Raw genomic sequence first — 288,358 nt, forward strand, 5'->3', positions numbered from 1 at the left:
GCAAAAGTGATGGCAATGATGATTTATTGAAGTTTCCTTAAAAGAGCTTTACTCTATCTACAAATACGAATTATTCTCAGTGTTGGTGTACTCTTCTACCGGCGTGCTCCCTCCATGTCCTCTCAATGTCCAGCAGCTTGTCTTCTTCCACTGATGTGTTCCCCTCGCTCTCCAGCAGCTTCTGTCTCTGCCTTGCGAGGGTCTTGGCTTTTTATAGGCCCAAAATGAGGGCATGGTTGGCCAGGGTGGTCTTGGAAAATGCAACATTTGGGCACAAAGGCAGAAGCACCTGTCCTCACCTAGATCTGGGGGGTCTATGGGGTTAGGGCCCTAGCCAGGGACCTGCCTTAGTCTACCCAGCATTTCCCTGCCCACCGCCTGTATCACCTTCAAGAGGTAGAGGTTCCGTTTTATTTTAATAACCACCACAATTTATTTAACCATTCTTTGATCCACATGTAGAATATTCATGCTAAGCACTCTGCGTGCATGATCCTATCTAATCCTAAACAAACTCTTCACAGAGGTATTATTACTGGATTATACTTATGAGGAAACTGAGATTCACTTTGTAAAGCTTCGAAGTAAAAGAAGCTTGAAAGTCATTGCTGTTGTCAATGCTGCACATCTCCAGACTGGCAGCCTTTGGCTTTATGCTGCTAAATATAGCAGTTTCCTTTTTTAAAAATAAACACTTTTTTTTTTTCTTTGAGATGGAGTTTCGCTCTTGTTGCCCAGGCTGCAGTGCGACGGCATGATCTTAGCTCACTGCAACCTCTGCCTCCCGGGTTCAAGTGATTCTCTTTTTTCGGCCTTCTGAGTAACTGGGATTACAGGCATGTGCCACCACACCTGGCTAATTTTGTATTTTTACTAGAGACGGGGTTTCACCATATTGGCCAGGCTGGTCTCGAACTGCTTACCTCAGGTGATCCAGTGGCTGCGGCCTCCCAGAGTGCTGAGATAACTGGCGTGAGCCACCATGCCCGGCCGGTTTCCTTTTTGTAATGGGCGGCTGTTCTGTGCTAGGCCTTTAAATGTAGTTGACGTGGAGTCATCACAAGAAGCCTATGAAGTACTATTTATTCAACTATATGGAAGCACAAAGAGTCAGATTTAAATCCAGGTCTATAGTCTCAAAGTCAGTGATTATCCCACCCTATTATATAACAGGTGCATTTGCATATGGCACCTGACTGCTACAATTCACTAGCACATGAGTACACATAAGGTCACATGTAATAGATAACCAGTCCCATAGGATCTGAGTCCCCCTTCACCGGCTCATCCATGAATTCTAGCTCCTTACAATGTCTTTCACTTCAGAGTCATCTTGAAAAGCCACAGACTGGTCCAAGTCACACTGTTCTTATAGTCACCATTGGCTTTTGGCAAGTTGAGCCCAAGATCTGTGATACCAGCACCCCCCTTTACAAACCTGGGCACTATGACACAGCTGTCCTTGCAGAACCAGCAGTTCCTGGACTGACGGGGGTCCCCGATGATTCTTCCAGGCACCGAATCTCACACACCTGTGTTGGCCAAACAGCCTGAAAGGGAAGATGATAACAGCACCCACACATTTCAAGTTTTCCCAGGGCCAAAATACTATAGAGTTTATGAGCTATCTATCTTAGTCAATTCAGGCTTCTGTACCAAAGTGTAGACTGGGTGATTTACAAATAACATAAATTTTCTTTTCACAGTTCTGGAGACTGGAAGTCCAAGGTGAGACTGCCAGCACAGTCAGGTTCTGCTGAGGGTCTTCTTCTGAGCTGCAGGCTGCCAACTTCCCTTTTGATCCTCACATGGCAGAAAGTGGGTGAAAGAGCTCTTGGGAGTCTCTTTGATAAGGACACTAATCCCACCCATTAGGGCTCTACCCTTATGACCTAATCTTTCAACAACTACCACATTCTGAAACCATCACATTAAGGGTTAGAATCCCAACATGTGAATTCTGGGGAGACACAAATATTCAGTCCATTGCAGTATCTTTGTGTTTTAAGTTCGTGTGGAGTCTTTCTATTACAAGTGTGTCCATCTCAGTCACAAAGCTCTACAGAGACCCACCACTCCCCTCTGCTCCCAGGTCCTGTGGTGAGGTCTGTTTCCTCATGCTGGGATCTTTCTGATTTATGGTGACATGTCTCTCAGCTGCCCCACTTTTCTTCACTCCACCTGGAGTCACTGCACAGATGACATGTCAGTGTATGTCTGAGGCCCAATCACGGACATAGTGCTTTGTTTCTCAGGGAGCTCTCCAACATTATAAAAACCAGTAGCCACAGAGAAATGCTTAATGGTGGGGCATTGCCTCCCTCACACACTAGCCACTCCCCTTCTACAGTCCAGCCCATTCACCACTTTGTAGTAACAAGGATCTCATTGAGGGTACATTAGTGTCTTTTGCTGCTGATCAACTTTTTTAAAAATAAAAAAAAGTCTCATTTCAGAAAACATGCTGAATTAGGAAGAAGCGGAAAGAAGTGCAATGGATAAGCAAATCACAATCCTCAGGGCTCAACAAGGCATTCTTTCATTGATCACTAATCACTCTGGGGCTCGCCTGACTCTAGTGCTCAACATAGCTCCCTAGTCTTGAAGTTCTTCAACCACAGTCAAAGCTGTTTGACCTGCACATGACAAGCAGATTGATTTCTGGATCCTTATATCGTATAAAACATCACTGTCCCTTGCGGCTGGGTTCACTGTCACCCCATGCCTTTTGGAACTGTACTTTTCCCATGAGAAACACCAGCCTCGAGTTCTTCATAGCAAGAGTCTTACCTTGATTTTTTTTCTTCCTCCCTTTTTGGTTGCAGAAGCCCTGAGTCTCAGCCTCAATAGCATGTTGCCTTGTTATGGGGTGATATACTTTGTTACTGCTGCTACACTTCATCACATGGTCTGAATGCCTGGACCACAATCTATGAGCTGCCCTCCCTGCTCTGGAAGGCAACCATCTCTTGGTGGAGAGGAACACTCTCCTACTGACTACCTGCTAATGTTAGGCTTTGATCCAGGGCCTACAGTGCCCGCATACCTGTACCTGTACTCCCTCTCTTCACCTGTCTTAATACCTGTATTTACTCTACTAACCAATCTTACTAGAGTTAACTTTCCAGATTCTAGTCTCTTCTGTACCAACCTGCCCACTGCCACCCGAACTCTATGTACTCTGGGAAAAAAAAGAAATCAATTGGGTTGAATTTCTCAAACCCAATCCCTCAGCTCCACTCCATACTTATAACATCCAGACATAGAAGCCCTTAGCAAATATAGCATATTCTGACTTATATTGTCCTTTCTTTTATGGCAAGTATTTTATATACATGTAATTATTTGATTATAGACATACGCTAATATTTTTCTCTACATTTAAATTATAAGCTCCTGGCTGGGCACAGTGGCTCACACCTATAATCCCAATACTTTGGGAGGCCAAGGTGAGCAGATCACTTCAGCTCAGGAGTTCAATACCAGCCTGACCAACATGGTGAAACTCTGTCTTTACTAAAACTACAAAAATTAGCTGGGCATGGCATGCACACAAGAATCACTTGAGCCTGAGAGGCGGGAGGCTGCAGTAAGGTGAGACTGCACCATTGCATTCCAGCCTCCGCGATAGAGCGAGACTCTGACTCAAAAAATAAAAAATAAAAAATTATGAGCTCCTTAGAGGCAAACATATACTTAGCACAGTCCCTTATTAAAAGTAGTTGTGCAGAGAAGTATGCTAAATTGAATTTAATCGCTTATGAGATTAACTTCTGTACCTGCATTCTGTAGTGTAATTTCTCAGCTTACTGCCTCTTTCATCTTTTCACAAATATTTACTGAGGGCCTGTTACATTCTGGTAATCTTCCAGGGGTTAACTTTTCAAAGTCAAAGAGACTGGGCGTGGTGGCTCATGCCTGTAACCCCAGCACTTTGGAGGCTGGGGCAAGTGGATTGCTTGAGCTCAGGAGTTCGAGACCAGCCTGGGCAATATGGTGAAACCCTGTCTCTACCCAAAATACAATTAATTACTCAGGTGTGGTGGCACACACTGGTGGTCCCAGCTACTCTGGAGGCTGAGGTTGGAGAATTGCTTGAGCCAGGAGAAGGGGGTTGCAGTGAGCCAAGATGGCACCACTGCACACCAGCCTGAGTGACAGGAGGGAAACCCTGTCTCAAAAAAAAAAAAAAAAAAAAAAAAGAGTCAGTAGAACAGATTCCTTCACAGATACTATATTGCAAGGGAGTTCAACAATAACTAAATTAAAAAATATAAATGTCATGAGGGTAAAAAAGTGGGGGAAATGAATGGAGAAAGATGAATTGTGGTGTTTACATGAAGCAGCACTTGAACATTTTCCCTCTTTTATAGGATAAGCTTCTGGAGGTCTCCATTTTGTTTGCTATTCCTTTTATTTCATTTTAAATGTTTGAACAGCATAGGCTACTAATGGACTTTAGGCTTTTAGCAAATACTTTTTGAAATTGTTTTTTATTTTATTTTTTATTATTATACTTTAAGTTCTAGGGTACATGTGCATAACGTGCGGTTTGTTAAGCATATGTATACTTGTGCTATGTTGTTAAAGGCAACCCATCAACTCGGCCAGCACCCATCAACTCGCCATTTACATCAGGTATAACTCCCACGTAACCCTCACCCTCCCTCCCCATGATAGGCCCCAGTGTGTGATGTTCCTTCCCGAGTCCAAATGATTCATTGTTCAGTTCCTACCTAAGTGAGTGAGAACACATGTGTTTGGTTTCTGTTCTTGTGATAGTTTGCTAAGAATGATGGTTTAGCGCATCCATGTCCCTCAGCGACAACAAACTCATCCCTTTATGGCCGTACAGCACCTTACGGGTGCATATGTGCCATTACTTTCTTATCCAGTCTGTTACTGATGGACATTTGGGTTTATGGCTGTAGCAGCCGCAATAAACATACGCAGTATGTGTCTTTATAGCAGCATGATTTATAATCTCTTGGTATATCCTCAGTAATGGATGGTTAACATATGGTACTTCTAGTTCCAGATCCTTGAGGAATTCGCTACTGTTTTATAATGGTTGAACTAGTTTACAATCCCACCAACAGTGTAAAAGTGTTCTTATTTCTCACATCCTCTCCAGCACCTGCTAAGTTTCGATTCTTAATGATCATTCAAACCGCGAGATGGTATCCACAGGCTTTGATTTGCATTTCTCTGGATGGCCAGTGATGATGAGCATTTTTCATGTCTGTTGGCTGTCTGAATGTCTTCTTTTGAGACATGTCTGTTCATATCCTTTGCCCACTTTTTGATGGGGTTGTTTGTTTTTTTCTTGTAAATTTGTTTGAGTTCTTTGTAGGTTCTGGATATTAGCCCTTTGTCAGATGAGTAGATTGCAAACATTTTCTCCCATTCTGTAGGTTTCCTGTTCACTCTGATGGTAGTTTCTTTTGCTGTGCAGAATATCTTTAGTTTAATGAGATCCCATTTGTCAATTTTGGCTTTTGCTGCTGTTGCTTTTGGTGTTTTAGACATGAAGTATTTGCCCATGCCTATGTCCTGAATGGTACTTGCTAGGTTTTCCTCTAGGGTTTTTATGGTATTAGGTCTAACATTTAAGTCTCTAATCCATCTTGAATTAATTTTCGTATAAGGAGTAAGGAAAGGATCCAGTTTCAGCTTTCTACTTATGGCTAGCCAATTTTCCCAGCACCATTTATTAAATAGGGAATCCTTTCCCTTGAAATTGTTATGTAAATATATCAGACTTTTAAAAACCTCCCACTTCTTAATTTTTATCCTTTACACATTAAAAATGGAAAAAATAAAACAAAACAAATGGATTTTAGTAGATACAGTATATTATCAAATTAGTTTTCTTTTTAACAGCCCTCTGGCTTCAACATTTTCATGAACATCATTTATTTAACAGACAAGACCTATAATCCTTTCTAGTTTCAACAGCAGTTTCTGATTGACAGTAGCAAACTGTATTCACTTATTATTTTTCCCAAACCCAAACCCCACTGCCCTGATGCTTAGCTGGCTGACATCCCTGAAAATCTTTGGTGATAATCACTAGAAGAATTAGCAGAAACAGGGAGGCTCTTTGGAGCTACCTTGTGTGCTAACCTGGCGCAGGCACTAGGACCGCCCAGGAGCCGATAGGCAGCCACGCTTCACAGCCCGTCAGAGGGACTGAGCCGCCTTTGCTGTTACACAGGAAGAGAGCAGGCAGCATCAGTATCGGCTCAGCATCCTTCCCCTTTCTGTTCGATTAGAAGGTATTTACTTGCTATTTATCACTCAGACTTTGAATACTGTCATGTGCCTTTAGTGTTCCCTTAAAATGATGCTCTGAAATGCCGTCCAGCACCTATTGGGTTACTATATTATTTTATGTTAATTTCCACAGCTGATCGAAGCAACAGTGCCATAAAGAAATGGGCTAGATATTTCCAGAGGCTGCAATCTGGAGGCATTTGGAGATGTGAGTACGTTGGTCACAGATCTCTAATGTGTTAGCTGTATTAGTCGTGTCTCTTGACCTTCCTCTTCTTCGTTGAAAGAGCCAATGTGAGATGCCATCTGCATGAAAAATCATTCATAAAGCAAATGCAATTAGATGGTGACAGAAACCACTAATGATGGGCCTGAAACTCTACTTTGGAGTGGCTGTGGTTTCCTCTTCCAGCCTGTGGGTTTGCAAGAGAAGCTGGGTTTGCAACTGAGTTTGGATGGGAAAGAGATTATGCTCAGGGCTGCAGACTGCATGCTTGGATTCTGCTTTCTGTTTTCAAAGCTCAAAGACTGTCCTTTCTAATCATTGCCATGGTGCAGTGTAGGAGTCCTTTTATGCTTTCTTTATTTCTGCAAATACTCCTATCATAGATGTGGACTGCCAGAAAACTATTAAGCCATTTGGTGCCTCATAGTGTAAAGCCACTGAAGAGAAATCTAGTTTGCTTTTTCTTAACAATATACCATACACTTTTTCCTGACTCAATACCACAGCTAGTAGATGGCACACAGCAACATTAAAAAACAATGCTAATCTAAGATTCTTTTTTCCTTTTCAAAAATAATCTTGATTAGGCGTGATAAGGGAGTAGTTTGCTGTTAGAAAACCCAATGATTATGATTTTATGGCAGAAATGGAAAATTCTTTTTGAGTATTTTACAAATCAATTGAAGGTGCTTTTTAAGAGCCTTGGCGCCAATTTTATGCATTCAAGACTCTTTTAAAACTTTAAAGCGTTCCCAAACTGTTAGATGTGGTTTTGACCACAGTAATAAGTTTAAATTTATATATATTATGCCAAAATGTAATAGGTAAATGTATTCATAAATGAACAAAATATTAAGTTCTGCTAGTGGTCAGTTCATGAAAAATTGTAAGATAAACAGTACCCTCAAAATTTATTTCAGGAAAGAAAATATTTAACTAAGACACAATGCAAGGCATCAACATGAAAAGTGTGGCTTGAATGACAAGCATTTGTTAAAGAATTTTTAAAATACTTTTAATGGTTCAAAAAGGTATATGTTTAAGTTTCTTATATTTAATATATTGAAACACCCTAAATGTGATTTCAAAATGCTTAGGTATCAAATTTTTGAAAATGTGCCTATAGTTCCCTTAAAACTCTTTATTTGGTAAACAAAAGAGGGGCAGAGGATATGAGGGAGAAAGAGACTAAGTTTTGCTTTACTGGTTTTTTATATTTTGAATATTCTGATATAATATTTACTATATAAGTATGATACCTATACTTTTTAAATGTAAGTAAAATTACAAATGATTGTAATCATTAATTTGCAATATCTTTAGCAAATGAAAAGAAATATATTAAAAAACATGTTTATATTGCTATATAACATTTCTTAGGCAGAGAAAGTCATTTTTTCTAGACAATGACTTGCTTCTGAAGGAAGTTAGGGTAATTAGATTTGGGGCAGTAATAAACTTTCCTTAGTTTCTGAGGCAAAGTAATTTTTTAAACTTATTTTTGCATTGGTGCACCTACAATTTATTTTCGAGTTTGTGTATATTACATATCTTCATAAACTTTGTGTTACTAAAGTTTTCTCCTTTCTCTTTTAAAAATACTTCCTATATTCCAAGTCTGTGAAGATGACTCAATTTTTCAAATTAAAACTTAGTTTTGAAAATTTTTACCCATCATATAATGATTTGCAGCCTTAAACTTTGGTTTCATGTCTATAAAGATTCATTGAATTCAATGATGATAGGGGAAAAATCCCAAGAATGTATGTTTTTATTCAGAATTTGACAGACACACTTTTCAGAACATGAATTTTGAACTTTATTCCTGAATTTAGGTCCTAAAATTAAGTCCACTGGCTTGACCTAATCAAATGAACACAGTTGGCACAGTACTTAGCAGAAGTTCAGAATTACTAGCAAACAAATGGGACTTAAGCTAAGAAATAAAATGTAAAGGCTAAAACAAATTTGTTAGAATGTGAAAGTATTCTTTCACTGACACTCGTTGACAACTTGTCAATGAGTTTGATGCCTGAGGATATCCCAAGGCCTTGAAAAGTCGTGCAGCCCAAGAGATTCAGGTGGATATCAATATTATATAGATTTACTGGCTAGTGTTAAGGTAGACATTTCTAACAGATGGATTTTAACATGCATATTTTTAGCTAAAAGAGTTCCAATAAATAGTAAATCTCATTCCACCGATTTCACCAACAGCAGTCCTTTTCCATCCGCAAAGACAGACAATATTCCCTAACAGAAACTCTTTCATGAATAGAATACTTAGAAAGACATTTCTAAAAGACAGCTTTTACATTATTTCTACATAGGAAAATATAGCATTTACAGTACTAAGCCATCCAGAAGAAGCTAACATAAAGGAAGAAGTTATCAGTAAAATTATTCTGGTATTGCAGTTTGCTTAAAAAAAGTTTTTTTCTGAGCATCTGTATAAGCAGGAAAACATATCTCCTAGTAGAAACCACAGAAAAATGCAATAAGGCATCCAGGGACAAATGGTAGGCCAGTGGGAGACAGTGTTTACTGAATGGATGAAAAAAAGAAATGTAGAAGAATAACAAACGATCCTTTTTTATTTGTCATGAAAGATAATTGCAGTTCTAATATGAGTTTTTAAGAATCTGTTGGCCACATACATACACATGCCACAATAAATAGGAATTACATGTAACTTGAGATTTTCCCATTATGATTTCCCCTTAAATAAAAGACTTAAAGGAAAGAAAATGAGAGTATATGAGTGATGTGTCATCTCCACATCAGTTATAGTTGTCTGAGCTGGGAGGCACAAATAATGTATTTTGTTGGAGTTTGGCAAAAGGCAAAGTTATTATCCATATAGTTTTGGAAGAAGTTTTTCTCCAGAGCAAAGGTTTTGTTGTTTCCAGAACTGGATATTACTTATAAAGAAATAAGTTTGGGGATATAGCAGAAAGCTTTTAAATATGTGAGACTCAGTTTTTGAGTGTAAAGGACATATATGCAATGTGTTGATGCATTTGTTGATATGCAAGTTTATCCAAAACATTGCTTTAACTCGTCCCTCCTGGTTGACACAACTGTAACTGATGTGAACATGGGAGACGATTAATATAACTTCACTCCTGTTCCCTTAAATATATTATTTGATAGGGAGGAGGTTAACACTAAGGAAGCTTGTCGATAAATATCAATCATGATTTCACAGATGTTTAAATTGCAAATAAGATTTGCTCTTTCACATAATAGTGATCATTGGAGTTTGCATGTTGCAATCAGTGTAAGGTTTTTTGGACACAGCATTTAATGTCTTTGGATTATTTTTCATTAATACGTATTAATGATCTCTTGCTATATCGCAAGTATGGGAGTTGGAGCAGTAAACAAGTTATGTCCCCCTTTGCACAGTTTCCATCATTTCATGAAGGACTAGAGGCAAAAAGCAAGCAATTAAATATTATTAACCAAAGGCATTGTTACTAAAATTATGTTGTTATTATTGCTATAATTTATTACCAATTAAATAAACCAGAATTTATCTGATAAGTGCTAACTGGAAAATTAAAAGACAATACTGTGATAATGAATGACTTCGTGGCATTTTCAGTTAGGGTTGTTTGGAAGACTTCCTGAAAAAGTGATGTATCATCAGGGATCCAGGTGAAAAAGTTAACCAGATAATGAGAGGCACGATGCTATGACAGCAAGAGTATGGATATAGAAGCAAACCTGCTGCAGTTTAATTTCATTCTATGTCATTCTTAAACCTTGAAATCTTGAGCAATTTACCCTTGGAGCCCGTTTGATAAAATGTTACAGAATTTTGACAAGAGGAAAAATGAGATGATATACATTGAGTGTCCGTGACACTATGGAAGAATTTAATTTCCATGATGACTTACGAAGTGCTGAGACTTTATGAACTAACTCCTTCAAATACTTCATCCAATAAACAAATATTTGACTGTTTTACCACTCCTGTGCCCCTTTCTTTAAATTTTTTGGGTGAATTCTATCACAGAGTTGAGGGAGAAAAGACTGGCACTTCCACAGACAACAGAAAAAGAAAGCATTGTTCCTGAATCTTCTAAAGAGAAAGCCTCAACTAGGATCTTTGTTAGATGCAGATGTTATTAATTTTGCTCATCTCCCCAGAAACCACCAACACACTGGTGGATGGGTGTTAATTATGGTGCTGTTCCTCTCAGGCAATACTGGAGTGAGATGACTACATCCACAGAGGTTAGACATAGCCTCTGGCAGGACTGTGCTTACTGGGCTCAGCCCATCACATCCGCCTTCTTGAGAAGCTGAGTGAGATGCACATGGCATTTCATTGTGCACAGCACAGTTTTCAGCTCAAGTAGAAGAGGCAATTGATAAAAATAAGTAGTTCTTTGATAAATTTATGGATAAAGAAGGTAGTTCATTGACACTTGGAAAATTCACATCTAAAGATGCTTGGGGTTTTGTCATCTCATAGGCATGCAGCCATGAAATACATACCTGCACACAAACATGCACATGTATTCCCCCAAGCAACAGCTATACATTTTTTTAAAGTAGAAAATTGCTATGTTATGATTTTAAATATTTTCCTTCTATTGTTCTTGACACTACAGTTATGGATGGATAGGATCAAAATGGTTCAACAATGTTTTTCCCCCAGTTATTTCAAAGGAAAACCTTCCTCCTAGAGTCTATCAGCTGGCTGTATTTGAAGGTACTTTATCAAACAAAAGTCAAAACAGAAAACTAAACTAAATTTTTTAAAAGTGGAAAAGTCTGGCAAAGAAAAAAGGCATGGTTGGGGGAAAATGTCTGTGATGGGTTTGGACTTGATTGGGACAACTTTCCAGTCTTGTAAAAGAAAATGGAATTCCCCTGAGTGGCAGCCACAGACAAATTGACGTGTTCAGACTAAAATGTGTCCTTGTTCAGAACCAGGAAGGAGCAAAGCCTCTTGCTGGGGATTAAAGAAGCAGTGGGAGAGAGTTAGGCCAGTAAGTAAAATTCAAGTTTATGAGACTTTGTGCTGCTACTTGTCTAAAATCTACCTGCTAATCTGAGGTGCCCCACCGGCACGTTATTAGAGACGTAACTTGATCTACTTGGGTCCTATTCTTTATTGCTTTGTATTGGGATTGGATTTTATGATAATCAACAATCTCAGGTATTTTGTCATTTTCTTCAAAAATTTATCTATTATTCAACTATTATGCTTGGAACAACTCTGGAACTTATGTTTATTGCAAATACAACATTACAAATCTGGAAGGAATAAGTCAGTACAGGAGGTCTACTAATGCCACATATAATATAATCCTGATTATAAGTAGTAATATTGACTGTAAATAATAAAAAATTTTATCGATTATGTAATTCTGAGAGAAACAATAGATAGAGAATTAGATAGATAGAGAGATAGATAGATAGATAGATAGATAGATCAGTAGATAAACAGACAGATAAAGTCCCTAGTAACACATCAGCTTTTAAAGACAATCTTCAAGGTATGCATCTAGTAGTTTGCATAATTCTTTCTATCCCACATTTTAATTCAGACAATTGAGTATTTATTTAAAACACCAAATTATTTACAACTTTGTTTTAATTATGATAGCTATGATTCCTTTCAGTGTCACTACCAATTAATCTACCAGTAAATGTCATAAAGCAATAAGGGCAACAGGTCATGAAATATAAATATATTTGTTCATATAAATATTTATTTGCAAAGATGAGACTGTAATCCAACTGTTGGATGGCACCAGAACCATGGCATAGTGGCCAAAATCTGTACTCTTTAGGGAACATATTTTATAAATTCACACTTGATTTTTCAAATGTGATTTTAGTGATGAGGAGTATCATGTGTGGAAATGTGGGGAATTTTTATTTACATCAAAAGTTGAATGTCAAAATAGAGGTAAAACTGGCTGAGTCTCACAAAAATACTGATGAAGCAGGAAAACTTTAAAATATTTTAGAAGCATCCAAAAATTCAACCAGGTCAAGAAAGACATGACTTAGCAACCGCATGTATATAAAATTACTTAGTAGTTTGAATTCTCAGTAAACTCAGTGTGTGTGGACAATATGATGTGGCTGCTAGAAAAGTTAATGCATGCTTAGGCTACATTAAAGGGAGCAAAGTATCTAGAACATGAGAGATGACAGCCCAATATGTATTACTGGCTGGGTGCCGTGGCTCATGCCTGTAATCCCAGCACTTTGGGAGGCTTAGGTGGGTGGATAACTTGAGATAAGGAGTTCAAGACCAGCCTGGCCAAGATGGTGAAACCCCATCCCTAATAAAAGTACAAAAATTAGTCAGGTGTGGTGGTGTGCTCCTGAGGTGGGAGAATTGCTTGAACTTGGGAGACGAAGGTTGCAGTGAGCCGAGATCACATGCATTCTAGCCTGGGTAACAGAATAAGACCCTGTGTCAAAAACAAACGAACAAACAAAAACCTACTGTACTACTGTATTACTCAGTGATTCTGTGTCTGGTTCTGGGCTTCTCACATTAGGAGGGCTCTAGATTCATTAAAAACCATATCAAGGAGATTTTTAAGAGGAAGGAGAAGTTTCAAACTTTTTCAAAGGATGAACAGAGGATATTTTGTTTCATGAACAGAATGGTTAAGAGTAACCTTGATTCTTACTTATGATCTGTCGTTAACGATTTGAACGGCTATTACATGAAAGAGGAATGAGACTTGTACTTCAGGGCACAGTAAGAGAACTTTTCTAGACCAATAGTGTAATCTCAGTGAGAGCTCAGTGGACCTCGTTAGGGATGGTGACTCCTGTGGCAGAGAGGTATGTTTCATGGCAATGTGGTGTAGAAGGAAGAACGTGGTTTGAGGAATCAGATCTGTAGGCACCTCTTAAGGGTGCCACTTACGACTTATCTCTGTGATCTATACTTCTTTAAAAGAAAAATGGGAAGATTGCCTTTCAAGGTTACCAGAATGATTACATGAGATAATATATGTAAAGCACTGAAAACAATAGGTATCCAGTAAACGTTAGTTCTTTTTTTTCTTCCTTCTGTCTCTGGTGGTGATCAACCTTTGAGAACCATTTTAGGGTGAGTTTACTAAGGATTCAAGTTTCCAAACAGTGACTGAACTACATGACTTTAATGTACCTTACTTACCTCATTGAAATTCCATGTAAAAATACAATACTGGATTTCTTTATAGGAGTTGTGTATGTTCTTTAAAAGGTAATATTTGTAGCCTGTATTAGTGCATTCTTATGCTGCTATAAAGAACTGCCCGAGACTGGGTAATTTATAAAGGAAAGAGGTTTAATTGCCTCACAGTTCAGCATGGCAGGGGAGGCCTCAGGAAACGTCCAATCATGGCAGAGGGCACCTCTTCACAGGGTGACGGGAGGGAGAATGAGCCTAGTGAAGGGGGAAGCCCCTTATAAAACTATCAGATGTGGTGAGAACTAACTCACTATCACGAGAATAGGATGAGGGAAACCACCCCCATGATTAAATTATCTCCACCTGGTCTCTCCTACAACATGTGGGGATGATGGGAATTACAATTCAAGATGAGATTTGGGTGGGGACACAGCCAAATCATATCATAGTCTATGCAATGTGTTCATAAACACTAGCTTACAGAAAATTTAAAGAATTCTTTGGAATCTAACTTGTTATGGAAATAATTGGTGAACCTGCTGCATAATAAAGTGAAAGAAGACAGCTTCAATATATTGATACCTCATGACAGCTCATCTATGAGACCTGCAGATGTCCTGAAAGTTAGAGTGGAACTAATTTAAAACATTTCACTTTACATGAAACAGCCTGTATTTTCATAAGCAAGGTCCAATATACTACAAATCTACTTTTTAAAGTTAAGTTGAATAATAATTCAAGTAAGAAAGACTCTAGGCCCACTCTTTCCCCCAAGTTCCTCAATAGCCTATTGTATTTTTAAATAAAAACTCAAGTATCATAAATCTGACGGTTGCAAAGTATATTTAGTATTCCAGTTTAAATTATCTAGGTGATACTGTCATTAAACTGGTGACCACAACATTAAGAAAAAGTGGTTGGCCGAAGAGAATTTCTAACACATCTCACACTGAAGTATGATATCATTTTTGCTTGTTTTCAGGTTTCCAAAAGATTCATGATGTTTAGCAGTAAGATTTTCCCCACAGTCTGCCTTTTAAACTAGCCTGCGTTATGAACATCTATCACACAGACTACACCACTGTTCTTGCTGTTCGCTAACATTCAGCAGAGTTTATTTCAAATTGTTTCACAAAAAAAAACCCTGTTAGGAAGTGGATTTCTAATTTCACACATGATTAAAAGTAAACACACAAAAAGGCCTTTTAACCCATATTTTGAAGGGCACATAGATTTAATTCTACAGTAATAATACTTGAGGAAACATTGTTTTAGATTCTTGTAAAATATATTATGATTTGTATGATTTTCTTTATATAAACACTTCTACCTTCAAATTGTGAATCAGTGTCATTAATTTTGCGGTAATTTCATTTATTCTGTAAGGGCAATTCTACCTTTTTAACCATTATATTGCCAGTTTTGAAATACATCTATTTTGTAAAGAATCTCTAGACTGCTAATGGGTTTGCCTGTTGGCAAGGATACAGCAGAATAAACAATAACTAAAAATCCACGTTGACCTGTTGTCTTCATTGTCATATCAAAATAAGATTTTATTTAAAAAAAAACAGATTTAAGACAGAGTTTTGCTCTTATTGTCTAGGCTAGAGTGCAATGGCACAATCTCAGCTCACTGCAACCTCTGCCTCCCGGGTTTAAGCATTCCCCTACCTCAGCCTATAGCTGGGATTACAGGCATGTGCCACCATGCCCAACTGATTTTTGTATTTTTAGTAGAGACAGAATTTCACCATGTTGGCCAGGCTGGTCTCGAACTCCTGACCTTACGTGATCTGCCCACCTCGGCCTTCCAAAATGCTGGGATTACAGGTGTGAACTACTGCGCCCAGCCCAGAGTTTATATATATATATTTAGGTATATATATATAATCTAAATTTGTTAAATACAAATTGACACAGAAGAGTAGAAAGTCAGGTGTATATATAAAATAAAAAGCAAAATGTAAGTCCAAGACAGAAAATTTTGGAAAGCTAACTTTGATTTCAAATTCAACTTCATAAATATGATTTGGGATTTTCTTAGTGGGTGAATAAGGGCAGGCAGGTAAGGTCCATTCTCTTACTTTCAAGAGCTTCAGTGCTGGTAGTGGGGTGCCTCGGAGGCAGATAGCAAAATGTATGCATTAAAACAAGCTTTGTGTAAAGGATGTTAGACAAAAAACTAAATATTTGTGGGTGAGTTCTTAATACTAAATAAAGATATTTGTATATTGTTTTAAACAAATTTAGATTTGCCTTTTAGATATAATCACATGCATTACTATAAATTAATTTTTTTCCCTTTTAATATAGTCAGGAAAAATCCACAGCATTTAGCAGCAGCACACCTTTGGATAAAACTGTTTATAGTTATATGTTTTGTTTCAGCATCAGTGAGAAAATACACATTATTTTGCCACCATTTAAAATGCTGGTACTCCTTTATTTTATATAGTGTTTTGTTTCATATGTGGAATATTAAAATCACCTTAACAACTGGCCAGATGAAATAATCACACTCCATGCTACAGCTCCCTGACTACAACTAAAAACTCTGCATAAAATATGACAGGTTTGAAGGTCTCTGAAAGGACTCTGAAAAGTGAATAAGAATAAGGGGACTCATAGGAAAGTCAGAAATAGAGGGGAGAGTGAGCAGTGTATTTCCTGAGGTTATTACATTCTGTATATCCCAACAGGCTCCAAATCAGTCTAAACTGCAGATCTTTGAACAGGAACACACCAAAAAAGCTTCAGAAAAGTTCACTTCCTCTGGCCAGAAGATGGGAGTGGGATAGGGGTGGGGAGGCTACAGAAAAGCCTTTAGACTCTTCTTGGCCATCTCCATCCAAGTGTCAACAAAGAACTAGTAGCCCTCCCCTCCCTATCATGGGGGTGGCAGTGCGGATGGCAGCCTCAGTGGGGTGAAGTTTTTGTTACCTTTTACTCTTGCCCCCCTCAGCTAGAAAGACAATCTCAGACCCTAAGGGGTGAAGCCCATGGTAACTGTCAATCCAGAATCCTCTATCTAGCAAAATTAAATCTCTCAGAAATAGAGCAAATTGAGAAAATTATCAAGTGAAAACTAAACAAATTCATCACTAGTAGGTCTACTTAAAGGAAATACTAAAGGAAGTTCTTTGAGCGGAAGGGAAATGGTTAAAAGGGGAAACCAGCTGGTTGTGGTGGCTTATGCCTGTAATCCTAGCACTTTGGGAGGCAGAGGCAGACTGAGCACTTGAGGTCAGGGGTTTGAGACCAGCCCAGCCAACATGGCAAAATCCTGTCTCTACAAAAAATACAAAAAATTAGCTAGGCCTGGTGGTGCACGCCTGTAATCCCAGCTACTTGAGAGGCTTAGGCAGGAGAATTGCTTTAACCCGGGAGACAGAGGTTGCTGTAAGCCAAGATCACACCAGTATATTTCAGCCTGGAAGACAGAGTAAGACTCTGTCTCAAAAACAAAACAAAACAAAAAAAACAAAGGAAACCTGCCTACAAATTCAGGAATTTTTGTTTAAAAATTAGTAGAAATCTTCAATATCTGAGTAAACAACATGGGCTATTTTTCACCTCTTATATTCATTATAACGTATACGACTGTTAAAAGCAAAAAGCATAACATTGCCTGATGGACTTTGTAACAGGCTGATATAGTTACCTGTGAAAACTGTAACATCAAGGAGACAGTCTACAGGGACTTATATATTTGTAAAGTGTCTATTTATTAGTGCCATTTGGAATATAAAATATCACTCTAAGGAGATTCAGAAAAATTAAAAGAGAAGCACAAAATACAAGGAACCTAGAATTATTAAGTTTAAATATTTACCTAGTAAGAATTTCAAGATAAGAGACTAGGGAGAAAAGGAGAAGAGTGATATTCTAAGGGTTGATGACCAATAGCTTCCCTGAAAAAGGCCAGAAGAGAGACAATAAGCACACTTAACCCCAAGAGGGGTATCTAGAAAGGAGCCTACATCCTCAATATATTACAGTTAGATCGTGGAACACCAATGACAAGAGAAAATTTGAATGAGTTTAAAAGCAAGGTGGAATTAAACTACTAGAAAACAATAACATGGAAATGGGGCAATCGTTTGATTTATAGCATTCTAAAGTATTTTGTATTGCTTGAGAAAAGGTTAATTCTGTTAGTTAACTTCAGACATTGTTAAGTCAAGTGTGTTATAAAGTTGTTGAAAAGGAATAAGAGGGAATTTTTAAAGCCTGATTAATCCACAGAAAACAGGCAAGTATAATAGTAAAAACAAGCAAAACAGGCAAGTATAACAGTAAAAACATGCAAAACTTAGTAAATGGAAAGCACAAAATAAATCCCCCATCAAAGAACATGATACTATAAGTGAATTAATCAAAACAACTTTAGATTTAAAAAAAAAATCCACTTATGTGCTTCTTATAAGAGATACCTTTAAGACAAAAGGACCAGAAAAAAAATGTTGAAAGTTAAGCCCAGCCTCACATTAGTGATTGTTCAATTAATGCCTTTTGCTTTAAATGACTCTCGAAGAGTTCTAATTTACTGAAGACTCTTTTTCTCCATTTGGTATAATTCACTAGGGAAGGATGCAATAAGAAGTGATAATTTGGGTTTTTTAAGGTAAAGTCATGCCCACCAGTTTACTTAATATAACATTTTCTGATCAGAAAATATCTTTAAAAAACAAATTTATATATTCATAATTCTAATTATACATTGTGTTTGGGTAAACCCAAAGAGAGAGGTGAAGAGGTCATATCTTTTATGACATTTTAGTCTGTCATGTACATCACTGTTTCCATAGATTTAGGAAGTGCTCTTGTGTTTAGTTTTTATTTTGTCCTGAAGACGTTATCTGTCCCTATAACTATGTTCAAGTGCATTTGGAATGAAAAACTAACCATAAGTTCCGAAAAGTTGAAAAACAGGTGCTGATATAGACTGCAGCTTCTGACAAATGCATGGTTTTCCGCCAATGCGCCCCCCCGTCATCATGTCCTCCTCACTTGACAAGTACAATAAACTGTCATCATGCTGTAGTTATATTCGTGCTACAATTATTTCTTTTTATTTTTTAATTACCTATATGATATGGTTTGGATGTGTGTCCCCTCCAAATCTCATGTTGAAATGTGACCTTCAGTGCTGGAGGTGGGGCCCCGTGGAGGTGTTTGGGTCATGGGGGTTGATGCCTCATGAGTGGCATAGTGCCCTCCCGTGGTTATGAGTTCATATGAGAGCTGATGTTTATGCAGCCTGACTGCTCCTCCTCACTCTCTCGCTCCCTGTCTTGCCATGTAATGTGCTGGCCCCACTTCACCTTCTGCCATGAGTAAAAGCTTCCTGAGCCCTCACCAGAAGCAGATGCCAGCACCATGCTTCCTCTACATCCTGCGCAACCATGAGTCAAAATAAACCACTTTTCTTTATAAAGTAACCAGTCTCAGATATTCCTTTATAGCAATGTAAGAATGCACTAACACACTATATGACTTTGTTTACATTATTACTGTTTTTCTGGCTGTGCTGTGAAAGCTTTTGAGAATCTTGGATTGGGATGAAACACATTGTCACTTTTGTTACCGAAGTAATAGTCTTATGTATTTTTTCATTTGAAATTATTTAATTTGGCAATAAGGATTTTAGGAATAAATTCATATCACTAAACAAGGGATAGGTATAATATACAAACGTCTAACAAGCAGATATGAAATGAAAGCTGGAATAGCAATAATCATAGTAGGGAAATAAATTTTAAAGCAGAAAACAATTAGGATTTCAAGGGATTGTGAAATAATGATAAAAGTTATAATTCACTGGTTCAATACATACTGAACCTGTAAGCACCTAATGATGTAGCCAGCCTAAAATGTATTAACAGAATATATAGAGCAGGGAAAAGTGGGCAAATTCACAATCATAGTGAGAGATTTGACCAAAGTTCTTTCGGAAACGGGGCAAAAATTCATAAGGAGATAGGAAGTTTGACCAACACAATTTAAATCTCAATCCAATGGATGCATATGAAATCTTCTCCCAATCAGCTGGGCACAGTGGCTCACGCTTGTAATCCCAGCACTTTGGGAGGCCGAGGCAGGTGGATCACCTGAGGTTGCGTGTTCGAGACCAGCCTGACCAATGTGGAGAAACCCCGTGTCTACTAAAAATACAAAATTAGCCAGGTGTGGTGGCACATGCCTGTAATCCCAGCTACTTGGGAGGCTGAGGCAGGAGAATTGCTTGAACCCGAGAGGCAACAAGAGTGAAACTCCATCTCAAAAAATAACAACAACAAAAAAAGAAATCTTCAACCAATAGAAGTTATTCTTTTTTAAGTATACATACAAATTCTTTTTATGCATAAATGTTTCCAAAAATGTACTAGGTTCCAACACAAAGCAAGTCTCAGCAAATGACCAAGATCAATATCATACAATTAACATCTTTTACTCACAATTTTAAAAAATTATTTTGTAGGCTATTGTAACAGAATCTTAGGATATAGAAGTTTGTATGGCCCTTAACAGACTATTTCAATGTCTTTCCTTGATAAGTTTTAGTTGTTTAAAATTTCCCATTTGTCTAAATTCAAACTAGATCAAAATTTTATTCCAGATCTTTAGCAACTTTGCTGTCAGTATAAAAAAAGGTGGAAAGACATACTGAGTATTGTGTAAGCTCTCTGATAAAGAATTACCATTTTTTATGTCTTGGCAAGAAGAAAACTCTAGGAAAGACATAAATCTTGTCTCATTCTGTGTGCATATCAAAAGTTATCTATCTAAAGAACAAATGGCTCAATAAAAGAGCAAATGCTCCTGGCAAAGTTATTTAAATGGTACTTTTTCATTTAGAATGGATCATGATGGTTGTTATTACAATGAAAAGATTTGGTGTATTCCAGGTCTGTTTGAGTTGTCTTAAGAATGTTCAAGTTTATTTCTTTCAATAATATTCCGTCTCTGTTAATATATTTCAAACTTTTCAGTTTTATAATATATAAAGTGACATTTGAAGGAGACATTTGAGATCTTGGCCAACACCCAGTTTAGAGGTGACAAGCCTGAGGTTCTAAGTGTGACACATCATTACTGGAAACAGAAGCCATGGCTTATGATTCTTAACCGGGTATTTTTGTACCAGAATATAGTTTTGTTAAAATATAATTTTAAAATAAAAAAATCATAACTCTCAGGAAATATGTAATCAACATGTGTAAAAGATTTTCTTTAGCTTATTAGTTAATAAAGAATATCAGTAATATATAATGACCAGTTCAGAGAGCATTTAAGAAATTAGATATTAATTATCAATTTTAAAAAAATATATTAGGATAAGATTGCTGAGTTAAAAATAAAAGGTATGGAAGTTTTCTGTTCCACCAGACAAAAGTAATTTATATTTCTACAGGACAAACCTCTACAGGTTAACAAGCAACTTCACCAATTCTGGGACTTTTAATCAATAATAACATTGATACGAACTAAATCCCTTCCCCTAGACAATCCTAAGTGGCTTTTTCCCTCATATATTATTGAAAGGACTTTCTGCTCATCTTTTGCATTATTTTCATGGTTTAGATTAGGTCAACCAACTAGGTCTATATGTCAAATTCAGCTCATCACCTGTTTTGTAAATGAAGTCTTTTTATTTTTTATTCTTTTAGAGATGGGATTTTGCTCTGTTACCCAGACTGGAGTGTGGTGGCATGATCATAGCTCACTGTAACCTCAAACGCCTGGGCTCAAGCAATCCTCCTGCCTCAGCTTCCCAAGTAGCTGGGACTGTAGGTGCACACCACCATGCCTGGCTAATTTTTTAAAATCTTTTGTAGAGATGGGGTCTTGCTATGTTGCATAGGCTGGTCTTACACTCCTTAGCTCAAGTGATCCTCCTGCCTCTGCCTCTCAAAGCACTGGGATTACAGGCATGAGCCACCATACCCAGCTATGAATGAAGTTTTCTTGGAGTCCAGGTTTGATTTGATTATTTCTGGGGGTGTGTCAATAACATTAATTAATCATACAGTTCTTCTTGAGTTTGCTCTGCTAATCTAGAACTCTACAATATTGAGCAACTACTAAGGCCACAAAATTCACTTCTGTCTAGAAATTTTCAGAAGGAACTTGGGTTGGACTCTTGATCTCTCTTGTTGTTCTTTTCTAAGGCTAGGAAACCAACCCAAAAACATTCCCTCCACTAGATTTTGCCCGTAGTACCTATAAATTTAGGTGAAATCTTCTATTCTAGAGGCCCGTCAAATTTGCTAAGTTCTTTAGCCTTCCAGAATTTTACTTCTTTCCTATTACCTGTCCTAGGACTCTAGAAGCAGGTCCTGCATCAACTCACATATGTCCTTAATGGTGAGTTGCTGCCATACTTGATTAAATATGAATCCCTCTCAAATATGACACTCCAAGTGTAGATTTGGTTGCTACAGTGATTTAGGCAGTTAAGTTCTGGTAAAAATAGGCAGAGATTCTTATCAATCCTATGCAAATAACTTATTACCTTGGAAAGTAAGAAGACTCTAAATATTTGCTTCCAAATTTTGAGTGGGTCAGTGACACTTAGATATCATTTAGAACATTTGACTTAAGTTTACAAAAGCATAATCTACTAATATAGCTTAAGAAGAAAGATAGTGATTCTCTATATACTTACTAAAAGTAGAAAATTAAAACAATGTCAGTCATATTCCAGACAAATAATCACAATTAAATTTTCCTCATGAGCTCATTTTGTCCTGGTGATTAATTTTTCTCGCCTTGGATCTGAGGTCAGCGGTCTGCCTTCATATAATACGTCTGCTAGTGGACTGAAAGGAGCCTAGGAGATGATGACTCACTCCACTGTAGAGTCGGAGAATTGTCTAAGCCGTGAGAATTTGGAAACCCATGCCTAAGAGCCTGTTCTTTGCAGAGTACTTGATACTGTCTCTTCTATGAGACTCTGGAACTGTCTTTTGTGCCAGATACCAATTCTAGCCTATACCTTAGAGCAGAGACTTCAGGCAAGCACCAGGAAGCAGAGATGTATTGGCTGTGGTTAATTTATTACAATAACCAATAATATAAGAACAAACGACAGTAAAATCTTCCAATAGGTTTTCATAATGACTTGATCAATGTTTTCTCTGAGGGTAAGATTAGATTATGGAAGGCACTGAAGAATCTCCAAAGCCTTTTTAAAAAGCACATAATTTCTGATATATTTATATGAATATTTTAGTTATATAAACAGCCTAAGGAAGCCTGGGCATCTTCTTTAGTTTTATTATTCTTTCTACAAATCTCTTGGAATGGTATTGAACAAGTTAGTAAATAGGAAGCCACCAAACAAACCTAAGTATTTCTAGCATCTTTCATTTTATAAGATAAAAGAACAAATTTCTCAGGTGCCCTCTATGAAACCTGAGAAATAATTCTATGGGTGAATTTTAGGGGATCCAAAGCTGAAATACAATTTTCAAATTATGAATCTCAGACAAACAAATGTACATATGTGAATAATTTTGTATAACACATTAATTAATAAGAACTAGATTTATGGTTTGGGAAAATGTGAGAAATTATGTGTATCTAGACAATTTAACAAAGACTTGTTAAAACAAAATTACTGAGTCACATTATAAAACTGGCCAATATCTACCATAAATCTTTGACATTACTTGTTCCACCAGGCAAAAATTATTTGCGTATCTAACAGACAAAATTCTACAGATTAACAAGTAATTTTACAAAGACTAGAACCTTTCATTAATAACAATAAATGAGACAAAAGTGCATTCCTCTATACCTGTGCTGTCCAGTAAGGTAGCCCCTAGCTATTTAAACGTGGCTACTTCAATGTAACTTTAATTAAAATTAAATCTAATGTAAAAAGGCAGTTCTTCAGTCACACTCTGCACTTTTCTTGTATTCAGTAGCTACACTTTCTGAGGCTACCATACTGCACATTACAGAAATGTCTTTGGGACAAAGCTGTGCCTATCTAGACAGTGCTTTGGTGACCATGGCCCTTGTATGATATTACTGGGACATGCTGACCACCTTTTTGCCTTATTTCAGATAATTTTTCTAACACTTTTTTTTTTTTGAGATGGAGTCTCACTCTGTTGCCCAGGCTGGAGTGCATCTCAGCTCACTGCAACCTCCGCCTCCTGGGTTCAAGCAATTCTCCTGCTTTAGCCTCCTGAGTAACTGGGATTACAGACACCTGCCATCATGCCCAGTTAATTTTTTTTTTTTTTTTTTTTTTGTAGTTTTAGTAGAGAAAGGGTTTTGCCATGTTGGCCAGGCTGGTCTCGAACTCCTGACCTCAGGTGATCCACCCGCCTTGGCCTCTCAAAGTGCTGGAATTACAGGTATGAGCCACCACTCCTGGCCGACACTTTTGTGATAGAATTTATAACAATTTAAAAGTAAAACTAGGTAGTAAATGCCTGTTGCATGAAAGATCTTTTCATATATCATGATGATGCCAAACTGGATAATTGTATGAGTAAACCAAATCATACATAATAATTTTTGGTAGTGTCACATTATAGAGAAGTGGCTTTAGAGCAACACATACTTTTAAAAATGTATAATATTACCAAAATATAGTACGTATTACTTGGTTTACTTGGTTTTATAGGGGTTGATTCAGTCAACCTCTACAAAACCATGCAAGTTGGGATATTTGTGAATGGTCTGGTAAAACTGAGTAGGGTCAAAATGGGAAGATGTGAGGTAAGGCAACCACAGTATCTAAGAAAATTTGTGCTGCCTTTTGCTTCATGTAGAATTTTATTTTTCTATGCCTGATTATGATGAAATGGAATTACAAATATTGCTGCAAAAGTAACTTTCGTATTCAATAGAACCTAGTTTTATAATAGCACCCAATAGTGCAGTAAGGAAATACATTATCTGATTGGATGTTATTAAAATGAAGATAGTTAACTTTATAATAAAGAACTACTTTACAATGGTTTTCTCATTAGCAAAATGAAAGTCTTATTTCCCTGAATTTCATTATTGTTGTAAATTTCTTCATTTAGTAAAAAAAAATGGCTATTAATAGCTATTAGGTGCCCATTACATAAACAAGATAGAAACCGGGTCTTCCCATCTGGAGGGTGCAGACTGATAAGGAAGATAGAAAATGAATAACTAATTAATAAATTTTATGAAGAAGTACAAAGGGAAGACTCTAGTCTCTGGGTGTGTGTGTGTGGAGGATGCAGTCAAGTAAGTCATCTCCAAGCGAGTGATATTTCAAGAAGACCTGAGGATAAGCAGGGATTTTCTAGGCTAAGGGGGGTTGTGGAGGGAATTGAGTGAGGAATTTCAGGAAGGAGATATCAGGTAGATAAGCCCTGACAAAAGAGATAGCATAAGCATTTGAGTTTTTCATTGTATGGGACACTGCTGGAGGGTCGTATGTAATGGCAAAGTATGAACAAATAAGCTATGTTTTGCCAGACAGAAATGTACACTCACCCACGGGAATGTAATCATCAGGAATGGGAAGCTTTAGGGACTTGAAAGTACAGTTTTTGAATGTTATTTCCTTTTGTGGCAAAAAGAAAGAGAACAAATTGGTACAGATTATCTTCATACATCAGATTGCAGAAGAAAACTGCATAAATAAACCACCTCCAAATGACATGCTTCTCATTCACAATTGCTCAAAATGATTCTCTCTGTGGAAGAAAAAACTACTTACATAGTCATGGACTTTCCACAAAGGTCAGTTTTGAACCGTATCATAGTTTACTTATTCACTGTTGACTCTCTGGGTTGTCTTATGCACACAAGGCTTCTTCCCTGGATGGGTTAAGAGTTAAGTCTTGGATGGGCTTATTGGCTTTAGGCATCGAGAAGAGAAAGAGGCTACTCCCTTTGTCTAGAATAACAACCACAATTTTATTGCCAAAAGTACTCAACCTTTATTTATAGTTTCAATTATAGGGCATCTACATTAAGATACGTAAATAACATTAAATTTGATTGCAGAGTTTTATATTAGCTAATGAGTAGATTGATCAAAATTTAATTTTGAAGTTTATCGGGTATATCTTGGCATCATTCTCCCTTTCCACATACCTCTTATGATATATTTATCCAACTCTGTTAGAAATATGTGTTGCTGGGTTTGGCATTCTTTCTTGAATGTGAGCACATAATAATCTTTGTATTTCCAGCACTTACCACTGTGCCTGGCAAAGAGAGATGCTCAATATATGTTTATTGAAGGAATAAACAAGTGAAAAAATGAATGTGAACATACCAGGAGAAAGGAGAAGTCTTTAAATTATTTTCTTAAATAAATGAATTTTTCACTTCAAATGTATGTGATCACATCTAAATTATTTGACTAAATAATACTGAAGAAGCAAGATTTTTCAAACATAAGAATATCAATATAATCATTCATAATATGTTCAACTTTTATTGAACACCAACTAGGTTCAAATCAGCCATAAAAAGAGGTGTCAGATATGCTTCTTGGCCTTCTGGAAACTTGTGACAAAGTTGAACAAGAAAAATGTGTGCTTAAAAATGTAATGGCCAATGTAGAAAATGTATATTAACTGCTGAATGGGTACAATAAAAAGTGAGAGATGCCAGACTTTGGAAGGTAAAGAGAAAGTGTCTTACAAATCACAGGTTTATAAGAGAGAAGAGCTTACATATTATACCACACTCCTCTGTTCTTAGATGACTAACCACTGAGTCATAATCTTGTCTTTCTGCATATATTTCTCATTATTTATTTTATAGCTGACTGCCTTTGAATACATTGCTTACATTTTCCACATAAGAAGAACTGGAAAAGAGGAGGAAATGAATATTTATTGATCACCTATTGATATGGTTGGGCTCTGTATCCCCACCCAAATCTCATCTCAAATTGTAATCCCCATAATCCCCACATATTGAGGGAGGGATCTTGTGAGAGGTGATTGGATCATGGGGGTGGTTTCCCCCATGCTGTTCTCGTGACAGTAAATGAGTTCTCTTGAGATCTGATAGTTTTGTAAGTGACAGTTTCCTCTCTTGCTCTCTCTCTCACCTGCTGCCATGTAAAACATGCCTGATTCCCCTTCCGCCATGATTGTAAGTTTCCTGAGGCTTCCCCAGCCATGAAGAACTCTGAGTCAATTAAGCCCCTTTCTTTATAAATTACCCAGTCCCGGGGAAGTTCTTTACAGCAGTGTGAAAATAGACTAATAGACCTATCATATCCCAAGCATTGCAATCAGATTTTTCCATAATGTACCTCTACCTTAAATCCCTTTTTAGAACATAACCACATTCATCTGTTTTTTAATTTAATCTGTACCTTTTGCTAGTTGTGGAACAAAACTTACCTGAATGTTTATCATAAAACAATTTTGTTGTAATATACTTTACCTAAAATAAGCCTCACCTATTTTAATTGTAAACTCAATGAGTCTTGAAAAATGTATATCTCTGTGCAACCATGGGTGTCTTCAAGATAGAGAATATTATCACCCCCCAAATTTCCCTGATGCTTCTTTGCAGTCAACCCTCATCTTGGGCTGCCTTTAATATGCTATTTGTCACTATAAGTTGATTTGCCTTCTCTGAAATTACATATAAATGGATCATACAATATATACTCTTTTGTATATGGCTGCTTTCACTCGGTGTCATGTGTTTTGTTTCATTTTAATTGATTAGTTTTCAATAGTATTCCACCATATAGAAAGATTACCTTTTGGCCAGGTACGGTGGCTCACGCCTATAATCCCAATACTTTGGGAGGCTGAGGCAGGTGGATCACCTGATGTCAGGAGTTCGAGACCAGCCTGGCCAACATGGTGAAACCTTATCTGTACTAAAAATACAAAAAGTTAACCAGTCATGGTGGCGGGCACCTGTAATCCCATCTACTTGGGAGGCTGAGGCACGAGAATTGCTTGAACCTAGGAGGCAGAGGTTGCAGTGACCTGAGATCGCGTCATTTCACATCCAATCCGGGGAAAAAAAAGAAAATCTCTGTAGCTAAAAAAAAAAAAAAAAAAAAAAAAGAAATACAGAAATACTACCTTTTTAAAATCAATTTTTCCTGTTGATGTACACTTAATCTTTCTTTCTTTCTTTCTTTCTTTCTTTCTTTCTTTCTTTCTTTCTTTCTTTCTTTCTTTTTTTCTTTCTTTCTTTCTTTCTTTTCTACTATGGATAAAGTTGCTATGACTTTGATCTTCAAATCTTTGTGTGGCATATTTTTATTTCTCTTGATAAATATCTAAGAGTGGAATGGCTGAGTCACATGCTAAGTGTACATTTAGCTTTGTAAGAAGTTGCCAAATTGTATTCCAAAGTGATTATTGCATTTTACTTTCTCCAGTACAAATAGTTTCTCCACATTCTCATCAGCATTTCATATTCTTAATATTTTTAAGTTTAACCCTTCTAGTGGGTATGTAGTGGTATCTCATTATGATTAATTTGCATTTCTTTGAAGGCCTAATGGTATTCAGTATCTTTATGCGAGCTTATTAGGTATGCATATGTCTTCTTTTGAGAAATGTCTACTCAAATAATTTGCCCATGTAGATGTGTAAGAGTTATCTATATATTCTAGATACAAATTATTTGTAAGATATATGTATTGCAAATGTGTTCTTCTCTCATTCTGTAGCTTGCCTCTTTATTTTCATAACAGCTTAATTTGATATAGTCCCACTTACCTATTATTGTCTTTTATGGTTTTTTCATGGTCTGGTGACAAGTTCACAGAGGAAGAATTCATCTCAAGGCTACAATTATTAAAATTCAGTTACTTGATTGATTCTGCATAAGGCAGTAATATTAAGGACCTTTCTATAAGAATGATTGTATCTTATGTTTTCTGTTAGCTAATCCCCCAGATAATGAAACAATTCTCAGACATTGTCCTCCTAACCCCTTAGATGTCTAAATAGAAAGAGTTACAGAGCCTCAGGGATATGAAGGAAATAAGTCATTCTTGCTATCCTTACGTTGAATAAATATTTTAGTATTCAGACCATTTTTCCAACACAAATTTCCAGAACGTATTTTTATTAAAGAGAGCAATGTAACATAACTCATCTGGATATTAGAAGAAGAAAGCAAATGAGTACCTTCTTTCCAGTGTTTTATTTATAGGATGCCTGCCTGAGTTTCCACAGCTTGACAGTGGAATGTCTCTAGTCAACGTATCACCTTCTCTCAAGTAGAATCATGACCCGGCAGTGGCTAAAGTGGTCCTGTTGGCACAGTGAGAGCTTTCTAATTAATTAGAGCTAGGTATGCATGCTGGATTAGCAACTTTGGCAAGTCTCTTAAATATTCTGAGCCACAGTTTTCTTCATTTGTAAAATGTAAAGCTTGGGATATATAAGCCAGTATATAGCAGGCTCTCACTAAGTGATAGATAGATAGACATAGACAGATGATAGATAGATAGATAGATAGATAGATAGATAGATAGATAGATAGATAGATAGATAGATAGATGATAGATAGAGATAGATGATAGATAGATAGATAATATAAAGAATGAAATGAGGAGATTTTATTGCTAGTGCATTTTTATTAACAGAAGAAAGGAGGCTGAGAAATTGAAAACATATAATAAGACTAAAACTTGGTCTTCATTTTCAATAAACTCTACCTAGGTTTTTGGTCATGATGATAATCTAATAACCTACTTTCATAAGAAGCATTTATTCTGGAAGTCACGGATGCTAAATAATGTCCCTGGCATACAAAATCTAAGAGGCAAGTGGTATCACAATAATTTTCAAAGATAAGGCGAAATACAGTTAAATGTTACTAAGGCCTTATCTCCCTATGACACCTTTTAAATTTTTAATTTTAAATCAAAACTTGAAAAATACAAAAGGACTACATTAGAACACCCACCTACATTCCTCTGCCCATCCCACCATGTCACCCACAGCCCTGTTCCTTAAAGCTAAAGTGGTTTATTACCTATTCAGGGTTTCCTTTTGCCAATACATTCAAAGATAAATGTATATTCTTTCCTACCTTTTGTCACACAAAAGTTAGTGTACTAAGCTCACTGTTGCACATCTGGATTTTAAGAAATATAGTGGCCATGAGAAGCCAATAAGAATCATTCCAATCTTAGGTACTGTGCTGCTGAACCAAGAACTCTAAGCTCTTTTTTTCTTCTTTTTTTAAGACAGGGCCTCGCTGTGTTGCACAGGTTGGAGTGCAGAGGTATAATCTCAGCTCACTGCAACCTCTGACTCTTGGGTTCAAGCCATCCTCCCACCCCAGCCTCCCAAGTAGCTGGGACTACAGGCATGCACCACCATGCCCAGCTAATTTTTTGTTTGTTTGTTTGTTTGTATTTTTTGTAGAGACAGGGTCTTGCCATATTGCCCAGGCTGGTCTCGAACTCTGGGCTCAAGTAGCCCACCTACCTCCACCTCCCAAAGTGCTGGGATTATAGGGGTGAGCCACTGTACCTTGCCTCTAAGCTTTCTTTAAGTAAAAAGTGACCTACCTACTGGCAATGACTTAGTTCTCCTTTTGCCTAGAGACAGAAGGTGACAGTAGGTAAAAAGTCAAGGCCTCTACAATGTCTGAAGACATAATCTACAGTTAAATACTTGTGAAAATAAGCCCTGAGGATTCTGACATTCTACCTTCTGGCAAAATCAGTCTTAAGGGGTTTGTTTTAGCCTGAAGGCTTGTGCTACAAATCAAAGTATATTTCAGCGTAAAAGTTAATGCAGCTTTTAATAGAGGAGTGAATGTTTTCATATGCAAAGCTTGAAAGGGAAAGAGAATCTAAAGCAGTCTTATTTTTCTGATTAGGACAAATGACCAGGAGAAGGCCTTTAAGGCAATTGTTTGCAAGGTGACTTAATTGTCACCCTAGAGGAAACTGTAAGCCTCTTGAAACACTGTCCTTCAGGAAATTTATAGGAGAGACCTTTCTGGCAGTCGTAATGGTGGGTGGAGCACAGTGTTGAAGTCATTATTGTACATGCAGTTTATTTGATGACTAAACTGCCTGGAAGCAGTTTCATCTTTCTGAGTTTGTAAGCATCCTAGCTTGTTTTGCAATAACCTAAAAGTACATGTATATGATGTTACTTAAATCTATCAGAACGGAAGGCAGGAGGAAGTTGGGGTCAGTGATACTAATATCATAAAGTATAAGGTCATTTAAATCATTCGTAATTTATTTTCTAAGAATACATTTGCTATGTCTGCAATAGATTGGCCTTCATTTCTGTGTTTTGCCTCTGCTGATAATCAAGTTTATTTGCATTTTCTGAGTATAAAGCAAGTAATTATGAGAACAAGTGCCCTGAAGACAGCTGAGTGGTAGGTGTAAGGCAGTCTGGCTTCCAAATTTTCTATGTTTCTAGATTGTGAGAGAGAAAACAGCAAATCCCTGGAGTCTAACCACAAGGAGGATGCTGCCCACTTGCATATGAAGACCAAAAGCTTCCAGTTGCATAACACTGTGCTTACCTCTGTGGATGTTGGCCATATCCCAGGACCTTGATAATAGGGCTCATGCCTCCTAAATTGTGCAGGAAAGCCTTGCAAATTTTGCATCTATGTCAACTCACCCTGTGAGGTCAGCTTTTGGCAGGATGACCAGACCATGTACTACTTTTGGAAGCCTGCAGAAGTTGCTGGCAATCCTCAGAAGTGTGTCTTCCAATTTGGAACAAGATTTTGAAGCCTAGATAGAAACAGAGAAAATCACTTTTCTTCCTGGTCCTGTATAACATAATCTCAAGCTTTCTTGGACGCCCACTCTTATTGCCTAAGCCAATTATTGTGTATCTGGCCCTTAATTCCACACTACTCTGCAGCATCTCATTCAGCTATTGTGCTATTTAGCTTTTACATACTGTAGTTTTCAACACTTTATGTCACTATATTAACATAACTGAATTAGAAGCTCTTTTGTGGCAATTTTCTATTATTCATTCAGCCCATATTGATTGAGTTCCTACTATGAATCAGATCCTCTTCTAGGGGCTGATAATAGAGTTCCTGTTATCTTGGAGCTCCGGACAGTACAATGCAAATATGGAAATGCATCTATAATATGTCAGATGTGAATAATTAATGAAGATCAAGGGCCAAGAGAGTAGGAGCTGGTTTCCATTGAATCATGAGGGAAGAAAACTCAGTCCGTGTGGAACTAGGCAGAGTCCTGAGTTTAGTGAGGGAATGAGCCATTCAGACAATAAATACGGGAAAGAGCACCTAGGGCAGAGAGAATGATGATTGGTGGATGCCTGGTCCTTGCATAGCAGTGTGTTTGTCACATTCCAGGAAGAGCAAGAAGGTAAATATGGCTAGAATAAAGAGGGAGAGGGGAGAGTAATAGGAGGTGAGATCAGATACACAACAAACAGCCACAGAGGACAGAGCGAATCAGCTCATAGATCCTTGATAGAACTGTGGCCTTTATGCCCAGTGAGATGGGAAACCCTTGAAGAGGTGGGACAGATGAGAGACATGCACTGTCACATGTTAACGGTTCAGTTGAAGGCTCTTAGGAAATTGACTGTAAGGGAGCCGGGGAGAAACACAGACCAGTTACAGAGATACCACATCACAGTCCAGACAAGGGATGTTAGTGGTGAAAACTAGTGCCTAGAGGGGTGATTCTGATGTAATTTATATCCAGCAGTCATCCCTCAAGAGAATTTGGGCCAAGCAATTTGCCTGAATCTGTGGTTTTTACCGTTGTACTAATCTGTTAAAATAGACAGTGAATAAATGTTATATTAAGAAGATAGATTGATTTCATTCATTGGAAAGTGTGTGAGCCATGGCTACTTGTACATCTCTTAGGTAGCTCATACTGGACTGAGAAAATGATTAGCAGATTTGGATCTTTAATATTTCTTCTACCTTTCATGTCTCATTTTAGGATAAAGTTCTAGTTATTTATTTTTATTTCAAAATGTGATAAAGAAATCTTCTAAGAGAAGATAAAAACCTGTTTTTATTTTCCTTTAAGATTTGGACTATACTGATATTCTAGCATTTTGAGGCTTAGACAGTAGGTGACTATATCTCATCATTAGCAATCTAGACCCAACAACTTGTTTCTTTTTGAAGGAGAATGTAGAGCGGGTCAGGCCCAAGGCTATCCGAGGAAGAAAAATATTTCAGAAAATTTTCTTTTCATCACAGACACACAAATGACAAATATTTGGGGTAATGGATATGATAATTATTCTTATTTGATCATTACATGTACACATTGTATACATGTATTGAACTATCACAATATACCCCCTAATTATGTACAGTAATTATGTGTCAATTAAAAATAATAATAGCCTTTCCATTTACCCAGAGAGGGTCCATATGGCATTATTCTGAATTCCCCTCAGAACTTAAAGGGAAACTTTTACAATGGCCAGAGCCTGTGATGTCCTGAACACGAAAGAGGAGGATGTCCTCAAATTTCTTGCAGCAGGAACTCACTTGGGTGGCACCAAGCTTGACTTCCAAATGGAACAGTACATCTGCAAAAGGAAAAGTGATGACATCTGCATCCTAAATCTGAAGAGGACCTGGGAGAAGCTTCTGCTGGTGGCTCATGCCATCATCACTGTTGAAAGCCCTGCTGATATCTGTGTCATATTCTCCAGGAACACTGGCAAGTGGGCTGTGCTGAAGTTTGCTGCTACCACTTGAGTCACTCCTATTGCTGGCCACTTCACTCCTGGAACCTTCCTGCACCAGATCCAGGCAGCCTTCCAGGAGCCATGACTGCTGGTGGTTACTGATCCCAGTCTGTCACAGAAGCATCTTAAACTAACCTGCCTACCATTGCTCTGGGTCACACAGGTTCTCCTCTTTGCTGTGTGGACGTTGTCATCCCATGCAACAATGAGAGGCCCCTCACTGGGCCTGACATGGTGGATGCCAGCCTGGGAAGTTCTGCATAAGCATGGCATCATCTCCCATAAATGCCCATGGGAGGTCATGCCTGATCGCTACTTCTACAGGGATCCTGAAGAGATTGAATAGGAAGAGCAGGCTGTGGCTGAAATTCCCAGGAGGAATTTCAGGGTAACTGGACTGCTGCATCTCTTGAGTTCAGTGCTACTCAGCCTGCAGATACCCCTGGGCCCACTCAGCAGTTCCCTACTCAAGACTGGAGCTCTTGGCCTGCCACAGAAGCCTGGTCTGCAACTCGACTGCTCAGGCCACCAGATGGGTAGGAACAACCACTGAGAGGTCTTAAGCTGTTCTTTCACAGACTCTAAAGCAAGATGGAAATAAGCTTGATGGAAAACAACCATCAGTTTCTAAAAATATTAATAATAATAAAAGCAAAAAAGTATGTTTAAAATAGTCATTAGAAGCATTCATACTGTCAATCAGTATTTATAAATATTTATTGGGATATGTATTCATAAATATTTATGGATATTTATTAGCTACCATGCTGGCCAAGATAAATAGATACAAAGGTGGATACTGCAGTCTGGTTGATGAAATAGCAACCAATATACAGCTACATAGAAGAGCGATGCCAACCACAGGATACAGATGTGTAGGATGCTATGAAAACTTAGAGAAGGGAGGCAGTCTCACTCTATATGGGTGAAGCATGCCACAAGATATTGATATGTGAGATGAGGCTTCAAGGAGGTGCACGTGGACAAGGAGGTCCACTGACAAGTTTTAGTCTTTGTTTGAGAAGACTGAAATTAGTAGGGACTCCCTCTAAAAATGAAATAGTCCACAACTGAAGAAAAACTTGAAGATTACGCCAGTGTCATCAGATAGCAAGAATATCCATAGGTTAGGTCTCAGGTGTGAGGTAAGACTCCTAATTGCTAATTGGGTGAGACAAAAATCGTGAGGTTGACTGTGGTTTCTGGATGGTAAGCATGTTACTGCTATTGGGAGGATTCGTGATAAGACCTGAGCCCTCAGTGGTGTCAATAATCTTTAAAGACTTGTTTTGAAGTATTGCTATATGGGTCATACTTTATTCCATGAAAAGTTTCCTGAAATATTGCAAGGGTTTTTGAAAAACAAATTTGGCCTTATTTTATACAGATCAGAGATGCTTATAGATATAAGAATCTTACAACTAATTGTTTTTATGTAGTTAACACTCTTTTCGTCTTTGGAGGCATTCAAGCTTGCTATTAAGATAGAGAGGCTGGAATAAATCAGCTTTGATGCAGATTCTGGCTCTAGTACCTACCTGCTATCCTTCTTTACTTTAATTAGCCTTTGTTTTGTCATCCAAAAAAATGAGAGAATAATAGAGCCTTCATCACAGAATTATGATGGAAACACAATCAGTATATGTAAAGCACTTAGCAAAATGGCTGGCATGTGTTAAGTACTTAATGCGTAAGATTTCTTATTATACTCAATCCCCAGTTCACTTTTTGTACACTTGCATTTCACAATGATTTTGCCTCAAGTAACACACTAAATTATATAACACAAACCAACCTTTATCTAAGAATTCTGGCTTACGGGATATGATGAGAATATGCTTCCTGATAGTGAAGAAAAACAGTACAGAGATTTAATGTTTCCCTGTAAGTAAAATAAAATCAGTGTCTATGTATCTAAAACTTGTGTATCTGCTTCAGATTCTTTTGTAAAGTTTCACCAGGCAAGACAAAGACAGGATTTTTATGTTTGGCTTTGTTATACCCTAGCCTGCTCTCCAAAGAGTAGCACTTCCTCCCCACAATCTCCAATCCTATATAGCCTCAAGTTTCTCCTCAACTGCCTTCATTTTTGCTTGTGAAAGAAGAACTCTATCTTGTATAACTTTTTCTGTCCCCTCCTGATAATGAAAATTTGACAGCTCAATGTCTCACTCTCCATATTATCTTATAGAAGAATCCTAGTTAATATAATAGTAATTGTTAATATCTATGGCCTACTTCCAAATGACGTGGATAAACTAACAAGTCCGTTTAATACATTGGCTTTGTTTTAGTATTAAATAGATTTAAACAAAAATAAAAACCTGGGTAAGATCAATGCCATTTTGCCATGAATATGAGTTGTAAATTGAGAAAGATGGCTGGTAAGGCTTAACGAATGACCACAGTGGATAATTCAGTCTGAGGAATGTGAGAAGACTTTTAAACAAAATCTGAATAATAGGTCTTAACATTTCAGTGCACATGTGTTTGTGTGTATGTGCCCACATGCATGTATATGAGTTCATTTAAATTCTTTTGCTTCTCACACTTTGCCTACCAAATAATTACGATATTCCAAAATATGCATGGGTTTCAGAGCCAATGTTAGTTATTAAATTGTGTAATTAGACTTTGCAGCTCACGTATTTTATATTCTCATAAAGACTTTATGCATAAAGACTTTATTAAAAGTTTCTCGGCTGGGCACGGTGGCTCAAGCCTATAGTCCCAGCACTTTGGGAAACCAAGCAAGGCAGGTCGCTTGAACCCAGGAGTTCGAGACCAGCCTGGACAACATAGTAAAACCCCATCTTTACAAAAAATACAAAAACTAGCCATGCTTGATGATGCACACCTGTTGTCCCAACTACCTGGGAGGCTAAGCTGGGAGGATCACTTGAGTCCAGGGAGGTGAAGGTTGCAGTGAGCTGAGATGGTGCCACTGCACTCCGACCAGGGCAATAGAGTGCACCTTGCCTCAAAAACAAAAAAACAAAACAAAAACAAAAGACTTTCTCAGTGGTTGATCCTATTCTATTTAAAATTATAATATTTCATTATATCTACAAAATAATTTGAGTTCTCTTAAGAATTTACACATTTCCTGTGAGGACGCTGTGATAAAGATATAAGCACTAAAGGGACTTTGGAGTGCTCTCTAGAAAAGTCAGAATGATTATTGTCGGAATTTGATGAGATCGATTCTCCCAGAACCTCACAGCAGTTCTCACTTCTATGCCTTAACATACTGGGATTCACTATGACATATGTCACAAATAATTTCTTATTAATAAAGTACAAACATTTCCAAATGAGTTGCTTAAGTTTACATTGATTTAAAACTCTCCCTAAAACAACGTGGTCCTCTTAAGTGTGAAAAAAGGCAGTAGTTACAGATATTTTGTGTATGGCTTAAAACATGGTCTCAGACTATAGTGGGACTATGAGTCCCCTGGGGAGGCTGGTAAAATGCAGATAGATGGACCCAACCTAGGTTGAGGCACAAATTTGCATGTTTAATGAGTAACTCAGGTGATTCTGATACAGATGCATTGACATCACATTTTCACAAACAGTGGTGATGGGGTCAAAGGAAAGCTTCCCCTCTGTCCTTTATAGGTTCACTGAAAATGAACTGACAAAAGACCGATTAATAGGGGAAAAAGGCAAACAGCATTTATTTTAATGTGTATATGGACACAGAAGCCATACCCAAAATATGAAACTCAAAGAGGAGCTAAATGGTTGAGGTTCACATATGCTCTTTGTAGAAGAAAGGTGTACAGACCCAGGAGGAAGATATCATTTTGTAAACTATTCTCTTTGGAAGATGGATGGAACAAATTACGGAAGGTGAGGGGCAGAACACAGGTTGTCTTATTATGCAGGTAAAGTTCCCCAGGTAACCTCTGGGAGCTGCCCTTAGAAGAATAGGTGAGAAGACTGTCTGGGCATGGTGATGACTCCCAGTCTCTTTTCTTCTTCCTTGGTGTGATCCTTCCTGGTTATTTGATGGGGTTTCTAGGGAGGGGGCCTTAAGACAATTGGATTTCTTTAGAAAGAATCTTCCTTAGATAAGAAAATTTCAGACAGAGTCCCTCCCAGTGATTCTGGAAAGAGGATCTGAGAGACAGGGAGGTAGGGGAAAGTCAGAGAGTGACCTTGGTTCTTAGGCTTATTTCTACGGTCTTTCCATTTTGAAAGCACTCAGCACGCTGAAGAGCCAGGTTTTGGAGAGTCATTTTCTGAGCCCAATGGCAGCTTGACTTCACCAATCTCAAAAAGACCTCTTAACTTCCTTCCAACCCAAATCCCTTACTCTAACTCTCAGTCTCTAGGACCTGCTGGGGTATATTCTCAGCCAAAGGAGTTTTGGCTCACAGAGCCTAATTCCTTACAACAGGTGCTGACATCTGCTAATTCCTAATGAGTTACCCTCCTACTCAACTCTATTATGGGAGATTGCAGAGGGATTCTCTAGATTGTATTTCACTTCCACCTACAAAGAAAACAGAAAAACAGGTTTTTAAAAAAATTTCTAAATAGAATGTTATATTTTTTAAAAGCTACTGAGTAGGATAAGAGAGTCCAAAGAAAGCTACAGTTATTAGCGACTTATCTTGACATAAGGAGAGATAATACAGAAGGAAGAAAGGAATAACATTTTTCTAATATTCATAAGTGCAAAATAGAGGCTTTGGATTTGGGTGGGTTTTTTTTTTTTTTTTTTTTGCCTCAAGCTCTAATAATGTTAGCTGTATTTTTACTGTCAATTAATACCTCTTAGTAATTGTGCTCTTTGTTTTGGAATTTTAAAAATAACTACTGTTTAAAAATCTATAGAGACAAACTTTTAAATATACCTCCTGTTATTGAATGGCCCATCATTGATGTTTGGGATTTTGTATCAATTAATGTCATAATTTCAACAATTCTGTGCTTGAACTAAAAAGATAAATGACTCATGCTATATTTATGTACAACAGAAGTTCCAGCTTTCCTCACTAGTCACTCTAGTATGTCTCTATCCATTCATATATGTAAAGGGAACTGCTTCTTTCCATTGTTTATCATTTAAATTAATGATCATTTTCAGAATCTTATAATGATCCAGTGCTAGAATATTATAAAACAAATATTCTATTAACAGTCAGCAATCTGAAGATGTAACTATCTCTTGAAATGTTAGGAATCTTTGTTTTTTATTTGCTTGAATAGAGAAGGATAACATTACAAATTTTACTTGAATTTTTAATGTTTAAAGTTTTAAATTGCACTGAACAACTATATAGAAATTGGACTGCCCTTCCTTCCTTCTTTTCCTCCTTTCTTTTCATTGTCACTGATACAACACCTATTCATTGTCAGTCAATTTGGCTAACACTAAAGAAACAAAGACCCAGCCTTTGACAGATCTCCAGGAGTTAATGATCTAGTTGCAGAGGCAGAGGAAGGACACAGTAAACCCAATAGAAGTTAGTAAGTACTGTGGAAGCATCAGATACTGAGTTCACTGAAGGAATTCATTCATTTTTGGAGTGCCAGGCTCTGTCTCAGTGCTGAGGATGCAGAGTACATTCACTGAATTCAAGACACTCAGCTTACAGAGAAGAATGATTAATTATAATACAATGCTATAAATCTAATGATAGAAAATTGCACAGAATATTTCAAAAAGCAAAGAACCTGTAAGTCAATGGAAACAAGGTGCCATTTTCTGGAAGAGAATATAACAGAAATGAGTCTTTGGTGATGGGCAGGAGTTAGCCAAGCAAAAAGCAGAAGGCCACAGTCACAGGTTATAAAGCATGTTGGAGAGGAGCAACAAACAAAATGTTACTTCTGGGGAATTGAGTTCTATGCAGAGAGTAGAGAGTTGTAAGTGGAGAATAAGGCAGATGACAGTCTGTAGAGAGGCCCGTGGCCACCTGAAGAGAAAGGACTTTATCCTGCCCTGGAGAGACACTGAAGTTAAGAGGACAGTCAGACAACTTTACCTTTTACACCCTGGCAGTTGTATAGCCAATTGGTTTGAGAAAGACAATACTAGGAGCTTGGGGCACTGGAGAAGTTCATGTGAGAGGGCAGGGACAGGAGTGCTGAAGAGGATAGTAGCAGAGATATAAAAGAGGTGAGGTCTGTAGCACTTACTGGTTCGCTGATAAGAGGAAGTGATGTAGAGGGGGAAAGTCAAGAAAGACACCCCAAGTTCTAGCTTGGTTGACTAGATGGAGGGCAGTGCTAGTGACTGAGACTGTTGGAGGTGAAATAGGCATGCAGAAAATGATTACTTTGCTTTTGGACACATTGATTTGAGGTGGCTGTGTATCCTTGGATGAGCCATCACAGGTAATTAGATATTTGAATGTTGGAGTGGGCATTTGAGAGATTAAATAGACTTGGGGGTCACAGATTAAAGGGATCGTTGAAAAACTCTTTTGAGTTTTATTTTGGACACAACGAATTTAGGAAGTCATTGGAATGTAGCAATGCCCCTACAAAACTCAGAAGTGAGGTTAAGTAAAAAAACAGTAGCATATTCATGGACTGTATTTCTCTGAGAATACCCGAAGTAGGACTGACTAGGCAGTTAAATCTACCCAGGTGATGGAGGAAGATGTAAGAGATACAGGGAAATTGATGAAGCATAGAATAAAGAAGCACAATAAGAAATTGAGCATCACATGTATGAGGATGTGGGAAATCAGTTGAGGAGATGACAGAGTCATTATAGAAAACACTGAGCCAGGAAATTGTAGAAAATACTGAGCCGGTTCCTGAAATGAAAATTTCTCTGGTTATCACTTCTCTTGGGCTACAAAGTAACAATTTACACTAGCTGGGGTTTCATAGTCCTCAGTGGCCCCAACAGGCTCATGCCCTTAGATCCAAATTGTGGCGTTATGATAAGGAGCTTGTTCTTCCCATCACAGAAGTTATTACTACTTGCAGCCATTCAATTTAGCACTTCATGACATACAGGTGTGCATTTTTCTGTACTTGCTTTGCATGTAAATTGAGGCAGTGGTGAACACAGTGGATGGTGAGCTCACTTTTTTAAAATTTATTTTTAAATTGTACGCTGACAACTTATAATTTTCCATATTTATGGGCACTAACTGTCACATTAAGCCACAGCCTCGGTTCATTCAGTCTTATGGGTGGTGACTCTCAACTCTGGCTAGCAACTAGAATCATTTGGGGAGCTTTAATTAAAGACTGATGAAATAATACACGCCTCAGAGATTATGAGTTAATTGCTCTGGGGTGGGGCCCAAGGTCTCATAAATTTTAAAAATAACCCCCAGGTGATTCTCATGTGCAAACAAGATTGAGAATCATTGCTGTAAAGTAAGAAAACACCTGCTTTACCAAATCAGAGTAGCTGCGAAGAAATTGAATAAAAGAGGGAATGTGTGGGAGAGTGTATTCACATGGTGGGGGCATTGAGGAGTGAAACAGCAAAGTCCTAAGAAAGCAGCAAGAAAGGTTTTCTGTCTGGGGTTTATTTGTTATTTTTAACATTTAAAGTTACCTGTGGCAGGTAGGCAATTGACTGGAGCAGTAGGCAACCTAGAAGTTTCTATGTTCCTCCCAGCAGCCAGGAGGTCTATGAAAGTCCCTTATCAGCAGAGCAGAGATGCTGCTGTGGCAGGCATTCTACAGGACATTGATCCCACCATGAAAGAGTTCCACCAGCGCATATTTATAGTTGCCTGCCTTGGGGAGTCTGTCTCTTTTTCCAGGCTGTCCACTTGGCTGTCTACTTGTTGTATCTATCTCCAGAGAGATATAAAGGAGGTGACTGACTGATAGGGGAAGTGATATAGAGGGGGAAAGTCAGGAAGGACACCCCAAGTTCTAGCTTGGGTGACTAGATGGAGGGCAGTGCTAGTGACTGAGAATTTTGGAGATGAGGCAGGCATGAAGAAAATGATCAATTTGCTTAACATTGATTTGAGGTGCCTGTGTCACCTTGGAAGAGCTATCACAGGTAATTAGAAATTTGAATGTGGGAGTCTAGGCATGTGAAATATTAAATAGATTTGGGGGTCACAAGATTAAAGGGATCATTTTAAAAACTCTGAGTTTAATTTTGGACACAATTAATTTAGGAAGTCATTGGAATGTGGCAATGCCCCTACAAAACTCAGAAGTGAGGTTGAGTGAGAAACCAGCAGCATATTCATGGACCATTTTTCTTCCATGCCTTGTATTCTAGTACCTTGTTGAACCTGCAGGCTTAACTAGTTAATCATTGTTTGGCCTTGGGCAAGTTATTCTAATTCCTCTACTTTGTATTTCTTCATCTGTACATAAGTTTGCTGTGAGGGTAAAATCAGATAACACATCTAATGTACCCATCTCAGTGGTAAACAGATTGTATTAAGCCCAGAGAAAAAAATGGTGATTTTTCTTTTTAATGGCAGCCACAATAATGTAGCCTGATCTTGTGTAAATCAAGTGGCAGTGCAGTTCTATGCATTATTTATTATTTATTTTATTATTTGTTTTCTTCTTCACCTAGATTTTTCCCTAAAACAAAAACATGTCTATAAGCTTTTACAGGTACGTCCAATGTAATGAACAACAGAAGAAATAAGAAAGATACCTGTGTACGTTAATTGCTTGGTAATTTGTACATAAATTATCTCAACGCATAATTTATGTCACTTATCACACCCAATAGTTTCGCTATTTCATAAAATACTAAGTTAATTTCCAGCCCACTGGAGCCATACACACTCACACACTTGGTGTTTAGAATAAATATTTATACCAGCAGACCCAACTGTTTATGGATTCTCTACTTCCACTTAGAGAGATTAGACTAAGAATATGGTGCCCTATTTACAGAATGAGGGTTAAACAGGACTGTTCTTTTTGAATGTGTACACTTGTTTAAAAAAATGCTTTATAAATTGCATTAATGATATGGTTTGGCTCTGTGTCCCCACCTAAATCGCATCTTGAATTGTAATCTCCAGGTGTTGAGGGAGAGACCTGGTGGGAGGTGATTGGATCATGGGGGCAGTTTCCCCCATGCTGTTCTCGTGATAGTGAACGAATTCTCATGAGATCTGTTGGTTTTATAATTGTTTGTTCCTCTCTTGTTCTCTCTCCTGCCACCATGTGAAGAAGGTCCTTTCTTCCCCTTCGCCTTCTACCATAATTGTAAGTTTCCTGAGACCTCCCCAGCCATGGCAAACTGTGAGTCAATTAAATCTCTTTCTTTTACAAATTTCCCAGTCTCAGGTAGTATCTTCATAGCAGTGTGAGAATGGACTAATAATATTAGCTATATGAATATAAGTTATTGTTAGCAGAAAAAGGAGTCTTGATCTAGACCCCAAGAGAAGGTTCTTGGATCTAGTGCAGAAAGGAATTCAAGGCAAATTGCAAAGTACAGTGACAAGAAATTGAGCTTTATTGAAAGCTCCTCCATTACAGAATAGGGTGTCCTCAGACAGCAAGTGGAGGAACGCACCGTCTTTGTTTCAAGTTTTTCTTATATAGGGATCTTGTCTATGTAAAGGTAAACTAAGCTTAAGCTATGCCTGTGTGTAGGTGGGCTGACAGCATGACAAAACTTATCATTTTATTGATTTAAAGAAAACTATTCCTGACATTTTAATGTGTAAATGCATCAAAGCATAACTATAATTATCCTGAAAGCATATATTGTTATGAGTATTGAGACATCTGGACTTTCTGTTGTTGTAGGAGTTTGTCCTTGTAGGTATCTTTATATTGTTTCCTGAGTAGTAAATATCTTATGACCAAGTGACTGGCAATAAATGTGCCTTACTAGTTTTGAGATAGAGTTGACTTTAAAATAGTGTCAACTCTGACTCTCCTGGGCTCCTGCATCCCTGACATTATTGCTATTAGGATGCTGATTTATTGACTCTTCTGTGAAAGAAAAAGGTTGAGAATAGCACATTTTCGGTACACAGCATATTGCTCTGTTGGCACTTTGGAAACGCTTGCTTACTTGCATTTTTAAACATATCACTTAAGGCTGGGCATGGTGGCTCACACATGTAAACCCAGCACTTTGGGGGGCCGAGGCAGGCGGATCACCTGAGGTCAGGAGTTCGAGACCAGCCTGGCCAACACGGTGAAACCCCGTCTCTACTAAAGATACAAAAATTAGCCAGGTGTGGTGGTGCGCACCTGTAGTCCCAGATGCTTGGGAGGCTGAGGCAGGAGAATCACTTGGACCCGGGAAGCAGAGGTTGCAGTGAGCCGAGATCACACCAGTGCACTCCAACCTGGGCAACAGAGCAAGACTCTATCTCAAAAAATTAAATAAATGAATAAATAACTTAAAACTTTCACCTGAAAAGGATTTGGGATTCAAAAATAGTTTCTCTGTGGCATCAGGTTTAAGGGAGAGTCTCCAGAATTCTTCCCCTATATGATAATGACAATGTAATCCTCACAATTAAAGACCATGATACATTACAAGTTGGTGATTTCCCCTTCCAGGCGCTTTGGCATTTCACCCTTTTCAGAGCTAAGGAGAAGTCAGATAAAACAGGCCAACAGTATGATCTGCATCAGATCACTACTTTGCAGTAGTTTTATTGTGCAAATGCCTCATCTGATGCCTCATCTGACACCAGATCTCCGTCTTTATTAACATTTAGTTTGAATTCCTGGAAGGAAAAATCAATAATAGCAAATGCCCCTGTTTTAGCACAGCCATCAGAGTTCCATCAGCCAAATGAATATGTAGGAAAATCATCCTGGTATCAGTGGGCAATGATCTTATTAAACTATTGCACAAGGGGAAGCTGAATGTTACATAGAAAGCTAATACCAGTGCCACCAAAATCTGTCCTTTGTCACAGCCATGTTTGAAATAAAAAACAACCAGCAAAGACTTCAACCTATTAATAGTAACTGTTTTGATTAGGTATGAAAATAATCTTTCAAAATGACAAAAATCCCATAAATTACAAATTCTTTTAAAAATTGACAAATACAAAAAAATTCACAAAATCTAGAAATGTTTTTATTAGTGAATTATCTGACATGCCTCTACAATACTTGCTTTTCTTTTTTTGAGACGGAGTTTCACTCTTGTTGCCAAGGCTGAAGTGCAGTGGCGTGATCTCAGCTCTTGAGTGTTAGGTATAAGATCAATGTTGTACTTTGTAACCTAGGTTTTTTTAAGCCTGTATTTTCTAGACAATGTGTTTCCCTCTGTTAGATAACAATCAAGTGTTTTTTAATTCAATTTCAAGGTAGAGGTATGACAATTAAGATTGTTGTCAATTCCCTGGTCATTTGATACAGACGCTGCCTTCACTGTAATTCAAAAAAAAAAATTCAGTAACTTCTCATTCGTTCCATTCAACATACTTAATGCTTACCTGAGCCATTATGTTTAGGGCATTGTCTTAGTAACTGTGGAAGGTAGAGAAAGCATTACAGCTAGATGGAAGGTCTTTGAATACTACTCTTAGGAAATAGGAGAATATTCTTTGGATCATATATAGGAAGAGATCATTGTTGAATCAATGGGAAAGGTCTATGGAGAGACAGCTGTTAAAAGAGAGGTATTCTTTTTTTTTTTTTGTACTGAATATCAAGATATTTGCTTGAGAATCTGATATCATAAATGGGATAATTTATAGTGTTTCATTTCCTTCATTCTCCCTGCATGCTTTGTCTCCCAGAAGTTATAACTTGGGAAGTAAATCAAGATTTCAGCTTAAATTGACACCAGAGAACTCAGAAGTTCATACCTAGCACCATCGTCGTTTTTCAGGCTGAGCTCAACTCCTTAAACTCTTTAAGATGTAAGTCTTTGCTTTGCTTTTAGATAGGTGAGATCAGTTTCCTGCCCTAAAAAGAAATATTTTCACTCAAATAGATAGAGTGAATCAAAATATAGAGTTGTTACAGTACTAAAGTTTGCATGAGAAATTCAACACATTTATTCATCTCTGCCACATAAATGCATTTCCTATCTTCAGAACAATTTATCTTCAAAACTTTGCTCTATTTGAATTGCAGCAAAATGTATTACGCTATGGGTATTTTTAATAAGAAATACCAAACAGTAAAACTGGACAGGTACCCTACTTCCCTGCTAACATACAACGGTTATAAACCTTCATCTCAGTTTATCCTCTGTTCACAGCCGACTCAAGTAGGCAATAACAATCACTGGGCTACCACATAGCCCTTTCTCTTCCAAAAACCAATGCTTCTCTTATTTCTAAAGTGGTGAAGAAGAAAAACTCAAGAGGCAATAATCCAATGTGTTAATAAATCTCATTGGCTCTATTTGAAAATCTGAAATAGAAGCACTTCTGTGTCACCAGACGATGCCTCTGATGGATTATTGACATCTGAATGGTCTCTTAACTGCTCTGGCTGCTTCACCCTTATTCCCTGTAGTGGATTGATTAGCATCACTCCAAAATCCATGCCCACCCAGAGTCTCCTAATGTGACTTTATTTGGGATTAAGTCTTTACCGATATAATTAGGGTAAGAATTGAGATGAGATCCTAATGGATTAGGATGGGCTCTAAATCCAGTGGCAATCTCCTTGTAAGAGACAGAAAAGGAGAAGATACAGAAACACAGCAAAGAAGAAGATGTGAAGATGGAGGCAGAAATTGGAGTAATGTATCTACAAGCCAAGGAACAACAAAGATTGGCAGCATGAAATAGATTCTCCCTGTGAACTTCCTCAAGAATCCCCCCGTTGACCTCTTGATTTCACACTTCTGATAATTCTGTAGTTTTGTTTTTGAGATGGAGTCTTGCTCTGTTGCCCAGGCTGGAGTGCAGTGGCACCATCTCGGCTCACTGCTACATCCACCTCCTGAGTGCATGTGATTATCCTGCCTCAGCCTCCTGAGTAGCTGGGATTATAGAATTGTGCCACCACGCCTGGCTAATTTTTGTATTTTTAGTAGAGACGGGGTTTCACCATGTTGGCCGGGAAATTCTGTAGTTTTAAACCATCCAGTTGGTTGTAATTTTCTACGGCAGCCCTGGGAAATGAATACACTCCCCAATAGTCTAACTTTATTTCCTTCTACTCCAGCCCTTGTTCATTCTGCTACATTGTGTACTTTGCAATAAGTTAGACCATCCAAAGCACAATCCTGACTTGAGCCTTGACACTTGCTATTTCCTCTCTTGGGAGTATCTTTCCTTCAGATGTGTGCTAGGCTTTCTCAGTAACGTCTTTAACACTCTGAAAGATTACTTGTCTCTGAGGTCTTCCCTGGTGATCTTGAAAAATCACATACCTTCCTCCTCCCCATATACAGATAAGGAGGCCCCACTCCTTATCTGTCTTCCCTGTTTATTATTCTTCCCAGCACCTACCACTCTGACAAATATTTTACTCCTCCATTTGCATATTGTAGCTCCTTCCTCCAGTTTGCAGGCTCTGTGGGCAGGGATTTTTTACTGTTTTGCTTGTACCTATATCCCTCACACCTGGGGGGTTCAGCGTGTATCACAATGAGTGTACCCAGGCATAAAGGAATAAATGTGCAAATTAAAGATATGTATTTTACTTTAAATTTATTTTTACTTAATGCATTCATTCATTCATCAAATATTTATTGAGTCTCTAAGCTCAAGACTTTGATGAATATTAGGCTTTTTTAAAACAACGCTTAAAGTTTTAAGTTTTCTGAAGGCAAGAAAACTTTCAGAAAACTTAAAACTTCAAAGAGTAAGTAAATAATATAGACAAAAAGCAGTAAGGGAGGGCAAGGGAAAGCAATCTAAAGTGAGAGTATTATGGTTCACATACTGTGCCGGTATTTTTAGTGTTTGAAATATTTTAATGTATTTTAATAAATTCATCATTTTATGTATATGTCTGTATTTATTTATTTATTTATTTATGAGAAGTCACGAAACAGACCAATGAGGGACAAGCGTCTTCCAAAACCATAAATTGCCATAGAGCCCAGGAAGGGAGAGGTCATTTCAGGCCAAGTTGTTCAGGGAAGGCTTCATGGGGGAGGTGGTATTTGAGCAAAGCTACGATGGGATGCATGATTTTGGTAGGCGGTGATTATCAGTACATGCTCCAGGGACAGCAAATGAGATCATGGATGTAACATGTGTGTACTGTGTCCAGGTTTAGTGGGAGAGAAGCCTGGAAATACAGGCCAAAATATTCTGCCTATGGTACTATGTGAAGTGGATTCCTCCAGTTCTGTTCGAAGGAGAGAGAAACAGGTAGGAAGAGTCTCTGCCATTTGAATGTATTTGAAAAACTTTATGACTCAGGCTTTTATCCTTAAATCCCTGTGCCTTATTTGTTTCTTCTCCTCTGGGCATATCCATTTTAAGTACTAAAGTCCCACACTCAATTCAAGACTCCAGCAAGTGTCTGGTCTCGGTAGAAACTGGCAAATTGGATGAATGAGAGGTATGATGGAGCCTGGTTTTCAACTCTTGGTTTGTGTTAAGTATTGAGAAGGGGAAACTTTATAAGTTCTCTTTCCCTGGTTATCTGTGACATTTGTCACCTCTAATCAAGTCATCTCTCTGCCAGCTCTGATGTCTGAACGTTGTTCTTTCTCATGCACACATTTCTTTTCAGGAGACTATTCTCTGTCTTGCCTGTAGTAGATACTTATGAAGCAGTAGTTCTTGATTTTTATTACTGCAGTTTGTTTATGGATTCCTCTTTCTTCCTCCTAGCTTTCCCTAGATGTCATTGACCCTGTGTTTACCATCTTTGCATTGCCTCATTTTGCCACAGAGCCAAGCACAGACCAGACACCTAATGAACACCCATCAAACTTGGTTAAATGCTCAAGGAATAAGCATTATTTTGCTACTTCAACTCTCATATGCATATGGGTAAATTTCAATACTCTGTCTCTGACCAGACTTTGTAATTCAATTCTGTATCTCCTGAAATGCAATATTGTAAATATTGTAGGAATTAAAGTCTTAGCCATACTCCCTGTTGAGTGAGTGTATTTTAAAGCAAACATCTGATATCTCTGCCACTCACTTTTCTCGTCTGCACAATGGGGATGATAATAATCATATCCATATATCATTTGGGAAATAGGCTAAGATGTGAGAGTAGCTATTTGAGTAGTTGTGCCTTCCCTATGCCACCATTAGGTGACAGAACATCTCCCTTTGGATATTTGTCATTATTTCCCAACATAGAATACCTCTACGAATCCTATTCCCTCTTAGAATTTTCCTTTCTCTGTGACTGACCCTACCACTATCTTAAGTCTAAACTTGGATGCTGTTTTTCCATTGTCCCTTTTATTTCATTGTTCCTCGGGCTTATTGATTCTTCTTTCAAAATGCATTTCAAATTTATCTACCCCAGGGAAGGTGTTTGTCCTAAACTCCAAACTTTGTCTTCTAACTGCTGCATGCTGTCTGTAGCATCTCACGATTCAACTCCCATCAGACATCACCAACCAGAAATGTTTTTGAAAAAGACTGCTTGTGTCATTTTACTTCCCAAACAGAAATTCTCCAGTTCTTCTCCACTGTGCTTCTTTTATTCGTGCTCATTTGTTATTTTAATTAACTAACATTTTTTGAATTCCTATTTCATGCCCAGGCAGGTTGTAAGATGCTAGGGATGAAAAGGAAAAACAAAACAAAACAAAACAAAAAAAACCCAAAAATAAAAATAAAAATAAAAAAATGATTTTGGGAAGATTCTGGAGTTCTCATTAGCATAACGATTTTTACATTCTGCTTAAATTCCTCCACTTCAATCTTTATTTTGCTCCTGACTTCAAATGATCCTGCTGCCTCAGTCTCCCAAAATGCTGGGATCACAGATGTGAGCCACTGTGCCCGGCCCCTCTCTGATCTTAATTTCCCATCCCCTGGAGCCAATGCTCACCCTCACTCCTGTCCCAGACACCCTAGGTTCTACATTCCCATGAATAACATGTTTCATTCCATTTGACTTCAAGATATTGTTCGTGCTGTTCCCTAACCCAGAATGTCCTTCATTTGTTAAGCAAATATGCATTGGTCAACTTTGTGCCAGGCACTTTCATTTCTGTATGTCCTTCAGGATCTAATTTAAAATATGCTTTGTTCCAGTTAAGTTCAAATGAAAAATCCCAGTGCCTTCATCTGTACCTTATGGAGATACTGGACACTGAATTATTTACTGCCTTAGGGTTTTGCTTACTTGTTGCATGTCTTGTTTATACCCAATACAATTATAAACTCAAGAAATCCAGAGTCATTTTTAACTTCTTATATCTCCTTCTCCCTTTCCTTTCCCCATACCCACTTCAACCACACAATGAGCTGCCTACAGGAAACATTTTGTAAATTCTTTTTAGTAAAACAAAGTATTGAAGGAGGAGATATTGGCCCACACCCCATTGCTCACTGTGATAAAGCAACTTACTAATGTTTGTTTTGTGGAAGGTTAGTTGTTTCAGAAACTTAGGTACACACAAGAAGAGTTTCCATATTCAAATATATTTGGGAAATTCTGAGTTAAAGTTAAACCAATGTATTTACAGCAGGACATTAATTTCTTCTAGATGAAATTATAGTTTTCCAAACTTATTTTTAAAACACCAACTTTTTGGTGAAGACACATTTTTAGAATGAATGGGCAACAATCACACGTCCAGAATTGCCTGAGAATTCCTGGAGTTCAGTCTGAGATTTGTAATTGTTACATGGAATAACATATGACTTTCTTCCAGCTTACTACTTCATCATCTTCATGGTAGACCCTCCAGAAATAATCAAAGCAGGAAATAATAGAAATAAATATAAAGCAAAGTCAACAGGAAACACAGTAAATGGAGTCATTATGGATGAGTGAAAGGACAGTGATGGCCCTGTAAATCGAAGCTAAAGAGGTTGTTTTGCAGTTGAGTAGAAGCAGGCAGGCATATGCAAAGAGAATCAGGTTAGGATTTGGGAGACCTGGGTTTCATTTCTGGCTTTGCCTTCAATTGCCTTAAAATTTGAGCAGATCATTGAAGGTCTCCACATCTCCTTTTTGTTTTGTTTTGTTTTTTGTTTTGTTTTGGTGTGTATTCCCATTTATATAATGAAGAGATTAGATTAAATAAGTGCTAAAATACCTCCTAGATCTAATGTTTATGTTTCTGCAATGCAGATTCTTTACATTTTAGTCGGGCTTCACCTCTGCATACAAATCCGTGAAATATGCCTAAAGACATAGGCGTAGTGAATGAAATATTAGTAATCTATGGTGAGGAACTCCTGAAAATGACTGGCTGATGTTGCATATCCCCTCTGGTAGTTTCTGTGCTGGTTCCCTAGAGATAATAAACTCAGGTTGTTAGTTGTGAAATGTCATTTCTGTTATTCATTCTGAAGTGAGGAAACAATGGCTGCCTAGGGAATTTTTAATGTGATGTATGGAGCTTAGTCATCGCTAATGCATTGTAATGTGACTTTTCTAATGGAGCCTTGTGGAAGATTATGACTGGTTCAGTTTTGGCTCCTCCTTAAATTGTGCCAAATGACAAGAATGCAGGCATTTGGTCAAAGCTGACCAGGAACTTTTGAGGACCATCCAATTCACTAAGTTTGTGAGTGACCACAAATTTGAGCTCTAAACACATAGGGAGGAAGGTAGGGAAATTTTAGTCAATTACAGATTTTCCCACCCTAGGAACCAAAGATTTTCCTTTCTTTTATCTTGCATTTTTAACAGATTGCTTACAAGAATGAAACACCCAAATACCTTCTCCATTTGCCCTCCTAAATGTTTGCTCTAATACTCCTAAAACAGGTTTTTGCTTGGGCAAATAACATGGAAAGGCAAATAACTCCACACACAACTGTTTACCCAGTAGCTCATGCCAATGTGTGGTGGGCTGTATTGATTTTTCAGGAGTTATACAGCTCTTTTAACTAAAATGGCTAAAGGTCATAGTATAGTTCTCAGGTAGGGTAATGGTCATGAGGGTATTTAATTGCCATAGTTATTCAACTCTGTATTTTTGAGATACCACCAGTAGATGGTGATTAATTAGTGACTCTTTTTGAAAAGCAAGATACAACTAAAAATAATGTAGGAAAGGACTCTTCGTACCAAGGTGTTCATAAACACAATTAGAAAATCACTTCACTTTTGTGCTTAGATGATGACCATGAATAATAGTATGACGTCAATGATGTTGTTTATCTTCAATGTTTATCTTATTTAATATATACTGATTTCATTCCATGTGGTCTGTCCACAACCAGCTGAAGTCAAACCTTGATTATTTTGCCTGTTTTCCACAATTTACACAAAATAAGCATAAATGCCACCCTTGACACGTGGAATGTTGTTATAATTGTGTGACTTGAGTTCTGCTTATTGTGTGGACTCAATGAGATCAACCTATCTCCAGCAAGTAATCAGATTGTAAAGGGATGTTTGTTCCGTAAAGTTACCTAGAATCATCTTGGGGAATGCTTGTGTTGGGGGAGGTAGTGGGAAAATTAAATAATGATCAGGGATATAGTAATAAATAAGAGAGAGTCCCTTCTTCCAAGAATCTCAGCTAATAGAGACTTGGAGAGGAAAGATGGGGACAGCAATAATTACAGTACTGTCTAGTAGGGGCCAATGCAGAGGAGAGACAAGGAAGATATGGGGAGAGTGGGTGGATACCTGGAGGAGGTAAAACTTGGGCTCGCATTTGTGGGATGAGTAGAAATTTATTAGGTAATTAAAAAGGGAATCTTTTCAGATATAACAGCAAATCCAAAAGAGGGGATTAGATAATGGGCTGTGTTATGGGAACACAAAAATGTTCCTATGGATAAAGCACAAAGATGTTTGTAAAATGTAGCAATATGTGGCTTGTGGCTGGAAGTAGCAATATGTGGCAATGGCTGCATTGTGAAAGGTATTGAATGGCAAACAAATTTTAATTTAAAAAAATCATTGTTCAAAGGTACTGAAGAGCCATTGGTAACTTGCAACTTTTTTTCCTACTCTTTATGTATAGATATATAATTTTCATATGACTAAAAGTGGTCATATGCAGGCTTTCCTTATTTGATTCCACCTTTGCCTCTTCATTGTCATTACTAAACTACTTTCTCAAGGTAATCAGTGTCAGCAACCTCTCATGTTTTTCTCAGGATTTATTGTCTATTCTCACACTGCCATGAATAAATAGCTGAGACTGGGTAATTTATCAAGGAAAGAGGTTTAATTGACTCACAGTTCTGTATTGCTGGGGAGGCCTCAGAAAACTTACAATCATGGTGGAAGGTAAAGGAGAAGCAGGCACCTTTGTCACAGGGCACCAGGACAAGGTGAGTCCAACAGGGGAAATGACAGACACTTATAAAACAATCACATCTCATAAGAACTCATTCACTATCATAAGGACAGCATGGGGAAACTGCGCCCATGATCCAATTGACTCCACCTGGTCCTCCCTTTGATATGTAGGGATTATGGGGATTACAATTCGAGGTGAGGTTTGGTGGGGACACAGAGCCAAACCATATCATTCCACCCCAGCCCCTCCCAAATCTCATGTTCTTCTCACGTTCCAAAACCAATCATGCCTTCCCAAAAGTCCCCCAAAGTCTTAACTCATTGCAGCATTAACTCAAAAGTCCACAGTCCATAGTCTCATCTGAGACAAGGCAAGTCTCTTCTGTCTATGAGCCTGTATAATCAAAGCAAGTTAGTTACTTCCAAAATACAACGGAGGTACAGCCATTGGATAAATACACCCATTCCAAATAGGATAAATTGGCCAAAAGAAAGGAGTTATAGACCCCATGCAAGTCAGAAATCCAATAGGGTAATCCTTAAAATTCCAAAATAATTTCCTTTGATTCCACGGCTCACATCTGTCTGGGGCAGTCCACTGTGTGTAAAATGCCATCTGATGATTACATAAGAACATCTTTTTAAAAGTATATTTCTTTACCATTTCAATTTGATCTTCTAGAAATAGCCTCTTTTGTTTGTCCGTCTTGTTTTTATTTTTTTATTTTTGCTAATTTTTGAGAGCTCTTTTCTATCCTCTGCAATAGTAATATTTATTCAAAGTCTATGATTTTGTTAGTAGCATATTTTGCCATACAAAAGATCTAACTTTATCTGGTATCTTTTTGCTTATACTATTAGGGTTTCCAGTTGCGGTTAAGAAGGCCTTCCATGTGATTACTTAGATATTCTTGCAGGATTTTAAGGTTTTATATACATGATTAAGTTTCTAATCCATGTGGTATTTGTTTTTGTATTATATAACGTAAACCAGGGGTCTGGTTTCATTTTTTTTCTAGTTAAACAGTCCATTGGACCAATACTATCTATTAAATAAACCACATTTTTCCTCCACTGAATTTAAATAAAACTGTTATCATATGCTAAGTTCTTCTTTTATTTTTTGTTTTTTGCTTGAGATAAAGTCTTGCTGTCTCCCAGGCTGTATTGTGCAATCTTGGCTCACTGCAACCTCTGCCTCTTGGGTTCAAGTGATTCTCCTGCCTCAGCCTCCTGAGTAACTGGGATTACATGTGTGCACCACCATGCCTGGCTAATATTTTGTCTTTTTAGTAGAGACTGGGTGTTACTATGTTGGCAATACAGGTCTGAAACTCCCAACCTTAAGTGATCCACCAACCTTGGCCTCCCAAAGTTCTGGAATTACACGTGTGAGCCACCACACCTGGCCATCATACACTAAGTTCTATGTTCTAAGACAGGAATTGCCAACACCTGGGACATGGACTTCTACTGGTCTGTGGCCTGTTAGGAACAGGGCCACATAGCAGGAAGTGAGTGGAGGGTGAATGAGCAAAGCCTCGTCTGTGTTTACAGCCACTCCCTATAACTTGCATTACTGCCTGAGCTCCACCTCCTCTCTGATTGGCAGTGGCATTAGATTCTCATAGGATCACGAACCCTGTTGTGAGCTGTGCATTTGAGGGATCTAAAAGTGTACACTTTATGATAATCTAATGCCTGATGATCCGTTACTGTCTCCCATCACCCACAGAGGGGACCATTACGGGAGAACAAGCTGAGGGCTCCTACTGATTCTACATTATGGTGGGTTGTATAATTATTTCATTATCTAGTGCAACGTAATAATAATCAAAATAAAGTGCACAGTAAATGTAATGGACTTGAGTCACCCCCAAACCACCCCGAACCAACAGGAAAAAATTGTCTTCCACAAAACCAGTCCATGGTGCCAAAAATGTTGGGGACCACTACTCTTTGATCTATTTCTAGTCTCAATTCTGTTTCTTTGATTTTTTTTTCTATTGCTATACCATGTTGTTTAATAGCAGATGTATAGTACTTTCTAGTATTAGATAAAGAATATCCCTCTCTGTTTTTCAACATTTTCTCCAGCCCTTTTTATCCCATTATGAACATCAGCATCATTTGATTCAATTCAAAAAATCTTTTTTGGGTTCAAATTTGAAATGCATTATATTTATATGTTAATTCTAGGAGCAAAGACACTAGTTTTTCTCATTTACTTTCTGTCCCTTTCTTGTTAAACTGGAGGGTCTTCAGGAGTGGCTAGATATGAACAGATGTGTATTTTGAAGGCTCCATGCAGCACGAGGATGGCGGATGGATTAGATTGCAGTAAGATGGGGTGAGCAAGAAAGACCAATGTGTATTTTTTGCCACTACCCAGAAAATGCTGACTTCTGGCTAAAGCAATAACAGTTAGTGTGGCTAAGAAGACACTGAAAAAAGAGTCATTTTTGTAGATAAGATCAACATTAACTGGTTTTCATAAACAGTTGTATTGAAGCATTGATATACAAAAAGCTGCACGTATTTAATGTATACAATTTGGTGAATTTGCAACAACATGAGTTTTTAACAGAACTTGTGTGGAAGTTGAAGGATACTGAAGAGTCTAATGTCTCAGGGTCTTGGCTAGATTGTGACTGGACTCATATCTGTGCCATTCATGACAAGAAGTCGGAGTGAGGTAAACATTTCTAAGGGTAGAGTGACAATGAGCCCAACATTGGACACATTTCATTTTGAATTGCCTAATATTAGATGATAATTTGGAAATTTGGAGTTGAAGTGAGAAATCAAGGTTGGAAATATAAAGGGGGTATTATGGTGATAGAGCTGATAGCTTTGTGTGTGTGTGTGTGTGTGTGTGTGTGTGTGTGTGTGTGTGATTGCTGTAAAAAGACTTTGTAAAGAAAAAAGTTCATCAAAAGAACTCCTTCACTTCTCTTTAAAAACTCACATTTGACTTCATGCTTGGAAGGTAGTAGGGGATATTTCTACTTACAAAGAAGCCAGGTTAAGGAGAAATCTTCACTCAGTTTTTCCAAAATCGTTAGAAGAAAGGACAAAACCCAAGCAGCCTTGGACACTGTGATCTGAAGACCACAAGCAAGAATGAGTATTTGTTTTATTTATGATGTTGACGAAGCCTAGTCACTACTTTAGACAGTTAAGAGAAAAATATATCATCTCTATTACTTAATGGAATAAAGACTTTCACATTTGAACGCATTGACTCACACACATGCAACCTACACAAACACACTGGTTTACTGAAAAGCTCCTCTTTAATTTCTTCATGTTGGTTTTGCTTTTTGGTGAGCTGCCATGTTTATTTCTAATGATGAGTTTCTTTAGGGACTGTGTCTCTTCACCTCTAGTGACAATATTATCAGTACAGTCACATAGAGGTCCTGGATAGGGACTGCTTTGTTAAATGACATTTGGCAACTGCCTGATGAGGTTTAGCCAATTTTCATGCCAGATATTTAGTAACATAATGTATCATGGGTTAGATGCCAATGGTTTTTGGACCATTTCCTGTCTGTGCTTATGTGCTATGGACCCAGGGGGTGACTAACAAAGTGGCACACTTTATTCATCTGTGAATAACAGCATGTGCAAATGAAGCCTGGGAATTAGAGCTCTCCTGCCTCTGCTGGAGAAAAGAGAATGTTGTGGTGGCTCATCCTTAATTCTGTATTGGCCTCTAGGCTTATCCATGTTGATTGTTCCTATCGTTCCACACAGCAATTTGAATCAAAATGTGAGATCTTTCGTTTTAATCATTATATGCAGCCAAATTTCAAATAGACATCCAGTGTGAAAACAAGAGACATTTTGCCTTGAACTAATTACATTGACTTAAGACAGTTAAAATCCTTACTCCAAACCCAATCTCTTTTATTAATTATTAAATAAACCCTTAAGATGTTACATTTAATATTGAATCTCTTGCATAATCAATCCTATAAGCCATGCTTCTTATTCATTCACTTATTTAACAAGCTTTCATTAGGGATGTACTTGGTATAATCATCAGGCTATACCTACCTTGTATATTGCATTACATGTCCTCCTTCATGCTTTCATCTGTTTCCTCCTTTCTTTGTACAACTTTCCCTTTGCTGTCTGGAAGAATAATATCAATTTGCTACAGAATTTAATTCAGTGCTCCTTTCACACATTTTGTACTTGATGACTGTATCTACATGCACTTTCAAATCCAGTGTATCTTCAGAATGTTTTTAAAGCAATAGATCAATTGCTATGCCAATACTACTTCTTCCTCCTCCTCCTCCTCTTCTTCTTCTTCTTCCTCTTCCTCTTCTTCCTCTTCTTCTTCATCTTCTTCTTCCTCTTCTTCCTTCTCTTCTTCCTCTTCTTCCTCTTCTTCTTCTTCTTCTCCTCCTCCTCCTCCACCTCCTTCTCCTCCTCCTCCTCTTCCTTCTTCTTTCTCCTCCTCCTCATCACCCTCCTCCTCCCTCCTCCTCCCTCCTCCTCCTCCTCCTCCCTCCTCCTCCTCCTCCTCCTCCTCCCTCCTCCTCCTCCTTTATTCTTTTTCTTCTTCTTCTTCTTCTTCTTCTTCTTCTTCTTCTTCTTCTTCTTCTTCTTCTTCTTCTTCTTCTTCTTCTTCTTCTTCTTCCTCCCTTCACCAGTCCTTTTTTGGTTCATTTGGCAAAGGCCATCTCATATTTCTGTCCTGCATTTAATTAAATTGAGCAGACATTAGCTTTGAAATTTCATTTTCTAAAGCACTAAAGGAAATAAATGTTTTTAGACTCAAGTAAACAGCTAGAGGGATCAAAATTTTCCTGTTACTAAGGTCATCATTCAATACAGGGATGCCCATTCTCTTCAAAGATGCTCTTGATGTACCTTCCAAATAGAAGCTCAGCAACCATGGCATGCTGCCTTGGTGAAGGGGCTGTAGAGGCAGAGTGGCTGCACCAAGGGTAGAGATGAATTTGGCCTGATTTTCCCAAAAGGAAACCACCCACAAAGCTTCTGCAAAGGAAAGGGATGGAGGTATTGCCATGGTCATGAATTAGTTTCATTGTATGATGCAGTATGATAGTCTTTAGTCTTTTTCTGTGAATTTTTTCACAGGTAGCCCTATCTTCCAAGCACATAACTCTGCCAGGCACTGTCTTAGATATTATAGATACACATGAATAAGAAGGATTATTTGCCATGAGGATTCACATTCTAGCAGAGGACACAGAGACATAAAGCAAGAGACAATCTACTTTCTTCCTTTTTTTTTTTTTTTTTTTTTTTTGAGATAGAGTCTCACTGTGTCACCCAGGCTGGAATGCAGTGGCGTGATCTTGGCTCACTGCAATCTCCACCTTCCGTGTTCTAGCAATTCTCTGCCTCAGCCTCTTGAGAAGCTGGGATTACAGGCACCTGCCACCACACCCGGCTAATTTTTGTATTTTAGAAGAGGTGGGGTTTCACCATCTTCACCAAGTCCAGGCTGGTCTTGGACTCCTGACTTCGTGATCCACCTGCCTCGGACTCCCAGAGTGCTGGGATTACAGGCATGAGACACCGCACCAGCTGAGACAATCTACTTTCTACAGCCAGAATAGGTTAATTAATTTAACTAAATACAACTTCTGATTTTTTCCTATCAGATTATTGTCTTCAAATAGTAACAAGAGATGCCTTCAAGAAACTATATAACTGAGTAGCTAACACACACGGCATCCCTGCCAATTTATACCCTCAACCAGCATTCTACTCTACCTCCTCCAACAAGTGATGGTAAGAGAGAAGAAATCGTGTATTATTATTCAGAAACAATTATAACCCTAGAAGGTTGATTTTAATGTTGGGAAAATTTTCCAAAAATATTAACATGTTAACAGGTAACTTATGTTGAGTGTCTATTCTGTGCCAGTCACTGAATCAAGCCCTTTTGATGTGTAATCTCAATAATCCTTCCAACAACTTGACAAAGAAGGTACTATTATTATTCCGTTTTATTGGTAAGAAAACAGAAGCTCATAGAGATAAAGTAACTGACTCAGGTTACATGGGTTTTCAGGGTAGAACCAGAATCCAAACACAGAACATTTGGCAGGCTTTGAAGCCAGTTCTCCTGACTACTGTTAAGAGAGCTTAACCTCTAGAATATCCTCATCCTCATTAAAAACTGGCAGTAAAAATGTAAGCAACTGATTATTGATGCTTATTGCATTTTAGATAGATAGCTAAGTCTTTCATAAACACATTCCTTTTAATTCCCTTTACAACCCAGAGAGGTGAAGACTGTTCATTTCCACTTTCATTTATATTCTATAATAAAGAAACACTGTTCAACAACTGTTCAAGCCAGTAGAATAGCATCTTTTCTTTTTTCTTGGTCATTCTCTATCCTGTTATCCTGCTTTGTTTTCTTTACAGAGCTTTCCTCTATCTGAAATAGCTGATATTTATTTGTATATTCTCAGCCTCCCCTCACAGAATCAGAGGTTGCTTGTGTTTTGCTCACTGCTGCATCTCCTGAGCCCTGAACCTAGAACTATACCTTAAAAATGCTTGGCACCTAATTAATATCTGCTCAGTGGATGAATGAATAAACAGAAAAAAGCCTGTGTGTTGTCGGGAGCTATCAGTCACTGCTTTTGCATCCTGGGAGGAACTTGACCTCTGTCCTTCCCACTGCTTTCTCAGAGAACCTGACCTCGGAGCAGGTGTTCAGCTTCTCACCCAGGCACAACTTGGGACTGTGTCTCCCCTTCTTTGGTGTGGCGTCTTCCTAGAGGCCATGACCACAGCATCAACATGAAGCAGCTCTGAAATTGCGTAAGACCCAGAAACAATGTCTGGCAAATCCTCAAGCTTCCATTAGCTAAATGATAGAATGGAGCAGCTGCACTTCAGACCTTATTCTTAAATCTGGAATTGATGCCAAATTAACAATATTCCAGCCATTACTCTTCCAGAGAACAGGGTGGATTTCTTGGCCTAAGTTTTGTCCTCTTGGCATGATATTGCCAAGGAAAATGTGTCCAGAGATTTGTCTCCAAAAGTCTGCTGCCTCAGGCTACAAACTGGTCATTTCATCACGCGGAAACTCTTCCTATTTCTGTCAATTGTCATGTTTTGCCTCCTGGCCTTCAGGATGCCACTAATGCATATGTACCAATTGGAGTCTGACCCCAGAATAAATATCTGCTGCAGTGAATTGAGTCTGACACATAATGGTTCGTGTGATCTAACTTTGTCTATCCCTTCATCAACTTCTACATCCCTCTCCCATGAAACTACTTATAATTTCCTCCGTGTCTATGCTGCCTCAACTCAGAGCTCTTGCTCACGCTGCTGCCTCTTCCTGAAATGTTTGTGAAACTCCCCTCTTTGTCACCTAGCCAATTTGTACCATTCCCCAATCTCTTGCTAATGCACCCATCACTTATACCAGTGTATGGTCAGCCTTGGCACTGTCATTCAACATCATGCACCTACTGGGCATCCAGGTGCCTTGCAGTGCACCAGGCACCAGGAAGTGTAGTGATGTCATAAGATAATCATGGGAAAATTATAAGACTTGCTGGCATCTCCACCAAAAATCTCTTGTGGAAAAGATGCTGGAGTTGTACAAAAATCAGAACATGTAGAATCTGCAAATTCCTGTGTATAAATCCGATTTGTTTGCAAATTAAATTGAATTTGCTTGACAGTGGGTTTTTTTTTTTTTAGAAAATGATAGAAACTGGCCTGTTAGTGTTTCTGATGAGGAAAGAAATTTGCCCATAATCCTAGAAATGGTCTCCTGCTCAGGCAGGCAAAGCCTCGCTACAGGCAGAGGCGCCCACCACCTCTTCCCCACACTTTTCTATTCCACCCCATCTACCGAGTAAACCAAACTTTTTCTGAGGCCTCAATAAAATCAAGCCTCTGACCTTCAGGCAGAAAGCAGGAGCAGCCTGATTCATAGTGAGTATTACTGAGCCCTGAGTTGTGTAGGCAACAGGGGTCAGTAAAGCCCAACCAGCTGGTCTGTTTCTAACCCTGGTTTCCTGAAACCTCCATCTCTTGTGGTTGAATGAATCATAATAAGGACTATCCAGAAGAGAGTAGTCATCACTCATTTTAGGAGATTGCAAAACCAGCAGTGCACAAAACAGACAACTTCTTTATCCTCACAGAGGATAGATTCTAGTGGGTACTGCCATGATACCCTGTGTGGATTTCTGTGTGGGCCATGTCAACAATGTTCTACAGTTGTTGGTTTGTGTGCCCGCCTCTTGGACTGTGAACACCTTTGGAGTCTTATTCATGTTCATGACCAAAATGCCTAGACTATCTCCAGCTCCATGTCAGTCACACAGTGAAGGTTTGATGAACGGATAAATCTCAGGTCTGGCGTGGTCAGGCATGCCCGTAATCCCAGCACTTTGGGAGGCCGAAGCTGGTGAATCACTTGAGACTAGCCTGGCCAACATGGCGAAACCCCATCTCTACTAAAAATACAAAAATTAGTTGGGTATGGTGGCACGCACTGGTAGTCTCAGCTACTCAGGAGGCTAAGGCAGGAGAATCTCCTGAGTCCGAGAGGCAGAGGTTGCAGTGAGCCCAGATGGCACCACTGTGTTGGGTCTGGGTGACAAAACAAGTCTTGGTCTCAAAAAAAAAAAAAAAAAAAATTAAAATAATAAATAAATCTGGCCATAATAACATAGATCACATATAAAAATATGGTGCTTAGATGCATGCTTTATTTGTATACATTCTGGGAGGTGTGAGAGAAATCCTCAAATTTACAATAACTTTTTGATAAAATGCATTAAATGTTACAGGATTGAAGATTTGAATTTTTGTCTGTTTAAACAAAGAAGGGCATCAAGAATGGTAATTAATTAACAGTGAGTGAGAAGAAAGAGAAAGTATTTGTGCGGGACAGAGAACTTGCAGTTTTCTTAGATATCTTGGGTACAGGGATGGGTGCAAGTAGTGAATGAGAAAATGTATTGACTTGAAAACTGATCCTTACAGGGTTAGAAATGGGTGCAGTATTTCTACAGCCCAGCATGCATGCAAACTCTGCGTGAGCTCTAGCTGCACTTAAACTCAGTGGAGAGTTTTAGAATACAAACTGGAAGGGTTTGAGAGAGATGTGTGGTGCAGCATGGAAATAATTTACCTTTCGTTTTACGTAATCAGAGAAGAGAACTGCAAATGCAGTTTGTGTACTCAGGAAGTAAATTATCTGTACTCACGGCTGCAGTTCTTTAGGGTGACTGTATTTAATGTTAGCTATAAACTTTGTTTACTACTTGTCTTAATTTTCCCTATTACCTTCTGAAACATAGATTTAAGTTGCAAAGTGTATTTTCTTATTTCCTTTATGATATAGTAAAAAACAAGTTTCTTCATGAATTTAATTAAAATTAGCTAGTTTTAAAGTACTTCTTTGGACATAATAGAGTGATATCGTCTCTCTCCCCCACCCCTTCTTTTTATTTCTCTTCTTCCTTTGCTCTTAATTTAGCTCTTACTTTCACTGATTGTTTCTGGCAAAAATATAAGGTAGCAGCACACCAACATGGCACATGTATACCTATGTAACAAACCTGCATGTGATGCACATGTACCCTAGAACATAAAGCACAATAAAAAAAAGAAAAAATATATAAGGTAGCAATATTGTCAGGCAATGAAAACTTCTAAAAAGTCAACTTGCTACAGAACTCAAGGTACAAGTGAAGGTACAAGGAATAATTTATAGCTTTTCATAATTATACATGTATGTGTAGTTTTTCCTTCAAAAATCTTCAGCCTAATGTTGACCTGGCAATTTCCTTCTTACCAATAAGTCACGTGTCCTTTCTCGACATACCTCACAATATAATCAACACTCCTTTCTCTAAGGTACTTCCAGGGTTAGCATTTGAGCATCTTGCCCTTAAAGCCATATTTATCAACTTTTTTTCCAAAATGGCTAGCTTGCCTGAATCCCAATTTCTCTTGCTCCAAATCCTCTACTGTTTCTCCACTTCCTTCAGCATAAGAATCTGACTCCTTAGCTGGAAGAGCATGGCATGAATGAAGGCAACTGATCTTTGAGTCACAAAGTTCTGCATTCAAATCTGCGTCTGACACTTGAGTTAATTAATTAGCTCTGTGAACCTGTAAAGGGAGGTAACAATACCTGCAGACAGCCTTTGATGAAACCAACTAACACAGGCCCTTGAATTTCTTCACTGAGCCCATTTGTACTGAGTTTCTGCTTTCTGCCAGACAATTTGCTTGATTCTAGGGATAAATGACTCTGTCCTCCTGGAGTATAGCATTTAGTAAATGCTCAGTAAATTGGAGCCATAACTGATTACTATTTTCTATTTATGGCCATCTTCTTCTGCTTTAACCCAGTTTTCTGCCCTCATTTCCTTCCTCTCCATTCCTCTTCCAATAAAAATGATCTGTTCAGGGTCTCTAAAGGCATCGTGCACTTCTTGCCACTCTGTTTTGTTCACCTTAACTTCTACTACCTCGAATCTCTTTATCTTTACTTTCTATACAGTTAAGTCCTTTTCTTTCTTTCTTTCTTTCTTTCTTTCTTTCTTTCTTTTTTTTTTTTTTTTTTTTTTTTTTTGACAGAGTCTTGCTTTGTTGCCAGGCTGTAGCACAGTGGTATGATCTCAGCTCAGTGCAATCTCCACTTCCCAGGTTCAAGTGAGTCTTCTGCCTCAGCCTTCCAAGTAGCTGGGACTACAGGTGCGCACCACCACACACAGCTAATTTTTGTATTTTTAGTAGAGACAGGGTTTCACTATATTGACCAGGATGGTCTCGATCTCGACCTCGTGATCTACCTGCCTCGGCCTCCCAAAGTGCTGGGATTATAGGCGTGAGCCACCACGCCCAGCCAAGTTAAGTCCTTTCACACTTCAAGAATTAGTTGTCTCCAATGATGTCATTCTAGATTATTTTAAATAGCAGTTATTTCTTCATCTTCTAAAATTTTGTAGCTGTGGTCCTCACCATTGAGAAATATAAGAATCAACCAGAGATGTTGATGGTGCCATTCCCAGGTCCTGTTTCCACATATTACATTATATTACAGGCTGCTTAGTGTTGAGATCAAGAGTACAGGTTTTGGAAAAAATTTACAGTCACTTCCATAGCATAACACAATTTCTATTATCCCATTGAGAATCCCACATCCGGAGACTTGAAGGGAGTTGGACAAATCCCCTAAGACTGCTCAGTGGGGCACAACACAGACAGAATCCCAAGATTAATGCCTCAAGTTAATGCCTCTAGGACATGGTCAAACTCAAGTTCAGCACAGCCAGGGAGGAATCTACCCAGCAATGTGAAAAGGTCCAGGACGTGAAAGCTATTCCATCAGCTGGAAAGACTAGGTCAGTGGGCCTCAGAGTGCGATTCTTCAGACCAGTGATATTGGCGTCAATGGGAATTTGCTAGAAATGTACATTATTGGGTCCCACCTAAGACCTATTGCATTAATTTTCTAGGGCTTCCATAATGAAATACTACAGATGGGTGACTTAAACAGCAGATATTTACTTTCTCATAGTTCTGGAGGCTGGAAGTCCAAGGCAAGATGGCAGCAGGGTCGGTTTCTTCTGAGGTCTCTGCCCTTGGCTGTCCCCTCTCCTGGCGGCTTCCCTCTCACCCTCTCTCCCCTTTCCCCTCTCCTGAGGGTTTCCCTCTCACCCTGTCTCTCCTCTCCTGACTGCTTCCCCCTCACAGTGTCTCTCCTCTCTTGACGGCTTCCCCCTCACCCTGTCTCCCCTCTCCTGATGGCTTCACCCTCACCCTGTCTCCCCTCTCCTGAAGGCTTTGCCCTCACTGTGTCTCCCCTCTCCTGATGGCCTCCCCCTCACTGTGTCTCCCCCGTCCTGATGGCTTCACCCTCACCTTGTCTCCCCTCTCCTGACGACTTCCCCCTCACCGCGTCTCCCCTCTCCTGACAGTTTCCCCCTCACCGTGTCTTCCACATCCTGATGGTTTCGCCCTCACCGTGTCTCCCCTCTCTTGATGGCTTCCACCTCACTGTGTCCTCGCGTGGCCTTTTCTCTCTGCACTTACATGTCTGTTTCCTAATCTCCTTTTCTAATAAGGACACCCTTCCTATTGGATTAGGGCCAACTCACATGACTTCATTTTACTATAATTACCTCTTTAAAGGCCCTGTCTCCAAATACGGTCATATTCTGAGATATTGGCAGTTAGGATTGCAACATATGGATTTGGGGGAGGCGGGACATAAGCCCATAACACCTACCCAATCAGAAACTATGAAGAAGGTTCAGGGATCTGTGTTTCAACAAATTCTCCAGGTGATTCTACTGAACACTGAGGTTTGCAAACCACTGGATAAACCACCTGGGAGGTTGGATAATGCTGAGCTATGTATTAGGAGTAGCATATAGGCTAACAGCTCATTAACAGTGTTCTATTTAGCCTCATATTCACACCCATGGTTGTACCATGACCTGCAGGGCTGGGAGAAGTACCCAAATTATTAGGATCATGCTGGGCATGCATAGTGTGGGTCTCTTCCACCCACTGGGTGAGGTTAAGCTGGCTTCACCTTAGCTGCCCTACATTATCTCTGATCTCTAAGGCCCAGTGACAGCCCAAATGGCCAGCTAGCTGTGGCTCCCTCCTACTCACCAAGCAGGAAGTGGAAATACTCAACTACTCCATGCTGCTACCTGATTGAAGGTATCACAATGCAGCCTTTGTCTCTAACATTAGTACAGAAGGCCAAACTACCTGCCCACTGGTCTTTCTGCTTGAGTTCGTAGTGTTAGTTTTCTCTGACAGTTGGAAGAGAGTAGAGGGCAGTGGGTGAGGAGAATGGAGCCTATCCCTGATCTTCATGCTTAGTTCAGCCAGCTTTCATTCTCAGCAGGCCCCTGAATTTGACCACACTTTATTAGTCTTAGTCATGATTCAAGGTCCAGAGAGTTTGCCTAACCCTATAAATCCTTGCTTCCACAAAATCTTGGTTGCATCTAGTCCTGCCTGTCTATTTGAATCTCTAATAACTTGATGCTTACACAGACTGGACTTGAATTTGCTTCTTAAACTTTCAACTTGTGATACTAGATTTGGGCTTTTCCTTTTGCAGCTTCCATCCATTTGGGTTCTAGCTCCATCCTACATACCTTTTTCTGCAGGAGTTCCCGGTATGCTGTCCACAGGCACCATGCTACAACATTTATAGCATTGCATATAACACATGGTAGCCGACAAACTTCTTTGCTGGTTCAGCAGTAGCTATATAACCAATGAGCAAACATTATAATCAGGTAGCTGCGATATCTGTTTATTTAGGATCAAAAAGGGGTTACTGATAGGACTACTCTGAAATGTTACATCTTTCTCAGGGAAATTTTTTTCACACAAAAAGTTAAATGTTAGATACCGATTATACTCATAAAAATAGCACAAGTGCCAATCCTGTACAATAATGTGCCCACTAAGCTTTTAAATAAAATTTTAATGAGTTCAAAAGTTAAACATTCTTGAATTTATTAATTATAGGGATATTTTATTCTAAAGTATAAAGAGTAAGGTTTTAGAAAGTTAATGAGAAAAATTATTTTCTGTTGGCTATCATGCCCAGCAATAGTTAACATTCCACTGTGCTCAGGGTAAAGAAATTAATTACTGTTCGAATTCATTATTCTAAAGAATATCCTGCACATTGGTGCAGTTGTTATTCTAATATCCATAAAGTTTATAACAAAATAGCAATATAAAGCCAATCTGATATGTCATTTTCATGTCCTGTTTACAAAATAAAATGCATTGAAATTTGACTTCAAGAAGTTACTGAATGTATTTTAGCACAGATTTGGAAAATTTAACAATAAAGTCAGATAGCATGGTTGCAAAATGTAATGGGAAGAGGAAAAGAAATTTGAATGTAGGAGATATTTTGGATGGGCCACTATGAAAAGATACTTTTTTTGCAGCAACAACTTAGTGCATTCTACTTACTCTGAGAAACTTCACTTCCTTCCATTGTTCCTTCCTATTTCTTTACTTGTATAACACAACAGTAAGGGATAACCTTATTGGCTATTCTGATATATTTTTGTCATTGATGGTCATATAAATATAATGGAAATTCCAAGAAAATGTCTACAATGATTTTCAAAATTGCTATTCCTTAAATTTGATCATAAAACACGGACTGTTCATACACGTCCTGAATATTTTCTGAATAGGAGTGAAGATGACTCTTGTATAACTTCAGAAAATCATAGTAACAAATCAGTAAACAATAGCTGAGGCTACAATTTGTAACTGAAAATATAGCATGTAGTATTCAACTTAGTTCCATTAAAAATGTAAACAAAGTATCAGAACCCTGCAGGAAAACAGAAAAAAATAGGCATCTGACACAATGATGGGGTTATTATGGATTTCTTAGGATAACATTGACAAGAGTCTCATAATAACTTTTTTTTTTCCCTTTGAGACAAAGTCTCACTCTGTCGCCTAGGCTGGGTAGCAGTGATGTGATCTCAGCTCACCATAACCCCCACTTCCTGGGTTCAAACGATTCTTCTGCCTCGGCCTCCCGAGTAGCTGGGATTACAGGTATGCACCATGGTGCCTGGCTAATTTTTTTTTTTTTTTTTTTTGTATTTTTATTAGAGACATGGTTTTACCATGTTGGCCAGGCTGGTCTTGAACTCCGGACCTCAAGCAATCCACACACCATGGCCTCCCAAAGTGCTGTGATTACAAGCATGAGCCATCACGCCTGGCCTCATGATAGCTTTTTAAATGCTTTTGGGAACACACCAAGATGATGATTATCATTATCTCAATTATTTTGGAGTTTGAATAATGTGTTTTATCATCTCCCCTACTGTGATTTTTGCAGCTCTGATAGCCATTTCTAAGAAGCATTTTAAGTGTGGTGAATTTGCTTCACCTAACAGCTCATTAATTAGTAAATATTTTGCTTCAGCTTTAAAATGTTAATCATGGAGGCTGTGGCTTTGTGTGTGTGTGTGTGTATGTGTATGTATATATATATATAGCATAATACACTGTGATTATTCTACTTTAGGTTTCTTGTTGTCATGTCAGGCTCTTAAAGTTTTAATATTACATATGAATGAAACAAACTCCAGCTTAAGGTAAGCGAAAAGGCAATTTATTGTGAGGTGTCTAATGGAAACCCAGGAAGCTGGACATCACAAATGACCAGGAAGCAGGTACTTTGCGCTCTCTCCTCTCTTGTCCCTGCTTCCCTCTGGGCATAGGCTTCATTCTTCCCTCTCTGTGGAAACCATATTCTTCCACTGCAGTCTTCATGGTGGAAAATGAATGCCAAACATGTCCCAAGTTTACATTCACTCCTTAAGAGAACAGTCAGACTCGACTCTCATAATTACATAGGTAGGAGCCCATTGGGCCACTTGGGTTGTGCCCGGCCCTGAATGCTTGTTTGTGACCAGAGGTAGGGTCAATGTTACCCAAATACGTTTGCTCCCATATAGAAATATGAGAAAGAGAGGAGAGGGAGACAGTTTTCAGAGACAAGGGTACTGGGAGAGTTATCCATAGGAAGTTCACTATAGTATGCTAATTTGATCACATTACAGAAAGTCGTTACTAACCTATGGCTGGAGAGTCATGTTATTGGTTGAAACAATCAAAGCAGAAGTTAGAGTGACACGGAATGAAGGAGAGAGGCTGCTTCTGATCCACAGATGTACGTTGAACCAAGGACTCAAATAATATCCAAATTTCCAATTGCCAGCATACCTGGCCTTCACCTTTGTGCATTCCATTTTCTTTTTTTAAACATTTTATTTTTCATTTCAGATTCAGAGGATACATGTGCAGATGTGTTACATGGGTATATTACATGATGCTGTGATTTGGGCTTCTAATGATTACACTGCCCAGGAAGCAAGCATAGTACCAGATAGGTTGTTTTTCACACCTTACCCTCCACCCTCTGCTCCCCACTTTGGAGTTCTCAGTGTCCATTGTTCCCATCTTTGTGTCCGGGAGTACCCAAGTGCATACACGGTGTTTAACTCCTGCTTATAAGTGAGAACATGCGATATTTGGTTTTCTGTTCCTGTGTTAATTAACTTAGGATAATGGCCTCCAGCTGCATCCATATTGCTGCAAAAGATGTGGTTTTGTTTTTTTATGGCTGCATAGTATTCCATGGGATATACATATCGCATAATTTTTATCCAATCCACTGTTGATAGGACCTGGGTTGATTTCATGTCTTTGCTATTGTGAATAGTGCTGCAGTGAACATATGAGTGCAGGTGTCTTTTTGGTAGAGCGATTTATTTTACTTTGGGTGTATACCCAGTAATGGGATTGCTGGGTCGAAAGCAGCAGACAATGTGATACTCTTAAAACATATATCAGATCATGTCATTCCTCAGATAGAATTCCTCTGATGGATTCTGCACTCACTCAGGGTGAAAGCCTGCCATTACTTTGCCCTCCTCTGCCTTACTAAATATGTCCTTTGCTCCCTCCCCATGCTGTATGCTTCCAGTCACAGTGTCCTCCCAACCTATCAGCCAGTCACATTCCTGCCTCAGGGCCTTTGTACTTGCCCTTCCATCTGGCTGAATGTTCTTTTTGTTTTTGTGTGTGTGTGTTTGTTTGTTTGTTTGTTTGTTTGTTGTGAGACAGAGTCTGACTCTGTCACTTAGGCTGGAGTGCAGCAGCCTGGGTGCTCGACTCACCCAACCTTTGCCTCCCAGGTTCAAGTGATTCTCTTGTCTCAGCCTCCGAGTAGCTGGGATTACAGGTGTGTATCACCATGCCTGGCTAATTGTTTTGTATTTTGGGTAGAGACAGAATTTCACCATGTTGGCCTGGCTGGTCTCAAACTCCTGACCTCAAGTGATCCACCCGTCGCGGCCTCCCAAAGTGCTGGGATTACAGGTGTGAGCCACTGAACCTGGCCCTGGATGAATGTTCTTTACTCTCACCTTCCTTGGGTTTTTTTTTTTTTTTTCTTTTTCAAAATGTCACTTTGTCAGAGAGGCTTTGCCTAACCACCCTTTTAAAAAAATGATTCCCCCATACTGACTATCCCCCTCCTTCTTATATATCCCCCAGTAACAACACCTTACACGAATTTGTATACAGTATACTGATTTATTTTGCTTATAACTATCTTCTGCCATCAGAATGTAAGCTCCATGAAAGTTTGGGGTCTTATTTGTTTTGTTCCCTGTTCTATGCTCAATGCCTAAAACAGTGTTAAGAACATGAAAGGTATTAAATAGGCATGTGTTGTTTAAACGTGTAATATGTATACACTGCCTAATGATAAGGAGAAGATGCAATGCATTTTATGAACAGTTATGGGCCAGCAACCATGGCAGATGCTTCAAATGTCTTATTTATCAGCAATCTAAGACGAAACCAATACATAAACATTCTTCTTATCTTTCAGTTGTGACTATGGAGGCCCAAAAAGGGAAGTATTGTCCAAGGTTTTAAGCATTGGAAATGGGAGTAAAGCTATGTTAGTCTGACTGATTCTTTCCAAAACCACATTCTCTTTCCCTGCTTTTAGCATCCAATCTGTCTCATCCTTCTTCTCCTCTTCTATTTTCTCTTCTTCTTCTTGATTTTCTATACCGTTCCTCATCCTCTATTTCATCTTTTTCTGTCTTCTGCAGAGTATTTCCTTCTTCCTGAGATAATGTAATGTCCGTTACTAAAATGTCTGAGAAAGGACGTCCTTTCAACTTTGTATAAAAATTATTTCCTTGAGTCTTCCCTGATTAATTCTAACCAATTCCAAATTTTTGAAGAAAAGTAATATTAACAGTCACATGCCTTTGACAACACTTACTGCCTCTCCAGACCTGTTCTCACTTTTCTCTCTCTGTGTCATCTCACACAGAGAGAAAAGAATGGAAGTTCACAGAGAGCAGCTGGGACCCAGGCTTTATTTCTGTCTCATTCCCTGATGATACCCTAATGTGCCACTTGGTTAATACAAATCAGCAATAAAATAGGACACAGCTGTCTGAACAAAGTGTCTCATCTGAAATATCATGGAAATCCCAAGTTACACAAGAGAATTATCTTTCAATACTTAATTAAATAACATGTAACTCTAGACACATATTTTGTATCTTTAACATATGCAGTGGAAGTGCATAAGAATAGTCTTTAAATTATTCTATAAGTTCTTTATTCTGTAAGTCATTGAAAATGTTAACGTAATAAATTTGAGAGATTTAAAATCACTGTGAAACCTAAATTTTCAAGTAATTATTTTTGAAAAATCTCAGAAACATATTTATCTGGAAATGGACTATCTGAAGTTTATCAACTGCAACTGGAAGAGGAGTGTTGACAGTTAAAATTCACTTCAAAAAGCTATTGAGCTATAAAAATGGCCTTAAAATTTATTGCAAGGTGTTTGCCTCCTGAATAACACTATTTAAGCACATCACTCTGCATGAGCAGATATTAATAAAATTCTGTTTTGCTCATATGCATCAATTAATAAGAAATCGAGTTAAGTTTGCTTGCTTTTTTTTTTTTTTTTTTTTTGAGACGGAGTCTCGCTCTGTCGCCCAGGCTGGAGTGCGGTGGCCGGATCTCAGCTCACTACAAGCTCCGCCTCCCGGGTTTACGCCGTTCTCCTGCCTCAGCCTCCCGAGTAGCTGGGACTACAGGCGCCCGCCACCTCGCCCGGCTAGTTTTTTGTATTTTTTAGTAGAGACGGGGTTTCACCGGCTTAGCCAGGATGGTCTCGATCTCCTGACCTTGTGATTCGCCCGTCTCGGCCTCCCAAAGTGCTGGGATTGCAGGCTTGAGCCACCGCGCCCGGCCGCTTATTTTTCTTAATTCATCATGCCCAAGGCAATTTAACAGTTCAAGACACAGTGGGTATTCTGAATAGTGAAGCTCAAAAACCTCCCAGTATTAAAGACAGAGTGAAAGATATTACCATCTGAATTGTCATTTGGGCTCAGTCCCCATATCTTGGCTCATTTCTCCGAGGTTGGCTGCATGGACAGGCAGTTTCTTGCTTGTAGGGGGTACCAGCTGCCAGCTGGTCCAGGTTTATTTCCTTCTCATGCAAAATTATCTGGAGTTGTAGTTCATCGCTTTTGAGCCTTTCACTCTGGTCACGTGCCCACTGTTGATTCTGGGGAAGGTTCTCTTTCCTATAGGAACTACGTGGTCTAAAAGTGAGCAAAGAATCATTCTCCAAGTATAGCTATAGTGTTGTAAAGGAGAAGGAGCTCTGAATAAACCAAAACAAGAGACATCTTTACTGTCCCATGGGAGCTTCTAAAGTAACTTTCACAGGAAGAGATGGAGAGGATCCTATTGTTCCCTGTTCAGAGAGAAGGCCTTATATCTTGCTTAGCAGGCAGAAGTTTTGACTTCTCATCATATGCAAACACACAAACAGAAGCAGAGATAGAATTTTTAAAAGATAAAATCTAAGTAATAGCAGTAATGGCATCAAGCTTTAAAAATATAATAAAATGGAGAGAAATCTTTAAAAGTCAGTGCAAGCTTTCAGAAAAAAACATTGACTGGATAAACAAACAAACAAACAAACAAACAAAAAACAAACAAAAATGCCTCTAACATGCCAATCTCTAGTGAGATGGTCCAGTGAGGTTTATGAAGAATTTATGGCTTTGGCTCTATATGTACATGCCTAAGTTAAGTGTTCATCACTTGTGCTATATAATTTACTCACATTGATTGTTTTCAAGTCAATTTAATTGGCCTAAAGTTCTAGTAAAAGATTCCACTCAAGGAATGTTGGAGCAGAAATATCTGAATCTACATGGTCCCCAGTTGTCACTCAGAAGTTGCTATTGTGGGATCCAAGAAAAGCTCAACTTTGAGTGTGTTGCTGGCACCAGTTACGTACATCAGTGTTTTTGGTGTATCTCTTCCTGTGTCCCTTCTTGCTCTACTTTCTCAGCAAGGCCAGACAAAAAATAAAGTGGAAAGAATTAGCCCAGACTAAATTTACACAAACTCAAATGGGAGAAATTTCACTAAAAGAGTCACAGGCTTAGAGACTTCTAGACTCTCTAAGCATTTTAATGTTTGTATGAGTAATTGTTAATTGTACATGGTACTAAAGTATGGTGATTCCACTGATTTGTGTTTTTTTGTTGTGGTGGTGGTGGTGGTTGTTTTGAGACAGATTCTCACTCCGTCACCCCAGCTGGAGTACAGTGGCATGATCACAACTCACTGCAAACCCTGCCTCCTGGGTTCAAGCGATTCCTCTGCTTCAGCCTTCTGAATAGCTGGGATTACAGGTGCCTGACACCACACCCAGCTACTTTTTGTGCTTCTAGTAGAGATGGGGTTTCACCATGTTGGCCATGTTGGTCTCAAACTCCTGACCTCAAGTGTTCCTTCTGCCTTGGCCTCCCAAAGTGCTGTGATTACAGGCGTGAGCCACTGTAACTGGGCTCAGCTGATTTTTAAGAAGAACAAGTCTACAACTATGTCCCTTGGAAATGCTCTCATTTTACCTTTGGTTCTCTCCCTCAACTTTAAAGTAATATTAGAAAAAGAAAATAAAGAATAAAGGATAATAATACTTAAGAGTTAGTAACTGGAGTAGATCTGCCAACAGTGACATCTGAGAAGAATCTATTTTTGTGTAGGAGCCTCTGCTTCCATCCGCAAACTGTCTGTCAGGGAATAAAACATGTGGATTTGGCCGGTATCTCACCCCTTTGCTTAAGGCTTGCATTGCAAGGAACTTGGTAGCACAGGAATGGTCACTTGGATGAAGAGTGTGTGTGATTTTCACAGTGTTTAAGAGGTCACTGAAACTGCAAACTACGAAATTCACAAATTCATGGTCCTAAGTAACTGTGACATTTTTTTCCTAATATATTTATCCTAAGTATTGTGCCTGGTTATCTTGCCAATAAGGAGAATTTTAGACACTTGGTAGAGTAAGTTAATTTTTGTTGCAACATTGCAGTTGAAGAAATATAAGACATCACAGGCAGAGCTGTAAGAAAATTTTCAATTCTTATTGATGATCATATCCATAGCATCCTTAAAAGTATATTATGAAAATGAAAAGGACATGTCAACATTGAAACATGTTATTTCTATATTCGTACCATTGGCTTTATGCTGTTTTTTATGCATCAAAATAATAAAATTATGTATGCCGTGGTATGCTTCTAGTCAAAGTGATTAATGTTTTCTAAATTGCTATGTGGAATACCATTTAAATAACAGTTATTTCTTTTTAAATACTAGGTAAACAAAATATTAGAAAGATGTTTAGATAATATTGCCCCAATAATTAATAAATGATAGAAAAGTAATGTATACAAATACCATTTTGCTACATAAATATATGTATACATGTTCGTTTGAATATATTATTATCCAAATACAGATTTCATGTGTCTTATCTCTACATTCTTTTTTCTGTTTTCCAACACAAAATAATGTTTTTTATTTGAACTTGGTAAGATGTTGCAAATGATTACTGTTAGAAAAAAAACAATATGATGAGTGACTTTTTGTAACTTTTACATGGGTTTTTAGATCAAATAGTCTTTGTAATATACTTAACATATCAGAAGGACTGGTTATGTTAAAATTACTTTCTGCTTCCTTCCTATTTCATTTTTGGAATTAAAGTTAAATACAATAAAGTGATCTGTTACTAGGACTTTTTCAAGTGAACAACCTATCCCAGTGCATTCCACATTTACTAAGGTTTTGCTTTTACCTTTGAGTAGTGGATTATTTTAATAAATTTGAGATAAATTGCTATTTAGCTACACTTTTTAAAAACTAAATTCTGTAATTATCTTAATTGATCCATCAATTTATTCAAAATGCTGGATTTCATAGCTCTTGTTAGTCACAGCTTAACATGAGATAAATTCCTTATTGAAGGAAAATTAATGAAGTTGAGCAATGAATCATTGAAACCTGGTCATTCGATATTTGTAGGAAAAAAAAGAGTATTTAGAGTATTTAAAGATGTTTTTATTAAACACACACACACACACACAATTTGTTGATCTTACAAAATATTCTCTAAACGTTTTCTCTGCAAATAAACTATATCAAAGTACATGTGAAGTATGGCATATTTAAGGGAAAAAAAGATATATAAACCAGATGGTTGTAAAAGTGAGGCTTAGCAACAGTATTTAGAAACAGTATCCAGGAAACCTCAAAACATTTTTCAAAATGAATGAGTGTACTTGTGAAAAATTATTCCTTTTCAAATTCTCCCAACAATTTTCTCTAGCCACTGCCATGACCATATCTAGAGGCATTTTGAATGTTGACTACATAAAAATTATCAGTGATTTAATCTTGTATGATTCTAGAATACAAGCACAATAAGATTGTTTTTCACATTAAAATTTAGAGAAAAGAATGAACAATTTAGTAAACAGCCAGATTACTTTCAAAAAGCAAGGTAATTAGCATATATCTTAATAGGCACAATTTTCAATAAATAAAAACTTTTTTATTTTTTCTTGGAGTTATTTTTGTATAAGGTGTCCACATTCTCAATATGCTATCTCCAAGATTTATTATTACAGAATAGCTATGTGTAGTTTTTTATAAAAGCATATGAGAATTTAGAAATCCAATTAAGTGCTATCTCTAAAATCTTTTTGCCCTGGAAAATTATGACTTTTTAAATATTGTCAACACTTCTGTAAAACATTTTAGCACTTGTAGAATTATCTTCAAGCCTTAATTTTGAACCATGCAGAGCATGACATCACTGAACTTCTTCAACTCTTCTATTTATCACACTAGATTCAGAATAATTTTTGGCTTTTTCTAAATATAAATTTCATCCTCAAAGTACCAAAATTTTTCTGTTGCTAAGACTATTGCAAAGACACTAAGGGCAATTTTAAAAGTGGAATTCTGAACACATTTTGAACAGGAACATTGCATTAAGAAGGTGGCCCCAGATGACTAATACAAGAAGGTATCATTTATCATTTGGATTTTAGCATCCAATATTTGTTTTCCATTTTAATCTCTCTCATTACTTTATAGGCTTGTCTCACAATAGTGATCTAGAGTATAAAAAAAAGAAAGAGAAAAAAAGAAAGAAGCAGAAGAAAGAAAGAGTGAAGAAAGGAAAAGAAGAAACCCCAATTCTGTATGGATCAAGTGTATCAGACTTGACTGGGTGTGGTGGCTTACGCCTGTAATCCCAGCACTTTGGGCGGCTGAGGTCTGAGGATTGCTTAAGGCCAGCAGTTTAAGACCAGCCAGGGCAACATAGTGAGACCCCATCTCTACAAAAATATTCTTAAATCAGCTGGGTGTGGTGGAACACACCTGTAGTCCCAGCTACTCAGAAAGCTGAGGCAGGAGGATCACTTGAGCCCAGAAGGTCGAGGCTGCCTTTGATAAGGGAGTCCTGGGAAGGGAAGAGTGTGGTCCTTTTAAATGATACCAAAGAGCGGAAGGGAAGTGCTGGGTAGAGGAGGGTGTGGTCCCTGGCTAGGGCTACACCTCCATGGACCTAGGTGAGGACAGGCACTCCTGCCTTGGCACCCAAATATTGCATTTTCGAAGACCACCTGGGCCTGCCACGCCCCCAATCCTGGGCCTATAAAAATCCGAGACCCTAGCAGGCAGACTCACAGGCAGCCAGACGTCAAGAGGAGTATATTAGCAGACAAAGACACAAGCAGCTGGACAGAGAGAGGACATCTAGGGAGCACGCTGGCTGAAGAGCACACCGGCAGATGCTGGCAAGCCGGCAGGCCATCAACCCAAGGGACGAGGTGGAGTTTGCGGGGCAGTCGGAGGAGAGCAGGGACCGCCAGGCTGCCCAGCTCCAGGGAAAAACCATCTCCCTTCTGGCTCTCCATGGTGGGACAGCTCCTTCAATAAAACTTTGCACTCATTCTCCAAACCCAGGTGTGATCCGATTTTTCCAGTACGCTCTGGCAAGAGCTGAGGATACAGAAAGCCCTCTGTCCTTGTGACAAGGTAGAGGGTCTAATTGAGCTGGAGCCACCTATAGACAGCAAACTAAGAGACCCTATAACACACGCCCACTGGGGCTTTAGGAGCTGGAAACATTCACCCCTAGACTCTGCCTTGTGGTTGGAGCCTCACAGCCTGCCCGCCTGTATGCTCCCCTAGAGGTTTGAGCAGCCCGGCACTGAAGAATCGAACCACACTCCCATCACATGCCCTTCGAGGGGAACGAGGGAAACTTTCCCCTTTCACCATGAGCCATAGTTGTACCACTGCCCTCCAGCCGAGGCAACAGAGCAAGACCCTATCTTAAAAAAAATCAGACTCATTAACTTTGTGTGCTCCACGCCTTGGTCTTTCTACATGGTCAAATAAATAACAATTGAAACCCCTTTATTCAATAGCATAAACTGAGTAAGATTTAAGAACTTAGATGAACACTCGTGTTAATAGACAAGAAGAAATATATTTATGCCTGCAACTTAGTGAATAAATTGAATAGACCCTGGTTTTCTAAATAATCATTTTATTTGTTTCCTCTGGTTATTACTATAATTGCTATTACTGGCTTCTTTTCTATTCCAAACAAGAAATATTTTTTTCTTCACTGCTCCAGGATCTAACACTCTCTGGTGTTAAGGAAATCACGAAGATCTCCACTGGATTACTACCAGAAGAAAATGTGTTTTACAAATTTCTAACAAAAAGTAGGTGTTCTAAAGTTCTGGTAGTACTCATAAAATAGAAAATACACGGGTGTAAGAGATCTGCAAAATTGTCACCAGTGTCAGTAACATAATACAGTCATTCCTCCGTTTTGACTGTAGTGGAGTTGGTTCCAGGATTCAAGTCCACAGTCCTCTGGTAGAGCTGGAGTATAGGAGAAGTCAGCCTTCTGTATATGTAGATTTTGCATCCCGTGAATTATTTTTAATCTGCATTTGGTTGAAAAAATCTGCGTTTAAATCGACCCATGTAGTTCAAACCCCTGCTGTGCAAGCATCAACTGTAGATTTTTTTTTTTTATTATTATTGACAGCAACATAATGGCTAACTTCTGATATTATTATGTGAAAATTGAGACTATCTCAGTTCCTGATGTAAATGCTTTAGAAACTTGGTAAATGAATATTTGAATTTTCCTTGAGCCTTTCAACAAAAATGTTTCAGCAGACAAAACAGAAACAGAATTTGTTGGGTTAAAAATATTTCAAGTCCACTACTAGCAAACGGACTTAGAGAAAAGCCATTTGATCTGACACCTTCTCATTTCCTCCTCTGAGTATTCTTTATCTAGAAAGAGTATCCTCTTTCATGTGATATGCCACATAATGAGAGAGGAACATAGATAGGCGATAAAGGACAAGAATCCCCACATATACTGAATCAATTTTGACAGTAAACAGAGAGAGAGAGAGATGTCCTTTTCACATGGTTTTCCCAAGCTCTCAATTAAGGGGAGTTTGGACCAGATAATCCCTAGGATCTGTCTCTTCCAATGTTCATTTCTTAGGATATTGTGATATGTTTGAAATAACAGCAAGTAAGCAAATCAAGTCTTGTGATGAACAAATAAAGTCTTCCTCATGTTACATATTGGGCTGAAAACACCACTGGTGATTTGTAATAAATTCAGAAGATGGCACACTGTAATGATCCAATCAAGTCTGAAAGTAGTTAGAAGCCAGGCGTGGTGATACATGCCTGCAGTCTGAACTATTCAGGAAGCAGAAGTGAGAGGATCTCTTGAGCCCAGGAGTTCAAATCTATCCTGGGCAACATAGTGAGATCCCATCTCTATTTTTTAAAATAGTTACATTTATTCTATTTACTGCATCACAAGGATGCATACAGCCTGAAATTCTGGTATAATTGTCATGATTCACATAAAAATGCACAATCATTTGGATACTTATTAACTTTTTAATTTGAAAGGCAGGCTGTCAGAGGGATTAAAATTAGATTGTGGAGCCAACCTGATTGAGTTTGAATCCTAGCTCTGCCACTTCCTATGTGTGTAAGAAATTTGACAAAATACTTAAATTTCTATGCTTCAGTTTTTCTATCTGTGTGGAGATTATAAAACTAGTACTTCAAGTGGTTATGAGAATTAAGTAAATTAGTATATACAAAGTAGTTAGTATGGAACCCTGAACTAAGAAAACACTAGATAATATTAGTCTTCATTGTACACTCTAGCCTTCTTAGAACTCTCTATACACTTTGAGTGCTAGGTGAACACATTTGCATATTTTTTCTGAGTGTCATTATCAATGACATTTCAGTAAGATTGCATTTTTATTAAATAAAAAGTTGAGAATAATCAACATGAGCTCCAGTAGCTGTATTAAATGTACGCCTTTTGCATAAGTTTGACATAAGCTCTTATAGAGTAAAAACAAAATCTTCATCTTTTTCTGAGAAATGAAATTACAGTCTTACATGTAGGATGATTCTCTGTCTGAGGATATTAAAATGGTTTTGACAGAGATCACATACTGATGTGTGTATTTGATCCATACAATGTTGGAAAAAATATTGGAATGGCTGTTCCTATTGTTTTCATGGAAGTTCACATAAAATATCTTAATTCCCAGCTTTTTTTGGAGAAGGAGAGACTTGACAATATGTACTATGGTGATGATTAGCTAGCGCTGAACAGAACTGGTCCCCTTTAGAGTGAGGAGCAATTTCCAGAATGCCACCATCTCCAGCAGTTTAGTTTCTAGGTTCCCCCTACCCCCAATGTGTTTGTGTCCTGCTTCTTCTATTTAGTACAAAATAATTAAAAATGTAAATAGAGACAAGCCCAGCAATCCTGTCATATAATGCACAAATGAAGTCATCCTCTAAATTACATAGCTGGTTATTATCTATTTGTTACTTTTTTGACTACTATTTAATGTAGAGACTACAAGAATTATTTTTCACAGTGAAACCTTCCATTCCTAACTGCAGCATGGCAGTCTAGTCTGTTTCCGTCACCAGCTTTCCAAATTTATCATCTTTATACCAGGAAGGAAATTGAGCTTTAGAGTCACTTTTTAAAACTTTCCCACTTATGGTTAATTTTACAGAATTTGTGATGCTGCCACAATGCCATTCACTGTCACATGCCTAAGTCAAGAGAGTTGACACCCACCCTAGGAAGTAGCTGTGCTAGACCCCCAGTTTTAATGAGAATGTTTCACCTTTCACTGGTAAATTTACCCCATAGCAACAAGGCCAACATTGTATTATGGATGTACATGTGTTACCGAAATGCCAAGGGTTCCATCTAGGTCCTCGCCACACAAAAAGCCAATCACTGAGATGGCAAGTATTGCCAAGAAAGGCTTTAATCGGGTGCTACTACCAAGGAGATGGGAGATATGTCTCAACTGTATCTCCCTAACTAACTAAAATTAGAGGTTTATGCAGCAGGGAAGAAATGTGACTTTGTGTGGGAAGAGAGGAAGTAGGGAATGGTTAGGAAGCAATCATGATGAATGAAGGGTCTGGAACCTCATTTGTCTGAAAGTGATGATCTAGTGAGTTTCAGTTCTTTGATACTTTTGGAGAGGCCTGGGCATCCTTTCCTAAGGAAGAAACTCAGATAAAACAAATTAAGTTTCAAGCTTTAAGACTAGAAGGGTCGATTTCTATGTATATCCCAGAAACTGTCTCTAAGACTATTGGGTCAGTTTCACATGTATGCATGCTTTGTATTATGGATGAAGGCATAAGGTAAAAGCTTAAATTTCACATTGGAATCAGGTGTGAAGGTGAATTATGCAGAAAACCTGTATTTATCATTAACATTTTTATTTAAGCAACTTTATTGAGGTCTAGTCAACATATGCTGCACATATTTAGTGTACCATTTAATAAGTATTGAAACATGTATACACCCATGAAGCCATCACAATAATCAAATGAATATAATCATCATCCCCAAAGTTTCCTTGTGTCCCTCTGTCCCCAGGCAAACACTGATCTGCTTTCTATTACTATAGACTGGTGAAATGGGAGAGTTCCCTTATCCCCCTTGCAGGATGTGTGACGGGTGCTCCACTCCCCACACTTTGGCTGCTCCACTCCCCAAATCCCTAGAGGAAGCATGCAGAAGGGCAGGTACAGAGGCCATGGGGAGTGCTTTTGGGCTCCAGCCCCATCTAGAGGTGGGTGTCTGTGACTCCCAAAGTCCAAGTGGGCATGTGTTCCAGTGTGCTCTTCCGTCTTTGCCATCTGTAGACAGCTTGTGCTAATCAGTTCGATAGACTCTCTGTCTTATCACAAGGGCGGAGGACCAGTATGATAAATGTCTGTATCCTGAGTTCTTGCCCAGTGTACCAGAAAAATCGGATCACATGTTCGCTTGAAGGGTGAGTGCAAGGTTTTACTGAGTGGTGGAGGTGGTCATCAGTGAGATGGGTGGGGAGCCAGAAGGGGAGATGGAATGGGAAGGTGGTCTTCCCCTGGAGTCAGGATACCCAGAGGCCAGACTCCCCCTCTTTCTTACTCTGCTGCATCATTCTGCCATCACTGGTTTGCCAGTCTGCTGCTGTCTGCTGGTGTCTATCGGTCTACTCCTCTGCTTCTCTCGATGTTCACCCACTGTGTGTGTGCCTGCTAGGGTCTTGGGTTTATATGGGCACAGGATGTGAGGGCATGGCAGGGCAGAGTGGTCTTGGAATATGCAACATTTGGGTGCAAGAACAGGAGTGCCTGTTCTTACTTAGGTCTGCAAACACAGGCCCGAGGGTGGACCCCTCGCCTGGGACCCTGCCCTTCTCTACCCAGCACTTCCCTGAAAATAAGACAAAATAGTGGCATCATAGTTGTAATAACAGCTTGGCCACACAGTAGTTGGTCCTGAGCAAGATGTAAAGACATAATTTTCTACAACATCTGAGTTTAAGAAGAGTCATTGCAGTCTTTGCTCCATTTCAGAAACAGAGATGCAGACTTTTATCTACCCCGATCATGTCTAATGTGACTAATGCCTCTAATTCTGTCAACATCGAGAAAATATATTTCTAGTTCTAAGTGGGTGCAAATAAATGATATATGCAGAAAGGCAAGCAGATATTTGAGTGCAAATGTGTGCACAGGGCTATAAGAATTTGAAATAGTTTCTAGGGAATCGCATCTCTTTTAAAATGCAAAAGTGGCTGCGCACAGTGGCTCATGCCTATAATCCTAGCACTTTGCGAGGCCGAGGTGGGTGACTCATCTGAGGTCAGGAGTTCGAGACCAGCCTGGCAACATGGTGAAACCCCATCTCTACTAAAAAAAAAAGTAATATAAAAAAAATAGCCAGATGTGGTGATATGTGCCGGTAGTCCCAGCTACTCTGAGGCTGAATTGCTTAACCCCAGGAGGTGGAGGTTACAGTGAGCTTAGATTGCACCACTGAACTCCAATTTGGGCCACAGAGCAAGACTCTGTCAAAATGAAATAAAATATAAGATAAAGTATAAAATAAAATGCAGAAGCATCCATTTCTTTGTTCAGAATAGTCTAGTCTAAAGTACAGCTCTTTCTCACTCATGGTGACAGACTAAACAGCTATCTATCTCTATTTTCCAATGACCTAAGTCTGGTGTCTAATAAGGAACAAATATTAAAGGATTGCAGAGTGACTTATGGTCTAGTGGGTCCAACCTTGGCTGCCCAATAGATTCGTCTAGGGAGTGGTCTGGGTCATTTTTGTAAACTGAGAATCATTAACATTTCCAAGATTTTTAAAGACAGTCTCTATTTGCATAATGGTATTTCTGAATGGACTTAACTTCTTCCCTTCCTCAAATGATATACTCACCATCATCTTGTTTTGTGGTTTTCAATCCGGGCTGTGCAACATAAATATACAGGAGACATTGTTTTTATTCTTTAAGTATTAGTGTCAGCTCTCCCCTTAAAGATTCTGACTTAATTGAGTGGGATAAGTTGAACATTGGTATATTTTTTCAAAACTTCTTAGGTGGTTCTAGTGCAAGAACTACCATCTATTCTATGATCTAACAACTGACTTTGCTTTCCTTTTCTCTGATCTATTTCTCTTTCCCATTAATGTTTTATATTGAGAGTTCATTCCTCCTTCCCATTGGTTAGCAATTCATGTCCTGTTTCCTGAAAAATCACAAGCATGGGAAGCAACCATCCACCGTAGAGGAACTAAATATAGAGGCAGGCCTCCTCCAAGGCTGACATGCCAACAGGAGACCCTGAGAAATCCACAACTGAAGTGTGTTCTTGGATCTGGTCACAGAGTCATAGAGGGTGAGGGCTTGAAGAGACCTCAGCTATTGCACAACTCTTCCATTTTGCTGATGACAAAAGAGAAGCATGAAGATGACATGGATGACAGGATCAAAGAACTAGTGCTGGTGGAGCTAGATGAGAACCAAGACCTCGGGTACTCAGGCTTTCTCTGTCTCCACTCCATCCTGGTCTCATAGGAGAGTATTAGAGTCTTTTCATATAAGTGTCCAGGCAGAGAAAAACCATTCCATTCTGCATAGGTGAGTCAACCAACACTTGGGAAGTTCTTCTGTGTGTTAGGCCTTCAAAGAAAATAGGAAAAACATAGACAGTACTGGCAGCACTTCAAAGTACTACTTAATATGAAGATGATAGGACTTGGAGATTCTGAAACTTCTAAGTTGCTAACTTTCAGTCATAATGTTCTGTATATCAAAGACGTACTAGTTGTTTGAACACTAAATACAATTATTTATTTATGACTTATTTTCCTATTAAGAATTAATGTAGTGTATAGCCACATCTTATAAAATCAAAAGAATAATGGTCCATGTCCTAAATGTGTTATTAACATTTAAGAAACTATTAGAACATTAAAATCCTCAAGGACAAAGATGAAGGTAAAAATCAAATTGTATGTTTTATCAGCCACAATCACAAGAGGATCACATATGTAAGGACTGTCTTTTATTCAAGTTTTCTGGCAATTTTAACTTAAAAGAAATTTACTATTGTCATTGGCCTTTTCCTGGAAACAATTTTTTATTTTAGGCTATGCTTAGAATGAGTTACAAAAATTAAACTTTGTGTAATATTAGACTAATATTTTTTAACTAAAATTGTGACTCATTAACTTCCAAATTTGTGTTATTGATTATGCTAGGATCATGAGGGAAAATATAGTAAGTTTACACGATTAGTTTAGTTTTGTTTGGACCACTTCATTTATCATCAATGACAGAAAATATACTCTTAACTTAATGGCACTTTTGCTAATGATTTCTCTCAGACTCAAGGAGAAACAAATAAATCAACTGGAATTTTCTTGATTCTTAAAAGACCAAGTGACATCTGGGGTTAATAATTTTGTAGGTCATAAAATACTATACTAGGTTTCCCCATAGGGTATGATATGTGAATATCTTATAAATTTAAATGTATATGTTTCAGATTGATTTATACATGAAAATAATAATTTATGTTTTTTAAAAAGCAATGGTTAATACTTTTATTACAAAAGCAAGGTATACTTGCAATATATACAGGAAAAAATAACAGAAGATATAATAAAGTGATTTTTTAAGCAGAAGAACCATTATCCCACCACACAGAAACAATCAGAAAGGACATCAACCAATAGGAACTTGAACTAGTTAGAACTTCTCTTTCAAAGACTTAACTGACTGTCCCTCAGCTTTTCCATGTGTTTTACTCACTGATAATATTTTGAGTTTATAAAAATATTATAATCTATCTTCCCTCCATACATAGAGTTGTTCATTCCCTTTGGCAGCTGTAAATGGACGTTGGAATTATTTTTAATTATTTGCTATTATAAACCATGTTACAATGAGCAGAATTGTGTGTTTACCTGTATTCACCTGTTCAATTATTTCCCTAAGATAAGTCCCTAGATGTAGACTTGTGCATGAAAGAACACGTACATTTTTAATGTGATTCAAAGCCTAGGTTGCAAAGAACGTTTACATTTGCCAGGATTGCGTTAGTGGTGCTCTTCATCCCCCCAACCAATGCTCCACAGCACTGGGCATTAATTCCTTTTTAGTATAATTGATGAAGATCATTTCATTTTAATTTGCATTGACTTCATTGTCATTGCAAATATTCATCTCTTGCAACTGTTTGCCATTCTTCTTTTGAGAGGTACCTTTTGTAATTTTTGTCTACACTTTTATTGGAGTATTCCTTGCAGTACCTATTTGAAATACTGCTATAGATTACAGATATTAACACTTTGTCCCTGCTTACCTTCCCAGCTTCATCTCTAATCTCACCAGGAATATGATGCTATAAATTCACCTCTTGTTTATACTAACTTTTTTTCCATTGTATTCATTTTCTCTGGTTATTACTGTTATTATAATGCCCATATTTAAACTGCTGTCTGCTCTCATGGGTGCTTAGACTTTATTATGCTGTTATGATCGGCTTATATATAATAAGTAAAGTACTAAATCTGCAATGGCAAACCTTCAATCCACAGGCCAGATCCAGACCACTAAATTTTATTTTATTTTATTTTTTGGAGTCGTTTAATTTTTAAATTTGTTTTGTTCCTGTTTTTTGTCTTGTTTTGTTTGGTTTTTTGTTTTTTTGACAGAGTCTTGCTCTGTTGCCCAGGCTGGAGTGCAGTGGCACGATCTAGGCTCACTGCAACCTCCGTCTCCCAGCTTCAAGCAATTCCCCTGCCTCAGTCTCCCTAGTAGCTGGGATTACAGGTGCACGCCATCACGCCTGGCTAATTTTTGTACTTTTAGTAGAGATGGGGTTTCACCATGTTGGCCAGGCTAGTTGCAAACTCCTAACCTCAAGTAATCCACCTGTCTTGGCCTCCCAAAGTGTTGGGATTACAGGTGTGAGCCAACGCTCCTGGCCTGTTCCTGTGTTTTAATTTAGTTTTTCAACATTCTAAAATTAATCTTCAACATTTATTTAAAAACACTATCAGACTGATTTACGACAAAGTGTATGACTATTAAAAACCTACAGTCTTTCTCTCTCCTAAAAAACTGGAAAATCTGTCCTCACTGTATCCCAGGTCACCAGCTTCTCCATGATGCCCTATTGCTTCATGGCCAGTTCACACTTACTATTGCCCATCTAGGCCTGTTGACCTTTGAGCAGGGTTCATCAGGTTCAGACCTGTTGACATTTTGAGGCAGACGATTCTTTGTTGGGGCTTGGGAAGCTGTCCAGTACATTTCAGGATGATTAGCGCATCTCTGGCTTCTACCCACTAGATGCTAGTAACACACACTCTACCACCCAATTGTGACAACCAAAAATATATCCAACCATTGCCACAGGAGGAACTCTATGGCCTCACTGTGAGAACCACTGCCTTAAGATTTGAGACCTCTGATCTAGATTTGTTAAACCCATGGAAGATATGGGCTCAGTCAGCAACTATGGAGGTAACTTTTTGCTATTCCCTATTAAAACTGTCATCCCTATTTTTTTAGTGTGGAGGAGAGCTACAGAGAATTGAGGACAAGCTCTAATCTGGGGCCTGTGAGAAGGAGATGGAACAGCTGATGGACTTGCGTTCAGAATACATAGGCCAAAAGCAATCAACCATCAGGCACCTTGGTCCCTCTTGTTGAGTAAGATACTTGACCATGGGATTCTCTAAGCTACAAAACCTTCGTTTTGGTTAGCAGGTGAAGGAGTAAAGCCAGGGATCAAGATTATTCATGGTACAATGAAATCAAGTTCAAATAATCTTTACATTGTTTACAAATACAATCTTTGCAATATTTGCTAGAATAGAAAACACACATCCCTGTGAAACTGTTAGAAGTAGAAATCCTTGGAGAAGGAGAACACAGAGGTTGTACTCCTGAACTGAGTTGAGTTTCTTCCGTTATTCCTTTGCTTTGGGCAATTGAAGTTAGCTGGTGCTTGAAGTTCTTTTGCCATAGCTTTTCCATTGGCCTTTGCCCACTGGTTCAGTTGCTGCTCTTATATCTGGTACATGGTAATTCAAGAGTCAAGGTTTTTCTAGGATTTGTTGCAGTAATCTCCTAATTTATGTCCAAGATAGCTCCTTTCTGTTTTGACTGAATGGTCAGCAAGAGGAGATTTTCTCTCAGGTCAAATCATCTCTATACCCTCCTGAAATCTTTCAAGGTTTCTTGATGTGTGATTCTACACTTCCCTATATTCCTAAACTGCTACAGATATTTTCTTATTTCTAAATTCCTTAGTTATTTCAATGGAACATAAGGCAAAAGAGAGTTTAAACATATAAGCTCAATTTGCTGTCTTGAAACCAGGAGAAGTCAGGAAAAATTTCCTGGCTAGCATGGGGCATATCAGCATTATAAAGTCTAACTGGACCAGGATCATTCTGTGAAACTTTAGGTAAGCTCCTGAACATAGCATGAGAATGGGCTATGTCAAGTCTTTGTCAATGGGACACATGCTGATTTGGAAAGGTTTTGTCAACGGTGAGTAATTATGTGAGGAGTGACAGTTTTATCAACTCCCCATTCAGTCCTTTGCTTACATAAGCATTTTGATTTAAAGTAGCAGTTATTTCTTCATTCATTTATTCAGTTAATATTTATTGAGTTTGTTACAACTGGCACTGAAGCTGAAATACATGAGTGAAAAAAGAAATACAATATTTCTTTCCTTATGAATGTATATCTAGAAGAAGAAAGGAATGCTAACTAAGCAAGGAAAAAAGTAAATAGCATAGTTTCATATAGTGATGATGTTTATGATGAAATAAATAAAGATAGGGGATAGAGAAGTACAGAAACTGGGAATACAGGATCTTTCAGATAAGGCAATAGGAAATTCTCCTAAGAGATGGCTTTGAGCAGAATTGGGAGTGGGAAGTAGCAAGCTATGTGATGTTCAGGATGAAGTATATGCCAGGCAAAAGGGGCATGAGGCTTGACTGATCAGAGAAAACACAAGGAGGCCAGTGTGGCCAGAGTGCAGTGAGCAAGGGGATATGAGAGCAATCCCAAAGATCCTTGAAAGCAAAATGAGCAGTTTGCATTAGTGTTTTCCCCTAAACATGATCAGTGGCCAGTAGAGGTTTCAGGCAGGGGAGCCTGACTTACTTATTTTTCAAAGTTCTCCCTGGCTTCTGGGTGAAGGGGGACAAGAATGGAAGCAGTTAGACCAATCAGTAAATTACAGTGGTAGTGCAAGCAAGAGATGATGGATGGGGATATGCAATACATTGTGAACCGTAGAGACAAATACAAGTGAACAGATTTGGGATATGTCTTGGAGTTAGGTGGTTCTGCTGGACTGGCAATATGAGCTGAGCAAAAGAGAAGAAGCAGGGGTCTTGGCTTTGGACTTAAGCAACTGGGAGGATGATGGAACCATTCACTGGGATGATGATAATTTGGTTAGGACAGGTTTGGGGGTTCATTTAGGATTAAGAGAATCAATAGTTCTGGAAGTTTGAAATTTCTAGTGGTGAAATCAATGATTAAGGAAAGTTTGGAGTTCTGGAAGTGACTTCATTAAACCATCACAAAGGATCATGGGATTAGTCCTGATGAGGGGAAAGGTGGATAATCAGTCCTGATTATTTCTCCCTCTTCTTGATTGGTGTCTTTTGGGGCTCCTCCCATTAAAATGTGGTCAGTCACATTGATGACCTTGGAACTTGTTAGAAATGCAGAACTATGGTCTTATTGAATCAGAATCTGCAATTTAGTTAAATTCTCCATGAGATGCCTATGCATATTAAAGTTTGATTTCTAGGAAAGAGCAGCTAATCTAATGATGAGGAAACATCCAAACTGAAGGACATTCAACCAAAAAACTGGTGATATGGTTTGGCTGTGTCCCCACCAAATCTCAATTTGAATTGTATCGCCCAGAATTCCCACATGTTGGACAGGGGTGGGTAATTGAATCATGGGGACCAATCTTTCCCGTGCTATTTCCCGTGCTATTCCCATGCTACTCATAATAAGTTTCATGAGATCTGATGGGTTTATGAAGAGTTTCTGTTTTTACTTCTTCTTCATTTTCTCTTGCTGCCACCATGTAAGAAGTGCCTTTTGCCTCCTGCCATGATTCGGAGGTGTCCCTAGCCCTATGGAATTATAAGTCCAATTAAACCTCTTTTACTTCCCAGTCTCAGATATATCTTTATCAGCAGTGTGAAAACAAACTAATACAACTGGACTGTAATCTCCAACAGTGTCAAGATCGTGAGGGTCAAAGGAGGACTTTAGAGTGGTTCCATACTAAACAAAAATTAAGAGACGTGAAAAATAAGTACAACACATGATCCCATTGAATCCTTTTGCTCTGAAAGATATTTTTTGGACAACTGGCCAAACTTGACTGGGAAATGGGATCTACGGGTGAGGTATATGAGAGTTTCTTTCTGCTGTGGCCACTCTTTTTATATGTCTTTGAAAAGGTTTTTTTGTTTTGTTTTGTTTTGTTTGAGTTTTCTGTTCCTTTGTTTTTTAAATTTTTGACTGCTCTCCACCCTTGCATGATGTGCCCAAGCTGACAGGGAGGTTTCTGGAGGTCTACTTAATCCAAGGGCACTCTGAGCACCCTCCCTAGAGCCTCAGTGAGTTAAGAGCCTCAGCAAAGCCTTTCCAGGGACACGAGGCACTCTGCACACTTCCCTTGCATTCAGCTCTGGTTGGCATCACAGGCAGCAAGTGGGAATCTTATCAAGTGCCAGGGATGTAGCTGGAAAACAACTCGTGTAGACTAGGGGTCACTGTGGCATTCATCCCTAGGAAAGGCTATGCTAGAAAACACTACAAAAAGATTTACTCTGGGTCTGGTTTTCTTTTCCTGCTGGTTTATTTATTCCTTCAAAGACTGTATGATATTAAAATTTCATACTTTCCTTTTTCTGTGCTTGTAGAAATTTATGTCTTCCTACTTAAAATGTCAGGGTACTATTTCAGGTATATATACAAAGCACAAAAACAATTTTCACAACAATAAATGGTGGTAATTTTCTGTATATACTTAGAGAATTCATGAGCAAATTTGTCCTTTGTGATTGAAGACTTCCCTCTTTGAAAAGACTACAATCCAGTAGTATTGATGTGAAAATTCTAGCGTAGGTAATTTGTGAGTTCAGGAATCATGTGTTATTCATGTCTTGAAAGCACAGTACAAGTTCTTAAGAATCACTAATAGAGTTGAATGTCTTCTTGAGGTTAATTCATCATTCACCAAGCACTTGTTTTAGTTATTGTATGAAACTTAAGTTCCTACTTTGAAGATCAGGTTTCAGAATATTGGATCTTATATAGAGTAATAAAAATGCCTCAGAGAAGCATTTACTTTTTATTCCATTGGAAATTATAATTTAAGTCCCCAAATACAAGTACCACCCCATCAAAATCATACATTGATTAATCTTAAGTTGAAACAAACCCAATTCATGTGAAACTATGTGCTCATTTTTATACCAGGTCACTCAATTGTATAGCTTCTAATTTAGCTGTTTCATCCTGATGCATTGTGAAAATATGAATGATATACTTAGTCCATTTGATCTGCTTGCAACCCATGGGATTTCCTTTAAAGATATAAAACATTTTGCTAGTGCTTCCTTTTTTGTTCTGGTACCCACATCCTGTGCTCTGTGGAGAGTCACAGTTTTTGAAACATGTTGACAGCTGGCACAGATAAGCAGTGTACTTAGCCTTTGGTCAAGGACTGGAAACTGGCTGGTATCTGAATCATCTGCTTAATGCAGAACTGCCCTCTTCTTAGGGAGATGCAGCCTGGTGTGTGGTATGACATGGAGCTCTATGGTGTGTTACTGTGTGGGGAGCATAGGAGACTGGTTAAAGGAGCAGTCTCTCTTTTTGTATCTTTTCACTTTGATTTCAAGTATATATAAGCATGGAGTATCCAAATGAATATATATATATGTTATATGTTTTTATATAATAATATATAATGAGTAAATGGATAAGGAAATGGGTCCAAGAATGTTAGCAATGATTATATATATATAATTATATATAAATAATATAACATATATATAATTATATATAAATAATATATAACATATATAGATAGATAGATAAATAGATATATATTTCTTTCCCACTCTTTTTTTTTTTTTTGAGACAGAGTCTCACTCTGTCACCCAGGCTGGAGTGCAGTGGCACAGTCTCGGCTCACTGCAACCTCTGCCTCCCAGGTTCAAGCGATTCTCCTGCCTCCATCTCCTGAGTAGCTGGGACTACAGGTGTGTGCCACCACGCCCGGCTAATTTTTTGTATTTTTTGTAGAGATGGGGTTTCAAAGTGTTAGCCAGGATGGTCTCGATCTCTTGACCTTGTGATCCCCCCACCTAGGCCTCCCAAAGTGCTGGGATTACAGACATGAGCCACCATGCCCAGCCCCATTCATATTTTTAAGTTATTATTATAGGAGTTGTCACAATGAAAATTTTTATAATGATAATACTGTGGTTCAGGCTCTTTCTGTTCTGTTAGACTTAACCAACCTGGGTGTTTAAAACGTACTTTTTTGTTTTGTTTTGTGTGTGTGTGTGTGTGTGTGTGTGTCTTTTTCCATGTGTAGTGGTGGGTGCCTGTAATCCCAGCTGCTTGGGAGGCTGAAGCATGAGAATCACTTGAACTGGGGAGGTGGAGGTTGCAGTGAGCCGAGATTGTGCCACTGCACTCCAGCCTGGGTGACAGAGCAAGACCCTGTCTCAAAAAATATACATATAAAATATAAAATATATATATATATATAAATAAGAAAACCTCTGTGAACCCTCTCCCTGCAATTATAGACTCCTTGAGACCAGGAATCATGGCTTTTGTATGAATTCTGCTGTTAAATTATCTTTGTATCTTCAGCATCTAGTCCATTATTATTGGTGCTCAATAAATGTTACCTGAAATGAATACATTTCCTATGAAAAAATATAGCCTGATATTATAATATTAGAATTTGGATTGTTTTATTACTTTTTGGTTAGTCTCTAGTTTCCTAAACTTCTGAATGGGGGAAGAGGCACACTACATAGAGACTGTGAACTCAATAGTATCTGAGATAAGTCTCAACCAATTTAGAATGTTTGTTTTGCCAAGGTTAAGGACATACCTGTGACATGGCCTCAGGAGGTCCTGATGACATGTGCCAAAGATGGCTGGGGTAAAGCTTGCTTTTATACATTTCGGGACATGAGATATTAATCATTATGTATAAGATGTAAATTGGTACAGTCCGGAACGGTGGGACAACTCAAGAGCACGGGAGCTCCCAGGTCATAGGTAGAGAAGAGACAAACTGCTGCATTTTGAGTCCTTTGAGTCTTTGATCAGCCTTTCGCTGAATACACAATTTACATGTGAGAGGAGGATGGAGGAATAGTCACTTATGCTTTAGTCTGACTCAGTTAATCTGCATTTTTACATAAACAATAGGGCAGAGGAAGCAATCAGATATGCATTTGTCTCAGGTGGGCAGAGGAATGACTTTCTGTCCTACACCTGTGAAGATCAGCTGTCGATTTACATTGCCAGGGTGAAATTCAGCAGAACTGTGTTTTAGGGTAAAGATCTTGAGGCGCCAGAGAATTTCCTTGTGGACAAATTGTGACGGAGGTATGTGGCTTTTTATCTTTGTAGCTATCTTACTTAGGAATAAAATGGGAAGCAAGTTTGCCTGACACAGTTTCCACCTTGACTTTTCCCTTTGGCTTAATGATTTGGGGGTCTTGAGATTTATTTTTCTTTCATAAGACATTCACTCAATGCCTCTATTGCAACTTCCTATCCACCCAATACTTTTTACATTACCTGGTATTTTTAAATGCTGAACATCTCAGTGGTTCTGAGCGAATCCATCACTCTCCTCCATGACCCCTAGTGCAGGGATTTTGTGTAAGTTTGCTCTGATAAGGTAATAAGCACACTTGCTAATGTCAAAATATCTGTTGTACCTTTTCCTTGCTATTGTCTTTATGAGTGAATACCTTTCTATTAGTTTCATTGACATTTTGGGGGGTTTGGGGATGGAGAAAAGACAAACATGTTGTTGTATTAAACAGAATTTTAGAATCCGGGTAATATTGAGATCAATAGTTGGCAAACAGAAATGAATGGAGGATCTGAGTCGCCGGGTTCACTTTTTTTTGTTGTATGTGATTATGTTTCCTCATCTGTAGAATGAGTGGATTTAACTACATGAAAATTTATAGATGTTCTGGAAATAATCCTAGGAGATGTTAAATAGGAGTTTTATGAGTAAAGAAATGTTATTGCCAAATTACCTTTGATGAGACAGGCTAAATAAAGAAGTTTGATTACTTTGGAGACCTGAATGTGTTAGTGCTCATTGCAGAGACAGTAGTAGAGGCAGCATTTCCCATGGAACTCCTTTAACAGACACACGCAACTATTAATACCTTTCAGACATAGTGTTCCATGGAAGAGAGTTTGGGAAACTCTAACCTAGATGATTGCTTTCAAATTTTGAGATTCTATGACTCTACATTAGTTAACAAGGACATTTTAGGAATTGATTTTGTTAGTACTTTATTTCTAGTGGTTTAAAGATGAAATACTAGAATAATTTAAATCGTAGTGTGAGGAAAACAAAATATATACAAATGCACACACACATATATATATGTATACATACATCTATACACAACGGTATACCAAATAGTTGCAAATAAAACTAATAATTCAAGAAATATTTTCCCCATCTTCTTGGTGCAAATGATAATTCTGTCTCAGCCTGAGAAATAGAATGAATAAAGAAGCAGATTCTCTCTCATCCTCTGCAATTATACCCCTTAGTTGACATAATTCAGAGAAGAAACAAGATGTCATGCATAGAAATATGCTAATACCTTGTTCTAATGCTGCTCTCGGTTGTAGCTTTTCTCTGAGGTTCTGTGGTTCTTGTCTACCACTGTGGCTGGAGAATACCCCAGCGCTGAAGGGGTTTTCTTTACTCTTTTCTGTATCCCATCTGCTTATTGAAAAATAAATAAGATAGGAGTTTCTTACCTTCTTCTATTGCCTTCTTGAAGCAGAGGTAAGAGGAACATTTAAAAATGTAGTCTGCTGTGCCACGTACTAGACATCCTATGAGAAAGTTTACGTGCTTCATTTAGTGATTAAATCTCCATAAGGGATTGATATGGTTTGGATATTTGTCCCCTCCAAATCTCATGTTGAAATGTGGTCCCCAGGTTGACAGTGGGATGTAAAGGGAGGTGTTGGGTCACGGGGTGGATCCATCATGAATGGCTTGGTACCATCCCCATGGTCATGAGTGGATATGAGTTCACTCAAGATCTGATTGTTTCAAAAAGCATGGCACCTCTCCCCTCTGACTTGCTCCCTGTCTTACCACGTGATACACTGGCTCCCCCTCTGCCTTCTGCCATGATTGTAAGCTTCCTGAGGCCTTGCCAGAAGCCAAGTAGGTGGTGGTGCCCTGCTTCTTGTACAGTCTACAGAGCCATGAGCCAAAATAAATCTGTTTATAAATTACCCAGTCTCTCATATTCCTTTACAGCAACATAAACAGATTAACACAGGAATAGATATAAATATGTCCATTCACCTCAAATCAGTTTTTGGAAGGAGATGAGCGATATCTATACTTGAACATCCCCAGGTTATTTTTTTTAATGGAGAAAGAAGATAAAGTAACTTATTTTCCCACACAAAGGATTAGTTGGTATGGTCAGTAATGGAACTTGGGTCTGTGAAACTCTGAGAGCCAAGCTCTTTCAGCTCGAAGCACCTAACATAATACTTTGTGTATATGTGCACATTTCAACAAAAATTGACTTTCACTATGTATGCTGTTTTCAGTTGCTTAGTTCATATGCATTTTGCATCTATTTTCATTTAATGAAGCACTCTCTTATAATAACATTTCAATAAATGCAGTCTGTTTTGAGTGGATGAACAGTAATTTATTTAACCAAATCCTCTATTGTTAGGGACAGCAAACTCTCTCTGTAAAGGGCCAGATAATAAATATTTCAAACTTGTAGGCTATGTCAACTACTTTGTCGCAGTAAATATTCAACTTTGCCATTGCACTGGGAAAGCTGTGAAAGATCCAGATTTACAATCCAGATTTATTGAATAAAGCTATTCTATTTTTAAAACCCTACGTAAGTTAGTATTTGTTTGAACATTAATGTGGAAATATTTTTGATTTAGTTCAAAGGAATAGGATCGAATGGAGGAGGGAAATCTATGGCTTTTCTTCGCATGTTGTATTCTTTCTCCAGTTGCCGTTAGAAAACATTTAAAAAGAATTAAATCCCAAATAGTGATCCCACCTTGTCTGAGCAACTCAATACTCCAGAGCAGATTACCCTCCTGGCTGTTTTAAAAGTATTTTTAGCAATTGACAGGATATACTTCTTAGATTAGCTATATCTAATCCCTCTTCTGTAGACAATAAGAAGGCAAGGTTTGTTAAGCATATATTTTTATCTTCCCGACACAAAAATAGGATTAGTAGAATAACAACCATGCCAAAATATTAATATTCTAAAACCACATTAATCTTTTGAATAGATGTATTTCAACATTTAACTGAGTTAACCCATTCAGTTACTTGAGAATATATACTACAAATAGTTTTTATTGTAGGATATTGAATGAGGTTATGTTCATCAAGTTTATATGTTTAAGTGTCTGTGAATACGTTTGTGAGTCAGAGCTGAAAGGAATGTGCTGTTATTATTTTGTGTTTGGTATTTATCAGTTTTTCTTATCCTTTATTTCACAACAACCATCTCAACACCCGACCCCACCCTAAGAAGCCTTTTCAGACGTTTTTTTCCCTAATTGCCACCCAAATGAAAATTTAATACCACAGATACACTGTGTATCTGTTTATGTGCCATAGATATATCTGTGCTTTATACATAAAAAGAGTAAGATTATTTCACCTCCCAACAACAAATTTTGCCTCCCTGGGGCAGTATTTTTCTCATTGAAAATGCATGGATTATAACTACTTCAATTGTTGTCCAAGGGTCATACTAATCTTCCATGAAGTATTATTTCGGGAGTATGGTATGTGTGTACTAGAGAAGGCTTAGAACCACTTGCAGAGGATCCTCCCCTGTTTTAAACGTGAGCAGAAATAGGGAGCCCTTTGTGCAGACATAGCCATGTCAGACTTCTCAGCTTTGGTGGCAAGACATCATCTTACATCATTGGCTAAAGGATAATGATTCTCATTTAACCACCAACACATAACAGCTATTTTCCAAGCACTCCTGGGAGATATAACCTCAAATCCCTCTGCCTCTGGAGTTATCAAAATCTGTGTACCTGAGAATAGTCTATCAATTCCTTACTCTAAAATCAATTTATTGATTTAGCCAAATCTTCAAGGAGCATCATTTTATAAACCCCTCACTCCCTTAGAGAAGCTCTTACCTACTTTTCTTGATAATTCTTTAATAATTTGCTATTAATGTCATTCTTCTACATTGAGGACCATTTTAAGAAATCACCCAAAGCAATTCATGATGGTATTTACTACACAAAAATTCTTAAAGTTATAGCTCATTATGTCCCACCATGCCCAGCTAATTTTGTATTTTTAGTAGAGACGGGGTTTCTCCATGTTGGTCAGGCTGGTCTCGAACTCCTGACCTCAGGTGATCCACTCGTCTCAGCCTCCCAAAGTGCTGGGATTACATGCATGAGCCACTGTGCCTGGCCAGTATTATTATTAATAAATTGCTGGCTAAATAAATCTTCTCTCTTTAAGTATAAAAATTGTTTCAATATGTTTATTTATCAAGTTTAGATATCGAAACCCCTATCTTTTTCAACTGACTTAATATATAGTTTGTGTATGTGGTGGCACAAATTCACCAGTATAAACATCCATTATTTTAATATGCTTAAGTGTGAGTAGCAAGCCCTTCTGGAGTTACTGTGAAATGTAAAGTTGGTTGTTCCTTGTCATGGCTAAAAAATATCAATTGTGCCAGCAAAAACATTAGTAGGTTAGAAATGCTTTCTGGTCCCTACTGACCAAATTGAGGGTATACAGCGAAGGCCAAATCAAGAGTGGGTGAAATACAATAATAGTTGCTTCTACATCAAACATGGGATCATAGAGTCATGGGATTAGGTGTTGAATTCAACTTTGAGATATTTCACAAATTTCCAATATTTTCAAAAACTTGTATTTGTAGTATTTTTAAATCAGTAAGTATATCTGTGCCAAGATGACTGAGGGATTGACATATTTGGAGCTATACGTTTAAATATTTTTTAATTTGTTGAATGATCATTAATAAAAAAAGAATGGTTTAAGCAAATATTTTATTTTATTTTTTAACTTTGAAACAGAAAAGATTTAAGGATAATTTTTATCTTGACAATGATAATCTCAAAGAAAGTGAAAAACACTTCCAGTTAGTTGGAGGAAGCAGGTTCCAGATTGTGGTGCCAAGTGTTAAAAGATCTTAGAGTTGGGATCAGTAAGTGCAAGTTTGGGCTGTGTATTTTCTGATTGTCACAAATCCATTTTGTCCATTAATGAGTTGTGGCAAGGCTAAGGGCAACCAGCAATAGCCAAGGCATTTCTGTGATTTATTTATTAAAATGCAGGACAGAGAGTTGCTAATATGTTTATCACCAATAGTGACATAAGGTCATAATATAATGACTAATGTGAAGGAGTTTCCCTTCCTAATTTTCATAGAGAAAAACATACAAATATTTTGTATCATTATGGCTCAATAAATGTATTTGCTATAGACTTTTTTATTTCAAATCACATTTATTTCGAGAGTCTGATATACAATAGTTTAAATCATTTTCACAAATCTTTATTTCTAACATTTTACATCTCAATTATTAAAAAAAATCAAAATTTCTGAAATTTAAAGCAAGAAATTCTGTGCTCTTTTCCTTGAAACTTTCCTTGCAAAGGATGTGAAGGTAATTAGCAGATTCATTCAGTTATTTATTCAACAACCATTCATTCTTTGGACAACTATTGTGGCATCAGGTGTGTGAAACTTTTATCAGCAGAATGAGTTATTTTAAAACCTTCTATTTTGAACATATAAGATCAAAGATTAATTTATCACGCATCTTTGGCAGAACTTGCAGTAAAATCCAAGGCTTTAGATTTAGAGTTCTTATTGATCTTACCCTTTCTGGAACTTGGGAAGACCCCAAAGTTTATAATGTATAGGCTTCCAAACTAATTATCCTACTAGGGAATGTCACAGGCTCTATTCATCACTCTGTTCTATTATCAATAAATAGTTTATCATAAATCTCTTGGGCATAAAATATGAGAAACAGAATGGCTTTGTCTGAAATCTGGATTCGTTGGAAAGTCTTGCAAGTAATTTAGTAAGTAAGTCTCTTAAAACTATCTATCCAAATATACCAAGTATTAGAATATGTATCTATTTGGTTAGCTGCATTAGTTGCAATTGAAGTTATCATCTGATTAAGTTTATAGCTATTCGCTGGCATTCTTGAAGACCCATCCCATCCACCTTCCACACAGTCAGTGTAGAGAACCTAGAGGAGATCTCATAAGAATCACCAGAAATTAGTATCACCATTAAGGATTCAAGTCCTTAATGGTGACATTAATTTCTGCAGTTCTTTCAGAAAATGACTGTCCTATTGGATATATTCTCTTTAGTTGTGTTGCATAGTTTCAGTATCTCTGAATTCACTCTTCTGTCACATTATCCTTTGATCTGTAGGAAGGGAGGAAACAGCAAAATAGATATGAGGTGGATTTGAGACTCCTACTGAGCCCACATTGAAGTTGAAGTTGGTTAAGCCACAAATCCTGACTTGAATCTTTGAATTTCAGTGGATTTCTTGTTATCCAGCTGTTAGTGATAGCTTAGAGTCAATTTTTCTATTATTCTGGAAATGTTCCTGTTCTCCAATGCCAATTACCTTGGCAAATAACCAAGGTAATTAACAATCAAATTAACCAACAAATAAACAATCCTTTAGGAAATTTCAGACAGCATACATTCTGAGTGTATTTGTAATGGTATTGCAATGCCCTTCCTAAAGAGTTAGGGTGAGTCTTTGAATTAAGACAGGGTTTAATCTGAGTTTGAGTTTCATCAAACTGAGAAAACAATTACAAGCCCTCCCAGCTAATCAAACTGGTATATTATATCCTCTACATCTATATTAATCAATTCATCCTTTTCTGAAATTGTGCTCCTTTCTCCTTGGTACGAGCACCCTCAGAATCATTCTCATACATGTTTCTCACTTTGCTCATACAAATGATCAAGTTCCATGTTTGTTTTGGTGTAAGACTTCTTCTCCCTCATTTGGCATTTTGTTGTCCCTACTCCAGGGCATCTTATGGAACTAGAGCCATAAGCAAAGGCATTCAACCATGTGGTTAGGATGCCTCCACTGGAACCACTCAGTACTATTGCATTCAGGTTCTACACACCACTATTCCTGCCATGAGCACCTGACCTCTGACTTTTTCAGTGGACTCCCACTAAGACATGCATCCGTGGAGGCCCCACAAACAGGAAAGAGATTTGAGTGCCCTATACCAATGTGACTAGTGTTCACCACATTTTACAGGGAGAGAAATGCAAGATAATGAGAAGTTCTTATTAATTGTATCTTTATCCTAATCGTGTTTTTTTTATCAGTTGTTATAAAACTTATCTCTTCTGTTAAGACTCACACCAAATATATGACTATAAAAATATATTGTTTATAATTGATTTAAAATAAATTGAATGGTTTTAGCATATTCATATTTTATATGAAGTATGTGGGGATTTTATTCCAGCCACTCAACCTTCAGTAGCAATGAAATCTGTAGCTAAAAAATCCATAGAACAGAAACCTACTTAGTGTTTATGGCAGCAATACATATTTCAGAAGGTATTGTATGGCTGTAGTATTTAGAATTTTCACATTACTTTAAAAATAGAAATTTACTTATAAATAATTATATTTTAACATTATTATTAATGAATATTATATACTATCAATATTATAAAATTATAATTCTAAATCAATATAATAATATAATTATAAAATATACAAAAATATAAACATACTCATTACATTACATATTTTAGTATACTACTAGAAATATAAAAAAAAAATAATAATAAAAATTCCGTATAGGCATATAAGCTGTTACCATATTGATAATAAAAATTGACTAGATCATACAAAAAATTAGCTGAGTGTAGCGGTGTGCACCTGTAATCCTAGCTACTCAGAAGGCTGAGGTGGGAGGATCACTTGAACCTGAGAGACAGAGGTTGCAGTGAGCCAACATCATGGCACTGCGCTCCAGCCTGGGTGACAGAACAAGACTCCTTCTCAAAAAAAAAAAAAAAGAAAAAAAGAAAAAAGAAACAGATCATGTTGCACATAATAATAAGGTTTATTGACATTATTTTCCAAAGTATAGTTTTAAAAAAGTAATCATATAGCATGTGATTCTTTGCTATGATCAAACCTTAATTAACTAGCTGTTATTTTTATTTTTTTATTTTTTATTTTTTTGAGATGGAGTTTCACGCTTGTTGCCCAGGCTGGATTGCAATGGCACGATCTCGGCTCACTGCAACCCCCACCTCCTGGGTTCACGCAATTCTCCTGCCTCAGTCTCCCGAGTACCTGGGATTACAGCCATGGCCCCCACGCACGGCTAATTTTTGTATTATTAGTAGAGATGAGGTTTCACCATGTCAGCCAGGCTGGTCTCAAACTCCTAACCTCAGGTGATCCACCCACCTCAGCCTCCCAAAGTGCTGGGATTACAAGAATGGGCTACCACGCCCAGTCAACTAGCTGTTATTCTTTACAACTTATAACATCATATATGGCCAAAAATAAGGCAAGATGATTTCCCAAATTATATCTTAAAAAAGAGATAGTTATCTTAACATTGGAGTCCCTACAGTTCTCTTATAAGGAAACAATCATCAAATTAATTTGATAAAAGTGTATTTTGAGAAGGAAAGACATATTTGCCTGAAATTACATTAGTCAGTGTTAGTTTAGATGCCTAGAAAAAAATACCTTATAATTGGTTAAAAGGCCAGCGAAGGAATTTAAGATGACTTAATAGTCATTCCTGAATATATGACATCACAGCTTGAAGTGTTTGCAGTTTAAAAAGTAGCAAAAGTAACAAAAACACTGGTTTTAGGTAACAGCTTTTGGGAAAATGGAGAAATCACCATATATTCATTTGTACTTATATGGTAAGCCCATATGACATTTTATTTTGCAGCTCACCATAAAGCTACCAGCAAAGCAAATATAATTATAAATTTTATATGGCTTTGCATATGACTGTACTTATGTCCACACATACAATTATATATGCTAACAAATGACTATATTTATGTATGCGTATTATCATATGACTTGTAGAAAATGAATTATTCTTTCCTGTGTGCTTAGTTCTTATTTTTATAACTTTTCTTCTCTTTAACCAATTTTTGTTCTTGTAATTATTTCTAAAATTCTGCTTATAGGTTTTTTTAATAAAGATGTCAAATATTCATAGACAGGATCATGGCATACCCACACTACTGTGACTTCTTGGCAAGTTGGGACTTTCATAAAGGCTATATGTGAACATCACTTGTGACATTATTTGGACCTTTCCCACAGCATGTTCCTCTAACATAAGAAGAAAAAATTAGACAAAATTACAATAGTTTCTAATAAGGTCCAAGTATATCTTCATTACACTTTCTAAAAAACAGGCAAAATGAGGTTGGAACTGGGAAGGTTAAGACCTCACCACAGAGTAGATGCTGTAGGTACAATTGTGAAAACGTAGCCAGTTTAATGAGAATATATCTAAAATAGGTCTTTATGTGCTATACATTTAAAGTAATTTGCCAGTAGAAAGTATCTTAAGCATATATAGTTCTCAAAGTTACATCTTCGTTGTGAAAAAAACTAGCATGGCCTGGAAGTCCAGTCTTATGACTTGTTAGTCATGCTGTGAGGTTTTCTCAAACTGGAGAAGGGTGGATTTTGATTTGTGATTAGACAGACTTCTTCACATGAACAGAAAATCAGCAGGAGGTAGAGGCACACCCGTGCATAACTTTCTGGTGAAGCCTTCCCTGCAATCGCAAGAAAAGGGTTACAAAATCTCAGATCTCATCAGTGAGGGGGTCAAGCCAAGAGAAATTTTTAACAGGATAGTGAAGGATGAAAGGCATTGTCATGACCAGAAGGTCAGTGGCTCATGCTACTGAAGACAAGAGAGAAGAAACCAAATATATTTGTTACTTAAAGCTTAAAATGCTGATTTTCTCTTAGAGCACACCTTTATTTTTCCTTCATGTTCTGCACTGCATCCCCCATACCTGGCAGTGTACCAGGCACAAGTTGCTTCATAAATGTTTGTTGAATGAATAAATCATTGTGCGAACCTATCAAATCTTTTTTCATTCTGCATTTCAATTCACTTTCTCCACTGCTTATAGATCATTATATTAAAGTATATATAAATACTTTAATAAAGCATAATGTTTTCTCTATAGAACAAATATCTTTTGTTTCCTTTTGTGTATTTTAAGTGTAATTTAAAATTAATTTTATTTTTATTAAGGTAATATATCTCATAACTTAAAACAAAATCAAAATCTACGGTTCTTGTGGAACAGTGCAGGTCTCCTCCTAAGCCCTGATCTTAATCCCCCAGGCAAACATTTGACTCTTTCAGTAGCTTTTTAACTGTACTTTTATATTTCTAACTGGTTTGCTTATCCTGCTATTTCTTTAGCAACTTTACACATTATTTATTGATTTTTGTTATAATAGCTGAGGGTTTAGTTGTCTTACAAGCACATATACATGGAGAGTCTTTCCCTCTGCCATCCTCCACCTGTAGTTTTATTATAGTTTAGGGTTAATACTCTTGTCAGTGTTCCCAACATTTTTATTATGTCCAGATCTGAACAAAGTGGTATTCTATCATAATGTTTCTTTTCTCTTGCAACTTTTTGTTTCTCATGGAGTTAATAATGTCCTTTTAAAATTAATTCAGCACACTCTGTACCTATTGTATATTATTCACAATTGCCTCCAAATGATCTTAACAACTGTAACAGAATGATCTAACTGTGGTAACAACTCTAAAATATCTTCTTGGCATTATACAATACAAGTTTACTTCTAGCTCATGTGGTAGTCCAGCATGTGGCAGCTGGGGTTGCCATGTCACACCCTAGTTCAGGGTCATGACTTTTCGTCTAGGGGCTGTCATGTCTTCTAGGGCCTTAGAGCTCTTCGTTGGTTCTTTGCATCTGCACACTAATAAGGGAAGAGGGGAAGTGTAGAGGATCTCAGGGCATACCCTGAAAGTGACGTACATGACTTCTGCCCACAATCCATGAACCAGACCTCAGTGACATGCGTAAGAAATGAAATCTAGTGTGGTGCTCAGGAAAAAGAGCAGAACATGGAATCTGGTGGGCACTTCCCACTATCTACTGTATTTTCAAATGTACATGTGTATCAAACAATCTATCATTTTCTTTTCATTTTTTTTTCTCGGAGACATTCCTGCTGCAGACCATCTCTTCACTTCTCTTTAGGCCTGCTTCACACTTATTGCTCTGGAGAATTTATTTTACTGCCTTTTATGTTGGGCCTGCATTTTTGGGGTTTCATCTCTTCCTCTTTCTTGATTTACAAGCTTATTTGGGGAACTGCTACTTTAAAATGGCACACAGGATGTGTATTTTTTAAGTCCATGCATATCTGAAAATTTTTTAAAATCAAGCTTGGCTGACAGTTTGTCTTGATATACAATTCTAAGTTCAAAATAATTTCATTTAAAAATGTGAAGGCATTCAAAGAAACTTCTGGATCCATTATTGCTCTTGAGAAATCGGATGCATTTATTTTTTCCTTTGTATGTGATTGGCTTTATGTTTCTGGAAGATGTTTTAGGTTTTTCTCTTTATTCCTGCATTTCTTTTATCTCAGAATGATATATCTCAATGAGTTTAATTATTTGATTAATGTAAAGGATTGTTCTCCTGGACGTTTAGTGAAACTTTTGACCCCCAAAGTTCATCATCTTCATTTCTGGTGTTGTTTTTGCATTTTTTTTTTTTCAAATTAGTGTTTTGATCCTTTTCTGCATAGAAAGAACTCTTTTCTAGAGCTTTCTGAGATTTCCATTAGTCAGAATTTTTTTCCATTTAAAAAAAATTTTTACAGCTTTTTGCTCTACTTTCCTGAAGATGTTTCAACTTAGTCTTCTCACCCATCTGTCAGTTTTTTGTAAATGTTGAGTATATTTTCCATTTCAAAAGATTTTTTTCCTGTTTTGTGTATAAATTTCTTTTTTTATTCATTATCTCCAGGAGCAGGGTAAAAAGGCATGTGTTCAGTTCATCTTGTTGAACCACAAATTACTCTAGTTTACTTTCTCCAGAAAATAAACCTCCAGTCTCCTGGAAGCTGGATTGAGCAGATGGAGGAACTTATGGTTGGTTGATTGTGTGACAGTGGGGAAGGGAACTTTGGGTCCAAGCATTCCAGTAAACAGACGTACAACCAAACCCCTGTGTTTACCCCACCACCTGGCCTCCTTCTATGCTGAGATTTCTGCCTCCTAGGCCTGAGTCTGCCCAGGTTTTGCAGGAAGAATTGGCTTGCTTTTTATCCGTAATCTCTCCTGCAGGCATGCAATGTATAGAATCCTCTGCTCTTCCAAATCAGCCACCACGCCTCCATCTGATTTAGCTTCTTCCAAAATTCATTGCAAGTTTATCTGTTATTTTATCTGCTTATTTGACTTTGTGGTTCAGTAACATTTTTAAAAATTCATTTATTCTTGTAATAAAGCAGTTTGAAGAGAGATGAAATACATGTGATAATTTTGCCATTTATAACGACATATCACCCCATGTACATTAATGTTTACCTCAGTGCCATATTGATTGAATTAGACAGATGTTATGTCTAGTTAAGTTGGGCTACATAAACTCCAGGTAAGGAAGACCTTATTACTATTATCATGACACATAATGCTGTCCTCGTGTTTTCACTGGTTTTCCATTATTTTTTATTCTGCTCTACCTCTGGTCAAAGTGGTCTTTGTGGAGTGGCCAAGCAATATTTCTCCTGTGTCTTCCTACTCTTTCTCTTTCTTGGAACCCCTCTTCCCAGGGAAGGAAATGCTCCGCCACTCTCTGGTAGTGTCACTATGTAACACTACTGGATCTGAGCCTTGGAACCTCAGAGACAGGACTCTATGTGGCAAGTCACTCCAGGAGAGCTATTCCTGCAAGAGTTGGTCCTATAAAGCAGGTGACACACTTATCTAGGGAAAGGTGGCAAGGAGAGTAATCAATAAATGTGTGTGTCAGATTTTCTCATGGCAGAAACTTTTTCTAGAAGTTGCAAGTAGGTAGCACAATGCAGTGACCACTATGAGCTCGGCATTCAGGATCAATAGACCTGACTTCCACCTTTTGAACTTCATCACTTTGGACAGATTTACTGCGACTTTCTCAACCTCAGTTACCTCATTCTGAAAATGGAGACAATAAATATAATAGATGCCTTGCCTATTTCACAGTAATGTTGTGAAAGCCAAATGAGACGAAACTATATTGCGTACAGGAAATAATAGCTATTAGGATTAATGTCAGTGGTGAATACATGAACTAGGTAAAGAATATGGGTTATCATTGTATAGCACAGAGGGTGATTTTAAATCAATTGTTAACAGTGGAAAAGATTCAAGTTTCTTATGTTCTTTCTTTTATTTCTGTCTGGGACCATAGACACATACTTGTTATACACATAGATATTGCTGTTAAATGCAAAGTAGATTTATCATAAATATAGATTCCAAGCATACATACTTTGAAAAATCTACAATCTGAGCCTCATATGCTTTTATGTAGTAGATCCAAAATAATTTTTATGAACTGGATCTTACTTGGCAAAAATGGAGTAGATTAAGTGTTACCAAAATTATAAGTATAGCCAACAGGTTCATAGAACTTACTGTGCCAGGCACGTTCTACGCACATTACTGATATGAAGTCAATTCCTCACAATATCACTATGAAGGTATTATTACTCTTCTTTTGAACTTTCAAGAACATTGAAGGACATAAAATAGAACTTCTTTAATAGTTTCATAATAGAATAGACAGATTTCTATGAGACCAAAATGTTTTCTCTAATACTCAATTTTTCCACTACTTTGCTATTGTTTGTTTTGTGTTTTGGTTTGGGCTATTCCTTTGCTCCTTTCTACAAGAAATTCTCTGGAAGCTGATAACAGCAGTGCCTCCCACATTGTCTCTAGGGCATTGAATAAGAACCAAGTTAAGCAATTAAAATTCAAGCAGTCATTGACATCTCATTGTTTACTAATGTGAATCCAAGTCACAGGTTTGGAACTTTTAAATTCTGTTCACAGAGGAGTAAATCGGTTGCTACTATAATGTACCCAAGCTTGTATTCTTACCTTTACTACCAGTCTGTAAATTAGGGATGTCTGAATGTGCCGAAAATGTAATCCCAAGACGGGCAGCCAGGATCGTTGCTTTGTGGACGAATCTAATGTGTTTAGAACAGGGCGTAGCACATAGTAGGTGCTTAATAAATATTTGTTCAATGCCTCCGTGTGCTCATTATCTTATTTAGTGGTAGCCTATTGACCTCTGAAGTGACTTTAGGAAGTGCATTAGGACTTTGGGAAGTGAATTTGGATGTTGCATACAATTAATGCATTCATATGAACACATCCTAACTTTTGAAATATTAATTTCTTTCCAACACCCTCTTTTATTTCCCGAGGCCATCCTCTGCTCCCCACTCGCAATCCCTCGCCTTCACTCCCCATAGTTAATAAGACACCCCCTCGGAGGATAGAACGCAATGCCAGGGCCCCAGTTCTTCTCACAGCGCCCTGGGCTTTTTGAATGAGAGACATCAAAGAAAACACAGGAAAAAAAAAATGAATAAAAATGAGCTCGCTGCTAGGGCTCGAAGCCCCACAGTGTGGAGATTTCATTCCCGAGCGGAGTGTGTTTCTCACTGCAGCAGTTGAGTCACCAGCAAGACTTGCCTGAGGTGAGCTCCGCACATCCGCGTTGGGACTTGGCAGACACGCCTTCTTCTCACACAAACCTTACCCAGCCCCGCCACCGCGGCGGACTCCAAGGGTGGTGCCACCAGCCCTGCCACTCGCAGTCCTGACGGGCAGGGGCTGCGGACCGCCTGGCCTTGGACCCATCCGGAGCCACAGGTTGGAGGAGATAAGGAGCTGTCCCCGTGCTGTGCTCGTCGCCCTGTGGAGCAGATCCTGTCTCCTTGCTGGCGGTGGAGCCCGGGAGTTCCAGGGCTTGAGAAGGGGAAGGAAACCTCTCTGAAATCTGACACCTGCTCTCCCGGCAAGGAAACTTCGCAGGCTGGTGAGTTGGGAAGGCGGGCTGTTGCTGCTGGAACGCGTTCCCACCCACCCGGGTGCTGCAGCGCCGGCCTGCACTGTGGGAAGTGAGGCCTCTGTGTGTGTGTGCGTGTGTGAGTGCCTGTACACCTTCGATCGCGGTTTCCATCAGAAATCCTTGCAAAGAAGACAGTAGTGATGTGTGCTGCACGGATGGCATGGGTCAACTCGACCTGGCTCTCTTTGAGTAAACACCTATCAAACAGCTGGTTACCACCAAAAAAAAGCAAAAAGAAAACCAAAAAGCCTAGGCACAGCAATGTTAATTTCCTTTCATTTGCAGCTCAAAAAAAACAATCAAAATAATGAATAAGAAAAAGCATGGATGATGATGTGCTTAGAGTTTCATTCCAGGAGGAGTGACTTAGTGAGGCAAGCCAGGAGAGTAATAAGACATTTATATGCACTTCCTTACATGAAATAGCCACAGAGACCTTAAGAGTACTTTCTGTTTTCCAGTTTTTTGCTCTGTTACTTTCGAATTCTGATCTAAGTGTCGCACCAACTAGGGTATATGTGTGCATGTGTGTTCACTCAAGTAGTCACAATAAATTAGCTTTCAAGACTTTCCCACCCAATGCAATGTTAATTAAGCCTCTGAAAACTACTGAAGTAGGTGAACTGCAAGCAGACTGCGTTCCTAGGAAAAAGCTGTGTTTGGTTAGAGCCTTCACACCTGTATCATGTTTTATGAGTTTTTTATGTCAAGATCTAAAGCTTAGGTTATGCAATTCCAGTTTTAAACTGCACAGCATTAAGTCCAAAGTAATAACATATAATTTCAAGGTTATTAACAACAAAATTATTGTTTAATATAATACAGCTCTGAATTTTGATTGTGTTCTGTTTATAAGAAAAATGTCTATGGTTCTCAATATTTAGTTACAATCACACGTATTCAGTAATATCTATATAAAATATGCAGGGTTTTATGGTTATAAATTTTGAAAAGTTGATGGAAAAGAGGGACTTAAGCATTATTATAAACTCAGATATTTGAGTTTAATGAATTTTCAAGCTGCTGTAAAGTCCATATTGCAGTGATGAAGAGAAAAACATACCTGTCATGTGCCATTGCCCCTCAGTTATTTTTCACAGTTTCCTAGTATAATCCTCTACCCAGACCGGGTCAGCCATCCTTGAAGGCAGGAGGTGACTCCTACCGATAACCAAAAAAGGGTAATCTTGACAGATAGTTTAAAATTAATGGGGCTTTCCTGTTTCAGAAATGACTATGGCCTCTCATACAGTGTTACTGACATTGCCTTCGAAAGGAAAACAAAACAGCAGATGAAACTGGATGAGCCTGTTCTCATAGTTGCCAAGAAGGAATAAAGGGAATCTGTTGAATGTAAGCAAACCACAGTTCCTCTTTCTCATAGGTCATTTCTGGAACAGGCATGTTTGACCCAATAGGGAATGTAACTCTAATATAATTGATCTTCTTGGTAGGAGAAGATCAGTTGGTATGCCAGTTTACACTACAACTATATGTTGGTTTCAGAATTGCTGTTCATTTATCTCACTGGTTTTCTGGAAAAATAGAAGTTATCCAAATGTCCAGGTGGTTCAGAATAGAAACCTGCTCTTTTCCCACCCTCACTCCTGCAAATTTTTGGTTAGGTTTTTGGGCTCTCAGATCAGTAGGGCATGAAATATAGAACAATTACTCATATAAAGCTCATCTCACAATCAATCCAGTTTCTTGAGTTGATTCATCACGGCAGGTTGACCAATAGTTCAGCTGTTAAGCAAGTAATTGTAACGTTGAGATGCAGGAAAATGATTTCAATAAAAACAGACAGGACATACCAAGTGTTTCCCATGAAGAATATGTTCCTTTCTAAAGATGGCTGCCAAAGGGGAATGATTTTTTTAAAAATTCATTATTAGGTATATATGGGGCTTAAGTATATCCTATAGAAGTAGGAAGCAGCAACATCACTACGCATAATAACAAACCTATTGTAAACCCCAAATATGGAGTTGATAGTATTACTCAATTTGTTTCACACCCTTTGCAATCATTATTCATGTTCTCCAAATATTAACCTCCCATTGGCACTCCTTAAATAAGACAAACTTGTCTAGATTGCCAATAAGGAGAGTAACACTCTGTTTATCAAATGGCCAAAAAAATCTTCAATAAATTTAGTCTTTTTAACTAAACCACTGCTCAATATACTGAGATAAATAATTAATTAAGTTGCTCGTTCATTTATTCAACAAATATTTGTTAAAAGTGTTATGCACTGAACTCTGTGTGGACAGAAGTGGACCAAAATTCCTGACCTTATAGGGCTTGTCTTTTACCAGGGAGACAAAGACCAAACTAGATAAGCAGGGTGAGTCTATGGCACATTAGCGAGAAGTGCTCAGCAGACAGCATGAAGCCCAGGAGGCATGCAGAAAGTGTCAGTGGCTGGGGTCAGGGAGAACTGAAATTCTATATCAGATGCCCAGGAAAAGCCTCACTGAGATGATATTTTAATATCGATCTGAGGCAAGTAAGGGAATGATCCACGTGGACATGTGGAGGAAGATCATTCTAGATTGAAGCATTCTGGCATCTTTCAGGAACAGCAAAGAAGCCCACGCACCTGGCATAGAGGAAGTGAGGTGGGGGTGGCAAGAAATGAAAGAGAGGAGATAATGGGGACAGGTCTTGGAGGACTTTGATGGTCCTAATAAACTTGTTGGCCTTTGTTTTTTATTCCAAGTAAAATGACAAAACACTATGATTTAGACATAGCCCGTTGAATGTTTTTCAATAAATATTTACTGAGCATACTATGAACTTTAATATTCTTCTAAGCATTGTGGATAACAGAGGTTAGTGAGATATACAAGGCCTCTGCTGTCATGGAAATTATATCTGGGGTTTGGAGAGAGACAGATAAGTAAATAAATTAGTAATTCTGGAACTTTTAGTGATACTAAGAAAAAAAAATGTTAAAGGATAATATAGTGAGAGTGACCTGAAGGGGACTGTGTGATTCAGTGGTCAAGAAAAGCCTCAGGGGAGGTGATTTATTTATTTATTTATTTATTTATTTATTTATTTATTTATATATTTATTTATTTATTTATTTATTTTTAACCAAGACAGAGTCTTGCTCTGTTGCCAGGCTGGAGTGCAGTGGCATGATCTTGGCTCACTGCAACCTCCACCTCCTGGGTTCAAGTGATTCTCCTGCCTCAGCCTCCTGAGTAGCTAGGACTACAGGCATGTGCCACCATGCCCAGCTAATTTTTGTATTTTTAGTAGAGATGGGGTTTCATCACATTGGTCAGGATGATCTCGATCTCCTGACCTTGTGATCTGCCCACCTCGGCCTCCTAAAGTGCTGGGATTACAGGTGTAAGCCACCGCGCCCGGCCAGGTGATCTTTTTAAAAGATCACTCTGGCTTCCTTGAAGAGACTAAGTCATAGGGTGACCAGAGTAGAAGAGAATCCAGTTAGGAGGCTATTCCAATAGACCAGTTATGACAGTGGCATAGATTAGGGTCAGAACAGTGGCCACCTAGAGAAGTAGAGAGATTCTATTTTGAAGATACTTGAAGGCAGAGCTGACAGAACTTACTAATAAATTGGATAAAGGTGGAGGTGAAGAAACAAAAGAACCAAATGATCAACAGGATTTCTACTGAAAGATACTGGGTAGACAGAAGGCCATTTCCTAAGATGGATAAAGCTAGGGAAGAAACGGTTTTAATGGGAAATGAGGAATTTCTTTGCAGCCTTTTGAAGTGTTTTTCAACATCCAAGTGGAATTATCAACTTGGGCTTTTGCATGTATGAATCTGGAACACCTAGAGGACATCATAGCTGGATATAGAAATTTGAGAGGCAAGTGCCTATGGATGCTATTTAGAGTGATAGCCTTGAGGACATCACTCAGAGAGAGATTACAGAGAAAAATATCAGGGCTTGAGGATGCAGCTCTGGCTTATGCAGACATTTGGGACCTTGAATGGGAGGAGTCAGTAAAAAGCCATTCAAGTGAAAGGTAAACTGGATGAGCATGTCATCATGAACCTAAGCCAGGATGTTTTTTTAGGATGAAGGGTGTAGTCAATGGTGTCAGACAGGGCCAAGATAAACAGTGAGATGAGGACAGGGAAGTGATGATTGCATGTAGCAGTGTGGAATCATTGGCAGTTTGGGAAAGAGATGGAGTTCTCAAAATAAGATATTCAGAAAAACTAACTTTAAAAAATTCTGAAAATAGCATTTCACCTAATTCTAAAGATAATTGAAAAGAAGGATGCCCCCAGAAAAACTCATGAGGCCACATACATAGAAGCTCTAATAAATTCAATATTTTAAAATGACTTCTAGAACAGAGGAATAAAGGAAACATATAATTAGAAATACTTAAGGAAGGTGTTGTCAGAGCTGTAAGCATAATTTGAAGAAGAGTAACGCACAGTGAGTGGAAGCTTGGGAAAAAATTCTCAGGAGAGTGATAGATTATTTTCACATTGTTTGAAACAAAGCAGTGAATAAAGAAGGGTCATCTCCCTTCATGCTGGTGCTGGTGAACGTGAGAGAAAGTAGAATTACTCAGTTTCTACTTTGAGTCCCTTTTCTTTCTTTTCTTTTCTTTTTTTTTTTTTTTAGATGGAGTTTCTATTGCCCAGGCTGGAGTGCAGTGGCATGATCTCCGCTCATTGCAACCTCTGCCCCGGGGTTCAAGTGATTCTCCCACGTCAGCCTCCCAAGTAGCTGGGAATACAGGCATGTGCCACCACACTAGGGTAATTTTTGTATTTTTAGTAGAGATGGGTTTTCACCATGTTGGCCAGGTTGCTTTGAACTCCTGACCTCAGGTGATCTGCCTGCCTTGGCCTCCCAAAGTGCTGGGATTACAGGTGTGTACCACTGCACCCAGCCATGAATCCCTCTTCTTTCTATGTGAAAGAAAATAGTGTTCAAAATGGAAGGTCTACACAACACCAAAAGAAAATTAAAATCAAAGAAAGCTGAGAAGTTATTGCGACTGCAAATCACTTCTTTAAATGAGAAAGACTAATGGCAGAAGTGGTCAAGAGGACTACTGTGAGGAAAGGGCATTTCAGTTGAGACCTAAAGGTTGCCTGGTTGCTAGTCAGGTGAAGGGGTTGAAAAAGAACAAACCAGATGGTACAAAAGCATTTGCTGAATTCTTAACCTGGGAAAGAGCTTGGAGTATTCAAGAAACTGAGGAAAGGAGTTTGGAGAATGGAAAGCAGGTGGCAGAGAGAGGCACAAGGTGAGTCTGGAGGCACCAACGGGGAAGAGTCATTGCAGAAACTAGACAAGACCAATGAAGATCAGGAAGTGCAGCAACCTAAAACTTAACTTGTCAGAGGTGTTATAGAGATGGCTTCTACTGGGAGGTTGAACTAAACAACCCTCAAGCTCTCATCCAAAGCTGTAATCCTACAAATACAAGAACACAATTTGTTTAATATTTGATAACATGTTATAGATATTTTAAATTAAGAATTGATAATGAAAGTTTAGTTATAAAATATAAAACAGATCAAAGTAAATTAAGTAGTGACTGCCTTATAAAGCAAATGTTTAATATCCAGAAAAGCAGGAAAAATGTTTCTAGGTAGCTACAGCTACATTCAAGGACACCAAGACCCACTCACATAATTTTGGAAACGACTTCATAGAGAGGAGATGTAGACTTCATATATTGGTGGGATTTAAATAAAACCAGTAGGAAGTCTATTATTAGTCAAATATTCCTAGTGTTGAGTAGGGTATAACTATAGACAGGGCATTCAGTCTCCTTAAGGATCTTGATTTTCTTCTGTGTAAAATAAAAGGTAAGGGTTATTTTAACATCCCTACTGTTCAACTCTAGACTTGGGCAACACATAATTCTTGTTTTATGTTTACTTCCTTCCTTCTTTCCTTCTTTTTCCTTTTCTTCCTTCCATTTATGTGTCTATCCCTCTAGATAGATGATAGGTAGAGGTAGATAGATAGATAGATAGATAGATAGATAGATAGATAGATAGATAACCTTAGATCTACCTAAGGTTATCTTTATGTTATACATAAATCTGTGTGCATAAGTATGTGTGTGTGTGCATATATGTAAACATGGAAGAAGAGATAGAAACATATGAACTCTATAATAGACAGAAAATTTCTTTTTAATAAGTTTAGGGAAAAAGTACAAGACTTCATTTTAGTCCTCTTTCTGGCTTCGTTCTAGCACATAAATTTATTTTCAATCATATTGAACTTGGAGTCAAATTAATCTGTTTTCTTCTTGTTTCTCTCCTTAACTTGCTCAGAAAAAAATGAGATTATGTATTAAATCTGACCTGAAGGATATACCAGAACAATAATAATTAGAAAAAGCAAAATCAGCTTGTATTATATTTGCCCAATCTAACTTAGGCAAGGTAATCAAAGCCTGAGAAGTTCATTAAATGAATTATTCAGTTTTTATGATCTATTATTCAAAATACATTATTTTCATAAACAAAATGGACTGTTGATAAGTGTTCCTGTACATATCTAAATATTAAAAATACAAAATGAAATTAGATTTTTTAGAGGGAAAGAGAAACTAGTCATGTCTTAGTGACTTTGAAAAGAATTACACACTTTTTCTAATATCAAGAGGTGCCACATACTGACTTAGGTGCCTCCTTGGAGTAACTTAAGCCTCTGATTTTCTGGGACTTTGTCCCAAATGCTGTAAAATGTAGGAGCAATGCAACCTGCTTGCTAATTTATTAATTCTTTAAGCGAACTAAAGATAGATATCACAACTAACTGTATGGAAACTGTCATTCCCAGTCCCTATATCTGTCCCTCTCCCACTCAATCTTTGATCTTAATCTTTCTAAGGTTTGTAATACCTATTCTCAAATACTGCCTCTCAAGGTTTGGAAGTAAAACTTCTATTAGGAAGAACCTAGGAAACAACACTGCAAAACATATCTTACAGGAAAAGAAATGCTGTGATGAAAATATTCTCATATTTATAACAGAGGGTTAAAACATAACAAAATAGGCTTAAATAAATAGGCCATCAAGTTTGAAAGGTCTATTCTTTAATCTTCAGTTGGAAACGAGATGCTAGTTGATGAAGCCTGCATAGCAGTAATAGTAATAAGATGAAATGAGCAATTTTGGGTTTGCTTTTTTCTTGTAACTTCACTGGGCCATCATCAGGTGCTACTTATTTTGAAATTGTCCCATACAGTCTCCCCAGATCTCCTTTGCTATATTTTATTTTTTCACTTACCTATTAGGAAAACCAAGAAGACAAAAGTAAGATATACCCAACAAGTATTCATTAGTATTGTTTCTGAACACCTTGAATTTGGGTGCCCTCAGGAATGTACGTACTTGATGAGAATTTATTCATCTGTGATTATGGAGCAGCTTATATTTAGATAAAGGTGAGGAGAGATGAAAAATGGATAAAGACAAAACATACTGATCACTAAGTACAGGTACACCAACCTGCAGGCTTTGTGTCCTCTGCAAACATGGAGAAACCTTGCTGGGCATCTGTTTCCTGTGCAAGCTCTGAGGAAGTCATAAAATTCTACATTGAGGTTTTCTTTGGAAATGATTAAATGATAATAACTGAGTTGCTTTGAAGATGAATTTGCCTCTAATTATATTGTTATTCTGCTTCCCAGCAGATCTTCTTATCAAGTGTATTTTCCATGGTTCTGATTCCTTACAGTTTTCACCCTTTCAAAGTTCACTTTGACTTTTAAAGTAGACTTATGCATGAGGCCAGGGACCCGGAAACCAGTTTCCCATTCTTCAGTTCTAGAAGGTGTTAGATTCTAGTGATTTTAGTAAAACAAAGCCGTGAAGGTCTAAGCAGTCTAGAGCAGTGAGGTTGATTCTTAAAATCAATATTGTAAATATTGAGACACATGAGGGTATAAGCTTGGCAACTTGAGAACAGAGAACTAACTCAAAATAGAAAAGGAACAATTAAAATTCATAAATATTAACTATATGTTTAAAGAAATATGTTCTGTTTGCATTGCAATATTTTATAACCAGTAGAAATATTTTTGTCTTATTTTTCAGGAATCATGTTTTCTAAAAGTACGTAGAAATTAGAATCGGAGGATTTAAAGATAGCTCAGAACTGCTTTCTAATTGGTGTTTTCCACAGTAAACTGAACTGTGGAAAGTTCAGTTTATGCATTGTGCATAGTCACTTGATCTGAAAGACGAAAATAAGAAATCCAAGAATGAATGACGTTCTTTGAAGAGCAAAATTTCTACCTGTTGTAGGACATTATAAACATTAAGAAAAATGTTAAGTTGGTTAAAGCTGACAATGTTATTACAACAAAAGACCTGTCACCGTGTTAAACCTGACAATACCAATTTAATCTCTGGTATAATTTTCGTCTATCTGAATTTTTTTGCTTAAAACATTCATTAAGTGCCTACTATCTTGCAGGTCATATTAGGTACTTTAGTTGTAATGGTCATTAAGACATAGTTCCTGCTCTTAAAGAACTTAGAATCAAGTAAAATAGAGAGTTACATGAACAGATAATTTTAATGTAACTTGATAAGTTTTCAGTTAGTGGTTTGAACTCAGTATTATGGTAATAAAGAGGAAGATAAATTTAAGGAGGTTAAAACTGTAGAGAGATCAGTGAGGAGTGGGAAATACCAAAGGTCTGAAATTGTAAAGTTGGAGAAGATAAATTATATTAATATTAAAGAAATAATTAGCAGGAGTGGGCATTAACCAGACATGGGGGGAAAGGAGAAATTATTATGAAGTCTAAATTTCTGGTTCTACTAAGGCAATAGATGGATAAATAGCGGTCCCCAAAATTGAAATCAGGCATAGAAAAGGAAAGGCAGGTTAAGGGAGGAAGAAGTACTGCATTTGAGGTAACTGTGGTTATTCAATTGCATATGCTCAAGAAAATGACTCTTGAAATCTAGACCTCTCAGGAGAGGTCAGGCTGATGATAATGACTGGGAAATACAGGCACATGGGTGATCTCCAAAATCTATGAGACCAAATGCCATCTGTCAAGGAGGTCCTGGAAAGAAGGAGGTGGAGTAACCATAAGAGAGGAATAATTATTTTCTTTATTTTCTGCAAGCACTACTCTGCTTTAGCTAATAAGTACATTTAAGTTCTGGAAGGACTTAGGGAAAATTTAAGGTTATATATCTAATTATATATATGTGTGTATATATATGTATTTATCATTAAAATCATTGTTGTTAAATTGGAAGGACATAATAAATATGCCTGTAGCTTCTGTGGGGGCAATCACTAAGTAATTTTTCTTTCGTGTAAAATTCTCTTCACTTATGTTCTCTCCCAACCCACCCTGTGAAAAATGACAAGTCATATCTCAATTATAAATACGTTCTAGTAGTAGAGATTGGGAACTCAACAGAAAGTGATTGAATCAAGCGATTCTGGCTCATGAATATCATGCTCTAATAATTGATGCCCAGCTAATGTTAATTTAAGTTCAAATTAACTCCCATTCTCTTCATTTTAATTAGTAGCTTTGTTCTAGCTTTGCTGTCACAAAATTGATGACACTTTTATCCTCAAGATCTACTTACCAAAGCATAACAAATGTATCTTGATGTTCTAGAAAAATTACAGAATAATTGTCTAGTAATGAGTATTTGTGTAGATTCCAATAACATGTAAAATATTGTCAAGAAATTGACTTGAAAAACGTGTCAAATGATTGACCAAATTTAGGGAAAGTGACTGTCTCTTCTTCTGCCTCTTCTCTTCCTCTTCTTCATCTCCATGTTAATTTTTTTTTTTTTTTTTTTAGTTCACTGTTTGAAAAAGTTTGGGAGATATTCTATTAAATTTATACAAATTATTTATATCACCATCTGAGTGCTTCACACTCTCCATCACAACTATTTCTGACTATTAAATAATTAGTATGAGAACATATTGCATGCCTACTTGTTCAGTTGAGATGTTCTCTGTGTTCCTTCTGGATTTCAGGTGTATAACTCTTTCTTTGTTATGGATCCATCATTTGAGACATCTAGTTTGAACAAATATGTTTTTCATAAAAGCTCCTTATAATATGGCAATATCCGAGTTATTTCTGTTGTGGTGATCATAGATGGAGAACATTTAAATGACTCATGTACGAGTCAGACACATAATCCACACCTACAAATATTCCAGGCAAGATTTCTGATTACAGTATTGTGGACTTCAATTTTTTTTTTCTTAAGCATTTGGCTACTTATATTATTCACTAAACTAGTATCGAACTGCTAATCTTCTGTGTTATCCCTATCTGTAAATTGATCAACATTTCACATTCTTTTGGGAAATATCAATGTGTTTTTTCTTGTGTTTTGATTGTAGGTAAGCTAACATTATAGGGACAAATCTCTTGTTTTGTAAAGAGTATATGGACTTATATAAGAGAGTAATAATAAATACGGAAAGACACACATATTGCTGGAAAAAAGTTCTCCTACAACTTATGATGAACATTTGTGAATCATTTTAACTGATGACTATTGGACATGGTTATCAAGGGTGAAAATGTACATTGATGTTAAACCCTTGACTAAAGACCAACAATAAGCATCCCCATTTTCAGCTTCGAACTATTATCAGCAAAAGTATACATTCATTGAATATAACAGTGTTCAAGTCTAGGCTATTGTATAAGAAAATCAAAAGTTTAGTAATTTTGACTTTAATGGGAAGAGTTTTGCAAATTCTATTTTTTCTTACTCTTTGGAATACGTTTTTACATATAACTTGTTAAGATTACAAGACCTTTGTGCTGTAAATATGCACAGCATGGAAAACATGAAAGAGAGTTAAAGTAAACAAACATTCTCCCATTGTAGCCATAGTCTTTCTGAGTCCAGTTTTAGGTAACACAATTACCAAAATCAGCCCAAGGAATGATTCAAGGCACAACTGAACTAGGTGATGCAGGCAACAGTTAGGTCTTCTCCAAACCACGGGGTCCCAAGGACAAATAAATATAAGGGCAGAAAAGTAAAGGTTTCTTACCTACTAAGGTCCTATTTCTTTGTCGTGATGTACTATCTAGCACCCCCAGATGCTGAGAGTATACCTCAAATCCAACACTGATTAAGAAAAGTCTAAGAAGTAGACTGAATGGTGAATATCTTTTTGCTTTTTTAGCAGCAAATATCACTTCATTACTCTGACTTTAAAATTACCCTGTACACATGGATCAGAAATGAATTTATACTAGAATTCTAGGAGTGAATATTTTTATGAAATTTATTCCAGTGATGAGTTTCCAGAAGTACGTTTACACTATAGCAATAATGTCTATACATAAGTCAATAACATTCGAAATAATAGTTGCTTTGTCATGACACCTTAGTAAGGAAGAATCAAAAGATGCTTTTTTGCAGACTTTGTGAAGAAATAATGTAACCTCAGCTTCTCCTACTTAATTGGAAATAATGAAGCTTTTTATAAGGTCAAACATTCTCTATGGCTCCTAAAATTCTGTCTGGGCAAATAATGTTATGACTTGTCTATTTTATCATGAAGGTAAGATTGTCTTCTTGAGTATCCTTCATATTAATTGAGGGTAAAGTTCTTTCCTTGTAGTACAAATCATGGGTAAAATTAATCTTTCTTAGAACTTTATTTCAGAGCCCATCTTTCTCTCTTTTGATGTTTTTCTACAGTGCTTAGTGCCATTTTGCAGCCCCCAAGCTAGCAAATCAATGATTTGTTGGCCAGTCTTTCTGATAAATTAATTTCTGCTAAAGTAGTTATGGCTAAAAACAACTATAAATTAGTGTTCCCAGTAAATATATTTGCTTGTTTACATGTAACAAAAGTTGTTTACATGTAACAAAAGTCCAAAGTCATGCCTAATGTTAGAGGCTCCAGGCTTAAAAATAGAGTTGTACGAGAAGAATTGCAGGGCAAAAATAACTTTATCAGTAAAATCTAATGTGACCATCTGGATGGCAGTGCTATGGCCTGGAATTTCTGGAGCAGCTACTACTTTAAATATTCCATTACACTGGCAGATTCAGGGTAAAATGAATAATAAATATTTAGCAAGTTAAATAAATGTTTTGATCCATAGTTCTGAAAATATGGTCACTATCCTCTCTTGTAGAAAGGACCTTTTGTCTTCCTCTGTAGAGTTTCTAAGTCCATCCTCAGGAAGGGAATTGCATAGAATTTGAGGCTTATTCACCAATACTATCAACAACACCTGACTGGGTATCTTTGACAATAACTTATCAGTTTCCCACCTATTTAACATTTAAAAATACAGATAGCCGGCTGGGCGCGGTGGCTCAGGCCTGTAATCCCAGCACTTTGGGAGGCCGAGGCAGGCAGATCATGAGGTTAGGAGTTTGAGACCAGCCTGGCCAACATGGTGAAACCCTGTCTCTACCAAAAACACAAAAATTAGCCGGACGTGGTGGTGCAAGCCTGTAATCCCAGCTATTCGGGTTGCTGAGGCGGGCAGATCATGAGGTCAGGAGATCAAGGCCAGCCTGGCCAACGTGGTGAAACCCTATCTCTACCAAAAATACAAAAATTAGCCAGTCGTGGTGGTGCATGCCTGTAATCCCAGCTATTCGGGTTGCTGAGGCAGGAGAATTGCTTGAACCCGGGAGGCAGAGGTTGCAGTGAGCCAAGATCACGCCACTGCACTCCAGTCTGGGCGACAGAGCAAGACTCCATCTCGAGATGGAGAGAGGTACAGATAGCCCTCCCCATTCATAGGTTCATTATCCATAGATTTAGCCAACTGCAAATCAAAAATATTTGGGGAAAAAATGAATGGTTGTATCTGTCCTAAATATGTACAGACATTTTTTTTCTTATTATTATTCCCTAAACAATATAGTATAACAACTCGTTACATAGCATTTACATTGCATTAGGTATAAGTAATCTACAGATGATTTAAAATATATTGAAGGACATTATATGCCAATACTGTGCCATTTTATACAAGGATTTGGGCACCTGCGGATTTTGGTATTCACCGAGGGTCCTCGAACCAATCCCCCATGAACACTGAGAAATACTGTATATGTAAGTAGATTGAGCTGGTGAATTGTCAGATGCTGTGGTCATTCTGCAGACTAAAGTATTAGTACCTGATCAACTAGCCTGAACATTTTTCCATTGAGAATGATGACATTATTTTCTAAGCCAAATTTAGCCAACTACCAGAATAAGAGATGGGCTTATAAATGTAGGTTCGGCAAACAGGTCCACCGTTGCAAACTAAATGGCCAACCTCAAAGATACATGATAGCAAAAGATCTTTTGGTTGATTGCACCTTAATAATTTTAGAGTAATCGTTAGTGCTATATTGCCTCCTCAGTCATTGGCTTCAGAAATAAGACACCAATATACTATTCAGTCCAATTTCCAGTCCTCCAGCCTAGAAAAATAGACTCATTACATAGAATAAAATGGCTCACAATTAAGGATTTAGACAATTGACAGGGATCACAGACAACAGCTTGACTCCTTAAAAACATACCTTATTGATTAAGGTAAATGGAGTCCAGTATCTGCCATATGAACATGTGTGTGTGACTGTGAAGGAATAAGTTAGGTCAAATGTCTAGTGACAGAAGACTGCTATGTGAGAAATAGCTCTAAACTAAACTAATTTGTTCATCACAGGGAAATTTAGTCCTGGTTTTCTATCTGTACTTGGCTTATCTCCAAATGATAATTTCAAGTCAGAGAAATTTAGAAAAGGAATGTGGAATTGGTTGCCCCACTTATTTGTAAGAAAAGATATGTAAACAGTTTCTTGCTTATTCCAGCACAAGCAAAGTCTAGATCAGATAACTATTGATATTCTTGGAGAGAATTGATGCGTTTTTCTTTACAGAACTGCTAGAGGACTTAATGAACTGCACTGAAATAGCTTCCAGTCTTACTTCAAGGGCATACGGCTTTGAACTATTTTTCAGAAAAGATTTCTGTAAAGCTTTATGTGAAAAGAAAATTTCTTTTAATATTTTCAAGTAATTTTAGGTATAACTAGGTTTATCAGGACATTTTCAAGTCCATCAAAGTTTAGAAGATAATATCAAGAAAGATAAACAAGACAACCTTATATATTAATAGGATAGGTAAAAATCTTTTTCCCTTACATCAAAGCAAAAATCAAAACATTGACTAAAATAAATTTTAAGACACACCTTGCTGTTAGGTCTTATCTGTGTATTCTCAAGAGCTTATTTAAAAACATTCTTAGTCTGCAGGGCTGCTGCAACTAATTTCACCCTCCATCCCCTAGTTTCAGACAAAAGTATTTGTTGCAAGTTTCTTCAATTTATTCAATAATACTATTTTTTAATGAACAGGTAACATAAACTTCTATAAAGTAAATCACTGTCTTTCAAATTCATTTGTACCATTGTCACTGGATATTGTGTCAGCAAGGAACATAACCTGCATAGAATTTGTAGCAAAAATATCTCTGATTGTTGAAGTTCAAGAAAACACTATAATAAATTACAATAAATTAATGCCCTGTACAGTTGATTTTTGTTAAAGCTTTGTGGTAGTAACATACCTATAAGTTTAGATTTTCAATAAAGCTCATCTTTTTTTTTTTTTTTTTTTTTAGCAGTGCTAACCTATTCTATATTAAGAAGATGCTTCTTTCTGACTCACTGCAAAGAGAATTTACACTTGAAGAGTCATTTTTAAGAGTGTCAGTAATATATCTGCACTCATCTCTGCTGTTTCCTCTCCTGATTCTCCAGGGACTAAGGGTGATACTAAACACATTCAACAACGAGCACGACACCTGCTGATCAATCAAAATAAACCACACTGGTGTGTTCCGGCTGCATATCAGCTGGGCCAAGGGTCTGAAGTCAACCTATTATAAAAGAAAGCAGAGCAAACTGGCCTGTTTGGAAATCAGATGCATTCTAACTTTCAAGTCAATCTACTTGATTCTAACACTTTAACGTATCATAATAACATGAAGATTATTTCTATTTTTCTAAAATGGAAAATGTTAATATAAAGTCTTTTCTGAAATGTTTCTTCAAATTCTGTAAAATCTGGCCAAATAACAAGATCAAGACATTTAATGTTAAAAATCATGACTATTTGGGCAAGGTCCCTCCTACACTATAATCTGTATGTTGGTTGCCCATCCTAACAGGTTTAGGACCACAGTCCAAATGAAGGACAGGAAGGATAAGAGCCACAGAACTAGAAGAAAAACCATCTCATAACCCTGAGATGGCTGCAGGGAGAAGGAGAAGAGTGTCATATTAATCAGAGATAATGAGGGTGCCACTTCAAGAACTGAGCCAAGTTCATGAATAAAACACATCATATTGATATAGTTTTTCAATATATCAATATCTTCTGAGGAATATAACTGTGGGAAGAGACAATGAATTAGCCAATCACCCTGACAAATGATTATGAGTTAAAATTTCTAAGGAGGTCTGTGATACAAATAATCCTAATAATTTTCACAAAATGGAAGATCTGTGAGGGTTAAAGTTGAAGACAGTCCCAGTACAGATAGAAAATTTACTCTTTCTTTCTTTCTTTCTTTTTTTTTTTTGATACAGAGTCTTTCTTTGTCACCCACTGAAGTACAGTGGCACCATCTTGGCTCACTGCAACTTCCACCTCCCGGCTTCAAGTGATTCTCCTGCCTCAGCCTCCCGAGTAGCTGGGATCACAGGCATTAGCCACCACACCCGGGTAATTTTTGTATTTTTAGTAGAAATGGGGTTTTGCCCATGTTGGCCAGGCTGGTCTCAAACTCCTGACCTCAAATGATCTGCATACCTTGGTCTCCCAAAGCGCTGGGATTATAGGTGTGAGCCACTGTGCTCGGCCAAATTTAGATCTACTTCTTACATAATAGATCCCTGAGACACTGAGAATCTACTACGTTGCAGCATCCTAAATAAATGAGCTGATCTGCTTATTTTGTCCTACACATTTCACATGTTTATTTTCCAGCCTGCCTTTCTACCAGTTTTCACCGGTTGGGTGTCTTTATGTGGGTGTTGCTGTGAAAATGGAGGTATAGGGAGGGAGTTGGCTCTTTCAGGTTTAATAAAGTTTTTCATCATCAACACTAGAAATATGACATCAGGTTTCCTTTAGAATCTGATGCCTCAACTTTTACTAACAATTTGGCCAAAGCTCCTTATGCATTAGGCTACTATTAGCATCACAATGCCCACTCACATGGCCTGATGCGTTAGCCTAAGTGTAGGGTAAAAAATCTATTTGGGGCCTGTCGCAGTGGCTTATGCCTGTAATACCAGCACTTTGGGAGGCTGAGGTGGGAGGATCACCCACGGTCAGGAGTTTGAGACCAGCCTGGTCAACATGGTGAAACCCCTTGTCTACTAAAAATACAAAAATTACCCGGGTGTGGTGGCTAATGCCTGTAATCCCAGCTACTCGGGAGACTGAGGCAGGGGAATCTCTTCAACCTAGGAGGCAGAGGTTGCAGTGAGCCAAGATCACGCCACTGCACTCCAGCCTGGGCGACAAGTGAGACTCCATCTCAAAAAAATAATAATAAAATGAAATAAAATAAAATAAAATCTATTTAGGAAGAAAGTAAGTCCCTCCAGATACTTCTAGCTAAGCAATAATGACTATAATAGAAGGGTCATTGCAATAGAAAAAAAAAAAAAGAAAATTGTGAAATAGGTTAATGCTGTCTCCTTTTTAGCCTTACCTTGTTTTTCCTAGTCTGTTCCCAGGGCCCTGAGTCGCTGGTCAGAACCCCTGGCTGCCCCCTGGAATATGCTCGTTCTGTCTTTGCTCTAGCCTTTTGCATATTTCTACAAGGTTATCCAAGTATACTTTTCACCAGTTCCACTCCCACAGAACCCTCCTTTCTATTTGTTAACCTGCTCTTCTTATTGTTGTAAATATGCTAATTGGCCAAAAGATAATAATATTAATTTTGAGATAACATACCATCAATCCTTGTGATTCAATAATCGTGTATTTGCAAATCTGCCTGCTTAATAACATTTATTTGTGACCCCAGAATCAATACCGTGGTGCTTTTGTAGTTATTTGCAGGCATATACAGAGTGGTAAAAATTTGCATGCAACTTGCATATTCTCAACTGAGGTCAAACAAGTTGGTGCTGTACATTCTTGTTTTAGCTCTCATATTGTAAACAAGTGTCCGTTTCATGATTTATTTAATGCCATATTTTTCACATTTTTGTCCTTTCAAGTGGCGGTTTCTCTGTTTAAAATATCCCCCATGGGCAGTGCTGAGGGACTGTCTAGTGTTCTTTTTTTTTTTTTTTTTTTTTTGCTGGAGACGGAGTCTCGCTCTGTCGCCCAGGCTGGAGTGCAGTGGCCGGATCTCAGCTCACTGCAAGCTCCGTCTCCCGGGTTCACGCCATTCTCCTGCCTCAGCCTCCCGAGTAGCTGGGACTACAGGCGCCCGCCACCTCGCCCGGCTAGTTTTTTGTATTTTTTAGTAGAGACGGGGTTTCACCGTGTTAGCCAGGATGGTCTCGATCTCCTGACCTTGTGATTCGCCCGTCTCGGCCTCCCAAAGTGCTGGGATTACAGGCTTGAGCCACCGCGCCCGGCCTGGGACTGTCTAGTGTTCTTAAGGGCAAGCAGGCTGTATGTGCCTTAAGGAGAAGATACACAGAGAAGTTTCGTTCAGGCATGAGTTATAGTGCTGTTGACCATGAGTTCAGTGTTAACGAATCAACTATATATTATATAAGATATCTTTAAATGAAAGCACATAGAAAATAATGTTCTATTTTGCTCAGTTGATGAAAATACTGTGGCCAGAGGCTCACAGGAGCCTAATCCCATTTCCTCTAATAGCAATGACTTGGTATTCACTAATTCAGTGTTCGTAGCAACTTTATAGAACGTATAACTCCTGTGAATAACAAGAATGAACTCTATCTCCTCCCATGAAATAATTTGCAATCATTTAGGAATAGAGATAAAAATTCAGTCAAGTATGGAAAAGAAGAATAAAAAACAAGCAAGAACCAAGCCATGTAGTCTAGGAGTAGAGAGAGGTAAAGTAGTTGAACCAGAGAACCTTTGATACCTACCATATTTGAGCAAAACACTGAACTCTGAGCTTCCAGGCAATAGAGGCAAAAAAGAAGGCAATGAATACCTTAAGCTTTTCTTTTCAGGCTAAAGCAAATATATCAGATTTTTGGGAGAGACGCTTTTTTTTTTTCTATTAGTAAATTTTAAGAGTAAGTTTATGCCACAAAGCACATAATGGCAACGTTTCCCATTGTACTTTTATAAATAAAGTAGAAATGGACTTCACATGACTTTTTTGTTTGTTTGTTTGTTTTGAGACAGAGTCTCCCTCTGTCATCCAGGCTGGAGTGCAGTGGTGTGATCTCAGCTCACTGCAACCTCCACCTCCTGGGTTCAAGCGATTCTCCTGCATCAGTCTCCTGAGTAGCTGGGATTATAGGCGCCTGCTACCTTGCATGGCTAATTTTTGTATTTTTACTAGAGACAGGGTTTCACCATGTTGGCCAGGCTGATCTTGAACTCTTGATCTCAAGTGATCCGCCTGCCTCAGCCTCCCAAAGTACTGGGATTACAGGCGTGAGTCACTATGCCCAGCCATGACTGCTTTTTAAATGGACAATAATGAAGCTCAAGGCACTGATGCTATTTTCGTTGCCCTGTGAACGCATTCCTACAGGGATCTGAAGTTCTGCGTGTTTCTGGGGCTCCGACATAAAATGCATTTCTACTGCACCTGTGAAATTATATCCTAATGATAGGAATACCCAGCTCTCTGGTAAACTGGAAGGGGAGATATGTTTGAGTGAGCTGCTGTGTTGGTACCCCTAAAACCACTGTAAAAAGAAGACATCTGCATTTGCCTACAAATTGAAGAGTCAACATACAGCAGCCCAGAAAAATGAGAATAGTCTCCAACCCATAATAGACTACCCAATTAGGAATATGATGTTAATTAGAAGTCTTGTGTTAATTATGACATTAGATGTATCTAAAACTCCCTTCTCCAAGTCCTTGACTCTTTTAAATATCTATGCTCACTTTAATTTGTTAATTTGTCTTACTACTGATGCTAAAATTTTCTGATATTATGTGGAGAAACATACTAAATACAGGTTCAAATAGTGAGTAAAGAAATGTTCAGAAAAAAACAGGAGACTGAGTAAAACCTTATCAACTCATTTGAACCTCCCCATATATTTTCTGGATTGGCTGTTGATGTCCACATTTTTTAGCTTAATTTGTCCTGATTTTCCAAACATCGTTGTTAACACATTTGGGACTTGTTTAAAAAAAGAAAAAGAAAAAAAAACTTCAGCCAAATTAAATTTAAAGGAGTTTAATTGAGCAATGATCAATTCATGAATCCCTTAAGCCCAGAATCACGCAGATTGGGACACTCCAGCGCAGCCACGTGGTGGAAGAAAATTTATGGACAGCAAAAGGAAAGTGATGTTCAGAAAACAGAAGTGAGGTACAGAAACAACTGGATTGGTTACAAGTTCTGCATTTGCCTTATTTGAACACGATTTGAACAGTTGGCTACATTTGATTGGCCAAACTCAGTGACTGGCACAGGTGTGGGCTATGGTCGGTTTACACCTCCATTTGTATAGTTCATGATGTACAGAAAAACCTTTAGGCTGAACTTAAATATGTAAGGAGGCAACTTTAGGCTAAACTTGATTTAACAGACTCTTTAGGAATACATATTCTGGAAGAACGAATTTATGAAAATAATGTTTATGGCTGTCTCATAACTGCATAATCAACAATTTTTGCACTATAGAGTTTTTATGTTAGGCCTTGGTCCTTTATATCATTAAAATTTAAATAGGAAAAATCATGGAATTTATTCATAAATGGATATACATCTATTTCCCCAGACTATAGGTAAAGAACCATTTGGGTAAGAACTGGCTGCTGACCTGCAAGGAGAAAAATGAGAGCTTCAGTTTAAAACCATCATAGTTTATAAAAGATACAAACCATTCAGTTCCTCTATTTCTTAATATTTAGAAGAGTAAACAAAAATTTGATTCAATTAAATGTAACAAATACAATTAAATGGAGATGCAATTTGATTTATTGAAACTAACATAGTTTTAATGCAGATTAACTGTAGGCAGTACCTTACCAGAATGTAATGCATTCTGGAAAATATCTACCGACTTAAATACATAAAAACATTAAAAAATTTCATGGTATGGTGGAGAGAGGGGATAGGAGGGATGTCGGTTCCTAGGGAGCTAAAAGTAATGTAAACTCTTTAATTATTTGTTGCTTTGAGACATAATCTTTGATGACATAGATCTATCATGTTATACATACTCTTTCATTTTGTTCTTTCAAAAAAATTATCACTCTGATTAGAAATAAATAAGAAATAGAATATTCAGATAATGGCTCAAACACTGCAATACAAAGACAGCGATGGGGACAAATGGAGCCATCGCCAGGTCAGCAGGACATCTGGGATTTCATTTTAGAGATTGAGTCCTGAGCTGATTTTTTTAAAGCATGGATTTGGCATTGTAATGCTGCCAGCTCAGAAATGCCAATGTAATGGGAGAAAATGCATGGGGAATTGAGGGCCTGCCTGAATCTCCATGTGCCCAGCCTTGGTACACTCAGGCTAGAGAGATCTGTGAAGGGCTGTTTCACCTAGTCACCACTCCCACCCCGACGTTGGTTGCAGATCCTGCCAACTATCCAGGGAGGCTGTGAATCTCTTTCCAACGGGATGCTAGCTTTTAGTCAACTGTTTTAAAAATTATTAACTTTAATGGCTCTTGAAAGATTAGCTTTCTATTGCCATTTCTAGATCTTCTTTCCTCTCACTCCGCACCAGCACCTGCACTCTAAAGAAGGTAAATCGGCCGGGAGCGGTGGCTCATGCCTGTAATCCCAGCGCTTTGGGAGGCCGAGGAAGCGCGGATCACTTGAGGTCAGGAGCTCAAGACCGGACTGCCCAACTTCCTGAAACCCCTGTCTCTACTAAAAAATACAAAAATTAGCCGGGTGTGGTGGCATGTGCCTGTAATTCCAGCTACTCAGAAGGCTGTGGCGGGAGAAAATCTCTTGAACCCAGGAGGTGGAGGTTGCAGTGAGCTGAGATAGTGCCACTGCACTCCAGCCTGGGCGACAGAGCCAGACTCCGTCTCAAAACAAACAAAAAGAAAGTAAATCACTAGGGAATATATATAAATTATATGACAAGATAGACTTTAGAAAAAAGTTTTTGAAACCATTTACAAAAGGAAACTGATTAGACCCCTGACATATTCTTGTCTCCAATAAGCTGTGAAAATAATACTGCTTTCATCACTTAAGAGGCGTTAAGCTGTTCTCTGGTAAATATTTACTCATACCTTTAAAAGAAATAATTAGCTAAAGGTAGGCTCGAGTTAGAAACTTAATCTAACTAGTTAAATCCTTTGAAATTTGGCAAAATTCCTCTTCACACATAAACCACTTAATACAAAACCACGTTTTGTATTAAGACCCCCAAATGTGAAGGGCAATTAGCCAACTCCTAGATCATCTAATGTTATACCCTGTCCAAAAATAAACAAAGTGTGCTCTGGCACATTATAAAAATATCTTCCTGTCTAAAAAACACTTAACAGGGTTTGTCTAAGAAGCAGACTCCCAATTTTATTCTAAATATAATTATATTTGCATATATGTAATTTACAAACAACTTTCCTGGAACACAAGTATTACACAAAGTGAAGTATACTGTATATTTATTTAAAAGCAAACAAACTATATATAATATATATTTATATATTTTATATACATTTATATATGTGTGTATTTTATATATATATATATAAAAATTTTTTTTTTTCCCTTGAGACAGAGTCTCACTCTGTCACCCAGGCTGGAGTGCAATGGTGCGATCTCAGCTCACTGCAACCTCTGCCTCCCTGGTTCAAGCGATTTTCTTAGCCTCCCAAGTTGCTGGGACTGCAGGCGCGTGCCACCATGCCTGGCTATGTTTTGTATGTTCAGTACAGACGGCGTTTCGCCATGTTGGTCAGGCTGGTCTCAAACTCCTGCCTCAAGTGATCCACCCATCCTAGGCTCCCAAAGTGTTGGGATTACAGGCGTGAGCTACAATGCCTGGCTTCAGAATACATTTTTTTTTGCCAGTGTGTCACGTTTCATAGCTCAGTGACTGATGAAGGGACTTATTCAGTGCTTTTCCTTTTTGCATTGATATTTATGCCTAAAGACGAATTTTCTGACTCTTTAGGAATACATATTCCTAAAGAGAGTGTTGTGTTGTGTTGTATTTAAAAGCAAAGGGCTGTGGATTTTTACAGACCTTCAAACCTCAGGCTGCTACTCATTAGCTGTGTGGTCTTGGGCAAATTATTTACCCTTTCTGAGTTTAAGCCTTTTAATTTGCAAAACATCTGAAGATTATTTTGAAGATTCAATGAACTAATATATGGAAGTGCAATGCAACAGGAGGTTGCTAATATTAATTTGAGTTATAGTCTGGCAACTGAAAAAGTATTTGTTAATATTCTATAGATATCTGACTACACTGAGAAAATGAGTGTAATAGAACCAAATATTTAGGCAAACTTCTATTGGTTTTGTTTGCTAGGTGCATCACATGTATTATTCATTTTGTCTCCCTATATTGATTTTTAGATCCTGTTAGAAATTGTTTATCTTTCAACTTTATAATAGTGTTTGTTTTAAAAATATGTAATATGTTTATGTGATTCAAAATTCAAAAAGCACCAAAGTATACCGTAAAAAACGTCATTTTCCTCCTTGTCTCCTGTGGTAGTTTGTCTACCCAGAAGCAAACCTGCAAAATCTATCTTACGCATATAAAAACAATTAGGCACATATATAATTCTTTTCCCCCTTTTTGGCACAAGAATTAGCGTACTATTTAGGGTTGCCAAATGAAATACGGGACATCAGTTAAGTGAGCAGTATTTGGGACATATTGACACTAAAAAATAAATTGGTGTTTCATCTGAAATTCAAATTAAACTGGGTGTCCTGAATTTTATTGGCTAAACATGGCATCAGTAAATTATTATCCACCCTATTCTGCATCTTGTTTGTCTGTTATTTTTTTTCCTTTTTTTCTGCATTAGAATCGCCTAAAACGCTTTTAAAACTCCCTATGCCCAAGCTACACACTCCAGACCAATTTCATCAGAATCCCAAGAATCGTTCTTGGGCAACAGTATTTTTTTCTGTGATTGTGTTTAATTGAGGAATAATTTACACAAAAAAGCACCCATTTTAAGCTTACCGTTCAATTCTTTCCACCTGTTTTTACTTAATACTTATTTTGGTGATCACACAAAAATCAGTTTTTAAATTGTAAACCCTTTAGAGCACATTTTGTATTTTATGCTACTTTTGTTCATTGTATTTGAGCATTCTGTGTTTCAGATAAACACAGGTTTACTAACAACAGAGTTCTTAATTTCAGTTATTATTTAGGTTTAATGCACAAAATGAGAAATGTTGTTAGTGAGTGTTTGCAGTTGCAACACTTGTAACAAAGAAATGCAAAGGTTGCGAAGAAATGGTTGCAGACAGTACTTAGTACCAAGAGATCATTTCCACCTACTCAAGATCTCCCCACTGGCTAAGTGGTACGCCAGGTGCTTCACATATACCGTATGACCCTACAAATCCCTACTTATACAAGAGGGATCTGAGGACCAGGTTAAAGAAATTGTTCAAGCCACATAGCTAATACTGTGAGGAGCTAGGATTCAAACCACATGTTTAACCCAAAATTCTTAGTAAGGATACTTCTCAATATGGCATAATTTTGAGATTCCACCTTTCTTCACACTATTCAGAAACTCCTATTTTTAATTTGGAAAATGATTCAGAACAGCTGTTTCCGTTTCTCAGCAGATGCTTATCTCAGCCAAAATGCCTTCTTGAGAGAACCAGTCAAGAGAAACCAAACAGGTCAAATTTCTTCAGGCTCAAGTTTCTTTGATCTCTATTAAAGCCTTTACAAGGTAGTTCTGGATTTTGTGTTTGTTGGTTCACATGCCTTGGATCACCTGAGCATGAAGGGCTTATTAAAAAAAAAAAAGTTGAAAGGATATAATTATAAGCTGTGATTTCAGGGGAAAAGAAATAGTGTCTTTTGCTAATGAACCTTATTGTTGCCCTCAAGTTGTGTGTATATCATATCCATGCCTTGACATGCTACTAAAATGAAAGAATTGACTTAAAACACTAGGGGCAAATATCTTGTTCCTGCACATGCCAACTATCTTGTTTCTCTTCCTTTATGGGTGTGTGTTTTGAAATTCAGGATGTAGAGACAGACCACAAAACCATTCTGGTTTCTGCAGCGGAGAACACAATGTGAGTATCTGTTTCAAGGTCATTTCCTGATAATATTATCTTCCAGTAAATTTGAGGCATAGGTTCAGGGAGGAGAGTAGAACTGAATTCTATTCCTGGCTTAGGTGTTTTCATCTGCCTCCATCTTTAAAGCAATTTTGAAAGTCTCTTGCATATAGTTGATGTTCAGTAAAGGTTGAATGAACTGTCTTGATGTTCTTTTTGAAAACTGAGGATATGCTGTGTTCTGAGTAACTTGGCAATGTGTCAGTGAGGGCACAATTATGAGTCAGAGACCATAGAAATGCAATGGGATCTTAAATTCTTTTAATTGTGGCAATCTCAATTCACCTAGAAGCATCTTTAGAAGAGCAACTGAACTTGAAATCTTAACATTCAGCAATAAGTAGATGAGAAAGAACTTTATAAAGTCTGAATTTCAGACAGAACTTGATTCCTGGCAGTCTATGGCAAGTTGTGGACTTGTGCTCTCTCTCTCTATATATATGTGTGTGTGTGTGTGTGTGTATGTATATATAAAATCATGAAACCACAATTTGATTGATTCGAGTAGTTTTGACTTGGGTCTTGGCCCAGAATTCAAAAGATAATGCTGTGACAGCAACAATGAAATTGTAAGTATAGTTTTCTCTAAGTACTGTGAAAGAAGAGAAATGGAAACTAGGTTAACTACTTGATGTTTTGCTAATCCTGTTAATTGGTATGAAATTACTTGATTCTGTCTTTTCTGGAAGTATCACAATCATACATGATTTATATACAGTGGGTTTTTTTTATGGGTATTACTGTTAGTAATTCCCTTCATCTACTTTTGGATAGACTACCTGTTATAAGCGCAGAATGATATATAGCTTTTGTTAGTTTATAAAATTCCCTTTTTTCCAGCCTAGACCTTTCATAATCTCACATCTAATGTTTTTTCACCTCACATTATCCTCTTTCTTCCACCCTCTTTCATTTGTATTTTTTGTGTAGCTTTTTGCCTGTGGCTTCTTTTACATCTAGAATCCAGTAATGCCAATATGTATTTATAACTTCTAGATGAACAATTTGATATTCCTTCTTTACTCCCCACCATTTACTGCATCTTGTTTCAACATATAGCTTTAGTTTTGGGGATTAGTGAAAGTGCAGAATATTGTACATTCAATGAAATGCCACCAGTAAGGGGCAGAGAGGTTTCTCCCAGGTTAATTATTTACATTAGTCTTTAGAATCCTGAGTTCAACAAACGTGGGCTGAGACCAGTTAAAATACAGATATTTAGAAATTTTTGCAATATCTTTAGAGTCAGCCAGGAACAAAATTGTCAGAAAGGGAAGACAGGCGCTTGACTTCGGATCCTCCCACCCACCCACATACACACTTTTTCATTCTTTTTTTTTTTTTTTTTGAGACGGAGTCTCGCTCTGTCACCCAGGCTGGAATGCAGTGGCCGGATCTCAGCTCACTGCAAGCTCCGCCTCCCGGGTTTACGCCATTCTCCTGCCTCAGCCTCCCGAGTAGCTGGGACTACAGGCGCCCGCCACCTTGCCCGGCTAGTTTTTTTTTTTTTTTTTGTATTTTTTAGTAGAGACGGGGTTTCACCCCAGGATGGTCTCGATCTGCTGACCTCTTGATCCGCCCGTCTCGGCCTCCCAAAGTGCTGGGATTACAGGCTTGAGCCACCGCGCCCGGCCGGTACACTTTTTCATTCTTAAGTGTCTCTCCATGTGCCTATTGACTTTATTCTAGTAAGCTTCTGGTTCTCCACTTTCCCATTTAGGATTTTCCTTGGTAGAAATATGTCCCATTCCAATTTTTTCTTTGTGTCTTTTCTATTAACCATTTAACAAATATGTTGTGTCGTGCCTCTTTACTAGCTACTCTGCAAATCAATGAAAGGCTTAGTTTAGGTGGTTGTGGGAGTAATGAGATTAAACATAACCTTTACTTAAAAAATATGTAGAGATTAAAAAAATGATTAAGTGTGAAATTTCCTAGCCCACCATTTAGATCTCTATAATACAGGTTCTGAGAACTCAACATAGCTGAAATTTGTCTACAAGCAGACCTGCTTTCAGAGTCCAGTCCCTTACAGAACAATTAATTTATAAGCTGCTGAAGAATCAAGTCCAAAATAAAAATAATGGTACCATACAAGCTTCATCCTTTAGTTTACATATAATGTGAGTTATTTATATCCTTTAATGACAATGTTCTCTTGAATTTTCCTGAAACGCTAGCCATATTTATCCATTTAAAACAACAGTCCCCAACCTTTTGACAGCAGGGACTGGTTTCATGACTATTTTTTCACAGACTAGAGTAGGGGGGATGGTTTCGGGATGATTCAAATGCACCTTATTTCTATTATTATTACATTGTAATATATAATGAAATAATTATACAACTCACTATAATGTAGAATCAGTGGGAGCCCTGAGGTGTTTTCCTGCAACTAGACTGTCCCATCTGGGGGTGGTGGGAAATAGTGACAGATCATCAGGCATTAGATTCTCATAAGAAGCATGCAACCCAGATCCCTTGCATGCGCAGTTCACAATAGAATTCATGCTCCTGTGAGAATCTAATGCTGCTGTTGATATGACAGGAGGCGGAGCTTGGGTGGTAATGTGAGCCATGGGGAGTAGCTATAAATACAGATGAAGCTTTGCTTGCTCTCTGGCTGTTCACCTCCTGCTGTGCGGCCCAGTTCCTAACAGGCCACTGACCAGTAAGGGTCCATAGCATGAGGGTTGGGGACCCCTGATTTAACATGATTCTTGCCTTCATTTAAAGTACAAATTATTTGTATTATATAATATATATCATCAAAGGGTGATGTCCGAGGTGTTCTGTTGCTCCATTAGCAGCCTTGGATACAAGGTAGAAGTAGGCATTTGAGCCAATGATTCTCTTGAATGGAATTCTTCTTCAGGAGTCTTACCCTTCAGCACCTAAATAAGACCCGTTCCAGTAGCTCATTAAAATCCCCAACACATATTTTTACCGAGCATGGTTCTGAAAACCACAGAAGCAAAAGTAGGTATTCAGTAATTTGCTGTCTTAAATGCAGCTATTGACAGGGTTCAGTGTACTATTGAAAAGTATATACTCATTCATCAGGGTCCCTTAATTCTATAGCTTTTATATTTGTGAATTTTGAACTGGATTCTTCTTTGGATTCAACATATAAGGTACCTTTGAGTAGAGATACTTTTTCTTATATAAAGTGCAGTGTTCAGTTTTCTTACATGTACACCCTGAAGTTCTCCAAGACCAGTAGTCTTTATTATACAACCACACTGAATTAGATCCAACAGGGTATATATTAGGGTTTCCAGCAAACATTTGTTGAACACTTATACTGAGCTAGACCCTAAAGTAAACAAGACGTGCAAAGCTTCTGCCTTCCTAGAGCTTGCACCCTAGAGGGAAAAGCAAGTGTTAATGAACAAGAAGACAGACATCAGCTGGGGAGAAAGGCTATAAAAAGAATTAAAATATGGGAAGCCACAGAAAATGAATGGGAGCCTTCTTTAGATACAGGGTTCTGCAAGATCTCTCTGAGGAAGAAAAATTTCAGCTGAGAACTGAATGATAATTAGGAGTCAGCTTATGAAAGTTGGGGAGAAGGAAAAGTTCAGGTAGAGAGAACAGCAAGTGCAAAGGCCTTGGGGCAGGATGAAACTTGGCTCCTTCAAGAAATATAGGAAAGAGGGCAAAGAGTATTAGTAGAGAAGTAGCCAGAGCCAGATCATGCAGCATTTCGTCAGCCAGACAAGTGGCTTTAGGTTCTATTTTCAGTTTGATGGGAAGCCACTGGAAAATATTAAGCAGAACAGTAATGTGGTCTGACTTACATTTTTAAAAGATAACTCTGCTTGTTATGTGGAGAATGGATGGGGGAAGGGCAAAACTGGGGGCATGGAGACAAGTTAGGAGGCTCTTATTAGTTGCAGTGACCTTGCAGTTTATCCAAAGCAGGGCCTTTCAGAGGGTGAAGGTGGGTGCCACTAACAACAGGGAATGTCAACTGGGCCTGTGCTGAGCAGACCAGGGCATGTGGCCATTTCAGCTGTTACAGTGGTCTTGCTGGAGAGGGAACAGTGGAGCCTTTTAGGATGCTTCATGTAATCTTCACAATAAACTCTGTGCCCAATGCATAGTAGCACCTGATAAATGTTTGCTGGGCGAGTTAATGAGTTAATCTGGGGGAAGATTAATATCTTTGTTTCGTAAAAGAAGCTATGCCACAAGCATATTGTGAACTCTAATTCCAATGATAAAACCCACACTCATTCTTTAATTTCTTACCTAGGACATCATAATTGTTGCTTTTCAAATATTTTTAAACTACTGTTCATATATTTCCATAAATGAAGGAAGAATTTCATTTTCTTCTCTCTCCTAGGTTTAGTGTTCTGCATGCAAAGGTTTCATAAATGTATTTGCTGTATTCATTTTTATCAAAGTCAGGAACCAGAGAGACCGTTAACAATATAGAGTCCCCAGGAAACTTTTTGATCTTTCCTTTTGAAGCGCCCTGTTCCACATTTAATGCCCAACCTCATAAGGTCTCCACCTGGGTACTCTGTCAGTGTTCATTTAACAAGTCTGATGATATGTGCTGTCTTACCTACCCACTCACACCTTTTACAAAACACTCTCTCCTCTGTTCTCTTCTGCCCATCCAGGAAATAATTCCACCTTACTTCCAGGTAAAGAGACTTATGAATCATTTCCATCGTACCCACCACACCCTTTAGAGGTAGAGTAGCTTTTGCATGTTGGATAACTTTCAAATTATCAATAAAAAAGAGCATCTCACTCTCCTACTTTGAATTATGAATATTTAAAAATTTCAAATTTGTGTAATTTATAAAATTTGTATTGCAAATTATATATATTTCTAGTTTACTCCATAAACATTCGAAATAGACGTATCTTCTGGCACGATCAGGTTAAATAGAAGACTGGCATATAAATAGAAGATGTGCATGCACCAGCTTAATGATGGGCGCATGCTTGACCTGCCTGTGTATGTTGTGTATGCTCATGTGTTCATGCATGTGCATTCAAGTGTGCACATGTGGGCAGGCATGCAGACGCATGTTCACATGCACTCATTATGACCCTGCTCATCCTCTATAATCCATAAACATGACATAGCCCACTCAGTGCTGTTATGCTTCAGGAAAAAATTGTAGCTTGCATCCTTATACTCATTCCTCCTATTTTGTCCTATTTAATTAGATTGCTTAAGAAAATATAAACCTGTATACCATGAGATAAAGGATATTCAACACGTTCATTTTCCCCTTAGATTTACTTTTTAATTTTTTATTTATTTATTTTTTTTAGACGGAGTCTCGCTCTGTTGCCCAGGTTGGAGTGAAGTGGAGCGATCTCCGCTCACTGCAAGCTCCGCCCCCCGGGTTCATGCCATTCTCCTGCCTCAGCCTCCCGTAGCTGGAACTACAGGCGACTGCACGCCCGGCTAATTTTTTTGTATTTTTAGTAGAGACGGGGTTTCACAGTGTTCGCCAGGATGGTCTCGATCTCCTGACCTGGTGATCTGCCCGCCTCGGCCCCCCAAACTGCTGGGATTACAGGCGTGAGCCACCGCGCCCGCCCCCTTAGTTAGATTTATAAAACTAGTTTGGATTTTAAATCCCAGGGAAAATCAGCTCTTTCAGATGATGTTGGAAGATTTTAAAGTTTACAACATCATAGTCCCAATCTTTGCTTGATTAGGAGAAAGATAATGGACCTTTATATTAGCCTGTATTCGTCATCGTGTAAATATGAACTAGTTGATTAACTACTGAGTAATATTATCAGAAAAGGACAGTGCTAACATTCTTCTAAAATATAAACCCTCTCATAGTTACATACAGTGATATACTCAACTCAATGTATTCATAGATAGAGCAAATGTGAAGCATTTCTATTTTGTTATACCATGCATTAGAATTTATATACTTGAACTTTAACATGTAAACCTTTAGTTTTCATAATTATGCCTTTCGTTGTAAGAATAACACCTACGAAAATGGGCTCAGGTTCCAGCAGGAAAACTCTTGAGTTTAGCTGTTAAAAATCCCCTTCTCTCTGCTCCACTGCTTGCAGTTTAGGTTATTAGAAACTTATAAAATAAAATTTGGATTTGGATTTGCCTTTTTAAAAATTAACAGAAACGAGTTAGGAAGAGCATTCTTTGACACTGGAGGGGCAGAATGATCCCTAAGAATTTCTTTGAGACTGGATCATCAATAAACTGGAAGTGTCAGATACAGCAAATCTATTCTTTGTGAATGATAACTTTTTGTGATCTTTATTCCACTAAAATGTTAACATTTACCTTTTAGTGTTTGACTTAATGTAGTAAGTTATATGTTCCCTTTTGTTCAAATATATGAGAAATTAACATGTCACTTTTTAATGGAAATTGTCATAATTTTGCCTGGCCAGGAGTAGACTTCAGGGCGGTGACTTTGCAGAGATGAGATGTAACACACCCCAGTCTGTGTCCTTTCCGAGTGCCACAAACTTTCCTTTTAGATCAAGTCTGGAAAATACAGGCAAATCTATGTCATAACAACTGTCTTATAACAAATCTGAGTTTGTAAGAACTATAATTCTTGATGTTTATTTTATTTTATTACTGAATTTGTGATTCGTTTTCAGCAAGAACAGTCACTGTGAATATCAGTAGTCAACAGAATATGTTTCCAAATGAAGATCCCTGTCCCAACTTAATGAAAAGTTTAGCAAAAGCATAATGCACAGTTCTAAGTAGCAACCTTTTTATAAGTGTAATTTCATTAAACCATCTACACTTTCAAATATTTCATGACTTTTGTCAACCAAAAATTGCAATTAATCCAAAAAAAATCACCAAATTGAAAGCTAAAGAATATTGTAGAATTGGGAATGGCACTCTCCGTTGTCATATCCTTAGCAGGCTCTGAGTGAGGCACCAAGAATCTGCCTTCTGCTCTGTTCTGATTAAACTTTAAAAAGCACCCAACAGCGGGAAAGGTGGTCATAGCTGTAAATGTCTTTGTGCTAATGATGACTTTTCTCACCAGTAACAGCTGGAGAGTGAAACTCGACAAAGACAAAATTATAAATGTTTTATATTGGAAAACACTAGGTGAGTTTGAAACATGGTCAAACAATTAGGTTACTTCCAAGAGGTAAACAGTAGACTCATTAAAGCTGTAATTAGTCAATGTTGACATATTGTATTTTTAATCAGAGCTCCAGTAGGGGATGAAGTGGCTGAAATCTAGTGCATAATCTAGTGCTTTGTGAAGCAGAAGTAAAACCAGATTTTAAAAACTCAGCCATGCCTTTCCCTTGAGATTTCTATACTACCTTTGCTCTGATGAAGTTGGTAACTTCAGTTAGATTAATAAGTAGCCTATAATAATTGATTAGTTGTTTTGTGTTTTTGTTACATTGGGTACTTGTCAAAAGGATTTTGTGGTTCCCTATTTCTTGGCATGTCAAGAGTGGAGAGGAATTCATGTGAATGCCTCTTCAAGGGAGGGAGCCAGGTATGTTACATACGCACGACTGCAGATAAACATCCTAAGAATCAAGGGTTAAGTACTTTTTCCTGTAGTTGGTAAATGGCTAAAATTGAGCTTCTCAACTCAGGGCTGTGGATTCCAACGCCTGCCTCTTTCCATTATACCATAGACAACAATGACCCTTCGGATCCCACCTCATCTGCCAAGGCCCCAGAAGCTTCTGCTTCCATCTAAACCGAATCTCCTGTAACCAATGACATTCGTGCATATTCTACCTCCAGGACCACTACTCTCCTCATTCCAGCTCTCCCTCACTCCTTTCGCTATCAAACTCCAGCTCTCATCTCACCTCCTCCATGAAGCCCTCCTGATTATTTCTGCCCACCCCACCACACATCCCTTTATGAGTTTTTCCTCTCTCCTCTGAACTCCTCTGTCAGATTTAGAACCCTAGATTTTCTGAGGTAGAATTCATTCCAAATAAGTTAGCGGATGAAGAAATATTTTCCCCAATCACATAAGAGTTAAGAATCATATGTAATTGCCTTCCTTATTTTCTGTTCAGTTTCAAATCGTGCACATCGCAGAAGGAAAGTTCCAAGTCAGAGATTTTTATTTCCATAGGCATCTATGTAGGGTAGAAAGAGCCTGGTGAAACAAACACGCACCTTCTTTGGACTAACTCCATACTCTGTAGATATAATATCCATTTTCCAGCATTTATTCAACTCATAAAATGCTTCTTGTAAAATATCTGCTAAAACAATGAATAGCCAACATTCTTTTTCTAAAGAGATCTTGGCTTTTCCTTGGAATCAAATAGCTCTGTGAGTTATCTAGAATTATATTTAAGTGAGAAATTTTTAATAAAATGACACATCTTATTTTCATAGATATTTGCCTACGAACCCATAGATGCTATCTAATTCAGCTTCCCCACATCTCAGAGAGGCAGAACTTGTAGGCAGATATTTTGATTAGCTTGTCCTTTCTCTGATAACAAAGCAAAGCAGTGGAACTTTGGCATGACTTCCTCAAAGCAGCAGTTACCTAGAAAATGAACCCAATTTGCAAGTAATAAGCCAATGTCAGAAAACTTAATAAAGCATTTTATTAAACGAGCCATATTTTTAACTTAAAACCAAATCTTTTTCTCTATGGAGATGTTGTTTAGGAGTAGAAACTTCAATTTGCATATATAAATGTAATATCCTTTCGTATATCACATAAATCTACAGAGAAAAGGGATGGATTATCTGCTTCACTGAGGGTGGCATATCATTTTCATGATAAGGGCAATGAATCATGCTGTGACTGGTGCTGGTGAGCCCATTGAATCAGGTGCCTATGGTGGGAAAGGAGACATCTTCCTAACTAAGCACTGTCTTAGGAAAAGATATGTCTTTATGAGTATGGTCTACTCTTCTAGTAGCTATAGAGTGAGACTTAGGAATCATTCATTGGCAGTGAGGAGTTTCTGGACTAAGAGGTAGGGCAGTGCTTCTTAGCCCTGGCTACATGTTGGAATCATTAGGGAGAGTGTTAAAAGGTACACATACTTTTGTCATATCAGAATTCAGATTTGTAATACTTAAACTGGTGTATGGCCTGGGCACTGGGGAGTTTTTAAAGCAGCCAAGTTTGAGAACCACTAAGTTAGGAAAACCCATTTTCCTGTCTTGGTGACTGATCTTAGGGAAGGCATTGGCCTCTTTGGGTGTACTTCCTAGTCTGCTCAATGACATTGGTTCTGCTTCATCGCATCACAAGTGTTTTCAGTCTCAGAAGAGAAAGATTCTTTCAATATACAGCTTCACAGAATTTCAAGCAATTTACATTTATTTTTCTTGTTCCTTAGCTGGAGTCCTGGCAGAAAGGATCTAGGAAAGCATTCAAAGAAAAAAAAAAAAGCATGACTCCCTTAGAAAAATTGAGTCATGCAACCAACTTAAGAAGACAAGCAGAAAAATTTTTGAAATCAAATGATAAATCTTTCCAAAAATTCTTGAAGTGTGTTTATTTAATCCAAACATTTATATAACATCTCAGTGCATCTGTTTTGAGTGAGTAAAATTATAATATTTTGGGGGCTACTCCTAATTTTCAGGGAAATTTAGAATTTGTGAGGGAACAAAATCATATGTAGTGGGGAAAGCATATTAAGGACATTTATAACAGTTTTCAGCAGAAGGAGAAATCTGCAAGCTATGTGCCAAGCTTTGCTGATAGCCATCAGTAAGGAGAAATTGCTCTAAACTGCCACAGGATCAAATTATTAATAGATAAATGGGCTCTTTTCTTGACCAATGGGTTTTCTACACCGGAATGGGGTGCTGAAGGGATTTACAGAGTCTCAAGATTCTGGAATAGTGCCTTCTAAACATGTCTCAAAGTGAAGGATGAGGATGGAGAAAAATAGTTTTCAGACCTGGTTGCTCTTCTGTTGATTTCTAGTGGAATATTTAAGCTCCCATTTGTCCAAGACCTGCCTGAAGACATTCTGCTTCAGCTTATCCAGAGAGTCCCTCGAGTTGGTATTTGTAAACTTCACAGGGAATATTGATGATCCCCAGCGTGGGACCCACTGGATTATATACATGCTCCAGTTCTGATCCAGGATCGCTTGGCGGTGCCTGGATCACCAACCTGCCCTGCTGTTTCTCAATGATTTTCAACTACTCACTCCTGATCTGTAAGCACCTGTGCACAGTAGATTGGCTGTTGGAACTTTGTCAAATAACGAACATTTTTATAAATAATGAATTACTTTATTTGTGAGAATTATTTTTTAGTCAAGATTGTTTTGGCTATTCTGTGTCCCTTTCATTTCCATATGAGTTTTTAAGATCAGCTTGTGATTTTTGCAAAAAGGTAGCTAGATTTTGAGAAGGAATAAGTTGAATGTGTAGTGTTGTGGCATTGTTTTAAAGATTAAATGTGTTAATCGTTACTGTTTAGTGATTAGACTAAATGGTAATAGACTCAGATGATAATAGAATAATGATAGAACAGTACCTGAGTAAATATATATAATATATGATTAAATATATAGGTGATTAAAGGTATATATGTTTGAATATATTTATCAACATCAGTCCCTGTTTTACCATTATTCTATTATCATTTGAGTTGTCTCAAATATTCTTTTCTAATTTTTGATAGAAATGTATTCTATGGCCTATAGATAAAATGTATTCTATAGGCAATTTCCATTTGGTTTCAGGAGGGTATTATTGTTTGAATATGCATGATACTTACTAGTAAGTAACTACAATGCAAACAAACAAGTGTTGTAGAGCTAGGCCTGAAAAATTATTTGTAAGAGAAAATATAACATTCTTACCTTGTTGGGGTTTTCAATAACAGCTTTATTGAAATGTAATTCATGTATCATAAAATCTATTCTTTTAAAGAGTACAGTTCAGTGTTTTTTTAGAATATGCACAAAGTTGTGCTACCATTACTATTTAAATCCAGAACACTTTCACCCTTCCTCCCAAGAAACCCATATCCACTGGCAGTCATTCCTCAATCCTCCTCTCACCAGCTGCTGGCAAAAGCGCCTATACATTATGTCTATATGGATTTATCTATTCTGGACATTTCATATGAACAGAATCATAAAATATTTGGCTTTTGCTTCTGATTTTGTTACTTTAACATAATGTCTTCAAGGTTTACCCATATTGTTACCTTATAAGCACTTCATTCCTTTCTATGGAGAATAACATTGAATTGTACATACATGCCACATTTTAATTGTACATACATGCCACATTTTGTCTACACATTCAGTGGATGGACGTTTGGTTTGTTTATAATTTGGGGCTATTATCAATAATGCTGCTATGAGCATTCATGTACAAGTCTTTGAGTGAATATATGTTTTCATTTCTTTTGTGTCTAGACCCAGAAGTGGAATTATTGGGTCATGCGTTAAATCTATGTTTAAATTTTTGGAGAATTGCCAAACTGTTTTCCAACGTGGCTGCTCCATTTACATTCCCACCAGCAATATAGGAGGGTTGCAACTTTCTACATCCTCAACAACACTTGTTACTGTCCGTCTCTTTATACCCATCCTTGTGGGTGTAAAGTGATATCTCATTGCGGTTTTGACTCATGCTTTTCTAAGAACTAATGCTGTTTTGTCTTCTTTTCATGTGCCATTTATATGTAGTCTTTGAGAAGATATCTCTTCAAAGCCGTTGCTCATTTTTAAAGTTTGCTTATTTGTCTTTTTATTGAGCTAAAGAGTGCTTTATGTAGTCTGGATACAAGTTCCTTATCACATATATGATTTGCAGGTATTTTCACCCAGCCTAGGGGTTGTATTTTCCTTTTTTTCATGGTGTCTATTGAAGCACAAAATTTTTTAATTTATTTGTTTTTTTTTTTTTTTTGAGTCTAAGAAATCATTACCCAATCCAGAGTTATGAAGACTTACTCCTATATTTTCTTCTAAGAGTTTCATAGTTTTAGCTCTTATATTTAGGTCTATGATCCATTTAGGTTAATTTTTCTATTAAAGCTTCTGTGTTGAAAGGACTATTCTTTTTCCCATTTATTTGTCCTGCCACCCTTGTCACAATTGACCCTAAATGTAAGAGTTTATTTCTAGACTCCCACTTGTCTTCCTTTGATCTATTTGTCTATCCTTATACCAGTGCTACACTCTCTTGATTACTGTAACTTTGCAGTAAGTTTTGAAGTTGAGAAGTATAAGTCCTCCAACTTTATTATTTTTCAGTCAAGATTGTTTTGGCTATTCTGTGTCCCTTTCATTTTCATATGAATTTTGGATCAGCTTGTGATTTTTGTGAAAAGTCAACTAGATTTTGAGAGGGATTAAATTAAATGTGTAGTGTTGTGGCATTGTTTTAAAGACTAAATGTGTTAATCATTAGTGTTTAGTGCTTAGACTAAATGATAATAGACTCAGATGATAATAGAATAATGATAGAACAGTACCTGATTAAATATATATTATATATTAAGTATATATATGATTAAATACATACATATATATCAGGCACTGTTTTATCATTATTCTACTATCATTTGAGCTGCCTCAAATATTCCTTTCTAATTTTTTATATTTTTGCTATTGTTACTGCAGTGGCCTTGTGTGTGTGTATGTGTGTGGCCTTTTTCTCTTCATAGTCATAATTTGCTTTGTTTGGTGAAAACTTATTAGATTTATGTGGAAATTATGTTAGTTGGTACATAAAAATTGCCAAGTGTACCTGTCTGGGTAAATAACCATTAAATTCTATACCATAATGTTGTAAAGAACTATCTATGAAGTTTCCAGGTACCCTTTATGGATTTCACGAGGCCTTTAACTTGAGAGTAATCTCTGAAGGTGCCCTATTCCAAACCATGAAACAGTTATTCTTTCTTTGGCTTAATAGGCTGTAAATTAGACAAGGAGCCAAATTTTCCCCTTCCTTGTCATCAATGTGAGCTGAAGGTCGATAGATGGCTATAAAGCAAAAGTTCTTTGATCCATTTGCTATTTGATTTTAAGACAAGTTAGCATCTACAGGTCTTCTTTTGGAGAATTTGGAGGGAAATGCCAAAACACCTTAGAGTTAAATAAGCTAATGTTAAATGCTCATAACTTTGTTTCAGTGAGTATAGAAATACTGAAATTGAATATGCGATAAACACTTCAACTATAGGCCAGTTCACTGAAAGACCCTCTCAGCTGGTTATTAGGATATATAAGCAGGATACCTTCATATGGTAATTATATGGCTGTCTTTCAAAACTGGAAAGTATAGGTTGAAAGTAAGTTATGCAGAATGTCAGATTTGAAATAGCAGTTCTGTTCATGGCCCTATCCTAGCTGTAACAATATCTATGCTTTAATTTTCTAAACTTAAAAAAATAAAGACAGGTACCTGATGCTGGATTACCAACATTCTGGAAAGTTTTATCAGTGAGAGTTTTATCAAAAAAAACAGAATCACTATGAGTGTGTTTTGAGAGCCCCCAGCTAAATTGGGGTTCCAATCCCTGATCTGCTAGCAACACTGTCCTAAAGGGAAATGAAGGGCAGATGGACTTGGGTGTTTACAGTGTGACTCTCAGGGGATCCTGATGGGCTCCTTCTCCCTGCCTCCCCCACCCCGCCCCTGCCCCCCACCCCGCCCCTGCCCCCCACCCCGCGCTCCCAGACGGAGTCTCACTCTGTAGCCCAGGCTGGAGTGCAATGGCACGATATCTTCTCACTGCAACCTCTGCTTCCTGGTTTCAAGCACCTCTCCCGCCTCAGCCTCCCTAGTAGCTGGGATTACAGGCATGTGCCACCACACCAGGCTAATTTTTTTTGTATTTCCAGTAGAGACAGGTTTCACCATGTTGCCCAGGCTGGTCTCAAACTCCTGACCTCAGGTGATCCGCCCGCTTTGGCTTCCCAAAGTACTGGGATTACTGGTTGACCCACTGCGCCTGGCAGGGATCTTTCTTTTACCTGGCAGAAGGCCAGATGCCTAGTTGTCTTACCTGTGATGGGAGGGGAGGTGAGGGCAGGGATCCCTCAAACAGGTAATGTTTATACTGACAGACACTCTGGTGGCTCTTGTCTGACCTGTGTCCAGTTTATGCCTGCCTGACCATCATTCTGGCACTGGGAGCCAAACCGTTTTTTCTCCTCGGTGTCCTGGAGAAAACCCAATGTGGGGCAACTCCTCCTGTTTTTGATGGAAGGCACAAATTCAAGGCACCGCCATAACAGGAAACAAGTTCAAAGGTTTTTCTGTACAGATCCTGGGCAGGGAGGGTGCGATGAGTCAGTGAGACAGCCCTTCATCCCCAGGTCACACAAGGCAGGCATGAAGAGTCAGACAGAGAACAAGAAGAGCACGTAGCACGTGGCAACTAGCAGTGTATATAAGGAGTAGGCTGTGGGTCACACTAAAGTATTGAGCAAATGCCTGAACAGTCTCTTTAAAGGAAAGAGCAGGAGGTGGGGAGCCCACTTTTTTTGGTTTAAGTTTAAAAACTTATTTTAACAATAATAACAACCAAAAATGAGTTTTTGGTTAAAATAAGCTTTTGTTTTATTAAAATAAACGTGGGAGAGATGCTAAGTGGCAGAGATACCTCTAAATTCTTATCTCTGGCCACCAGATTGAGCCAGTTAGGTGTGGTGTTCTACTACTGATGTGCAGTCAACAACCTTGGCTGTGCTATTCCCATTGCAGAGTGCTACTGAACAATAGCATTATTAATCAGATTAGACCTTATGCAATTGTAGGAGCTGGCTGGGCAGTCTTTGTAAGCCTGGTGCTTTTTTTTTTTTTTTTTTTCTGAGATGGAGTCTCACTCCGTTGCCCAGACTGGAGTGCAGTGACACTATCTCGGCTCACTGCAACCTCTGCCTCCCGGGTTCAAGCGATTCTCCTGCCTCAGCCTCCCTCAGCCTCCCGAGTAGCTGGAATTACAGGCACGTGCCACCACACCCGGCTAATTTTTGTATTTTTAGTAGAGACGGGATTTCACCATGTTAGTCAGACTGGTCTCGAACTCCTAACCTCGTGATTCGCCTGCCTCGGACTCCCAAAGTGCTGGGATTACAGGTGTGAGCCACCACGCCCGGCCACCTGGTGCTTTTATGTCTTATGAACCTGAAGTTAGCAGAACCAGGGGCAGCAAAGAAAGATGGACATGAAGTAGGGGAAGCAAGACTCAATAGGAATCCATGAGAAAAAAACGAGAACTTGCCTGCCTCTCTCACCACCTCAAACCTCAGTAGCGCAAAGTATTTACCAAAGAAACTGGTGGCTTCCCATGGAACTGCACACACACCTAGTGATATAGTTTGGAGATTTGTCCCCGTCCAAATCGCATGTTGAAATGAGTTTTCCAATGCTGGAGGTGAGGTCTGTTGGGAGGTGTTTGGGTCACAGGGTTGGTTCCCTCATGGCTTGGTGCTGTCTTTGTGATAGTGAGTGTGTTCGCACAAGATTAGTTTTTATTTTATTAAAATAAAAGTGGGAGAGATGCTAAGTGGGGGAGATGCCTCTAAATTCTTATTCTGGCCACCAGCTTGAACTAATTAAGTGTGGTGTTCTACTTCTGACGCCCAGTCAGGAACCTTGGCTGTGTCACTTAAAAGTATGTGGCTTGCTCCTGCTTTTACCATATGATGTGCCTGCTGCCCTTTTGCCTTCCACTATGATTGTAATCTTCCTGAGGCCTCCCCCAGAAGCCAAGCAAATGCCAGCACCATGCTTCCTGTAAAGCCTGCAGAACCATGAGCAAATGAAACCTTTCTTCCTTGCAAATTACCCACTCTCAGGTATTCCTTTATAGCAATGCAAGAAAGGCCCAGTACACCTAGCCCTCAGCATAACCCTGGGCACGCTTTGGCATTGCACACATTTATCATTTATGTTTCCAAGAAGGATGTGACATTCTAAACTCTCTGTTTTGTTGTTGTTGTTGTTGTTTGCTTGTTTATTTGTTTTTTGAGATGGAGTTTCTCTCTTATTGCCCAGGCTAGAGTACAATGGTGTGATCTCAGCTCACTGCAACCTCCTCTGCCTCCCGGGTTCAAGTGATTCTCCTGCCTCAGCCTCCTGAGTAGCTGGGATTACAGACGTGTGCCACCATGCCTGGCTAATGTTTGCATTTTTAGTAGAGATGGGGTTTCACCATGTTGGCCAGGCTGGTCATGAACTAAACTCTCTGTTTTTATTAAGAGGCATTTTAGGCTATCAGCATTTTAAAATGTTTCTCAATTACGTATAGCCCATAAACACAATCTCGCAAAGTCTTCTCTGAATCTGAAACAGCAAATTTGTGTAGTACTGTTTTGTTCCTCCTGATCATTTACTCACCTGAAGACAAAAGCCTAAATTGTTTTAACTAACCCTGAGATTTGGGTCTTATCTGCAAAACAGTGTTCTAAAGGATATATTAATTAGGGATTCACTTTCTATCCATGGGCGTATGTGAGCTTCAGGGATAATACTAGCCCTTTGCTTTCATGTTGTTCTCAGATGGAATCCATTTGGAGTATCTGACAATATTGTTCTGCACCTGGGAACAAAATAGCTTTGTGCTGGTTTGGGTCCTGCTGAGTTGTAATCATTTGTAGCAGGGAAATGCATGACAAGCGTTGATCTGAATTGATCAATATTATTAGTAAACAGTGATTTAAAAGCACATTCAATTCAGGCAAAATGTCTTAGATCAGGGAAAAGTCCTTTCCCAACACTGACTACAAAACATTATTGACAAGCGTCAGAGTTCCCAGCAAGAATGGTCCTTGAGCAAATGTGGGTTTTAGCAAATTCATGTCCAGATTTTCAAGGTTCACTAGAAATTAACCTCACAGTACTTGTCTATTAGTTGGTGTATAGAAACTGGAGTAAAACTGGAGAAGTGCGAGAACTCATGGACAGCAGAATTGTGGGTGTGATTAAATTTAGAAGACAAGAGTAGTGCTGAAGAGGACACTCTAAGCGAAAAGTGAATGGTGGCAGGAAATAGAATTAATGACCTAGGCTATATTATTAATAAAAATAAACTCTTGAAGAAATAACACTGGTGCTTTGTTTTCCAAAGCCTTCCACAAATAGGTACAAATATACAGAATTAGAAATGTCAAGTAGGAAATAAGTATCAAAACAGAGGGAATTTAAAAAATCATATGAAAATAGTTTGTACAACTCCATGTAAGTACATTTGAATTCCTAGATGAAATGGTTAATATTCTACAAAATTTCAGCTTTACAAAACTGACCTAAGAAAAAACAGGATTAAATGGACCAATTACCAAATAAAACAGAAGATAATTCAGAAAACAGTCCCAGACAACATCACCAGGACAACGTGGTTTTACATAGAATTTCTTTCTAACATTTAAAAATCAGATAATCCCAAGAATACATGAACTATTTCAGAGCACAGAAAAGATGGAAACATTTTACATTCTATGAAGTTAATATAATGCAAAGGTCAAAACCAAAGATTGTTTCAAAAACAAGACAAATTTTACTTATGAATACCAATTTTTAAAATTAGATAAAATATAAAAAACAGAACCCAACAGCACATTAAAAATGATACATCATGAACAAGTAAAATTTATTTCAAAAATATAAAGATGATTCTACATAAGGAAATCCATTAAAATCCAGCTAAGGAGAAAAATCAGAAGATCATCTCAATAGAGGAAGAAAGTTCAATCAACATATTTAATAACCACTCATGTTAAAAGCAGCCAGCATGTTGCTTAATGGGAAAACGCTAAAAACATTTTCAACTAAAATCAGAAACAAAGAAATCCACTCCCCACTACTACTCTTTAATTTTATGATAGAGATATTGGCCAGTGAAAGCGGATAAGAAAAAACAAAGGAAGCATAAGAATTTGAGAGGAAGACCTTAAAGCTCTATTAAGAAAGGATATGGTTGTACATCTAGAAAATTCAAAATAATAAATTGAAAAACCATTAAACATATGAAAACATACTTGACTTTGATTTGTTGTAAGTGAAATATAGGTTAAAATATCATTAACACATGATTTCAGACCTATCTAATTCTTAAAAAGTCAACATAATAACCTTCTCTGTAGATATATACCATGCCAATCGTGGTAAGGTTGAGAGATCTTGTTCTACAGATATGTATTGAATTATTTATGAAAAAACATCATGTCTGACATTTGCTTTGAAATAATCTGGTAGGTGGAGAGTTATCAGGCAGATGAAAGAAGAATGGCTATATATTGATAATTTAGAAGCTGAGCAATTGATTATACTATTCTCTCAAACTTAGTATATGTTTGAAACTTTCCGCAATAAAAAGTGAAAGAATATTCCTATAGTTTCAAAAGATGCAACTAAACTAAGCCAAAGGCAAATATGTTATTTAGAGAAAAAGTAATTTTTTGGTTGATGTTAATTTATGTTTGCAATTGTGATCTGAAACCTTTCATGCGGACACTCATCAATTAATTCTAGATAGTCCTTAAGTAGAGTTGAAATAAAAATTAACTGCCTTCCTAATAGAACAAAATGCTAAAAAAAAAAGTACACTAAAGAAACTTCCCCTTCCCTCAGAAACATACCTTCTGTTCTCTTGGTAGTCAGAAGGTCCTTAGAGTACTTTAGCCACCCATAGTTTAATTCTAACCTCCAGGGCATAAATGTGGTTATGGGAACGAGTGTTTCATAGTCAATCAATATCTTGTGCTTGACAGCTTTATTTTACTGACACTTTGTACATGGAATGCAAAGAAATGTCGCTGATACCTTATCTGCCTACTATTTTGAGATTTCCGAAGTGCCTTAAGAATATTTAAGTTGTGGAGGTGGGCGAATCACGAGGTCAGGAGATCGAGACTATTCTGGCTAACACAGTGAAACCCCGTCTCCCCTGAAAATACAAAAAATTAGTCGAGCATGGTGGCGGGCACCTGTAGTCCCACCTACTTGGGAGGCTGAGGCAGGAGAATGGCGTGAACCTGGGAGGCGGAGCCTGCAGTGAGCCTTGTCTGGGCCACTGCACTCCAGCCTGGGCAACAAAGACTCTGTCTCAAAAAAAAAAAAAAAAGACAAAAAAAAATTAAGTTGGTTTCTGTTAATTTAATATGTTAAAGTCACAGGTTCATAGTTTGTCAAGGCATTCTTGAGATTGTTATCCAGTACACTGGCAAAGAGCACCAAAGTGTGTGTGGGTGATTCCAAATGTGGAGTAGCCATCAACACGTAGCTGTAGCATTTGCCAAGCTCCCCACTGGCAAGCAAGGAGTATATTCTCAGAGCCATGCAAAATGCCATGCAAATAAGAGGTAGTAATGAGGGTATGTTAGATGGCAAATTGATGCTTATACAGAGGATCCCAGTTCTCTGAGCCCTGACCTATTCAATTAACAGCTTTATGTGTTCTCTGCCAGCACAAATTTCACTTTTGAGTGCAGTTTCTCTGTGCTTTGCCTTTTCTCATGTTATTTGAAACTATTCCTCTGAAGATATAAATATTCTATTTTGAGAGGTTTTGTACTCTTGTGCAACTTAAGAGAAAAATGAGCTCAGGGGCCAGGCGCAGTGGCTCATGCCTGTAATCCCAGCACTTTGGGAGGCCGAGGCAGGCAAATCGCCTGAGGTCGGGAGTTCAAGACCAGCCTGACTAACATGGAGAAACGCCGTCTCTACTAAAAATACAAAATTGGCTGGGCGTGGTGGTACATGCCTGTAATCCCAGCTACTCAGGAGGCTGAGACAGGAGAATCGCTTGAACCCGGGAGGCGGAGGTTGCTGTGAGCCGAGATGGCTCCATTGCACTCCAGCCTGGGCAACAAGAGTGAAACTCTGTCTAAAAAAAAAAAAAAAAAGAAAGAAAGAAGAGAAAAGAAAAGAAAACAAAAATGAGCTCAGGAAGCCAGACCTGGAAAGCACTACAGTGATCCTTTAATCTAAACACTCACCTCACTGATAAGAAGGGAGAATCCAAGTCCTTGCACTCGGATACATACCTCTTCCACAAATGGCTCATGAGATTAATTTCATTAATCATGACATTTGCATGGCTGCAGATAGCTTAAATAAATTTATACACTCAACAAATATGTATTGAGCTCCTTCTATATGACAGCCACTGAGCTGAGCTCTGTGAATCCAGCAGTAGACAAAAGAGATCAAGTTTCTGTGCTAATGGAACTTACATTAAACAAAAATAGGGGGAGCTGAGAGGTAGAGTGGGTAAGAGTGAATCCATGGGCAACTTCGTTTGAGATATTCTAGCTATGGAAATTCTGTTTCTGCATATATCCAGGATAAAATTCCCTTTCTATATAAAATAAAAATATTCCTACCTTGTTCCTATCTAACACACTTTGTATTTCAAATTATAATAATAATCTTGGATTTTCCTTCTCTGCATGTGACTTCTCATCCAAAAATTGAGGGGCTACACCACCTGATTTCTTGGGCTCCTTTTTACCTTTACAATTATTCATTAAACAGAGCCTCATGGGTGTGATACATTTCAGTTCTTTTCCCTACTCTTTTCAGCCTCTCGCCTTCCCATGAAGTGCTCCTCTGTATCTAAAAGTCCTCCTGGTTCTTGTGGTACAGCTTGTGACACCATGATAAGGACTGAGTGAGATGCATTTCCTGAAACACTGTAGTCTTCTGACCTTTTCTTCCTTTTTATATCCACAGAACCAAGAACCAGCAAGACCATCAGCCACTGTGCAGGAATAAACAAAAGGTTAAACTTGTCAGCCTTTTGATCCTTCCCACATCATTTTTTTAGCCCAGTTCTAGGAAAGTTTGCCAAGACTTTTTTTTATGGTGTTTTTGCCATGCCAACAACCAACAATAGAATGTTGAGGCTATATGATTTTAGGATTCAAAAAAATCACATAATAATAAAAAGAGGAGCTGAGCCAAATACTGTGTGTGTGTATGTGTCTGTGTGTGTGTGTGTTGAGAGAGGTAGACAGAGAGAGAGAGGAGAGTAGTGATATAAAAAATAAGAAGTAAAATTCAGTTTTGAAAGAAGCTTAGAAGTGAACTATCTCATACCTAGCTTAATATGTCAAATAGCCTATGGAAAAATAAAGATTTTTCCACAGTGCCAAGCTTTGCATTCATTTCAGGTGGAATTTGTGTTAAATGTCACAAAGTGTCCAGCACTCACTTATAGCAAAGAGGCAGTGTGGGCCACAGTGGAAGTGATTTGTGTTAGCCTGGATTGTTCCCTCTGGATTAGACTTTGACTAGGAGGTAGCACCAGTATTGCCCCAGGCAGGTTTATGTGCAAACAACAGAGAACAGTCTGCCTGCCAATCAGGAAAACATGATAGGTCATGTAGTTGGCAAGTGGTAGTATTCTCATTCTACAAGTGGAAAGTAATCTCTCATGGCATGGTCCTGTATCTCCTCTCCTCATGTCTAATTCCCCTCCATGCTATAAGGTTAAATGCAAATTTTCCTTCCTCTGCAGTCTTCTTGGATCACTGCAGTCCATGAAGACACTGTTTTGTTTGAATTGAAAACACAACCAGGATTTAACTCATTTATCAATTAATCATTCTATCTTGAAAAATTACATTGTATTTTCTCACATCCTTATTTCACTTTTAAGTAAATTCATACCTTGTCAGAAGCTAGACTAGAACTTCCATTTTTAAAGTTTTCATCTTTGGGCCTAACACTATGTATTGAAGACATTTAACTAGATTTGCTCATGACTTAGCGTTTCTTGAGACTGTCACGCATGCATACACACACATTTGCCAAAAAAAAAAAAAAGTTAACTGTAAGCAAAATTTTAAAGTATGTAGGTGTGTCTTATTGACTCCATTCTTTTCATTTTTTCAGGGAGCCACAGAATCTAGTGTCTTCAATTTCACACCCCCACCCCAAAAACTCTGCTCAAAAAATTAAGGCTCTTGCCTAGGGAAGAATTTGGCTTTAGTTACTAATATCTTAGAATAAATTTCAGCACTGTCTTTTTTTCTGAAAATTAACAGTTTCATCCAGTTCTACTGGTGAAATGGCAAACATTATCACCCTCCAAAATAGTTTTACATGAGCAAGTTTAGGGGAAGAGAGAAAAAGGTAGAGTGATGGTGATAACAGACCTTAAGTGTGGGGGGAAATCATACCACTTCAGCAGAAAACTCCTTTAGCTACCCATTTGGGTTGAGCAAGAGCAGCAAGTAAGAATAAGAGCAGCAACATATTCAATGATACAGTCCTGGTAAAATATTTTACCAGGCTGGGTGTGGTGGCTCATGTCTTCCCAGCACTTTGGGAAGCTGAAGAGGGTGGATTACTTGAGCCCAGGAGTTTGAAACCAGCCTGGGCAACATGGTGAAACCCCATTTATACAAAAAATATGCACAAAAATAACCAGGTTTGGAGGCATGTGTTTGTAGTCCCAGCTACCAGGAAGGTTGAGTTGGGAGGATCACCTAAGCCAGGGAAAGTCGATGCCAGTCAATTCTATGCAGTCACACAATATAGACATTTTCCAATGTCTATATTGGAATAATTGAGACGTGTATTCCTCATGGCAATAATTGAGACAAGTATCCTTTTATTAAGGAAGACTGGTCTTGATGGGTGCTGTGGATCTCTTCCTAAGAAATGATTATTCTTTGTCTAGATCTTTTTTTTTTCTTTCTCTTTTTTTTTAAAGAGAACACCGATGGTCAGCAAAAATCCATCCAGAGAGCTCTACTAGTGAAGAAAGTGTGTTATACCACAGGGAAGCTTTAGAGTAAAAGTATGAATTTGCAACTTTAAAAACATCCTACCTCAAAAAGCATTAATTCACGAAAGAAACATACATTCATAATAAAGTATAATGTAAAGCAATGCAAATATTCCAAATGATATAATGATACCGGATTATTTGATGAGTACCTCATTCTATTCTTCATCATTATTTACCCAAAGACATAAAAGTTTTCAGTTTTGATAGGTGACTAAAGTAACAATATAAAAACAAAAAAATTGTTTTAATTTTTTGAACATGTACATGTACCAATTTTTTTTACACATAAAAATTTATTAGAATTATCTAGTAATTTTAGATATGTCCTGTATTAGTCCATTTTCATACTGCTGTAAAGAACTGCCCAAGACTAGGTAATTTATAAAGGAAAGAGGTTTAATTGACTAACAGTTCAGCGTGGCTGGGGGAGTCCTCAGGAAACTTACAATCATGGCGGAAGGTGAGGAGAAAGCTAGGCATCTTCTTCACAAGGCAGCAGGAGAGAGAGAGATAGCGAAAGTAGGAAGAGCCCCTTATAAAGCCGTCAGATCTTGTGAGAACTCACTCATTCTCATGAGAACAGCATGGGGAAAGCACACCCATGGTTCAATTACCTCCACCTGGCCTCTCCCTTGACATGTGGGGATTATGGGGATTACAATTCAGGATGAGATTTGGGTAGGGACACAGACTCTAACCATATCATGTCCACAGAATAGGCTGTTGTTGAAATTTAATTTTAATTATCCCAGAATGCTTAAAGAATACAGTGTTTTCTGGATCTTCGGGAGTGGGGAAGTTTTCCTCCCTCTCACATAATACTGAGATAAACCTTTGCATTCTAGAAAAATCTGCATAGGCCTTCCTTCACATGAGATATGACCCATTTCTATTAATATAGCCCATGATTCAGGAAGTTGTACTGAGCAGTAAATTATTTTGCTCAACTCAAGAGTGGAGAGTTCACCAAGTAGGCAATTGTGTCAGTCAAATACATGTCCTGGTATTCTCGGTGTTACCAGTACAGGATTAAAGCTTGTCATGTCAGTTGTTAAATGTTTTAAATTAAAAAGGAATAATTTGTATACAGATTATATAGAAGGCTCATCCTGCATGGATAGATGCAAAACATATTCCTCTGCTTTTTTCTTCCATTATCTGTCTATAAGTGATGTCTCTCTGTAGGATATCTGCATCATCTTGAACTGGGTTTTCTGTTCCCTGTGACTCTCTCCTCTTCCTAATACCATCCTCCTAATCCCAAATGCACTGGTTTTAAAACACAAGTCTATGACTTTTTACTTTAAGTTCTACTATTGCTGTGTGATATGGTTTGGCTGTGTCCCTACCCAAATGTCATCTTGAATTGTAGTTACCATAATCTCCGTGTTTCATGGGAGGGACCCAGTGGGAGGTAATTTAATTCTGGGGGCAGTTACCCTTATGCTGCTCATGTTGTTTTCATGATAGTGAGATCTCACAAGATCTGATGGTTTTATAAGGGGCTTCCCCCTTTGCTCAGCTCTCATTCTCTCTCCTGCTACCCTGTGAAGAGACTCCTTCTGCCATGATTGTAAGTTTCTTGAGGCCTCGCCAGCCATGTTGAACTGTGAGTCAAACCTCTTTCCTTTATAAACTACCCAGTCTCAGGCAGTTCGTTACAGCAGCATGAGAACAGACTAATACACTGTGGCAACTGATATTTTGCATATTTTTCCATACGAGGTGATATGATGTAAAAATATTTGTACTGAGTAAAATACTAGATGTGCCTTCACCCCTAAAACTGCTTTGATCAAGTTAATTTTGAATATGGCAGAATAGAAGTATTCGACTTTTTAACCCTGAAAAATAAATTTATGTTGTATTTTGATATAAAGCAAATGAAAATCAACTTTAATCAAAACATACTTGTTTTCCCTCTCCTATACAGACCGACCAAGACCATCACTATGACCGATGGAGACTATGATTATCTGATCAAACTCCTGGCCCTCGGAGATTCAGGGGTGGGGAAGACAACATTTCTTTATAGATACACAGACAATAAATTCAATCCCAAATTCATCACTACAGTAGGAATAGACTTTCGGGAAAAACGTGTGGTGAGTTTTTAATCGTACTGCTAACCTTGTCACTCATCCCCCTATATAAAATAAGAATGAAGAAGCTATGTTTATTGCACTGGAGTCTCTTTTGTCACATGAGATTCATAACCTGTCATTTTAATTTATTTTAGAATATTATTTACTACTTTTCAAATATAAATAACATTTTCCTAGAAAAGTATTCAATGGCACTCTCTTGTCTCCCAAAGTATACAAGGCAATCCAAATCAATATTTTACTGATTTGTATAGTGTGTTTTCTACAAATTCTTAAGAAATCTTTCAAAACTTGAATTATTAGAATCTAAAAACATTAACTCTGACCTGAGTTAAAGTCCTCAATAAGAGCAAGTGATCATTTCCCCACTCTTAAGAAAGAAGTTAAAAGTATGATTGGCAAATATCGGGAACATGAGCTTTTTCTAAGTTCTTGCTGCATTTTTATTTATGTGTAGACTCAGCCATCAATCACTGGCTTCTTATGAACAGAATGTGAGACACCAATCATGCTATTTTCCAAGATAAGAGAGTTTAAGTGAGAATCACAACCACTTCCTTCTCCTATGCTAGACACTATTGACAGGAATAAGGATATTGTGACATGTGAGATGTGTAGCATAGGCACAGAAGCTCAGCCAGATTTACTGCCACCCTGGGTATCCTTGATTGCCAAGATGGCTGTGGCTTCCAGCTGATGTCACAAATCCACTCATTCCTTGAGAATTGGGAAAGAAAACAAAAGAAATGGTAATTGGAAGCCCTTGCCTGGGAAGTTGAATCATGGTTTCTTATATTGTGCTGGACCTGATCTGAAAGTCAATACATGGTTGTGTAGGCTTAGCAAACTCCCTGACAACCCATTCAGGGTTTTTCTGCCTTCTCTCCTTTCCAGTGTCTGGGTATATGTCCTTGCAGAAATTTTCCTTTAAAACATATTCACTAAACTATACTTAAGGAAACTGAGTAAATATTAAGTATTTTAGGCTTTGCTTAAACAATAAAAAGGCCAGAATTTTTTTAAAAAAATTAAACTTACCTAAAAAGAGCCTTTGACTAAATGACTAGTGAAGAAAGGCTTGAAATGTCCTGTGTCAACTTATTGAGAAATCCTGTGCATATTTCATGGCTAAGTCATTTTGAAAGTCCATTTTACAGTAAAAGATATTCGGGTATTTGTAAAGCACTTTACTGTTCTTAAAAAAATGCTTTAACATCTGTGATTTCACTGAAGTTTGCAGTTAGAAGTAACTCTGTAAATCAGGAAGGGGTTATGGATCTCAATTTTAGAGATAAGAAAATAAGACTCAAAGAGGTTAAATGAAGAGTTTGTGTTTGAACCTAGAACTTGGGTCCTAAATCTGATGTTTGCTGCCTCATGAGAAAATGACAGAAGGTGTCTAATTTAAGTTTGCAATATGCCTAAACTGTGTTGAAAATCATACTTGCACTTGACATTTAAAAGTGAGAGTACATGTGATAATTCTGGAAAAAAAATATAGAGCAAATATTTATTCTGCACTATGAACTTTGATTATAGTAATTGAGAAAAAACATGCTGAGTGAACCCAGAGAATTTGAGTATTGACAAAATCCAAAGCAACCTCAACTAATGAACATTGTGTCTTTCAGGTTTATAATGCACAAGGACCAAATGGATCTTCAGGGAAAGCATTTAAAGTGCATCTTCAGCTTTGGGACACTGCGGGACAAGAGCGGTAATAGTAAATTGCTTTATTTGTAGCTTAGAAAAACTTACTTTAAAATGAATGCTGTATGTGAATTTGAAAAAGAAATAATATGCAACTCTTCTCCTGGTTTCAAAATAGACATTTGTATCCAGAAATAAAAATAAATGATTTTTAATTAATTAATCACAGTAGCCATGTGCAGTTGGTACGAATTTCAAAAATCAGACTTTCAAAAATCTCTCTGAAGATTCTTGCTCTGCACTGTCTTTGCACTTTTTAGAAGAAAAAAAGGTTCTCTGGAATTTAGTTGAATGAAGATGGGAAATTAACGCCATTATAAGTGCTACTTGAAGAGGGAGTTGAAAAAAGGGTGTTAAGATCTTCCTTGTCTCTTTCTGTTATTTCAACACAGCCTCTTTGTCCCATGCTGTGCGACTGGCTTTGTCCTTTCAGACTTTGATCATAAACAATTGCCCTCCAGCTAGAATATTTTACTCTTTTCCCACTTTTTCTGATCCTCTCCTTGTACCAGGCCCAGCTCATATTTCCTCCCCTTTATGAAGCCTGTCTGAACATCCCAGCTGAAACAAACTCACTTTTCCTCTGAACTACTGCAGACACCAGTTACTTCACCCTTAAGGTCTAAAATAATTATATGCCACCTTGTCATAAAGTGAACATTCTATTTCTGTCTTTAACTGTTGTTCACTGATTCACTTGGAGCCTTCTCACCCCAACGAAATTGTCATCTTTACAGGTGTAGAGATCTTGCCTGGCTTTGCAGCATTGTCTCTGGTACAGTGTCCAAGCTAATACTCAGTAGTGTTAATTCTTTAGAGCTGGAGGTACTATTCTATTGTCAGATGGAAAAAAAAAAAAAAAAAAAAAAAAAAAAGATCCAAGATTTCAAAGTGCAAAAGACCCCAAGCTAATGAATCTTTTCAATATTAGATTAAATTAAAAGTGGCAAAAAATTGGCAGAGAGGATATTTAGAAGGCACATACCTCCAAATCCTGCATCGTATGTCTTAGAATGCTTCTGCTTGTAAACACTTCCGTCTTTGAAATGCATCCAAAGCGTTCTCGCTTTCAGTGAGTGTAAACGCCAGGAGAGGTGCTGGGCCCTCTCTGTTAGCTTTTTTGACTGTGAATTCCATTTACACACACCCTTCAACACTGCTGGTTCCTCTGAAGCCATTCCTCACAAGAATCTCTGTTCATATGTCAGTTTTGTTGTCACAAAGATGTATGTTTTATAGAGCACTTTAATTCATTTTTGAAGTAATATGAGAAAATGTGGTTCCCATATGTCCTCGCACATGATATGTCAGCCTTGCATGATGGCAGCCTTCTCTGTCTGTCCCCTGAAGGCAGCTGCTCTAGGGGGGAAATGGGGAATACTCAGGGCAGCCTTTGGAACACTTAGGTTATTCATCCCCTGAGAATTTTGCATTCTGTGTATATATAAGGTGTAGCTAAGCAAGATAAACAAAGCCTCACACCTCAGCCCCATGCCTAAGGACATCTGGCTGTGCAATCCATGTAAGATAATGGGTATTGATAGAAGTCACATCATGGGAAGGAAGAGAAAACGCATGGCCCTTATGGAAACTTAAAGGATACAGGGCACAGACTTCATTCCCAGTGAGGAGGAAGAGTGATAATGTGGCTTTGGGGTCTGTTTCTTCTGTGATCCTAGTGTTCTGGAGCAAAAGGGGGTCATCACTCAACGTGCTGGAAGCCAATACTATGACACTGAATTTTGAGAAAAGGAAGGTTTTATTGCAAATCGACTTGCAGGGAGACAGGAGGGTCAAGCTCAAATCTGTCTTTTTGTTCTGGCTTTTTGAAGAGTATTTTTATTAGAAAAGGTTGGGGAAGGAATGGGTTCTGAGATTAACAGGTGATTCGTGGAAGGAAAGGGGAGGGCTGGAAAGTCCTTGGACATGGGCACTTATCTCTGCATTCTATCTCAGGGGTCACGTGTGGAAATTCAAGGGGAGTTAGTTTGAAACATGTGGTAGAAATTCAGGCTGTGACATTAGCAAGCTTGTTCTGTACAGATTCCAGTCGGCCATATCAGTTCCAGTCGATTTCAGCCAGTTCACTTATCTCATAAGCAGAGGGAGTTTCAGTGTTTCAGCAAGTTATTTCCTTCTTTATCTGCCATCCTGCAAACTCAATTCCTATTCATCATTGGTTTCTTTAACTCTTTGGAACATGGTTTCACTGGTTCCTCCACCCTGCTGACTCAATAGACAGAATGAGATGGGTGGGGGAGGCTGGAAAGGAATTACTAGTCTCCTCGTGGGGGAAATGGGAGATATCAAAGATACTGGACAGAATAGAGCAGGATGTCTGTTACTCCTCTGAAATAAGCATGTCCTATCCATGCTGCTATGGAGGAGAAATTGTTTGCCCCAATCAGATCACTATGGCAAGCACGTTTTTCAGTAACTTTGTCATATGCTCTGGGCAATGAGAGGAAATAACACAAAGTCTTGTCCTCAAATGAGACACACACACTTAAGGAGAGAACAAAGAGCAGTTTTCCTGGCATGACACAATTATGGTCGAGTAGGAGACAATTTTGTGGGTACAGCTAGTCTCCAAAGAGGGATAACTATTCAATCAATGCACTATAATCTCTGTGGGATTCCAAGGAATGGTAGAAACAAATCCACAAGAAAAAACTGAATAAATTTTTTTGGTATTTCTGCTCTACATTTTTAGATCATGATGATGCCCTACAAACAAATCCTACTTTGGAAATAAATACCAGTGAAAATATCTCTTCTCCCATCTTTTCATATGAAAAGTATCATTCTCTGTTGCAGTCATTTACATATTTAATAATTGCATATATTTTGCTGTTTCTTTCTTTCTCTTGCACTGTTTAACTTCACAAATATTTAGTGAGCAAATACCATGTTCTGAGCCATGAAAATACGATGGATAGCAAGTTAGAAACACAGCTCCCTTACCGTTGGAGCTTACAGTCTAGGATAGAATTTGGATGAATAAACAATTGCAATGGAGCCTTAGGAAAGTAACAGGAAAACAAAGACATAGGCAGGCCCACCAGGGGGAGCGCATAGCCCACATGCAGTGTTGGGAAGGCCCCTTGGGAAAGTGATATTTCCTCTGATACCATTATCTATGTACTCATGCACAATGTATGAGTGAGTACAATCCAGGCTCAACAAAGTGGTAGGAAGAAAAGGAAGCACTAAGACAAGGTAACCCACAGAAAGACCAGCATATGTGAAAGCCCAGGGGAGCAGAGTGAAGTTTCTAAGAACTAAAAGATCAGCATGTCTGTGGGTAGTCAAAGGGATGAAGCTGGATAGATGAACAAAGATCACTTCCTGCAGAACCTTGCCAGCTTTGTAAGGAGTTTGTGCATTAGCTTACAAGCGATGTCTAATCATTAAAAATATCATTAGTAGAGCATTGATATAATCTATGGGAAGAAATGGAATGGTGATAGGAGTAGGGTCCCAAACAAAACTGGACACAGGAAGCCTAATGAGAAAGCTGTTGAAGTTGTCCAGGTGAGAGAGAATAGGTTTGAATATAGAGCAGTGGTAGAGTAGATGGACAGAAATGAGCAGGTCAAAAGATATGTGTTAACTGTAGACATCAGGTGACAACCAGACATCGTGGCAACCAGAAGGATGGTGATGTATAAATGGAAAAAGAAATTAGGAAGGGTGGCCAGTTTGGTTTTGGATGTATGAAGTTGGAGGTGCCTGAGTTTCCTCCAGGTGGAAATATCCAACAAGTAATTAGGCATCTAATGTGAAAGGCAAGAAACCTCTAGATCTCTAATTTTGGGCTTCTCAACATACAGGCTACAAGTGAGCCAGGGAAGGGGATAAGATTTTCCAGTCAATGTATGTAGAGTAAGAGGGGTCAACAGTAGACCTCGGAGGAAACCAACACAAAGGATCTACAAATTAGCTAAAATAGGAGACCAAAAATTAGAAGAACATTTAGGACAGGAAGCATATCTCTAGTTCAAAGTTGTGTGCCTTTCTAAAATCCCATTGCCAAATTCAAAACCTTCTCTGGTCCCTGTATGTGGTCTCTGGTTTTACCCATTGCTCATATTGAAGTGAATCTCAGCACACCTTTAACTTCACTAAAGATGGTTGGTGGTGACTGGGGTCGGGGGTGGGGGCATGGAAAGCTGACCAGGCAGGGAAAAACTGCATTGCACACAAAAGAGCAAATTCTCCAAAATCCTGATGAGAAATGAGAGTTCTTTCCTCCTTTCACCAATGACTATGTCTCTTTTCTGTCCTGACATCCACTCCGTCCCTCAATCATCTTCCTTTTCCTCGTGAATCCTAGATGCCAACCTGAAGCTCAGTTTTATCCCCAAACAGTGCTTTTCAAAAAGAGTTTTGTCATCAATATTTTTCCTTACAAAAGAATTCCAGTTCCTGTAGCTAACAAGTTGCAGTTTCCTTCATATCATCACAGGCATTCATTTTCAGGCTACTGTGTGCCAAGCTTTCTTCTGGGCACGGAAAAGAAAGATGGAAAGTATAAGTTAAAGTCCCCACTCTAAAGTGCTTTACGTTTTAATTGTGGACCACAAAATGCCCACGAGCTGAAAAGATTCCAAGAAGCTGTGTAAGCAAATCTGTGATTAAATGTTACAAACTGTGTGTATAAAGTGCTGTGAGATCAGAAAGGCAGGAAGTGGTCTTAGAAAAAAATGTACAACCAAATCTTCTCCCTTCGTTCTTCAGCAGTCTCTCTGCCCACATTCCCATTCCCCTAGGATATTCCATAAGGGCTAGCCACAGAGAATTCATGCCTGAAAGGGAAACTGTTGTTTGTGTTGTTGTCAAAGTTATGTGGACTAACTTTCAGAACTACCCACTGTGTTTCCTCGGCAGGTTCCGGAGTCTCACCACTGCATTTTTCAGAGACGCCATGGGCTTCTTATTAATGTTTGACCTCACTAGTCAACAGAGCTTCTTAAACGTCAGAAACTGGATGAGTAAGTGGGACTGAGTAATGTGCATTGGCTGCTTTGGGACCCAACTGCCCTAGGTGCTTGTTGGTCTTACAAGATGAAACCAGATTGGGTACCACAGATGAACTTTCAGAGTCATGAGTTTAGTGTTGCCTGTGTCACTGCGTCACCTTCAAAGTGGTAGCCTTTATGTGGACCACCCTAGGTAGCTTGGAATTGTATTTTCCTTTGATATTTTTAGAGGAAGTGTATGTTGCTTTATCACCACTTGTATTTAAGATCTTTATTATTGTCATTGAAAGGCCATTAATTCCACTTTTCCAGTAAATCTTGAAGGACTTCTTAAACCTAAGTGAGCTACTACATTTGACCTGGAGAGATCACAGGGAAAATTGGCAGTATTTTCTGAGGGGACACTGGCACTTAAGGTGTGTTAAACACTAGTGGGTTAATTAGGCATGAAACCAGAGCAGACCAGTTGCATAATGATAAGGTGAGGCACAGCATGTGTGTTGGTCAGTCAGCTTGCTTGGGAATTTTACTTTTAAAAACTGGTTCAAATGTGAGGAAACCGTGTAAAGACAAATCTCCAGCCTCCGTGGAAACTTCGATGTAATACAAATTGAAATGTTGCCTAATAAATTACTAAAGCCATATTGACATACATCAACACAGGAGAGAAGTATTGGAATTTTCCTTTATGTTTTACTTGATGTAGTAATAAAGGGCATATTTCATTTGCATTTTTTATTACAAATAAGAATTTTGATCCTAGCAGGATATACAAGTAGCAGGACAGCTGAGTCGTCCTATGGGGCTGCTCTTATTTCCAGATTTGTCTGGGCCATCTGTAGCTAGAGTTGTATTTTTTAAAAACTAGATCATGTTTTTCTCCTGCTCAAAGTCCTTCTGTAACTTTCCATCTTACCCGGAATAAAATCCAGAGTCCTTCACTTACCTGCAAGGTCACTGTGATGATGTCTGGGCTTCCTCCCTAGTTCCCTCTTACTCGGGCCAAGCTCACTAGACTTCAGCCAAACTGGGTCCCATGCTATTCCTAATATGAAAAGCCTGCCGTTCTCTTTATCTTGTTTCCTCTTCTCCCATTTATAGCCCTGTGCTAGTTTCTTCATTCCCTTCAAGTTCTGGCCAAACCTTATGTATTTCTTGACTGACCACCCCATCTAAAATAGTACTCATCACTCTGTATCGCCTCAACACACTTTATAGCTCATGGCCATCACCTGATAATGTGTTATGTATTTTTTGGTTTACTTTTTGTGTTAGTTCATTCTTGCCTTGCTGTAAAAAAATTCCTGAGACTGGGTAATTTATAAAGAAAAGGGGTTGAACTGGCTCACAGTTCTGCAGGCTGTATGGGAGACATGTTGCTGGCATCTACTTGGATTCTGGGGAGGCCTCAGGAAACTTACAATCATGATGGAAGCTGAAGGGGAAGCAGGCACATCTGACATGGCAGGAGCACCAAGTGAGCAAAAGGGGATGGGCCACACACTTCTAAATAACCAGACCTCATGAGAACTCACTATCATGAGAACAGCACCAGGGGATGGTGCTAGACCATTTATGAGAAATCCTCCCCAACGATCCAGTCGCCTCCCACTAGGCCCCACCTTGAACAATGGGGATTACATTTCAACGTGAGACATGGCTCCAAACCATACCATTTCTACACTCCAAGTTTTACCCACACTTTATTTGTCTCTTGACTGACCACCCCATCAGAAGTAGTACTCATCACTCTATATCCCCTCAACACGTTTTAGAGTTCATTCAGTCCCAGCCATCACCTGACATGATGTGATGTATTTTTGGCTTACTTGTGTTTTTGACGCTTTCTACTACTAGAATGTAAGCTCTTATGAAAGTGCAGACTTTTCCATTTTATTTCAATGCAATATGCCACACCTGGGTGAGTGCCTGGCACAGAGTAGATGCTCAAAATAGATACATTTCTTATCACTACATATTATGCAAAATTGATAATATATTTTGTATATAATTCACTATTCTATATAATAATTATATAGAACCACTCTCAGTGTGGGTTCAATAACCTTGTAACCAATGGGGAAACAAATTCTGACTTTCATAATTGCCTCTCCAAACGAATGTTTATCTTAGGATCTGTCCTTTATTTCCATTTAATACTGTATTTCGTTACCCAAATTTTGGTGGTAGCATTAGATTCTGAGGAGACAAGGAGATAATAAGCTTATTAAATTCTTTCAGAGAATGGTTTGTTTATCCTTTTTCAAGGCAGATGAGAGTCTCCCTTGTTTTTAAACATCTCCAGAAGGATATTGCTGGGATTTAAGATAATTAATTGTCATGCCTAATAACACTTTAATTTTAACACCCAAGTGATTGGTGTTACAGAGTAAGCCTTTCTTTGTCTTCTTCCTTTGGTCTCGGCAAGGTAGCACACAGCTTGCCTTATGATAGACATTAGAGCAGCCTCTGTAACCTCGAAAACACAGCTTGACAGGTTTCTTATATTTTTTTCCTTTTTTTTCTTACTATTCACTTCCTTCCCTGACCTGCCCTTCCCTCCCCTCCCCACCCTTCCCTCCCTTTCTCCCTCCATTCCCTCCCTGTATGTGGTCTCTGGTTTTGCCCATTGCTCATTTTGAAGTGAATCTCAGCACATCTTTAACTTCACTAAAGTTCCTTCCCTCCCTCCCTCCCTCCCTCCCTCCCTCCCTCCCACTTTCCTCCCTCCTCCCTTCCTCCCTTCCTTCCTCCCTCCCTCCCTCCCTCCCTCCCTTCCTTCCTTCCTTCCTTCCTTCCTTCCTTCCTTCCCTCCTTCCTTCCTTCCTTCCTTCTTTTCTCTCTCTCTCTCTCTCCTCACCCCTCCCCCCAACACATAATGTTTTTGGAGAAAAGGGAAAAACAAGTTACTTGTCTTAAAATTGTTTCTACATGAATTTGTAGTGATTAAAAAATGTTCCACACTATAAATCATCACTTCAAAGATTAGGGAAAGGAAAGGTAGCAACTTCCTAAAGGAAAAAGCAAATTTATCCACTTAAAAATCATGTTCTATTTACCTCCACCTATATTTCAGGAACAAATGGTGTGAAGTGGTTATGGCCATTTCAGAGAGCATCTCCCAGATGTATTCCATATTTACTGAATACTTACTATGTGCTAGCAACTTGATATATATTATTGGAAGAAATCCCCTTAACCAAGAATAGCACATGGATTGAAAAGATCTTCCAGAGGAATATATGTGATGTTTTAATGAATTACTTAATAATAAAAGCACCTAACATTTACTAAATGTTTGGTATTGACACAAGTGCTTCATATATATTATTGGAAGAAATCTCCTTAAGCAAGAACAGCACATGGATTAAAAAGATCTTCTAAAGGAACACATGTGATGTTTTAATGAATTACTTAATAATAAAAGCACCTAACATTTACTAAATGTTGGGTATTAATACAGGTGTTTCATATATATTATTAGTCCCCTTCATAATCTGCAATTTGTAGGATCTTATCTCCATTTAATAGATAAGCACATTGTGACTGGGAAGAGGAAGTAACTTGGCTAATATAAGTAGTGAGCAACCACACTGGAGATGAACAATTAGATCAGGAATCTGGAATATGAGCAGTCATTTCACATCACTTATTTATCAATAACTTGCTGGTTCCATCTGCTTTCTTTGCAAGGCCAACTGCAAGCAAATGCTTATTGTGAAAATCCAGATATAGTATTAATTGGCAACAAGGCAGACCTACCAGACCAGAGGGAAGTCAATGAACGGCAAGCTCGGGAACTGGCTGACAAATATGGGTAAGTCAGTTACACTGAGATGGCATGTGACTTCGCACACTGCTTTTCAACAAATGGAGCAGAGACATTAGATTGATATTAGAAGAAATCCCCTTAACCAAGAACAGCACCTGGATTAAAACAATCATTCAGCAAGATATGTGTGATGTATTAATGAATTACTTAATAATAAGAGCACCTAACATTTACTGTATACCTATAATGTGCTACCAACAGTTCCTAGACATTAACTCATTTTGACCCATCATAGCTAGAGTTATCCCATTTTATATATAAGAATTGAGTCACAGAGAGATTAAGTAACTGATGGAAGGCCACCCCATGCAGTGAGTTAATGCAGAGGCAGAGCTTAAACTCAATCCAGGCAGTCTGAGATCGAAGCTCATGCTCTTAAACACTGTATTCTTCTGCCTCTCAATCAATAGATGTAAAACTCTAAGGAATAATCCCTGACATGGGCGTGAAAATGTGGTCTTTATCCCAGCTGAGCTTGAATGGCAGCTTAAAAAAAAAAAAAAACAAAACAAAACAGAAACAGCACCCCATGTAACTGTAAATTGACTTCTGCAGCAGAATCTGTCATTATTTTTTAAATTTAAAGTAGCTTTATCATATCTGCCATTTTTTTATGGAAGAATTCTCTCTGAAAGCTGTACAATTTACATGTCTTCTTGAAACTTTTAAATCCAAATAAACATTGACTGTATTCACATGAATATCCTTATTCAATGCATACCTATTTTTAAAGCAGATTTCTAGATAATTGAGTGGAAGGGAAGCAGTATTTTAATAGTAATGTCGGTCAGTAGTTTTATTGATCAGGGGGTATTTTTCCCCTCCTAATTTTTTAAGCAGTGATAATGCCTTGGCTTCAACTTCCTGACTACTTCTTGTGTCAATTTCCTTGCCCCTAAAACTGGTTATTATCATAATAAAGAGCAGCTCACCAATTTTTACTCACTGAGGAAAAAACAAGGATGCTTTCCAACTTAGCCAGCAAAACCATAATTATTTCACAATCTCTCAGCCAGCCGTTTTTGCATGTGTGATTCACTTGTACATCTTGCTGTATCTGTTCTGATTTCTTTCTTTCAAAAATATTTGTCATCCTTTCTATGCTAGCATACCATATTTTGAAACAAGTGCAGCAACTGGACAGAATGTGGAGAAAGCTGTAGAAACCCTTTTGGACTTAATCATGAAGCGAATGGAACAGTGTGTGGAGAAGACACAAATCCCTGATACTGTCAATGGTGGAAATTCTGGAAAGTTGGATGGGGAAAAGCCACCAGAGAAGAAATGTGTCTGCTAGACTCTAAATAGAAACTGAACATCAAGAACCCCACCAAAATATTACTTTTATAAACAATGACAAACCACACAATTGTCGTTGAGTAAACCATGCACAATGGCATGTCTTTCTTTTTCTGCCAGAAAATCTATTTTAAGAAACCAGAATAGTCAACAGTGTTCAAAAGAATTGACTAGTTATCCCCGAGACCCTTTCAAACAAGATCAAAGATTTCCCACATGTGATCTCATCATCATATATACTCAAATTTGTTTTTCTTATAGAGAAAATGAGTATATAAGACAACATACAAGAAGAAATATCAGTGAGTTTTAAATCAGAACAAGTTACCTGTCACATTGGAGAAAAGGGTGGGCTACTGAAGGGAGAACACAGAAACAAGAATTTCTAAAAGGTTGGGTTTACTTCTTATATTGAATCAGATGTATACTTTTAGATTTGCATTGGGGAAAACGTATTAACTAAAAATGGATACACAATGAAGAATTCTATTTGGCTAATTAAGAATGACATACTATGTACACCCAATAAGCTGTACTAGAATGAATAGATTACTGATAAGGTTACAAATAGGTAAATGTCACACTTCTGCTAAAATGCAGGAGATAGTGTCATAATGCCATCTTTATATTCTTAATATATAGCACATTGACAAGAACAGGACTGTAAATGACAAAGTACAAGACAAATACCCTGGGAAAAAAAATGAAAGTACGAGAAATTGGCATTTGTACAGCTGAAATTCAATGTATCTGTTAGAGATGTCTGGAAGGGTTACTTAGCCAAATTTTACTCAAGCCAATTAGAAGCTGACATTATCAGCTGGTATTCAGAGAACTCCAGAGGTTTCCAATTCAAACAAAATTTTAGAAATCGGTTTGGTATTCAGCTTCACATTTCGTTTTTTCTTAGCACATGTTGATAAAATAGTCACAAGGAGAAATTAACAGTTACGGTTTATTAAATCTCTTTTAAAATGCAGTCAAGGAAAACTTTTTTTTAGATAAATATTTTATGGTGATATGAAACAAAAAGTGACAATTATTGCAGGTTTCCTTTTAGTTTACAAAAGCACTGGAAACTCTAAATCATATTTCCTCCCTCCAAATCCCACCCATTCCTGACTTTGAATCAGCTGCAGAATTGCAGGTGTGTTACTTTGTTGATCAGTAACTTTGGAACAATTATGGATCAATTCTGTGGTCACTCTGAATTTTCATGTCATTAATCACATAAAAATTGATAATACCTCATTCTATATTACAATAGATTTTATTTTGCCAAAGGCAAAACACCTATAGTTGAGCTGTATTTGGGGGGTTGGGTGAGGAAGGACCTATATCTTATCTCACCAAAAAACTGGCCAGTATTTTTTTTAAATGTAAAGCTTCCTTTTCTTTCTAAAAAATAATAACAAAATCATTTTTCATTGGCCTATTCTGTCCTTGTGTCTAAACTAACATTACATTAATTTTTGATCTTAGTTGCTGATAAACACAAGCCATTCCTATCAAAATATTATTTATTTCAGTCAATTTTACCAATAAGAAAGACAATATATTTTCATTTTTTAAATTATGAGCATACAATTTTTTGACAGGCTGTTTCCTTGTCCTATAATTTTTTTCCCATCAAACCTACTTTTTTCATACTCTGTGCATATTTTTTTGTGAAGTTATACACATTGAAGACCCTAAAAATCCCATTCCATCATTCAGCTTCCCTCTACCAACTTCTATCTGGTATTGATTCAGTTTCAAAAACACAGACAGATACAAGGAAACGTCTCTTTATAATGTTCTTAGGATGGACTAGACCCATAAATGTGCCATGAATCAAATTATTAATAATTTGAAAGCTTTCATGCTGTTAGTCCCCGATGAAATTCTCAGCATTAATCGGGCAGCTCCTCTGATTTCTGCAGCATCGCAACAGGTTCTAAGATGGATCATGGCTGGGTATTCCCTCCCATGTTGTTTCCTCTGGGATGCTCTTCATTATCTCAGTGCCTGTGCCATGAAGATAGAAAACTGTAAGCTAACATTTAAGATGTTTCTTCTGGGAGGAAAGTGAGCAGGAACAAGTTATATTGCCACTGCTGTGGCAAATTTTGGTGAACTTTTGTGGTCATTATATCAATTTTTTCTTTGGATTCAAATTGTAATGTCCCCTGCATTTCCTTAATCAGGAATGTGAAGCCTTTATAAAACTCTAAAAGTATTCTGTTTTGATATATCTTTTTGTTTCTATTCATTTTCAGTTATATGATTGATTTACTTATGCCAAGATTCTGTCACTGTCAGTTATTTAATGAGTGTTTTTTCAGGGTCTGTTTTAAGATCATTATTTGATAGCTGTAGCATGAAGCAGAGGCTGATGATACCTATAATTACAGGGGTATTCCTGTAAAAGTAACAATTATTGGGTAATAATTTCAAAAGGAATGAGAAGTGACAAAATTGATTTAAAATATTGTTCTACTTATAAATAAATGCTTGATCTAAAAAACAATTTATCCATAAAGTTTGACACCTGACCCCAGCTTCTATGTAATCATTATTAGAAATTCTTTCTCTCATTATTTCAGGATTAATAGTTCTGTATAATTCATTTTACAATTTCAAATTGATCTGGTGCCATAAAGTATACAGACTACTTTAAAGATTTCCAAATCCCCTAACTTACCCCACAACAGCATGTATTTTTAGCTAAGATATGTCCTGTTACTAAGTATCTCCCAATGCTTTAGTAAAACATACTGTATTTAGGAGAAATGTTGAAAATGTACATGAAGCTCCTTTCTGATATAGAAACCATTTCCGGAGTATTTATACTGGTTTGATGTTTACATTGCTGTAACTCAGTGCCTCAGATACCTCTGTGACCAAATTTGCCTCCAACCACATAGCTCATTTCCTATAACGTTATATCATAGGAAACCCTCACAGAGACACTAACACAGCTAAAGATCTTCTGATATTATCACCAAGGGATGCAATGACTTTACTGGAATCTGGAGAGTTTAACCACCTTCTGTTGGTCTCCTCACTTACTTCTTATGAAGTTGGCATTACCTGAGACTCTTAGCTGTGATTAGGTACAAGGTTACCTAACAGGGTAGCAAAAGAAAGATCCTTTGAAAAATTTATCAAAAATAATCCAGAGAACAAAATGTTTGTCCTGGTCTGATGATGATAAGAAATTAAGGATTCACAGAGAAAATACTAAATGTCAAGAGTTGAGGATGTGGGTCTCTCCGTAAGAGTTTTAAAACTTTTGCGAGATACCACTTTCCCAATTTACTATTATTTTCGTATTATCAGCTATTGCCCTGCAAAATATTCAAAACCAGCCATTTCTAAAGTAAACATTTTATGTTATTTTTAACCAGATAGGTGTCTTTGTCATCCTTCTACTATAAATTGTTCTTTGCCAACCTGTACAGGTAGATGAACCAGGCAAGAATTTTAATCAGCCCTTTCTTGTCCCCTTTGTAAGAAAGAGACACTTGACCATAGAGAAAGACAAGACTACATTAAAAAGAATTTAATAGCCACAATATGATGTTCTTTAAGCTGTAAATTGAGTACACTGGGAATCAACAAATTTGATGAAGCTTGTCTATCTCTTCACCAGTGGAGTGAGTGCAGCAGTTAGAAAGAGAAGCAGTACTGTGCAACTGGTGCAGTGGTTAGTTAAGCATAGTATATAACCTTGTGTTCATGAAACAGATTGTTCATTGTTCTGCATCTCTCTTCATTTAAAAAAGGGCACATAATTCTTTCCTTATGGAATATTACACCAAGCATTTGACGGGAAAATCCTCATTCATAAAGGATTTTGGATTTATAATCTAAAACTCAACTATAAAGAAATAATATTCCAAGTCTCTGGTTTCCTAAGATACATAACAACTGTTTATAAAGAAGATCTGAGAGCTGGTATTTTCCAAAGTGATAGAAGAGTTGTTTTTTCCTCTCTACTAACAAGCTTTAAGACATTAAAGGAAGTCTAGTGTATTTGAATATTTTAGAGAAAGCTTTATCATTTTTTAAGATGCCAAGATGCTGCCTATGTTTGCAAAAGTTGTCTAAGAATTCACCATAAGCTATATTTTCTTCTGGATCTTTAACCAAGGTGATGTCAGCTTATTTCTGGGGGAAGTGCTGAGCTCTTATACATGAAAATGGATATAGGCTATTATTTGGGATGAGTGTCGTTTCAATGCTTTATAAATCCATGAAGCTGCTTGTCTCATAAAGTAAAACTGATACAAATTTTGATTGGATATATAGAGAATTTTATAAATTTGTTGCCTTAGAATTTCTGGGTGGAGACCCAACTACAATGACATTGTCATGCAAGAACTATAAAGATAATTAGAGTTAAAAGTTGTTTAAATTGTGCCCTTGAATACAGCAGAACCTGGAGAAGGTCATACTTCAAAGGTCGATTTTGAGAAGGTTGACTGTGAGTCCGAATAAAGAAAGACCTAGTAACAGATAGTTTTTTTTGTAACCAGATCCATAGCAAATATGTGTCCATTTTTTTCTACCAAGTAGAGGTTTATGCCCTTAGAACTAAACTAGTGAAAATATCTGAACAAAAAATATTTCGTTATTGGCATAAAAATATGGGACACTTAGAGATATTTTGTTTATTGCATATAAATCTAATTTATAGAAAAATTAGATTTATGATATTTTCATAAAGCACTTGATTAGTTTTTCAAGGAGTACCATCACAAAGACGTTTTCATGCAGAGTTCTTTGTATCAACAGTCCATGGTTGAGATGTTTTCTCATTTCCTATATAGAGAGAATATCACTAACACAAAAGCAAAAACATTAGTGCCAGAATAGTGGAACTATTTTGTCATCTTTTCAGAAAAAATAATATACAAATAAATCATCTTTTCACTGAGTGGGTTTCCTGGTTCTTTTCCAGTAGGCTGTGGAAGTAATGGCTAACATCCCTCAGCTGACTTTGTCTACAAGGATTATTAGCAAATTCTGTAGGAGCAAGCATGTCTGACCTTAACTTAATGGATCCCTTATTTAATCAGTGGCTTCTGTCTTTATGTCTGTTGGCATATTAAAATAGTTTCTGTTCCTAGAAAAGTAATAACATATGCTTATCTTTATTCTTTTTCCAGGTGATTTTGTTTTCAAATGCTCTTTGCGAAAACACCTAGTGTTGTAGAAAGGAAAGTGGCCAGAAAGAACAACTTGGGAACCATGAGTAGGTCATTAAATAGCTTAGTGATTTATCCTCATATAGGGCTTATAAACCGTGTATGTGTTTATATGTGCCTCACAGAGTTCATGTCAGGCTCAAACGAGATATGTATAAGAAAGTGGTTTGTAAATTATGTTCCATTTCATAAATAGACACTATTCACAAACTAAAATCTAATAAAAAACCACAGTTATAATTTAAACTGCTTGATGTGAAAAGAGGTATCATAGCAAGGAAAACACACTAATTTTCGTACAGTAGAAGTATTAAAAACTAAAAATGGGCAGGCAACTTGAAGTCATTGTATTTGATTGAAAATGTTTAATACATCTCATTACTGACAAAATATGTATGTCATCTTGTATTTATTTCAAAGAAACCAATGAATTCTAGGTAGTATATTACAACTTGGTCAAAATCTTCCATGTACAAATAGGGCTTCTGTGTCCATAGCCTTGCAAGAGATACTGATTGTATCTGAAATTATTTAAAAAAAAAAAAATTATCCTGCTTTAGTGTGTTAAAAGTAGACGTTGTTCTAATATAACACTGAAGTGCTTCATTGTATCCCAACAGTTTACCTTCAAGTAATATTATCCTTATTTTTAGGCTAAGCACGTTTGATTATTTTGTCTGTCTCCCACACAGATCTGTTTTGTCTAGTGCTATGAATGTAACTTAAAACTATAAACATGGGGGCCGGGCGCGGTGGCTCAAGCCTGTAATCGCAGCACTTTGGGAGGCCGAGACGGGCGAATCACGAGGTCAGGAGATCGAGACCATCCTGGCTAACATGGTGAAACCCCGTCTCTACTAAAAAATACAAAAAACTAGCTGGGCGTGGTGGCAGGTGCCTGTAATCCCAGCTACTCGGGAGGCTGAGGCAGGAGAATGGCGTGAACCCGGGAGGCGGAGCTTGCAGTGAGCTGAGATCCGGCCATTGCACTCCAGCCTGGGCGACAGAGCGAGACTCCGTCTCAAAAAAAAAAAAAGGCTATAAACATGGAGTTTTTATTCTATATGCCCCTTAATAGACTGTGGTTCCTGACGCACACTGTTAGGTCATTATTTTGTTGTACCAAAGTTCTAGTGGCTTCAGAAATCATAGCATCCAATCATTTTTGTGTTGTCTGGGTTTGAGTATTATGGTTGAGAATTGTATTCAGTGATTGTTTCTGCACACTTTTCAAATAAAAAAATGCATTTTTATCAATTATTTTCTGTACTCAAAGCAACTTTATTGCTGTGCTGAAGTTGAGTATATGGTGAGTGGGAAACATTAAACCAATATTAGCATGGAACTTGTATCACATTAAAAATCGATTCCATTCAGAACTAGGAAATAAGTGACTTGGACTTAGCAAAGCGATTTTTACTTATCTCTTCAAATTTTTCATTAATTATTTAAAGACTGGGCTTTGCAAGTGAATTTTTTAAATAATTTTGAAGGAAACAGTTATTAAACTTAGCAGTTAACATGTTGAAGTGTTCCCTAGTACACAAGCACTTCCACATAATATAACCTATTTCTTCTCCATAAGAAAATGCTGAGCGGGTGGTGGTATCTACCTTAGTGGCACACTGGTGAAAGATGGTGCTCGAGGCCAACTCCAGACCACAACTGTACAGCTTCCTTTACAATGTTCATTTGCAAAGGCTGACTTGTTCCCAGAGTAGATCTCCCTCCATATGTCACTTACATCGGCTTTGCCAAGATAATGATGAGTTCTTAATTTAAAGATAAACAGTTCTCCCACTGCAGGCAAATAAATCCTTGACACTATTCTCTCAACTTTATTCCCCAGTAGCAATAATGCTGTTTCTCACGGGCAGAATATTTTGCCCACTGGATTCATCTTAAATAATTCAGGATAAGTAACTGGGAACTCATTTTTCTTAATGGTTTTATAGAATTTTTAAAAAGTCATAGCATGCCCCATATTAAGGAAAGATAAAAAAAGTAGAGCTGCTGGACATTCACTGTAATGATAGAATTTCTGTTTTTAAAGCCATGTATAAGGTGTATTATTCACAGTTCTCCATGCCAAGGAGAATTTCATTTCTAATATGGATCGCTACTTGTGGGGAAAGAATAGCCATAATAGTGTGAGCATGGCTGTTCTCTTAGAAACTCATTTAGATAACTTGCATTACAGCTTAGGAAGCCTATACACTAATTAAGATTTAACTAAAGCTATATTATAGGTACTCAATGTTTTGTGATGGTAATCTGACTTTTGCAATTATCATTGTTTTGGACCATTTCTCTGAGAAAGACAAAAGACTGTCCATTACCAAAAGGATAAAAATCAAAACCAGCAAGATTACAAGAGAGAACTTCATCTGTTCGATTGATACCCCTGAGAAAGTTACATCATGAGCTCGTTCACTCTCAAGAGAAAGTGAACCAGAAGGGGTGATTTGGAGCTGTGCTGTTTAGAAAGTTGAATTATGAGTACTCTGACTCTGAGCAACCTTGGGCCCTTTCTCCTCCCCTTACTTCCAGCGGTATTTCCTGTAGCCAAGAGGGGAGATCAAAGCAAGACCACTTAACTGAACCATCTAGGCGCAGTTTTTCTTTCAATGCATTTTGCAGAGAACATGGGCTTTCTCAGTATATTGGGGAAACTAGACCCAGGAGGGGATTGAGATACAGATTCCAAAACCTTGTTCGCTAATCACTGCTCAGCATTCAAAGAACTGGAAGGATAACTTACTAATCAAATAAAAGGAACGATTTACACAAAGGAAATATGACAAAATATATTGCATAGGTAAGGATTTACATGATACTGAGTCTTACTCTCCTATTTAAATTGCAAATCTATAGTTAACATTTGATAAATTATCACCCAATTTAAAATTGCAACCACACTGTCATCCCTAAAACTCCCTATTCATAGGCTCAGCTTTATTTTTCTTCAATTCTTCAGACACCTCTGACTATATTATCTGTCCCTTCTCACTAGAATATATTCCCATGAAGGTAAAGACTTTTTCTTTCTTCCCTGCCTCTCCCTGTCTACCCCACCCCCAAACTGCCCACTACTGTAGCCCTGGCATCTAGAACAGTGCCTGGCAAATAGGATGTGATCAATAAATATTCGTTGAAAGAAAAATGAGTGAATCCTGCCAGAGAACCTGGTTGGGTGGATTGTAGAATAACAGTGCTCATGTCTTTTACTACTTTATTGAAGCAAATATTATATACAATACATAGCACATATTTAAACTGTATAATGTAATGACTGTTGCCATGGAATGTTCCCATGAAAAACATCACCATTTGGAAGACCCTGAACATTGCTATGGCCTCCAATGTTTCCCCGTGCCCTTTTGTAGTCTCTTCCTCCTTCTACTCCTGTCCCCGGGACCTTTGAAAAATGTGGGGGTTGCAAGCACAGACCATTCCCTAACCAGGAAGACAAAAATTGTCATATAACTTCTGATTCCCCCAAAACTTAACTACTAATAGTCTGCTGTTGACCAGAAGCCTCACTGATAACATAAACATTCGATTAACACATATTTGGTATATGTATTATATACTGTATTCTTACAATAAAGTAAGCTAGAGAAAAGAAAATGTTATTAAGACAATCCTAAGGAAGAGAAGATACACTTACTATTCATTACGTGAAAGCGAATCATCATAAGGGTCTTCACCTTTGTCTTCACACTGAACAGACTGAGGAAGAGGAGGAAGAGGAGGGTTGGTCTTGTTGTCTCAGGGGTGGCAGAGACAGAAGAACCTTTGCATGTAAGTGGACCCTTGCAGTTCAATGCCGTGTTGTTCAAGGTCAACTCTACTAATTTGTTCTCTGTCATTATGATATTGTATAGCATATCTTCTTTTTCTCTCTGGTTTCTTTCACGTAACATAAGGATTTGAGATTTACCTATTGTATATATTTGTTTGTGATTTGGTCCTTGTATATTGTTGAGTTATATTCTAATATATAAGTGTACCACATTTTGTTTATCTATTTATCTGTTAATGGACATTTGTTTTTAGTTTGAGGCTGTCATAAATAAAGTGCTACAAAAATTCACATACAATTCTTTCCGTGGAAAGAATCTTTTGTTTCCCTTGGGCAAAATAATGAGGAATTGAGTCACTAGCTCAAATGGCAAGTTCATATTTAAATTTTTAAGAAACGGCCTGTTTTCCAGGTGGTTGTACTATTTTTGCATTTCCACTTGTACTAAATGAAAAGTCCAGTTTCTCCACATCCTCAGTAAGGGTAAGTCCTTTTAATTTTAGTTGTTCTAATGGGTTAGAGTGTTAGACACCACTAATGCAGTAACTCTTAGTGGTTTTAGTTTGCATTTGACTGTATTAATACAGCTAATGTATTAAGCATTTTTCAGGTGTGTATTTGTCATTTGTATATCTTGTTTTGTAAAGCAATGGTTCAATCATTTTTGCCCATTTTTATTGTATTATTATATTTATGTTTTAAGAGTCTTTATGTATTCAGGATTCAAACCCTATATATGTTGTATTTTCTCTAATTCTATGGCTTACTTTTTGTTTCTCTAGTGGTATCTTTCAAAAAGCAAAAGAGATGAATTTTAATAAAATTCAATTATAATTTATTTTTCTTTCATGGCTCATGTTCTTTGTGTGCTATTTTAGAATCTTGCCTGCCTTAATATTGCAAAGATAATCTACTAGATTTTCTCTTAGAAATTTTGTAGTTTTAGCTTTACATCTAGGAATGTTGCCCATTTCAGGTTAATTATTGTGTATGGTATTCAGTAAGGATCAATGCTTATTTGTTCCCCCCACCAAATGCAGACATTTCCAGTATTTCTGGCACCATTGGGAAGACTTTCCTTCCTCCATTGGATAGCCGTGACATCTTCCTCAAAAATCAAACAATCATCTAGATGGACCTACTTATGGATTCTTTTTTCCAACCATTGATGTGTCTGTCTTTTCACCAACTGCTAATATGTTGATCCTTTTATGTTAATCTTGTACTCTGTGACCTTGTTAACTTCATTTTTTCCAGGTTTTCCCCCGGCTTTATTGAGATATAATTAACAAATTAAAATTATATATATTTAGGATACATAACATTTTGATATACATAAACATTGTGAAATGATTACTATAATCAAGCTAATAAGCATATCTATCACTTCACATAGTTACCTTTTGTGTGTGGGGGGTGGGGTGAAAATATTTAAGAATTATACCCTTAGCAAAGTTCAAGTATACCATATCTGGTAGTTTTGTAGTTTCATTAGAGTTCTCTATATCAATAATTATATGAAATGCAAAAAGTAGATAGTTTTACTTTTTCCTTTCCAATCTGTATGCCCCTTCCTTCCTTCCTTCTTTCTTTCTCTTTCTTTCTTCTTTCTCTTTCTTTTCTTTCCTTTTTCTTTTCTTTCTTTCTCTTTCTTCTTTCTCTTTCTTTCTTTCTTTTCTTTTCTTTCTTTCCTTTTTATTCTTCCTTTCTATTTTCTTTTCATTTTATTTCTTTTTTCTTTTCATTTTATTTCTTTTCTTTTTCTTGCCATATTCCAATGACTAGGACCTGTAGTACAATGTTTAAGATAAGTGCAAAAAAAGCAGGCATCCTTGCCTTTTTTCCACTATCAGTAGGGAAAGCATTAGTCTTTCACCATTAATTATATTAACTGAAAGCTTTTCATAAATGCTCGTTATCAGAAATGATGAAGTTTTCTATGATTCCCAGTTTGCTTAATGTTTTTATCATGAAAAGGTGCTGAATTTTGTAAAGTGACTTTTTCATGTACTAAAATTATCATATAATTACTCTCCCTTTATTATGTGTATATGGTGAATTACATTAGTTGATTTTCTAATGATAAACCAACCTTACATGCCTAGGATAAATCCAAATTTTCCATAATTCTACCACAACTTTAAACACCTTTTTGTGTGCAGGGGAAAAGAAATATATTTCTTTCCCATCTTAGGTTCATGGCTGAAGCCCCTATAATAAAAGATAGATTAATAAAAGACTAATATACACATTTCTTTAATATAAGTTGTATGTAGCATAGGAGCCTTTATAAGAACATTAAGACCTGAAGAGATAGGTAAAGCTGTGTATTTTTTAATGCTAGTTTTGATGAATATGTGGATAGTTGTGAAGAAGTATATTGGAGAAAAGGAGTATGAGCTAATGTTAACAAAGTTGGGGGAAATTAGCAAGCCCTGTTGGTTCTGTATCCCTGTGTCTTCCGAGATAGGGATATTCCTTTCCTGTGGGTATAAGGAGGACACCTCTTGAATGAGGGTCATATAGGGGAAAGTTTAAAAAATAAACTAGTGCTAGATTTTATGACCTGCTTCAAGGGAGAAGGACGGAAAGTAAGGGTTGCCTTCCTGCTTCTGCTGTTTTCTCAAATGCCACGGTGCCATGTTTTAGGATAGCATGTCATGGGGTAGTATATACTTTAATAATAAATCCATTAATATTATTACGTAAATCTTTATTGCCTCCTTAATATTTTCCACCAAAAAATAGGAAGGAAGGGAGACAGGAAGGAAGTTATAATGATTGCAATATTAGTTGGGGGACTTTTCAGTTCTGGGTAGATAGAGTAACTACTTGGATATTGACAAGGATTCTGTATGTATTTGCAGGTCAGAAGAGAGGTAGAGATGTTCAAAGTAAAGAAACATGAATGAATTTGAGAAGCTGTGTGTGTGTGTCTGTGTTCCTCTTAATTTTATAACTCTTTTTACAAATTTAGAGTAAAAGCTTAGCAGATTTATTTTATTGTCAATTTGAATCCAAGGAAAAGCAGTAGAAAATTCAGGAAGCTATTTAAAAATCTGTTGACTGACCAAAACAATACATACACTATGGATAATATTGTCATAAACGATCAGATAAAAACTACTGGTCTGGCACCAGGGGCTCACGCCTGTAATCCCAGCACTTTGGGAGGCTGAGGCGGGTGTATCACCTGAGGTCAGGAGTTCGAGACCAGCCTGGCCAACATGGCAAAACCCCATCTCTACTAAAAATACAAAAACATTAGCTGGGCATGGTTAGCGAGCACCTGTAATCCCAGCAACTTGGGAAGCTGAGGCAGAAGAATCTCTTAAACCTAGGTGGTGGAGGTTGCAGTGAGCCAAGATTACACCTTTGCACTCCAGACTGGTCAACGAGAGCAAAACTCCGTCTCAAAACAACAACAATAACAGCAACAGCAACAACAACAACAAAAAAACAGAAAACAAAAAACACCACAAAACCCAAAACACTACTTAATTTATTTATGCATAATTTTAATATAAAAAGAAATAAAACCAAATAATTCCACAATGTAGCATCAATTTTCTTTATGGTAAGGCATATTATAAGCAATTATTTGAAAGATATACTACAGCAATTGTTTAAATATTTCATAAAGATAATTTGTAACAACATACGTAATCATGGTAGAACTAAGTTTCTTTTCTTTTCCTGACTTCATGTATGAATTTCAGAACCACCTCAGACCTTGCTATCCAATAAATTCAAGAGTACAATTAGAAGTACATTTATTTAGAATAAAACTGAACTAGTGTTTGTTTTCCCGTATTTCCTCTGGAGTACTCTTTTAGCTGAATAAATATTATTCCCCCTTGTAATCTTGCTTTCTCACTGAGAAGTGCTTTTTTTTTTTTCAAAAAAAAAAAAAAACATTTCAAATGATAATTTTATGATAGTGGATATAGGAAACAATCCATATGTGACACATAAATGATGAGGCTGATGGTATTATAAAGACACATTTATATTTGAAGAATTCGGACTTTTGGGGGTCTCTGAAATGGCTTATTTATTCTCAGGAAATCCAAAGATTTCCAGAGTGAGCCTGGAGATGTCATGAACAGGTCTCATATGTAGTATGTTCCACTGTAACTGCCCAGTGTGTTTATCTTGCCCTCTGCCTACATAGAGCTAATTTATCATGGCAGGGGGGTTGCAATAGAGAAAGAGTTCAATGCACCTAAAGCTGGCTCAAATCAGCCTCCCTGAAAACTCAGAGGCTAGGGTTTTTCAAGTATAGTTTGGTGGGCAGGGGACTTGGGGGAATGCGAAATGCTGACTAGTCAGGGACGCAATCATAGGAGTGCGGAAAATGGTCCTCCTGCGCTAAGTCCGCTTTTGGGTGGGAGCCACAGAGGAGTTGCTTGTCCAGGTGGGGCCATCTGGTCATCAGAAGTGCAGAAGCGGGCTGGGTGTGGTGGCTCATGCCTGTGATTCCAGCACTTTGGGAGGCCAAGGCAGTTGGATCACCTGAGGCCAGGAGTTCGAGACCAACCTGGCCAATATGGCAAAACCCCATCTCTACTAACGATACGAAAATTAGCTGGGCATGGTAGTGAGTGCCTGTAATCCCAGCTACTAGGGAGGCTGAGGCAGGAGAATCATTTAGTTTTGGGAAGGGCTACTATAATTTAACCTATAAAGTAAATTTCTCCCAAAGTTAGCTTGGCCCACACTCAGGAATGACCAAGGGCAGTTTGGAGGCAAGATAGATAGTTAGGTCAGATCTCTTTCACTGTCATAATTTTCTCACTGTTATCATTTTTGCATAGGTGGTTTCACCACTGTATTTCCATGTTCAAAAATGAGTATCGTGAAATCAAAATAAAAACCAGCAGTGTCTTTCCACTTTTGACCTTAGAATAAGTTTTTCTTATTCTAAGATCATCAAGATTGTTAGGTCAGTTAAATAAGCCCATTCCAAAATCTGAAATTTATTACAATCCAGCATGATGAATGAGGTATTAAAGGAATCTGGTCTCCTAGTAAAAGACGGATTCTCTTACTACACTGCAAATATTTAAAGCAGGATTCATGGTCCTAATTTTCCTACAAGTGTGCCTGAAAATGTATCACGAAGAAATTCTTCAATGTGACATAAAGTCATAAATAATAAATGTATGATAAACAGATTTTTAGCAGGGAAGTTTATCTCAACTGAGTTCTCACAATGGTAGTCCAACTGGTGAAAGATCAACTCATTTCAGCAAAATATTGATTTTATCAGTATTTGTTATTTCTTACTGTCATCCACAAAATAACACAGGCAGACATCCAGGAAGCTATGTGTTGATTACAGTGGCAAAAACAGAGAGATTTCTATAGCTGGGAAATTTCTTAGACCACCATGTGAGCAAGTAGAATGAATATCAATAGCCAAGTCAAAAGGCTCAAATTTTTGCTTCACAGTTAGCAGCTGGGCAAATTACTCAACCACTCTCAGTATCTTCCTCTGTAAAACAGAAATGATATGATCTGTTTCTGAGGGTTTTGGGGAAGATAAAAGGAATTAATGCAAGTAAAGTGCTTAGTCTTGTTCCCGGCATAGGGTAACTATGCCCTAAATGTTAACAGATAAATATACCTTCAAAATAAGCAAGCAATAAAAATGTTTTCAAAGATACCATGAAGCATAAAACTCACATACAGTTACACAACAATTCAAGGATTACAGTACTTGGATAAATTTATAAATACATTATATCATCTCATTTTTATATATCTTCAAATATTTTATAGACAATACTGATATTTCACATTCCACTATGAAAGCGTCAGCATCTTTCCTGAGCAAATATTTAAAGTTACACACTAGAGGGGAAGATCAAAGGCCTAAAGGAAATTCATCCTTTAGGGGGACCAAGGTCTCTCATTATACATTTAATTGAAGTTTGTTCTTTCCTGACTGTATGTCTGCATTTCTGCAAGTCAGATTTGGTCTATTCACTGCAATCACAAACTCCACCTACAAAGAAGGCATGTATCAGAATTTAAGCAAACTTTCACAAAAACACGAGATCTATCATTCCAATTCATGAATTCAGATTCTTTCTAGCTACAGACAGCAGTCATTATTCCTTTGAGCCTATAATAAATGTTTTCATGGAAGTATGGGCTAATAGCATTATTTTTCTACCCCCCCCATACTTTATTTAGATACTATTAATAAATATCAAGAAGAAAGTTAGTCACAAAGGTAGAGGACGCCATGTGCATCCCTGTGTGTTTATGTGTACAGGTTACCTCTAGAAACCAATTTTTAATCCCAGAACTACCGAAGAACAGTCATTCTCTGACGTGTGGTGAGGCAGCCATGACTCTCACCTTCAGAGGGGCATATGGGTTGGGGAATTAGCTAAAAGGAATCCACTCTTTCTCCTGTCCGTAATTCAGTTGGGTATAATTCTCCAAGAAACAATGGATCAGGAGATGAACTCATGTCACTGTAAGATTTTTCTTATCATCCAAAAGTCAGTTTTCAAATATGTATGCTCATTCATACATATATATGCCCTTCATACATATATATGCAGGAAATGTATGTTCATTCATACATATATACTCTCCCTTCTATGTATACTCTTAAAAACCACTATCAAAAAGTCAGAGTTGATAACCTTAAAACAGTCCCTGTAGAAAAAAATCTGAAAACAAGATTCAGATTTGTGTTTTTTTAATTTAAAGCAGATTCCGTCTTCCATCACGGGAAGGCACCTGGTTTCTTCACCTACTTGGTAAGTTTTGAAGAGTCCATCCGTTAAATATATATTTGTTTGATTTTCTGAAATGTCATCTTCTTGCAAAGCCATTGGTATATAATAAGTTCCATTTAAATAATGGCATTGTGCCATTTTAACATGAAATTTGTGCTGTGTTTCAGAGAATAAATAAGACTCACGCAGTCTTTCTAAATCAGATCTTCAGCCAGCCAGTTCATTTCCGTAACCTAATCAACATTAAATAAGGGGAAACACCTTCGGTCTTCAATTCACTGTAGAAAAGACAACATGATGATCAAAATGCAGAATGTTAAACTCTAGTGATCATGGCTGGACCACCATACTCAACTACCACAATACTATTTGTCTATAAGTTTTATGTGTACATAATTTTCTAATTTCAGTCTTAACAGTTATCTTTATACTCAAATCTCTCTCTAGAGTTAATTCCATTGTATATTTGTAAAGCCAGATTTACAAAACCAAACTACCACTTACATTTTTCAAGCAAGCAATGGGCCATATTTTATTCTGCAAATGTGAGTCCTGCCTTTATATCAGGGGTGCCCAGCCCCTGGGCCAGGGACTGGTACCACTCTATGGCCTGTTAGGCATGGGACTACACAGCAGGAAGTGAGTAGTGGGCAAGAGAGCAAAGCTTCATCTGTATTTACAGCCACTCCCTATCGCTCACATTACCTCCTGAGCTCAACTCCTGTCAGATCAGCAATGGCATTAGAGTCTCATAGGTGTGCGAACCCCATTGTGAACTGTGCATGTGATGGATCTAGGTTGCACACTTCTTATGAGAATCTAATGCCTGAATATCTGTCTCACTCCCGGATAGGACCAGCCAGTTGCAGGAAAACAAGCTCAGGGCTCCCACTGATTCTACATTACAGTGAGTTTATAATTATTTTATTATATATTACAATGTAATAAAAATAGAAATCAATGTAATGCACTGGAGTCACCCCAAAACCATCCTCTCCACCCTGGTCCATGGAAAAATTGTCTTCCATGAAACTGGGCCCTGGTGCCTAAAAGGTCGGGGACTGCTGCTTTATATCATTGACACAAGAATTTCTATCAAAAATCACAGAACAAAGGGGCCATTCAGTCTCGTTTCATCACTGCAGTTAGGAAATTTCCCCCATTTGGCCTTTCCCAAGTCACAGGGAGAAGAAAAAGAACAGTAAACCTTTAACTATTAATTAGTTAAATGCTAATTAATAGCTGTAGCTAAAGAGTTGGCAAAAGAAGTCATTCTCTACAACATGACCCCTATATACCAGCCAGAGTGCCAGCATTCAATACTAGAGTAGTTACCATATGAAGATAACCAGCTGTTTCTGTGTCTGCTCCATTCTGGCCCCATTCCCTCCAGGTCCAAGCAGCTATGATTGGCCATAGTGCTTCACCACCCCAATGGGAATGGTACAGATGGAAGGCAGCAAAATATTAGCCATCCTTCCTTCCCTTGGAATGTCACGCTTGCTCTCCTAGTCCAAACCTTTCACATCTTCCCCAACTGAAGTGACTCCACTCTCCCTGTTTCTGAAATGTAGGCATTTCATCTCCTCCTGGGAAACCTCTGGGGCTCCATTTCTTTTCTTTCCTAGAAGTTGCAGGGCTAGTGGCCAAAAAGCTTATACCAAGCATCTGTAGGCCAAAAGATTTTAGAGGACTTGAATCCTAATAGTTTCATTTCTAGTCTCTAATTACGTACATCATTAGTAAAATGAAATACTGTTTCAGACAGTTTTAAAGAGAAAGAAGAATCTTCCTGAATTCCTAGACTGATGCTAATCACAGTGGGTCTGATTTTTTCCACCTCTGGCACTGGGCTGAAGAGAGTTTTAGAAAATGAGATTCTTCCCAAGAGAGACTAGCTTGGGAAATTCAAAAGTTGCTAGAAGAGGAAGTTTTTAATCACTTTTTAAATGATACATGTAATTAGAAACTATGTTTTCTTTTAAATGATAATTTCATGGGGTTTGTGGAAATGAGATTTGAGCCCAGATTCTGATTCTGCCAACAACCACAACAAAAATTTAACTTAAAAAAATGACTTAGTTGGTTTCAACCATCATTTCAATTTCTTTAATAGGTCGTCATCATCACTTGAAATCATTCATTATTAGATAGTTGTTGAAGAACCTTGTCCTTAGCAATGCAGGAAATTAAAAAGAACTATTCTTGCCCTGGTGATATTTATATTAATAATTTATTAGAGTTGACAACATAGCAGTTTCAATAAATGCCAACAATTAAAGATTAAAATGTCCATCAATGGCATAAAAATAGAGCAACAGAAGAGGAAAGACAATAAAGGAGATGATCTATAATGTCTAGGTGTTGGAGTTGAAATTGGGCTTGTTTTGGGGCAAAGAAGAAAAAAGAGATATCTAAATTTGTTCATTAATTTATTTAGTATTTCTACGTTAGGCTTTGAGGATTAAATGATGAACAAGATTAACACAGTTCTGAATAGAAACTGAGGGACAGACAGTAAACAAATGATTACATAATTAGTGACATACTGGAATCTTTCTTCAGTGGGTTGAATGTCAAACATGTTCAATATAGGTTGTGAAGACGGGGTGGAAGAAGACAAAGACCTTACCTTGTAGAGACAGCCTTAGATACCTTTGTCCTAGGAGTTTCAGATGAAAGTGCTACCTGGGTTTTTAGTTCTTTATTCTAAAATTGAAAAAAATGCAGACATCAAGTAACTACCACATTTATTAGCTACACCCTGAATGCTTCTATTCAACCCAACACCTGCCTCACTCCTTGGCAGTAAGTTTGTTATTGCAGTTATACTATAGAACAAAGAAAATAGACAGCTGAAAGTCACTAAATATTATCTCTGAAGATGCAGATACTCCCTGAAAATGTATAATTTACAAAGTGACTAAAATATAGTATTCTGATTTAGCATCTGAAATTCAACAGCTGAAGGATCTATATTTTATTTTACAGAGTTTTAAAAATACAGACAAATGAAAAGAACTTTTAGGGAATCTTGTTAAAGATACCCATAATATCGATCACGTGTTCGTCTTCCTTTTGCAATCTCTTGATTATAAACCCCATGAAAATAGGTCCCATCTGCTCTTTACTATTAATGTAAGTTCATGGCCTCTATAGCCTCAATTTTCTTATGAAGCCTTAGTTTCTTCATATCTATATTAGCGGTAAATGATACACGTACTGCCTACTTTGTGTAAATTGTTGGAAGAAACAAGTGTCATATGAACATAATATTTTACATCTGGAATCACTCTCATAATTCTGGAAGTTCATGCAACAGCTAAGAACAGGAGTAATGGTTAGAGCACAAGTTCTCACGTACAAATCCTAGCACGGTCACTCACTGGTTACGTGACCTCATTTAGGTTACTTAACCTCTCTGTGTCTAATTTCCTCAACTGTATTACAGATATAATAATAATAACACCTTCTTCACAGATTTGAAATGAGATAAAAAATATGTCAAGTGCTCAACTAGTGCCTGGCACAGATTTTAAGATGTAAAGGCAGTTGGTTATGATTTTCTAGTCCAAGTGCCTTTTTAAATTTGTTTTTAGGCACTGTCTGGCTCCGTCACCCAGGCTGGATACAGTGGCACTATCTCAGCTCACTTCAACCTCCACTTCCCGAGCTCCAACCTGCCTCCCAGTCAGTCTCCCGAATAGTTGGGGCCACAGGTAAGCGCCACTATGCCTGGCTAATTTTTGTATTTTTGGTAGAGACAGGTTTCACCATGTTGCTCACACTGGTCTTAAACTCTTGGACTTGAGTGATCCACCTGTCTCAGCCTCCCAAAGTGCTGGGATTGTAGGTGTCAGCCACCGTGCTCAACCTCAAGTACTATTTTTATAACTACAAATTGAATTCCAAAGACTTCCAGTGCCCCACATCCTATTCATGCAGAGCTCAATGCCAAGCTGTGTCCTCCCGTCCAGAGCCAGTGTTTTCTCTACAACATAGTCAAGCAAGCAATTTCACTTCCCAGATCTGGAAAGTGAGACTTAAAACAGTGAAGGATCATGAGCAATGCGGAGTTGCCAGTGGGTTGCACTGTTGGGTCAGGGGTCTTTAAAGGACACACCCATATAAAAGTGTCTGGGACCAAAAGGTAGCTGGGTGGAACGATGACAGGTGATGAACAGCAGCACACCAGCTCCCTTCCCTTTCTAGGAACACAGACGTAGAGAGTCATGTAATTACAGTTTAAAAGGTATTTTTCTTTTTCTTTTTCTTTTCTTTTCTTTTTTTTTTTTTTTTTTTTTTGAGACAGGGTCTCACTCTGTCACCCAGGCTGGAGTGCAGTGGTGCAATCTCAGTGTTACAGGGTGTAATTTTTTCTGGCCGGAAACCTTTGAGGCCAGCGGCGCCTTTGCCAAAGTTTTACTTGGGTCCGTTGGGATCATTTTGTCCACTCAGTTTGTCAGGCTGCACGCTACTGGCCTAGGTCTCAGGCCTATCAAGGGCGAGTCAGGTGTGAAATCGCGAGGGGTGTTTGAGCAAGCGTGGGGTCCAGCCACTGTGCACAGTCAAACATGCCGGCTGCTGCAGTGGGGCACACAGCGCCAGGCACTGGCATGGGTGCTGGCTCTGCGAGGCTGCAGCCAGACCAGGTGCACCACAAGCAGCTTCCACAGCCGGCACCGGGGTACAGAGTGGCATCTAGAAGCTTGGAGATGCCAGGAACCACAAGGCCCCAAAGAGAGTCACAACCCTGGCTCAGGGAGCTCCCAGGTCTGGGCTGCCCAAAGGGCCACAGCTCTTTTTTCCTTCTCTTTGCCAGCAACATGGCGAGCAAGGGGCATGTCTCAGCCCTGTTTGTGTTATAGCTCTTTTAGCCCAGGCATCCAGTGGGTCCTGAGTTCTTGTCCAGCAACCAGGAAGAATGAGGTACACAGACAAGTGGAGGGTGACCAAGACAAAGAGGAGGTTTATTGAGCAGCTCAGAGGAAACCTGCAGGTGGCAGCTCCTTTCCACAGCCAGGGTGTCCTGACAAGTGTCCAGCTCCCAGCAGAGAAGGTAGCTCCTCTCTGCTAGGCAAGTAATCCCAAGTGTTCAGCTATCAACAGAGAGGGTAGCTCCTCTCTGCAGCTGACTGCCCCATCGTCTGTGCGGCTCTCATCAGAGGGGAAGCCCTAGAGTGAGTGGCTCCTCTCTGCAGGCAGGTTGTCCCAATATCTGCTTGAGTCTCAGCAGAGAGGAGGCCCAGGAGCGTAGCTCCTCTTTGCAGCTGGTCATCCCAATGTCTGCCCAGCTCTGGCTAAGCCTGGGGCTTTTATGGCCTCCGAGGGGAAGGAAGTATGTGCTGATTCCTCCATGGGCATCCATGAGTGGGCCCAGAAAAGGCAACACAAGTTCTTACTCCAGTCCATAGGACTGGCAGCCTGGCCTCCAGCCTTTAGACCCTCCCTGTCCTGAAGGTGGGACCTGCCCCCTTCTGCCCAGGAGCCTGTCTGCCTTCTGCTGTGGTTCATAGCACCTAGGCTGTTTGTGCCAAGGGGCACCTTCAGGCCAGCAGCAAACTGCCCTCAGCACCCCCTTGGCTTCCTTCCCATGCTTATTGGTGCCCAAAGTCCAGAGGGGGTTGAGGCAGAAGGGGGTTGGCATGTCAGTGCTGACCCAAACATGCACATACCCGGCTGAGCTGTGACAGTGCCCAGGCTTGGCCCCAACTTTGCTCCAAGACTGGGGAGGGTGCCAACAGCAGGGAGAAGCCAGGCAGTGGGAGCAGGCACTTCAGAGCCTGCAAGGGCAAAGGGGGCCTTCCAGGGCTGCAGGAGTGCAGGGACTCCTGAGTCTGCAGCCACAGTTCAAGCAGCTGCAGCTGTGCGCAGCAGGCATGGGGCTCTTGTGGGCTCCAAAGAGAATGCAGCCCTTGCCACGCCTCCCTGCTGCAGCCAGTGAAATGGCAATAACCCCTCCAGATGGCCCATTACAGCCATCAATGGCTCACTGCAACCTCCACCTCTACCTCCTGGGTTCAAGAGATTCTCCTGCCTCAGCCTCCCGAGTAGCTAGGATTACAGGCATGTGCTACCACACCCGGCCAATTTTTGTATTTTTTTTTTAGTAGAGACAGGGTTTCACCATGTTGGCCAGGCTACTCTTGAACTCCTGGCTTCAAGTGATCTGCCCACCTCAGCCTCCCAAAGTGCTGAGATTACAGGTGAGAGCCACTGCATCTAGCCTACAAGGTATTTTCTGAAATCCCACCTGATGGTTTGGAGTAAGTCAATGGTTTAGAGTCAGCCTTGGACTATGCCCCTTCTTAGCTCCCAGCATTTATCATGAATAATAACTCAAAGATGGAGCCAGTATCTTCACATGCAGTCATCATTTCACTGTGAAATTTCAAGAGTGAAGCTAAGTTTCACCCGGGAAGTGTACTTCAGATTTGATCAATTGATGGTGAAGATTTCCTCATATAATGAATATAAATCTATTATACACTCCAAACAAGGGCAGGCACATATTATAGGCCAAGCATGTGCCTAGAAAAATGTCCCTCTTTATAGTACTTTACACTTGACAAAGCAATTTGAAATGCAGTCTCTTGATGACAAGCACCACTGAAATGAAAATATTCTGTGACTGGTCAATTAGGTATAAGCTACTTAGGTTTTCCCCAGAATAAACTCCCAGTTTCTCAACCAATTCAGTACCAAATAATACAAAAGCATAAGAGTTATTATGTTAGCCTCTCTTTAATTTATTTTAAATTCCGTGCTGATTTGTTTCATCTACCAGATTTAGGCATTTAGTCTTGATTCATAGACTTTTCTGATTTTTCCTTTAACTAGGACAGTATATGCATGAGTTTTATTTAAAAACTACAAATCACTGGCCAGAATATGCCTGCCATTATTATGGTTCCATCTAAGGATAGTTTATTGAAATAGTTTTCAAAAAGAATATAATTTTTTGCATGCTTAATATTTTAGCAACACACTCCACAATTAAATTTTAAGGATGATGGTGCTTATATAGAGTAGGGTAATCTTCAAAGTTTAGAAAATACAGTAATTTCTGAAAATGCATTTCCCAAGGAGCAGGTCCTTAGTGAAGAAACTAGAAATGCAATAACTATAAGACGAGTGTCAGAGCTGTAAATTAAGATGATGAAAAATATGCAAAAACAGAAAGAAAGTAAATAATTTTGGTAGAGTTAAGCAGAAATTTTCTGGTGATATTTAAAACTGGTTAAGAAGAATTAAAGATTTTTTAAAAGATAGGGTTCTATGAGTCAATTTTATTGCCTGTAGAGAGGGGAAAAAAACTGCTAGGATAGAAAGACCACCACAAGAAAAAAGGATGTATTTCCATTACTTGAAAGCTAGAAGTAAAACAGAAAATATTTAATATAGTAACTGTGACAATGACTAAAATCAATGTAAAAGATTATGCAAACTTAATGTTGTAACCATGTGTTTAAAAATATATTGGCTACACATATATATTTCACAAACAAGTGTATGCACACACACACACACACACACACACACATACATTTAATCACCCAGTGTATTAGTCTGTACTGACACTGCTAATAAAGATGTACCCAAGACTGGGTAATTTATAAAGGAAAGAGGTTTAATGGACTCACAGTTCCACATGGCTGGGGAAGCCTCATAATCACGGCCAGAAGGGAAAGGAGATGCAAAGACACGTCTTACATGGAGGCAGGCAATAAAGAATGAGAACCAAGCAAAAGGGGTTTCTCCTTAAAACAACCATCAGATCTCATGAGACTTATTCACTACCACGAGAACAGTATGGAGGAAACTATCCCCAGGATTCAAAGATCTCCCACCAGGTCCCTCCCACAACACGTGGGAATTATGGGAGCTACAATTCAAGATGAGGTTTGGGTGAAGACACAGCCAAACCATATCACCCAGATACAGAGATAGGCAGATATTGATGGGCAGGCATGTGCTGCAAAGTTAAGCAGACTCAAATGCAGGTTCTGCCACCTGCTCCCTGAGTGATTTTAAACAAATTGCTTCACTTCTCAGACCCTCAGTTTTGTCACTTGCAAAATGTAGTCAATAATAGCTCTCTTGGAGCAGCTTTGAGGATTAAAGAAAACAAAATATGTAGCATGACTAAACAGAGACAAATGATTTTAGCATGAATGAGAAAGCGGTGCTGTCTTTATGGTTTAAAAAGTCGGTGTGTTTAAAGGGTTGTTCAAGCTCTGATGATCATTTTTCATAAACTGAATAAGTCCCTTCTGTTATTTCAGGAATTCCAAAATGGGCAGTGGCCTTAAATTTGCAGTGCAAGACAGTGTACCCCTGCACATTTTATTCTAGTTTAAAAGCTTTATAACAAGCCATTCACCAGGAATAGGATAGAAATGTATTCACTATGAGGCTGGGTGAAGTGGTTCACACTTGTAATCCCAGCACTTTGGGAGGCCAAGGCAGGAGGATCACTTGAGCCCAGGAGTTTGAAACTAGCCCTGGCAACACAGTAAAACTCTGTCTCTACAATTTTTTTTTTTTTTTAAATTAGCCAGGCATGGTGGTGTGCGCCTGTATTCTCAACTACACAGAAGGCTGAGGTGGGAGGATTGCTTGAGCCTGGGAGGTTGAGGCTGTAGTGAGTCATGATCACGCCACGGCACTCTAGCCTAGGCAACAGAGTGAGACCCTGTCCCTAAAAAACATATAACAAAATAAAAATAAAATAAAATAAATGGAATCACTATGGCTCAAAGTCACTGTATTTAGGTATTTGGATACCTGGTCCAACATCACGTGCTCAGAGATGCCCTCCCTAATCCCTGTTGCTCTATGACTCCCCACACTCTTCCACTTGTCCTCAGAGAACTTGGCCCTTCCTGAGCAAGCTGTAAACTTGCTTGTTTATGTATTTATTGTCTGTTTCCTCAAAGTATAAGTAAGATGAAGTCAGGGACAATCTGTCACATTCACGGCCATACACCCAGCACTTAGAACATTTCCTGACACACCATAAACACACAAAAAATCTGTTGAATAAGTAAGTAAATATGGCTTGGACTTTTTAAAGCTCAGATGGGCAAATAACATCCATTGCTGTGAAGGAAAGATTTACCTATTGAAGAAAATAAATATTGAGAACATAAAGTCACTCCTCAGATACTGTTATTATTGGAAGCCTTTTTTTATACAAGTGTTAGAAAACACTGGCTTGAGTCTGGGCACAATGGCTCACACCTATAATCCCAGCACCATGGGAGGCCAAGACAAGCGGATCACCTGAGGTCAGGAGTTCTAGACCAGCCTGGCCAACATGGTGAAACCTTGTCTTCACTAAAAACAAAAATTAGTCAGGCGTGGTGGTGGGCACTTGTAATCCCATCTATTTGGGAGTGTGAGGTAGGAGAATTGCTTGAACCCGGGAGGCGGAGGCTGCAGTGAGCTGAGATTATGAGATCATGCCACTGCACTCCAGCCTGGGTGACAAAGTGAGACTCTGTCTCAAAAAAAAAAAAAAAAGAAAAGAAAAGAAAAAAGAAAACACTGGCTTGGGTTGAGCTACATACAGAGAATCTAAGATAACACTGAGAGGTTCTGTCGCATTACTGTAGAGAGTCTGCCACAAACCAAGAAGTTTCCATGAAAGGAGAGGGACACACATCTATTTCTGTGGCATAATTGCTGAATAGTCAGTAATTATTTGCTAACTTTTGGAATATACAAACAGAGTACAATGGAAACAAATACATCTTCCTTGTCTAAGTGTTTAACCAACAGGCCAACTGGATAATGTACAGTATCTGGGTTAAGTTGTCAGTTTATTTAGGAAGATAAAATCCTCATTGGGAACAATATAAATAAATAGGCATAACTAAAGAACACACAATTGAATTAGAAGCAGTAGTACCACTGACACCTTGACTTTGTGACAAGAATGGGCACTTAATTAGATACGAGCAGAGCCCAGAACCATATGAAGTGAAAGATCTGAGAATGATGCCAACCCTAAAACAACCTCTCCATAAAACATATTACAGATGTACAATAATTAAAGCAGTAAGCTATTGGAGTCAAAATAGGCTGATTCGCTGTTGGAACAGTTTCAATAAGAATTTAGTCCAGAATAAAGAGGCCTTTCAAATTCACTCACTAGCCAGTAAGTTCCAGGGAGCAGGACTCATGTCTATTTTGTTCAACATTGTTTTCCAGAATTTAGTGCCTATATCGTAGTAGCCACTCAATAATTAAGTGTAGAAGTAATTACATAATTAGTGATGTGGAAAAATGAATAAAATGAATGAAAGTTTAAAAATGAAAATTCAATAGGCACAGTGCAGTGCCATATATATTCTATAGTTAGTATGTACACACAGGTATATAACAGGCACATAGATTCCCACAAAACATAGATATACCCAACTATGCTGATTTAGTATCCAGGGATGGTACTTTTATCAGTGATTTTCTTGTTCTAGTTGCTTATCCATTATGTCCCAACTTATATGGAATAAATGAATGTTAGTTACATAAAAAATACAAGAAATAGGCCAGGCATGGTGGCTCATGTCTGTAATCCCAGCACCTTGGGAGGCCAAGGTGGGCAGATCGCTTGAGGTCAGGAGTTTGAGACCAGCCTGGCCAACGTGGTGTAAACCCATCTCCCCTAAAAATACAAAAATTAGCCAGGTGACATGGGTGTGCACCTGTAATCCCAGCTACTCGGGAGGCTGAGGTAGGAGAATCGCTTGAACCTAGGAGGCAGAAGTTGCTGTGAGCCGAGATCATGCCACTGCACTCCAGCCTAAGTGACAGAGTGAGACCCTGTTTAAAAATATATATATATATGAAATATATAATATATTGCTATATGTAATAATATAAGAAAAAATATTTTATCAAGTAACATTTGCCAAAAAGCCACTAAGAAAGGCTGTGAAGAAATGTCTTTAGAGAACATTTCATACATGGAGGCTTCACTGTGACATGAATCACATAATCTGAAGGTCCGCTGATATAAATTAGCCAGCTATTACTGGGCACTTGAGTGAACACTAGTTTTGAGCCAATTATTCCACAATCAAGGCATTTTTAGCTGCACAGAGCTGAGAGCAGTGTGTTAATCAGTCCCATACAGCCTGAAGAGGGCGAGAGTCTAAGGAGAGTGTGAGCTTCAGTGAGGTCTATCCTCAAAACCAAAAGAGAACAGTTGTCTGCTGGGAAGGTAGAAATGGAAAATGAGGCTACAAAAATTAACATGTAAAAAACTATTATTAGGATTATCTTCTGTTTGGGGAAAGCGGAAAGAACATGGTAGTGGAAGGAACAGTTCCAAAAGATGATAAGGCCTCCAGTGGGAAGTCAGAACATCTCCACAGTCCACAGGACTGGGCAACATTAACATTGGCAGGTGACAATTAGCAGAAAATCAAAATACTGAGGGATGGAGTAGAACAGGTGCCCAGCTCCAGGCAGTGGGTGATGAGCCATTTGACAGAGACAGAAGCAGAGACACGGCAAGAAATGGAGTGAGGTTGAAGTGCTGTGGGGTCTTCAGAGGAACTCCAACCTTGGCAGGGACTTCACTGCACTTCCTGCAAGGCAGCGGCATCGCCAGCCGAGGACAGCAGCTGAGTGCCAGCAAAGGGATTGATATGGTTTGGCTCTGTGTCCTCACCCAAATCTCACCTTGAATTGTAATAATCCTCACGTGTCAAGGGCAGGGCCAGGTGGAGATCATTGAATCACGGCGGCAGTTTCCCCCATACTGTTCTCATGATAGTGAGTGAGTTCTCACAAGATCTGATGGTTTTATAAGCATCTGGCATTTCCCCTACTGACACTTCTCTTGCCTGCTGCTACGCAAGCCATGGCTTCCACCTTCCGCCATGCCATGATTGTGAAGACTCCCCAGCCATGTGGAACTGTGAGTCCACTAAACCTCTTTTTCTTTATAAGTTACCCAGTCTTGGGTATGTCTTTATTAGCAGCCTGAGAACAGACTAATACAGGGGTCCTGAGGAAAGGGGGAGTGAGTGGGAGGGAAGAAAAGCATGTCTCATCCCAGGACATTAGGATATATTGTGCTCAGTTTTAAAACACTGAAAAGCAAGACAATTATAACAGGCTTCTAGAAGCAGGTAATCCTGGAGGCAACGCTGGGAGGCCAGGATGGATACGAATGAGGAAAGGAGGAAAGAGGATATCTCAAGCCAGGAAAGGATTATGTGTAGGAACAAAGGCAGGAGACAGGAAGCCTGGCCATCTGACTAGAGTGAAATTTACACAAGAGTGTACTTGAGCAAGCCTCTGATTCGAGCCCATATCAAGAGAGGTTATCATCTGTCTCTCCATTACAGCGAATATTCTGGAAAATCTGAATGAACTTTTAATAATAATTTAATAATATTTATTTAATATTTAACATTAATAATGCTAATAATTTAATAACATAATACAATCTTTTAAACACTTCATAATTTAACAATCATTAAATTGTCCATCCTTTTTTCCATAGCGCTAATTTCTTATGCATAGAATATGCACAGACTCACAAAATGACACTTGGATACACACAGAGACACACGCACATACACTTAGACATAGACAGACAAAGCACACACAATCACACAGACACTCACACGCCCGCTCCCAAACAGAAATACTAGTAGTGTTATACAGGCATACAATTGCATACTTTCATACACAGGCTCACTGATACTGATACCCTTGCACGCACAGATACATACACACACACACATGCACACTAACACCTTCACAACAAAATGTAAGATAGGTTCCCTCCTTACCTGGGCTTCAAGTATGTTAACCTTTTCTTTGAGATTTTCAATTCTTTTGTCTTGTTCTTTTAAATTATTTTTTAATCCTTCCACCTAATAATTAGAAAACACAATAGGAAAAACCTTGTCAGACCACAGGAAATAGTTACTTAAGTCAGAAATTGTATGGATTTCTGAAGTCAAAAGACGTTAGCAGACTCAGCAGGCAACAGAAAGTAGCAGGCCAAATTGACACCTGGGGCTGAAAGCCCTCAGCTGGTGCCGTGATTCACTTTAATCTTTGGATAACCTGTTTAAACCAAGTTCAGCAGGAGTGCATCCTATGAAAGCAGCAACTGGCCGCCCTTCTGCGTCTCAGCAACTTGATGTTCTCATCCTGCAGATGCAGCTGCTGGTGGACAGGATGCAAGGCCACTGCCTGGTGTGCAGAGGCTCCCTGCGGTAGAGATTTGTTAAGCAGCAGCATAATAAGGCGAACCTGCTTTGCCAAGAGGCAATGTGGAGTCAGGAGGTGGGGTGACGAGATTCAAAGCGGTGAAAGAAGAGAGGGGACACATGGATTCTAAGACCAACTTTGGCACGACTAGCTGTCATTAAACTGCTCTATAAAAAGAGGGTGTGGGGTGCGCCCAAAGTCCCTCCTGGCTCTCAAATTCCACTACTCAATTATCTGACCTTTTAGTGAGGTCATAACCAAGCAAGCACAAATGCTGTATCTGTGTCACGAAGGCTCTGGAGTTATTTGGGAGGACTTCTATTTGGTAGTAAAGTAATTGAATAGAAGTCTGATTTTAAATTTTAAAACAGACCCCCAAAACCAGATCAATGCATATCTTGAAGTAGATTTTAAATACACACTCCACCATCTAGCTGGCTGCTACCACAGTTGCCTCTACTTTGCCACCTGTCAGGCTGCTCCCAGAGAAGAAGGGCCAGGCTACACCGGTACCCTAAATCATCTCCTAAATAAATTATGAGGTTATGAAAATAGATCATTTCATGCTCAAGGAAGGGCTGAATCTCCTGACCTGTGAAATTGTCTAAAGACCAGTGTACATTATTTGGCTCAGAATACTTTTAGAAAATCACCGAAACATCTAAAAAATAGTTACATATAATTTTCCAAGCTATCTTCATTGACAGTATTACAGGTGTTGGTGTTACAAACAAGAGAGGTCATTGGAAACAGAGCCATATTGCATGAGAAACAAAAAAGGATATGTCAGTAGGAAGAGAAATCTCATTGCTTCGAAAGTCCAGTCAAGCCACTCATATTTGGGCTCCACACCATAAACATATTGTTTACCAGATAAATACACTTGATTAAACTGACCTTCTGGATGACACTGCGCAGGTTCTGATGTTGGGACTGAATCACAAACTGCAGATGAGAGATCTGCTCCTGGAGAATGGAAATCTCCCTCTGAAGATCCTGGCAACTGGGAATACAAAGGAAAAAAGAGCAAGAGAAAATGATTGGCTCACACGTTCCATAGCTTGCCCTTACTGCTAGCCCTCCTCCACACCACATTACTACTGGGGATCAGGTGGGTAAGACCCCAGGGCTCCATTATGCCACACAGGACACACTGAAGATAAATAGCTATGAAGTGGGCTCTGATTTGTTTGGATTTGACTTGAATGAGAATATCAATTCATGTCAAAAGTTCCTTTCTGACCATCTGTGACTCTTCTAGCAGGTAGTGGAATCAAGTTGTATTCAGTATGATAAAGCACTTATATGCTAAATTGCCTTGCCTGAGCACCCACAGACCTGGCACCCGTCAAACTTCACAGACAATTGCATGGCAATAGCAGAGTCAGAACATGGGAGCAGAAAGCGAGATTTTATCTATTAATATATTTATAAGAAACCAATTTCTAATGATTTGGGCTTAGCATATGTTGTGGATTGTCTGTGATTGTCTTTTTTTATTTTTTATTTTTTGGCTTCCTACTTTTGGTAATTCTACTATTGGTCCATAGGGAAAGGGGGAAAAAAAAAGAGAAGAAAGGAAGAAATTAAATTCCAGCAAATATTTTTGAGTCCACATCAACCATTATGGGAAAAAAAAAGTCAATTTTGAACTTAGATTATTTATACTTTCCCAAAGCTCCATTCAGGTAACTGGAATTGGTTATACTGTTTTGGCTATTTCTCTACTTGCTACTATTATTAGAGTTATGAAGCCACATACATTGTGACAACACTACCAAGCTTAGAAGCATTGTGACCTCAGAGAAGTCACTTGGCCTTTGCTCTTATCCAGTGTCATCCCAATTCTGTTTCCTTTTTTCATTTGTTGTTGTTGTTAGTGGTGGTGGTGGTTTGTTTTTTTTTCAGACAGAGTCTTACTCTGTCACCCAGGCTGGAGTGTAGTGAGGTGATCTTGGCTCACCACAACCACCACCTCTGGGCTCTAGCGATTCTCACAGCTGGGACTACAACCATGTGCCACCACACCTGGCTAATTTTTGTATTTTTAGTAGAGACAGAGTTTCACCATTTTGGCCAGGCTGGTCTTCAACTCCTGACCTCAGGTGATCCACCTGCCTCAGCCTCTAGGTGTATCACAAAGATGGTGGAAATTCATAAGATACTATATAGCATGTTCTAATTTAAAAAAGGAGTTATCAGTTTCCATTTTGTTTCATATAATGGACTAAAACATTGTTTCAGAGAAATGCACATCTAAACCACTATGAGATACCATCTCACAGCAGTCATAATGGCTATTATTAAAAAGTAAAAAAATAACAGATGTTGGCCAGGATGCAGAGAAAAGAGAATGCTTTTACACGGTTGGTGGGAATGTAAATTAGTTCAGCCACTTTGGAAAGCAGTTTGGACATTTCTCAAAGGGGTAAAAACAGAACTACCAGTCAACCCAGCAATCCCATTGCTGGGTATATACCCAAAGGAAACGCAATCATTCTACCAAAAAGATACGTATACTCGTATGTCCATCACAGCAGTATTCATGAGAGCAAAGACATATAAACAACCTAGGTGCCTATCAACAGTGGATTCAATACAGAAAATGTGTTACATATACACCCTGGAATACTTTGCAGCCATAAAAAAGAATGAAATTGTGTCTTTTGCAGCAACGTGGATGCAACTGAAGGTCATCATCCTAAGTGAATTAAGGCATAAAAAGAAAATCAAATACTGCACAATTCCACTTATAAGTGGGAGCTAAACACTGGGTAAACACAAACTTAAAGAAGGAAACAATAGATGCTGTGGACAACTACAGGTGGAAAGAATGGAGGAGAAAGGGTTGAAAAACTACCTACTGAATACTATGCCTTGCTACCTAGGTGACAGATTTAACAGTAGCCCAAACCTCAGCATCAGGCAATATACCCATGTAACAAACTTGCACATGTACCCCCGCAGGTAAAGTAAAAGTTGAAATTAAAACAAAAAAAGGAAGCTTTATTTTAATTGGTCCAATAGAGTCCTGGAAAGAAAAACAAAAGAAATTTACAATTTATAAAATAAATTATTGTAAACTTCCAGGACTCTTGAAAGAGACAGGAGGGGAAGATAGGAGGATGTTTGGGAGTACAGGCACAAGAAATCTACAGGGAACAGGATGCCTAGGACATTGGTGAGGGGAGGGAAGCAAATGAGGGGCCTGAGAGAAGGATGCAGAGAACAAAAAGAGAAGGTACAAAATGATGGGGGAACAAGAACATGCATCAAGTGTGCTACTCTGTTTTAGATGATAATCAGAAACATGTCTGATTATCATACCTACACAACTAAATCTCACTGCAAAAGTCCATTTCCCTCCTCTCAATTAATACTACAAGCAACTATCAAATTAAGAAAAGCCATAAAAGAAATGTAGACTGTCAACACAGGCTGAAGGAAGATCACTAGTTCAGCTGTGCCGATATTTTATCTGCTTTTTATAACACGATCACTTAAAGGACCCCGTACCTGGCAGAAAGCCTTATCTTGGTCTTTCTCTCTTGGAGAGGGGCAGTAGGGAATCCAAACAAAGTAAATGAGCAAGAAGTCCCTTGTTTTTCTTTCCACGGTCCATGGCAGGAAGTGTTTGAAAAGAAATAAGCTGATGCCTGATTCAGATGAAAACACTTTGTGCCCATGTAATTTGAACTGGCAATGGCAGCAATACTGAGCTCTCACAGTATTTCCAAAATTCAAGTTCAGAGAATGGCTGCATCAGCACCAGCCTGTATTCACATTAGATTTCAGTTGTCCCTAGATTTGAGGTTCAGAGGCTTCTTGAGGCACGGGAGGCTGACGAAATTTCAGGACCCCAGCGGGTGAGGCTCCAGACCCTAAAGATGTTGCGGGGAGATGGAAGAGCTTTCCAAGGAGAGACCAGACTTTGGATGTCTGCAAACATTCCTAACAGACAGTGAGAAGGCTTACTGCCCACAGAGAATCTTCAGGGGCAGGATGTCTTCAGAAGTCCAGGGAGATTGGGAGCGTGCGAGGGGCAGGGCTGAGAAATCTGCAGATGTTGCTCAGAACCCTTGCAGGGTAGAATTGCTGCGAACATGCAGAGGATGGAGTAACTGAGGAGCCTCAGAAGAAAACCTCAGTTACTAGGAAAAGATGACTGGAGAATATAAAGATCAAAACAGGTCAGGCATGGTGGTTCACGTCTGTAACCCAAGCACTTTGGGAGGCCAAGGCGGGCAGATCACTTGAGGCCAGGAGTTCGAGACCAGCCTGGCCAATATGGCGAAACCCATCTCTATTAAAAATGCAAAAATTATGCTGGGTGTGGTGACTCACACCTGTAATCCCAGCACTATGGGAGGCCAAGGTGGGTGGATCACTTGAGGTCAGGAGTTCGAGACCAGCCTGGCCAACATGGTGAGACCCTGTCACTACTAAAAATAGAAAAATTAGCTGGGTGTGGTGGCGTGCACCTGTAATCCCAGCTACTGGGGAGGCTGAGGTACAAGAATCGCTTGAACCCAGGAGGTGGATGTTGCAGTGAGGTGAGATTGCGCCACTGCAATCCAGCCTGGGCGACAGAGTGAGACTCCGTCTAAAAAAATATAAAAAATCAAAACACAGAGGGCAAACAGAAATTGGGTCCATAGCTGGTGCTAAAATTCAAAATTGCTCCAGCAAGGATAGTGAAAGAAGAAAAGATAAAAATAACAGAAAGAGCAGCTATGACCCACTTAATGGTCAGACTCAGGACTTTCCTGGGAAGTAATGAGAAAGAGCTTAAGACACCTTGCAGAGGCAAGCTAGCTGTGAATATGCACAAAATATAAAAATACTGTAAGCTCTTAAAGGTGAGTATTTAAAATGGTTCTCTTTGTGTCCCATGACCTAGAACCTTGGAACCATTGGGAAAAAAAGATGACTTGAGATACGGGGAACAGATGTTGTTATTTTTCTATCAAAAATACCAAGCTCAGAAAACTTTCCCATGTACCCCTTGAAGATATTACCATAAAGTTCACTGTGGAAAAAAAACACCAAAAACTTGAAATTGGCCTCAAAGTAGAAGAAAAATATTTCTAGAAGCACTCTTGAAAACACAAGGCCTTGAGGCTTCACTTATTTCCATTAATACGCTAAAACAGTGACTAAAGGAAATTGCAGAAAATCTCTATTAGGATTGTCCAATAAGTATGAAGCCTAGTCATCCATTTAAGACCTTTAAATGTAAAAATATATCTAAGTAAGCTGCCACTTGATCCTCTTTTGAGCTTTGCTGTTTATCTTTCTGTTAAAGCACTTTTCTTTTCTTTTCTTTTCTTTTTTTTTTTTTTGAGACAAAGTCTCACTCTGTCGCCTAGCGGCACAATCTCGGCTCACTGCAACCTCTGCCTCCTGGGTATAAGTGATTCTCCTGCCTCAGTCTCCTGAGTAGCTGGGATTACAGGTTCCCACCACCACGCCCAGCTAATTTTTGTATTTTTAGTGGAGACGAGATTTCACCATGTTGGCCAGACTGGTCTCGAACTCCTGACCTCAAGTGATCTGCCTGCCTCAGGCTCCCAAAGTGCTGGGATTACAGGCATGAACCACTGCACCCAGCCCAGTCTTAATAAAGAGGTACACAAGCAAAACTGGAGGAAGAAAACATAAGGAAGGGTCAAGTCTAAAAAAAGGAGGCAAATGTCCGTATCCGGGATTCCTGCTCTGCTTTCTGATGTCTCAACATAATTTTTGACCATGTTTTCCTCTACAATGCAACTGAATAAAGATATAAAGCAAATGTGGAAATTAAAGCAGAACTGAAAAACTTTGGCTTCTAAGAAAATGTAGAAGACATGCTTTTCCCCATTCTTTCCACTAAGTACAACTAAAAGCCCTGGATATTGTATATGAAAAAAAAACACAAGAAGACTCTGAACAGTGGAGAGAAGAAGGCAGACTGGCTCCAGAACCTGGGATCCAAGAAATGACACAATGGTGAATCCTCTGGGGTTTCTTTTTATCTCACACATCCCAGACTTGGAGCTGGAAAAAATCAGCAGCCTGGAATGCCAATGGGGGCAAGCCAAAAAAAAAAAAAGCCCCAACAAAAGGAGAAGAGAATCTCTGCCCTACCCTTTTGAGGGAGGGAATTGAGGATTCTCTCTCAATTCATCACTGAAGGAGGGGGAAGAGACAACTATTTCTGGTTCACTTCCTGTTAGATTCCTCAGCATTCAAGAAGAGAAGTCAATCCTATCTTTAACTGCAGAAATGTGAAAAGAAATTACTTTGCCTCTAATTAGCAACATGGGATGATCACAGAAGAAGCACCTGACAGGAAGCCCACCCTCAATTTCTGTACTCCCCAACGTCTCCCAAAGGGTTGGTGAAAAGAAAGTGAGTTCATGGAGAATTGTCTCTCCCTCCATTCCTCACGATACTCGAGAATCTATCTTTGGGTCAACTTATACCACAGAGGGTGGCATTACTGGATTTTCTCACAGTGCCCTCTGATCCTGTTATAGTGGCTTTTATTGGATTGTGTTGGCATCATGCTATTCTGTTTAGATGATGTTTGGAGGTAAGCCTTTGTGTTTATTACAAGGGGTAACTTGAAAACATTATTCAGGGTTCTTTTTATGACAATACTCTGGCCTTATAGCTAGATTAGAAATAACTGAATGATTGCAAACACCTGATTGGTTTTAATCATGTGGAATTGTGACTCACAAAACTAATCATCATTTCCTGTTTGGGTTGGCTGCTGGAAAATTTAAAACTGAGTCAGTGGTCTCCTGTGAGCAAGTTTGTAGCATCCATGGGCCTAATTTTGTAAACAAACTTTATGGTATACCTATTATTTTATCTCCTTGTCCTCATTATCTAATTTTTTTCTAATTTAAGCAATCATATTATATTTTGCATAGTTTTTATAAATAACCTTAGATTTTCTTAAAAACTTCACAAAGGGCATGAATAGCCTGAGCATGGCCATATTTACACAGCCCAAGAATATAACACGTTTCAGTCTTTATAAAGTACATTTATTACCAGGGATTCATATAGTAAGATGTTTATGAGAATGAAAATTCCAGAAGAAACCAAAAGAGCTAGGTGCTGAGACAAAGAAAGTAAAAGTAGCAATGAAAGCCATGTTGCAGGCTCCAAGAGGCTACTTCTGGGTACACTATAGATTTCAGAGGCATTGGAAATATGAATAGCCCTACATAGAAATCCCACAGGATAGAGAAGATAGTGAGATTAGTGGCATCCTAGAGCTTCTTGGAAGCTATAAAAGAATCTTACTACCATCTGTGGGGACTCATTTTGCCTTCTATTTAGGATCCAGTGTTTCTCTGGACTTCCATGAGTATGAACATCACTGACTATGGGCCCCCCGTGGAATAGAGAATAACTAGGGACCACAACCACAAGAACAGAAGAGGTCAGATTCCCATTCCCAGGCCAGACTAAGGGAAAGAATCAACTTGGATGTAAGTGTAGCCCTGTTTGCATTTCAACAAAATTCATGAATGTGTCTTACTATTTTCCATAAAATTCTTCTTTATTATTATTTTCGTTGGTGGTACCAAAGGCGTGCCTTGAGAGAACACTCCCACCCCAAACTACCAGATAAATGTACAATTTAGGTAGCAACCATATGCTTTGACATGCAACCTCAACTTCAAGGTCTTTTCTCCTCTAAGGAGTTTCCATTCCTAAGCGGCATCTATGTAAATATGGAAGGGCCAACACTGTTTATTTTTACAATCCCTATTAGTCTGTTCTCATGCTGCTATGAAAACATACCCAAGACTCGGTAATTTATAAAGGAAAGAGGTTTAGTTGATTCACAGTTCTGCAGGGCTGGGGAGGCCTCAGGAAACTTACAGTCATGTTGGAAGAAGTAAACATGTCCTTCTTCCCATGGCGGGCCAAAACCATGCAGCAAGAAGTGCCAAGCAAAAAGAGGAAAAGCCCCTTATAAAGCCATCAGAACTTGTGAGAACTCACGAGAACAGCAGCATTGGGCTAACCGCCCCCATGATTCAATTACCTCCCACCAGGTTTCTCCCATGACACATAGGGATTATGGGAACTACAATTCAAGATTCTCATCTTTTTGGGTAGGGACACAGCCAAACCGTATCAATCCCAAATATGTTTCCCCAAAAGATAACTCTTAAAAAGGCCTGCATATTTGTTTGTGATGTGGCAGGGCAGAGGGAAAAGTCGGAAAATGGTCTTTTGCTAATCGTTACTCAGAGGAATGAAGAACCCAGTTTGAGAGATCTTCAGAGGTTTCCAGAAATAAAAGAAAGATGGTCAAAATCTTTTACAGTAAAATAAGCACAGCTTTGCTATGTATGAGAATGTAGGAGCGAAAACTCCCAGCTCTATAACTTCTGAGAGATTGAGCAATCTTGCACAACTCAATTAGAATTTCAGCTCTTTCCTGGAAAAGTGAATGCAAGGATTAAAATAAAGAAGGTACCTGAGGTTATTCTGAAAACTGCAAAGCATTTTACCTATGTCAATTACCAGTAATGGTAATAGAAATATGGAGTCAACCTTATTTTTAAGAAGACAAATCTTTTTAACTTCTCTGTCTTCTTTTTATGACCCTATCTATCTAATCTTAACCTAACAGAAACCCTCTTTTTTGTGGTAGCTTAATCAAGTCTCTATTACTTCAACCAAAAGAGTCTGATTCCTACTGATTTCATTTTCTTGTCACTTCACAAACTGAATGCCTCTACATAAAGCTCCGACAAAGTAATAAGCAATCACAGATATGTGTGATACCCACAATCTATAAAAATTGCATAAGCCTGGATGTTGAAAAACCTTTCTAGAAACACCAAACATCCACTTTCCCCAAGAAATTTCTAAAACTTCCTTAGGAGCTTTTAAAGAATTCTTTATAATAACTGTTTATATAGAATAGAAGTGAAAGAATAGATCAGGTTGGTTTTTAAAAGAGCTACATTGTTGGCTCAAAGACGGACAATAGCCCTATCACCAATTTTTTAAAAACACATTTTTTAAAGGAAAAAAAAATCAAACTTGGACGGCCTGAACTTTTAATGGAAGACACGTACAAATCAGTAGTTCTGCTACAAGGAAAAGCTCTGCCTATTTAAGAAAAATATTAACTGAAGATTTACTTAGATTGAAGTTATGAATATCCATATGTCATTCCAAGACCTAAGGATACATTCTGCAGTATTTCCTTCAATCTCTACAGAAATGTGCAGTGTTATAAAACTATCTTAGAAGTCCCCTGTTTTGGGCTACATGTTTGTCACAGGGAAGAAGCTAGGAAAATTAATAACTTATTGGAATCTTGTATGTTTCAAATGTGTGTGTGTGTGTAATTGCCAGGATCAGCCCATTTCTGGGCTTTGGCATATGTGGTCCAAAATGCAGGAATACAAGCCAGGCAGAAGGTACAACAGATGAGGACAGGTGGGAAAAAAGATAAAAAAGGAAAGGAAGCAGCACGGAGCCTGTAGGGGGGAAATCGAAAGACTGAGAAAGAGGGATGTCTGAGTACATATCATTGAATAAATGACATATCATTGAATTCTGTCCATAACAGTGCCTAATATCCTAGCAAACAATAGTTCTAGGATGACAAACTAAGATCTTGAAATTGATTTGACTTTGAACAATGTAATTATATCAGAACATACAATGATTGTGTTGGACTAGAATTTTTAAAAAATAAAGAAAAATCTCAGAAAATGTCTTATTATATGATTTATTACACGATAATACAGATACTTTTTCTAATAGCAGCTGAGTAGCACAGCGATTATGGCGATATCCACAAACCCACCCCCAGCATACTAAGGACTGTGACTGCTTGTAAACTGTGAGTATTTATAAGTCCAAAGAACTATGGATATTGTCCCTAGTATTTCCTTCACCCTACAGAATTAAGGAGTATCAGGAAACTATCTTAGAATTCCACTTGTGGGCTGGCCAGTGCAATGCTAGCTGTAAAAGAAACTCATTAACTAAGACAGAAGCATCAGAAAATAAAGACCTCTCAAGCGTCCTCCTTAGCATAAACGGTAAACCAGGAGGTGCCAGGCTTACTCACTCATTCACTCTTCGGAAAGACTAACCTTCCCGTGGGGTTCCCTGCACCCCCAATGGACTCTGCCCCCTGCTCCCAACTGCTCTGTGATTCCTCTGAGTTTGAGGAAGGGGAGGCACATAACTACATGACTGTTAATCCCAGGAATTCAACCTTCCTCCTGCACTGTCAGTCATCCTATTTCTTTGGGGGACAGAAGACCTTCTGTTCCCTGGCTGGCATACCAGTGGACAGGAAAGAAATCAGGAACTGCTTTTACTTAACAGGTAGCTTCGCAAACCTTTTTCCACATGTAGCACTGGATTTGAGTTGCAGTAGCTTGTTTTCCAAAGACAGTTTTCTTTCTAGTAGTGTTCTCTTTTCCTAGGAGAAAATGAGATACAAATGTTGCTGAACTACATGTGTATGTTTGGTAAGGCCTTCCTCTTGTCAGACTAGAACTATGGCTTGAGCTAAAGAGTTAATTTCCCATGTGCTGTTACTCTTATCTTCAAGGAAACCTAGCTGAGTATTCTCCTGTGTGCTTTACACATAGTTCAACTATAGGCCAAAAATAATTGTCTTCACTCTCTCACCTGCCTGGAGGACTTCTTTTGCTCATCTTCCAAGGCATTGCCCATAGCCTGTTCAGTTCAACCTCTCCCACTCACCTCTCCCCATCCTACCACACATAAACAGCCAGCTCATCCCTTGCTAGACCCTGGCTCTCCCACCCTTACATCTGCTTCCCCTGCATTAGACTGAGTTGTTGGTATCCAAGGACACTAGATACCTCTAGGTACTACGTGTCATCTGTCAGAAGGTAGTAAAACAATAAACATATTTTTGATGAAGGATCAAGGCCACAAAGGATACAAATGCTTTCCAATTAGGATACAGGAGAAACTCAGATTGCAATTTTATGATGTTGGGAAAGAATATCTTTTAAAAAGATGCCTTAATTTGATTATTAAGCCAAAGCCTTTCCATTCAAAAGGAAAACAGACAAGACCATGAAAAACGAAGCTGAGATGACTGTGTTCATTTTATATTTGATGGCATTCAGCTGAAAAAAGGAATTTGGTGCTTTGGCCTGATGGTTTAGGTTGCCAAGTTGGAAAGAATCAAGGGAGATTGAAAAGAGGCAGGAATTGGTATTGGCAACTTGGATGGAATTGACTGGAAGATGTGTGCTGAAACTATCTATAATGCTGTTTAAAATTACTTCCTGCTGCAGCATCTCAGTGAGTAGTACAAAGCAAGGCAGTGCTGTCTAGCAGAAACATCACAAAGATTGTACATAGGGACTTAACCTGGTTTCTAAATTTTGGCCAAGGTTTTCAACTCTCGGGCCTTACGAATGTTAAGAAAAATTAACCCAAACTTGGAAATAAAAACAATATACAGCACGCAGTTTTAATGTCATATTGGGTCATCGTTTAATTATCTGACCCAAGATTTATTTCTCTCAGAGAATTTTCCTCTGTTCGCTTTTATTGTTTATTATTTGATAGAGCCCTGGGTCTGTGAAGTTGCATGTAAATTTGTAGATTTCTGTCTGGTAGAAGACATAATCCCAAAGGTTATGGTTTAATTGCCTTAAAGAATATTAACTGTTTTTTTTCAAATTTAATCTAGTAATCCTATACTATTTTCAATTTTCTCCAAAATGCCCATAAATGACTAGTTTCTGAAAATATTTTATTTAAACCAGCTTTCTCATCTTACTGTTTCCCTCATTAATTAATGAGTTACAACATTTGACATGTATTCATTCTACATTCATTTGACTCATATTTGTATCTTCTGAGCATTCCTAAAATGGGGATAATATTACCTATATTGAAATGTTGGGATGATAGAGATAATATATGTAAAAGAGATACAGGCTTCCTGGCACATATTTGGATCTCAATATATAATCATTGGAAGGCACTGGTTACTTCATATCTTATGTGTTCTGTATGCTTTTTCAAATTTTTCTTATAGTATTCTTGCCACATAAAAATAGCCCTAGAGTTGCCCTAGCTGTGTTCAAATTATTTCTGAGGGATCACAGATCTCTTTCTTTCTTTCTTTCTCTTTCTTTCTTTTCTTTTCTTTCTTTCTTTTTCTCTTTCTTTCTTTCTTTCTTTCTTTCTTTCTTTCTTTCTTTCTTTCTTTCTTTCTTTCTTTCTTTCTCTTTCTTTCTCTCTCTCTCTCTCTCTCTCCCTCCCTCCCTCTCTCTCTCTCTCTCTCTCTCTCTCTCTCTCTCTTTTTTTTTTTCTTCAGAGTTTTGCTCTTGTTGCCCAGGCTGGAGTGCAGTGGTGCGATCCTGGCTCACTGCAACCTCTGCCTCCCAGGTTCAAGCGATTCTCCTGCCTCAGCCTCCCGAGTAGCTGGGATTAAAGACATGTGCCACCACGTCTGGCTAATTTTGTATTTTTAGTAGAGACGGGGTTTCTCCATGTTGGTCAGTCTAGTCTCGAACTCCCGACCTCAGGTGATCCACTCGCCTTGGCCTGCCAAAGTGCTGGGATTACAGGCACGAACCACTGCGCCTGGCCCACAGACACATCTTACAAGCGTATGATGAGACTTGGATTGTCAAAAAACACACCACAGATAATGTATTTTGATTTTGTAGGGTGAGGGAAAATGGTGCCTAACAAATGTTTAATAGTCTTACTCTTGATTAATGGATTTTCATAAACAGGGGTCAAGGGAACCAGACAACCAGACAAGTAAATGCTCTCCCTTGGCCAGGCTCTGCCATCTAGCTTGGGTTCTTTTTGCCTCCTCTTTGACAACACAGAAAATCTCACCATACCAGATAGCACTTTTCAGGCAATGTCTTCAGGAAAGGGAAAGGGAGTTCATAGCACCACACAGTGGGCAACCCACTATTCCCAGAGCCATACCTCCAGACAGCTCCAGGTTTCCCTCACCAGGCTGATCGGAGAAGGCACCAATTTCAATCATGGCCAAATGCTAACATCTAAATGTTTTGGAACCAACTCTATCATTTTTGTCCAACATGAGAGAAGACGGGGGCATAACGGAAAGGGTTGTGATGTAGAAAGTGGAGGACTGTGGAACAGTTTCAGGTTCATGCTGTCCTCATTTATAAAATGATCATGAGGAACTAGGTGGTCTCAAAAGTGCCTTTGAGCTCTAAAATTGCAATGGAGCTAAATCAATGACACTAGAAAATAAATATGATGTAACAGAATTGCACTGCTAGCAAATGGAACATATGCCATATTAAAATGCTCTTACTGGGCATTTTTGCTAGCTTATCACTGTGCTTATGGAATTCATTCTCACTGCATTCCTGATTAAAGTGGGACAGATGGTGAAGGTTTTAAGTAATGTGTTCATTACCAGACCTCATACCACTAATGGCTATTTACTGGAGCAGTGGATTGTTCAAGTGAGTAGCAAGTAGATTTTTCTCCAGGGGGCACCCACGACCAGGGCAATATTTATCAGCCTTTGTGAGGATGTTCATTTTTAATTTTTACTTTCTTTCTGAATTTGTGTCTTTTTCCTATTAATACAAAAGGCCCAGTACACCCTCCCCTTATTCTGGCCCACACTCCCTCCCTGAGACACCCTACCTCACAGCCTGTCTCCTCAGTCTCTCTTTAAACCAAGATGTTGCCCAACTTTGTTCCTTATAGTTTTATTTATTTGCTTGTTTCACAAATATAAAATATTTTAAAACCAATTTGCTTTGTTTTGTTTTGTTTTGTTTTTGAGACAGAGTCCTGCTCTATTACCCAGGCTGAAGTATAGTGGCGTCATCTCAGCTCACTGCAACCTCCACTTCCCAGGTTCAAGTGATTCTCATACTTCAGCCTCCAGAGTAGCTGGGACTGCAAGCACGTGCTACCATGCCCAGCTAATTTTTGTGTTCTCTTAGGAGAGACTGGGTTTCACCACGTTGGCCAGGCTGGTCTCGAACTCCTGGCCTTAAGTGATCCTCCTGCCTCAGCCTCTTCAAATGCTGGAATTATAGGCATGAGCCACCACACCTGGCCTAAACCATCTTTTACTTTAAATAAAACTGCGCATTGCCCCTCCACATGATCCCCACTTACCTCCACCCTCCAGAGATTCCAGTAGGCTGCACTTTAGAAAGTCACTGAATTATTCTGGAAGGTTGCTGCATGGCCTTACTAAGTCATGCGCATCCTGTCTACTTCCTTTGTCCAAGATCTCCTGGAGACAGCCCACTATTAAGAGTTATTATCAGGGCAGGAACTAGGCCATCACTTCCCAAGAATGTCCTGCCAGGATCTGAGTCACTGAACCTTATTCTAGGGCATACTCCTCTGCCTTTGACTGTGCTTTCAGCCTCCCTAAAGCACTCATAGAGAAATTCAGAAAGGGAGATTTAGGAAGTTCCTTGAGCCTCACACAATCCAGATATACTACATTGTCATATCCACAAAAAGAGACGGGTTCATTCACAAATACATATTCAGCCCCTAGTTCTGTTACACATGGTGGTGTTCAAATATTTGTTTAGTAAACAGTCAAGTAAATATACCCCAGAACTCTGAGATGAACTAACATCTAGTATACATTTCCTAGGATCACTAGGAAATAGAAATTGTCTTCTACTGTTCTATTTTTTTTTTTTTTTTCTGAGATGGAGTCTCGCTATGTCACCAGGCTGGAGTGCAGTGGCACAATCTCGGTTCACTGCAACCTCCCTCCTCCTGGGTTCAAGTGATTCTCCTGCCTCAGCCTCCCAAGTAGCTGGGACTACAGGCACCTGCCACCACGCCCAACTAATTTTTGTATTTTTAGTAGAGACAGGGTTTCACCACGTTGGCCAGGATCATCTCGATCTCTTGACCTCATGATCCACCCACCTCAGCCTCCCAAAGTGCTGGGATTATAGGCATAAGCCACCGTGCCCAGCCTGTTCTTTTGTTAATTTGGAGGCACTAAACCTGACCCAATATCACTGGGTTTGAGATGGCGTGAGCTCTACACTAAACTTAAATTTCAAGCTGGTTAATCAGTCTGTTTGGTTAAGCAATTCTATTCGTTTCCCAGAATTGTCTTTCTTTCCTTAATGCAAACATTCTTTATGCTATCTTAGTTTTATTAAGCTGTTTATTATAGGATCAAGTATTCTGCCACTACCAGGTACACATCCAAATATTACAGTTTTTCCAAAACAGCATAATTATAAACTGTCATGCCTGGATAAACTAATTGCTTAAGGATATTCTAGCCCAGTGATTCTGCTAAAGTATAACACTCAGTGACCTACCACATAATACACATGCAGCTGAATACTGTTATCTTAGAGCCACTTGATAATGGGCATATTTAATTTTTGTGATTTCCTCATAGGTCCTTCACCAAGACTACGAATTCAACCAAATCACAATGTCATAAAACTTTAAATTCTTGGGAAATATTTTTAAACAAATCAAAGTTCCTTTGATAAGAAACCTAAATATTGAAAAGTGATGTTTTTGAAATGATATTTATGAAATGGCATAAACCCAGGCAGACTCATAAAACAAATTAAAGCTAAAAATAACAGGCAAATACAATAAATATAAAAAATGTATTGGGCAATATTTACTAGTATCCAAAGCCTATATTTTTCTCTATCCCCAATTCAGTTTCAGAGATGCCAGTTTTCTCTTTGTTTTGCTATTAAAAAATAATATTCCTTGATTTGTCCAAATTCTAAATTCTAAGGCATACATACACAAATTTACGTGTTCACCTTTTGTGTATATTTGGAATGCTAGCTAGCTAAATGAACATGGCATGAAATATTTTCAAATTTTTATTCTGTTATTACTCTTCTCTAAATGTGCCTTCTTAAAGTTCCAATTTCTATAGAATGGCTTTTCTTAATGTAAACTGTATCTCTCCTAGTGCAGCCATAGGTTTTTACAAACACAAAGTAGACTTGGGTGGTCAAAAATGGACACTGCACTGACTCTAATACATAAAAATGCTGTGATTACAGGGACCTGCTATATTAATACTCCTAGTAGATGGACTTTGTGCTCTTTTCCATTAGTTGCATTCACAGCCTCACCTGGTTCCCCTTTCTAAGTCATGTATTTCCTAGAATGTGACAAATGATGATATGACTACAGTATTTGCAGAAAGGTAAATCAATCACTACAGTATAGATCATATGAAATGTTTAAGGGAAAATTAATATTAAATACTTCCTAAGGGCAAATACTGTAAAGAATACTTTCACTTAACATTATCTTATTTAATTTAATATCCTATTTATTTTGGTATTATTTTATTTCATCCTCATCCTAACCCTGTCAGTAAGAAAATCCTCTAATTCTCCAGGGCTCTACCTTTTCCATTCTCTGTAAAAGGTTCTCCAATTCTGTAATTTGACTGTGTTTTTCTTCAAGTTTTTCAGCAACTTGATTCAGATTTTCAACATGTTGTTTCAATTTCTGTTCTTTTTCAAGCTTGTTAACCTATGGTCAGAGAAACAGTTGTGTTGTGAAAACTCTGTTTTTATTAAACCTATACACATATTACCTCTTTCTACAATTTTCTAAATAGCCAAAAAAATTCCGAATTCATACTTGCTTAGAATTGCTCTTTTTGATTTCAGTGTTTCCTTCAAAATAACCCTGATAGACTACAACAACATTAAATCAAGAATTAATATTATAATAAACATAAATGTCCTTCCTAGAATGCTTCCATTTGTTACCATAAAGCATACTTTCTGAATTGATACAAGAGAGAAAGATGCTAATTTAACAAAAGCAACATTGTTGACTTTTTCTCAACAATTATTATCCAGAACAACAACAAAAAAAAAACATACAGGTTCAATTAAAACACTTTTTATTTTTAATCAGAAAGTGTCATAAAATCAGAATAACTGTCCTCAGCGTGTCACCGTGCTACTTCACAGGCATAGAGCAGGGGTTGTGCTGAGGGATCATAGGAGAGAAGTCTCCATCTAGCAGGTAATAGGCTACAGTGGGACTGTGTCGACTAACTTGTTACTCTTCCGCATGTGTATTTAACAAAGCTTGACATTTCACAGGGAAAAATGAGTGTCTGGCTTCCTTTGTAAATACCAAGCGGGCCTTTCAGTCAGTTCACTCCAGGCTAGTGCCGAGCCCACATTACAGGGATGCATGCTTCTTGTCCCCACAAGCCCCCCCATAGCATAGCACCCTCATCAGCTTCCCGCTTATGTTCTTCATCTGCACCCTGCATGCATGTGAGTATGCAACCATCACTACCACAGCTTGATGCATGAAAGGGTGTCACCTAGGCAGTGAATTTCCTACTGTACTCTCCTGGGGACCTTCCTACAGCCTGAGCTGACAGACACCTGGGTGCCCCAAACTATTATGAGTGAACTTACGTATTAGCTGTTTTATATTTTTAATTTTGGCAAACACACACATACAGGCATACACACACTTTTTTGACTTCTCCAGTTCTAGAATATATTTTTCAGACAGATTTTATTGGCCCTAGTGTATATACTTCAGATTTAAAAACAAATGAACAAAAAAGAACATGTATAAGTGTATGTACATTTTTATTTTTAAAATTTATATATTTACATATTAAAATATAAAATATATAACTTATATATTATTTATTATACTTTATATAAAATATAATTTATATATTATATATAACTATATATTTTAAAAATATATCTTTATATATTTTTAAAAAACATATAGATACATATTTTGTTTTCTATTTTCTATAACCCAAAGTATGTATCCTAAGTTCAAAACAATTTTGAAACCATGTGTCTAGCCCAACTCTTTCATTCTAGAGACAAGGACACCCAAATCCAGACAGGAAGAATGGCTCAGTCTGGGTCATATAGCGAGTCAATGGCAGAACCCGAAGAGAGGTTACCAGTCAGGCTCCTCAGGGCCAGCCCAGACTTCCATGCAGGGTGGCACTGCCTCCCTCCCACCTGTGCTCATGGGGGCTCTGGGCAACAACTGCAACACAGCAGCTCAGCAACATCTGAGGGTGTCGGGCTAAGCAGGGGCGAGGGAAACTGGCAGAAAAGACTAGCACACCGCTCCTTTCCCAAGTCTTTTGCCAAGTCACTTGGCCATTGCTTGTTTCATTTCTAACTCTTCCAGAAAGATGAACTTGAGCAGCTCAGGGTGGGGGCTAGTTCTCCCATAGACAAGCTGTGTGTTTGGTACCTGGAGTAAGTGTTTCCTGTCCTCATGCTTCTTTCTCACTTCTTCAGACTGTGTTTGGTAGTTTTCAAATAATCTCCGGGCCACGTTTCTCAGAGCTGCTGCTCCTGCTTCTCTGGAGGCTTCCAGCTAGAAAAAAGGTCACTATGCATGTTCTGACATTTACAACAAAAAACTTTAAAGGCAGAACAGTTTGATGGGCAATTAAGACCACCAAGGGTATAACTATACCTTTTACAGCCTCATAGACAATGGATAGGAGAGAAGACACTGTTATTTGGTAAGAGGAAAATGTAAAAGGAGAAACTCCCTATTTAGAGGGGCTGTTGAAAAGGCAGATTTGCCATAGTCAAACCAAACCAGAGCTCTGTGCACAGTAATGCCCTGCAGTGATAGTCCTCACTGTTCAGATAACTCTATGCTGCTCTGTCAGCTTATACACTTATTTGCAAGCCTTTTATCATTAATGTCCATAACAGTGTTAAAAAGTGTATCTTCCTGAAATAGAAGTGGGACAAGGTTAAAGTATTGAGGACAATAATGCTAAAATGTCATGAATCTTTCCGGGATTTAACCTGAGGAAACAATCAAGAATGACTATAAAGATTTCCCTATCAAGATATTCATTGCAGGACTACATATAAAATAAACCTTAAAGAAGAAAATCAAAAGCATTCAGCCATAGACAAATTTAAAAAATATTGTGGCATCTGACTATGAAGGCTATAATTAATATTTATTAAATATGAACACACTTTTAAAAATGTATTGTGGATTGTGGTAAGAACACTTAACATGAGATCTACTAAGTGTGTACAGTACAGTATTGTGAACTATAGGCATAATGTTATGCAGTAGATGTCTAGTCATCTTGCATGACTGAAATTGTATAACTGTTGAACTTTTGTGAGATATTTTCAATGACAAAAGAAGCCTCAAAAATAAAACAGTGAGATATGATTTGTGAAATATAAAAATGCTTCTCTATGTAAGGGAACACACAGATGGACCTATGGATGTGTGTACACATCTCTCTGCTTTTACAGAGCCACCAATGCTAACAACCCATCCTAGTAGCTCAAAGGCTCAAAACACAGAATTTGAAACTTCTAACAGTCATACCTTGATTTTCAATACTTCATTCTCTTTGTGCATTTCTAAGAGCTGTAGGTCTTTTCCTTTTATCTTTTTCATGAGCAAATCCAAACTGCAACAAGAAGGATCCGTCTCAGAATGAGAGCCCTGTTGAAGGTTTCCACAGTGCTGAAACAGACAAATGAAAATCATAGACCTAACTATCTTTTCCTCTACAAGCTTTGACAACAGTAATGATCATTTAGTATTACGTATAGCAAAGAGGCTTCAGGTCAGCATAAATAAACATCTTTTGAATCTCAAATATCAATGAGAAATTCTGGAAGCACCTGACTTCTATATTTGCTCAAATTTGAACAGATTCTTATATTGAAAGAGGTAGAATGACATTTTAACTTTTATATTTTCTATAGTTTCAAAAATACTGATTAAGTGCTTTTTAGGAGATAATGTCCACAAGGCCAGACATTTTTAAAAAATCTAAGTTGTCGACATAATTACATTTTTGTTACATTGCATTATAGACTAACAGTCAGACCTAACAGTTACAATACATAATGGTCAATGTTTGGTGATGCTTCACTGTAATTACCTCATATTAAATTTCCAATCAGAGATATCAGAATTGAATGGCACTACCATTATAACTTGATGTAAGCTCTAGCTTACTGAAAATACACTTGGAACATAAATATCGTCTGGAATTGTGGACACACGGAGGTGAAAAAGAAATAATAAACCATCTAACTTAACCTGTCCATTTTACAGATGTAGAAACTGAGGACCAGGGCCCAAGTTTCTGCAGCAAAGGAGTGGGAGAGCTCCTGGCACAGCCTCTTGAATAGTTACTGTGTGCTCTTTCTGTTCTTTCAATTTATTTCAAAACAGAGAAATTATTCACAATTACACATACCCTACAATTATAATAACAACTTCTATTTGTTAAACACCTGTTATGTGCCTGCTCATCTTTTACATGTTTTACATACAGTCCTTTGTCTGAATACTGAAAACAATGGAAGGCACTAGGCCCTTTACACAGGTGAGGAATTTGAAGATGAAAGTTTAACGAACACACCTAGGGTTATACCTAAAATAACTGCCAGGCCAGAATTAGAATCCCAGTTTGTTTAACAACAAAATATATAATATTTTCACTATAATATAATAACTATGACTGTAGAAATAAATAACAAAAAGAACATAGTGTCTGTGGATAACATCCTCCCTCACCATAACTCTGCCACAATTTGGTTTCTTATAGTCCAGACCCTAGTGCATATTTCTACTCTCCATATACAAAGTAGGAATTATTTTCTTTTTTAATTTGTTAAAGAATATTTGACAGAAGAAACTCTTGTAGAAGGTAGATTATCAGCAGTGGCAGATGGCTACAAAGATCATTGATCAGTGCTTTTCAAACTTCAATATGCCTATGAATTACTGGGTGATCGATCTGGTTAAAAAATGCAGATTCTGAATCAGGTCTGGGGTAGAGCCTAGATGCTCCGTTTCTAACATGCTCCCGGTGATGCTGCGCTGCTCGGACTGCAGACCACACTTGAGAGTAGCAAGGCCCTAGATCACTATGGTGAAATCTCTACAGGGCCAGAGGGCTGATGTTTTGATGCATGGTGGATCTGCTGACCTTCTGTGGACTGAGGTGGCTAAGGCAGACACACAGCAACACAATGTCGTCAACATTACTAGGAAGGTCCTCCTATCTATGGTGGGCATTTGGTCCTCAATTTCCTTGGCCCATGGACAGCATTTGACAGAGGTGTCCCGCCCTGCTTCTGAAACCCTCTCCTCATTTGCCTTCAGTGACTTCTGCTACAGTGGCCTTGATAGGAGTAGCTTCAAACCACAAAAGGTGAGCAGATCAACCACACATCAAATCACCAGCCCTCTGGCCCTGTAGAGACTTCGCCATGATAATCTAGAGAGTACTCTCAAGTGTGGTCTACAGTCCCAGCAGCTCAGCCTCAACAGGAGCTTGTTAGAAATGCAGCACCTAGGCTCTACCCTAGAACCTTGAAATCTCCTGTTCCTTCTAATCCACCAGCCTGATCTCAGCTGTCTGGGATGGTTCTTCTTCCTAACATCTCAACATTGGGAATGAGCATCTCAAGACTCAGTCCTTAGATCTTCTCTCATTTCTCTCCACACTCACTCTCTTGGTAAACTTCTCCAGTTTCAGAACTTTAAATACAATCCTTAAATGCCCAAAATCTCTACCCTGTATCCTGGACCTTCTAGCTCAGTCTTCTACCTGCAGCTCCTGAATCAGATGTTCAGCTGCCTATTAGAAGCCTATATTTGGAGGTCTAAGAGGCAGCTCAACATAGCCCAAACTGAATTTTTAAATCTTCCCTATCATTCCTAAACATAACCTTATTTTCTAGTTTAGAAGTACTTTAAATAATAATGGAAGCTAGTTATGTTAGTGTGGGAGGCTGAGGGTGATGAAAATGACTACATTTATGCATCATACCCCACGTTATGGTGGACTCTGTGGCCATGCTTGTAGTGGACAACACTGATGAAGTACACTTGGCTCAGATGTGGTTTAGCTTGGTGTAATCCAGGCAAAGCTAAGTGCAGACTGCTCGACCTGAGGTATATAAAGCTGATGTTGGGGAAGGGAGTGCATTCAAGCTTATCAACTATTTATCTGACAAAGTCTTCACTCAACTCAGGCCTAAAAGCTTCAACTGTGTATGTCTATTCGTGTGGCCCAGGTGAGACTAAAAGCTCTGCCTGTCATTGGGAAATGTTGCTGTCATGAATCTTGGCTAGACCAACATGTTCTCATTTACTTTCGATAAGTAAGCCTTGTTTAACATATTCAAGTAAGGCCTAGCCATTCCAATTTGATCTCATAACATTTGTGGTTAAACATTTCACACATATGGCCATTAACATCTTTAGATATGCATGAAATATTTCAACACTCATCCTTTGAAGCTTCAATGAACTTAGTAATTGCCCAAAAAGTTACTTTAAAAAGTCTAAATGGCTTTATGCTAATCTTCTGCAGGAAATTATTACCTTTGTATCTAGTTTGTTATTTGTACTGTCATGTCTTATTTCATCTTTAAACATTTGGGTTCTGATCTTTTCCAGAGTAGTTCGAATCTAGAAAAGGAAAAAAAAAAATTAATTCGTTTCAAAGGCATTTAATGCCGAAAGTTGTTTTCTCAATACCAGTTACAGGGTACCTGATTACCTAGAAAGTAATACATATATATAGATATCAGATTTAAATAACTGCCACCATCAACCTAGCTTGCATTTAGGCTATTATTGTTTGGATTGCTGAAAGTAAGCATTTGGTCTTTACAACTTTCTCAGACAAATCTAAAACACATCACTTAAGTAAATATTATCCCCAAAACAGTTATTATTTAGTAATTAGTACTTAATATTATTTAGTTTTGTTTTGTCTTTTTAGTAATTTAGTACTAATTTACTGTTTAGTAATTACTATAAAACAATTACTACTTAGTAATCACTATAAAATAATTACTATCTACTAATTACTACAAAATAATTACTACCTAGTAATTACTACAAAATAATTACTATTAAGTAATTACTACAGAATAATTACTGAGAGATCACATGCATTTATGCATGAAATATAAGCCCCATGTCTTGATGACCTGTGGAGTTGCAAGACACTCAAAGATGATGGAATTAATTGATCTGAGCAAGTTATAAACTATGCCAGAATTTGTCCATTATTTAATTAAATAATCCAAAAAGGTAAAATGTGAAATTTCTCTTTTTATTCAGTATCCTCTTAGATTGTAAGACTGTGAGAGTAGGAGCGAGGTTTATACTCTAGCACATTTTTAAATTTTTTATTATTATAATTTTTTTTTTGAGACAGAGTCTCACTCTGTCACCCAGGCTGAAGTGCAATGGTGCAATCTCCACTCACTGTAACCTCTGCCACCTGGGTTCAAGTGATTCTCCTGCATCAGCTCCCCAAGTAGTTGGGATTACAGGCGCCCACCACCACGCCTGGCTAATTTTTTTGTATTTTTAGTAGAGACAGGGTTTTGCCATGTTGGTCAGGCTGGTCTCAAACTCCTGACCTCAGGTGATCCACCTGCCTCAGCCTCCCAAAGTGCTGGGATTACAGGCATGAGCCACTGTACCTGGCCTACTCTGGCACATTTTAAGTGCTTAATACATGTCTGTTGTAAGAAACAGTTAAGAATATATATTTCTTGTCAGCCATTATCATTTTGGATTCTCATAAGACTTCACACGTTTAATGAAGTGACATGCCAACCCGCAGTCACTGGCAATAGTTACCCTGAACTGTGAAAAGGAACAAGGTAACGAGAGGCACCAACTCAGCAGGAAATGTAAACATCTACTTGGGAACACGATCAACACTCGTGAAACCACTGGAAAACATTATAAAACAGTAGGAAATACAGTGGTGAATAGTGAGGGACAAATTAAGTGCTGATAGGTGTTCTGAACCCTCCTGGCCCATTATTCAATTTTACTGAGTGAGGAAAATTATTTTACTCCAAGGGTAGGAACAGTTTCATATCCTCAAGAGAAATGACTAAACACGGGTTTAAATTTCAGCTAGGAAGAGTGTCCTTTGCCAAATTAGAGTTGTTCCTTTACATATGTTCTATGGAGAGGGAAACAAAGTCCTCCAGCCCATATTGGAATTTCTCTTTAAAAATCATATCATACTAATGATTTCTGCTACCCACATACCTTTTTAACATACTCGGTTTCTTCAATAATGTGAGTGGACGTAGACTCATACAAGGCAGAATTATCTTCCATCTTATCCCTTGGCGGAATTTCTGTGGTCACTGTCACCGTTGTCATTGTGAATTCCGGCTTTAAGAAAACATAAATCAGCTAAGCAAAACAGACTGTTTTGATTGTATGATTATATGGTTCATAAACTGAAATAAGTTAAACAACTTATTTTTTGCAACCCGTTACGAAGTAAAAAAAACCTAAGCATCATCACTTAAAACTAAAAACATTAGTGAATATTTAATGAGGAAACTAACCTGAGAGACCCCATTCATCAATCTTAACATAAATTAAGGATCTTAAGAGATACAGGACCAAATGCAACATATGAATCTTGTTTGGATTTTGATTCAAAAAAATCAACTATGTAAAGACATTTTTTAGACTAACTGGATAATATATGATGTTAAAGAACTGTTGTAATTTTGCTAGCTGTGATAATTATGACATTCTTTAAAAGGATTGTATCTTTTAGTGATACCTACTGACATATTTGCAGGTGACATTGTGTTACATTTGGAACTGCTTTAAAACTCAAAGAGTGAGGTAAAAGGAGATGAGGATAAAGATTAAGGAAGTTTAGCAAAATATAGATAACTACTGAAACTGGGTGACAAGTCTGTAGGGTTCATTGTATTCCTCCAAGTATTTTGGTTTTGCTTCAAATTTCTATAATAAATAGTAAATAACTAACAAGTAAACTATAATAAAAAGCCCTGTGAGGTAGGATTATTAATCCTCTGTTACTGATAAGAAGCCAAGACTCCACTCCCATAGTGACATTAACTTACCCAAGATGAAGTAAAATTAAGAGCTAAAACTCCAACCTTGGTCTTTTAGAAGTTCAGAGATGTTTCCATCATATTAAGACTGGCTTCCCTGGAGAGAAACAATAACAACAACAAAATATTTAAAATCTAACAATGACCTAGGCTAGAAAAAAACAAAGAATTTGCATATTTGAGAGCATCACTTTGAAACAAGATCACTTCTGGAGACACTACAAAGTCCTTTAATCTTCAATGAAATTGACAGAATATGCCAAGAATTTTCCATTTTATTATAAATCCTCTTAGCAGCTATGGCTTCTATTAAATATTTGTTTCAGCAGAAGTTGATTTGGCAGCAGCAACTCTGCAAGTGTGCTTTTGCAAACTACGAGTGGAAGTACGTCTCTTACTGGGTCCTCTGAAGTCTCTTCCGGGATTAAGATATTGGTGCAAAACAACATTTAAATGCTTGAAGTAAGAGAAACACCCATAGGGTCAATACGCAGTACGCTTGGAAGCCAGAGAGAGGATGGTCAGGCCAGGGTAGGGGTCAGCAAACCCCAGCCTGGGAGCTCAATCTGGTTTCCCTCCTGTTTGTACAGCCCCAGAGCTAAGAATGGTTCTTACATTTTTGAATGGTCAAACAAAAAATCAAAAGAAGAATAACATTTCATGGTACATGAAAATTATATGAATTTCAAATTTAGTATTCATAAAAATGGTTGAAAAAAATCAAAGGATAACATTTCATGACACATGAAAATTATATGAAGTTCAAACCTAGTGCTCATAAATGAAGTTTTACTCTAATGCAACATGGCCATTTGTGTACATATCTTTTATGTAGCTTTGGCACCACAGACAGCAGAGTTCAGTAGTTGTGACAAAGAAAGTATGTGGCAGGCAACGCCTACAGTATTTCCTATCTGGCCCTTTACAGGAAACGTTTGCTGACCTCTGGGTTAGGGCTTGGCAAGGAGTGGGGCAGGACCAGTGGGAAAATAGAGGCAAGCAAAGCAATCGATCCGGCCTGAGTTGGTTTTTTCCTCCAGTACAGTACCCTTGATCTACAGTCCCCTTTGACTGATTTACTTTCATTTTCCTTTTTGTATGTTATGCAGTGTGTACATTAACAGATGATAAGAGGTATTTTATCACAGGAATGAATCACTCTTTAGAATGAATCTGTCTGCATTCTCAGGCTCTTTCATAATTTGAAAATTGCATCGGGCCTTACGTCTTTTATCCTAAAATATACTCTCGTATGTACCTTTTATTCTTAAAATCAAGGAATTTTGTCTCTTGATCACTGATATTTCTGAAAACTTCCCACCTTTTCCCCTCACTGGTTGGGCCATGTTAAACAAGTTACATAAAATCTTAGTTTTCACTTAAATAGCTGTCAGATAGGGGTGATAACACCTACAGATATGAAAATGAAGTTTTTGTGTGTTTTTTTTTTTTTAATGCCTGCTAACAGAAGGCACTCAATGGACTGTCACTGGCAATATTGTTACCCTGTTATTTTATATTATCAATAGCCACAGAAGACAAGCAGGGCAGGTAGTTCACCTCTATCTGGTTGCAAAGCTTTATAACTGTATCCATATGAAATGAAATTCCATATCTGTCTTTGGTTCAGAAAACTTTTGTACTCAGAGTCCTTGGTTTGTAGAAAGAAACCCAAGGGGAACATAAGCCAGCAAAGTCCAAATTGCCATATGGCATTACTATCCTGGGGAAAATCCATGTTAGCATTTTATTTCAGCCAGAAGTAGATTAAGGGGATAAAAATTTCAAAATAAATCACGATCAGTTAATTAAAGTAAGGAAATACTTTTCTTTGTCTTATGCTAGAATGGATTGAAGACAGCTTACAGGTGGCATCACGCCAAGAGGAGGTATTTCCTAGACAAGGGCCTCTCAAACAGGGCTCCCAGGGAGGAGGTGGAGGGCTGCTGAACAGACAGAGCTCTGCCACCTCAACTTCAACCACAGCAGCTCTGCTTTGTTCTGTCACACACACTGAATTTTCCCATGAGGCTTTCTGTGAAGAAAGAGGGTTCCACAGCCGAAACAGTTTAGAGGCAGCCTGCCTAGTCTCATGGCTCCATTCTGCCACTCCGTACCTGTGTGACCTCTGTCAAGTCCCTTAACTGCTCTGTGCCTCAGTTTCCTTAACAGTAAAATGAAAATAATATTAATTCTTAACAACAATAATCAATGTGGGGTTGTTCATGAGTTAATATTTGTCAAGCACTTATAGCAGCACATATAATATATAATAAATTATTTGTACATATTTGTCAAACAAGTACTTAAAATATGAAACCATTATCCACAATTAAGGCTGACAAGCATTCTGAGTGGTTTCCTTTCTTCCAGGAAAGAAGCAGGTTATATTTTAAATAATCTGCAGACTGAACTGGGCTATGAAGGAAAAATTGCTTTGGAGGACTTTAAGACTAGCAAATCCGTGGTACAAATTCCTTATTGCTAATACAATGATTATTTGTCAGTTTCCTCAAACAATGATGCTACCATCTAATGAAGAGTTTAAAATCCACAAAGCAATGTACACATATTATTGTGAATTGTAATCCATATGATAAACCACCACACCACCAGGCACCCAGGAGAATCTACCTGAACCTTGTGCTCTGGTTAATGACATGAGAACAGCAGAAGTTTTATACAATAAACACAAATAAGTGCCTGTGAAAGGTTGAACTGTGTCCTCCCTCCAAATTCATGTTAAAGTCCTAACCCCCAGTTCCTCAGAATGGGACCTTATTTAGAAATAAGGTTTTGCAGGTATAATTAGTTAAGTAAACATGAGGTCAGGTACTGGAGTAGGGGCGATCCCTACTCCAATATGCCTGATATCCTTATGAAAAGGAGCAATGTGGTGAGAGACGAGAACACCGAATGCCCTGTGAAAATGAAGGCAGAGATGTAGCGATGCTTCTATATGCCAAGGAACATCAACCATTACTAGCAAACCACTAACAGGGGAGAGGCACGAAACAGATCTCGCTCACATCCCTGCAGACACCATGATCTTGAACTTCCAGGCTCTAGAACTGAGAGATGATCCATTTCCCTGTTCAAGCCACTCCGTGTGTGGTACTTTGTTAGAGCAACCCTAGAAAAAGATTACAGACACTGTTCATATTGTAGAGACTGTAACAAGGGTGTTTCCTTTCTTTACTTGACCCTTGATTCATTTATTGAGAGAGTAAATATTTACAGAAAGCCACTGTGTTAGGAACTGTGGTTACAGGGCTGAGCCAAAGACCATAATTTCATAGGATTTTCAGTACAGAGGGAGAGACAGACATTAAACAAACAGGTAAATATAGAGGGAGTCTAAGGGAGGCTGTGATGAGTGACATGAAGAAAAGTCCATCAGGGGACTGAGGGTAAAAGGAGGTGCTGTTCTAGATGAGCAGTGAGGGAAGCTGATCTGAGGAGTTGGTATTTGAGCAAAAGATGAAGAAATCAAGTGCAAGCCGTGTGGCTCTCTAGGATCTAGGAGAAGAGAGTTCCAGGCAAATGGGAAAGCAAGAGCAGAGGCTGGCATGTACATAGAGCAGTGTTCTGATTTTTGTTGTTGTTGTTTTTTGTTTTTTTTTTTTTTTTTTGAAACAGGGTCTCACTCTTGTCCAGGTTTGAGTGGAGTGGTGTGATCTCTGCTTACTTCAACCTCCGCTTTCTGGATTCCAGTGATTCTCGTGCCTCAGCTTCCCAAGTAGCTGGGATTACAGAGGTGAACCACTACACCCAGCTAATTTTTTTGTATTTTTAGTAGAGATGGGGTTTCGCCATGTTGGCCAGACTGGTCTTGAATTACTGGCCTCAAGTGATCCACCCACCTTGGCCTCCCAAAGTGTTGGGATTACAGGCATGAGTCATGGCACCCGGTCACTAGAGTAGTGTTCTAAGGAAACCACGGCACACAGCAAAGTCTACCATTTTCTTTTCTTTTAATGTTGCAAGACCTTTTTCTTTTTGACCTAAACTTTTTGAGACTTCCAGTTTGCCTAAGGAGTTGTCTCCTTGGCCACATTAAAACAGGCTTAGCTGTTGCTATTATGGATCCCCCAGGATTGAGGCAAAGACAAGAGTGAAGCTGCCAGGTACTGCAAGGTGTAAACAACTGACCCCAGGTCAGCCCAGAGAAGGGGCAACAAAATCTGATTGACCACACAGAGGTATTCTCCACTCACATCTGGGGTCTGCTGATTGAAAAGCACTATGCTGGATGTCTGGCAGGTTTTGGCTAGCTAGTGCTTGAATCTCCTTCCCAGATATGCTGAGGCACCGTCTGTATGAGTCTTGCAGGAAAGGTCTCTTGTTCATGCTCACTCCTTGGAGCTAGGGCATAGGGACAACACCTAGAATCAGCCAAATGAGAGCTCCCGCTGGAAGTGCAACTCAGGGAATGGCCATCTGGCTGGTTGGAGCTGGAGGCAGTGGAAATCCAGTCATTGTTCAGGAAAGGGAAGGGGTCTGTGACACAGAGTGGTGCTTCAAGTAGCAGCAAATTCAGTGGCAGTATCCAGTGGTCAGTGGCTAGTGGCTATGTCAGGAGGACCCTAACTCCTCATCCCACAACCTGATTTCACTGGTGACCTAGTATATGAGATCTTCCCATTTTCCAAACCTAGTTTTTCAACATTCCCATCAATTCCAGTAGCTGCTCTATATCCTCTCAGTAAATTCTTCTTCTACTAAGTCAGCCAGAATCAATTACTCCGGATTGCAATCAAGAGCCCTGCTTGGTTTCAGTACAGTTTCTGAGTTTTCAGGTTTTCGTTTCCTGGTTCTAAGGGATTATTTGTTCATTTTTGATCACTATTTTATAGAGCTTGAATATTAGAAACTGAAAAAGTAAGTTACTACAAAAGTGCCACAAGGATAATTTGGTTATATGAGGGAAAACAGCAAACATATCTCCAAACCTTTGATAAGACTAACTGTGCCCTGAATACTAAATAGCACACCTGTTCTGCAGCTACTTTACACAGCACAATGGTGACATCCAGTGTCAGCTGGCTAAATCTCAGGTGACTGTGCAGTTTACCTGAAAATGACACACAGTATACAAAAGACATGTATGTTACACTGTACCCAAGTTCTGTTTTCAAATAAGAATCTAAGCTTTTGCTAAGTAGAATTAATTTTATTCAACTGCATGCTACTCATTTGTATATCCACATATATTATAGCCAGTGCTACAGAAAATTCTTAGATATAAGATAAAAGCTATTTTGGAGGAAAAATGAAATATTGGTGTAAACACAACATACAAATACATACTATTGACAAAACATGTGCCACTTGCCAAATAATTTTTCACATATTGCCAAATTAATCATTACGACACTGTGTTATAGTTATTATCTTCAGTGTGTGTGTGTATATATATATGTGTGTGTGTATATATATATATAATGCAATAAGGCACAAAAAAAGATGTAAGATTTTCAGGGTTATAAGAACCTCATCAACTGAACACAAATAGGTTGACCCCAAATTCAGATGTCTTTTTCATGAAATAGTCTATCCTCATAGTTCACTGGCATAATTTGAAGCATTGAAAAACAGCTGAAAGTTTCAGCCAATGTTCAGTTCAGCAACTAAACTGCAAAAAGGTGCAAAGCACACGCATCCCTTCCCATCTGGAGAAGAGTGGGAAGCAGGGGCCAGGATTTGTTAAGTGAGGACTGTATGCCCGGTAGGGTATGCTCTCTCTAATACTTCTCACATATGCCCTGAGAGGTTGGCATTATTATTCCCATTTTGCAGATGAAGAAACAAGGCTCAACAACATAAACAAAGATAACTAGTTGGTGGCCATTGGATCCCAAGCCACGAGTTGTCTGGCTCTTTCTCAGGAGTCTGCTAGCTCCTTCTAACTTACCACTTTGCCTCCGCTACATTCTGAAGGAATTTCTAAGCTTCAACTTCTTGGGCCCAAGATAGCTGAAGAATCAAAGTTTTCCAAAGTAGGTCACTAAGTAACAGTCACAGAACTCCTGATGGGAGGTCCCAGGTGTGTCCTTCAGGAGCCTGAACAGATGCTGTTGTCCCAGTCGATTTACTCCATGAACAAAGGCAGTTTGGCTGCATGGCTTAAAAACAAGGGATTTGCACTCAGTTGTTCTGCCTACAAGACTCTGTTCTACTTCCTCATCAGCTGAGAGGTCCTGGAAAATGATTTAAACTTCCTAAGCCTCGGTTCCTCAACAGAAAAATTCAGATGAGAATGCCAACTTTCTCAGAGTTATGTGAGGATTAAATGAGATATTGCATGAAAAGTGCTTAATGGAGTATCTGACTTCATGCACATTAAATTAATATTGAAACATAATGTTTATACTCACAACTTATTGTGGACATTTGCTTGTAGGACATGATTTGAAAGTGTCAGTTCCCAAGCTTAGTTTTCCCCTCACAATTCCTTCCTTACCCCATCAGCCAATTGTTCCTCCTGACTTGAACTTCTCTATTAACAAGTCACCCCAAAACCTGATTAACACTTGCCAGTCAATAAAATATAAAAGGAAGCTGAGGTCAATGACATATGTCACAGTCACTTGCAACATTTACGTGATGTCCTTTTAGAAAATGTCATTTGTGGCTCTATAAAATACTTTAGAAGTGAAAAGCCCAGGAACTTATAAAATACCTACAGTTTTCTGAGCTTGTCCTGGATTATTTTAGCTTGAACGTAATTTACGTCATTTAAAAAACTATCCAACAAAGGGAAAAAGAGAAACCATAACAGCTCTGGTGAGGATGTGGAACAGGTGGAATTCCTGTCTGTTGCTGATGGGGATGGAAAATGTGGAGCTGCTGTGGACAACAGCTTGGCAGTTTCCTATATAGTTAAATACATAGTATACAACCCAGAAATCCTCTGCCTTGGTATTTATCCAAGTGAAATGAAAAGTTATATTCCATAAAACCTGCACACAAATGTTCATAATTGCCAAACACTGCAAACAATTCAAATGTTCACCAACAGGTGAATACAACTCCTCATTAAGAAGGAATGGACCAGGCACAGTGGCTCACACCTGTAACCCCAGCACTTTGGGAGGCCGAAGCGAGCTGATCACCTGAGGTCAGGAGATCGAGAGCAGACTGGCCAACATGGCGAAACCCCATCTCTACTAAAAATACAAAAATCAGCCAGTTGTGGCGGGGCATGTGTGTAATCGCAGCTACTCAGGAGGCTGAGGCACAAGAATCGCTTGAACCTAGGAGGCAGAGGTTGCAGTGAGCTGAGATTGTGCCATTGCACTCCAGCATGGGTGACAGAGTCTGACTGTTTCAAAAAAAAAAAAAGGAATGAATTACGGGATACACACAACAACATAGATAAGTGTCAAATGCATCATGCTAACTGAAATAGCCAAATTCAAGGGGTTACATATTCTATGGTTCCATCTATTTGACATTCTAGAAAAGTAAAAACTGTAGGAATCAAAAGGGATTAGTGGTTACTTGGGACTGGCAGTGGGAGACAGGTTGACTACAAAAGGAATACGTAGGACTTTGGGGTGGGGGAATATATCTTGTTAGTGATCATGGTTCTATGACTATAACAATTTCCCAAAACTTACAATACTCTACACTGAAAAAGATGAATTTGTACATGTTATTTAAAAAATTAGTAATCTGGCAGGATCTAGAAAAAGCAATGCACAATTGAGATTTCAAAATCCAAGAACCTCCACTGATTTTATCAGAAGTAACTGGAAGCCAAAATTAATTGGATTTGTTTTTCTTCATTCAAATTCTTGACCCCCAAAACAGTATAAATGATCAAATATATATATCTATATATATACACATATAGAGAGATAGATAGATAGCAATGGAATCAGTGTTGTTAAAAACAACAGGCAACTGGGCTGCTGATTCTAGCTCATGCTACGTGACTAGTCAATTAAACTTAGCATTCAGTATGACAGAAACAAGGAAAGCCTGTTTATTAAAGGTGATAAAGTAGAAGGAAATATGTAATAATACATAGGAAATATAAGAATATTTCCAACAAACTTTAAATCTAATTCATGAACCTAGAACTTTTTTTCTCATCTATCCATTCCTTTTCTAATAGCTTTCTAGATCACAATATGTTTTCATTCTTCATATTTGTCCATCTGCATATACACTGTTGGATCAATGATGAAAATGTCTACTTATTCAGGGTCTGAAACAGCCAGGACCCTACTTTTCTCTTTTCTTTTCTTTTTTTCGACAGAGTCTCACTCTGTCACCCAGGCTGGAGTGCAGTGGCTCAATCTCAGCTCACTGCAACCTCCGCCTCCCAGGTTCAAGCGATTCTCCTGCCTCAGCCTCCTGAGTAGTTGGGACTACAGGCATATGTCACCACACTTGGCTAATTTTTGTATTTTTAGTAGAGATGGAGTTTTACCATGTTGCCTATGACTGGTCTCAAAATCCTGACCTCAGGCGATCCACCCACCTCAGCCTCCCAAAGTGCTGGGATTACAGGCGTGAGCCACCAAGCCCAGCCATGACCCTACTTTTCATCAATACCGTCGCCCACCCTCCCACACCATGAAGATGTTTGACGTATCCAAGAGCAGCGTCCTACCAAATTCCAGGTGTTTATAGAAAGACAGAAGTGCCAGAGGCAGCCTCCCACTTTGGGTAAAACTAAGTTCCTTGTATCAGATCACAACAACATAAGTGACCTCATCAAAATAAATAGCAGGTGCTTACACTTCAATACCAATCAAGCCTTCTTTCTCTTGATAAACCAACATAGCTTGGTGAATGTCTCCGCCCTAATCTGATCCCTAGAGTATTTGAAAGTGAGAATGACGAAGGTGGATTCCTGTAGATGGTAAATACCTCTTAGGAGATACTTGGTATAAAATCATCAGTATAAGGCTAAAAAAAAATGCATTTGTTTTAGAATTTTAAAAATCCTTATCAAGGAAACAAAGGTATATTACCAGTCGAGATTGATTACTCCATCCAATCACACAGAGATCATCAAAACAGTAGTAGTATTCTCACCTAGGAGTTTTAGGAAGCTGTTTTGACATTTCCAGCAGAAAAAAATGTATTGCAAATGAAGACATTCAGCTTTGGAAAACTATATTATTTAACCTACATTATCTTCTTTTCAAATTGTAGATGTTAAAAAAAAATCTTTTGCATTCTAAATTGCCCGTAAAATAGACTTCTAAAGCTGGCCACAGTGGTTCACATCTGTAATCCCAGCATTTTGGGAGGCCAAGGTGGAAGGATTGCTTAAGGCCAGGAATTGGAGGCCAGTCTGTGTAACACAGTGATACCTCATCTGTGAAAAAAAAAATTTAATTAGCTAGGCGTGGTGCCACGTTCCTGTAGTCCCAGCCATACAGAAAGCTGAGGAAGGAGGATCACTTGAGCCCAGGAGTTTGAGGCTTCAGTGAGCTAGGATCCTGACACTGCACTCCCGCGTGAGTGACAGAATAAGACCCTGTCTTGAAACACACATACACACAAAAACAGACCTCAAGTTATTTTGATGCTCTTTTTTTTCCCCCAAAAGAAACTTGCAATTTGAGTAGGAACTTAAAGGCATTCAGAGAGACACTGTCTTCTTTTTAGGCTCACAGAACTGACTAGATTTTTATAAAAGGATTTCTGTTCAACTACAGAAATCTCCCTAAGAGGATATTTAAGCATAAGTTATCAAACATGACCCGACCCCACCCCCAAAATGCATTTGCCATAATAGCACAAAGGAAGGTCAATGGAGATATATAAGAAAACAATTCTGGAGGGAAACTGCTATTCCAGTTTCCTGATTCCTAATAGTGGTATACCAAAAGTCAATGTTCTTGCAAAGTTAAGAAGTTCTTTTTTGTTTGTTTGTTTGTTTGTTTGAGGCAGAGTCTCGCTCTGTTGCCCAGGCTGGAGTGCAGTGGCGAGATCTCAGCTCACTGCAACCTCCACCTGCCAGGCTCAAGCAATTCTCTTACCTCAGCCTCCCGAGGAGATGGGATCACAGGCACACGCCACCACACACAGCTAATTTTTAAAAAAATATTTTTAGTAGGGAAGGGGTTTTACAATGTTGGCCAGGCTGGTCTCCAACTCCTGACCTCAGGTGATCCACCCGCCTCAGCCTCCCAAATTGCTGGAGAAAGTTAGAAGTTCAGACGAGTCTCGCTCTGTCACCCAGGCTGGAGTGCAATAGTGTAATCTCGGCTCACTGAAACCTCTGCCTCCTGGGTTCAAGCGATTCTCCTCCCTCAACCTCCTGAGTAGCTGGAATTACAGACGCATGCCTCCATGCCCGGCTAGTTTTTGTATTTTTAGTAGAGATGGGGTTTCACTATATTGGTCAGGCTGGTCTCGAACTCCTGACCTCGTGATCCGCCCAGCTCGGCCTTCCAAAGTGCTGGGATTACAGGCGTGAGCCACTGTGCCCGGCCAAGTTAAGAAGTTCTTAATGTTGGTTTGTTCTCTAGACAGTTATACGCAGAAAACACCACTGCTTAATAGGAACCTGGATGTTTAACTCTTGGCATTCATATTTAAAATTATCATAGAAGAGAGTCAAAGCACCAAATAAGAGGCTAGCTCACATCAGTTATTCTCACATTATGCTACCATGGAAGCTGCACCAACGTATCTGTTTTACCATGCAAATGTAATTGCATAAACGTCTACTAAATGGTGAACAAAATGTGGCATAGCCACGGCATGGAATAAACCCTAGTCAAGCAATAAAAAGGAACCAACTACAGATACATGTGACAACCTGAATAAATCTCAACCACTATTCTAACTGAAAAAAGCCAGATGCTAAAGACTATATATTGTACGATTCCATCTGTATGAAATGTCCAGAAAAGGCAGATCTAAACAGACACAATAGACTAGGGGTTGTCTGGGGCTGGGGTAAGAATGGTGAGTGATTGCAAACAGGTCCCAGGGATGTTTGGGGAATGATGAAATGATATAAAATTGGATTGTGCTAATGGTTGCACCATTCAATAAATTTACCAAAAATCATTGAAACACTTAGATATATTTCATGGTACGTAAATTATATCTCCAATAAAGTTGTTAAAAAAAAAAAACAGAAGGAAAAGTAAGAATAACTTGAATAAAGATGCTGTCTTCCTCCAGGGGGGAAAATCTAATTATAGTCATATTTTTCTAATTTATAGCAAAAAAATAATTTAATGGACAGATTTTTTTTCCGTTTTAAATTTTTTGTTTATTAATTTTTGTCTCTAGATTATTGTCATCCATACTACAAGTTTAGTTTTTATTTAATTTGCATGAAATTGATACTTAGCTATTTTAAGTTAATATTTCATAGCATTAAGCCTGAAACACATGATTCCTAAGTTCTTCCCCAACCTAAACAAAAGAGAAAACCACTGACCAGAATAACACACAAGCTCCTCTGTCATTTTTAGATTTGACTATTTAAATCAATTTAAGGAAATATGTGATTCGAAACTAATCTGGTTTCAGTCACGGTCGAAATTGAATGGATCATTGTGGTCTGTAAATCTATGGCCTTGACTTGGGGTGGCCTGGAGGACTCCAATGTGGTCAATTCCAGGAGGACAGAACTGTGTCTTATTTACACAGGGCTGTGTTTGGCCCAGACCTTCTTCCCCTCCCATCTGGTTCTCTCACACAGAACACAGTGCCCTCAATAAATATTGTTTTAGTGATTACATGAATAGGCCCACAAATTTACAGATGCACCAAATAGTTTCTAAAACTGAATGTACATACACACACACACACAATCTCTCTCTCTCTCTCTCGTTTTCCAAACCCACATAAATGGCTGTTTTTGTGCTTAGTAAATGACATTCATTTAAACATGTTAGTAAATTCATGGTAAAATTTTGCCATTATGAAATATTTTCAGTCAATAAATAGCCATATAATTTTGATGTAAATATCTCAGTTCAAAAGATGAGAAACTACTACTTTAAAAGACTTTTACATTCCCACCAAAATCTTCAGTTATTTCCCTTTTCAGTCATTATTCCAAGCAAACATACACCTCATTTTTCAGCTTTGTCTAAATCTAGCTTACGTTTTTTAGCTTTGGCCAAAATTTGGATTACAACTCACCTTCAGTGTTGAGCACACTGTAAACAAATAAGCTAACAAATAACATGCCTATCCGTAATTCACAAAATAGCATCAGTATTAATTTCAAAAGTCTCTAGTTAGGACAAGGGATCAATTTATTTTGTAAATAACAGGAGGTAAGAACCTTCTTATGACGTTGGCCTTGTGACGTCAGCCCGGGTCCCAGGAAGTATAGTTGTTTTCATTCTTTCTGTAAACATTTGAGGAACCACACGGGGACACTCCCTGCCTTGGGCAGAAATTCCTCTGTGTCAAGGGCCTTCACTCAAACTGGGAGTGCGGTGGAGAAGGAAGTGGGCAGCAGGGGAAAAGCGTAACAACAGCACCAATTGTGTCTGCCAGGGTACCTGACACTCCTGCCCAGCTCACATTTCAGGAAAACCGGACTTCAGTAGCTCTGAATATTTAATAGCATTAGGTAAAATCAAAAGGGCAGATTATCTCCTCTCTATCACAAACACAGAATAATTCCTTTTTGTATTCTGACACTTCATCCGATCTATATACACCAAGAAAGTAAAAGAGGTTTTGATTCCTAAAATAAAACAATTAGAATATAATGGGGAACAGACGCAGCTTCAGTTAGCTTCAGGGCTTGTTGCTTTTTCTGATCCTTATATTCAATTTTGTCTTCACTTCCAAAAAGGCTGAAACTTCACAGCTATGTTATCATCCAGTCTAAAAACTACACCTGCACGGTCCCATACTAGTCTTTAGTAAGATAAGTGTTCCTTTGTCTAGCTGCCTAGCACTCTGTAACTTCCAGCTCTAAAATCTCATGATGCCTACTCAACATGAAGGAAACGGTCAAGCAATGGGCTGTTCTTTTAACTACACCTGCAGCTGCGGAAGCCCGGGCAAATGAATGAAGACAGCCACCCTCATTCATCTCTGCTGTTTAAAAAATACGAGCGCAGTGACCTGTCAAAGTCACCACGCTGGAGTTCCCAGGTCAGGGCGTTTACCGCAGGGCTTTTCTCCGCAGCCTCTGAAATTAGCAGGCAGAAATCGCGGGGACCCCTGACAAACGGATTGTATAACAACAACCTAAATAAATAATCAGGTGTGCGCCGGGTTAAGTAGGGGTTCCTCTCTGCGGAAAAAAAGTAACTCTTCCCAGTGGAGAAAAAACTTCTCGCCCAGGAAATTCGAGCCCAGAACCTAGGTTTTCAGGAAGGATTACCTCTTCACCAAGGACCCTTTTACAGGAAATGTCTTTGATGCCAGGAGCTCCGCTGGGAAAGCCGCTGGAAAGGCACCTGGACACCCACATACCTGGAGGGGATGCGGGGGCGCGCCGCAGGGACCCGGCCCGAAGATCCCTACCTTCGGACTCGCCTACCTTGGGGGGCGCCCAGCCGGCACGGGGTCCCGGTGCTGCTCCTCCCTTGGGTGATCGGGCCCTGGGGCCAGGGTCGGTTGCCAGGGTCCTGGGAGTGCAGCCGCCACCGCCCGCAGGTTTGGCTCCGCCCCGCGGGGCGCGCCCAGGGCAGAGTCCGGCGCCGGTGAGGCTCCGGGGAGGAGTCGCGGCTGGACGCGCCCGCCCATCGCGGGAGAGCCAGGCTGTGACCCTCACACCCCTCACTAGGGTGCTGTACAGGCGGGTTGGGGGAGGGGATCGGCTGCTGCTTTTCAAGAAGTTTCTATTTGCACCCTAAGTTTATAAACTTTGTTGTTTTTTAAATAATTTTTGATTTTATTGTTTTTAGTATAAATTTATGGCGTACAAGTGCATTTTTTTGTTATTTTTTAAAAAAACTTTCTTTTGGAACTCAAAAAAGTTGCAAAGATAGTAGAGAGAGTCCTCTATATACCCCTCGGTCGGTGTCTCCTAATGCCTACAGCTTCGACAACCATGGCACATTTGTCAAAACTAAGAAATTCACATTGGGCCCGGAACGGTGGCTCACGCCTTGTAATCTCAGCATTTTGAGAGGCCAAGGCAGGCAGGAGGATCGCTTGAGCTCAGAAGTTCGAGACCAGCCTGGGCAACACAGCGAGACCTCATTTCTACTAAAAATATTTTTAAAAAGAAATTAACATTGATCTGCCACTATTAACACTACTCCAGACTTGATGTAGCTGTCACTAGCTTTTAGGCTAACCCCTTTCCCTTTCAGGATCCCGGCCGGGATACCATGCTGCATTTAACTTCCTGTGTCTTTTGTCTCCTCTAATTCATAATAGTTTCTCTGTCTTTTCTTGACTTCGACAGCTGTAAGGAATTCTAGTAAAGTATTGTGATAAAGTATTCTGGTAAGGTATAGTTTTGTGGGGGTACCTCGACACCCACTCATGTGGGTGTTGTCTACTGTTTTCTTCTCATGATGAGACTTGGGGGAGGAAAGCCTCAGAGACGAAGTGCCTTCCCCATCTCATCCTCTCAGGGACGATGGCACGATGGCCACGTGACTTATCACTGGTGACTTGACCTTGATCCCTTAGTTAAGGTTGTGTCTGCCAGGTTTCTGTACTGCAAAGCTGTTTTTCTCTTTCCATACACTCTACTCTGAATGGCATGATTCAATTGAACCCACACTCAAGATGAGGGCAAGATTAAACTCCATCCCAGAGGAGGGAATATCCATATATTATTATTTAGAATTATTCTGTAAGGAAGATTTGTTCCATCTCTCTTGTTTATTCAATCATTTATTTCAGTATTTGTTATGTCAATATGGACCCATGTATATTTATTTTATATTTTTGGCTAGAATTCAATACTACATTATTAATTTTGTTGCTCAGATGGTTCCAGCTTTGACCACTGGGAACTCTTTCAGGTTGGCTCCTGTGTCTCTCTGAAAGTTCATAAACTTTTAGGATTGTGGGGGGAAAAAAGGGTGTATTTTCTCCACCCCCCTCCTCAACATTTAACAGATTGAGAAAACTGCAATCCAAATCCTTCAATATCCAAGGGCTTTTCAGAATCTTCCTGGGAATCCTACAATTACTGATTCCCACCACAATTAGAGAGAAAAGTTATTTATTTTTTTTTTTACTAACAGATTAACTTGTAGATTGTGACCCAATTGGAGAAGTGAAAGTTGATGATTCTTAGGCAATTTTTTTTGTTAACTAATCCTTGTGGTTCTATTAAATAGATGTATGTATATTTACAGACAAATCATGTTGCAAAGATAGCCATGGATGTTTATTGTAAGTTTCAGCACTGAAGAAATCCAGCTGTTGAGGATCATTTGTTACATTGCCTTGGTTCGCTCATGTTTGCATTTGCAAGTTGGTTCCATAAACACTACATTTCCTCCTTCTGAGCTTGGCTTTTGCTCAGTATTTGACACCGCCTGCTTTCTGAGACCTGTCCACCTCTCTTCCTGGCCTTGACCCTTCCTGGAGAAGGAAATCTACTTCTCCATTAGCTTGGGTTGAGCTGGGTAAACACAGGATGCAGTGGAGTACCAGTGAGTCCTCCAGAACTGCAGAGCTAAGTCATTTTCTATCTTTCAACTATTTTTAACAAAGATGGCAACAAAAGTAAAAGTTAAAGGAAAACATTTCATACCTAAGTCTCACCATATCTGCTATGGACTGAATGGTTTGTGTTCCCCCATAAAAGTTCATATAATGGAATCCTAATCCCCAATGTGGTGGTGAAAGTGGGCTCTTCGGAAAGTAATTAGGTCATGAAGGTAGAGCACTCATGAATGGGCTTTAGTACCCTTCTAAGAAGAGACAAAAGGCTGGGAATGGTGACTCATGCCTGCAGTTCCACCTCTTTGGGAGGCCAAGGCAGGTGGATCGCTTGAGTCCAGGAGTTTGAGACCAGCCTGGGCAGTATGGCAAAACCTCCTCTCTACAAAATGTACAAAAATTAGCTGAGCATGGTGGCACACTCCTGGAGTCCCAGCTACTCAGGAGGCTGAGGTGAAAGGATCACTTCAGCCTAAGAGGTAGAGGCTACAGTGAGCTGAGAGTGTACCACTGAACTCCAGCCTGGGCAACAGAGTGAGACTCTGTCTCAAATAAAGAGACGGGGAGAAAGAGAGATGAGATCTCTGTCATGTGAGAACACAGCAAGAAAGCAGCTATCTGCAAACCAGGAAGCAGGCCCCCACAGACACCACATCTCCGAGTGCCTTGATCTTGGACTGCCCAACCTCCAGAACTGTGAGAAATAAATAACTGGTTTAAGCCAATTTAACACCAGTCTATGTTATTTTGTTACAGCCCCTGGAACTAAGACAGTATCCCAGAAGAAATTGACAAGGTCAGAGATGAAGTTGAGATTCTTGTGTACATTTCTGTGGGGAGAGGGGAGGCTTTAAGTGAAAGTGGTCATTCTAATTAGAATGAAATCATAATTTTATTTCATCGTTCTGCAAATAGACTATTCCCTCGGTAACTATAATAAATCTTTTGTGGAGGGAAGCAGAGAAAACTCAGAATTCATGAGAGTGTGGAGTCACAATATATTGGCAACCTCCAGAGGGAAGCTCAGGAGAATCTATAAACTATTTATTAACTTAAAACTCCAGTGGTGTTTCTCAGAGGTTGGATATTGGGGGGTTAGGGATGAGGTGGGGATTGATGTTTATGGATTTCTCTTACAGCTGTTGCTTTGATTATTATTTTTATGACAGCATATGTACAAACCATTTAAAATTTTTCTAGAGCTGTATATCTTCTCACTTTTAAGATTATCCACATTAAGGAAAAGTATTACTATTACATAATGTTTGGAGTGGCTTTGGTTGGGTCTGATAGAGATTAGGTGGGGACTAAAGCATCCCCAAACCACCCAGGGTGCCCTCATTGAATAAATCCCTCTCCTACTCACTCCACTAAAAAGAGGAGGGATTGAGGGTGCAGAAGAAAGCAGCAGATGCAGTCTCCCCTCCTGAAGAACACTACGAATTGTCACCCACGTTGAAAGAGAGTCTAACTGTAAATCTAACACCCTGCCTTGTGATATTGAGAGCCTGTGGCTTGTGGCATTTGGACCCAGGTTCATATTTGAAATCACTGTTGTTTACTTCTGTTCAGGGATTATTTGCTGAAAGGGAAAGTTTTGTGTATATGTGTGTGTGTGTATTTAGTGCAACTTTATTTTATTTAAAATTTGCATTTAAAATGTATTAAAATTATTTTATTTTAATATTATTTTAAATTTGCATTTAAAATATATGTGTGTGTGTCTATACACACACACATATTTAGTGTAATTTTAAATGCAAATTTTACTGTCATTCCGTCCTCTAACACATGCACATACACACACACACATACACACACACACAAACACAAACACACACCATTCTTTAAAACATTTCATTGCCTCCCCATGAGCTCTTATTGAAAACCTAAACCCTTCCCCAGGGAGAGAATTTGCTCTGCTCTCCCCCGTCCACCTCTCCTGCTTCATCTCTTGCCACATTGTTTTTCAACAAGGCTGGATGATTTGTGGTGTTCCAAACCAACTCTTGTTTCTTACCTTATTCCTTTTGTTGCTCTTGTCTCACCCCTACCCTGACTCCATAGACCAGAATGTTCTTTCTCCTCCTCTTTGACCTGGAAACTCCTTTTCCATTTATTTCCTATGTATAGGGAAACCTTCCCTGAGCTCCCCAGTTTATGTTGGGTGTCCCACTTAGGTCTTCCCATAAAGTGCTTGATGCACTGCATTTGCTTTTCTATAAGTTTTCTGTAGGAACTGTAACAAATAACTACACTTGGCTGCTTACGACAATGCATATTTTTTGTTATAAAGTTCTGTAGGTCAGAAATATGTCATGGTACCAGGGTAAAATCAACTGTTCCTTACTGGAGCCTCTTGGGGAGAATTTATTCCCTTGCATTTTCCAGCCTTTTGTAGAGGCTGTCTGCATTTCTCCACTCATGGCCCCTTTCTACACCTTCAAAACCAGCAGCACACTTCCCCCTGACTCTGTCCCACTTTCACTTGTAAGGACCTTTGTGATGACATTAAGACCAACTAGATGACCCAAGATAATCTCCCTATCTCAACATCCTCAACTTCATCACATCTGCAAAGTCTCTTCGCCACATAAGATAACATATTCACAAGGACTGAGGATTAGGACATGGACTTCTTTGCAGGAGGGCATTATTCTGCCTACCATACTTTTGTCCCCATAGGTCAGGTCATAATTCAAACATTAATTAGGTTTCGTTATGAAATATTTCATTTTTAAGGCACAAAATCAAGAAGGCTTTGCAAAATTATAAAGGAGGCATGCTCCCATCACTTTTTTGGTCATGCCTCTGCCTGCCTTTCCCTCCTGTCCTCTCACATTCCTGTGATGCCTCCATAATGCCACCCTAAGGAGTTCCTGGTATTGGATAATTTTCCAACTTCTTCCTCCTCTCCCATACCTACAGTCTTTCTACACTTTCTGCGACTTGTGGGAAGGAAAAGGGAATGCAAATATGGAAGTTACAGCATTGAAATTTAACTCTATGAGCCCCACAAGTCTTGCATTTTGAGCTCCGGGCTCACAATGGAGCTGATTGCTAGGAAAAACACCCTATACATAATGTCTCTCACAAGCTTAGGACAAAACTCCATCTATTCTACACACTTCACAGCTGATATGCTAAGTGTTGGGGTCCATTTTACAATTTTAAATTTCAAGGAGTTTGCACTTTAAATGGGTAGATCACATATATGCACAGAAAAATACCTATAAATGCACTTATGTAATAAGCTAAAATATTTTCAAGCAATAAATCATCACTGAGTATTAGTGAAGATACTAAGAACCAGAAAACTAAAAGAAAGTACTGACTTTAGTTGGTGTTCTAGGGAAGGCCTCAAGATTTGAGAATAATTACCACGTTATTTTGGGAAAACATGGAAGCCTTTAAAGGTCAGACACAGTTAAAGGCACCAAAACAAGTCAATGTTCAGGCAGACTGAGAATCTACCAAGCAGATCAGTCCACCCAAACCACAGGAGACTAGTGGGAGGTAAAGCAGAGAGGTGTAAGCAAGCCTTGAGTAACAAACAAGAAGTACAGGAAATACATTTTTCTTGTCCATCTCTGCTAAGAAAGGAAGGGAAAACAATATTGTAGGAACTGAAACTCTGGTTATTGAATGAGTTCATTAGTAAAATAATTAGCCAACGCTATCAACAATATATGAATGTCTACTTGATATACAAGTCTGTCTACACAGGTGAATCTTTTTCTAGGACTCCTTTCACATAATAGGTACAGAAACCAAGACGTAACCAAGAGTGATATTCAGCATATGCACCTATGGATTGAGCAGTAGTACTGACCAATCAGAAAAGCTGCCAGCCATAATAGACAACTGGTGAGTATGAACCCAGGTGAACCAGCAAAAAGTCAACCCTGAACATCATTATTTAAAATGATTGCTGGTCTCTTAGCAAAACTAAATATCCTGTTGGAAATGCCTTTTCAAAGCACCCAGTTGGAGTTACTAAGTTCTGATTTCTGAAGGCTTTCTTTCTGTTGATGAGCTTGGTTCACTTTATCTTAACAGTAGCTGGAATAATAAATAACAGTTTTCTCTGCACTGTGATCCCTTACCCCTAAGTAAAGAACTCATAGAGAAAGGTGAAAGAAGACATGAATGTTGAGATGTATATTCTAAATTCAGGTATTTCTAAGTTTGGAGGAGGGACGTGAAGCCCAGGATAAGGCTGTAGGAAGGCTGTGTTAGACAAGCTTATTGGTTATAGGTAGAGCCTAAATTTCAAGACTACTTGTCTTTGCTATTTGTTCACCTTCTCTCCCTTTATTCTCATGCTATCTTCAGTTGGTAAAGATAATTTCAATATTAACTTCAGAAGCTCATGTTGGTTTGTTTTTATTTCTTCAGCTGGAATAGAAGAAATCTTACTGTATTCCCAGGCCAAACAAGATGAATTTTCTTTAATTATCCAGTGTTTGAACCTATTCACACACTGTAGTGAAAACCATAACTTTACAAAATATTCGTGCTTGTTTTTAAAGCTATTCTCTAACAGTCTATGGGATTTTGTCTTTCTATCCTTTTTGCAACAGCAGTGTTTTGGGGGGAATAATTGTGGTTTGATACCTATATCTCTGTTTCTTGTTTTTTGTTGTTTTTTTTTCTCTTTGAAATATTATCTTTCTTGATGGTTTGGTAAGTGGATGGTATCAAAATAAAAATTTTGGGAAAAAAAAAGTCTTCATGTTAGCTCAAGTGATAGTGGGGAGTTAATATTAGGGTTCACATGGCAATAAGGAAGATGGAGAGCTCATCCAGGTCCCAAAGCAGGAACCCTGCAATGGCTGAGACTCCTGGAGACTGGATAAGGATGGAGGAGCTTTAGGGTTTCAGCAAGAGTCTGGGGATTCTCCCTCTACCCAACATTAATGCGGCATCTCTGCTTCTATGAGGATGGCTTCTGGTGTCTTGCTGCTCTCGAGTGGCTTCCTTACCCTTGTCCTGTGAATCTTCAGTGGCCATGAAGTGTCGTGTAATGCAGTATTCAGATTAGCTAGTTGACCTTAGGCAAGTGACATAGCCTCTCTGGCTTCAGTTTCTGTAAAATGGTCTCTAACTTTCATGAATCCTTGCAATGTCAGCCATGGCGCCTTACTGCTAGATTACTCTTGTTCTCATCAGTTTGAATTTTTGAGAATGAAGATCTGATTAAACCTGCTTTTTCCTCTTTAGGATGAGCTATTCACAGATCACCTCAAAAGTCACAGGCCGTGCTTTGGCTTGGCTGTTACTGGGATGGGTGCCCATCACTTTCTGTCTGTTTTCCAGGACTTAGTAACTACTTGGTGGTTACCCATGACAGAGCAAATGCCTGCCTAGGGCCCCTCCCTCAACAGGGACTGTGAGTGTAACAAGCCCTTCAAATGAAAATTTGGGCTGGTGGGCACCATAACTGTGGCTTCAAGTACAAAGAAGATAAGGACTGAAGCCAAAAAATTCAACTTGGGTCCAGGAGGGGGCAGGTGGCATCTGGAGGAAGAATTAGAGTCTTTAAGAAAATCACTAAAGAAGGAAAGAAAGAACACAAAAATTTAAAAAACTACAATTCTCTCCCAGCTGTTAGGAACTGCATTTCTCTTTTTTAGCTATAGTTAAATGCTTTAAATTATTACCTAAGTAGGTAATAAATCTCTACATTTATATATCTGTGTATGTCAAAATTCACACACATATAAACATAGATTAATAAATTATTATACTAATAATGCACAAAACTAATAACATTAGAATTTGGGTTTTTTTTCCTGTAAAATGACCAAGTTATTTTATGCTCAGATTGGTAGAGATTCTGCAGAATTTGTTAATTTTTGGTACTTTTTGAAATAGCCTTTAGTCATTTTTAAAAATAGTTCTTGCTTTTGGAAGTAAAACTACATTCCTTATCATCGTTATTGTTATTGCTGTATATTTTTATAATGTTGCCTACAAACCTGTTTTCCTTTAGATATTTATGATGTTTGTAGGATGTCTATCTTCTTTAGCAATTATTTTTTATTTTGTCTTTCCTAAATTCAAGCCCCAAATTCAGAATAATGAATCCATTAAGATGTCTTTCATACCTCAATTGTCTTTGGGTTTCTTAAAATGGACATTAGGTAACACTAAGATGTATTTCTTTACCCTAAAAAAGAAAAGACAATAGAAATAATTGGATTTGAATAAAATTACCTAAATTTTAAGTAAGATACTTGGTCTGGTTTCATACTGCTATAAAGATGCTACCTGAGACTGGGTAATTTATAAACAAAAGAGGTTTAATTGACTCAGTTCTGCATGGCTGTAGAGGCCTCATGAAACGTATAATCATATCAGAAGGTGAAGGGGAAGCAGGTACCTTCTTCACAAGGCAACAGGAGAGAGAGAAGGAGGAAGCTACCAGACACTTATCAAACAGTCAGATCTCGTGAGAACCCACTCACTATCACAAAAACAGCATGAGGGAAACTGCCCTCATAATCTGATCACCTCTCACCAGGTCTCTCCCTCAACATGTGGGGATTACAATTCGGATTACAATTCGAAATGATATTTGGGTGGGGACACAATCAAAGCACATTAGCAATTCAAAAGTCTTTTGCAAGCTCTTTTCTTCACCAAACTTATGATACTTCAAAATAATGGACAAATCAAAATGAGAATTACCTTCCTAGACTAATTATACATAACACATATATACTAACAAATATCTTTTTATGATTATATACTTTTAAGTTAAAATCAAGCTCCTGTTGAAGCATAAATATTGTAACAATAACTGTCTATGAAAATATTTTTACTAAAGGATTTTAGATTCACAAATCATTTTCTCTTTTTGTTTACAGAAAGTCTGAACAAGCACTGGAGGTACTGAGTCATTTACAAGGAATCATCAGAGGTCTTTTTGCTTCTGTTTTGTTTGTTTTTGTTTTGAGATGGAGTCTCGCTGTGTCACCCAGGCTGGAATGCAGTGGTGTGATCTCGGCTCACTGCAATTCCACTTCCCAGATTCAAGAGACTCTCCTGCCTCAGCCTCCCAAGTAGCTGGGATTACAGGCGCCTGCCACCACACCCAGCTATTTTTTCTATTTTTAGTAGAAACGGGGGTTTCGCCATATTGGCCAGGCTGGTCTCAAACTCCTGAGCTCAAGTGATCAGCCCACCTCGGCCTCCCAAAGTGCTAGGATTACAGGCCTGAGCCACCATACCTGGCCCTTTTTGCTTCTTTAAATCTTTCATTAGGTCTAGAAACCAAGGCATCTCCTCCTTATCTAAAAGCTATAGCAGCAATAGCAAAGAGTATTTGTTTTTTAAAATTTGACTCAGTGGATTTAATCCTAGGGTTTCCACAAAATGTAACTGTATTAGGCCAGTCTTGCATTGCTATACAGAAACACCTGAGACTGGGTTATTTATAAAGAAAAGAGGTTTAATTATTTCACGGTTCTGCAGGCTGTACAGGAAGCATAGCAGCTTCTGCTTCTAGGGAGGCCTCAGGGAACTTGCAATCATGGCAGAAAGAGAAGCAGGCAAGTCATATGGTGAAAGCAGAAGTGAGAGAAAAGAGGGGAAGTGCCACACCCTTTTAAACAACCACATCTGATGAGAACTCTGTCACTGTCATGGGGACAGCATCAGGGGATGGTGCGAAACCATTTGTGAGAAATCCCCCGCTCTAATCCAATCACCTCCCTCTAGGTCCCATCTCCAATTTGGGGGATTATATTTCAACATGAGATCTGGGTGGGTCAAATAGCCAAACCATTATTAGTAATATTTCTCAGTTCTACACAGATTCTCCGATTGTCCTACTGACTGAAAACATTCAGCCATTTATATAGCTCGTTTCTTGACCTCCTATGAAATATTGTTCATTGCTCTTCACACATCTCTACTCGTTACTCCAACACTCTACACCCAGTCTTTCTCTTTCCTCAACCTAAGGAGCAGGAACTTACCTCTCCTGCACAGACAGACTTCTTTGAATAATGCTGATTTAATTTTGTTTGATGACGATGGTTTATACTTAAAAAGAAAAAGTAAAAGTTGCAGAGTGGGCTACATTAGCACAGATGTGTATTTACCCTTAACATATTAGCTTCTCCCAGAAGGTAACATAGTTCAAATAGTTCGATTAATTCCATTTGCCTGGGCATGCTGACTGACAAAAGATAAAACAGCAAGTATTTATACTAATAATAGATATAATTTGAAGTTGGTAGACTTTGAAATTTCCTGAGGCTATCCTTGCTACAATGGCCAGTTTGTTTACTTCAGAGACTTTCCAGCCTGCTTTGCAGAAATTATATAATTCTATTTAATGAGTCTGCCCACCTTAAGGGGTCAATGTCTTATTTGTGTGGTTCCCAATAGAATCTGTGACCCTCTGTTACTACTTCTTAAGAAAGTGTGATTTCTGCTCTAAGCTAGTTTACATTTAAATTCATAACCCAAGGGAAAGTTTATGTTTTAGCAATCACTTCTTGCTGTCCCTTTATAAATTTTAGAGGTTAAATTGAACGGTTCAGGACCAGGCTAAAGGAGAAAAGCATCCAGGTCTCTAGAAAAGGCCAGCTGAACTTTGGGACATGTTTTCATATCCTGGGATGATAACTGAGGCTTCTGCTTCAGAGTCTAATAAAATAGTGGGTGGCCCTTTGGTTTCTCACATTCACCTAGCTGATGTAGCTGGCTGATGCATCTCTTTCAGATTCTTAAATGCTACTTTACAGCCCTTGTTACACCAGAGGTTTGAATAATTCATCCTGTAACAGAAAGAACGGAAGACACTAACCTTCCCCTAACTACAGGCGACATTCGCTGGACAACCTCCTGATCAGCAAAATCATAGCAATGGTTAAATGCTCTATATCCTAGATTAATGCCCCGTGGTCTAATATTGCTTACCTTTGGTCCAAAATGGGACTAAGAAAAGAAAAAGCAGCTCCTGACAGTCAGGAGATAGCATGGTATTATCAGCTGGCCTTGGCATTGCCAGGAGAAAGGAAAATAACAGGCCAACACCATTTATGAGCATTTATAGGTAAATCTCTCAGACAAAATATTATCAAATTGATTCTAGCAAGATACAAAAGGGGTAATATAACCCAACCAAGGTGAACTTGTTCCGGGGTTGCAAAAACGGTTTAACTATTAAAAATCTATCAACATAACTCTTCACATTAAGAAAATAAAGATGTGAAATGAATCATTTCAAAAATGGAGAAAGGACTTTTGCTAAAACTGAATACCTGTTCATGATTAAAAGACAAAACTTATAACAAATTAAAAAAGGAAATTTCCTTAATTCAGTGAAGAATATTCACAAAACTTTGTAAAAAATATCACACTTAATGGTTCTCTAATCTGAGATCAGAAATGAGGTAAGAAAGCTTCCATCACAGTTTTTGTTTTGATTTGTTTTCGAGATAGAGTCTCACTCTGTTGCCTAGGCTAGAGTGCAATGGCACAATCTCAGCTTACTGCAACCTCCACCTCCTAGGTTCAAGCGATTCTCCTGCCTCAGCTCCCAGAGTAGCTGGGACTACAAGTGTGAACCACCACACCTCACTATTTTTTTTTTTTTTTTTTTTGTATTTTTACTGGAGATGAGATTTCACCATGTTGGCTAGGCTGGCTTGAACTCTTGACCTCAAGTGATCCACTCGCCTCACCCTCCCAAAGTGCTGGGATTACAAGCATAAGCCATTGTGCCTAGGCCTATCAAAGCTTTATGCAATATTATGTGGGAGATCCTCTCCAGTGAAGTAGGGCAAGGAATGGAAATAAAATATATAAATATTAAAAAGCAAAAATTATAAGTGTCATATACAGATAACATGACTATATATCTGGAATGTCCATAAAAATCTATAGATAAATTTTTTAAATTAAGAAGTAAGTTGATCCATGTTGCTGGATGCATGGTTAATATACATACACACAAAATTCATCAATTCTACTTCTGTAAAAATGCAATAAATAAGCAGAAAATGACAATTTTTAGAAAGATACCGTTTACAAGAGAATTAATAAACAATAGCATAAATAAAATACTTGGAATAAATAAAACCAAAGAAATGCAAGGCCTCTACACAGAAAACTGTAAAACAAGCTGAACCAAACTGCAGAAGGCCCAAAGAAAATGGAGGGATATACTGTGTTCATAGATTGGAGCACTAATTCATAAAGTGGAAGATGTACTGTCAGAAGGCCAGTTGTTTCTCATATTGATCTCTCCAGATTTAAAAAATTACAATTAACATGATGACATTAAGTTGACAAATTATTTATTAAATTTATATGGAAATGAAAACATTCATAACAGTCAAGACAAAGTTGAACAAAAATGGACTAAGTTGGACTTATACAATCAGATATCAAAGCTTAATAGAAAGCTATGCTAATTAAGTTTGTAAATGGCCCAAAAATAGACAACACCACAAACTGAGTAGGATAGAAAGTCTAGATATCCACATATATCCAGTCACATGATTTATAAAACGAAAAGAGTTATACTATAATTGGAAAAGACTTTTTTCCAATTATAGTGCCAACAACTAAGAAAAAAATGAATCTTGCACTCTACTTCACACCATACATGTATATTAATTCCAGCAGCATTGTAGATCTAAATATGAAAGACAAATCAACAAAACTTCTAGAAATTAACATAGAAGAATATCTTCACAATTTTGGCATATGCAAACTTTCTTAAATAGGATACCAAAATCACACACTATGAAGGATAAGATTAACAAATGTTACTACATTAAAATTAATAAGTTCTGTTCATTACATTAGATCCAGAGAATGAAACTTAAGTCACAAAGTGGTATAACATACAGTTAAATACTGTATAGAAATTAGAATAAATTAGCTCTTCCTGCACACAACAGCACAGGTGACTCTTGTAAACATGTTAGAGAAAGAAGCCAGACACAAAAGTGCACATGTTAAATAATATCATAATATAAAGTTCAAAAAGTGAAAAAACAAATTTCTGGTGTTAAAAGTCAAAACACTGGTTACTTTTGGGTGCACGGTGCTTGGGATGGGGCAAAAGGGAGTCTTCTCTTCCAGGGTGCTGGTACTATTCTATTTCCTGATTTGGGTAGTATTGACCTTATAAAAACATTTCACATTTTACCTAGGCTTTTTGTACATTCTGTATGCTTGTTATACGTCACTTAAAATGTTCAACAAAAATCAAGACAATCTTCTCTTAGTCCCACTTCCTCTACCAGTTACCTTTCCATTTCTTTGTACTATATATAGCAAAACTCCTAAAAAGAGTTGTTATTACCTCCAATTTCTGTTTACTTACTCTCTCTTAAACCCATTCCAATCAGGCTTCTCCTCACCCCTCTCCCCACACACACACCTCATACCAACAAACTGTTGTTATCGTGGATACCTATGATCCCCACATTGCTAAGTCCAGTGGTCACTTCTCAGTCCTCACTTCACTTCACCTGTCTGCAGTATTTGGTGCAGTCGTCTCTCTATCCCAATAGACGGAGATGCCTTCTCTTGGCTCTCAGGACACCACTCTCCCAATGTTACTCTTACTTCCCTGGCAGTTTCTCTCAGTATCCTTTGATGAGTCCTCCCCGTTTTCCCAAACTCTTCATTTTGGAAAGTCCTAACCACTCAGTACTTGGTCTGCCTTGCCCCTCCGTCTAAGCTCACTTCCTTGATTAAATGCCATTTATGTACTGATGACTCACAAACACAAATCTCCAATCTTGGGCCTCTCCTCTGAGTCCAGACTCATGTTTCCAACATCACCACTGGGATGTCCGACAGACCCTTAAACATGGCATGTTCAAAGCAGAACTCATGATCTTACCACAAACCTGCTCCACCACAATCTTCTTCACTGGCTAGATGGCAAACTTTATAATTCCAGTCATTCAGGCCACAAAATCTTTACATCATCCTGGAATTTCCTCTTTCTGTTCTATTTCCCATATGTTTCCTATTCTACCAGTCTATGAGAAAATGCTATAGGTTCTACCCTCAAAACACATCCATCCCTTCACTGCCACCCTGGAATAAGTCATCATTGTTTCTAGCTCAAATGACAATAGCTTCCTAACTAGTGCTCCTGTTTCCACTCTTGCCTCCTTAAAATCTATTCTGGATCATTGCTAGAGTGATCCTCAAGAACATGAATATAATCAAGTCACCTGTGCAAGGCATCCCCATTTCTCTCCAATAAAAGCCAAAATTCTTGCAAGGATTTGCAAAGACCTGGTCCCTATTCCCTCTCTGCTCTCGTCTCCTCCTCTCCCTTCTCCCCCACTCCCTCCACACTGACTCCTGGCTATTCCTTGAGTGTGTCTGGCAGGCTCTGGCTTACACTCTTTGCATCACTGGTTGTTTGCTATGCCTGGAATATTCTTTGAGTATCTATATGATGAATTCCCTCACCAATTTCAAATCTTTGTTCAAACGCCACGTTGGTGACATCTTTCTGATCCTCTTATTTAATGCAGAAGACCTCTTTCCACTGTACACTGATCTAGTTTTCTTTCTCATTTTTATAAAGAACTGATTACCCTCTAACATCCTAGGTATTTCTTTGGGTGTTTTATTTGCTGCCTATTTTCTGCCTTCCCCCGCCTTTGTGTCCACTGGTACATCTTCAGCAATATCTGGCATAGAAGATGTACTCAATAGTGTTTCTACAATGAATTAATTTGTGAGATTAAAATAGCAGAAGGAAGAGTAGGTTTTAAAGGAAAATTGAGTGCTTCTTTTTAAAACTTTATGTCTAAAATGCTTCCCAGATATCCAGTTGCAGACAGCTAACAATTACTTACCTCAATGTATTAAAGTTCTAAACTGGATACAAATAGATATATGAATTGTTAAATGTAGAGGAAAATATAGAACGGATGAAATAATCTAGGAAGTGAGTACAGTTGGGAAATAGTTAGAAAAGGATGTACCAAAGACTGAGAAAAACAACCAATACATTTGGAGAAAGAGTAGATGTAGGTAGCTTTGAAATTTTGTATTTCTTGGTAAATTTCATGATGTGATGAACATAGAGGAAGTCAAGTAGAAATCCAACTAATTAATTAGTGTGACTGGTACATAAACATTTAAAGTTTATATATATATATGATCATGATGATGATCAGTAAAATAATAATTTATTGAAACATAAAGATATTGTTTAGGACAGTTCAAACAGGTGACCAGTTTCATACTTGGAAAGAATCTAATTCTCTTCCTGTTCCTAAAAGCAGATAGTGAGCAAAGGTCACAGCTTATCTTTACTAGTAAGTAAGTGTCCCCTTTGTGTGCACATGATTTGTGTGTGTGGTATCAAGCTGTCACAGATGCACAGGATGTAGTATTTCAGGTGTCTCTGGAAACAGAAGCAGGCATCAGGGCCTCAAGTGTCCACAACTGACCCTGAAATTCTCCCTAGGTGCCTCCCCTACCCCATCCTGTCCTGTATCACTATTTCTCCCTGAACTTTAAACTCGGTGATAACTCTGTACTTTAGTCCTAAGGAGATGCTGCTTTCCGCTCCATAATCTTAAAGAGACTAAAAAATATTTACTTAAAAACTCAGCTTAACCAAATAACTATGACTTTGGAAAGAACTGTTTGGAAAGCTAAAGCAAAATATAGCTATCCCACAGGTGCAATGAGAATGTAGTAAGTTTTAGATGTAACAAGATGCTCAATTAATTCTGGAACTTGTTTCCTAATCATTGCTTCCCAAGACCCTTTGTGGCCTGTCAGAGGGGCGCGATTTTCATTCTGCTTTCTGCTCTCTTCCCTTCTAGCATCCTCCTAGCTTTGCTCTAGCTCTTGGTTCAGCAGAAGGAAAAAGAAGACACAGTATCCCGGAGTCCTCCCTGGACTTCTGGTCTTGTAGTGAGTTCTTGCCTCACCTCTCCAAAAAGGCCCTAGGATACCTGCGCTCATAAGACCCACTTCCCACCTTGCTCCATCTCTCTGTGTGTCTCTGTGCTGTGCAGCTGATCTATGCCACATTCACTACCGTCTTCCTCAGGGAAGCAGGGCACCTTCATTTGTTGTGCTGAGCTCAGGCCTCAGAGGGCGCAAGTGACCGCCATATTGCTCAGTCTTCATCTTGAGCTCCTTGGCTGGTATCATGTCCCTTTCTCACCTGAAGGAACAATCCCAGCCCTTCCCATTTCCAGGCTCTGAGTTCTCTTTGGATCCTTCCAGGAAATTTGTTTTCTAGGCTAAAGAAAATCTCTCATTCTTGGTTTATTTGCAAAATAGAAATTGTTGCTGAGTCATATGTCAAGGGCATGAACTCCTTTCCACAGAGTTCCTAAGACTCACTCCAATAATTGAGGAAATAATTCTCTAGAGTTTGACAATAGCAAAATGATTTCAATGCATATTGAGTAGAATGTTAATATAATTTCTACCAAAAGCAGGGCGGTAGGTATTTTCCCACAGTTTCTATGTACATCCTTGCCTTTAACGATGTGGTGTAGCATCCTGACCCATATGATAATATAAATATGCTTTCGAAATTGAAACACGAATACAATAATATATTCATTTACACTTCACATTCTTCCAAAAATAACTCGAGGCAGGATATCATAAATATTCCCAATTACCTTAATAGTTGGAAGTATAGAACATTTACAGAGAACTGAGAATTTAAAAGGAGCTAAATATCTGAGTAAATTAGCTCAGAGAAGAGGCTCCAAGTGTTCAAATATTGATTTTCACTGCAAAGAAATACTGTTCCTTGCCTTACAAAATTAATGAAGCTCTGTGTTAATTAATCACTTCACCTCTATAATGAGAGGCTGCCAATCACCCTGTCAGATTGTTTACTGCCGAAATCCTAGCCTAACATTTATCTAATGATCTAATCTAAGTTAAATTTAACCTATGTCTCAGGACCTCAAACATAATTTCAAATCACAACAGTGATCATAGCTTAGAATCCCATATGTGCATCTTTGCTCCTACATTATAGTAGCCAAGACCCAGGATCATGCTGAGCCTACTAGTCCAAGTCTGAAACTTAGCTGAACCTTCCAAGACTATGAAAATCTAGCTAATATTCAGAAAGTTTATGCATATTTCTTTTCCATCTCATAGAGTAATATGCCTGATAAAGAATTTCTTTTCTGCTATTAACTAGAACATTACTAAACTATTTGATGCATTTATAACTAAATCTTTCAAAATTTGGGGTGAATATACTGTCAACCAGAAATAAATTAGAAATGATGGTTTCACCTATAGTGCTGAGTTTACTTTTTTATTCAAAAACGTAAGACTTTTGGCCTATTACCCTTTTGTGATTTTTCTTCTTTTTTGCTGTGTTACAGGCATACCTTGGAGATATTGTAGATTCAGTTCCAGACCACCACAATAAAGTGAATATTGCAATAAAGCAAGTCACACAGTTTTTGGTTTCCCAGTGCATATAAAAGTTATGTTTAAACTATACTGTAGTCTATTAAGTGTGTAATAACAATGTATATATCTTCATTTAAAAGTGCTTTATGGCTACATATGCTATTGATAATCTTTGCCTTCGGAGTCATAGTTTTGTTTTGTTTTGCTGGTGGAGGGTCTTGCCTCAGTGTTGATGGCTGCTGCCTCATCAGGGTGGTGGTTGCTGAAGACTGGGATGGCTGTGGCAAAATTTCTCAAAATGAAACAAAAATGAGGTATGCCACATTGATTGACTCTTCCTTTTATGAGAGATTTCTCTGTAGGATGTGATGCTGTTGATAGCATTTTACCTACAGTAGAAATTCTTTCAAAATTGAAGTCTATCCTAATGTTTTATCAACAAAAGGTATGGGATCTCCTAAATCCTCCGTTGCCATTTCCACAATGTCCACAGCATCTTCTCCAGCAGATTTCATCTCAAGGAACCACTTTCTTTGCTCATCCATGAGAAACAACTCCTTGTCTATTAAAGTTTTATCATGAGATTGCAGCAATTCAGTAATATCTTCACGCTCCACTTCTAATTCTAGTTCTCTTGAAATTTCTACAACATCTACAGTTACTTTCCTCCACTGAAATCTTGAACCTTTCCAAGTCATCCATAAGAGTTAGAATCAACTCCTGTAAATGTTGATATTTTGACCTCCTCCCATGAATCACAAATGTTCTTAAATGGCATGTAGAATGGTGACTCCTTTGCAGAAGGTTTTCAACTGACTTTGCCCAGATCCATTAGAGGACTCACTGTCTATGGCAGCTATAGCCTTATGAAATGTATTTCTTAAATAAAAAGACTTGAAAGTCAAAATTACTCCTTGATCCATGAGCTGCAGAAAGGATGTTGCATTAGTATGCATGAAAATAACATTAATCTTATACATCTTTATCATACATACCTTGTACACCCTTGGGTGACTAGATACATTGTCAATGAGCGGTAATATTTTGAAAGGAACCTTTCTTTCTGAGCAGTAGTTCTCAACAGTGGGCTTAAAATATTTAGTAAACCATGGTGTGAACATGTGTGCTGTGATCCAGGCTTTGCTGTTTCATTTATAGAGCACAGGAAAAGTAGATTTAGCATAATTGTCAAGAGCCCTAGGATTTTCAGAATAGTAAATGAGCATCAGAGTCAACTTAAGGTCACCAGTTGCTTTAGCCCCTAACAAGAGAGTCAGCCTGTCCTTTGAAGCTGTGAATCCAGGCATTGACTTGTCCTCTCTAGCTATGGAAGTCCTAGAGAGCATCTTCTTCCTACGTAAGGCTGTCTTGTCTATGTTGAAAATCTGTTGTTTCATGTAACCACCTTCATCAGTCATCTTAGTTAGATCTGGGTAACTTACACAGCTTCTACATCAGCACTTGCTGTTTTACTCTGCAGTTTTGTGTTATAGAAATGATTTCTTTTCTTAAACCTCATACACCCAAACTCTGCTAGCTTCAAACCTTTTTTGGGCACCTTCCTTGCCTCTCTCAGCCTTCACAGAATTAAAGGTTAGGGCCTTGATCTGTATTAGGCTTTGGCTTAACAGAATGTTGTGGCTGGTTTGAACTTCTATCCAGATCACTAAAACTCTTCATATCATCAATAAGACTGTTTCACTTTCTTATTGTTCATGTGTTCACTAGAGTAGCACTTCAAATTTCCTTCAAGAACTTTTCTTTTGCATTCCCAATTTGGCTAACCATTGGTGCAAGAGGCTGAGCTTTCAGCATATCTTGGCTCTTGACATGGCTTCCTCACTAAACTTTGGCTTTAAGTGGAAGACCTGGAACTCTTCTTTTCACTTGCACACTTGAAGGCCATGATAGTGTTATTAAAGGGCCTATTTTCATTATTGCTGTGTCTCAAAGAATATAGAAGCTAGGAGAGTCAAGACACACAACATTTATCACTTAAGGTCACTGTCTTCTATAGATGTGACTCATTGTACCCAAAACAATTATAATAGTGACATCAAATATGACTGATCACAGATCACCATAACAGATACAGTGGTGAAAAACTTTGAAATATGATCAGAATTATCAAAATATGGCACAGAGACACAAAGTAAGCACGTACTGTTGGAAAAATAGTGCCTATAGACTTGCTCGACACAGTGTTGCCACAACCTTTAATTTGCACAAAACATAGTAACTACGAAGTGCAGTAAAGCAAAGCACAAGAAAACGAGGCACACCTGCACTTACATCAAGCCACTTCCCTTGGAAATGAAAGGTATAGGATTTAAGAAAGCAATCCTAAGGAAATGTTATTCTCTATGGCACTTAATGATTTTAGAACTATGTTAAACAGTGTCTTAAAGGGGCTTCTCGGACTGTGTGTTTGGTAAACCTTTGTGTGATGGGAAAATGTGTCCAAACAAAGATTCAACGGACTCACACATTTCAATCATTTACCTTACACTGGATGGCCAACAGGCTCTCTGTAAGTGCTGTGTTATTTTTGTCACTGGGGTTTCCATTCAGGTGGTTTCCCTGGGAGCAATGACACAGGAGTGGGAAGGGTAAAAGCAGGGCTAGGGGTTCAGAAAAAGTAAAATCACACAGTACAGCTGGCCTGGGAACTAGTCCATCTGTGGTCAAAGAACAGCCAGGGGCTTCTACCAGGTGACTAGTCTATGGTCAGCCCATGTCTTCAAGTTTAGGATCAGGCTATTGTTTCAAGCAGCACTGTTGAATAAGGCAGCCAGGATCCACCCAGGACAGCTGAGCTGCTCTAATCCTCAGAAAGGCTGGCTTGGATTTGTCACATGGCAGCAGCCATTTTCCAAGAGGACAATCCCCAATGCAAAGCATTTTTACTTTGTTTTTATTTTTGTTTGGTGCTGTTGTTGCTTTATTTATTTTTTTAAATTGGCAAGTAAAATTTGCATGTATTTATTGTGTATAATATGTTTTGAAATACTGTAGATATACATTGTGGAATGGCTAAATTGAGTTAATTACCATATGCATTACCTCACATACTTATCATTTTTTTTTTTTTTTTGTGGTGAGAGCATTTAAAATCTACTTTCTCATCAATTTTCAATAACACAATACTTTGCTATCAACTACCATCACCATGTTGTACTATAGTTCTCTTGAACTTACTACTCTTATCTGGCTGAAATTTTGTATCCCCTTCAAGCCTCTGCTTCTGTCATATTTACCAATGTTTCATTGGCCAAAGCAAACCACACGGCCAAGCCCAGAGTCAATGCAGGGGGTGGCCACACGAAGGCATGGATACCAGGAGACATAAAACGGTCAGATTTTACTGTCGTAATTTACCACAGTTAGCCATGTCAGGTAATTTATTGACTAGAGAGCAGGATATAAGTAGGGAAATAGTAGGAAATACTACATGAAAAGTAAATCACCATTGTATTTTGGGAGGCCTGAAACTCCATGGTGAGGAATGTACATTTAATTTGGCAGGTTGATAGGGAACCACTGAATGTTTGCAATAGAAATGTTGAGTATGTGTAGGCCAGATGGCTGTTTTGTTTGTTTGTTTGTTTTGTAGTTTTTGGGACAGGCTCTTGCTCTTTCACCCAGGCTGGTGTGCAATGGTGCGATCTCAGCTTACTGCAACTACCACTTCCCAGGTTCAAGTAATTTTCCTGCCTCAGCCTCCCGAGTAGCTGGGACTACAGGCACGTGCCACCATGCCCAGCTAAATTTTGCATTTTCAGTACAGACAGGGTTTCGCCATGTTGGCCAGGCTGCTCAACTGACCTCAAGTTATACTCCTGCCTCAGCCTCCCAGTGCTGCCGGAATTAGAGGCGTAAGCCACCATGTCCAGCCTAAGCATCTTAATTTTAAATAAACACACCTAAAAGAGTATAGTCTAAAGGGTCCAGCTTCAGTTATTTTCAAGAAAAGTGAGGACATAAACACACTTGGGAGGAAATCTAAGTACAGGACACTTCTAGATTTTCATCAGTTTTTCGAATCCATTGTTTTTGTACCATTTCCTAGTTTGGGAGCAAAATATTTTTCAGTAATTTATCCTTGAGTCCTTTTCAAAGCATTCAACTTATTTTTCATAAAAACAACTATTCTTTTCTGTCCTACTTCATCAGTTCACAAGATATTCAAGTAAATTAAAAAACTAAAATGTACAGTAGAACTGGTATACATCAGTTTGGGGAAAGCATACAATTGATGGTTAATAAACACATAACCCAGTCATGTGAGAAAAGGATCTGGGGTTCCAGAGAGTTAGCTAACTAGCTGCGGGATCCAGAGGCAGTGAGCATCACTCACAGATGTCATCAATGACGTGGACACTAGAGGTTAATTTCAGAGAGTCAGTTAAATGGGAATCAGATGAAGAGTTTCGTTTGTAGATTTTGTGCTAGCTTGAAGGATAGCAGGATGGTAACAAATTGGTAATGCTGTGAAATATATTTACTGGTTATTTGAAAGATCATTAATTAGCAATATTAAACCATATGGGGTTTTGTTTGGGTTTCTTATTGTTGTTGTTTTACATGTACAAGTTATTTATTTAGTAAACTTCAATTCCAGTGTGTACCCTAGGCAAACGTTCTTCTTTCATTTCAAATTTCCTGTAGCCTTCTTTTCCATCATTACTACATGTATTACACTTTTTACTTATTGTCTGTTTTTCTATTAGAACCTGGGAGCAATTATGGGGTCAGAAACTATGCCTATTTGGATCACTATTGAATTTCTAAGGCCCACATCAGAGAGTCAATAAATATTTGTTTAATAAACAATTACATACAGTATTTTGTCCTTGCTAAGGCCAAGTTTCCAGTTCTCAGCAACTATGCTTCAATAGTTCTAAACCATCTGTTTACTGATAGTGTGCTTTTCGCAAAACAAACAGATAAAACCCCATTGTATAACATTTACAGATACTTATGTCTTATCACAGGGTAATTTTCAATATAATTGGAAGCGTATGCTGGGACAACCCTCCTCAATAATATGCGTTGTAATCAATATGCCTCCTTTCCTACTATGGACCCCCCCCACCACTAAGAACAACAGACATTTAAATATTGCTTTAAAATATGAGTTTGGAAATGCTAATTTTATAATAGGCCCGAGTTAATTTCCAGGCAGTAGTTGGATCATTAATGACAGTTTTAGTTAAAAAGTAAAGACTTAACACGTGTACTGATGAGGAAGGTATCATTATTTTATTATAGACAGTGGGGACTTAGAAAAAATGCCCATAATCGGTACTTGTTCTGAAACTCTATTTGTTAATATCAACTATTTACCTTTTTATTTTATGTTTTTAATAAATGTAAGTGAACAATAAAATGTATCATGGCATTCTCAAAGACCTCTCAATCATGTGCCAAAACATATATTATGTAAGGTAACACAACATTTCATCATACAAATCTCTCTTGTGTCTTTATAGTGGTTTTATTATCTAATTGTGCTTCACATGATAATCCCCTCTTCCGGCTGGAGTTCTTCAATCCTAATTCACATCACTGGGAACATTTTCTTACCAACTCTTCCTCATCCACAAATTCTTATTTTTTCACTCCTTGCTGTCACATAACAGTTGCATGCCAAAGCCTCCTTTTATGTCAGAGTCATCCATTTATTCTTCCTTCATTCCTTATCTACATTTCTCCAAACAAAACAAAACAAAACAAAACAAAAAAACCACATACTTGAAAGGAATAGCAAGGAAAGTAAAATACATGTTCATTTTAGAGAGATTACTTTGAATTTTGTGAAAAATCGCACCGTGGTAGAACACAAGGTTTGTGTACCATGTGCAGTCGCTGGCCTTTTCTTTGTTTTGTTTTGGGGTCTGCATCAAGACTTTGATCTGAGAACAGAAAATCTATAAGAAAAAATAAAAACTTTTTTATCCTTTCTTTCCCCAAGTTGTTAATATGATGCCAAATGAACAGGTCATGCAATGAGATTTTTTTGAATCATGATAAACATCCTTCATCCTTTGTCAGGTAACCAATGTGTTAAAACAAAACATTTAAAATCAAATAGGAGCATAACAATATAAAACAGAGAAATTCTCAAGTGTGATATTTAACATCATATTGTTCTTATGATACAAGGATAACCATTCAAACAATGTGAATAATAAATATGTTATTTTTAAAACAAGAACCCACTAACTGGAGCTTTTTTTAGTTGAAATAATGACTGTAGCAAATCTGGTTTTTTTTATGATAAAATTGTTAAATATCGGATAAGGTGAATGTGGTTTTTCAGGATCCCTGTTGGAAATTTAGACAGTGAGGACAGTAAATATGACCACATGTTGCCACCTAGTGGACATTTCATAAAACGTCTAGACATCCCGGCTCCTGAAAGCCTATGTATTTAGGATCCTGGAGTAGGGCTGAGGGGATCTTGTTAGATCCTGTCCTGTAGGGCTCTCTTGTTTCACACGATTAGCCTTGGCTCTAGACGTATCAAAATTTGAACTGTAAACTCAAGGACTGAAATCAGAATGTAAAATGCCTAACGTTTATTGAGCATCTATTTTATACTAAGCTGTGTGCTAAAAGCTTTAGCTGGATTATCTCATATGATCCTCACAGCAACCCTGTTATTACATAACCACCCGCCCTTCCTGCAGATTAAGAAACCAAGGCAGGGGCCGATTAAGTGACTCACCCAAAGTTACTTGGCCCCAAGCTGTGAAACAGGCATGAATAGACTACTTGCCTTCGGAGCCCGGGTCCTCGTCCGAGCAGAAACCTTCCTCAGTTTATCACAGGCAAAACATTGGGACTGGACTTCATTGTATTAAATATGGCACGTTGGGGGTGGGGGGTAATATTAAGTTCTTTACCGAATGCATATGATCCTCGGAAGTGGCTCTAGGCTTCCAAGAAAGAAAACAAAAGGGCCACTGTGTCCTCTCTGCTAGACTGAAGACAGCAGACACTCTTGTGGGGGGCTCTGGGCAGCTCCTTCTTTACTCCTGCCTGACAAAGCATTGCCCATTTTCAGACTCGAACTTCAGTGGTCACTGCTTAAAGGATAAAACACTGTGATCTGGGAGGGTAACCCAGAAGCTGTGAATATCTGATCTAATTAACCTATTTCTGCCTGTCATTTCTGAGAAAGACCAGTACCTTTTGATGGGGTAATGGAGAGAAAGAGTTGTACTAAGCACTGGTAAATAAAAGAATTGTCCACAAAATTGGAGCTGGAATTTGCACATGGAATAAAGAAAAGAGAGACTGTATTTTCCTCCAGTGCTCCGCCACCCATTTGCTTAAGCCTGAATTCATAGTTATATTACAATGAATATTTCAGTCATTTAAAAGCTCCTTACCAGAGCTCTCCGTAAGTCCACCATTGCCTCCACACAGGCTCCTAAAGATGCCTTTTTAAAGGACATTTTAAAAAGTCTCTGGTCCCTCTGATGCTAGCACAATTCCAAGCTCATGGCATTTATTCAGTAAATGATTGTTGGATGGTTAAAATACAATTCAGGATATCTAAAATTAAATCCCTAAATATACAATTTAATGGTATGCTGGGCTCCACAAATCCATTTTTGCTTAGCACTTGAAATGATGTACATGACACTTTCTGAGATTTTGATGTTGACTGGTAATTTATATTACGAAAAGAAATTCGCAATTTGGAAATAAATAACTGGGTCTATCCTGATGAGGAATAATTACACTATATATGCAAAATTTTAGGTTAATAAAACAGAAATGTGATTTAAAGGAGAAATGAAAGCAAACAGATCTTAAGAATCACCAACCTTCTTGGAAATCAGAAATCTGTAAATTTCTGGATATGCTTATATTCTTTGAGAAGAAGAGCCTAGTTTTTCCACTGAATCCACAAAGCTAAATTCTAGTATTCCTTAATACAGGAAATCTCTGCTTGAATATCTAGCAGATTGCTCAGCCTTCACATGTGTGAATTGGAACTCCTATTCTTTCTGCCAAATTCTGTTCCTCCCACTTTTCCCACCCCAGGGAAGGACAACCCCATGCTTCTAGTTCTCAGGCCCAAAGCCTTGAAGTCATTTTGACTTCTGTCTTTCTCTCTTGTGCCACATCCCACCCATCAGCAAATTCTTTTGGGCCTTCCTTTTATGTATACCAAGAACCCACTCCTTCTCACAGCACGGTGGCTGGGCCCTCTCATGTTACCTGGATTCTTGCAGTGGCCTCCACACCACCCCACCCCCAGCGGCCCATCCTAGGAAGACGCATGACCTTGTACTTTTGGTGTAGATACTTTTGAGAATGTGACTCAGCTATCAGAGCGTGATGGCCGTCATGCTCAAAGCCCTCCAAAGGCCCCCATATTTTCTCAAAGGACAGAGTACCCATAATGGCCTTCATGGCTTTAGACAGTTTTGACCCTGCTACCTCTCTGACTTTTCTTATTACTCTTCCACACCTGTCCCCACCTTGTTCTCGGTCCACACTGGCCTCTGCAGCTCTTTAGACAGGAGGTAAGATCCCATGTCAAGGCCTTTACTCAAGCAGCTTCCCTTTCTGCCTCATTTCCTCGCACCTCCACAGAACTTTCTCACCTCTAAGTCTTTCTTTAAATGTCATCTTTAAATTGTAACTGTCCCCCATCCTTCCTGAGGGACTCCCCATGCCCCTTACTCTAGTTTTTTTTCACTTTCCAATAGCGTGTGTGATCTTTCAGCGTATTATATGATTTACTTAAAACGCTTTTTGACGATTATCTCTCAACCTCTACTATAAGCTTTCAGAGTAGAGGAAGTTTTTTTTGTGTGTTTTGTTCACTGATGTAGTTCTAATATCCAAAAGAGTGTCAGACACATAGTAGTCACTAAATAAATATTTTTCCATGAATGAATAGATCATTCCAGCCGTTCAAGACATTTTAATAGATACAAATATCATCATATCTCAAATAGGAATTATACTACTTTTAATTGTGCTGATTTTTTTTATTTTCCCCAAGTTACCTGAAAATATAGTGTAACTGGCATGGCCCACTTTAATCTGCTTCATTTTACTTCTGACTGATCACTTGAGTCTTAAAAAGAACTTCCTGGCCAGGCATGGTGGCTCACACTTGTAATCCCAGCAGTTTGGGAGGCTGAGGCAGGTGGATCATGAACTCAGGAGATCAAGACCATCCTGGCTAACATGGCAAAACCCTGTCTCTACTAAAAATACAAAAAATACCTAGGCATGGTGGTGCGTGCCTGTAGTCCCGGCTACCCAGGAAGCTGAGGCAGGAGAATGGCATGAACCCGGGTGGTAGAGGTTGCAGTGAGACGAGATCGAACCATTGCACCCCAGCCTGGGCAGCAGAGGGAGACTCCATCTCAAAAAACAAATGAACAAAACAAAACAAAACAAAACAAACTTCCTTCCCCCTTTTAGCAGGAAATGCAGTATCTGCATCCCAAGGATTTTTGTATCTCTGACTTTGCCCAAGAACCTCTTGAACTTTATCAGTCCAACAGAGGTGTGCTTTGCTTCCAAAGAACAGGTAGCAAGGAGTATAAAGTCTAACAACTCCCCCAGCACTGGTTCATGAGAAGCCACTACAAGAGCTGCAGCTGAACCCTCATCCCACTTTTCACGACCACAGCAAAGCCCTCTGTATCAGTTACCTATCACCACAACAGTGCTGGGTAACATACAACCTCACAACCTTGGTGGCGTACAACAGTGAACGTTTTCTTGGCTCACGTGTTTGGCAAGTCCAGTTGCCCTGGGCTGGGCTCAGCGGATCACAACTGGGTTGACTCACACATTTGGGGTTTTATGTTTAATTTGGGATTGGCTAGGATGACGGGGCAACTCTGCTCTGTTCCTATGTCTCGGCTTCCCCCAGGCTCTCCCAAGCATATACTCCCGGTCACAGCAGAGGAGCAAGCACAGAGCAAGTGAAAACATGCCAGGCCTCTTGAAGCAGAGACCTGGACCTAGCACACTCTTACTTCTACGGTATTCAGTTGGCCAAAGCAAGTCACAAGGCCAGCCTAATTCAAGGCTGGGATTTGGGGGTAGAGAATAGAGTTCGCTTCTTTACTGAAATTGCAAAATCACATGACAAAGAGTACATTCAGGAAGAGATGAATATTTGGCACCGTTAATGCAATCTGCCACGCCCTTCCTGGCCATACTCTGCACAGGCCCTAATCATAAACCATACTCAAACTCCAAGCACAAATCCAAGTCCCTAAACCATTGTGTCCCAAATGTCTACATTGTTCAGGCATGTCTAGGTTCGGTGGGACCTCTGATCCCAGCCAATTGCTGCATTAGAATTAACCATGCTGCCAAATTTGATGCTACGGTCATTTAAGAACATTTCAATTACCTAAGGAAAAAAAAATTTCAGGGATGAAGAAATAGACATTTTATAAAGCATCACTCTGTGCTTTGCTCTATGCTAAAGGTTAGAGGAGGAATGCAGACATGGTTATTACCAGCCCACAGTTTTCTAAGGACCTGAGTACAAGGCACCCAAATTATAGAGTTCAGGAAGGATTTTAAAAGACAGCAAGCATGGTAGAAGGTGGTAGAGCATCTGGCTGAACACAGACAAGATAAAATAAAATAACCAAAAGAGTTGAGGCTCATAGTCTTCTTGCAGCCAGCCCATGACTTACATATACGTCACTCTTTTGTGGTATGTTTCTCCTTCACAAGCATCCGACAGAGCCATCCTTTTCTCTCCTGTCTCCTCAGATTTATCTTTAAATAACTTCTTTCCCTTTGAAACCTGCCCTGATCGTACAGTTTACATTCATTTCAATTCAATAAAGACAGTTTAGAAAGGCCTGTGTCATAAAGAGTATGATTTACTCGTGTCGAGCCACAGAATTGATACAAACTTGTAAACTAAAGGCCTGGCTCTTAAGAACTTACAATATAGTTGGACCAGCATGCATGAGCCCACAGTAAACAGGACAAGATAGAGTGGATTTGGAGCTAAATACAATGGTGTAGACACGGAGCTCTAGGGAGGAGAAGTACAGTGATTAAGGAGACACAGTTCCTGCCCTGAAAATTAGCCACTGCCCCAGTGGATTTTGGAATTGCAGAGCTAGTAAACAACATTTAAGACACCATTCCTCCATGAGGCCTTGAGTTGTTTCTCTAGCCTCAGAAACAACTGTGCCCTGAATTCTTAGAACACTCAGAATCTGTACCACATAATTGAACACATAATTGTATTTTTTCTAGTAATGCTTGCTGGTTTTTTTTTTTGTTTTTTTTTTCAGGATGGCTAGTTTTCTATTTCAACCAGATTGCAAACCCACTAAGGCCTGGGAACATATGTGTCTGCATAGAATTGAATGAGACCTTCGAGATCATTCTGTATAATTGTTTTATTTCTACAGCTGGGGAAATTGAAGACCAACAAGTTGTGAATTGTCCAAGCTCATACTGCTAATTAATGTTCAGAAAACTCCTTAAAATTCTGTTTGTTTTTGTCTTCCTTTGATTGGTGAAGAAAAGCAGGAGTGACACTTTTCTCAGGGACTTTGTTACACTGTAGTTTGTGGTCTAGGATTTCCTCCCTTTGAGGAGTAGCAGTAGTAACAGGCATGACCTTGTAGTTTTGGCGTAGATATTTTTGAGAATGTGAGTCAGCTATCACTCTGTGCTGGCCAGAAAGACTTGAATGTGGAAATTCTGGGACTCTGAACACTGTATCTCCACCAATACAGGATGAGGCATTAGAATCAAGAGTTTTTCTCCAAGTGGGAACTCCAGGTGGAGTTTTTCTTCAAGGCCTATGAGATAAGCCCTGGTCAAAAGTGAGAAAAAGCAGTTCAGATCTGAGCTAGGTTGGCCAGACCAGAGAGAGAAATGGGAGCATTATAAGAGGCTGAGTCTGGGTCTGGAGGTGAGAGTGTTGGGCTTTCTCTATAGACACCCAAATGAGAGATGCCTTCTTTCCTGCTGGGAGCCTTGAATGGCCCAAGGTGGCTTGCCATCACTGGTCGCATCCATTCTTGAGCTACAGATATCTGAGCCTTGAGAGTCATCAGCCCTGATAGCAAAAGTAGGAAAAAAGTCCAGCTAGATCATTGCACATTTGCCATCTTCTCCACGAGTGCCAGAAAATAGCTCATTTTAATCTTTTTTACTTAAGGAAAAAGATCAATATATTTTGAGAAAGGTAGTTAGGTTAAACAGGATTTCAATAGTCCTTCTTTAACCTCCAATCTGTTCAGAAACCATTCTTGAGCAGCAATACTTCTTTGCCTGAAACTGAACTGCCCATTCCATTGGTTTTCTCGCCAAAGAGTTGAAGAAGAATCTTGGATACTGAATGTTTTTAATTGTTAGTATTTTAACAGCTTTAGGGAGGTATAGCTAACATACAGTCAACTGCAAATATTTAAAGTATACAACTTGATTTGGTAAGTTTGGACATATGAATCCACCTCTGAAACACCAAAGCTTCCTCGTATTAATACCTCTTTGTAATGTCTTTCTACCATTCCTGCCCCATGGTCTCTAGGCAACCACAGATTTGCTTTCTCTCACGCTAGATTAGTTCACATGTTCTAGAATTTTCCATCAATGGAATCCTACAATACTAACCCTTTTTGCTTGGCTTCTTTCACTCAGCATAATCATTTTAAAATTTATTTGTGTTCATCATGTAATTCATTTTTCTGTTACAAAATAGTATGTCATTGAATGGATACACCAGAGTTGTTTTATCCATTCACCTGTGTTTTAGCCAAATTTTAGATCAGTTTGTCTATCTTCATGCCAGTACTACCTTTTTTGATTACTTCTGTTTTACAATAAATCCTGAAAACAGGTAGCATTCGTCCTCAAAATTTGCTCTTTTCCAAAATTATTTTGGGTATTCTAGGTCCTTTGCATTTCCACATGGATTTCAAAATCAACTTATCAATTTCTACTAAAATAAAACCTATTGAGATTTTGATTGGGATTGAATTAAATCTATAGATGCAACTGGAACAGATTGATGTCTTAACGCTATTGGGTCTTCCAAGGAAGGAACACAATATATCTTTTCACTTATTTATCTTATTTAATTTCTCATAGTAATGTTATGATAATGTTATTTGAATTTCAATTTCTGATTGTTCATTGCTAGTATATCCAAATATAATTAACTTTTATGTTGATTTTTGTATCCTGCCACCTTACAAAGCTCACTAGTTTTAATTTCTTTTGTTTTGTAAATTCCCTAAGATTTTCTACAAAGATAACCACATTGTCTCCAAACAAGGACAGTGTTGTTTTTATCCTTCAAATTGAATGTCTTTTATTTCTTTTTCTGGTTGTATTGTGCTGGTTAGAACCTCCAGTACAATATTGAATTCAATTGGTGAAAATGGACATCCTCGTCTCTTTCTTGATCTTAGAGGGAAAGCATCTAGTCTTTCATCATTGAATACACCATGAGCATTTCTGTAGATGCCATTAATTGGTTTGAGGGAGTTTGCTCCTATCCTGTGTCCTGTGAATTACGAGGGAGGTTTTTTTTTTTCAGTCTAGCTGATGGAAACAGGCTTTATTCCTGACTCTGTGAGAGCTCTGGGTACTGATTTTTGAAAAACCTACAGTCCTTTATTGAATTGAGGAAGTTCCCTTCTATTCCTGAATTGTTGAGAGTTTTTAACATGAATTAATTTTGTCTGATGCTTTTTCTACATCTTTTGATATTATCATGTGGTTTTCCTTATTTAATGTGAAAATATGTAGATTGCACTGACTTTTGATGTATTCTTTTTAAAAATCTGTTCTTTCTATAAAAATCTTTTTACAAGACAAAAAGAATGGGATGGGGTGCCATTGTAGAAAAAGGTTCTAAAGTCTCATTCAAGCTCAGCAGGCAGCAGTTGAGAATTGATGAGAAATGCCTGACCTAGGGGCAGGAGCGGGAGTGGCTGCCCATATACCTGAAGCTGCCATCTCATCCCTCAGTAGTGACGTATTCAACAAAGTAAGTGATGTTTTCACCCACTGCCTTGCAGACAGCTTGCAGTCACTTCTGCTTAAGAAATTTCCACAGTCTGGGTGTGGTGGTTCATGCCTGTAATCCCAACACTTGGGAGTCATGCAAAGATCACCAGCCCCACAGCTGAGAGAGAGCAGTCTGGAGAAATACAGGAGACTCTGTCTCCACAAATTTTTTGAGATGGAGTTCGCTTAACAGCCCAGGCTGGAGTGCAGTGGTGCATGATCTGTCTCACTGCAGCTCCATCTCCTGGGTTCAGGCTATTTTCCTGCCTCAGCCTTCTTGGAGTAGCTGGGATTACAGCCAGCCACCACACCCAGCTAATTTTTTGTATTTTAGTAGAAACAGTATTTCACCATGTTACAGGCTGGTCTTGAGCCCTGACCTCAAGAGATTCACCTGCCTCGGCCTCCCAAAGTGCTGGGATTACAGGCGTGAGCCACCATGCCTGGCCCACAAATAATTTTTAAAAATTTGCTGGGAATGGTGGTATGTGCCCCTGGTCCCAGGTTCTCAGAAGGCTGAAGTGAGAGGATTGCCTGACCCCAGGAAACCGAAAGGTTTACTGCACACAACACTCCAGCCTGCTGGGGCAGTCAGGAGAAGACAAAAGAAAGAAAGAAAGAAGGAAAGACATAGAGAAAGAAAAAGAAAGAGAGAGAGGAAGGAAGGAAGGAAGGAAGAAGGCAGGAAGGAAGGAAGGAAAAGGAAGGAAGGAAGGAGAAAGAGAGAAAGAAAAGAAAGAAAGAAAGAAAGAAAGAAAGAAATATTAGAAAGAAAAGAAAGAAAAAGAAAAGAAAGAAGAAAGGAAAGAAAGAAAGAAAAAAAAAGAAAGAAAAAGAGAGAGGAAGAAAAAGAGAGAGGAAGGAAGGAAGGAAGGAAGGAAAGAAAAGAAATTCCCCCAAATGTAATGATGATCTACAAGAGTAGCATCTGAGCCCTCATGTTGTGTAAACTTGCATTTTGTTTCATTTTCATAAGTTAATAAAAACGTTTACCTTCTTCTCAGTTGGAAAAAAATAACTGTTATGTAAACAGCAAGCCTGCAGATATATTTAAGACTAGAACTTCCCCTGACATTTCTTCTGAATAAACTTGTCCTTTGGTCCTCAGTTGGGTATCTCTGAGGTGTGAAAGATCTGGAGCAATGTCTTTCTTTTTGAAGTTGTAAAGCATAAACAAGAAATTGGCAATAGGGATTATTTGTGCCTATGCTGCCCCTTCCAAACGAATCCCACATGCCAATCTTTATGTCTCTGGTAGAGAAAACACTGAATGGGGAGAGATGTGTTCATGGTATCTGCAACTAGAATTCAGAATGAACTTCTCCATATCACTAGGGACTACATGCCACATAAAATATTGCTTAAAGTGCTTTCTACAGATGCATTAAGGTTCAAATTTTTAAATTTTGTTTTTCTTAGAATCTACCCTTAAACATATAGCTTGCTTCAAATGACTGAGAGAAGAATTCATAGAACTTGACCCATTTGTGAGTTGGAGACAGTTGGAATATTATACTAATACATAATGCTAATGCATATATGTTCTATGTATATTTAACTATATGTGAAGACATTTGAGATGACAATGAATAAAATCTAAGATTTCTTGTGCAGAAAAAATGAAAATTATTGGGGAAAAAAATATCCCAGACTGCTACTGAACTCTCTGAGACAACTAAAGTTGAAATTGATTCTGGCAAGGCCATTACGGGGGTAATTGTCCAAGAGAATGTTTTCTTACACAGGAAATTAGAGACAGGGAAAACATTATTAAAACTAAAAATTTGTAGATTTTTGAGTCTGCCAGAATGTGTAGCAGCTATTGTATCCCCTTATGGGATTAACTATTAAATTGAATTTCAGTTAGACTCTGAATTTGAGCTGAATTCCAAGTTAAAGAATCTTCAAGGAGAGAGAAAAAAGGCAGAGAGTCAATATGTTGTTGGATACAGTGAAACCCGCCCCCACCCCCTTGCTGGAAAATCACTTGTTCTAAGAAGTTACCAAAAAAAAAAAAAAAAAAAAAAAAAAAACATAAAGTGAGGGGTTTTATTGCTTATATTAAATGAACCATCAAAATGTTTTGATTGGTGCTTTTGAAAAATCTGGCCACATTTCTGCACCAAATTCACCATATGTACGTGACTCCAGAAGTTAGATATGACAAGATATGAAAAATATCTGTCACTAAATCTTACGATTAAACTCTAACAAAATGTAGAATTGATTAATTCAGGAGAGTGAGTGGGTGTGAATATGTGTGTTGTGTATGTATTATGTGAGTGTATTTATATGGAAGGGGAATGGCATGGCAGGACTCAAAATGTTAATTTGAAAAGAAAACTTCTTGAATATATGAATTATGGTGATTACTCATTTTAATCCATTTTATTAAGTAATAAAGTAACTTTTTATTTAGCCTATATACATATAGTTCTTTGGATTTTCATTTTAAAATTCAACTTTATTAACATCACAGCTTCTTCCCCTCTGCACTGATATATAACAATGACTATACTATGTCACGTAGATAGGCATTTTTGGATAAGACATGATCTACATTTATTAGCAGCTCATTTATTTGACATTATAAGTTCTGCATAGTGCATTTTCCAGATAACCAGAATTAAACACATGAAGTTTTTATTTTAACCTTTTTAATAGAAAGGGCTCAACTTTTCTCATTTTGTAAGGAAACTATTCTTACAAGGATTCCAAGTGAGTATTAGATAATTATGAGAAGAAAATCCTGATAGCCAGTCAGCAGGAATTAGAATGTAATGTGCAACCTAAATGACATACAATAAAATGATACTTTTGCATGACATTTAAAGATATGAAAAATGGTCACTCTACTATGCTGAATGGAAAAAGAAGTATGTAAAACCATAATCTGTATTCTCTCAATAATAATCTACATGTAGAGTATGCACAAGAAAATGTAAAACATCAAATTAGTAACAGTAGTTCTCTTTGGATGGGGACTTAGAAATGATTTTTAAATTTTTTTCCTCAGGCCAGGTGCAGTGACTCTCGCCTGTAATCCCAGGACTTTGGGAGGCTGAGGTGGACAGATCACTTTATATGTATATGGACACCACAGTTTCTTTATTCACTTGTTGATTGATGGGCATTGGGTTGGTTCCATGATTTTGCAATTGTGAATTGTGCTGCTATAAACATGCCTGTGCAAGTATCTTATTTGAATAATGACTTATTTTTCCCTGGGTAGATACCCAGTAGTGGGATTGCTGGATCAAATGGTAATTCTACTTTTAGTTTTTTAAGGAGTCTCCACACTGTTTTTCATAGCAGCTGTACTAGCTTGCATTCCCATCAACAGTGTAGAGTGGTCCCTGTTCACTGCATCCACACCAACATCTACTGTCTTTTGATTTTTTGATTAGGGCCATTCTTTCAGAAGTAAGGTGGTATCACATTGTAGTTTTGATTTGCATTTCCCTGATCATTAGTGATGTTGAGCATTTAGAAAAAAACATCACATCAAAAAGTGGACTAAGGACATGAATAGACAATCCTCAAAAGAAGATATACAAATGGGCAACAAACATATGAAAAAGTGATATTTAATCTTTAAGATCATTGTGGACTGGGTGATCCACAACAGCAGTGTTGTCACTTCTTTGGCCAGAGCTAATTAGAACAAACTCAAAGGGCCACTTGACCAGGGTGCCCTTGGACTTGTAGGCACCACACCTGAAGTCATGTATTGCAGTGTGTGGAGGCAGAACTGAATAGTAGTTTGTAGGCTGGGCTGTGGATGTGGGCCACATGGATTCCTTTTAACTGGCATTACTGAGCATGATACTTAAAGTCTCTGTGCTTTAGTTTCCTCATCTGTAAAATACGACTAATATTAGAAACTACCTCCCAAGGCTTTTGAGCTGATTAAATGAGATAATTTATGTATGATGCTTAACACAGTTCCTATGACATTTAAGTGTTCAGGAAATGTTATTATCTTTTCCTTATGATTATTAATAAACATAACAGTACATGTAAATATTATAAAATCTTAATGTGCCAAAAGGATGATGGGATTATAACAAATCTATCCTGGCAGGTGATAGTCAAGAACATGGATCAGCAAACTTTAGCCTGCCGGCCAGATCCATTCTGCTGCTTCTTTTTGCAAATAAAATGTTATGGAAACATAGCTTCACCCATTCATTTGCATATTCTCTACAGCTGCTTTTGTACTATAATGGAAGAACTGAGTAGTTGCAACAGAGACTACATGGCAAGCAAAGCCTAAAATCTTTACTATCTAGCCATCAATAGAAAATATTTGTCATCTTCTTGTCTAGACCATAAAGAGAATACAGTGAACCAGGGAAGAATATATGGGAGCTGAAGAAAATGCAATACTTAGAGAAGTACTAATGGAGTTTACTGTCTGAGAAATTACACTGATTCACTGATTAGCAAGCAAAAAAGTAATAGTAACCATTATAGAAGCAAGTGATTACATAAGCAGAATATCAAGGAATAAATAGCAATTAGCCTATTTGAGGCCAAGGGGAGAGACACCATTGATGAGAAAGGGAAATAATAAGGAAGAGCAAATACATATAAAGGTTTATATTACCAACTAAGGAAAACAAAGAATGCCATCTTCATTCTGCATAGGTCCATGTTCCAAGTCAATGATGAAACACAGAAATTAATCAGTGATGCTGTATACAATTTAGAAAACACATATAGGTGCACACATCAAGAATGTTGGGGCTAACTATAAGATGACGAAGGCAGAAATAATAGAACCTAGATAAGTCAGCAAAATCTAGTTTTCTGATAAGCTAAAAGTAGATGACAAACTCTTGAGACATATACAAAGATACAGAACACTTAGTCTACCTAAAGATCATCATGGGATGATGTTCTCTACTGGGTTACATAGTCTTTGGGAATTTCAAGACCACAGCACCTTCCCAAGACAAAAAGCCCTGTAAAACATCAAGGCAGAAAACTTTAGTGGGGAAGAAATTGTGACTTTATGGGATAAAGTTGCCAAAGCTACAAAACTTCTCACCATTTTTTTCTTGCATAGATTCGGCCACCAACGTATAAAGACACAAAATGCCAACATCTGAATAAGCATACATAGTTTCTTTGAGTTTATAAAGTTCAAGTCTATAAACCACATCTATCAGGGGAACCACCCCCAATATTTCAATGCAGGTTCTTTTCTATTTCCCTAAGTGTTGGCTGGTCGGAGAAATAAAAGGAAAGAGTACAAAAGAGAGAAATTTTAAAGCTCAGTGTCTAGGGGAGACATCACATGTTGGCAGGTTCCATGATGCCCCCCAAGCCGCAAAACCAGCAAGTTTTTATTAGTGATTTTCAAAGGAGAGGGAGTGTACAAATAGGGTGTGGGTCACAGAGATCACATGCTTCACAAGGCAATAAAATATCACAAGGCAAATGGGGGCAGAGTGAGATCACAGGACTGGGGTGAAATTAAAATTGCTGAAAAACTTTCATGTCCCACTGGGCACGCATTGTCGTTGATAACATCTTATCAGGAGACAGGGTTTGAGACCAGACAACCAGTCTGACTAAAATTTACTAGGCAGGAATTTCCTCATCCTAATAGGCCTGGGAGCACTACGGGAGATCAGGGCTTATTTCATCCCTTTTCTGCAACCGTATAAGACAGACACTCCCAGAGTGGCCATTTTAGAGACCTACCCCTGGGAATGCATTCTCTTTCTCAGGGCTGTTCCTTGCTGAAAAAAAGAATCCAGTGATATTTCTCCCATTCACTTTTGTAAGAAGAGAAATACGGCACTGTTCTGCCCGGTTCTCAGGCAGTCAGACCTAATGGTTGTCTCCCTTGTTCCCTGAACATCGCTGTTAACCTGTTCTTTTTTCAAGGTGCCCAGATTTCATATTGTTTAAACACACATGCTTTATGAACAATTTGTGCAGTTAACGCAATCATCACAGGGTCCTGAGGCGACATACATCCTCAGCTTATGAAGATGACAGGATTAAGAGATTAAAGTAAAAACAGGCATAGGAAATCACAGGAGTATTGACTAGGGAAGTGATAAATGTCCATGAAATCTTCACAATTTATGTTCAGAGATTACAGTAAAGACAGGCATAAGAAATTATAAAAGTATTAATTTGGGGAACTAATAAATGTCCATGAAATCTTCACAATTTATGTTCTTCTGCCATGTCTTCAGCCAGTCCCTCCGTTTGGGGTCCCTGACTCCCCACAACACACATCAGTTATAATTAATATAAACTTTCCATTCTCAAATGTAGCATAACTTCTCTCATGCCTCACCTGCTGAAAACAGAAGGGTCAGGCAACTGAGTGACCTGAAGGTCCATCCAGAACTTCTGAGATTTCCTGAGTCCTCTTTCAACCAATCACATAGGAGAAGCTTAAAATGAGGCAAAGCACAGAGGTGCACATTTAGATACAAAGACTGCTTCTGTAGAACCTGAATTTCCCACAGAATGTCCAACATTTCCCTTCGCTTGGGCTATGTAGACTATTTGCCCATCAATCTTTGGTAAAAGACTAAGTAGTGCAGGGAGCAGCTTTCATGTTAAACTAAACTAATGGAATCAAAACAGACCTGTTACTAGCTGCTATCTCCAGGGAAGAAAATTCTTACCATGTACTGTGTTCCAATTTTGGAACCAATAGATACCTGCTGAGACATTAAGTTCGTTAGATTTATTCTTCACTGACATTCTGAATTGTAAGATTTCTTCATTGATGCTCCTTTCATGGTTCCATCATCATTACAATGCACTTGGGAGAGAGACTTGGGAACAGTATATGGAAGCTCTGCTCTGTCACACATATGGTTGGATACATCAAAAGCAGTGAAGGATGCAAGGTTGAAATTAACTAAGTTTAGATAAAACATCATTTCTCTTGGACTCAGAGTGAGATGCACAAACTAAGGGTTTCAGAAGCATTTTGTTGCTTTTCTTCAATGTGGGGGGGGGGGGAATAATGACGATGCACCTAGTAATTATTGAACTCTGAATATTTTAATGGTTCCCCAAAATGTTGATTTAAGCCTGTAAGTAGTTATAAGTTGGGGGGGGAAGACAGGAAGGAAGACAGTTTATTAAAATGTTAAGATTCGCTTTATTTGGGTGGTAAGAATACAGATTTTTCTTCTCTATTTTCTGTGTTTCCAAGTTTTCTAGTAAGTATTTGTATTCTTATATAGTGGAGAAAATATATAATAAATTTTATTACATTTGTTTAGTATCTTCTAGCATATTTGGAGGAAAAAAAAGAAAGAGAAAATTAGTTTATTTCCTGATATGACAGATGGATGTCTGGGAACTACATTTTTACAATGATTTTAATAAATGAGAGTAGGCAAAATAATAACATTTTTCTGGCATTTAAGCTTAATATAAATGAGTAAAAAGTCACAGTCCTACCTTAATGAAATATTTCTGCCAAAAAAAATCATTCATTTTTGTTTGTCATGTGAATAACTCAATGTGATTCCCCAACTCCCATCATTGGTTCTACTTGTTTCCTTTCTGCTGCTCTACCTTCCCCTTTTTCTTTCTCCCCATCTCCACCTTTATTGTACAGATCAAACAACAGTCGCCATTATTCGAATACATATAATAAAGATGTCTGTCTTTTGAAGTAGCAGACTTAACATTTTGTATGTTTATTTTCCATCTTGCTTCCCACCCATAAATTAGGTTTGTGTGAATTGCTCTATATTGGTCATTAAAATGAGGTAGATATTATTCTAATTCGAGAAATAGGTAGTAACTAGGATATATTTGCAATTAATGAAAAAATTTTGATATGTCTACACTGCAAGTCAACATTTAAAAACACATTTCTCAGCACATATACACTAAAATGTGTATTTTAGGCCATTGTAAGTACTATAAGTACAAAAATTGCCATGTCTAAAACAATTTGTACTTTTGCATTTGCAATTTCCGTGGTCTATTATAAACAACTGCACATTTTATAGAGCACATTTAAATGCATTATTTCCATGCTTAAAAATGTACTCTTTTTAAAAAGAGCATTAAAAGAAATGTTAATGTAGCCATTTTACTAATTTCACACGGGCAAAGGGTGAATCAGCTGAAGCTTGGGAATTCAAATAAAATATTCTAACTCTGTTGACAAGATATGGGATCTTGTACTTAATCAGTGTAGCAGTCAATCAATCAGACTGAGGCTGACACTGCATAGGATAAATATTACCAGACAAAAAAGGCCATCAACAGTGTATAGTCCCATAGGCTTCCAAGTCAGAGAGATCTGGCTGTCATGTCCAGCTCTACCATTCATTCATGTGACTTTGGGGGTGTTTCTTATTTATACTGAGACTTACTTTCTTCATCAGTCACTATGTGTGAAAAAAACAGTACCCATCTCATAGGCCTTCTGTAAATAAAACAATGCACATGAAACATTTCATGTAATGAGAGGTCTACAGTAAATGCTCAACCAAGGGTGATTGCCACAGTTTTGTTTCTATTGTACTCATCCGCCTGCAACCTAGTCATTCAACCCACAACACAGAGTCCAGCTCTTCCAGGACCCCGTTCTAGTGGCTAATCTACAGTACCCATTCACCTGATTTTCTTGAGACATCTCCAGTCCAGCAACAGGCATTAATCCAGCCCCCACGCTATGCGCAGTGTTGTGACAGGCAGACTCCTTGGAGAAAAGAAATAGACTAGGGTGCAAAATAAACATAATATTGCTTTTAAAACCTAACAGTCTTAATGCTAAAGTTCTTCCAGCACTCACGGGGCTCCTGACTCCCATCCCTATACTTCTTACCTTGCCTACAAATTCCCGATTTGGTCACTTATAAATAGTAGACCTTGATCACATTATTATGATGTGGATTTAACCTAAGCCCCATTCCTCCCGCAGACTTAGCACCTCCTGAGCCATGTGACTAACCCTATACTTAGTAGGGTGAACAGAAGCAACCAATATCCCAGATACACAGAGGCCCGGCCTCAAGCAGACCCCTCCGTGGAGCTGCCCTGGCCTGTGCTCAGCCGCAGGGCTGCTGCCCTGTCTGGGAGCTATCTCTGATGGGAACCGGACAATTTTCATGTACCTGAGTCCGTTCTCCAATAACCTGCCTAGGACTTCCTTTTTTTTTGGGTTTTTTTTTGGTTTTTTTTTTTTGATAGAGTCTTACTCTGTCATCCAGCTTGGAGTGTAGTGGTATGATCTCAGCTCACTGCAAACTCTGCCTCCCAGTTTTAAGTGATTCTCCTTCCTCAGCCTCCTGAGTAGCAGGGATTATAGGCACCTGCCACCAGTCCTGGCTAATTTTTGTATTTTTAATCGAGACGGGATTTCACCATGTTGGCCAGGCTAGTCTCAAACTCCTGACCTCAAGTGATCCACTCACCTTGACCTCCCAAAGTGCTGGGATTACAGGTGTGAGCCACCACGCCCATCCTAGGGCTCCTTCTAAGGGAGGGATGGTGGTTTATTCTAGCCAATAATCCAGGAATGAAGGCCTCCTCTGAGTCCTCTGAGGTACGCTTTCTAGAGGCACTTACTTTTTAAACCCCCTCACCCTGGCCAGGGGCCCACCTGCCAGGATTTCCCTGATTCCTGGGATGGCTGCGACACTTTGGCTGACTGTCTTGGCTGTCACTCCCTCCTGATCACTCTGTTCTTTGGAGACCAAATTGCCCCCAAGGAATGCAAATTGCCCTCACTGGTCTCTCTATTCACCATGCTCCCTATCCACTAGTAGTGTGCCTGCTTCCCACATGCCAGCATCACTTAGCTGGCCTCTTCTCAGTAGCCACAGGCTTCTTGGCTCCTTCTCTGACATGGAAGATCCGAGAATGTGGCTGCAGTTATGGTGTTGCAGCCCAGAAGTGTCGCAGTCGAGAAACAACTAGAAGTCTTATGGCTTTCATTGTAAAGGCTTCAAAGTATATGGAAATTTTTCCCCTCCATTAATTTAGTTCTGAATCTGTAAATGCCATCTGGGATTCTTTAAAAGTTTTCTCAACCAGTGTTTGTTGTTTGAAAAATACTATGACTTGCCTCATTGTGGGCTGTTGAGAGAATTGATGCTCTGTTCTTTGTTTCACTGTGCGCCACCTGAGAGGCACTTGTCTGTTTACTAATGCACGGAGAGCAGTATTTCTCACAGATGAGAGGATTGGGAAAGAAGCCTTGAAACAGACCCAAATAAAACAGAAAAAGGATAATATTAGGGCTGCTAGAGATGGAGGAGCCTGGAAAATGTGCTGCTTCAATACAAATCATATGTGTGTGGATGTAGATTATATATATATATACACACACACACACACACACACACACACATATATGCCAGGATTTGTAAGTAAGCCGTCTCTACCTTCCCATAAGAAAGGGAGATGGAGCCTCAGCAGGGGTAAATGAGCTTCCTGCAGGTTTAAGAAGCTGTTCCCTGATCCAAACCGGAGTGCTTGAATAGTTCCGATAATGAAATGAAATGAATTTTCAACTGCTATAGAAATGCTGCTCAGCCGACCCAGACAGGCATCTCCATTGGTGCTCACACAGAAAATGAGTTTATCACAGATGTTCCATCTCTTAAAAGTCTTCCTGCCATTTTATTTTAAGCAACTCGCTCTCTGAATGGGTCCTTCACAAGGTTATCCACGTCTGAGCAGCAGAAAGAGCGCCTGACCTGCCTCATGTCTTTCCTGAGAGAAATAGCAGCAAATGCATTGTTCAACCTGGCCATCCTGGTGGAGGGATATCGTTGGAGTGAGGTTAGCCAAGCACACGTGGGTGAGCACTGGCCCGGCAGCCCACCTGTGTACACCTGAGTACACACACTCCCAGGTCCAAATTATGTTAGGAATTTCCTGATGAGAAAAATGTATTTACTTATACATTCACATGTGTAGGTCTTTCCAAGTTACTGAGTTTTGAACACGTAAGAAAATTACATTTCAATGAGTAAAAATGACCATAAGAAAGCTAAACATCAGACTGAGAAAAATATGACAAAGGTTTATTATTTTTTTTTTATGAAAGTGATCTTACCAAAAGTAAGAAACAAGTAAAATCTTTCATTCCCCTCGTCCAGCTCAAAACTACACAAAGGGCAGAACCAGCTAATCCACAAAAGAGAATATATAATTGCTCAACAAGCACATGAAAACAATTCAAATCTCTAGCAGTCACAGGAAGATATTTTTAAAATTTGAAGTGGCACCAGTTTTTATTTGTTTAAATATTTAATGCTCGTAAGTTTAAGAGTGTTAAGTGACAGGTATGGTACATGAGTGTGATCCCAGCATTCTGGGAGGCTGACGCAGGAGAATCTCTTGGGCACAGGAGTTCAAGACCAGCCTTAGCAACATAGTGAGATCGCGTCTCTACTAAAAATTTAAAAAATTAGCCAGGTGTAATGGTGCACACCTGTGATCCCAGCTACTCTAGAGGCTGAAGTGGGAGGATCACTTGGGCCCAGGAAATCAAGGCTACAGTGGGCAGTGGTTGTGCCACCGCACTCCAGCCTCAGTGACAAAATGAGACCTTGTCTCAAAAAAAAAAAAAAGATAAGTATTCTTTAACACTTCAAGTGAAAGTATAATTTGGTTTTATTGTTTTAGAAGTCAATTTAGTTTACATGTTAATTGATCTAATTTGTGAAAACAATTTTAAAATATAAGAAAATATTTGTTTTAGTATGTTAATAATTCTAGACTGTAAAAACAACATATTTACTAATAAAATACATGATATTATATAAATATAAAATATAATATTAACAAATGCATTTGTAAGAAAAAGACTAGAAAATAATACATTAAATATTATTGGTTTTTAAAAAGAACAATAAACTTTTAAGTGACTTTCACTTTTTCTTTATTGCTTCTCTTTATTTTCTACTTCTTTTTTTTTTTTTTTTTTTGAGATGGGGTCTCACTCTGTCGCCCAGGCTGGAGTGCAGTGGCGTTATCTTGGCTCACTGCAGCCTCTGCCTCCTGGGTCCAAGCAATTCTCCCACCTTGGCCTCCCAAATAGCTGAGATTACAGGGGCACGCCACCACGCCCAGCTAGTTTTTGCAGTTTTAGTAGAGATGGGGTTTCACTATGTTGGCCAGGGTTGTCTCGAACTCCTGACCTCAGGTGATCCACCCGCCTCAGCCTCCCAAAGTGCTGGAACTACAGGCGTGAGTCACCACGCCAGGCCTATTTTCTAGATTTTAAAAAATGATCACTATTTTGTTTATATCAAGAAAAAAATGTAAAACATTGTATGTATGTTTTTAAAAATAAACCTACGTACCTTAGTTTTCTTCCTGAGAAGTTTTAATATCTAGGTCTTTGAATAGTTTTCTCACCCGAGCCCTATTTGAACAGTGGATACCAGTGAAGGACTTCCAGGCCACTGAAAGTTGTCTATGCATATGAGGTGTGGAGAGGGAGAGTCACATCTGAGTTATCAGCCGCATGGCTCTGTAATTATATATAATGTTATTGGTCACATAGCTCTGTAATTATATATAATGTTGCAAATCCTAGTTTTCCGTTTTCTCTGACTGTAGGCTTTTGTTTAAAAAGAAATCACCAGCACATCTCATTATACAAGATGCCATCAGTGTACTTTTTTAGGAAGTGGACTGAATTTGAAACATTGCTTTTATTTTAGTTTTGCAGCTCTGAGTTTGGTAATATCCTGGGCACGGGCTGTATTTCACTGCAGAGTCCATGTGTATTCCAAGTGGGGTTGTTGCCTATACCTAATGTTACAGAACTCTGCAGTTTACAGTGCATTGCATAACTTCAAGATTGAAAAGTGCACCTGGTCCAGATGATGTGACCTGGCATGATACATACCAACGAATGCAGAAAGCTCCCATGTGTATGAGGATGGACTCAGAGAGAGCCTGCTGTGTTTCCAGAAGGTGCACTTTTCAATCTTTATCACCCACACAGGCTGGATTTCCAGCTATCGAGCAGAATGAGGGTTTGAATTATTGTGATTTTGGTGCTAGAAAGAAATTTACCTTTATGGATTATGAAATTCTATCATATACTTGCCATATATGTAAAAGTTTTTGACATAATGTCTGGCTCAAATTAAGGACCCAAAAAATGGTAATGCCAAGAGTAGACTTGGGAGGTTATAGGAATGGATTCAAACATTAGTTTATCAAATTCCGTGCTCTTAACCTTTGTGGTATAGCGGGTTTATGGTTATAATAACTCTAAGAATTGATGGATATGTAATTCATCATTTTAGGTATTTAGGGCTCATATTCTTTATGAAATGACTTCTTTGGAAGGATACCTGCAAGAATAAAGGAGGATGGAAAGAAAGTTGCAAAAATGACTTTCCATTGGCTCCCCAGTGGACAAGATAAAAGTGGGAGAAGCACAGAGACATACCTCAAAGGCAGAAAGAGGCTGGCTTAAAATAGCCATGGATTAATGTGAGAAGGTCCAGGCCCCTTAGTATTTCTACAGATCAGACCCAATACTCAGGTACCGATCATCTTTGAAAATTCAAGTAATTCCCAGTAGCCTCATTTGTACCTTATTGTAAATTGCAAGGATCAAAATAGTCCCTGCCTGTTAGTCCGTGAACTGAGAATCTTCTGTTGAAGAGAGGCAGAGTTTGAAAAGATGGACTCTACACCTGAGTGGGAGTTTGACCAGCCTGAGGCTGTGGAAGCCAATGACATGTAGTAGAGCGATTCAGAAACCAGAGAAAAAGGTCATAACGACCACAGCTAACAGAACACCTCTCGCCATGTATTGATTACATGGATTTCTCAAGTTTATTAGTTTCACAGAGAATTACTGGCTAATGGGTCTACCCTTTCAAAACTCAGACGCCCCAGCTTCACTCTCAGGGTCTTTCCTTGCACTTTTGCAAATACGAATCAAGTTCACTCACTACTGAATTAAAGCGACATGTACATTTAATAGAAAATATCAACATGTGTACTTTAAACGTATGCTTTTAATCTTATTTAAATTGTATCTCAATAAATAAAATTTAAGAAAAAGCCAGCTTTTGACATTCAAAGTCGAATTTTTCTAACTCTTTGAAAGCTTGGCTTGGGTAAAGTAAATGATTTTTTTTTTTTTCCTTTAATTCCAGCAGTTCACATTCACCTAACCAGAAGGAGGCTTGGCGATGTAGAGCAGGTGAAATTTTACTGAAAGCAAAGGGGTAGAGGGTTCTGACTGGGGGACTAGGGGTACTGGATAAGGGAGAAACACTACATAGGTTGATGGGAAGTCTGAAAGCAGGGAATCCTGAGAAGAGACTTTCAAAGTAGGTTTGAAGGATTTCACGTCAGTTGCCAAGGCAGGTCAATAGATAGATAAGCCTGAGTGTTCTTGTCTCCTTAGGGACTAAAAATGGAAACTGCTTGTGGAAATCCAGAAAGTTCTCTGTGCTTAATGGAGGGAGGACTTGGAAAGACTTTCAAAGATAGTGGACCAGCAGAAGTCTGGGTCAGCAAAAGCAGACCTTTGTGTACTGGGATTGGACAATTAGAAGCAAAAGGCAAGGATTAGAATCTAGAACAATGGGGGGCATCATGATGGTTCAAGAAACCAGATGAAAGCAGGGTACCCCAATAGGCAACCTCCAGGATACAAGCCAAAGTGTCAGCAGCAGAGACCTGTGAACATCTACAGACACTGACCCAATATAGGAAGGGTAAAAAAGCTAAATGGCCAACCATTTGCTCAAAAGATGCCAAAGCATCCAATGAAGATGGGCTGAGCATAAAGATTCTGAGATAAACATTTAATTGCAAACATAAAGTATATTTTTTTCTTGCTACTGAGAAAGGTAGGGATTTATTTAGGGTTATTTAGGAATTTATTTAGGATTATTAAATTAGTTATATAAATGATAGAATATACCTCTTCACACATTTGAATTACAGTGAATATAAGCTTTGAAATGGCTTTATTGAGATCTAATTTACCTACCGTATTAACATATAGTTCACCCATTTAAAGTGCATCATTCAATGGTTTTTGGTGCATTTGCAAAGTTGTACAACTATTACCGTAATCTAATTTTAGACTTTTTTATTATCCCCAAAAGAAAACTCGTACACACTGAATGTACAATTTTGATCACACTTTATACTTTAAAAACTTTTGGATGAAATTTTAAAAGTAGGTTGGAAGAGGAAATTTTATTAAAATGATCCAAGGGCACTGTATCTCAGGAATGGACTAGACCGAGGAACAGGAAGTCCATCTTATTTCTCTCTGTATCCCTACTTCTCTCAAGTGTCTGCTCTGTTCTGTGCTCTCTGCCAGAGACCAAATTTCGAGTATTTTTCAGAGTCAACGACAACAGCTTGGGAGGGCTCATAAATATTGCAGTTCCAGCGATCCTCAGAAACTCACTTGGCTCTTTCTGACTCTAGAATTCCAAAAGCTTGGGGCAGCTAGCCATTTCCATACCACCGAGTGGTGGTTCGGGATGAAGACTCATATGTGACTCAAACATGATATTTAAACATCCAATCCCATGGACTATCAACAAATTACAGGGAAGCTCTGTTGCAGGTACTATGGAATGATTCAATCATCATACTTTCTCAATTCCCATTCTCACCTCTATCAAGTATGATGATTGATAATTCTACTATGCAGATTAGAATTCTACAAACTTGCTCTCAGCTTCCCTTGCAGCGAATTGTAGCTTCCTGGTTCCAGACAAGAAAATACCTGCAAAAATCACTGGGGAAAAACAAACTGGCAAAAAATAAAGAGCAATTGATATCTATAATTGCAACAGCCATATGTGACCATGAGATGACACAATAAGGACAAAGGCTAGTGTAAAGGATGGCAAAGCAGAAACATGGAATAACCTGGGTCTCTGATGGTATTTGGTTTGCCCTGGGCTTCATAAGATAAAAAAATCTCTATGTGTTTCCTCTGCTGTTAGGCTTTCTGTTCCTGTAGCCCAACCTATGCCAACTAATGAACAAGGAAATCATCATTTGAACATATACCTCAAACGGTATTTACTATACCCTTGCTGCTCCTTTCCACCTTTATTCATTGATCCCTTCTTTCAACAAATATCTGTTAATTACCACTATATGATGGAGACTCTTGCAAGTGCTGAAGATATAGTGATGAACTAAATAAAGTTCCTGAGCTCCTAGTGATGAGATCTACCTCCTGGAAACACAGGCTCTGCAATAGCCTCTTCCAGATAAGCCTCCTCTTAATTCAAGATGCACCTCCAGGTGAAATCTACTGATTCACAACATAAAGGGAAACTTAACTAGGGTTTCTCTTTTGGGTGTTTGTCTCATTTCAGCAACCAACTGGCAAGCTTCTCAAAATAAGAGACTATGATTTGTGCTTCTTTTATGTCTCAGTTTTTGAGAATTGGAAGTTTTATAATAAAGTCTTCTTGGTTGACTAATATCTTGGCCAAAGGGAAGAAATTGTAAATTTTGCCTCAAATATCTTTCCAGCTGCACCTGCCTTACTTTCACCTACGTGTATCCTTCAAGGGGGTCAGAAACACGGATCAGGTCCCTTGCAATTTTAGCCATTTGCTGCTGTCTCTCTGGTTTATATATCCTATAAAAGTTGGATTTATTTACATTGTTCTTGGTGGGAATTCAGTTTGTACAGCCTTTCCTTTTGGAAGATTCCTGCAAATTTCCTAATGCGTACTGCCATTCCTTTAAGCTATGTTTCAGCACAGAGCTTTCTTTGTTCACAAGAATTCTGAGTGTCTTGCTGCAGCAGCTGCACATAACCTATACAGGAATGAGTCCATCACTTTTTCATGAAGGGGGATACATGTGTGGTTTCCGAACCCCTATGCCTCAATGCAAGGGTGGTATAAAAAGCTTACGTCAAGGAGATTTTTATTCCCTAATGCCAAAACAGCAGCAAGCCTGAACCAGAAATAACATGTGTATGAAGAGGAATGCACTTGCTTTGAGCAGCCAAAGTGTGGCAGCTCAGTCTATGAAAGCAACCTACTATTCAACATTGATTGACTATTAGCATATTATAATTTAACCTCATATTGCAAAGATTCTTCATGTAAATGGTTGGAAAAAAAATCTGTAGGCAATTATTGTTAATAACAAGCAATTTACAGCATCCGGGGATCACAAAACCTGTTACAAATTAGTATGCAGTATCATTCAAAACACACCATCATGAAGGGGAAGAACAGAGAGGTTAAGGGGTTTCACAAAGACTCCACAGCCAACCACAGGGAACGATGTGATGACCAGAGGCTGGGGGTCAATGGAACTCATACTAGAAGCACCCAAATTCCAACACCAGAGCAATCCCATAACATTGCCATCCTCCGCTCTTTTATATTCCCACATCACCCATTCATCAGATTCTTCTTTGTGGTCCATTAACCTTCAAAGAGTTGAGCAAATACAGTCAAAGGCATCACAATAGATGTATGGAAACAGTGGGACTTGAACACCTGCATAAAAGTAATGAACAATAACAACAACAAAAAACTGACAAAAACCAATTAGTCCCTAAGTAACAGATTATTTTAATCAGTATACAAGCAAGTACATGTTGTTCACTGGGCACAAATGATTCCTCATTCTTCTCTCTTATTCTCTCTGTCAATAGATCTCTTCTGTAATTAGTACCAAGTTAGAGAAACATAGTCACAGTAAAAATCAAGAGTAACTTTAAGTCCACGGAAACAAAGGAAAGATATTCCTGTAGCTTTTTGGAGACAAATGAAAAACTCCTGCAAGACAGATACATTTGTGGAGGATGGATGACAGCCCTAGGGCCTGAGGTATCATTTGGGGAACCTAGGGTGATAGTTTTTTTTTTTTTTTTTTTTTTTTTGAGATGGAGTCTCACTCTATCACCCAGGCTGGACTGCAGTGGCACAATATCAGCTCACTGCAATCTCTGCCGCCCAGGTCCAAGCGATTCTCCTTCCTCAACCTCCCAAGTAGCTGGGATTGCTGGTGCCTGCCATCACACCCAGCTAACTTTTGTAGTTTTTAGTAGAGATGGGGTTTCACCATGTTGGCCAGGCTGGTCTTGAACTCCTGATCTTGTGATCTACCCACCTCAGCCTCCCAAAGCATTGGGATTACAGGCGTGAGCCATCGTGCCTGGCCAATAGTCTTAAGGTCAATAAGATTGACAATTATATAGAAGTGGATGCTGTGTATAATCCTTATTTGAGGAAGAGAGCAAAATTAGCTCTGAGTTCTTCCTTCATTTTGCACAAAGAGAAATTATTCATTGGATCTATTTACCATTAAGAGGCATCTTCAAGTTGTGGGAGGTGTAACACCTTTCTTGAAAGAGTGCTCCCATATCTCCTGCCAGTTAAGCTTGTTAGTTGAATATGTAGGTCTACTACATGTAGCTTTGAGATCCTCTTATAAAAGACATCTGATCTTCCTCTTTGTCCTCATGCCAATTCCTTTTGCCAAGAAACTACTAGTATACCTAAATCAAAGAAAATCTTTTGAACCCACAGATCCAGCAGATGAGACTGTTCTCAAGCCCACCGTCCTCTAGGGAGTTTTTTTTTTGTTTTTTGTTTGTTTGTTTTTTTTGTTTTTGGCTACTCAGTCCAATCAATATAATCCAATGCAGTTCAATAAAACTCTATTTAAGGATTTAAGAGTTAACAAAGGAAAGATAAATAATCTTACCCTCCAGAAGCTTGCAACATTCTTTACCTCTCAAAATCCACTGTCCAAAATGTCTGTACTATGCATATGTTATTAGATATACATGGTCTTTATTTTTATTTAACTTTTCAAGGGAGGCTATCTTGAGACTCTATGCTGGCAGTTCCTCAAGGTCAATAAATTTGCCCTTTGTGTTCTCCAAAGCACCCAGCATAGTTCAAGGCTATGGTAATCATAATTTAAGGCTACTCTACAAACATTTTTAGTCAATCAATCAATCAATAAGAGTACTCATTGCATCTTTATAGGAAGTATTATATTAGGTTCCTGATCCTGCACTCATCTGAGGGGTTTCTATCTAAAGGATCAAATAGGACATCCATAAGAGATCAAAGTTTTATAACCATATGCCAGAGATTGGAAATTACCACTGTATTATAGATTTGGGATTATCCTGGAATTTTATAGCATTTCCTACCCATCTTTATTCTCACTAAAATTATCCATGAAAATCGTTGGGGAAGGAGAAACTGGCATCATAAGTTAAATTGCATACCTAGAGTCAAACAATAAGCAGGAGCAAGATATTTGGTCATATAAAACATCACTGTTGATAGATAAAGAGCTTGATTGGCACCTTCTGTTTCAAAAATGTTGAAATTTACCACTGTGAGGAAAAAGCATAAATACAAGTTTCTATATCACAGGATGTCTCAGAGCCTTTACCTGGCTATAGTACACCATAACTTTCCATGAGAAACATAATGTCTGTAATATTTCCTAAATGCACTTGAAAATGGGACTCATATTTTCAAAATACCTTGTATGACTGGTGTTCCACAAAACATAAATTGGACTAATCTATGAGGTTTATAATACACGAGATCCATCCTTCAATGACTGTACAAAATGCAACTCCACTTCTTTGTCAATCTGAACATCTTTAGAAAATGTTTGTAAGTAGAAATTTGCAATAACTTTCACCTCTACATTGAAAAAAAAAATTCTTTACTCTTTTTTACAGGCTGATATGTGACTTTTCTCCAAACACCTTTCAAAACCATTTCTCTGATCTGATTCTATACAGTAGTGTATGCACAGCAGGCTTTCTTGCATCTGTGTTTCCAGAGAAGCCATGGTAGCCTATATGTACAGTTCTTTTAGATGATAATTAAGGATTAATTGGATTAATTACAAAACACTTTTAGGATCAGCCACAGTGACTCACAGCTGTAATCCTAGCACTTTAGGAGGCCAAGGCAAGAGGATTACTTGAGCCCAGGAGTTAGAGATTAGCTTGGGCAATGTAGTGAGACCACATGATATGGTTAGGCTTTTTGTCCCCACCCAAATCTCATCCTCAATTGTAATTGTCATAATCTGCACATGTCAAGGAAAGACCAGGTGGAGGTAATTGAATCACAGGGGCAGTTTCCTCCATGCTGTTCTAGTTTCGTGATAGTGAGTGAATTCTCACGAGATCTGATGGTTTACCCCTTCGTTCAGCACTTCTCCTTCTTGCCATCTGGTGAAGAAGATGCCTTGTTTCTCCTTCACCTTCCACCATGTGTGTTTCCTGAGACCTCCCCAGCCATGCTGAACTGTGAGTCAATTAAACTTCTTTCTTTTATAAATTACCCAGTCTTGGAAAGTTCTATATAGCAATACAAAAACGGACTAATATACCTTGTCTCTACAAAAATAAAAAAAAAAAACGTAGCCAGTTGTGGTGGTGCACACCAGTGGTCCCAGATACTTGGGAGGCTGAGACAGGAGGATCACTTGAGGCTGGGAAGTCAAGACTTCAGGGAGCCATGATTACACCACTGCATTCCAGAGACAGAGGGAGACACTGTCTAAAAAAAAAAAAAAAAGGAAAAAAAGAAAACATTTTAAGACACCAAGATCTAGACCTTGTGTATCATGCTCAAACACAGTATATTGCAGGGTAAATGATAACAACAAATAGAGATACAATTCTGATGCCCTCCCTAATGAGAGCTCCTTGATTTCATGTTTTGCATTACTTTTGTAACCACCTTGCCCTTCATCATGTCCTAGTCTGTTTTATTGAAGAATTAACATCAAAGCAAAATATGTGACAAGGTTCTTGCTTTTAACAACTTTCTTAATTAAACTCATTGAGTTCCTTCTTTTCCTCAAATTGAAAATTCATGTCCTCACCCAAAGGTACCATATGCCCCTGAGTTTTAGGATGCTCAAACCATATACCCTGCTGCTTATTGTTTTTAAAACTAAACACACTCACACCTGAAATAACTACAAAGCTTCAGTCTCCAAGCCACACACCAATCAGATAATGTCTGTTCCAATTCGCCACTGATTTATCACACACACTACACACATGGAAAAAAGTACATTGCTTCAGTGTTTCCTAATGACTTCCAGAACTGAACTCTTCAGAGCGTCATGAATCACAGCAAGCATGTGTCTAGGTTGCAATTGGGAGATTGTTTA

At 38.4% G+C, this 288,358-nt stretch overlaps 2 protein-coding genes across 13 annotated transcripts; one reads left to right on the forward strand and one right to left on the reverse strand.

Moving 5' to 3' along the window:
• Nucleotides 1–6,172: 6,172 nt before the first annotated feature.
• On the forward strand, nucleotides 6,173–168,786 carry RAB27B (RAB27B, member RAS oncogene family). Of its 5 annotated transcripts, XM_009192774.4 has the most exons (8): nucleotides 131,511–131,522; nucleotides 136,202–136,225; nucleotides 152,230–152,278; nucleotides 156,228–156,399; nucleotides 158,031–158,116; nucleotides 163,000–163,103; nucleotides 166,785–166,908; nucleotides 168,031–168,786. In XM_009192774.4, the coding sequence occupies exons 4-8, from the start codon at nucleotides 156,247–156,249 to the stop codon at nucleotides 168,218–168,220; spliced, it is 657 nt and encodes a 218-aa protein (XP_009191038.1). In that variant the 5' UTR covers nucleotides 131,511–131,522; nucleotides 136,202–136,225; nucleotides 152,230–152,278; nucleotides 156,228–156,246; the 3' UTR covers nucleotides 168,221–168,786. The 5 variants fall into 5 exon arrangements, with proteins under 5 accessions (XP_017807266.1, XP_021785827.1, XP_021785828.1 ...); XM_017951777.2 differs by lacking the exons at nucleotides 131,511–131,522; nucleotides 136,202–136,225; nucleotides 152,230–152,278 and adding exons at nucleotides 6,173–6,278; nucleotides 6,410–6,484; XM_021930135.2 differs by lacking the exons at nucleotides 131,511–131,522; nucleotides 136,202–136,225; nucleotides 152,230–152,278 and adding exons at nucleotides 43,648–45,168; nucleotides 47,486–47,586.
• A 377-nt stretch (nucleotides 168,787–169,163) lies between these two features.
• Nucleotides 169,164–235,826, reverse strand: CCDC68 (coiled-coil domain containing 68). Of its 8 annotated transcripts, none has more exons than XM_021930133.2 (13): nucleotides 235,659–235,826; nucleotides 222,173–222,260; nucleotides 221,331–221,459; nucleotides 219,633–219,719; nucleotides 216,609–216,749; nucleotides 215,490–215,615; nucleotides 213,633–213,761; nucleotides 207,596–207,678; nucleotides 198,114–198,219; nucleotides 196,790–196,873; nucleotides 186,610–186,686; nucleotides 184,163–184,255; nucleotides 169,164–170,229 (listed from the first exon to the last, which is right to left on the reverse strand). In XM_021930133.2, the coding sequence occupies exons 3-12, from the start codon at nucleotides 221,445–221,447 to the stop codon at nucleotides 184,198–184,200; spliced, it is 1,008 nt and encodes a 335-aa protein (XP_021785825.2). In that variant the 5' UTR covers nucleotides 221,448–221,459; nucleotides 222,173–222,260; nucleotides 235,659–235,826; the 3' UTR covers nucleotides 169,164–170,229; nucleotides 184,163–184,197. The 8 variants fall into 8 exon arrangements, with proteins under 8 accessions (XP_021785825.2, XP_021785826.2, XP_021785824.2 ...); XM_021930134.2 differs by lacking the exon at nucleotides 169,164–170,229 and adding an exon at nucleotides 181,812–182,716; XM_021930132.2 differs by lacking the exon at nucleotides 169,164–170,229 and adding an exon at nucleotides 181,812–183,229.
• Between the last annotated feature and the right edge of the window lie 52,532 nt (nucleotides 235,827–288,358).

This window comes from Papio anubis, chromosome 19, assembly GCF_008728515.1.
Source record: "Papio anubis isolate 15944 chromosome 19, Panubis1.0, whole genome shotgun sequence".
In the NCBI taxonomy this organism is placed as follows: Eukaryota; Metazoa; Chordata; class Mammalia; order Primates; family Cercopithecidae; genus Papio; species Papio anubis.

Excerpts from the sequence above, each read along its gene's own strand:
- RAB27B (XM_017951777.2), top strand. The coding sequence starts at position 156,247 with ATGACCGATGGAGACTATGATTATCTGATCAAACTCCTGGCCCTCGGA. Across the intron at positions 156,400-158,030 it reads ACTTTCGGGAAAAACGTGTG|GTTTATAATGCACAAGGACC; the intron begins GTGAGTTTTTAA and ends TGTGTCTTTCAG. Across the intron at positions 158,117-162,999 it reads GACACTGCGGGACAAGAGCG|GTTCCGGAGTCTCACCACTG; the intron begins GTAATAGTAAAT and ends TTTCCTCGGCAG.
- CCDC68 (XM_021930133.2), bottom strand. The coding sequence starts at position 221,447 with ATGACAACGGTGACAGTGACCACAGAAATTCCGCCAAGGGATAAGATG. Across the intron at positions 207,679-213,632 it reads TTTTACAGAGAATGGAAAAG|GAAAAGAGAACACTACTAGA; the intron begins GTAGAGCCCTGG and ends ATTTTCTCCTAG. Across the intron at positions 186,687-196,789 it reads TTAACATACTTGAAGCCCAG|AATAAAGAACTAAAAACCCA; the intron begins GTAAGGAGGGAA and ends TTTCAATTTTAG.